At 42.6% G+C, this 288,358-nt stretch overlaps 1 protein-coding gene across 2 annotated transcripts; it reads left to right on the forward strand.

The window, feature by feature from the left end:
• Positions 1-16,057: 16,057 nt before the first annotated feature.
• On the forward strand, positions 16,058-152,415 carry OLFM4 (olfactomedin 4). 2 transcript variants are annotated; one of them, XM_078657406.1, is made up of 6 exons: positions 16,058-16,259; positions 78,626-78,682; positions 88,870-89,022; positions 94,318-94,530; positions 105,100-105,253; positions 150,411-152,415. In XM_078657406.1, exons 1-6 carry the CDS (start codon positions 16,179-16,181, stop codon positions 151,211-151,213), a joined length of 1,461 nt encoding a protein of 486 aa, XP_078513532.1. In that variant the 5' UTR covers positions 16,058-16,178; the 3' UTR covers positions 151,214-152,415. The 2 variants fall into 2 exon arrangements, with proteins under 2 accessions (XP_078513532.1, XP_078513533.1); XM_078657407.1 differs by lacking the exon at positions 78,626-78,682.
• Positions 152,416-288,358: the final 135,943 nt, after the last annotated feature.

The raw sequence follows: 288,358 nt of genomic DNA on the forward strand, positions 1-288,358 counted from the left end.
TGTTGGTATGAAAACTGAAATTATATTTTTTTCTAGTGGCCAGTTATCACGTGCTCAAAAAAGTAATTTGTGTAGCTCACCGCTAGTTCAATTTTTAGGTTTCGCCTGCACAGCGCTTGCGCTGTGCTTGTGAAATCTATTGTTTTTAATATATTTTAAAAGGAACCCACATACTGCCTTCACTTTTTATTGGTCCGTATGCTTGCCAGTTTACTTTCCTCCGTTTATATTAGTTTTAGCCTGTTCTCCCTTTTGTGTCTCTCTTTTCAGTATCCTGTGGCTTAACTAGTCATTCCCTTCCGTGTTGGTGGTTTTAACTTTTTTTTCTTTTGGTTAACGCTGCATAACATTTACTGTTTACATTTGTTATCTCTCTGTCTAACCACTTAACATTGCTATATTTTTCTACTAAACAGGAGGCCTCAATCACAGTTACCTAGCAGTTAAAAGAGGCTAGATTTAAATGGTGCAGCAGGTGCAGTGGCACTGGGGCCAAAGATCTAGGAACCCCACTAAATACATATTATTGCTAAACTTTACTACTAAACAAACAGTTACAAGTGCAGTTAGCTAGCAGGTCCTACGGTCCTGATTGCAATTGTGCAGTCAGTGCATTGACCCTGGGACTAAAAGCTCTTGACACACCAGTAAACACCTAATATTGCGATATTTTACTACTAAACAAGCAGTCAAAAATGCAGTTATCTTGCAGGCACTATGGTCATGATTTGAATGGTGCAGCAGGTGCCACGGCACGGAGACAAAAGTTCTCAGAACACCTCTAGACATGTAATATTGCTATATTTTACTACTAAAGAGGCAGTACCAATTGCAGTTACCTTGCAGTTAAAAAGGGCATAATTTAAATGGTGCAGCGGGTGCAGTGGCACAAGATCTGAAAGTTGTCAGAACTCTAAACAGGTAGTCACAAGTGCAGTTACCTTGCAGACACTATGGTCATGATTTCAATGGTGCTGCAGGTGCAGTTATACAGGGTCCCAAAGCTCTAGGAACCCATCTAAACAGCAAATAGTGCTATATTTCACTGCGAAAGATGCAGACACAAGTGCAGTTATCTTGCAGGAAATAGGGCTATGTGTTGAATGGTGCAGTAGGTGCAATGGCACCAGGCTCAAATGTGGTCATAACTCCTTTAAACACCAAATATTGCTATATGTTACTAATAAACAGGCAGTTATAAGTGCAGTTACCTAGCAGGCAATAGGGTCATGATTGAAATAGTGCAGCAGGTGCAGTGGAGCCAAGGTTAAAAGTTGTCATAACTCCTCTAAAGACCAAATATTCCTGTATTTGACTAGTAAATAGGCAGTCACAAAGCAGTTATCGTGCAGGCACTAGGGTCATGATTTGACGGGTGCAGCAGACGCAGTGGCACCGGTTCCAAAAGTTGCCAGAACTCCTCTAAACACCTAATATTGCTCTATTTTACTACTAAACAGGCAGCTAAAAGGGGCATGATTTGAATGGTGTAGCAGGTGCAGTGGCACCATGGACAAAAGTTCAAGGGACTCCACCAAATACAGATTATTGCTACATTTCACTACTAAACAGGCAGTAATAAGTGCAGTATTCTAGAATGCACTAGGGTCATCATTTCAATGATGCAACAGGTGTAGTGGCACCGGTACAAAATGCTCTAGGCACCCAACTAAACATATATCATTGCTATGCTTTACAACTAAACAGGCAGGGGCTATAGGGTCCTGATTTGAATGGTGCAGCAGGTGCAGTGAAGGCCTTGTGAAAGGTCATTTTAAGTTTTGCCTGCCCAACACTTGCATTAATCATGTGAAATCTATTGTTTTTTTATTATATCTTAAAAGAGACTAATCTCCCTTCTTCACTTTTCATTGGTCCATATGCTGGCCGGTTTGCTTTCCTCTGTTTCTATTGGTAGTAGCCTGTTCTCCCTTCTATGTATCTCTTATGAGTTTCCAGTGGCCTAACTACTCACCCCATTCACATTGGTGGTTCAAACTTGTTTTCTTTTTGTTAACGCTGCATACCATTTACTGTTTTCATGTTGTTACCTTTCCCTCTAAACACATAATATTGCTATATTTTACTACTTAATAGGCTGCCACAAGTGCAGTTACCGTGCCAGCACTAGGGTCTTCAATAGTACAGCAGGTGCAGTTACACTGTGGCCCCCAGCTCTTGGAATGCCTCTAAATGCCAAATATTGCTATATTATACCACTAAACAGTCAGTCACAAGTGCCGTTATCTTTCAGGCATTAGGGTCATGTTTTGAATAGTGTAGGTGCATTGCCACCAGGCCCAAAAGTTGTCACAACTCCTTAAAACACCTAATATTCCTATATTTTACTACTGAACAGGTAGTAACAATTGGAGTTAACTTGCAGTTAAAAGGAGCTTGATTTAAATGGTGCCGCAGCTGCGGTGGCTCAATGGCGAAAAGCTCTAGGGACCCCACTAAACGGATTATTGTTGAAATTTACTACAAACAGACAGTCAGAAGTGCAGTTATCTAGCAACCACTAGAGTCATGATTGCAATTGTGCAGCAGGTCCAGTGCCACAGGGACCAAAGCTCTCGGCACATCACTAAACACCTAATATTGCTATATTATACTACTAAATAGGCAGTCGCAAGTGCAGTTACCTTGCAGGCCATAGGGACATGTTTTGAGTGATGCACCAGATGCAGTGGCACCAGGCGCAACAGTTGTCAGCGCTCCTCAAAACACCTGATATTGCTCTATTTTACTACTAAACAGGCAGTCACAATTACAGTTACCTTACAGTTGAAAGGGGCTTGACTTAAATCATGCAGATGATGCAGTGCCGCCACGGTCATAAGCTCTAGGGACCCGACTAAACAGAGTGTATTGCAATATTTTTTTTCTAAACAGACAGTTACAAGTGCAGTTATCTAGCAGGCAGTAGGGGCATGATTACAATGGTGCAACAGGTGTAATGACACAGGGACAAAAAGCTCTAGGCACACTACTAGACACCTAATATTGCTATATTTTACTACTAAACAGGTAGTCATAAGTGTGGTAATCTAGCGTGCACTAGGGCCATGATTTCAACAGTGCAGCAAGTACAATGGCACCAGGAGCATAAGCTCTTGGCACCCCACTAAATACTAAGTATTGCTATATTTTACAACAAACCAGGCAGTGACAAGTGCAGTTATGTTGCAGGCAATAGGGGCATGATTTGAATGGTGCAGCAGGTGCAGTGGCACAAGGCCCAAACGTTGTGGAACTTTTTTCTTACAGTAAGGCTGCACACTGTTTACTGTTAGTTATGTTCCCGTGGCTGCACACATTTAAAACATGCTTATTTAGCTCTGCTTTAGTGGGTGGAACTTTTAACTAATGTTCCCATTTTTGTATAATATTGCTCCACTAATAAAATTGATTTTTTTCTGTGTCATCTGTTTGTTGTTGACGCATTATGCAGCATAACCCCAAACAAAGTGATTCCAGTGCTTTATAGGAGCACGCTCTGTGGTGCTCTGAAAGGGTGTTTTAACCTCCTTTATCAATTGGGACAGTTTCTATATATACAGTGCCAGACAACTGCTGGATTGGATTGTAAACACAGTCATATGCATGTTCTAAAAGTATTCCTCTAGTTTTGTGATTGCATCCTGTTCCTTCTATTGCCCAGGAAGGGAGGAATTATAGTTTCAAGTAGGCCTGGACGGTAAATTCCGTTCCGCTCGGGGAATCTGGGTAATTTTGCGTTCTGCGTAGAACGCGGACTTGCCAAAAATTTCGCAATCCGCTGCTTCGCAGAATTCTTGCTTGTTCGCGCTTTCAAAATGCGTGTTGGCAAGATATTTCTCCCCGAGCACGCAAACAGCATTCACAACCAAGAAAAAAGCATCGCGAACAGGGCAGAACAAGCATTTCAGCGTGTTCGCAGAACTTTTGCGTGCTCGTGGACATTTATTACAATTTCGCGGAGCTTTGCGTAGCGCTATTACGCAAATTCCGCCCACCCCTAGTTACAAGAGCAGTGAATTGAAAAATTCCAGCTGCTGGGCATTGCTGTCACATTGCGTCAAAGCTTGTCTTTGTGTGCAAGCTTGCTTGGTGACTGTATGGGATTTTTGCTGCAGGTTATTTTTTGGAAGGTATCTAATATTTGGAATACTTTTAAATATGAAACAAACTGTTTTTTTATGTTTGGTGTGAGTTTGCCACTTTTTTAACACCAAGCATTTAGCTTAGTCAGCATAAAGGTGGTAAGACTGGCTGTTTTTCAACTGGCCTTTACTGTGCAAATTGTATCGTTCTAGCACCAAAAAATATGTTATATCATTAGCTGTATTGCCGTTGACCATATGAATAAGCAACCTGGTAATTGCTCGATACTCTGTAAACTGAAGCAGGAGTTATTTCCTAATAGTGAGTCTTTTGCTGTTCAACTTTATGCGAATGTAAAATGCATTCAAAGTTGTTTGCATACTTTAACTGCATTGTATTTTAGCTTAATAATTGCTAAAAAGGGGCTGAGTTCTCCAAAGAATTCTAAACAGCCTCCTGTATTCTCATAGTTATATAACACAAATAACATCAACTGCACATTCTTCAAACAGGCAGACGTTCTGTAACTTATATTGTAAAACGACTTAGCAAGCTACTACTTACAACAAAATAAAAATGTATTATTAATTAAATAGGTGAAAGCTAATGGATGTACTGATGCTTGTTCATTTTATTGCACTGGGGTACAGAAGGAAATGCTTGGCTTGCTCAGTAGTTTTATTTTGTGAGCCTGAGAGCACGCAATGAAAATGTATGTAGATTAAGATGTATTCAATTTGTTCAGTATTTGTTTATAGATTTTGTTAGACTTGTCTTTTTCAGAGGGCTATATCACCAGACCTTTTGCTTTTTGGCCTCCTGTTTCTGACTTGTTTTTGTTGGTTTTATGAATCTGGGCACTTTACCCCTGCTGATCAGTACTTAGGTGCATATGGTCTCCATGTAAATTGTGTTTATAGACTGGTGTTTCCATGATTTGCTTATTTGACTTACTAATAAGACCCTAATTCAGTGCACTCTGTGTGCCCATGGCCTGAAAGTCAAATGCCGCTAGTGGGCTTGCAGCACTGGTTGTGCCACCCACGCAAGCAGCCTTTTAATAGGGCCTTAGATATGACACTGCAGTGTCTGCACACAGTCTCTACTGCCATGTCTACCTAGCAAGGGCACCCACTTGCCAGGCCCTAACCTTCCCTTTTATTACATGTGACCCACCCCTAAGGTAGGCCAGAGGTTCACCTGTGGGCAGGGTGCAGTGTATGTGAAAGGTAGGACATATACTGATCTGTGTGACATGTCCTGATAGTGACATACAGTGTATTTTGTTTTTCACAATGGGAGAATGGGAGTTTATTTATAACATTTTATAAGTATAAATTCCCATTGGAACAAGATAGAAAGATGTAGTTTTGTATGCCTGAACTCAGAAATAAAAAAAAAACTTTTAGTAAGGATGAGTTTTATATTGTGTTTTTGAAAAAAAACACCTTTTAGAAAGTGGGTATTTCCTTGCTTAGCCATCCGGTGTGCCTCTCCTGGTTTGTGGATTGACTGTATGGCTTCAGAGTCACAGGTGCAGGGGATGTGCATTCACTATAGACATTCACTGAGGAGGATGAGGTGTGTCCTGCCTTTCCTGGATGAGTCAGGGCTGGGCTCATTAGACCTGGGCTGCATTTAGAGGACTGGGAGGAGATTTCCTTGCACCTGATTGGGCCTGGTCTGCCTTACTCAAGGCTCTCCACCTAAACTTGGGAACTACAACGAGTTCCCTGCTTCTTTAATGTAGCACTGTGAGCCTGAAAGTGATTGTCTTGACTTTATACTTAGTTGAATATGTCAGTGACTACATTAATGTTTTGAACTCAAAAAAATACCACAGAAATTCACCAGTTATACTTAGCAGAGTTAACTATAACTCATGCCCCCACCATTCACTGCTTATGACCTCACATATTACGTCACTCTAGTTCTATGACATCACTGAAGACATTACTGATGACATCTCAGTGATGTAATATGTGGGGTCATTTAGCAGTACATGGCTGCTAACTATAACTGGTAAACTGGTACATTTCTGTGATTTTTTTTTCATTCAAAGCATTAATGTTGTCTCTGCCATATTCACCTAAGTACGTTAATCTTAGTTTTTTTCAGACACTTTCTACGGTTCTTTAAAAACAAAAATCAGATCTTTTTACACAACTAACTATAAAAATACTTTAAGCTTCATATTATTAGGTGAATTTCTAGGGTTGTTCTAACGTAAAGTAATATTTTATTACCATACAGTGCAGAGTTAGACGGGGGTTAGCCACAACCCCACGCAGGCAGCTAACCCCCATGCTGTCCACTGCCTTTCATTGTGTGCAACATGGGGTTTGCCACAGGTCCGGCCTGCAGATAGGTCCTTCTTACAACTTCCCGCAAGCAGCCAACTCCACATTGTGCACAGCAGAGGATTGGCCACAGCTTGACCTGCCACCAGGCCCTGTGGCTAAATACCCAGCAGGTTGCCAACCCCACACCATGCACAGCCTTTCACATGTACAGCGTAAGGCTGGACTTTAGGACCAGAGTCCCTCTTCCCCTGGGGCCAAACCCTACATATTTAGGAAAGGGGGCATGCAGGCCCCCTCCTTGGCCTTAATTGGCCCTTGGAACTCCATCTGATGGCCTTGTTCTAGTAAAAAGCGGAGAGGCAACTCCAAGCCATAATAGGCCCTGGGGAGCCATCCCTCATCGCCAAATACAATTAAACAGGTGAGGAGGGCATACAGCCTCCCTCTACAAGCCATTTTGGGCCCCCGGGACCCCATCCCCAAGGCCAAAATCTAAGGAGAGGGAGGTGTGCAGCCCTACCCAGCTGAACCTTAATAGGCCACAGGACCCCATCCCAAGGGCCAAATACAATAAAAAAGGGGTGGGGAATTTTGTTCCCCCTCCCCTCCCAAAGCCTTCTGAAGCACCAGGGACCCCATCCCCTTGTGTCAAACCCAATAAAAAAAGGGAGGGGTATGCTTGGACGCAAGCCCTATTATGCTCCATGGACCTCATCCCAAGCCCAAATAAAATTTTTAAAAAAGGGGGGAGATCAGCCTGCATGCCCCCCTTCCCCAATCCTTATTATGCCCCTCGTACCTGCTCCCCCAAATATGATAAAAAGGGATAGGGGCCGCATTACCTTCTTAGGACCTGAGAACCACATCCCCCAGGGCCATGCAATTTGTTTTTTTAAAGGGATGGTGGCCACGAGGTCTCCTCCCCGAACCTTCTCAGGGCCCGAGGAGCCCAATACACATTAAAAGGGATGGTTGCAGCTTGGCACACCTCCCAAGTCTTATTAAGCACTGAGGAACCATTCCCTGGGCTGTATTATTTTAAAAGGTAAACTGGGCAATGTGGCCCCCTCCCCCGGTCTCCTCTGGCCCTGGGGACCCATCCCCCAGGGCAGTACTTCTTTTTCAATAGGCGAGGGGTATCTTAACTTGTTTGAATATAAAACAAAAGTGGAAACATTATAACTTATTTCATTGACTTCTCAAGCTCTACTGACATTTTTACATACAGTTGTGTCAAACGGTGGAAACTTTATTAGCACATCAGAAATGCACTTTCAATGGAAACTTCAGTTTAATCTTAAAATTGCATCTTAAAAGTCACACTTTTATTTAAAAATTGCAATTTTTATACCTGAAATTGTGTTTAAAATGGCAAACTTATAATTTATTCTTTGGGTATTTGCTTCCTTTTTATCACCTATTTGGGGACTTTTGACTTTCAAATTGACAGTTCTCCAATATCCAAGTCTTGATTGATTGCAATCAGATCTGTAATCAAATAATGTTTAGTCTCATTTGACACCTACATTTGCTTTTTTTAAAGAAAACATCTCTGACCCCATATCCACAAAACCAAAAAATAATTGCAAGTTGGGTCAGGCCACAACTCATGGAGAATCATGCAGAGAGCAGGTGATCAGGGTGGCTTGATGCGCTTGTGTGGTCTGTCCTACTGCAGTCCGTGATCCTCCTGCTGCCTTTTCCTCTTGCCAGTTTCGAGTGGGGTGATTACTAGGTAAAGAGATATCCAGAGTAAACGAGGAAAGAACAATAATAACTTTGGGAGATATTATCAAGAAAGGGCGATACATTACCGCCGCTTTTATCGGCAGGAAACTGCCGCTAAAGCGGCGATAATGGGCTTGATAATATGCCCTTGTGAATTCCCATAGAAGCCCAGGTGAACACCAGAACCTGGGCTTCTATGGGAATTCACAAGGGCATATTATCAAGCCCATTATCGCGGTTTTAGTGGCAGTTTCCTGCCGATAAAAGCGGTGATAATATCTCGCCCTTTCTTGATAATATAGCCCTTTGTTTGCTTTTAAGCCTTATCTCTGTTTTCCTTTCAAACTCTATAAAATGGTGATGCCTCTGACCCCACACTTTGTTGTCCCTCAATATTACCTATGTGTCTGTTTTGTGAATCTTATGTGACCCAATGCACTATCGCTGACTCGATCTGCTTACTATTATGTTTTTTTAAACATATGTTTCTCTTACTCTTTCTGTATTAATCTTTTTCTTTGTATTACTCGTTCTTCCTGCATTCCCTTTCCAATTCTGACCTTCCTTGCCCTCGCACGGATTGTTGTATCTATTGATTGTTGACTCTATCTTCTTACTCGAACTTTTTACTGCTTATTATTTTGCTTTGTTCACTGATCTATCCTTATGTCCCTCTAACTCTACTCTCTATTACAGCATTCCCTTCTAATTGTTTCTATTGATTGTTGACTCTATCTTCTTACTCTAACTTTTTTACCGCTTATTATTTTCTTGGCTCATTGATTTATACATATGTCCCTCTAACTCCTTCTATATTTATGCTCTTGTATTACTCATTCTTCCTGCATTCCCTTTCCAATTCTGACCTTCCTCACCCTCGCAAGTACTGTTGTTGTATCTATTGATTGTTGACTCTATCCTCTTACTCTAACTTTTTACCGCTTATTATTTTGCTTTGTTCATTGATTCATCCATATCTCTCTCTAACTCTTCTATATTTATGCTCTTGTATTACTCTCTCTTCCGGTATTCCCTTTCTAATTGCTACTATTGATTGTTGACTCTATCCTCTTACTCTAACTTTTTTACCGCAGATTATTTTCTTGACTAATTGATTTATCCATATGTCCCTCAAACTCTTTCTATATTTATACTCTTGTATTATTCGCGTTTCCGGTATTCCCTCTCTAATTTAGGCATTCCACGCCCTCGAAAGCATTGTTGTTGTCTTCTACTGATCTGCTCTTATTTGCCGATTGTTTATCTATTTGATTGCAAGCTTTGCTGCTGATATATTGATCTGCTCCATTTTTGCCGATTGTTTATCTATTTGATTTGCTCCATGTTGGCGATATAATTTGTTTATCTACTTGATCTGCTCCATTTTGCCGATTATAATTCCTTGTTTGTCTACCCTATTCCTTGTCCAGACCCCATATTTCTTTCCCCCACTCTCCAAGTGCCCCCCCCCTTGGTTCCCAATCCTCCTCTCCTGCTCTACCCCCATTTCCTGAACTTCCCTCTTTTCACTCTCTCCACTCTCTCTTTCTCTCATGTTTACCCAACATGCTCCCTCAGAGCATTGACCACCACCCCCAGGACCCTACTCTTTCCAAACATGGCACCAACTCATGGACCATTCTTCACCCCCCAAACTCTCCAAACATGCGGAAAAAAACTTCAAACATAAACTCCTTACCCGTAACACTGAAACCCTCATTGTTGATAACTACCTCAGCCTCACCTCCCCTATTATAACCAACTACAGCTTTTACTCCAAATGGAAAAGCATCTTCCTACAACACCTCCCAATCTCTAAATCAACTAAAATAACATATGGATTCAAAATATCCACTGCTCCCTCCCCAGCATTTCATGGTGATATTGATATCTCCATCTTCAATACAGGTAACATCCTCATACAAGCTACGGTATCCCACCTTTATATCTGCGAACACCACTTCAGCATTTTGTCTCTCCTCCTTGACCGCTCTGCGCCTAACACTCCTTCTCCCCAACTGAATAATGTCCCTCCAACCTCTCCTTCCCACTACACCCCACTCCACCTCCACTCCCAACCATCCAGCTAATACCATCCTCCAACAACTGACCTCACCATGACCCTCCCTGGACCACTCTACAGTAAACAACATCCCCCAACAACCCTGACCTATTTCTCATCACCCTCTAATTTCCCTCTCTCCCCCTAACTTCCGGAATTCAAACTCGTCGGACCCCTCCACTAAAAACGGTAGCCCCAATCCCTGCCAACTACTTATAATTCCCCTCCCATGTCCCCCTTCTTCCTGACCCCCAATCTTTCTTCCCTTCCCAAACTCCCACGTACTCAACCATTCTTTCCCTTCAATCCCCTAACACAACTCCTCATCCCCCTCCTCCTACCCATCCTGAACACCCTCTTCTCCTCCCCATCCCCCCTATCCAGCCCCTTCAGGCCCTGCTAACTCCGCCTCCCAATCCTTTATCCCTACCCCAAAAAAAACACAACCCCTCCACCCCAATATATCCACTCTCCACTCACTCTATGCCCTTTTATCCTCTCTGACCACATCTCCTGAAGTTCTTAACCTCCTGTCTAACGTAGCCCAACCCCTCACACCCAACAGCCCCGTCACCCCTCACTCCATACCCACTACCCTATCTCCTTCCTCACATATCAGTCCACCCTCCGCAACTAACCAAGACCCTTCCCTACCCCCAGGCCCTTCCCTCCCCCGCCCATACCCTTTCAGTACCTCCCTTTACCCTAATTGCCACAAGCCTACACAACATTGAACTCGACCTATCTAATCTGATTACTGAACACCTCTCACCTAACAGCCAGTCACCTCTCACTCCGCTCCCAATACCCTATCCCCCCCACACATCAGTCCACCCTGTGCGATTAACCCAGACCATTCACTACCCACCGCCCATGCTTTATCAGTACCTCCCTTCATCCATATTGCCACAAGCCTACATAACACTGAACTTGACCTATCCAATTTGATTTCCGAACCCCTCACTCCTAACACCCCCATCACCCCTCACTCCACACCCACTACCCTATCTCCCCCCTCACACATCAGTCCACCCTCCGCAACTAACCCAGACCACGCCCCTCGGTACCTCCCTTCACCATAATTGCCCAGAGCCTACACAACATTGAACTTGACCTATCTAAATTGATTACTGAACTGTCTCAATTCAGGAAAGATTTTATCTTCCTCAGCTCCAGAACCCTCCCTCACCATAAAATCCCAGCCACCCCCCTAAAATTCCCTAACACCAAACACAATATTTGGAGATCAACCCCTCTCTGCTGCCGTATACATAGACCTCGCCGCACCTCGAACCATCTCTCCTCGTCCGACCTCTCAAACCTATGCAACTTTTACCTTCCTGGTTTACCAACCACCAATCCTCCATTCCCCTGCTCCCACATCTCTGTTATCCTAGGGACTAATAGAATCCCCTCCTCCCCGCTTCCCCCAGACTACTGCCCCAACTCATGGCGATCCACTCTAGCCCACCCACCATAGGCAACCCCACACCACTTACATGTATGCTTGTCAACTGTCGCTCCGCAGTCCAGCATGCCACAGAAATCTCTGAAACTATCCTGAGTAAATCCATTGACATTGTATTCCTCACAGAAACCTGGCTCAATGACCACTCACTGAGCATACTTGACCTACTCTCACCTCCCCATAAAACTCTATTGTTAGAAAAGAAAGACCTGACAGAACTGGGGGTGGTCTAGCCATCATCTTTAAAAATGAATTTCAGCTATCCCTTGTCAATAATTCTGGCTAGTCCTCCAGCGAATATATGGAGGCAGAACTGACAACTCAAAATTCCCATCCAATTCGTCTACACAACATCTAGCGCCCCCCTGGATCCACCCAGCCCTTCATTGAGGACTTATCTGAGCTCCTGACACAATCCTCGTTATCCACCTCAAAAAATCTCTTTCTTGGGGATCTTAACCTCCATTGGAATGATACCGATGATCCCAGAATGTCCCTCCTCACTAATCTTCTTGAGATCAATGAACTCAAACAACTATGCCTGTCCCCGACACACACCGAAGGAGCCATCCTTGACGTCATTCTTTCGAATGAAGTTCTGGCCTCAGTGAAAAATATCATCCCCATTGACTGGTCTGACCATCACTTATACTGTTCATCATTGCTATCACTGCAAATCTCCCCTCCTCTAAAATAAACAGACATAAGAAACTGACCAGAAATCTAAAACGTATCCCCCGGTGTTCTTGAGTCTACACTCCAAGCTGAATTTCTTCTAATTCCCCCCTCACAAAATGCTAATGAGCTCACTGAACACTTTAACAATACTGTCACCGGTATCCTTGACCAAATAACCCCGCCTAAACTCAAAAACCAAAGAAACACCCCCTCCAACTCTTGGTTTATTACCAAGCTTAATAACGAAAGACTCACTCACACTGTCAAAAAGAACCTGGAGACACCATCTCTCTCCCTCCCATCTTGCACTCCTCAGACGTGCTAGATCCAAGTACAAAAAACATATCTTCAAGGAAAAGGCATCCTTCTTCCGCACTCAACTTGATCTGCCAAAAACGGACATGGGGAACTCTTCAAAATAATTCAAAACCAAACTTCCCCCGCACCTCCAAATCTGATCTCCTCCTCCTCCAGATGTGAAGAAATGTCCCACTTCTTCTCAGAAAAAATAGCCAAAATTGATCAATCCTTCTTTTCCACACAGCTCCCCTCCAACTCCCAATGCAAACATATCTTTACCTCTATTCCTACTCCACATCCCCTCGACCAGTTCACCCCTTCTCTCTTCCGGCCACTACTCTACCGCTCCCCAGTGACTCTCCTCGCCTACCTACTTCATCAACCCCTAACCACTCCTCACACTTATCCCCTACCACATCTCCGGAAACCAACTCCCCTAACTCACAATTAAAGAATAGTGCCTCCTTGCTCAACTTCCTCCCTGTGACTGAGCTAGAAGTCCTGAAAATAATTGGTAATCTTAAACCGTCCTCCCACAAAAAAGACCCCTTACCCTCTAACCTTGTCCCTGCCCTTAAGCACATCATTACCCTATACTGGACCACTATCATCAACACCTCTCTCAACTGGCTGTGTTCCGACCTCCATGCAACTTGGAAAAATCTCTCCCATAATCAAGAACCCCAATGCTGATCCCAATGACCTAGACAATCTCCGCCCCATCACTAACCTCCCCCTTCTCTCAAAGATCCTTGAAAAATGTGTCCTACTACAACTAGACAAACACATCGAAAACTTCAACCTACTCGACCCTTTTCATTCAGGCTTCAGGAAAGGCTCCAGCACCGAAACAGCAATGCTCAGTGTCGTCGATGACATCCACCACTCACTTGATAATGGCGAGACATGCCATCTTATACTCTTTGATCTCCTCTCAGCGTTTAATACAGCGAGACATGCCATCTTATACTCTTTGATCTCCTCTCAGCGTTTAATACAGTCAACCATTCAGCTCTACTTAATGTGCTCAGGGCCTGTTTTGACCTTAATGGTACTGCCTACAAATGGTTCATCTCCTACCTACAACACCGAACTCAGCAAATCAAAATTCAAAACTGTCTTTCTAACCCAACTCCTGTCTCCCTTGGAGTCCCCGAAGGATCTATTCTCTCTCCCTCCCTCTTTAACCTATTTATGGAACCCCTCACCCTCATTCTTAAACAAGCAGGCATCAACTACCACCTCTACACTGATGACACCCAAATATATTATAAGATTAAAACTCATGCTGACATTTTACACCTGAACAACACCCTCACCAAGATCCAAACCTGGTTCCATTCCAATCATCTCAAACTTAACCCTAATAAAACCGAAATCATTCTCTTCTCCCCTAAAAATAACCCCCTACTAATTCAATCCTGGATTTCTGACCGTAATGCACTCAACTGCTCACTCACCCTGTGCAACTCCGTCAAATCGCCTGGTATTTCTATCAACAACACCCTAACCCTTAACATCCACATCAAAAACTCTGCTAAAGGAGCCCTCTTCACTCTGCGTCACTTCAAGAAAATCAAACCCTTTATACCTGCTGCTGATTTTAGACTTGTAGTTGAGTCAATTGTTCTTTCACGTATTGATTATGATAATGCCATCCTCAACGGAAACCCCAAGGTCCACCTTGCTCCAATCAAAGCTGTGCTCAACCTTGCAGCCACGCTCATCACTGACTGCAAACCCTTCGATCATATATCCTCGGCTCTCAAATCTCTTAAATGGCTCCCTATCGAAGGCAGATCTGCCTGCAAAACTGCCTGTATTACTCATAAAGTCTTTCACCAAAACACTCCGCAGTACCTCTCCAAGAAGCTCATCATTGTGAGCACCACACGACCTCTGAGAAGCACCAACACCCTCCTCCTAATCCCACCACTTCATAAAAAGAAAGCCACACAATCATGCTCCTTCTCTGGTAATGCCCCCATCATCTGGAATGCCCTCCCAAAAAACCTGTGCTATAACCCCTCCTATTTCAGTTTAAAAAAAGACCTCAAAATCCATCTCCTCAATTATTATTGGGGACCCTAACCTGTGTCCTACACCTGATCTCCAATCACCATGTTATATTTGTCCAGTAATATTTGTCCATTTTCTGTACACCATCTACCTAATTACTTGAAATGCATAGCTCTTGCCCCGGGTTATCTATTTGATTTGTATACTTCACATGTTGTTTTCATTATCATTTATCTACTTGTATGCCATATTTGGCCCAATTATTATTGGGGGTCCTAACCTGTGACCTGCACTTGATCTCCAATCACCATGCTATATTTGTCCACTTCCCGAACATCATATACCTAATTACTTGAAGTGTATAGCTCTTGCACCTCTTTGCAGCCGCGGTCGGTAGGGGAGTACCTGCCGGGGCGGTGAAGTGGGGAGGGGGAGGGGCTGGGTGGGGGTTAGTAATGTATGGAGGGAAACATCCTTTACAACGAAACTTTTACAACGCAGTGCTATTACAACGCAGGTTTTACAATGAAAACCATTACAATCCATTGCACTGGGGGGCGCTCTAGGATAGGGAATAGATTTAATTTACTATCCAACACCTTCCCTACTATCCATGCGGACTGGAGTTGGAATAGTAAATTAAACTATTCACTATCCAGCACCCCAAAGCGCTATGCGTTGTAACAGCATGGGTGGTAAAAGCATGCGTTGTAGTGTCATACATCCTGTATGGATAATGGAGGTTTGCAGGTAAATAAACATTTAAATAAATCAAAAGAATTTAGTTGCGCGCACTGCATCCCCAAATGCAATGCAGTGCGCGCAGCAAAATTCGTTTGATTTATTTAAATGTTTACTTACCTGCAAACCTTCATTATCCATACATTACTAACCACCACCCTCCCACTGCCCACGTCACCGCCCTGGTAGGTACTTCCCTACCGACCGCGGCTGCCTGTTTATCTATTTTGATTTGAATATTTCACATTGTTGTTTCATTGTTTTTTATCTACTTCTATGCCATGTTTGCTTTATACTATCTTACTCATGTAACGCGCTCTGATACCTCTGGGTCTAGCCAGCTCTATATAAAACTTTTAAAATAAAATAAAAATAAATATATAAATTGTAGTTAGTTGAAAAGCTGTGACATAAATTCATTTGTGTCTCTCTTCCAACGAAAATTTAAACCGACTCAATTAAAAGATGTTTTTTTCCCTGTTCTAGGACCTCGCTAAACTTTACTTTCACCTGATTCCGAGTTTCATAAATCAGCATGTGGCCAAATAAAACACAAGCTCGTCGTGTTGGTACACACTGGACCTTAACCCATTGGCTGATTTTATATGTGACCCTTACCCCCTTCCACTCCCCTGCACGTTACATGTCCGGGAAGGTCTGTAAATGTCAGATGACTTACAGTTTGCAAACAAATGGGGAACAACGGGGAACTCACAAGGAACAATGACGGGACCATATAAAAGTCCCCGCAGAGAGTCCGTCTGGTTCATGTGCTGTGAACCTGAGGGAGGTGATGGCGTGGTCCGGCTCAGCTGTGCTCATCCTGTTCTTGCAGGCTGCTCTGACGGGGCCTGGAGCCACTTGGACCCCGCAGGTGAGGCTACTTTCTCTTTCCGCATGATTCCTCTTCATCCCCCTTTCTGCAATTATCTGACTTTCTTTTGACGTCTTATTTAATGTAATAGACTTAAACAGTATAAAGTAAGAGATACTGTGTGCGTGCGTCTAAGCGTGTGCGTCTGTGCTTGAGAGAGAGAGAGAGAGAGGGAGACCCGTAATCAATGGGTATGTATAAAACTTAAAATGTAACTTATGTTATTGACCTTGGGAGGATTAATGTCTGAGATGGACGCAACATTTTGATTTGCTTGTCACAAATAGATCAACATATTTCCCCGTATAATCAAACATTTCCAGCATTAAATTGCCTTATTATATGTTTTAATAGTCACACTATTCAATGATGCGACCTCTAGAATTTAAGAACATTTAGGCTATAATAGAAACAGCTAATGTTAGGAGCATAAAATACAGGCATCGTCAGCCCATTACATTGTTACGGCAAAGTTACTCTGTCCTGGAGAGGTGTTGGAGAAAATAACATAATTGTAATGTGTGATGTTTCGCCTCTACATCTGTCCTGCTGGTGGAACTGCAGCTTTAACCGATTAAACAAATGTTTGAATATCTCCTGAAGTCTTGTCCCCGCTGTGTAGACATGCACACACTAAACAATATTGCAATATCCTGAAGGCTAGGTCTGAAAAACATAATTGTTGACGTTCAAACGATAAACTCAAACTCGAAGCCTGGACTTTAATTCTGAAGATATTTCACTTGAACACGAGGGGGCTATAGGAATGCATCATGCAACACCATTCATAAGCTCGGTTCAGTCATGTACGCTTCATAATTACTTTAAAGAGCCTGTAACTTATTTCGTTACTGACCTAGTGGTTTACACCGCCATCAACACATTGCAGGCCTGTCCCTAGAGTTGGCAAGCTTGGGAAGCAAGGTACAATTGGACGATAACGAAATGTGCCCAAAATCTCCAAGTACAGTTAAGTGAAGAAAGCAGATTGTTAGAGCAGAGATCGAATCACAAAACATTTGTGATTGGCACTATTACATGCATATGTAAGGCAGTGTGTGGTGCAAACACCTTTTACTACCGTATTATGAGAGGCTTCTCAGGATGGTAATGTGGGGCAAGAATTATTGTGCATTTTTGATGTGCTGCTTTTTTGTGATAGTGATGTTTTAGTGCTGTTGTGGTATGTGTTGCATTATTGCATTGTTTTATGGCTTACACTATGGTTGGTGTGCTGTCTTCCGTTTTATTCTGACTGGTTTGGTGTGTTTTGTCATATTTTATATTGTGCTGTCATATTGCTCTTTGGTGAGTTATTTTGTTATGACCTGTTGTATTGTTCTGTTGTGCAGCCAAAAGCAGTATCTTCCGTAAAAGTTCCAGTGACAAACAGCCATTTTCCACTGTATTAGGTGGTAATATTGCTCTGCCCCAGCTCTTCAGCTACTTATAGTGATTACAGAGTACAAGAAAACACAGTTCAATAACATAACATAACAGCACAACAATAAAACGAATTTCGTAGCGCGCCCTGCATCGCAAAATGTGATGCAGCGCGTGCTACAAACTTTGTTTTATTAATTAAATTGTTTACTTACCTCCAATTATTCATATTCCGGTTTTTAGCACTGCCCACCCTGCCCCTCCCCAGTTCTGCCTTTCTGCCCCACCGGAACTCCCTCCACGGGCCGAGGCTGACAGTGTGTATTCAAAGATACAGTACATATGGTGACCCTTCGCTCAGTCGAATAGATATAAAATCAGCTAAATAAGGTGAAGAAAGGCTATACTATGCTAAGGATTTGTAAAGTACGGGGCTACCCAAGGGGGCTACCCAACGGGCCTCTCAGCGCCAAGGATCAAGTCCATCACATAATGGCTGAGACAAAAGCAGGTCATTCAAAAAGGTTTGCGTTGAGTGCTGGGGGTAGCGAGTTCCAGAGATTTGATGCAAGGTAAGCAAATGAGTGACCTCCACCTTCTTTCTTTATCTTTGGTACAGTAAGAAGCCTCTGATCGGTGGAGCGCAGGGTTCTTTTAGGGTTATAGGGGTTTAGTAGCCACTAGATCAGAGGGGGACTTTTATTGTATATCGCCCAGTGACCCAAACAGAGAGTTTTAAATATGATTCTTTTGAGAACCGGCAGCCAGTGCAGCCCTGCTAGTGATGCAGAAACTGAATGAAACTTGGGATCTTTAGGACGATGCACGCAGAAACATTTGGAGTGACTTGTCAGCTTTTGGCTACATACAGAGGGGTTCCCATGCAACTAATAAACCTGGAACAGCACTAGGACCTGGACTATTGTTCTTCTGGTGGCCTGAGCAAGCCAACTCAGAACCTTCCTTATTGTCCTAAAAAGCCAAAGCAGGCAGCAGCTAATTTCTTGACTTGGACTTGGCTTTTTAATTCCATTTTAGGAGGGGGTAGATCACCTAAGTAGCCGGGCCGGTGTAATTCCGTTTGTAGGGGGGATTATTCCAGATTTTGTTGCTGTTGAGTTTCAAGTTGGAGCTGGACATCCAGTTAGTGAGATCTCTGAGTCAGGCACTGAGCTTGGAGGAGAGAGTTCTTGTGACTGGAGTTAGCTAGATGGTAATTTGGTATAATACCAATGAAATCCATGCTCCAGGATGATGTCTGCCAGAGGTTGAACATAGATATTAAACTGTGTAGGGCTTAACCATGAGCTTTGTGGCACCGCATGCTCTAAGGCCAGCGTTTTTGAGCAGAAGGATTGCTCTCAGACCTGAAATCTCCTATTTTTAAGATTTAAATCAACCATTAGAGAGTAGTACCAGCAATTCCATCATCTTCTAGTCTCTTGATGAGTGTCACATGAGCCATCGTCTCGAAGGAGGCACTTAAATCCAAGAATATTACTGCAGCGGGGCCCTTTGAGTCTAGAGTTGCTTTGAGTTCGTCAGTCACAGCTAGCAAGGCCTTGAAGAAAAGGAAGGTGCACAAAAGATAGAAGTCCAGAAATGTGTAGTTTGATGAAAGATAAATCCTTTATTTATTCAATCTTTAAAAGGCCACAGCCACCGCGTTTCATTCCATGCGGAACTTCATCAAGGCTTGGTATTCTCTTGAAAGTCCCATAGAGCGGTCAGAGAGTAAGTATAGAAAGCCTCCACGATATGGCTAGGTCACGTTCTTTGGTAATTTTTAAAGATCGAATTCGTGTAACAGCAAATATAGGAAATCAGGTGTTTTCAGACTCACGGCGGATTTGGAACACAAGAAAAGTTGTAGATCTTAAATATAAAAATAAAGTAAGAAGCGGGTCATATATAACCCTGGACAGCGTGGATGTAAGCTTCCGCCCGTCTACCGAGCAAGTTGATATTGAGGCGCACTTGCTGTGTGACCAGGGGGCACAAATGTAGACGGGCGGAAGCTTACATCCACGCTGTCCATGGTTATATATGCCCCACTTCTTATTTTATTTCTTTATTTAAGATCTACAACTTTTCTTGTGGTCCAAATCCGCAGTGAGTCTGAAAACACCTGGTTGCCTATATTTGCTGTTACACAAATCGACCTTTAAAAATTACCAAAGAACGTGACCTAGCCATGTCGTGGAGGCTTTCTATACTTACTCTCTGACCGCTCTATGGGACTTTCAAGAGAATACCAAGCCCTGATGAAGTTCCGCATGGAACGAAACGCGTTGGCTGAGGCCTTTTAAAGATTGAATAAATGAAGGATTTATCTTTCATCACACTACACATTTCTGGACTTCTATCTTTTGTGCACCATCCTTTTCTTCAAGATTTGATATCTGTCTCTACAGTGGAGCCGTTGTATGGCAAGCTCCGGATGTTTTGTGCACATACTCAGTACTGACAAGCCTATTTTAAAACTAAAGTGCTTAACCGTGGTCAGCCACATATCTTGTTTCTTACAACAGCTAGCAAGGCCGTTTTAGTGCTGTTGGCGTCTCTGAAGCCTGTTTGGGTGTAGTGGTGAAGAAACCCTCAACCACCAGTGAGTTTGTTGTCTCACTACAGTGCCTTTTCATAAAATTAGACCCCACTATTTTTGTACTACTACTCCCTACCAAGAGGTTTTGTCACTCTTTCCCTCTTAAATAAAATCAGCCCAGTATGATAGACTGGCATGTAAGGGGGCAGTTTGTATTTACATGGTACCTTTAAGGGTGTGGTTGCAACACGTGTGTCCAGCACAATCCTGTCCATTAAAACTGTGCAGTTTGGAGCAGGTTTGCACAAGATTGCATATTGTTCACTACCCTTTTCATTCTAATCATAGAAACAATAGTGACAGAGCATCTTCAAACATTTCTTGGTGGATAGAGCACTGTTGATCCTATAGAACTAGTCTACTACTGATGGTACTGAACAGTAAATATATTACCTGTAGCTAATTTTTATATTTTTAGCTCCTTCTACAGCTTTGATATTGTAAGTCGCTTTATTTTCGGAAAGACTCAATAGTAGAAATCTGACACTACTGATTTAAGCGCCACAGAATTGTTCTGCTGCAGACCTCCAACTTTCCAGTCCTGAATCATATGCTGGTCCCCATCAGCCAAACAGAAAGAATCTGCACCAAACGCAAATAATATACTGCTGCTATTTTCTTAGCGAAGTCTCCTATCACCCTCCTGTGTGTATGAAAATACCCAGGAATGCCACTCACAGTACAAACGTTTTTCTGCCTACATAAATTCACGAGAGTTTGAACTGTAAGGGTCCAGCAGGGCTGTAGTCATGATCATCCCTTGATCTCCAAATTGTTGGGCACCCTAGGTGTTGGACCTGACATCCTTGGTGTGGTTTTCCCCCACACTTTTGCCTTCCATCCTCCTGTTTTTCCTGACTTCGTTTTTGCTGTCTTTAGGACTCCTTGCCACTGATGACTGGTACTAAAGTGCCTGTGCTCTCTCCCGAAAACATGGTAACTTTGGCTTGCACCCAATTGGCACATTTAATTTACTTGTAAGTCCCTAGTAAAGTGGTGTTACATGTACTCAGGGCCTTTAAATTAAATGCTACTAGTGAGCCTGCAGCACTGCTTTTGCCACCCTTCTTAAGAAGCCCTGAAGCATGTCTCAGGTCTACCATTGCAGCTTGTGTGTGCAATTTACACTGCCACTTTGACCTAGAAAAAGACCTTTGGCCAGGCCTAAACCTTCACTTTTAATAAATATCGGTCATCCAAAGGGGAGGTCCGATACAGGCCAGAGGGCAGAGTGAAGTGCATTTAAAAAGTTGAACATGTGCTTTTAAGTTTTACATGTCCTGTTAGTGAAAAACTCTTTCATTGTTTTTCACTACTGCAAGGCCTTACTCTCCCATAAGAATAACATTAGGTTGGCTTATTACATTTAATAAATGCTAACTATGGATTGCGAACAGGTAAATATTTCATATTTGGTGTCTGGGAAATTGTAATTAAAAATCCTCTTTAATGGTAAAGTCGTATTTTAAGTTACAATTATGGAAATGCCACCTGTAGAAAGGTGACTAAGGTAGCATTTCCCTGTTGGGAAGTGTCCCCCGGGGGACACTTCCCAACAGGGAAATGCTACCTTAGTCAGTGATCCATTACGCCTTCAGTCGGAGGGCGCTACCCCGGAGCACCATAAAGCTTAAACAACTTTCACGAGAATCGCTGTGCATCCAGTTACTCCTTTTTGACCTGTAGAAAGGTGGCATTTGCCTGCCCTAACTTTTGGGTGCCTGCAGCCTGTTCCTGAATCACATGAGTGGGTGCAATTGGAGGTATTACTTTGTTTATTCCTCCCAGGCAGCCACACGATAGAGATCAGGTGTGCCTGGATGAACCATGAACTGGCTATATGAGGGGGGCGCAGCTGGCTATAGTCCCACTTGCCACTGAATAAGCTGCGCCCTGCATTCACATAAAGGATTTTTAACCACTGCATTGTTCATGCAGCCAGCTTCGAGCCAGGGCAGGGAAGGCAGGAAACCTCGGGAACTTCAAAGGGAATTCTTTAGAAACGTCCCCTACTTCAAAGAAGGCACCAGGTATAAGTAGTGGACCTTTAGACCCAACTCTTCAGTACACTTCTTGATCTGTGGATACTACAGAATATGGACTGCTGTGCTGCTCTGCTGCCAGAAAGACTTCTAAAGTACTGCTCAGCTGCCTGCTGCCCTGCATGCTGAGAAGGAAGACTGGACATGCGCCCTTTATCCCAGGCTAAAATGACTCCAGGGGTCAGCTGACTGACCTCCTGTTCTAATCTACAGGGACATAACAAGTTCCTGAGGCTCACTTCAACTGCCCAACTGACCTACAATTGGACATGCAACTGGACTTGCCTGAACTGGACCTGGAACTGGAACTGCCTGAGCCTTACTGACCTCTGCTACAATGAATTCCTGACCCCAAGAGGTGCACCTCAGGACATGGACCCTTGATCTAGCAACAGTTGAGAGCCTCCTCAAAAAAATGAGAAATCTTGAAGTTTTGAGCACAAATTAGGATTGGCCTGTTCGAACAAGATCTTGCCACCTGCAAAGCTTCGATGAACCTGCCCACCTACAACACCAGGCAACCTGCCATCTGCACTTTGCGCTACAACATTCACAGCTCACGGTGACCACTAACACAAAGCTCAAGCACTGACTGTCCGTACTGCCCGACAGGATTTTCACACTGCAGCGATGACAGCTTGTAACGCCCGGCCTGCTTTTCAAGTTACTCCGACCACTATCCGCACTTCTCTCCCTGCTCCGGGCAGGCCCGTCCATCTCGAAGGGATCTCTTCATGCTGGAATTTGAAGGTAACTCTTTCACTTGGACTAACCTGGTCCCTGCATCTGGTCCACGCTCCTTTGCAGTTAGCCTGAACTTGTGACTTTCCCCTCGTCTTGAATGATCAGATAAGGGCTGGTGGCACTTTGTGCTTTTCGGCAGTTTGACTACCTGAAATCCTTAAAACTACATATTTCCGATTCTACTGATTACGTTTTTGTCATTTTAGTGTCAAATAATTTATTCTGAAATGAGGGAGAGGGGTCCTTCTCACCAAAGGGACAGTACACCAAAATAGACACTATGTCAGAAACAAATTCCCTTTGTGTTTCTTAATGCATACAAATACACACCGCTATCATACTCACATGACCTAATCACCAACAGTAAGGATAGAAGCTAAAAAAATATATATATATTTCTTTTAACAGGATCCTAGTAAGATTCAGAATGTTCAAAAATATATATCATCAATTAATATCAAATGTTCACATACATTTAAAAACATATCATTACAGAAAAACCTGGGAGAGTATGACAAAAATGTTTTTAATCAGAACATATAAGTCTGACAAGCACACCAAGTACAAAGTACAAAGATTATTGTCCCTGGTCCAACACGTAATACAATTCTTTTTTCCTGATGAGAACCTTTACATACAGAGCATTATTCAAATGCAATTACATGTAAACAGCAAACATCAAATCACATCAAGTAAAACATGTCACTACTGGGGGGGCGGTGCTAGCCACGCTAGGAAATGGCCGGGCTGTAGGCGAGCTCTCCTGACCAAACCACAATCCTGAAATTATCCTGTGTGTTTGGCCGATGATTTGATAAAAAAACAGAGTGTTCATGCAACGGAACACACCAGCCAGACAATTGGATGCTTTGTTTTGCTCTGCGGCCGTCTGAAGCGCCACCAAAGACGCGGCAACTATTACCGAGCAATGGTAGGAGGTCTGAGGCCGTGTACTTTGCGATGTACCCAGCACGCAAATCCGGGGCGCGGCTGAGAGAAGCAGGCCCAAGAGAATGACAGACACTGAGGCCCTGCTATGGAGTACAGGCAGCGGTCGGCTGTGGGCGTCCTTAACTATGATATGCCTGCGGCTGAGTTGCCTGGATGTGCTAGTGTAAGAGCGGGATAGTGGGTGCCAGCACCGCACCTTGACCAGAGGGCTGTGTCGGTGCGTGGCCTGGGAGGAACAGGCCCAGGGAAGACACGAGCGCCAGAAAACCCGTTAAGAATCACCCATCGTGGCTACATCTCGGTGATCTCCTCACCACCCGTGAATATGCTGCCCGAGTTCACCAGCGCAGTAGTGCAGACGCGGGTGCTTGGCATAGTAGACGCACGCCAGCAGAAGGAAACCCTTGGCCACAGCTGCCCCGGGGTTGTACGCCCAAGCTGATGCAGGAGCCACTATCTGCCCGGGTGCCAAGGCAGCGGGGAACAATACAGATGACACAAAACACCCAGAGGCCCCCCTGACGCTGACCGGATTTATAGCAGGAGAGCAGAGGTGTGGTGTGGGGCGAGAGCGGCCGGTGACTGTGAATTTCACCGACCTCTACTCAGCCCACATATCTCACTGAAGCCCATAGGGAGGCACAAAACTGCTGATTTGTGTCTGTGGAAGAGGTGTATGACCACTGCACATACGCACCACATGCTATCTTTGCTTCTAACAGACACAACATAAACTGCACCCCGCCCTGTGAATCTGACCCCGTGGGTTGAATGATCAAGGTCCACCCGCTGATAGCCCCTCAAAATCACGCTGAGCCTCCGAAGAGGTGGGCCTGTAAACAATATTACCAACTGCGCAGTGACTACGCACAGCCCGTTATATATATTGCTAACCGAACCAAGAGGACTGCAAGGGTGCGCTACACCCCCTCAAATAGCGCACAAGTGTGCACTGCTGTGGTTGCTCTGGTGGTATATATCCCTGGAACTATACTGCGTCACTGTTCTCCGCCGTTGCAGTGCGTTGGGTTGCTCGATACTCTGTAGAATATTGCAATTCACAAAATAGAATCTAGAACAAACAGTAAGCAAATTACCTGGAGTGAATGAGTGCAATGGGAAAGCCGGAGAAAAACCAACCCAAACTACATTTCGAACAACAGCGAAAAGCGGCGGACACAGGAGCCGAGGCCCAGGAACAGAACCCTGGGAACTCAAATGCGCCAGGTGCTGAAACAACAGTGGATTTCCAGTCGATGTTCGCAATGATATAGTCAACTCTATCTAACATTGATGGTAAAATAGATCCCTTGACATACCGCGTTGACCGCATGTCAGAGAGATTGGACAAACATACAGAGTGTATTGACATGGCAGAACCCCGAAAATCAGAGGCAGAAGACTCGCAGCATCAACTTGAATTGAAACAAATGAAAGCTGATAAGACTCTACAGTCCCTTTTGGTAAAAACTGAAGACCTGGAAGCTTGGTCACATCGCTGGAACCTACGCATCATGGGAGTGGCGGAATTGACACGGACAGGGAAAATGGAACAGTACATTGAAACAATCTTAATCGCTCTTCTTGGCAGAGAAATATTCTCCGATGTCTTCATTATTGAGAGGGACCATAGGTCTCTTGCACCACCACCAGTGCCTGGAGCACGACCTCGTTCCATAATCGCCAAACTCCTGAACTATAGAGATAGAGATGTGGCCCTACGCAAAGCTCGAGAGCACAGAACATTAAGGGCCTCATTATGATGGAGGATTTTCCGCCTCCTCCGGGCCGGCGGAAGCCACCTCCGGCCCGGAGGAGGCGGAAAATCCTCTGCGGAGTCACCAAAGACCCACCGCCGCATTACGATGGCTGGTGGGTCTTGGTTTCTGTCTGCTGCTTTTCCGCCGCGGTCGGATTACAACCGCGGCGGAAAGGCTCTCATTTGGCTGGCAGTGTCTATCAGACACCGCCAGCCAAATTAGGAAGCATTTGTAAACATGCTTTTCCGCGGCGGTTTTTCCGCCGTGGAAAAGCATGTGTACCTTTGATTTTGGGGGCCCGTTGCGGGCCCCCAGTGTGTTGGCGGGTGGGGGGTGCACATGGGGGGTACCTATGGTACCCCCCAGTATTTACATGCACAAAGCGGCAGGCACCGCGCGGTGCCTGCCGCTTTGTGCATGTAAATGTTAAACATGCACTTTTAACATTGCGGCGAGGGCTGCTTGAAGCAGCATCTGCCGCAATGTTAAATATCCAGGATGTGACCGCCAGGGTGGCGGTCACATCCTAATCGTACTTGAGGGAACGCCGCAGCCCATGCGGACGTTCCCTCATCCTCTGGGGTCGCAGACGGACGCAAGTCCGTCCGCGATCCTAATGAGGCCCTTAATCATGAAGGAATGAATATCTCCATATACCCTGATTTCACATCGCAAGTGCAAGAGGTGCAAAAGAAATGATGTCAAAAAGAAATTGAGAGATATCAATATTCCCTAGGCTATGATATATCCCGCTCATCTGAAAATCACAGAAGACGGTAAAAGTACGATTTGCAACGATTCTAAGGGAGTGCTACATCCACTATGACTTGGCGCTCATTGTCCAGAAGTAGACTATAATCGCCTCACAAAATTCGTATTCATCTCGTAGGTAATCCTGTGAACTTTTGCTACCCGCCAGATATGTAAGTGTGGTTAAATCGTTAGTTGTTATGAACCGACATGTCCAAGTGCCCAACCTCTAGCACCTGCGTTGTTTGGGTAATTAACTATTGGATCTAGGTTGAAACACACCACTCTAAGATGCTTCTAATAATATATGTTTGTGGCCCGGTCCCCCAGCTGTATTACAGTTGGGCTAGTCAGCTGGCGGCGTCCGCCCTCCTGTGTATACCACAACCCCCGTTTCTTGATTTCGGAATAAGTCTAGGGACGGAACAGGGGGAGGGATAATTTAGTTAGTAGTTAAAGGGAATTGTCTTTGCCATATTTGGGATGGCGAAGTTGGTCGGGGGAGGAATGGTACAGGATTTTGTTATATTGACAGTCGCACACCTGCTTTTATATTCATGCACACAACAATGATACACCTTCCAGAGTAATACACACGAGCGTAGATCTCCTACGGCAAAAACATGTAGCATCAGAGCCATTGCACATCATTGGAAATGCCAGGCACTCACCCCATGGCTAACAACCAAACCCTTGCAATTCATAACTTGGAATGTAAGAGGCCTTAATAACCCCAAACGCTTTTGCCTACCTTGACAGACACCATGTTGATATAACGCTGCTTCAGGAAACACACCTACTCAAACACAAAGCAAATAAATTAGGCAACAGATGGGCTACATTCGTAGCGTCGGCGACGTACTCCTCATATGCACAGGGGGTCACTACCATTATACGAAAGGGCACACATTTCCTATCAGATCAGTCAATCATCGATCCGCAGGGCTAATATGTCATTATCACAGGCGTCCTAAGAGGCACCAAAATTGGTATCATTAACATGTACGGTCCGAACACAGATGATCCTGACTTCTTCATGCATCTCTGGACACAGGTACGTGGCCTACCAGATTTGGAATTAATTTGGGGGGGAGACATCAATGTAGCATTGCATTATACACAGGACATATCCCACAACACTACAGAACAGCACACACGAGCAGCCTCAATCATTCTAGATAGCATGACAGAATTCCGCATGCTTGACGTTTGGGGCATGCGTAACCCAACTACATGGGATCCTCCCACTCCTCAACAGCAAATAACAGCTGGTGGAGGCTGGACTATTGGTTACTCACAAGCCAAGCCTACACATGGGCTAAGGACATAACCCATCTTCCCAAAACACTCTCTGACCACAAACCTGTTCTACTGGCACTATTGATTCCGACGTACATATCGCTGCCATTTGTGTGGCGGTTTAATGCCACTGCACTTCTAGACCCCATCTATAAAGGTGCAATACAAACAGCAATAGAAGATTACTTTGCAGACAACGCCGAATCAGTTGAAAGTGCATGTACAGTATGGGAGACCTTTACAGCTGCCCTGAGAGGCATCTGTTTAAGCAAGACTACTGGCGTTCTGAAGGATATCAGAATGCAATTGGAGTTGTATGAGGGTCGCATACAAAGCCTAGAAGCAGAATATGACAAGACGCATAAAGCACTCACCTCCAGTAGCCTATGGGATGAAATGAACCAATATAATACGCTAGCAGATGACGAAATAAAATATACCTCTCGACACCATGCAGCGCGTAGGATGGGAGGGGGAGGGAGACAGGGCAGAATACCAGCTCAAAAAGTGTCACAGAACACAAACAACGCACGGTTACCCAAATGGAGGATGACAGTGGACACCTACACTACGATACCCAAGGCATACTGAACACGTTTGTGGATACATACAGTGACTTCTATAAGTCACAACACACAGTACCTGAGGCTGAAATACTGAAGTACATTGAAGACATAGCCTTGGTATGGCTGTCAGACACGCAACGTGAATACCTAGCTCAACCTATAATGGAGCAAGAGGTGCAGACAGCTATAAAATCACTACCTAATGGTAAATCACCTGGTCCTGATGGGGTACAACACTGAATTCTATAAAGCATATCTGGAACTGCTCACTCCGCCTTTGCTCGAGATATATGATGAAGCCAATAATAACAAAATTCTCCCCCTAATGCTGCGTGAAGCGATTATAGTGGCACTCTTAAAACCAGACAAGAGAACTGAAAAAGCGGAGTCTTACAGACCCCTATCGTTGATAAACACAGTTGGTAAGATATTAGCCATAATACTTGCCACAAGACTACAGCCACTCATGCCCACTATAATTCTACCCGACCGATCAGGTTTTATTCCAGCTCGCTCAACAGCACATAATCTACGCACCATCTTTGATCTTCTGCATCAATTAAACTCGGAGTTACAGGCCGTGGCGGAACTACCAGATGCGGCTAAGGCCTTCGACTCTGTCAAGTGGCCTTATCTATTCGCGATATTACAGGCAATTGGCTTACCACCCATGTTTATCAACTGGATTGCCCTATTATATAACAAACCCACTGCCTGCATCAAGGTCAATAGACATATATCAGACATATTACCAATACAACAGGGCACCAGACAAGGATGCCTATAGTCTCCCTGGCTCTTTTCCATAGCGCTAGAACCGCTGGCGTATAAAATATGCCAGAAGTACGCACATGCTTCACTGTGGTTCAACCTGAGACCTATTATCATATCATTATATGCAGACAATATGGTACTATACCTTCGAGACCCAGAAGAGAACCTTTCCCCAATACTGCGAGAATATATAAAATATGGGCAGTATTCAGGACAACACATTAACTGGAGCAAGTCAGCAGTGATACCACTAACAACACATACCAAAGTCCCAAAAATGGAATTTCCACTTGTATGGCAAGTAGACCCAATTAAATATCTTGGAATCTGGGTGCACCGTGACTCTGAATTAGTACTTAGATATAACTGTGGTACCACAATAGACCGCATAGAAACGCAAATAACTAGATGGATCACACTTCCTTTATCACTAGCTGACAGGATATCTCTAATAAAGATGGTGTTGTTACCCAAGTTGTTATGCCGCTTTAACAATATATCAATAAAGCCACATGCCCCAATTTTTATACAGATACGTACAAACCTCATTAGACTGATATGGACCGGAAAACAAGCCTGCATAAGTCTCCAAACCATGTCGCTTCCATATGCTTCGGGAGATTTTACAGTCCCGGATATCTATTTATGCTATTTATGTGCGCAGGCACAATATGCACACTATTGATATCACCCGGTGCGATATCTACTCCATCTTGCAGTGGAGCATGGTGACGCTAATCCAATACCACTATCAAGCATACTCACGCATACCGGGTATCATCTATCATCGCGAGAAATAACCACAATTCGGACAACATCACAAGCCTGGCATTGCATCAGTCAAAAAGCGAACAAATCCCCAATATATGCCACAAATCTACCATTGGCCCATCACGCAGCGTTGTCAGTCACACAAGAAAAAAATAGCATGATGATCTTAGAACAAATAGGCATAACACAGATGAGTGATCTATATCCGAATAGTACCTTTATCACATCCGACGACTTGTCCTACATCAGCAACTAATCACTGCTACTCAGATTTATTTATCACTGATTAAGGGCAGCTATCTGGGAATTGTATCCCACATTCCCAGCTGAACATCCGGCACTACAATCATTACAGACATTGATAGCGACCCCCAATGACTCTAATATAATCTTGCGTCTATAAAAATTAATACAAGCGGAAATTGGTGCACAAACCCTCAAGGCCAGAGACAAGTGGAACAACTTTTAGACATGTCCCTAACGGACGATGGCTGGTCCTCATGCTGCACACTTATTACCCTGCTCACACCCAATAGCAACCTCCGCATCATCCATTATAAATATATACATCTAAGCCTATCACACTCCAGTCAAATTACACAAATATGGGTTACGCGACAATGCCCGCTTTAGGAGATGTGGAGCTGATCAGGCAGACTTTGCACACCTATCATGGAATTGTGATAGGACAAGAAAATACTGGGAAACAGTGATTCACGAGTTGGGTATACAAATCTTGTGTGGGCTATCATGCACCCCACAATTGTGCCTATTTAGCCTACATATACCTGTGAAATCTGCGAAGAAGAAACTGATTGCCATATTGGTGCTCTTGGCAAAACGCAGGCTAGCGATACATTGGGACAGTAAACAAACCCCTTTTCTAGCGAACTGGATACACGATGCTGTTTATTGTAGAGAATTTTTTTTAATATATGCGGAAGAACTACCAACTGCTTCAAAGCCATCGGATATATGGGAGCCACTTACAGCATATCTACGAGATCACCCTGACTTATTCCAATCTAGCCGTTAACTTATTTTTTAAATTGTTAATGTGACGCTACAGTAATGTGAAAACGCTAACTGTGTATTATAGGGAAATTAGATTTAAAGGAATCTGTATTATAATGTGCTTGCAAAGATTGTTCTAGATGTGACAACTGTTATGTAAGACTACCAGAAACTTCAATCAACAAAATAAAAAATAAAAATAAAAAAACATGTCATTAGCAGAAAATACATGTTTACAAGAGAGCTAAATTGGAAAATATAAACACATAAAAAATATTTCAAAAAATTGAAAGAACCTACTGTAAACACAAAGTGGCTCTTATAGGGTTGAAAATAGAAACTAAATGAACCAATTCCAATATGATGATGCACTAGAAAAAAACATCACTCTCTAAAACATAATGATACATTGCTCATTCTACACCCACACCTCAACCCAGATCCTTGGTTCATAGGTTCTAGACAAGGATAGGGATTACAGGAATTCTCATCTTTGCTGTCCAACACTCTCCTGTCCACTCCCTTCTCAAATTCATTCACTCTCACCAGATTCTTTCAACCATTGAACACCTGGAATTATCACACTACCTCTTTTCACATCCACCATTTTGATGGGAAAAGCAAATTTGCTCCCACCTTTAGCCACACATATTGGTTTGCACCCTTGAACTGTATCTCCCACCTCGACATCAAACACTTTGACCCTTTTTCTTTCATCAAAGTATTTTTTCTGTTTTCACTACATTTTTGCTTACTCTGACCCTGACTTCAACATCCAAGTCTTTACCCTGATTTGCTTTCACTCATGTATTCACACGGGCCAGACAAAAGCAAGTGATAGCCCTCCTGCCACATAATAATTCAAATGGGGAAACTCCTGTCATTGTATGGGGAGTGGTGCGTTAAAACCACAGCATACTTCTTACTGCATTGGCCAGAACCCACTTATTAGTGATGGCTGATGGCCCACTGAATGCACTCCCTCAAAACTCTTAAGATACTTCATGCCTCCAAAAATACCTCCACTTCAATGGCAACAAACTGCACTCCATTATACGAAAAAAAACATGGCTGGGAATAAAAAAAAACTTCTTTAAAAAAACTTTGTTATTACTTTAGAAGTCAACTCACTCACAAACTTCATCTCAGGCCACTTACTGTATTAATCAATCATTACTAGTGGACATTTTGAGGTTTTGGCCAATTAATGAAAAGGTCCTACAATGTCAATCCCAACCTTTTCCCAGGGTCCCCCTGGGTAACTCAATTGAACATAATGTGGGAGTTTTTACTTTCATGGGCTTGTCACAGCTTGAACAAATTATACATTCCTTGACGATTTGATCAAGTTCTCAATCCATAGCAGGCCACCAAAAACATGATTGCAAATGTTTTTTTGTCATAGTAGCACCTAAATTACCTTCATCTGCACCTACCTATTTCATTGAATCTCAATGAAATTGGAGGAGCACATTATCCATTCTCATCACTAATTCATCCCCCACAGACAATTCCTCTCCAACAAACGTTTTAAGATCAAATTCAAGATTTATTTCTTTTGGCCAACCAAGCTCAACTTAGTTCATGACAAGACACAAGGTAGCATCCTCCTTCAATACTTTCTTCCACTCTTGTTCAAAATAGGCCCGTGACTGTGAAGTACTGGGTTTTTCAGAACACCCTATGACTTCGAGTCCTTCCTGTTTCAGACTACAGAAACACAGAGTCTTCTAGGTGAAGTCAAAGATCGTATTTATTGGCTGCAACCAGTAACAGGCATCCTAGAAGTACAACACGGTGTATATTCTCAGGAGACTGCCCACCCTTACAAAGCCAGCCTTCTCTTTTTTATACAAAATATTACGCTTTAGGCAAACATTCCTTGTTTTTAGAGTTGACCATTCACATATTTTCACTACAAAGAAAAAGCAGAGTCATGATGACAAGCCCATATTTCAGTTTGTCCAGCCCACAATCAATTATCCGGCAAGGCCCAGTATTTCCATCAGATATCGACGAACCCCCAATAAAAAAGGGCACCTCCTCCTCGTAAAGCAAGTCATAAAGGAAGAAACAGAGGCAGGTGTGTGTAAGATTAGGAAGGGTTTGTGTGTGATGAAAGGTTTATGGCATGTTTTGCCTTGATACTATCTCGTTCGGCCACTGGGAGAGGAACTGACCGAACAGTTTGGCTTTGGGCAGTGGAGTCAGCTTGCCCAGGTCGTGTAGAAGTCAGCAAAGGTGTACGTGTCCTTCAGACTCGTTTTGGCCTTAGTCACCGGCCTATGTGAGGGCAATCACAAAATGGCTGCCGTTCACAAAATGGAACCCAAGGGTTCAGGACGAAAACTACGTTTTCAAGGTGAAATGGTCACTCGAATATGACTAAAATGCTTGTGCATAGTATACTAGCCATTCTCGGTCTGCTGATATCAAAATCGTCATGATACGACGATGTTTATAACACAGGTCCAGAATTTTAAGTACTACAGACCCTCCTTTTTCCCTTACATAGGCAATAACCTATACTCACGCTAATCTGAGTCCAGGTCTATATTCATAAAGTCATTGAGATGTTGCTGTAGCATCATCCTATTACTTAGCTCATCCCTCAATACAGGTTTCCTTACACATGATGTAGCACAGAGGCCACATATAGCAGGAGCACACTGTACGCACAGACAGAACAGGAAAAGAATGGCTAAGATCATCCCAATGACCATCAGAATCTTCCATCCCCAGGCGGATAACAGTTCCCAGAACCACCCCGTCAACGACCAATCTCCTTTATCCACATGAATAGATTCAGAGATCCTATGTAGTTTGGAGATGGCCTGGTACACTATTGGAGCGTTATCTGGGATGAAAACACAGCAACTCGATTGGATCACTCTACATACCCCACCTCGGTCTGCAAGTATGACGTCTAACGCCACCCTGTTCTGAAGGGTCATAAGACGGTCCGACTGGAGCTCAGCAGTCAAGTTACTAAGGGCACCGGCAGTTTCAACTTCGGTAGATTCAACCACCCTCGTCAATTGCCTTATGTTCCTGCTGTTAACCAAAACGGCAGAAAACCCTTCACAAAGTCTCCAAATTCTTGTCCTGTAGTGTCTTCCTTACTGAAGACACCTCTAACTATCCTTGTCTTATGGTAATCTGCCGCAGCTGTGTAAGTGGGAGGCAACAGGAACGAAAGAAAACATGTTCCCGAGAAATCAGGGGGCAACCATGTATAGGCTCTATCATGACAGATGAAATAAGTACCCTTAGCTGCTAGGAACAAAGGGGAAGTTTGGAACGCAAAAACATATGTTCCAGTGCAGACGCTCTTCCGTAACTGAGCTCTGGGATTCTTGCCAGTACCTTGCAGACATAGGTGACCCTGATGGGGTACAATCCAAATCGGGGAGGATCTCTCAGCTTGCTGTTTTTCACTCAGAGTAACTCCATATCCGGTCACGTTCCATCCAATATACACTAGTGTCTCATCTCTCGGGATAGTCTCATAGGAAATATCTTCCCTAATCATATCTACTATACCCTTAACTAGAGCACTATTCTTAGGATTATCTTTCACAGAACGTAGGGGGTAGACTTCATGTGCGTAGATGAACATTGTTCTGTATGCCCACACAGAACCATTATGGCTGAAAGGCAGGACCAGATAAGGGATACCTTTATCCGTTGTGTGAGGCATAAGACCACACACCCAACAGTTATTCATGTTCATTACTAGTTGGTGTTGGTGCAAAAGCTGAACGAAGGAGTTATTAATAAACTCTAATCTCCTAGCGGATTCATGTTCAGGAAGAGGTTGAAAAGAATGTGAAGAAACAGTAGAAGGAAGAGGTATGGGCGATGTAGTGGGTGCAAATGTCACTCGAAAAGAGAATAAAATATATCCTATTAAAAACATCATTACACTGAACAACATAAAAATGCATAATATCAAAAAGCGTTTCTTGGTCATCATTCTACATATTCTGGCTTTAAAGTTCATTGTTTTGGCAGGTCTCTCCATCTCGAAAAACTCCATCCTCTCTAAATGCTGCTCGCGATGGTAGGGTGTTCTATGCTAAGTAATGCTTCTGTCAGTCCAGGGCAACTCCCTTAGACCAACCAGAACTGTCGACCTAACGTCTTCAGCTGCACCCCAAAGACTTGGGCAACCGCGACCCTACAGCTGAACCCGGATGGTGGTTCGAAAAACAAAAATAAAAAAGTTTCTCAGATGAGAGAGCTGCACTTTCAAAACTTAGTAAAGGAAAAGGAAAATGTTATTAGTCCATAGTTCTCGGTCTCAGATTATAGCCTTTCTTCCCAGGTACTGTCTGGTCCTGAAACAGGATTTCAGGCTCTGTAGTGTCCAATCGAATTGACGGCGGCACGGCTTCTTGCAAGAGATTGTCACTTTCTTTTTCAGAAATTGTTCCTTTTATACGTGCATCACTGAAAGGCAGAAAACGAGGCACGGTCTCTGTCTCTGAGTCAGCGACACCCTCCTGGACTCACTGGTCGTATGGCAGAGGCAAAGGGACCCTCTTGCAATGAGCCCCGTGGATCCAGTGCTTCTTTCCTTCCACCCGAACGGCTGATCTCGCTGAGAGAAGAACTAGATAGGGGCCGGTCAACCGGGGCTGGTCTTTCTTTGTCCATTGAAAATTCGTGACCAGCACCCAGGATCCAGGATCGATCGGATGTCCTGGCGCTTCAGAGACCTGTGGCAGAGTATTGTGAACCTGTTGGTGTAAAATACGCAATTTAACCGTCAATTCATACAAGTAATCAAGCAGTACATGGTGTTCGATCTCACTGAATTTTGTCGGCCTTGGCACTCCCCATATGTTGGCCGGGCGGCCGAACACAATCTCGTATGGACTAAGTCCCACTTGCGAATGCACAGTCATTCTTGTTGATAAGAGTGCTAAAGGCAGAGCGTCAGGCCATTTAAGACCAGAGCTTGCTTGAATTTTGGCCAGTTTTAGTTTTAGCGTGCCATTATAGCATTCTACTAGTCCAGCTGATTGGGGTTGATTTGCAGCGTGGAATTTTTGCTGGATACCTAGCCCTTCGCATACTTTCTTCATCACTCGACCCACAAATTCACTTCCATTGTCACTCCAGACCATTCTCGGCATTCCAAATCTAGGGAAAAACTCTTTCACAAGGGCTTTAGCTGTGGATAAGGCAGTGTTGTCTTTCAGGGGATATGCTTCTACCCATCTCGAAAAGGCACAAACAACGAGTACGTATTTCAGATTATTGCACCTTTCCATGTGGATGAAATCTAGCTGCAAAACCTCGAACGGATACGTTGGAGGCGCAAAGTGACCAGCTGGAGTTGGGGTCCCCCTACCAGGATTGTATTTCAGACACACCATGCAATTTGTGACCACATTCTCTGCACACTTAGGAATTCCAGCGTTTTGCCATACTGGAGCCAAAAACGTACAAATCCCTTTCACACTGATATGAGCCATTCCATGGGCCATTGTAACCACTGCAAGCACATACGCATCGGGTAACACCCATCTCTGATGCTCTGACAATTCAACCCAACAACCATTTGCATCCATTTTACCCGTACTTTCCCTCCACACACTCAATTCATTCTCTGTAGCTTCAGCTTGAATAGACTTCACACTCTCTATCGTGTCCTCACACATTCCAACGTCACCAACCCATCTTGCAGGGCCTGCCACATACATTCGACTCATCACATTCCTCGCTGTTTCTTTTGCGATTTCATCTGCAAATGCATTTCCACGACCAACATCATCAGTCACCTTCTTGTGTGCACTGCATTTTACAATCGCAACTTGCAAGGGCAAAGTAAGTGACTCGAGAAGCTCATTCACCAACTGACCATGCTGTATCTTAGCTCCATGCGAAGTCAGGAACCCACGTTCTTTCCACAATCGTCCAAAACTGTGTGCCACACCAAATGCATACTGGCTGTTGGTATATATAGTCACTTTCATTCCTTTCGACAACACACACGCTCTCATAAGTGCAATCAACTCTGCTGCTTGAGCTGAATTATGTGGGATACGTGCAGCTTCAACAATCGTATGCAAAGTCGTGACAGCATATGCTGCAGTCGTATCACCATTCGGAAGCTTGAAGCATGAACCATCCACCCATAAGGTACCATCACACTTCACAAGAGGAGTGTCCTGAAGATCTACTCTCCCTTTCGTTTCTTCTTCTGTCCTGAGAAAACAATCATGTTGTTCAGAAGCATCTGTCTCTGCTACAATTGGCAACAATGCAGCTGGATTCAGCGTGTTGCATCTTTTTATGTGCACATGACTCGCTAACAGTGTCAACTCATAACCTGACAATCGAGCACTAGTTAAGTGCTGTGTCTTGGTCTTGTTTAACAATGTGTCCACTGCATGTGGAACCATCACAATCAATGTATTATCACTAAACCAGCAGACTGTCGAATAGAAACTGCTGCTGCCGCTGTGGCTCTTAAGCAACTCGGCAATGCTTTAGCTACCGGGTCCAAAATCGACGAAAAATATGCGCATGGACGCTGCCTGTTCCCGAACAACTGTGTCAACACTGACAATGCACAACCTTCTTTCTCATGGACATACAATGTAAAGGGCTTACTGTAGTCGGGGGTACCCAACACAGGAGCCGAACATAATGCATTGCGCAATTCAGAAAAACTTTTCTGACACTCTGCAGACCATGGAAGGGGATTCGGTGTATCTTTACAAGTTAATGCCACCAAAGGTTTGGCCAATAAAGGAAAATTCGGTATCCATTGTCTGCAATATGATGTAAAGCCCAAGAAAGCACGCACTTCTCTCTGTGTTCTTGGCACACTCAATTTCGCAATTGCCTGAATTCTTTCTGGGGTCAGTTTCCTTCCCTCCTTCGATAAGAGATGACCTAAGTAGGTCACTTCTTGTCGACAATATTGCAATTTGGAAAGGGATACTTTGTAGTGCAACTCAGACAAATGACGCAACAATGACAACGTGGCTTCTTTACAGATTTCCTCAGTATCTGCAGGAACAAGCAGATCATCAACGTACTGAATAAGGGTAGCACCATCAGGTAAAACAATCGTATCAAGCTGTGTTTTTAAAGCCTGACTATATATCGATGGACTTTCACAGTAGCCCTGGGGAGCGCGTTTGAAGCGGAAGCTTCGGCCTCCTAAACTGAAGCCAAAAATATCCCTACTCTCTTCGGCAATCGGGAAGAAATCATTATGCAAGTCAATCACCGAGAAACAAGTCGCGGAAGCTGGAATCATAGTCAATAGGGCAGTGATATCAGGAACAACTGGAAATTGTGGCACAGCGATTTTGTTTACCTCTCTAAGATCAATCACAAACCTGTAAACAGGTGGCTGAGAAAGGTCGGTACGCTTCAGAACAGGCAGAACAGGACTATTGCAAACGTTGCCTCTTGTCTCTTCAATCACATCTTTTTCAATCAAATCGTAAATGATCGCTAGCAACGCTTTTTCACCCTCACTAGAGATCTTGTATTGGGGAATGCGTGGCATTTTAACATTGGCTTTCAATGTCACAACATATGGCGGTATTTCCAAAAGACCCACATCATTAGGACCAGTAGCCCAAAGAATATCAGGAAGAAACGACAATTCTGTCGGAAGTTTATCCTTCGACAAATACATAGGAGAAACCACTTTCTTACCCAGTGTGAGTTGTACTCCCGAAGGAGAACAGTACAAAGTTGCATACAATCTTTTCAACAGATCCAATCCTAACAAGTTTTCACCACAACCTGTCGTTAGAATAAGGGGTGCTTCTTAATTCACAAGGTCCAACAGAAAGGGACATAGGACTAGAAATCGGGTTTCTAACCGGGGCGCCAGAAAAACCTACTGAAACATTCATTTCGCCAGACAAAGGTGCGCCAGGGAGTTTAGAGTGCATAATAGAACTCTTTGTAGCACCAGTATCCAACAGAAAAGGCTCTGACACACCTGATGTAATCACCTTAACGTAAGGTCCACTCTGATCTACTGGGACTGAAACAACTCCCTCTCTTTGTCTATGGCTGTCCTAGCAATCATTACCTTCCATATTCTCATCTTCTGCATAGTAGTCATCAGCATAGTACTGAGCTGTCCTACCAGATGCGTTATTCTGCTGATCAAAACTATTCATTGGATTTTGAGGTGGAAAAGAACGCGCGTTCTGGGGGAAATTTCCACGTCCTCTACCTCTAGGAGCTTGTTGAACACCTCGACCTCTTGCACCAGGAGCACCATTCATACGCTGTAACAAAATAGGACAACTATACTTGAAATGACCCTCTTCTTTACAATATGAACACTGATTGGGACCTACAGGAACACGCTGTTGAGGATACTCGAACTTTTGCGAATTCCTCTTAAACTGTTGAGGTTGCTGATAGTTACTCTGACCACCATGTGGCGGATACGCTTGCTGTAAAAGAACCTTCGTTTTTAACTCTTTAGTTTTCTTGTCCTCTCTATCCTTCTCATCTTTATCTCGATTTTCATAATACTGTGCAGTAGCCAATATCTGTGCTGAAGAGGAAATGGCCCAAGAACTTTCTGAATCCTTTCATTTCTTACACAACTCGGGAAGCACATTTTGCACGAACTTGTCAACGAACAACCGTTGCCCACCTTCTGTACTCATATCTTGACCACTGTGGTCGATAAACGTTTCTTCAAACCTGGTGAAGAAATCAGACACTGTTTCATCTTTCTTTTGCTTACACGCAGACAATTTGTCCCAATTCACTCGCATAGCAGGCATTAAAGTTTTCATGTAATTAATGATCCTACCAGGAAGGTCTGCTACTAAAGGCTCGGGTTTAGCACCACCAACTTGTCGGCCATCTGCAGCACTAATATTAGCCCATGAGTCACCTAACTCTTGATCATGATCCGCATGACGAATCTTTCCCCATAAAGGCTGTGGAACACCATTTCCAAACAACATGTCTATATCAGCTAAATTCATAATGCATGAGCCTGCTGTCTGTGACAATTCCTTGTAATACCCTGCAGGATTTTTACGGGGATCAGGCAATGTCTGCTTAAGGGCCAAAACTTCAGCTCGCTTCCAAGGAACATGTACCCACACACGCTGAAAGTGTGCTGGATTAGCTGGAGGGTTGTTTTTCCGACCAGCCGCTACTTCTTCCTTCCATACTGGAGGTACTTCTCTCATGGGATATTGTCTCGCCTTCCTCTTAACAGAAAAATCAGACTCAAACAACTGTTGAGAAATAGTTCCACTCCTAAACGATAACAATGTCGCAACTGCTTTCTTAACGTCGGCACCCACAATCGTGCCCTTTGCAAACTCGAACCGGACACGACACAACTCAGGCGGATTGGGATCCAAATCATTCTCTTCTAAGTCCTCACAAAGTAAAGTACACATTTTCTCAAAAATGTATCTCTGTTTCGGTGCTTCCCACTGATGGAAGACATCCATAACAGACTCTAGCTCATTTCTTGTCGGGTCGGTAACCCATTTATGTGCCAAATAATCCAATGTTTCCTGCTCTGTAGAGTCAGGCAATTGACTACGCAACTGTTTGCGTGCTGAGACAGGGGTCATACTTGATGCCCCAAATAGAGGATATAGGAGACTAGTGACAGTGTCAGTCATTCTCTGTCAAACAGAAGGAGAAGTCGACGAGAGAACGGGAGGAAAAACAGGGTGAGGCAAGGCAGGCGCAGATGCAGAAGCAGATGCGGTATCAGGAGGAATACCAGAAAAGGTAGTCGATGTAGTAGGCAAGATCGTAGGAAGTACAGATAGAGCAGGTAGCAAAGTCGGCGGCCCTTGAGGAGGCTGCGCCATAGGAGTAGGAGCCAACTGAAGGGGAGCTGGCGGCTGTGGAAGAACTTGAGGCGCAACAATTGGAGGTTGCATGACTAAAGGTTGAGGAGGTGCTGTAGCACTCTGCGCATAAGGGGGTGGCAAACTCAATAAGTGTGACATTAGGGGGTCTTTCTCAAGTTCTCTTGCTGCATCTTGCTGAAGAGGCGGCAAAACTGGATAACATTTATCAATCGTCATTTTACGTTGCCTGTGCTACTGCTCACTTGCCTGTTCTTCTTCGTTATCTTTAAACTGAGTAGCAGCTTGCATTATCGATATACCCCTTTCTCTATTATTTCTCTTCGCTAATTTAATTTCTTTCTGTTTGGCTTCCTTACGCCATAAGCGGAAAGAGTCAAACATCGCCGGCCGGGCTTTCTTCTTAAAAAGTTTAACCTCCAGATTATCTGAGATTTCTGTGTCAAAGCTACCATATTGGGGCCATTTTAGAACACCATCCTTTCTGGTGTACCGGATCCATACATCATTATATGTGATGGGGCCTACGCCATGTTTCACATAAAGTTCATAAGTTGGAGTTCCAATCGGAGGAACCGGACACGAGTCCTCCAATCGGGAATCCTTATTACAACCAAGACAAAATAAATTTCCAAGTCTGCTAAGACCAGGCATCTTCGCTCTCTAGTCTAGCTTCAAACTTCAAAGGATTATCGAATACGATAGTCTCGTGAATACACGAGTCCCTCGGCTTTGGTACTTGCAAGTTCCAAATCAAAGATCCCAAGTGGATACCCAAACTAAGGACTGGGAAACGCTCCACTTATACTTAACTGAGGTATCAATGACGTCACCAGAAGACTAGTCTATCGTTTCGCTCTACCAATCATCAAGGGTCCAAAACAGGGCGATAGTCAGGGCAGCAGTCCTTCGTAGCCGTCGGGAAGCGGGGAACCTCGCAGCAAAGACTTTCGGACCACGTCGACATGCAGGGGTCGATGAAGTGGCGGCTTTCCTCCAGATTTCACACGAAGCTCCTCACGAACCTCTGGCTTGGACCGGTACCGCTGATATCGCCCCACATTGGGCGCCAACTGAAGTACAGGGTTTTTCAGAACCTAGCGGTGCCAGGGACACACCCTATGACTTCGAGTCCTTCCTGTTTCAGACTACAGAAACACAGAGTCTTTTAGGTGAAGTCAAAGATCGTATTTATTGGCTGCAACCAGTAACAGGCATCCTAGAAGTACAACACGGTGTATATTCTCAGGAGACTGCTCACCCTTACAAAGCCAGCCTTCTCTTTTTATACAAAATATTACGCTTTAGGCAAACATTCCTTGTTTTTACAGTTGACCATTCACATATTTTCACTACAAAGAAAAAGCAGAGTCATGATGACAAGCCCATATTTCAGTTTGTCCAGCCCACAATCAATTATCCGGCAAGGCCCAGTATTTCCATCAGATATTGACGAACCCCCCCAAAAAACGGGCACCTCCTCCTCGTAAAGCAAGTCATAAAGGAAGAAACAGAGGCAGGTGTGTGTAAGATTAGGAAGGGGTTGTGTGTGATGAAAGGTTTATGGCATGTTGTGCCTTGATAGTATCTCGTTCGGCCACTGGGAGAGGAACTGACCGAACAGGTTTGGCCTTGGGCAGTGGAGTCAGCCTGCCCAGGTCGTGTAGAAATCAGCAAAGGTGTACGTGTCCTTCAGACTCGTTTTGGCCTTAGTCACCGGCCTATGTGAGGGCAATCACAAAATGGCTGCCGTTCACAAAATGGAACCCAAGGGTTCAGGACGAAAACTACGTTTTCAGGGTGAAATCGTCACTCGAATATGACTAAAATGCTTGTGCATAGTATACTAGCCATTCTCGGTCTGCTGATATCAAAATCGTCATGATACGACGATGTTTATAACACAGGTCCAGAATTTTAAGTACTACAACTGAGGTAGAACTATGGATGCCACAATGAGGTCCTCTTTGTCCTCATCATTACTCACAATTCCAAAGTGTGCCAAATTCAGAGGCTTAAGGGTGCCACTTTAATCAAGTACATCACAGATGAGAGTGTTCTGGATGATGAAGAGAACATTGGTAAAGTTTCAAGAGACATGGTTCTGGTTGTCAAAAGTGAGGATATAAGAACAAGTGATCCAAGTATGTGTGTTGATCCATGTGTTGACATCAAGATGGGTGACAAGGTCTTAAAATTACTGGTTGTTTCTGGAGCATGCATATCCATGATCACTCCATTGTTACCACCAAATTGAAAGGCGCTGTCGTATAATGGAGGTAGCATAGACGTGTGTGGGTACATAGATGATGTTCTAGAATTTAAAGGGCAAAATGTTTTGCAGGTAAAATTTATGTAGCACACAAGGTGTTAGTTATACTAGGTTGGTTTCAAAAGGGTTCTTTTGGCATGGCTCTAAAACCTGGCCCACGTGAGCAGGCGTTGGTTATTAGGGATGATCAAGATCTAGAAAGACTCATGAATAAATATCCCCATGAGTTCTCTGGAGAATTGGGCAAGATTAAAGACTATAAATACAGATTTGTAGTGAAGGAGGGAGCAAAACCTGTGAAACACAAGTTTAGGAATGTGCCCTTTAGTATTTGCTCAGATTTGGAAAAATACGTCTGTTGTAGGACAGACAGGAAGGCGCAGTTCCTTTTCATATAAACTTTATTCTGTCTTCTCTCAGTGAACTGCTGATGGCACACAGTAGACCAAACTGTCCCAAATAGAATTCCACTGACACGTGGAACCTTGACATTATTATGTCAAGCTTCCACAAGCCTATACAGAACACTACACACATGCTAATTTGGGGTTTGCTTGTGTTTCACTGTTAGAAATGTGATTTCTGGTTGGCTGAGGCATGCGCCAAAGCCAGGCAGAAACCACTACTCTAGTCATGGCTAGGGAGTTACACACTGAAGATAACCCCTGCTCACCCCCTTGGTAGATTGGCAGAGCAGTCAGGTTTATCCCAGAGGGAATGTGTAAAGCGTTTGTGCAACACACTAACATAGCAGCAACACACTAGGCACACCACAAAATAAAATCCACACAAGGTTATGTAAAAATAGCCTTTCTATTACTCATAAAACACATTAGAACGTAATGACAAATATAAACTGTGCCACTTGGTATGACTTTACAGGGATTATATACACTACTGGAGGAATCGGGCCACTGTCATAACCATCAGAACTCACAATTAAGAAAAAACCCAGTAACTACTGGTCAGGGTACACTTAGCAAAAACACCTTAGGCATGACCATCCCAGCATTACCTAGTATAGCATATTATGCAGATCATAATCAGCAGTAGTGCAGTGCATCAGACCCATAACCCATCTTGCCACTCTTAGGCATAAACATAAGTGCACCATATGCTACATATTATAGCCACGTCAGCGAGACAGTAATCATGTACAGTATGGCATAAACACAATCAGCAGCAGTGCACAATATAGCAACTTCATGCCCAGCAGTGCACCTTAGTGAACATTATTAGCGTGCACATAGCCTCAGCACATCAGGCCCATAACTACGGGAAGCCCTGATTCACCTAGAAGGCATATTCACTATCCCGTCCTCCTAATTGCCATTAGGGCACCTCACTCCTGTGCCCCTGTTACGGAATATGGTACTTCCCAGAAGAAAAATGCCCCACAGGCACAAGGCAGCTGCCTATAGACACACGGCACAGCTGCTCAATCGAGTTGCAGTTTGGTCAGGGCTCAGCCCCTCTGTGTAAACCAACGGTACCCATACAGCCCATATCTGAGGCACCCCCACCAGGAGTAAGATAGCTGGCTGTCCGCGCTACCCAGACTCACCCTGTACTCCAGGTGCTCGGGGCTGGTCTCTGTGTCCAGGGGGCAGCTACTCTGGTGCAGAGGCACGAAGAGGGGGGCGCAGCCTCCCTTGCTGAATCTTGCCTGCCGCCCGACGCCAGCAGAGCTCTTCGACTCCTGGTCTGGGCTCTCCCTCCTCCTTTGGCCTACAAATACAGGGTAGGTTCCCACCTGAACTGTAGGCTCTGCTGCGTCTCTCCTCCTTACGAGAGTCATGCCCTCAGGCAGGCTCAGCCTTTGACTGGCTTCTGCATTTATGTCCGGAGGCTCCGCCCACAACCAGGCAACTGCTGCCTGGCTTCCAGTGGCTACGGGGGTATCACGTCAGAGCTCCAACCCCCGCAGGCTATAGAAATCCTGGAGTGCTCTCCCCGCTGCTAAGGGCACAAAGCCCATCCCAGGCACTTCAGGACATAGGAAGCAGAGCGCTCACCATGGGTTGAGGCAACACAAGCCCATGCAAGGGGCTCCAAATAGAATGCTCCTACACCGCTCCAAGCCCAGCTTCAGGGCAACGTACAGAACACAGCACTCAGCCCGGTGCCAGGTCTCCAGGGTCCACGAGGCAGGCCAGCACACAGGGTTTTCCAGCAGAGGGGGGGTCTTTCCAGCTCCCCCCAGCATGCAGCAGGTCAGTCCATGTGGTGGTCCCTCCTCGCACACAGCAGTCCACGCAGTGTCTTAGTCCCCAGCAGGTACCAAGTAAACACGCTCATCGGGTCACAGCCCCAACACATATACTACATGCAGTCTTTGTTCTGCACTGGCACAGGACACTGGACCTAGTCCAAACCAATTCAGGGGCACTTAACAAGTGCACAACAGTCCCCATTGTTAGTGTAGGCCCTGGTCCCAGACACACCACAGGGGGGCGGAGCCAGTATTGTGTAAGTCAGGCAAAGTCCTATTGAGATCCAGGTGCTACTCCTCCCACTACTCCATATGCAGATTGGCCTATTCAGCCTAGCACCGACTCACCCAGCCCCTCTGGAGCCACTGCAGCTCCCCAGCCCCTATCATCCACAGCCGGACATGCAATACACAACAGGCAGGCACAAAGACACATAGCACCCAGAAATGCCCACTTCTGAAAGTGTAATTTCTAAAATAGTGGTAATAAATCTGCAAACACCATTACGCAGCATTTATTACCACTATTTCAAACATACCAAACTTGATCACGCCACCCCTCTCATATCAGGACTTACCACTGAAAGACATATCAGGGACTCCCCAATGCATTCCTATGAGAGGGCAGCCTCACATCAGTGAGAAACCAAATAGGCTGTTTTCACTACCAGTACATGCCACACAGTTAAGGCACATGTCTACCTTTTACCATAGGGGTGACTGATATGTAGTAAAAGGGGAGTCACAGACATGACAACCACTTTATGTGCCACGTCACTGTATCAGTAACAATCGTGTGCAGGCCCTGCAATGGCAGAGTCCTGAGACAGGTTTGAAAGGCTACTTTGGTGGGTGACACAAGCAGCGCTGCAAGCCCACCAGTAGCATTTAATTTACTAGTCCTGGGTGTATGAGATACCACTTTACAAGGGACTGATATGTATATTAAATACGCCAAACTGGTGTAGATCAATCTTACCACGTTTACCAAAGAGAGCACATGCACTTAAACACTGAACAGCAGTGATAAAGTGCAGAAAGTTCTGAGACCACCAACACCAGGTCAGAAAAAATACCAGGAGGAAGGTAAAAAGTTCTGGGATGACCCTGCAAAAAGGGCCAAGTCTAACATTCACCCTGACTGAAATTGTGGTTGCTGGTTAAGTAGGGTTTCACTCCTCTCAGCTTGTAACCCAATTTCCAAAACTAAGTAATTTAGAGGAGCAAATCTGGAACCCTGAATCGAATGGTGAGGCCCAGAAGGAATGATGCACATTGGAAGTCAAAGGAGAAAGTGTTAAGGAACTTACTACCATTTGGAGTAAATTAGCTGCTGGGGTGAGATATGCAGGTTTACATGGCATGGTTGTCAGATATTAGCATAGTCTTGCAATACAGCAATCAGGATGCTGCAGGGTGATGGTTAAACTAAAGTTGTGTGTCAGTTATTTTTAAAGAGAGGTATGCACATACATTCTCCTCATCTTGTATTCGCACATCCAAGAAGGAGGCAGAGGGCACAATGTGCATATCATAGAGGCCAAACACAAGAGTAGCTGCCTCACACAGCTCCACTAAGAGCAGGTAAGAATGAAAATTCAGGCTTCCTGGCGTGATCAAGATGCAGGAGTGCTATCAGTTAATGCTCTCTTGAAAAACTGTCTACTAAATCTAGGGATATTTTCATAAAGTTTCCCACCTTTCAAAAGGTTTCTCGTCTTCCAGTCGTGGGTGAGTATTGTATGAAGCATTATAGAGATAATAAAGGAGGAAAATGTGGGGCCAGAAACACGAGTGTCCTCTATGAATGTGTAGTCCTGTCTTTTAACTGGCTTTTATTCTTGTGATGCTTCTACTGTGTATGAAAGAGTAAACCTAGTATATATACTCGTATATAAACGTAATTAAGTATATTGCATTTACACTCTGTCTCCCCCTGCACTTACCAGGTCGGTCCCCGTTCCGTCACGGCTGTTGTGCCACTTGAACGGAGGGACGCGACTCCTCCCCCTCTGAGCGTCTCATATCCGGGTTGTCGCCCATAAAGATAGATGAGAACGAGACCGCGCAGCGGACAGGCGCAGCGGGAGCGCCGTCCATGCCCGGAATACGGCCTCGGCCAGTTATGCTGCTCGGTCTGGGAGTGATAATGGTAGGATCACTTGGACAGGTGAGGACCTGCTGTCTTTTAGGCCGACACTGCCATGTAGAGCCGCTAGGGCTGATTTATCTAAAGATACCTTATTTCAGGTATGCTTGCATTGTGGGGTGACCCTCGGGACACACAAACCTAAATTCCCAGTTGGCCCTCTGACCTGCAGTTTCAAAGCTGGCCTGCTGAACTGCAGATCGCTACCAAAACATGCGGAGGACATTTGGCTACTGCTGGAAAGTGCAGAGTGGGACGCCCTGTTTCTGACAGAAACATGGCTGAATGATCATAATATGACCGCCATTTCCTTAGCTGTGCCTCAAGGCTTTAAAATGTGTCTCTCTAATCGAGATGAAAATAGAAGGGGTGGAGGTGTGGCCTTCATTCTTAAGGACCAGTACAAACTCACATCTTCAGCACGACCGCGATTGCAGGGGTGGAAGGTTTGCACTTCTGTTTTCAAATCTCCCCTCAACAATCCTTGGCGGGCTTTGTCATCTATTGACCCTCGGTCTGTTCAGAGGAGAATTCTACTGCGCTTATGGACATTATTGTCCAACACTCCCTCCTCTACCCGCACTTTTTAGTAGTGGGGGATTTTAACGTACATGCTGATAGAGCCGATTGCCCCCAGGCGGAGCAGCTAATCTCCACGTTAAGTGCGGCCAATCTGGTACTCTTGACCACTGGACCCACGCACAGAGCAGGTCACACGCTTGATCTAATATTCTCCAACATCAGGGATATGTCAATGGAGGATCCACGGCCATTGCTGTGGACAGACCACGCTCTAGTTCCTTTTACCATTTCGGCACCGGGAGAGAGGATGGGGGGTGGAAAACGCTCGGTTTTGCAGAGACAGTGGAAAAACGTGAGATCTGAAACTATCGGCCCAGCCTTAGCCCGGAACCCTCCGCCCCTAACCGCCAACACAAATGTTGATGCCAATGCTGTGAATAAATGGATTAATGATATGGTGGAGGATGATGCCCCTGTTAAACGAGCAATGTCACGGAGGGAATCTCCCTCGGCCCCCTGGTTCTCATAGGAACTAAAGGCAAAAAAATCAGCCTGAAAAAGATTGGAACGGCTGTGGAGGGCAAATTATTGTGAACTGGCAAGTGCCCGCTACCGGGAAGCCATTCGAGAACTTCACAAATCAATAAGAAAGGCTAAAAAACATTATTTTACCACCTCCATTCAGCAAGCAGATAATTCAAGCAAAGAAGTTTTTAAAATAGTGCAGTCCTTTTTTAAACCTAGATGTATCGAGACAGAGGTTGTCCCTTCGGTAGCTCTCTGTGATAATATCTCGGAATTTTTTGATAACAAAATTAAAAAAGTTTATAATTCATTCTCCCTACCAAGATCCACGAAAAAAGAGGATAGGGATGAGGCTAGCCGCCCTCTGAGGTTTCTATGTCAATTCCAGACGATCTTGCTACCTGAGGCCCTGCAAGAAATAAAAAGGTGTAAATCCGGGTCTCCTGATGACCCCTGTCCATCCAAGCTCTGGAGTCTGATGGCTGAGTTAATTGCGCCCGTCCTCCAGCATGTGTGGAATACATCGATTTCCTCGGGAGTGTTTCCGGATTGTTGGAAACATGCCACACTGCTTCCTCTGAAAAAGAAAGCAAATGGAGATCCGGAGGATCTTAGCAATTTGCGACCAATCTCACAACTGGCAGCTCCTGGCAAAATGTTGGAGAAACTGGTCCAACGACAACTAAATAGGTTTGTGGAGGAAAATAATATTCTGCATGAAACCCAATCGGGCTTCAGGGCAGGTTTCAGCACTGAGACCGCCCTGATCGAGGTGGCCGAGTCAATTAGGTGGTCGTTGGATTCAGGGGCATCTGCTATGCTGGTGCTCCTGGATCTATCGGCCGCCTTTGACACGGTTGACCACGGAAGGCTTCTGCATCGATTGGCGGAGGTAGGACTACAAGACCAGGCGCTCGGCTGGCTTCACTCCTATTTGTCGAACAGGTCCCAGAAGGTAGCATTGGGAACCTTTGTGTCCAAAGCTAGGCGCCTGGACTGTGGTGTACCACAAGGCTCGGCACTCAGCCCGCTGCTTTTTAATATTTACCTAGCTCCACTTTTTACTTTAATTTCTAACTGGGGTGTCACGGCAATTTCAAATGCCGATGACACCCAGTTACTTTTCCCCTATTCAGAGACATCTGAGGCAGCATTTGCCAACTTTAAGGGCTGTCTTCGTGACGTGGCCTGTTGGATGAACACTAATAAGTTGAGGCTGAACGCCAGAAAAACCGAGGTGCTTTTCTTTGGGAAAGGCCCTCACCCTTCTGCAGAGCTCTGGTGGCCAACAGAGATGGGCACGGCACCTATCCCCAGTACTAAGGCTAAAAACCTGGGAGTACAGTGGGATGATAACTTATCCTTCCTGCCCCACATTCAACAGGTGGTTGGAGGATGTTTAAGTAAATTGAGAAACTTACGGAAATTTCTCCGGCTTTTGCCGGAGGGATGCCGTAAAACGGTAATCCATGCTATGGTCACCTCAAGGCTGGATTATGCAAACGGTTTATATTTGGGCCTCCCGAAATACCTGATTCAACGGCTACAAACCGTTCAAAATGCGGCTGCGAGACTGGTAAAGCGTATTCCATTTACGCAACATGTCTCTCCACATTTGGTTAGATTACACTGGCTTCCGGTAGCTTATAGAATTAAATTTAAGGCCCTAACCCTGGCATTTAGAGCCTTACTCGGAACCTGTCCCCACTACCTTAAGGCCCGTCTTCCCAGATATACTCAGTCGAGACATCTCCGCTCTAACTCCATGCTCCAACTCTGTGTCCCTCGAGCTAGGCGTGCTCGAATAAGGGGCAGGACCTTCTCTGCCAGTGTGACGAAGCTATGGAACACTCTACCGCTGGCTATACAGTTGGCACCATCTGAAGCCACCTTCAGGAAGCTACTGAAAACGTGGCTCTTTGAGTAATGAGCGTCCTTTCCCTCCTCCGCATTTTGCGTTTGCCTGCACTGCACACTTAGCGCCGGGACACCTCTGCCCAAGTAACTGCACGCGCTCTACAAAACTCGGTATTATTATTATTATTATACTTATTCATCCATTATATCCCGAAGTGTACTTTGCACCAGGCTGTGGTACGTTGTCAGAAATACAGTGGAAGAGCATAGTTCGTCATCCAATGAGTGATGAAGAAGTAGTAAAAGCAGCACCACTTTCTTTTTGAGAAGCAGAAGGTACTTTTTAATGAAGGCAATAAAAAAGAAAGATCTTCAGTTCTAGATTTATGTTACAACTTTGCTGACTGAATGAGCGCCCATGTGTAGTGTACATTCCTCAAACTGATTCTGCCGACATTGGTCTACTGGTAATGTCCTGGAATAAATTAGCTTTCTATGTGTGCCTGAAGAAGTACATTGCAACAGCTACCAAACTGCATGATGGAGCTGTATGCAGTTCAATGAACAAGTGTACTATCTGCTTCTGATACAGCTCAGGGAGCTGCTTGGGCTGGGTCCTAGGTAGCCGGACACTTTTATAAGAGACTATATATTTGCAGTTAATTATGCAGCATCCTTTGCATCCTTGTCATCCTTTGTATACACATTTACATTTACCTTTACTGGTGGATCAACTTCATGCAGGTTAATCTCCGGCCTTAAACCATGTTGAGCATAAACTTCCCATCTGACAGTTTCTTCATGCCTGCTCCAGATTTGCTCCAGTTTCTCCAGGATGGGATCAGTTTGCGTTTTGCTATTTCTTCTCTTTCAGCCTGATTCATGTACGGGCCGTTTTGCGTGTCCCTAATAGCGATTAATAGCGACTCGCTATTGAGGAAACGCAAAACGGCATTCAAGTACTTTTCGGGGAAAAAATAGCGACTCGCACGCGGGCGCTAAAGCCGTTAGCGACCTACAAAAAACGCAGAAAAATCGCTATTTCCGGCTACCTGCGATCGGGATTGCGACTCGCATTCCCGATCGCACGGGATTGCGACTCGCAATCCCGATCGCACGGGATTGCGACTCGCAATTCCGTGCGATCGGGAATGCGAGTCGCATTCTCGCGGGATCTGGAAAACGGGAAGACGCATTCCGAGCACCGTGATGACATCACAACCAGGAAGCTGCCAAATCCCACCCCCAAACACCACAGTGACGCTATCCTTCGAGTGTTCACGACGGAAAGCTGCCGCTAAACCTCCGTTAGCGACTCCCGAACCGGCTGAAATAGCGACCGCCATGTCCGACGAACCTCTCCCTGGCCCCAGCAACAGCGCTGGCCGCAAGCGCAAACTCAAGTTCTCCGAGCAGGAGCTGGAGAACCTGATAGAAGGGGTGGTGGCCAACCACGACCAGCTCTTTGGTGCCAACTCCAGGAGGGTCCCAGAGCAGGAGAAGCGGAGGATCTGGGTGGGGATTGCCTCCAGCGTCAACTCTGTGGGCGTTGCGGACAGGTCGTTGGAGGAGCTGAAAAAGCGCTGGTACGACCTCCGAGGGCGTGCCAAGGAGAGGGTGGCGGAGCGCCTTGGTGAGGCATCAGGCACTGGAGGTGGTGGACCGACTGTCCCACCCAACACCCCCCTGGAGGACCAGGTAGAGGACACCTTGGAGAGGGAGGCGTGTGTTGGCGTGACCCCTCTGGACTCCTCCCGCCCCACCCAAGACACCCAAGGTAAGTGGCATGCGACTGCGACCCTGTCCCCTATGACCGTCCCTGACCAAATAGGCTCACTCATTGGCCCTTAGTCATGCCTATGTTGTGCATCAGGAAATGCCCTGAAGCATTGTGGGAGACGTAGTATGTCCACAATGTAGTAGTACCACAATGCGGGCAGAAAGGTTCCAAAGTGCGCAAATCCACAGCCATCCAGGGAATGACACCCAGCATGCATGTAACATCTGCACGTCTGACAGTCACATGCACCTAATGAGTATCCACTTACCCTCACAGGTGCGGATGATAGCAGTGACAGCGAGAGGCTGCTGATTGATGAGGAGGCCCAGGAGGAGGAATCCCTACCCGCTACCCAGCCACCAGCCCCTGCCGCTGCGCCAACACCAGCAGCCAGGCCCCCCACCGTACCTGCTGCTACATCTGCAGGCCCACCGGCTGCCAAGGCCAGGGCCCCCACCTTACCTGCTGCAACATCTGCAGGCCCACCGGTTGCCAAGGCCAGGCCCCCCACCTTACCTGCTGCAACATCTGCAGGCCCACCGGCTGCCAAGGCCAGGCCCCCCACCTTACCTGCTGCAACATCTGCAGGCCCACCGGCTGCCAGAGCCAGGCACCCCACCAATGTGCCTCCAGTGCCTGCCGCACCTGCAACACCAGCTGCTACACCACCTGCAGCTCGTCCAACAAGTTCTGGGCCAGCCACATCCGCTACACAGCGGCCGAACAGCAGGAGGGGCAATGGGCATCTCCATGCCTGCATGAGCGTGGAGCGGCGCATGCTCCGAATACACCAGCGCCAGTCGCAGCAGCAAGGAGCCATCCAGCTCCAGCTGCATAAGATTGGCCGCAATGTGGCGGGAGTCGGCGAGCGGATGGACCGCATGACGGCGGCCATGGACCGCATGACGGCGGCAATGGAGGACAATACTGCAGCGCTCGTGAAGCACCGCAGTGTTGCAAGCAGGCGCCACCACCAGCTGTTGAGCCGGCTGTCGACCTATAGTCGCTCAAATTATGTGGCAGCAAATGCCACCACCCAGCTGTCGCGGCGCTCGTTCACCCAGCAGCACCAACTGGTCCAGTGCTGCGAGGACATTACCCGGGTGCTGGAGCACTTGACCACCACCGTTACCGCACTGCATACACCTGTGCTACCGGCCATTGTGGGGGGAGACGATGCGAGTGAGGGTGCCTCCAGTGTGAGCAGCCACTCTGCCACGCAGGCCCCCCCACCTAGGCGCAGCACCAGGGCTACGCCTGGTACAGCTGCCCAGGATGAGGAAGAGCCTCACAGGCGCCTGGGAATTGTGCGCTGGAGGCGCCAATGACATTGTGTCAGGGACACAGGCGCAGGCTGAAGCTAAGCCTGCCATGAACCTTCACATGCAGTATGCAGGAATACTGTATTTTGTAAATAGTTGTTACCATGACCCTTTTTTCTTGTGAATCAAACAAATACATTTATTTTGCTGCACACATTCGCCTTGTGTAATCATTACATTTTGCATGCAATTGTGATATGTGGGGTGGGGGAAGGGGGTGGGCTAGAAATTGTTAGCTGTGATGTGGTTGCGACGTCTGTGGCCTTCAGCTGGGTTCTCCCCGCGTGCATGGTGCGCATGTGCTGGTGGCCGGTCGTCCCCCTCAGATTCACTGCCTGAGATGTCAACTGGTATCCGGCGCTTGGTTGCAATGTTATGAAGCATTGCACAGACAGCCACAATGCGGCAGCACGCTGCAGGACTGTAATACATGGCCCCACCTGTCTTGTGCAGTATACAGAACCTGCTCTTGAGCAGGCCAAATGTCCTTTCAATACAGTTCCTTGTCCGGATGTGCGCAACATTGTAGCGCCGTTGCTGAGGTGTGGCAGGGTTGAGGTAAGGGGTCAGGAGGTATTCCCGTAGGGCGTAGCCACTGTCACCTGAATGAGAGGAGCAGATGTTGATTGCCTGTGCAGCGCAGTTACTTCATAGCAATGTGACATTGTCGACAAAGTGTACTTACCAAGTAGGTGTCCTTCCCCAAACTCTCCCCTGATCAGTCGTGTGTGGAGTCCGCTGTGCCTGAAGATAAAGGAGTCATGGGTACTCCCTGCGTACTGGGCCACAATGTCAGTGATGATGGTCTTGGCATTGCAGACCATCTGTATGTTGAGGGAGTGGTAGGACTTCCTGTTGCGGTACATATACTCCGTGCCAGCTGGTGGGCAGATGGCGACGTGGGTACAGTCTATGCAGCCGAGGACATGGGGAAAATGGGCAACATTATAAAATTGTAGTTTTGTGAGGTCCAATTCCTGTTGGCTCGTGGGAAATGTGATGTGCCGGTGGAGCTGGCTGAGCATGGCGTCAACAAAAGTGTGGAGGCAGCGTGACATGGTGGGCTGGGATATCCCCCCAGCAGCGGCTACTATGCCCTGGAAACTGCCGGAGGCCAGGAGGTGCAGGCTGCACAATACCTGCACATGTGTGGGCACAGAATTGTTTCGCCTTGTTGGGTGCTGCATGATGGGGTCGAGTTCTTGTATCAGCCAGGTGATCATTTCCCCATTCAGCCTGTATTTTGCATAAATCTGTTCTCTGGTTTGGCCCAGCAAGGTGACCCGCTGCCGGTAAATCCTTGCCTGCCTCATGCGTCTCCTCCGTGCTGCTCGCTGTAGCCTTCGCCGCCTCACCACCATGTACATCCCAGGCATTGTGGAACGCCTAATGCTGCTGCTGAATGTCCTTATGTGTGATTGGTCAGGCCTGGACCTGTTGGTGATTGGCTAACAGTTTTTCAAATTTTGCTTAATCATGGCTTTTATGGTTACCACCTGCTTTGAGTTGTCCTTAAATTGCGCCGCGCAAACATGCGATTTAGCGCTTTTTCGCTAATGTATTTCTTTCATGAATGCCGATTGAGACAATATTGCGTTTCGCTATTCATTTCGCAGATTCCGTGGTTGGTCGCTATTTCCGTATCGCTAATGCTCGACTTCCCGGAGTCTGCGACTATTACAGCGTAATCGCTATTCCAATCGCTATTATTTTTTAGCGATTTCGCTATTTCGTACTTGAATGCCGATTCCGTGTTTTGCACCCGCAATTGCGTTTTCGCAGCCATTGCGGGCGCTATTTCGCTTCATGAATCAGGCTGTTTGTCTCTAGATTGCTTTACTGGGCAATCCAAAAGCCAGGAGAGGCACTGAAGATGCATCCATTTGAGCTTCTACAATCAATGGCTGCTCTGTTCATTGGATCTGAAGGTGTCTTTTGTTGGCTGTTTCTTCCACCAGGTCTGCCACTATGGATAATTATAGAGCTTGTTTGTCTCCTTTGAGATACCACAGTAAGGTGGAAAGTCTGCAGCACTGACCATTAGTAGATATATCAGGTCAACCATATATATGACCTAGTTTTTAGCTCAAGTACCCCTCATGCAAGTGAGAAGGACAGAATCATACAATCTGACAGGCCCATGCCTGACATTTGAAGGGAGGGAACTTGGGCTTTTCTGCGCACTGGACTATCCGTGACAGATTGAGGGGTCTAATGAATTGCATCCTGTGGGCCATGCAGTAATGATGTTCAGTAAATATTTCTGAGTGAGGTTCGCCCTTGCTTTACAACAGTTGGTTAAAGTTTGTTTGTTCATGTCACTTCAGTCAGCAGGGCACGCGAGGATAAAATTCTCAGGACTAACTAATATGTTAGGGAAAGCTATTAAAATCAATTCCAGCAGCAGAGGATTCCTACCTGGGATGAAGGTTCGACCTCATGAGTGCGAACTGTATTGAGAAATCGTCATGAGTAATGAGGATTACTAATAAATAGTTTATACATTCACAATCATGTCGGTCCGCTGACAGGAATCACCTTTTTCCCAGTCCTGACCAATATCTATGCCTATCTCCCCTCGGCCTCCTTATAAAAATATGCTCTAAAAAGAGGATTCCATATAAATTAACTTGTTGGAATCAGTTATATCTATAGGGCCCGCTATAAATCACATCAGATCATATAACATAATGTCTACATTTCAATATATCGATATATATGTGTGTGTATATATATTATGTATATACAGACGTATAGATATTTATATGTATGGATAGAAGTACTTTTATATATGATGCATATGTGAGATGTGAATCTAATATCTAATATATGTTTAAGTATATATATTTATATGTGATGCATATCTATTCCTAATGTATCTGTTCAGGTTGTTGCTAAGGGCCTCATTTACAAAAAAAATGCGCAATAAGGTTTTGCACACCATTTTTCTGCGCTGAAGTACGTCATTTTAATAGCACACGGATGCGTCATGTTAACAGCAACAAGATGCTTCTGTGTGCCTTCCCCTGCACTGGCACACATTTGTCTGCCATATTGCATGGTGTGACTGCACTGTGGAAAGGAGTGTTTTGTGTAGGAAGGAACACCTTCCTGCACAAAAACAATAATTGCTGGCATTTACCTCTTTCTATGTGTGCTGCAGAATGCAGCACACATAGCAAGAGGAAAAAAATGAGGAGAAATAAAAGTATTTCTGCTTATTGTGCCACTCCTACGCCTCCCCTGGGGAAGCATTCCAGGCTTTGCAAAATTTTGTAAATCTGGCCATGTGTCATGTTCCATGGATGGTGCGCAGGAACACCCACAGCAACACCCATGGGACACCCCTTTCATGCAGATTAATTCGTGAAAGGGGCCCCTATGAACAAGGCCATGTAAAGTCATGCAGGGTGACTTTACAGGGCCTTGTAGATAAGGGCAGGCACACTGGACCGCCCGTGCATCATAAAAAGTGACGCAACAGAGATGTAAATGCGGTCCTAAGTGTTTTGAATTCTTTAGATAGGAAACTGTGGCCGAGGGAGTCCAAGTAGTTTTCTGTGAATCACATTCATTTTATCAATTGTGCAAAAAAGGATTTGAAGAACAGCTGTTTGTTTTCATGCCTTTAGGCCACATCCCACCCCAGCCTGGACCAATGTAGCATTATACATTCCTGACATTGTAACTCTGTGTTTAAGCCCTAGGAAACTTGTGAAGGTCAGTCTAAACAGTCAGTTGCTCACTGACAATAATTGAATTATTTCCCATTTGGAGTGATTTACATAAATGTCCACCAAAGCATGACTTGTTGTATTAAGTGCTTGCAAAGTCTTACAACAAAAAGTCACATTGAATTTCCTGAGAGTTGCACACTGAGATATTATTATTGATTTCGGTTTACATCAAGATCTATAAGTAGTTCAAGTCATACCCGTAGCCTAGACTATCAAATTGATCCTCAACTTAAAATGTTTCTGATTGCACTTCCAGAGCTTGCTATTGGGAATTGTTTTTATTTATGAGCCATCTATTGGAATATGTCTTATTATGCAGAAGGTGTCAAATCATAGGTTTGGTGTTTTTAGGAACGTTCCTTAGGAACCTTTGTCTTTCCAACTTTATCCACAGATTTAAAATAATATAATTTTAAAATATGTTTGTATTTACTCATTTTTATGGTACTTTTGGTAAATCCCACACCATTCATCCCACTTATCACAGAGTTGAAAATCTGCTTTTTCATTTAAAAATAACATTATTTTAATGCTACATTTTTATTGTTATACCTGAGAGCCTTAGGGTGGTCTTCTCCTCAAATTTTTGCATATCTCCTCCACTTTTCTGACCTCGTTTTGTGCTGGCTTTACGAGTCTGTGCACTTTACCACTGCTTTCCAATGCTAACGTAATTTTATGCTCTTCCCTAAACATGGTAATGTTGACTTACCCCAAAATGGAATATTTAATTTGCTTATAAATCCCCAGTAAAGAGCACTACAATGTGCCCATGGTCTGTAAATTAAAAGCTACTACTGGGCCTTCAGCATTCTTGTGCCACCCACTTAAGTAGCCCTCTCACATGACTCAGGCCTGCCATTGCAGTGCCTGTGTGTGCAGTTTAAACTGTCATGTCAACCTGGCAAAATAAACCTTTTGCCAGCCCAAGCCTCTCAGCCGCCTTTGACACGGTTGACCATACCATCTTACTTTCCCGTGTCGGGGCGGTGGGGATCGGGGGCACCGCTCTGCTATGGCTGTCCTCCTTCCTGAGGGACCGCACCCAGGCTGTTCGCCTGGGTGATTTTTCCACGGACTTCTGAAAAGTTCAGTGCGGGGTCCCCCAAGGCTCCTCCCTCTCCCCTCTTTTGTTTAACCTCTATATTGCCCCCCTTATTTTTTCGTTACAGCAGATGGAGGTCAACGTGTACAATTATGCGGACGACCTCCAACTTGTTTTCAATCTGTCTTCTTCCTCTGTTTCCATTTCAAACTTTCAGTCTATTATGATTTTTATCCGGGACTGGATGAGCCACAACCACCTGAAGCTCAACCCGGATAAAACTGAGTTGGTGTTGATAGGTGGTTGTTCCAGTCCCTGGTCTTCTCTTTTCTGGCCCCCTTCCCTAGCCTCTCCCCCAGCCCCTTCTACCTCGGTTAAAACCCTAGGTATTAAACTTAATTCCCAGCTCACTCTTCACTCCCAGGTTAGTTCTGTGGTCTCCTCTTCCTTTCTGTCACTACGCACCATCCGCAAGGTATCCCGTTTTTTCTCTTTTGATGCCTTGAAACTGATCATCTTGGCAATGGTCATCTCCCGCCTGGATTATGGCAACGCCCTGTATGCAGGCATTCCTGCATACTGTCTAAAGCGCTTACACCTGATCCAGAACCAGGCGGCACGGCTGGTCTTCAATCTCCCAAAATCTCATCACGTTACACCCCTTCTTAAATCCCTGCACTGGCTCCCTATCCGTGAACGCGTCCAGTTCAAGCTAGCTTCCATCACCTTCCAAGCTCGACTGGGCGCGGCTCCGGCCTTTATCACATCAGAGATCGTTCCCTATGTTCCCACCAGGGATTTACGATCATCCACACAATCCTTGTTATCAGTCTCCCGTTTTCGGAGGAAGAAATGGGGAGGATCGAAGTTCGCGACCCTTGCCCCAGTTATGTGGAATTCCCTGCCTTTAGAGCTTAGATCTCTGACTCATTATCCTCAATTCCGTAAGAAACTTAAAGCCCATCTATTTGCTCAATCTTTTAACTAGGTTGGTCTTTGTTCTGCTCTTTCTCTTCTTTTTGTTACTTTCTGTCTTTTCCTCTAAGGATTTGTTTGTTGCAGCGCCATGAAACCGCTGGTGAAAGTGCGCTTTTATAAATATTTTAAACTCAAACTTTAAACTCAAACTCAAACCCAAGCCACCCCTTTTTAGGTTGAGCGTAGACAGCGCATGCGCTGTCATGATGATCTGTTGTATGTACTTTGTGGGATTTAACTCCTCCCATCACTTTTGATTTGTCTAATCAGTTGTCTTGTAAAATTCCTTGCTTTCCAGTGGGTAATTTGTCTTCCTGGCCCCTCCTTTTTACAAGTTGTTCACACCACTGGAGCATCACACCAGGACTTTTCGAGTTCCTCTTTTTCTATGTTACTGTCTGGAAAGGACATTTAAAAAAAATTCCAACAAGCATTTCCTTGGCTCAGCACGGAGCATGCGAGTACATGGTACATCCCTCTTTAAATACGCACACAGCAGTATTGCAATTGACGTTAAGATTTACGGAGCTGGCATGAACGGCACTTCCCAGAAGTGTGCACCTTTTATTTCCCTTGTAAGTGATATCCTCGTCTTGTTTTTAGTTGGTGTTGGTGATGGAGCGGGATAGAAAACAGAAATCTGTTTAAACCCGTGAAGTCACACTTCCATAAATAAATTAATAATGCTAACAATTTGTGCTGTGTGTATAATAATTCAACCTAGTTTAAAGTTGCATTTTCACAGAACACGCGGGAAACTAACATATGTGCTCATAAATGTGCATTATGTTGCATTCTTATGTATGTGGAAAATAATAAATTAATCTTGTCTATTGTCATGTCATAACTAATAGCAGCTGTTTTTAAAAATAATGGCATGTGCTTATTTTGCTTCCCTTGTATATGTGATGTCATTTCTACTATTCTAGGTGCACATAAGGTTTTATGGATTCATGAAGACTGGTAGATATAAAATGCTGCTTTATTTGTGCTTTACTGCTAGGTAATTTAGACTAATGGGTTAATTATTAGCAATGATGGGAGGCAACAGAACAAACTGTATTTCTTTCATTAATTATTCTTTGTGTTTGTTTATATAATAGTTTTACAAATGAAGCTTAGAGATGGCTGCAGGAAAATAGTACACTTTTAAAAGTGGCGCAGGAGAGGTGGCGCAGAAAATTGACGCTCATTGAAAAGAGGCCTAATGATGAAAATGGCTCAAGTGAAAATAATTCTGAAAGGATGGAAAAGGCCTCTGAGCTTTTATTTTGAAAGGTCTTGGAATGAACTGCTAAAAAGATGACTCTTTGGAGAAATTTGCTAACGTTTGCTAACGTGCCACGGGAGTTCAGAAGCTGACTGGCTCAAGGTTAAAAGGAAGCTTTCGCTACAAAATGTAGCAGCCTAAGGAAGAACTGCCAAGACTTCTAAATGAACAATGGACTAGTGAATTTGCCCGGGCATGTAAGAAGGAGGTGTCACAGTTTACTGTGGTACGAGGTGGCTCAGCCAATGGAGAACTAGAATTCGTCTGCTGGAATGTGAAAAATAGTTAGCTCAGCTTAATTTAGGGTATAAGAATAGGTTCAGAGAACACATAGTTGGCTTACGCTCGAGAAATTCTGAAGGACGATGTTATGCTGATGGACTTTACACGTGAGGAAAGAAATTTTTATTAATTACTTTATTACTAGGTGATGAGGGTAGAGACAGAGATATAGTTAGGATTTTGGAAAATGCTTAATTTGACTTATTCCTGCTAATGAATAATAATTCTTGATTTATGCTCTTTTTATTAATACTGAATAAATCTTTCTTTATGACTTTTTCTAATGCTTGTTTAATAAAATAACAAAACCTAAGTTTTTATAGATGTGTTAAAATAAACTTTCTAAAATGACAAGCTGGTCTTGATTAATGTAGATAGTTTAAACAACTATATTTAGATCTTATCGCCTCATGATTCAGGCGCTCTATTGTTGATGTGGGCCTAGTGTTGTAGTGTAAGTTTTGTGGTAGTAGATAGTGTCATTTGTGCAATATTTTGGTGAGAGCGCTGGATCAATTTCTGGTAGCCATCGGACGGTTTATATATGTTGTTTTTGACATACATGTTACATGCATGATACTTATATGTTGGTAAAATCATAGGATTAAGTTTTAACACATGTTGAGTTTGTTTATTTTGTGCTATGTGTGTACCGGTACAAAAACTGTGTGATGAGAAGGTAGTCATGCAGAATATCTGATCTGTTTCTGTGATATCGCCGAGTATCACTGTTGGTATCGCCGTGTACCAGAGGTATTGTCGCCGTGCAATACAGTGTTGTCGCCGTGCAACACAGTTTTAGGGCTAGGTGTGAATCTTGTATAGTGAGGGTTTTCTAAGAAATTAGAGCAGCATGAGAATAGGGACAAAGCGCCTTCCATAAAACTCACTGTGATAAGAGTATTAGTTATATTCAAGCTTGAGTGAAGGGCAGGGTAATGTCGGTGCATGATTATCTATAAACAGGTTAGAGTCCTGTAGGGATACATGTTTTATATCTATAAACAGGTGAGAGTCCTGTACGGATAACGGTGTTATTTTGCTAACGGTGCATGATTTCTATAAACAGGTGAGAGTCCTGTACGGATTTCATGTGTGTCTGAAGTTAGGGAATTTTCAGTGTGAAAGTGCGTGATTGTTTTGTAAGGTATGTTCAAGTGGAACTCTTAGAACTGTCACTTCGCGGTGCATTCAGAGGAAAATGAGTTCATATTTTTACGTGTTAGAAGGGTAGGGTAAGAGTTGCTCTACTGGCAAATGAAAATTATCCTTAGTGAGAATAGCGCCGACTATTCCGAAGTGTGGATACTTGAATGTATGTAAACTATCCTAATTAGAGAAGCAGACAGATGAGTTTCGTTTTATGTATTCACTAAAATGTACCAAAAGTAATTCTAAGGTACTTAGGAATGTTCTAGGTAAAAGTCTGTACCATTCTAAGACTTTTTATGATGTAGTGCAGTGTTTAAATACATTTAAAAGCTCTGCACGCTAATAAAATTCAATTCAAAAGTGTTCAGCATAGTTGAAAAGTATAAAAAGGTGAACTGTGCTATTTTAAAACATTCAGGAGCATTTTAGAATGTTCTGTGTTAATTAGGCTATAATTAAGGTATTCCACGTTGTTAAACATTATTAAGTAAGTAAAAAGTGATAAGTATTCATTTTATAAATATTCCACACTTTAATTATAATAATATATTGTTCTCCGTAGTTTAAAACGATTAAATTGTACCCCGATCGAAAATTGTAAGGGAGGGGCTGGTTTTGCGAGTGAAACCGTGTGAGGAGAGACAGAAGCTGCAGCAGCTGCCTACGTCAGAGCTTGCCGCGCTCTGATTGGTTCAGGTGCCGCTGCATCATAGCAGGGCCGCTCCCTGATTGGTTGATGTGCCCTGGAGTGTCAGAACAAAGCAGCGCTCTCATTGGCTGAGGCGCGATTAAATGCTCGAAATTGTTTATTTTATAAGTATTCCCGTTCTTTCACTCGCAGATCGCGCTAATTTAAGAAAAATACTGGCTTTATTTCATGTCACATCACAGCTGATATAAGCTGGCGAGCGTTACACTGTTTTAAAAGTGAAGTGTAGCGTTGTAGGCTCATTAAATTGTAATTGTGAATGTCCCCGTGTTGCTAGATGCACTCTAATGGTTTAAAATATAGTTAATGTGTGTCCCGAGCATTTTGTGAAGGAGGGGCTGCTGCCTCGGGAGAGCTGTCAGCTGCAGCGGCTGCTTGCGTCAGCCGCCGCGCTGCCATTGGTTAGAATCCCGTCGTGTCATAGCGAAGTCGCGCACCCATTGGTTGGTGACGCGCACACCCCTGGTTCCCGGTGCAGCTTAAGGAGATTGCGCACCCATTGGATATTGACGCGCAGCGTCATACAAGGGCCGCGACCTTATTGGTTAAGGCTCTGTGAGCCCCGCTCTGATTGGGCGAGGCTCTATGAACTGCGTGTAGGTGTTTGGAAAATAGAAATAAAAACACCGTTTTAGCATCTTTTCTTCGACGCGTTAATGTTTAAAAGGAGAAACATACAATAAGCTGATACTGACGAGCGAGTGTACACTAAAATAAAATTACATAAATGATAATAAAATAAATATTACGGTTTTCGTTTTCTTTCCTAGCCGCGCTATTGTTCGTGTCATAGCTGATGAGAAAAGAGAGATTGCAGTGGGCAGTGTGTTTCAGCGAAGGGAGAGTGATCGGCTAGAACATTACAACAAAAGCTGGGATTGATTGAAGTGTAGGGGGTGTGTCACAGCTGATATAGATGATACATGTTTTGGTTTTGGAGCGGCTGGGAAATATCGCGCATTGTATCTAAGTTAAGGTTACCGTGTACTGATTAGCTTAATGGTCCAGGGAAGCAGTGCAGTGATTGACTGAAGCGCAATTGTGGTTTTTACATTTGTAAGTGTCCCCGTCTTAAATTTTATTTTTTCACAAGATTAGCGCTATTGATTTGAATAAAGAAAAGCTAACTTGGGTGTAGCTATCAATTGCCTGCCGAGTAGTTATTTTAAGAAGGGGAATTAAAACGCTGTCATCACGCTAGTGTCAGGTGATGTTTGTGGAGGCATTTAAAGGGCTGCGGATATTGGAATGAGTGTTGGTAAGCAGCTAAACAGAGTGCAGTAGTGGTGAGGTGGAGGAAGGCAGATTTTCAAGCTGGAGATTGTAGGGAGGATTTGATGTACTATCAGGTTACCACAGCAACTACCGTGGTACAAACAAAATTAAGAAGTTGATTGACAAATTAATTAATGAAAAGATTGTGCAATATAATTAAATAAATAATTATTTCTAAGTATTTTGCTATTTACTGTAATTACTGGTGTAATTAAGAAAGTTGCGCTGTGTTCAAGGTGGCAGCAAGAAATTATATTTAAATTAAAGGCAATTAGATTAGGTTTTCTTTTTCCACAGGTGTTGATGCAGAAAGGTGTGTAAGTAAAAATAAATACATTTTAAACATACCCAAGTACATTTAAGTATTATTGTTATAAATAAAAATTTTGCGTTGCTACTGTTTTTGCAAATTAATGTTTTTCTTTACAGGTAAATTATAATTAGTGATACAGATAAATTAGGAGAATAATTAAATTGACGGAGTTATAAAGGTTTTCTACACCTGATAGTGTTAAATTAATTAATTAATTGATCAGCAAGCGCTGCAAGGCAAATTTAAAGTGTACATTTACCAAATTAATTAAAGAAAATGTCTTCCTTATACAAGAAAATGAAAAAGGTTGTTGCAAAATGCGAGAGCAAATTAAAGATTACCAAATTAGCGAAAATAAATAATAAAGGTGTCAGAGTAGAAAATGTTGATCAGTGTACAATTGATGTTGTAAATATGGAAGAGAACAGAAATTCACGAAGACCCCCAGAACAGGTTAATACATCGCCAAAAGTGTCAGATCAGATTGATAAAGTGCCAGCTCAGACTTCTACTAAAATTGACGTAACAGAAAAGCATGATGAAAGGCCTAGTACTTCTGGAATTAATATTCCTGATCATGTAAATTCATCAAATGATTTAAAGGAGTCCATGAAAATTATAGAAACAGAGATAGTCCCTACGCTTAGAAAAGATGAAACTAATCTCGCAGTTTTAAAGGTCCTATTAACTGAAAAGGTTTATTCTATTGTACTTGAGATTGAATTAGTAGGGACTACAGCTCAGCAAGAAACAGAGATGACTTCAGTTCTGGTAAGTGAGAAGTCTGACATTGACCTAATTGAATTAACACAGCCTGATGAGTCAAAATTATGCTCAAAGGAAAAGGAGATTGAAATAAATAAGCTGAATGAACAGCTACAAATACAGCGACAGGTAATGATTCAAGAGATTGAGATGGCTTCACTGCCATTACACATTTTTGTTAATGAACAGACAGAGAATACAGATACAGGATTAAATAAAGAACAGGAAAACAGTCTAAAAAGATTAAATGCACTTCCAGAATGTTGGAATGAAAATAATGTTCTTTTGAGTGAAGACATTAAAATAAAGGATACAATTGATCAACAGATTGAAACATTGACTTCTGCAGGTTCACTTTTCAGAAATGCAAATTTAATTAAAAGGTTGATTGATGATATTCAATTGGCAGAAAGGTTTGCTGTCGTGATATGTGCAGCATACAAAATGAATGATGAACATGCTTTGAGTTCACTAATACTAACATCAGTAGTTGAAACATGGCAGGTAGTCAAAGATTTACAAGATGAAGCAAATCATGAGGAGAAAAACACATGGTTGAGAAACACATGGTTAAGAGCAGATTTTAAACAGCGAGATGAGGATGAGATTTGGATACACAAAGATGACAGAGTAGTTTTGCTAAATAGCATGATTACTGGCATGGACAGAATGTACCATAAAATTGCAGAATTTCTTTACCAGAGGTGTCTGACTTGTCAGCAAGTGAACACAATTAAGAGAACAGTTGTGAGATTGGGAACGGAATTACAGGAGAGTGGTTCATTCACCAGATTACAAATGGATTTCTGTGAGATGTCACTGCATGAAAAACTGTGCTACATTTTTGTGATTTACTGTTTGTTTTCAAATTGGGTTGAAACATTTCAGATGCGACATGATGATGAAATTACTGTTGCAAAGTTATCAGATAACAGAAAACATATTGAAAACAGATTGCTCCAATGTACAGATAGAACAGAAATTTCAGATGTTGAGGAGCAAGAGAACGGTACTATAAAAGACAGAAATGTAAAAATGTGCCTAGCTGCAGGTACTAAGTGGACAGATATCCTTCCACTTGTTTTGATGTTTCTGAGAAACACTACTGATAAAAAGACAGATTTAAGTCCACGTGAGATTATGATGGACAAGGTCATGAGACAGACATTCATACCAGAGAAGAGAATGATGACTATCAATGATAGCATCAATTTGGAGAACTGCAGGAATTTATCAGATGAAATGATCTCTGTGTTTGATGAAGATGAAACTGAAGTGCAAACAAGAGAAAAAGAGCAAGCACTTGAATTGTTACCAGGAAAAAGAATCAGGAAAAAGGTTCGTCTAAAAAGAAATTCTCTAGTGCCAAGGTGGCAGAAAAGGAGGCTAGTCAGTCTTGTCACGACAAATGCAGAGAAGTGCAAAAGACTGAAGAGGTGGATTGACACTGGCCATACTTTTCGTGTAACTACACCCGAAAATCCTGATGAGGATAGTGTCACAATTGATGATTCAGATTCTGAAGAAGAGCCTGAAGAGAATCCAGATCTTGAAGATCGACAGGTTGGTCGACATCTGGAGAGTTTGAATAGAAAACAAGCCTTGATTGAAGAAGACTTGAAAGTAGTGACTGAAGATTCAGAAAATGATGGAAATCTGCCAGGAAAAGAAGCAGAAGAAGAAAATGATCAGATTGTGATTCAAGACCAGGAGAGTATTGAAAAGAAGGAAAGTAGCTCTGAAAGCAGGAACAGGAATTCTGAAACTGGGAAGTTGAAGGTAATTGAAGAAGAAAATGAATTGCCAAGTACCAGCTACAAAGATGACGTTCCTAACGGAGTGAAGCTGCTGAGTAAAGAAGTACCTGAGTCCAGAATGAAAATTTCTGACACTGAAACTGATGAGAGTGATGAAGATTCTCAAATAAGAAAATTCAGAAAAAGAGCTTGGAGAACAGAATGTAATGTGACCAAGCAAAAGAAGAAATTACTAAGAAAAAGTGATAACTGGCCAGAAGAAAACGAAGGCCTAAAATTCAAATTGAGATACAGATCAAAAGAAAAGATTAATGAGATATCAAGTCAAAAAGATTCTGAAAAGAAAAGTAAGGCAGGAGAGAAAATAGAAGTGATACCTGTAATGGAGGTAAATAGTCACAGTCAAAAAGAGATTGAAAACAAAAGTGACAATGATTGAAGTGCATACCTGTTAAATTTTAGGTTTTCTGTTTTTGGCATAAGGCTGAAGAAAATGTGTTAGATGACACAAGGTCGAAGAAATACTGTTAGCTGAAAAATTAATTTGTGACATTAGGTCGAAGAAAAACTGTTAGAAGGTTTAAAGAATATGTATAAAAAAAAAAAAAAAAAAATTTGAAAAAGGGGGGTGTTAGAAATTTTTAGAAAATTTAGGTAAAATTTTTTACAATTTTTGTTTTATTTTTCTTTGCAAGCTTAATGAAAAAATAATTCTGCTTTGGTTAATTTAGGTTACTTTTCCTTTAGAAATTTACGAAGAGAAGTTTAAGGTCAATAGGACAAGCAAAGTTTCAGCTAGTCAAGACAAACATAGTATAATACTGACATTTTATTAGTTATAGTTTTTGCAACACTTTTATTGAAGCTTAGTTGTATGTTACACAAGAGAAAGAAATAGAACTAGAGGGGTTTCTTAAAACTCAATATGAGAATTGTAGATAAACTGATGAGATAAGTCTTTAGAACTACTAACACAGGTGAAATTGAATCATGTTCATCTTAGAAAAAATCTTTGCTAAATTTTGGGTGGTGGTGTGGTGATTTGTTAATCACCAGATGAGGGAGTTGATGGAGCGGGATAGAAAACAGAAATCTGTTTAAACCCGTGAAGTCACACTTCCATAAATAAATTAATAATGCTAACAATTTGTGCTGTGTGTATAATAATTCAACCTAGTTTAAAGTTGCATTTTCACAGAACACGCGGGAAACTAACATATGTGCTCATAAATGTGCATTATGTTGCATTCTTATGTATGTGGAAAATAATAAATTAATCTTGTCTATTGTCATGTCATAACTAATAGCAGCTGTTTTTAAAAATAATGGCATGTGCTTATTTTGCTTCCCTTGTATATGTGATGTCATTTCTACTATTCTAGGTGCACATAAGGTTTTATGGATTCATGAAGACTGGTAGATATAAAATGCTGCTTTATTTGTGCTTTACTGCTAGGTAATTTAGACTAATGGGTTAATTATTAGCAATGATGGGAGGCAACAGAACAAACTGTATTTCTTTCATTAATTATTCTTTGTGTTTGTTTATATAATAGTTTTACAAATGAAGCTTAGAGATGGCTGCAGGAAAATAGTACACTTTTAAAAGTGGCGCAGGAGAGGTGGCGCAGAAAATTGACGCTCATTGAAAAGAGGCCTAATGATGAAAATGGCTCAAGTGAAAATAATTCTGAAAGGATGGAAAAGGCCTCTGAGCTTTTATTTTGAAAGGTTTTGGAATGAACTGCTAAAAAGATGACTCTTTGGAGAAATTTGCTAACGTTTGCTAACGTGCCACGGGAGTTCAGAAGCTGACTGACTCAAGGTTAAAAGGAAGCTTTCGCTACAAAATGTAGCAGCCTAAGGAAGAACTGCCAAGACTTCTAAATGAACAATGGACTCGTGAATTTGCCCGGGCATGTAAGAAGGAGGTGTCACAGTTTACTGTGGTACGAGGTGGCTCAGCCAATGGAGAACTAGAATTCGTCTGCTGGAATGTGAAAAATAGTTAGCTCAGCTTAATTTAGGGTATAAGAATAGGTTCAGAGAACACATAGTTGGCTTACGCTCGAGAAATTCTGAAGGACGATGTTATGCTGATGGACTTTACACGTGAGGAAAGAAATTTTTATTAATTACTTTATTACTAGGTGATGAGGGTAGAGACAGAGATATAGTTAGGATTTTGGAAAATGCTTAATTTTACTTATTCCTGCTAATGAATAATAATTCTTGATTTATGCTCTTTTTATTAATACTGAATAAATCTTTCTTTATGACTTTTTCTAATGCTTGTTTAATAAAATAACAAAACCTAAGTTTTTATAGATGTGTTAAAATAAACTTTCTAAAATGACAAGCTGGTCTTGATTATTGTAGATAGTTTAAACAACTATATTTAGATCTTATCGCCTCATGATTCAGGCGCTCTATTGTTGATGTGGGCCTAGTGTTGTAGTGTAAGTTTTGTGGTAGTAGATAGTGTCATTTGTGCAATATTTTGGTGAGAGCGCTGGATCATGTTGGCTCGTGCTAACATCCAGATGTCAAAGAGAGAATGTGCAGTGCCTGAAAGTCAACCTACTGCTTCTGCTTTTTGTTGTACCACTGATGCGAACCGCAAAAGTAGTCTTAGTGGGCAGCCCCTCCTGAATATCCTACAGTCTGTCATCACTGCCATGGCAGAAATATAGAGGTGAAGTTGGCTCCGCTCTGCGCTTGGTACGGCTTCGTCCCTAGATCCATTTCAAGGACATCTCGAAATGCAATAATCGGGTGGTCAGAAAGCCGCTTTACTTCCAGACCAACTACCTGGTGGTGTTGACCAGGGTCTTGCGGTGGTTGCTTATGTTTTTAAAGGCCCCATGCAGCATGTACTTCAACATGCTCCGAAACATGGTGACCACAGTACTTGCTGGGACTTGAGGCCTCTACTAGCAGTATCCGGACATGAGAATCTGCCCTGAGAGAGTGAGTCAATAGTATGTGCATATATATCTATGCGGCATACTCTGTTGAGTAAATAATTTGCACCGAAACTGGTCCGTGTCCTGAGAACTTTTGGCGTCCTACCTGACGTTGATGTGGGAATTCGGAATATATATATATATATATAAATATATGTATCATATATATATATATATATATATATATATATATATATATATATATATATATATATATATATATATATATATATATATATATATATATATATTCTTCGCAAAACGCCCTGAAGCATTGGAGGTGAACACGACCGTGCTTCAAACCATCCGGTTTATCTATGCCTCACTGCAGCTTGCCTCGCATTGCCATTGTTTATTTCATGAATGCCAACGCGTTTCGAGGCACAGCACACCCCTTCATCTAAGGCAGGAAAGACAAACATCGAAGGCTCACCTCTTTTGTTTCCATGATTTCTTTATTTAACACACCCAAAGGGGTTTGGCTTATTGTTTTGTCCATTAAAGCATTGTGGGAATCGTAGTTCCTGGAGGTGAGTATTATTTATACCGTGGGAGGGAGAACTATTCCTGATAAAAGTGAGGGATGAGGAGAAGGATGTTTGTCTTTCCTGCCTTAGATGAAGGGGCGTGCTGTGCCTCGAAACGCGTCGGCATTCATGAAATAAACAATGGCAATGCGAGGCAAGCTGCAGTGAGGTATAGATAAACCGGATGGTTTGAAGCACGGTCGTGCTCACCTCCAATGCTTCAGGGCGTTTTGCGATGAATATTCTGAAATACAAATCTTTATGAATACACAACACAAATCAAAAAAACACCGTAGATGTGCAGAAGAGAAGATATTTCTCCCTACAAGAAAGTTAATATGTTGGAAATTACGGTATGCAGGGCATTTCCTTTATTTAGTAGCATGAAAGACACTTCAATGTTTCAGATGTTGCAGTGTATACTGCAGCTTGCAGGGAATGCTCGTATGCTGCATACTGAGATGCTATACCTCCAGTAATTATTACAGATTTGGTGCATTAGTCTTGTGATTGATCTCACTCAGACTCTTCGGGCTCTATAACCATATGAACCCAAAGAGCACACTACCAGGGCAGGAAATCCTGTGTTGTGGAGTAAGTATCCTGCAGGAACCACAGGGCAGACCTCTACAATAAATGTAATCCTAACTCCAGCAAAGCGAGAACAAGAGCTGTTAGGAGAAGCAGCGAGCAAATGCCTGGCAGAAACTCTTTTAGCAATAAAACCGGGGGCAATGAAAGAGCTCCTCTAAGCCAACAGCAGGCATTGTTCGCAGTCCCATGTGAACTTTTACAGAGGGGCTGGGATGGGTAATAATGGGAGCAGACCGTGTTCATGGTCTGGGCTGTGGCCCTCATACACTCTCTGGAGCAGCGCCAGTGTACAGAAATAGCGCCCCCAAATAAATATTCAAACATTGATTTACCAATAATAAATACCCCGAAAGTGCCCACTTTAGTTTGCAGACAGTTGTGTTCCTTTCCACAGATGCTCTTTGATTAGTTAAGATACTTTACTGTCACCCACAACCTAAATGCTCTCTCTGTATCTGAACCTACCACCTACCAGGGGTAGTATCACCAGAAAGAGTCTCTGTCTGTTAGTCCTGTGAGCATGTCGCTGCCTCCTGCTGTTTGTGACTAGCTGTCACCCTCTCTAGATTTTGTCTTTCTTGAACTGGCCGAGGAAAATTGTTATAGTTGCAAAAAACACAAATAAATAAATGCTTCACTCTTTCTCTGATTTAATCTGTCTCTTCTTTTTACTTCCTTTCTACTCACCCACTGTTGGCCTGCCTTCTACCTCCATTTTCTTTCTTCCTTACTATGTATATTGCCTTTTATATTTCTTCTTTTTCATACTCCCAAAAATCTCTCCTTCTGATGTCTATCTATTTATCTATCGATCAATCTATCTATCTATCTATCTATCTATCTATCTATCTATCTGGGTCTCTTGTTATCTATGTGTTTATATAACTCTCTGTCTACCACCTCTCCATCTATCTCTCGCAGCCCTTGCTTGCTACATATATTTCTTAACCACCTCTCTCTTCCTAACTCTGTTTATAACTATACCTGAATTTAAATCTGTTTCTGTATATGAGTCTGTGCCCACGCAACATCCAGCCATCCACTTCTGCACCTGGACTCTGCCATCTGTGAGTCTGCCCTGCCAAGTGGTGCAATGCCAGTCCTGGACCTTTGGAAGAGGGCATAAGGTGCATGCTCCAGCAAAACCCATACATCTTCAGTCGAACTGGTGAATCCCCAACGTTTCAAGGATCAGAGTCAATGCATCACCCCTCTTGTGTGGACCAGAACTGGTGCATTACCCTTGTTGCATGGATCAGAACCGGTGCATCGCTCCTGTTGTATGGATCAGAATCAGCACATCGTTCCATGGTGCGTGGACAAGAATCAGCGTACTGAGTCTGTTGCATGGATCGACCCCGACACATAGTCTTCGGAACTACCACTAGTTCATGCTCTTCCAGGCTCAAGGGCTTCACGTGCCCGTCAACAGCATCCTCAACGGCAATGCCAAATGTCTGCATGGCAGCTCTTCACTCATCAGGGCCGACGCATTGCTGCTGTTGCACGGATCAGGACCGGCGCATCACCGCCACTGCATGGATCAACACTGATGAATCTCTTTCCCTGCACCCCGGATCTTCAACGTTGACTCAGCCAGGATTAAGCTACTTTTTTTCAGTGGGCCTCACTGGGTCCCTGTATCCAGCCCACGCTCCATCATAGTCAGCCTTAACTTTAGACTTCGACCCGGTCTGGCGCTACCAGATATCATAAGTAATTGCTTATTGCTTCTGAGCGCTATTTCTCAGGTTATGCTTTGAAAATTCATAAATCAAGTTATAGTTATTGGGCGTTTGTTCATGTTTTATTTATTAAATTGAGCTCTATTTTTCTAACCTGGTGTGGAATCTTTTTGTGTGGTGTTTTCACTGTTTTACTGCTGGAAGGGTTGCACAAATACTTCACACATTGCCTCTAAATTAAGCCTGACTGCTCTGTGCCAAGCTAACAGAGGGTGGGCACAGCTTAATTTAGGGTTTGCCTTCTTCTTACCCTGAATACAATTCTGGTTGCAGGTCGACTAGGGCTCATACCCCAATCAACCTACAATCCAATTTCTAACAATTATGATCAGCAAATTGCATTTGTATTGTATTGATAATATGCGTTTATTTTGCATGAGTGTGTTCCCCTTCAACAAGGAATTTCTGCTGATCTTCGTGTGTCCTTGTCTATTATTGCATGCCCCTCAGGATAGGTGCTCACCCTTCTTCCTGAGGATTTGTTTTCCAAATAGGCAAGCACATCGCACAGATCATCAGGATACCCCTCTCATTGCAGTGTTGTTCCTGATTGCACCCAGGGCTTGATTTGGAAAACAAATTAAGTGCAGTAGACCAAAGTTTTTCTTAGGAGCTTGTGGCTGGTGCTGTTGACTGTCAGTGTTGCCAAATACCAAGGCTGCCTAGTCAGGATTCACATCGTGCCTTTCTCTGCCACCACCCCACATTTCTCACTCTTGCAAGTTGTCTTTCTTTGTTGCTTTCTTCCCTTTCAAACTCTCTTCCTATATTTCTCTTCGTCATTCCTTCACCCTTTTCTACCTTTCTTTCTCTGGCTCTGGGTCAAAGGCTGATCACGAAATATAAGCCCCGGTCCTCAACAAGAGTGCCGGGTCCCAGCATCTGCAACAACCTGTACAAATTGGCTGCACCTCTCTGAGACCTCTCAGACTGCTCTAAATTGAGAATGCTATAATCCATTTTAGCTTTGAAACTGCAATATGTTAATACATTCTCCATTTTAACTCATATCCAATTCAACAGCATACAATATATTTGTCGCACTCGTTCCGAGCAACAGACTGCATGGTTGATGTTGCTACTTTTTCAATACTGATTCATGCCTTTTGGATGTGCATCTGTTCCAGTGTTCTCAGCCTTTTTTCTTTATTATGATAGAGTCCAAATCATTGCCCTGAGTGCATGGCATAACAGTTGTGCCAAGTGAATTAAGCAATGTAGGATTTTACATAGTCCTGGGCATGAGGTGATGATTCCAATTCAGCAATGAGACATCATCTCCTCCCAAGAGAGACACTGAAATACAACAAGGTCAGCAAAGCCAGGGGTGAAATCTTTAACCTACGTTACTTTCTGGTATTTATTGCAAGGAAAGAGTGCAAGCTAGAAATTAGCATTTGAGTGGTCAAGGCAAGTATAAAGTAGACCAAGGCACAGTGATAATGTCAAACTAATAAATACTGTCAGCGTTCACAATATGAAAAATATTGACGTGGAAGCATGCTTCAACTGAAAACAAATTATTATAGGAGGGAGCTGTATGCACGTTTACAAAGAAAATGTTCTGCTGGATATGCGCAAAACATGAATTCAAAGACAAATAACCAGAACAAACTAAAGTCATACTTTGCAGGAGTCGATTGGCCCAATTACCATTGCAAGTGTCAATGTAGTAATGCGATGGCAAAAAATTGGCGCTTTATAATCTGGAAACGTAATTCCAAAAGTATGAATCATGAGTTGTCAACCTGGCCGCAGATACAACATTAAAATGAAATAAAAAAAGCAGATCAAAAGAAAACATGACAACCTTAACTAAGCTTAGGGAGGTGGCTGCAGCACCACTAACAAGTCTAATCAATCAATTACTAAAAGTAGTGAAGATTATATTCGACTGTAGATATTGTCCCAAAATAAACTTCCTTGGGTTGATATCTCTGTAAAAATCTATGCATTGTACAACAATATTCAACACCTTTTTTGCTTTTTGGGGCAATCTCCCCCCCCCCACACACTTCCCCCACCCCCGTAATTGACCTCGTTTTGACAGCTCTGCCTCCATCTTGTATTGCCTATTTAGGCTTTGTTTCATTTTGCAAGTTGTTACATTTTTCATGCCAATATATGGCAATTGTTACCTGCTTGTAAACGCTTGGAAATAATTTTAAAGTCTGCAGGTCCGAGTTGCAAAGATTGGTGAGTGAGCAGATGCAACTTACTTTTTTTACTGGCTTACTTATAAATGTCAGGAATATTTTCTCTGGCTCACTCCTTGAATTCATGAGCGAATCACAGGAAAATGTGTGTAAATGTATAACTTTCAAGGCAAAAGAAACGCATTCCATCTGGCTTCCCTAATCTATATTTCCAATTTTAAAATGTACGTTTTCAAAGCCCTCTCACAGTCATAGTAAATTCAATAGTCGCCTATAAAAAATGCAGTGACTCAGAATCATATTCAAATTTCTGTTCATGATGTCAAAACCAATATTGTGTCATATTCATAACAATAACAAAGTGTACACTACCTGACAGTGATGAATTTACTAAAATTAATTTAAGCTCAAACTCTGTTATGAAAAGGTAGGCGAACCTGCAGTCCCACAAACCTGGCCATAAAAATGTCTCAAAAGCGTCAGATATCAATAACTCAGAATATTACCAGGCACTGTCATACAGAACCCTACATTTGAATCTCTGACATCAAGTACAATCCTTCTCGATACGGTATGTTCGCCTGCAGATGTCAAGCATCTAAGAATACTAGAGTCAAATTCGGCAATAGTTCGGGCAATTATGTGAGTTTCCGCAATAAAATATACAATGACCACTATATATGGTTGCCGTTTATATCATACATTGTAAGAAAGAAATTTACTTGTGCTGGTAGTTGATTGAAAAAGCACTGTTCCATCTGCTCTTCATCCCGCTAGTGTTCTTTCTAAATTACTGTGTTTTAGCAGCTGTTGCTGATAATAGTATGGTTGGGTGTGCTGTAAAGTATTTCTTCATGCTGTTTCAATACCTATTCTCTGATGTGATCAAAACTACATATTTTGGAAAAGATATACAGATTAGCAAAGAAAAATTGGTATTTGGTGGCTACAGTACTGTGACTGGCAGAAAAAAATATATCTTGCATCTTTCATGGTCCAGTTGTTACTTCAGGGTTATGCATTATTCAGTTGAGAAGATGAAGAAGAATTATTAACCATCAGAACGTTTTTGAAGAATTGAGGTGCATATTGTCATTAACATTTTCGCCGTTTTATTGGCAGGAAACTGCCGATAAAACTGCGATAATGGGCTTGATAATACGCCCTTGTTAATTCCTATAGAAGCCCATGTTAACATCAGAACATGGGCTTCTATGGGAATTAACAAAGGCGTATTATCAAGCCCATTATCGCCGTTTTATATGCAGTTTCCTGCCGATAAAACGGTGACAATTTTAACACCGGTCCTTGATAATATGCCCCAAAGTTCTGAAGATAGCTGCAGATTTCAACACAATGGAGATAAATGAAATTCTAGAGGATAGGCCACCAGGTCGGTGGTGGTTGTGGTCTCCACTGGCCCGCTTAGAAATGTCCACCTCGTGGAGAGATCCCAGCATGAAAACTTGGGATCTCTCTTTCTTAAGGGCATCCATCAGTGAGGCGTATGAACTGATGGTAGAGCTGAACGTCAAGTGCTGGCATTGTTTTTTGCCACTCAACATTTTTTCTTTTTATTTCATAAATAACTCTGAAAGTAGGAATTTGACTTTAAAAAAACAAAAATAAATCAATGGCCCTCTTTGTGTGTAGGATCATTAACAGTTTTCTCTGTCTGGTATTCCATACTTTCAATGGCTGCCCTGACCAAGGATATCCATTGAGCTGTTCCCACACTGTGTGGGGTATGACTACTACCACTGTAACCTAGCTGTTTGACATACCAAATGCTGAATCAAAATCTTCCATTGGCAGAGATGGATGAGGCTCCTTCGGCTGAAACCCCATGGTTCATTCTACTTCTGGATGGGGCAGGGGAACAGCAAAGTTGTTTTGGTGAAGTCTGTTTCATTTTTGGTGAATGCCCCCTTTACCAATCTTTAAATGCACTAGAGCGTGTGTGGCAAATACCTTTGTTAGCAAGCAAAGACAAAATTTGAAAATTAAATCAATAAGATTTATTTGTTCCCAAAGAGGCCTATAGGCTAATTTACGATTTGGTGTTTGTAAGTAAATATAGAACAAGAGTAATAAGATTTAAAAAAAATTATCAAAGGCATCGCTGTCTTACTGGGAGGAATGCAGCTAATATTCAAATAAATTTCCACTGTGCTATATAAAAAGGTTGTAATTTACAAAGTTTATTTGAGAGCTACCACAAAGAAGACAAGGATCAGAACAGGTGCACATGAAAATGCTAAAAGGTTTCGAGCTGTTAAACCATCAGTGGTACGCCATTACACATTATTTAGACACACAGGGGAACAAAAGCTATTTTAGCTGTCTTTAAAATATCACAATGAATTTTTGATGGAATCATGTGCTGAAACTGAAGAAGACCACTAAATTGCACAGTGCAAATCCAGCTAGAATGAATAATTTTCTATTTGTGAATTGTTATTTGTAATGCATTGTGTAAGAAGTAGTTTTAAACAGCTCCGGTGTAATGGTTATCCGACCCTCCATGCATAATTACGCTTTGCCTCCAGGACACTCCCCAATTCCTAATAAAAGTTCCATTAATGGGGCCATTCATTATAATCTTGTGCCCTGGTACAGAGGAACAGTAAGACAGTGTCCTATAGTGTCTTTATTATAAGACCAGCCCTGGACCTGAGGGCACAAAGTTGAGTATTATTTAATCCTAATCCTAACCTTTTACCTTAACACCGGTTCTTAACCTTTTACCTCAAGCATAACACTATCCCACACCCTGCTATACTCCCTAAACTAACACTATTTCTTTCACTAGCACTTACCTCTATTTTTACTTATTGTTAACCCATAACTATTATGCTGATAGCAGCCTAATCTGAATCTAACTCTAAAGCTGACCACAATCTGTAATTGCAACCCAAATCATTAATGCTTTCCGTAGCCTAGTCCTACCCTTCTTTGCAATGAATAGTTTTAATCACTATCAAGGATAGACAAAAATACATTACTCTGTTTTTTCTTATTCTTAACTATTCATTGTTGAGAATTCCCTTTTGTGCTCATGTCTCTAATGGGATTCAATGTTTTTACAAAAAATGAGGATACCAACATCATAGGGTCTTTTATTCAGAGTACTTTTGGAAGATGCAGATAAAAGCAGCAGGGTCAAACTTTGAACAGAACACAACACATTGACATAAAACAAGGAGCAAATATATATTGTTATAAATTAAGTCAGGAGTGTGTCTAAACCATTATGAATTTAGAGGCTGATTCGCCACAGAAAAGAGAAAGTTTGCTCCTTGCTTACTGGCAGTAGTGTGCCACTTTGGTTTCATCTTGTGGGATCTAACTGTAAAACTGAAAAGAGAGCGCATGGTACTCATGCAAGCTCCCGCTGGCTAAGTGTGAGAAAATCAGTAATTCACTACATGCACACATCTTTGGAGTACAGATGTAGAAGAGTTTATACCAAGCAGTACAGGTTGGATAATCATATATAGGATGCATGAGTCAGTACCCCTCCAGGAGCTAAATGTAGTAGGTCAGATCCTGGAGAGCTTCAAACAATCAACAAATTTCAACTGACACCTTGAGGATCCTAATATAGGCATGATGGAGTTACAATGATAAGACTCATAATCAAGACAAATGAAGGACAATAAATGTGCAGCAGTAATTTGCCCATCCTCTCCTGTTGGAACAATTTACTTAGCTCTATGATAAAGCTGTGTTCTCGCCACAAACAGAAATTAAGATGTGGCATATCCCACAACTTGTGGATATAAACTTAAATTATTTACGGTCCATGTCAAAGAACTCAGAATGGCATTCTCATTTAGATAGTGCTTGTTGTGAGTACATGTACTAATGTGGCGTGATTCACTTGTGAACTTCTATTTTAGCAATACAAATAGTATTCAATCAGATTTAACAAGTTGTATGTTCCTTTTTTCAGATCCATACAGATCTAGGAAGCTCTAACACAGTAATTCTACCAGAGCCTCAATCAAAGGTAACTAATATTAAATATAAAATTTGCTTCTAGTAAACGCGAGAGGTGTAGTACTGACTATGACAAGTGTCACAATGAGGGAACAGGAGAAGAAAAGTTACATTTTTCAGGCCATGTAATGTTGAGAAAGGTATTCATTATTTTTCCAATATGTAGTCCCCATTTATGTAAAGTAAATCTATATCCATAAAAAAATTATTGATGTTGCTAGAAAAAATTATGAGTAAGGATGTACCAAAATTATTTTTAGATGTTCTAGACTAGTGTTTAAAATAATTTTGGACACAATTCTTGCTAAAAATGGAAACCTGACAAAGCCCAAAACTACAAGTTTTTTTTGGCATGATTAATTCGAAGTTGCTTCCTCTTCACCAATAGTCAATTATTTGTAGTTCTACTATCACATTTCATTTGTGGTGTGTGATTGTTTAACTTGCATAGAAAATGATTTTTATATTACAAGAAGTGCTGTGAATGCCAATATGCAAAGCAGTTTTAAAACTAGGCATTTTCAATGCCTACTTGCACTCTGGAGCAGAGAGTCAAGTTACATTGGATAATAAGACTCTCCTTGTAGCTACTGCTACTCATGACTCTAGGTGCACAAGATGTCCTCTCTCCTACCTTCCAGACTTGAAACTTCATCTCTGTTCCAATTTCAGTTCTTAGGGCACTCCTGACACTAAACTTCCACCATAGGTAACCTATGAATCATAGCGCACATCAAAGGGTAATAAACAGCTCTGCTGTGTTTGTAAGTTAACATATTTGAACCTTTATAATACTTTTGAACTAAATAATTACATAGATGGAAAAAAATCATTTGTAATTTACATTCGTGAAGTAGCAGCTCAAAGCTTTCCATAATCAATAATTTGCCCCCTCATCCTTTACCAACAAATATTCTATAACTGGCATTAGAAATATTAGAGCTATGACGCACCTGGTTCTTGGCAAGATGGCCGCTGGTAGGCCGTAGGGGAAGGACGTGTTCTCTCCTCGCTCCCGATGTAGCGGTTATTTTTTAATAGAATATAGAGCACACCACTCTTTTAAGCCGATCACGATGTGAGGAGAGCGGTAAAAAATTCCCCCTTTGCGAGATTCTTTTCAAAAACCCCTCGATGAAATCTGCAAGTTATTTTGAAATCAAGTACCGAAGCAGTCTGCCTACGGTGGAACTGCTGTTGTCCAAATTAGACTCTCCCACTGGGACTTTAAAGGACAACATAAAGGGGAGACTGACTCAAGTACATGAATTTCTTGAGAGTGTTATTAATACGAGCCATTGCTGTCTGCTTCGATTGAGGAAGCACATTATGGCTCCGAAATACAAAACTACAAAAGAGGACAACGACAAAGTGGATGGCAATGATCTTGACGCCCCTGCAGCAAACCTTCGGACAAAACCAAATATACGGAGAGTGGAGGACTCGGATTCAGTAAAGTCGACTGGTAACAAAGTAACAGTAAACGCGTGGAAACTAGCGGCAAGCCAAAGGGATAAAGAGAAAAAAAAGGAAAAATTAAAAGAAAAAGTTACCGTAGTGAGAAGAAACAACAATGGCACGAAGACATCTGAGCAGGCAGGTCTGAGACAACCAACGGTTTTCGAGGCATTTTCGCCTGCAGCGGCTACAGCGCGACTGACTGCTAAAGGGAATGTGAATGTGAGCGCAAGCGCTAAGTTAAACGAAGTTTCAGGTAAAGCACTTGCTCGCGCCCAGTTGTTAACGGCTCCTGGGAGTCTCCAGGATCTGAATGGGGGACTTACCAAAGGCGTCGACACTCAGATTTCCCGGGAGCAGATCGGGGCAATGACCGTGGAAGCGCCGGCTCTGTTGGGGGCGGGGCTGTGCACGGGAGAGACGGAGCAGCGGGCAGGGCTGCCTTTGCAGGTCGAGCAGAGCGAGCCGATCGAGCAGACTGACCTCAATGAACAGATGAGCTGCACAGAGCTACTACAGCAGAGCTCTGGAGGGGCTTCGCTCCAAGTCATGAAGGAGTCTGACCGGCTGAGCACTACCCAAGGCAGGGAGCAGATTGTGATACGGGACTCAGATAGGGTCTCTGCTACTAGTCAGATACCGGCAATCTTGGAGGCTCAGCAAACTCGGTCAATGCAGGTAACACAGGAGGTAGGGGGCGAAGTGAAGATACTTTCTGATGTTGAAATACGTACAGAGTGTGTGGAATTAGGGACTAAAATACAAGCCACGAATTTTACTGAAGATATTTTGATTACTGGGGGACAGGATGAATATGGAGAGACAATGCCTAAAGAGACAATGCCTAAATCAGTAGGGTCACAGATTGATAAGAATGTATTGGGTTTGGACTTAAACATTATGAAGACTATGCCGCATTCCCCTTCAAACCCAGGCTCGCCGAGTGATGACTGTTTTTTTTCATTGAATGAGGGGGGTGATGAGGAGGAGGCTGGGGCTGTGGAAGGGACCGAACTGGGTTCATCCTCAGAATCAACTGATGCTGCAAAAGATTCTGATACCGATATTGAGCATGAAATGGAGTTGCATCTTACTGGATTAGATTCAGATATGTCAGGTAGCTCGGAATTAAGGGGAACAGTTCACAAACTCTCCTCTGTACGTAAAACTTTAGTGAAAAAGAGACGGAATAGAAACAAAAGTGGTGTAAGCCCTTTACAAGTACAGGTAGTAAAAAGATTGGACTGGGACTACTCTGCAACATCACAAATGTATCAAGAGGCAGCGGGTTCTACTTCAATCCAAGACGTCACACAGAGGCAGGCTACAGGACAAGGTCAAGAACCACCTGGGTTTGAAACGATGTTTACTATGCTGAAACAGATTCAAGTGGAGGCCAGAGCGGAGGGTCGGAGAGCGAGACAGGAGAGCAAGAAGATACAGGGTTCGCTCAGGAAAGTGAATAAGCTGTATACAGAACTTGTGGGAAGGGTCACCGAAGTAGAGGAGAGAACTGGTGTTTTGGAAGACGAGGTTAACAAGTGGCAAGACTTTAAACAAGAACAGGAAAAAACTACGTCCGATGTCCTATGGAAACTCGAGGATTTTGAGAATAGGCAGCGCAGAAATAACATACGCTTACTGGGTGTTGCAGAGGGAAAGGAGGGGCAAGATGTGAGGGCATATGTAATTGAACTGCTCAGAGGTGCACTACCAGATATAACAGGTTGGGACTTGGAAAAGGAGATACAGCGTGCGCATAGATTCCCGTTTGTACAGAGCAAGGATAAAATGTTGGCAAAACCCAGGGCAATACTTATCCATGTTGGGAATTATTTATTAAGGGAAGAAATTATGGCAAAGGCAAAACCCCAGGCAAAATGTAGATATAAAAATGTTGAATTTTTTGCTAGACCCGATTTTTGTCACACAACAGTTGAAAGGAGATGGAGGATGAGGGAGTTAATAACCCTGTTTCAAAAACTAGGTTGTGAGGCATACTTGATGTTCCCTAGCAGACTGAAGGTAGTCAAGAATGGGCAATTTAAGGTTTTTCATTCAGAGATTAAGGCCCAGGAAAAGTTGGTCTGGTTGAAGGAAAACAGATCACATGATGATACAATGGCACTGATTTCTCACAGAAACCAGAAAACCTAAAGCAAAAGAGTTCAACTTAGACAAAAAAAATAAAAAAAATAAAAAGGGGAATTATGAGATTGATATTTTTTTTAAGAGTCTCTGACAAATGAAATAAGAATAGTAGAGGGAGGATAGAGTAGGGGGGGATAATGAGATGGGGGAAGGATAAAAGAACTAGGGGGAAGTGGTGTGATTTCTGGGGAGGTAATGGGGTAAGGGAGACGAGTGAGAGGGAACGTCACCCTAGAGGGGTCACAGTTGCCACATATAGGTCTTATGGACCTATTTGCCAGTAGGGGGGGAGGGACAGTCGGGGGGGGCTCACAGGGGGGGGGACTTTGTTGGGGCAGGGGGCACAATATGGAAATAATGTATATAAAAATGCAAACAAAACCAAGGAAAATAAACTATAAGGAAACATGGAGGCTATATCTGGTGAAACAAATATCTGAACTGAAATGGCTGCTGTACGAATAATGACATGGAATATATGTGGATTGAATGAGAGGCAGAAGAGGCATAAGGTATCTCTTTTATTAAAAAATATGAGAGTTGATTTCTTACTTTTACAAGAAACTCACATTATGGCATCTGAAATATACCTATTGGAACAATTGGGGTTTGTAATCCTAGCCTTCTCAAGACAGGGCTCCAGAAATAGGGGGGTGGCAATACTATCAAGGAGACGGGATATTACTATGAGGAAGAAATTAGAGGATGCTTGGGGGAGATGGGCGCTGGTAGAGTGTTTGGTTGGAGAAGAGTGGATCACTCTAGGCTCAATTTATGGTTCCACAAGGGATGACCCTGAAATTTTTGAGCAGTTGGATATAGAGTTGGCTACATGGGCGCCCTGTATTATTCTCGGAGGTGACTTTAATATCAATGGTGCTGGGGGGGCTAGGATTAACGGTAGGAACACATACAACGTATAAAGGTAGGAAGAAAAGAGTATATATAGCAATTCCCTCTATGGCTAGGAATAATGCATTAATAGATCTATGGGATAGTCTAAAACCACAAGAGAAGGGATTCACATATTATTCTGCCCCGCATAGGGTAAGTGTGAGATTGGATTACTTCCTCGTAGCAAGTAATTGTTTATCTAAATCACAGATTGAGAGGACGCCACGTTTATTGTCAGACCATAATCCCTTAATTCTAAACTATACTGCTATGTTGAGCTCCAGGGAAGCTACAAGATGGACATTTGAAAGAGCGCTTTTAGAGGATGAAACCTATATTCAACACATGATGCAGTGGATTGAGGAGTACTTGACAATAAATAGAGGTACTGCCCCGGATGGAATTGTATGGGATAGTCTTAAGGCAGGGATAAGGGGTGAGACTACTAGCTACAGTGCGAATAACCGTAAACAGGAACGATTTAGAATTCAAACTGTTAAAACACAATTGCTTTTAGCAGAGGAAGAGTTAAATGAATGTATAATGGCAGGTAACCCGCCAGAGCTTTTACTTACTAAATTAGCAAAGATAAGGATGGAGGCAGAGGAATACATAGCAACTAGGGCGGCAAAAATATATGTGGCTAACAGAGAGAAGTGCTATGAAGCTAGTGAAAGGGTGGGACGAACTTTGGCAATACGAGCAAGACAAAAAACGGCGTTAGGAGAGATAAGGGCGATTAAAGATAGCTTAGGGAAAGAGGTAATTGACGCACAGGGGATTAAAGAGGTTTTTAGACAGTTTTATATGAAATTATATGAAGAGCAGCAAGGAAAAGACCCAGTGGAAATTGCATTATATTTAGAGAGTATTGAAAAAGTGATGTTAAAGGAGGAAGAACAACAAATACTAGATTCACCCTTAGAGTTTCAGGAGATCGAGGCTGCACTTATGAGTTTACCATCAGGAAAGGCAGCAGGACCTGACCAAATACCCATAGAGTTCTTTAAGGTATTCTGGAAAGTATTAGGTAGGGACATGGTGAAAACTCTACAACAGAAATGTGTACCCCTGTGTCCTTAAATTAATTGTGAACTCATTACATGTTTCTGATTAGCCATAATAATTTTGTTTGAAGAAACAAAAACAGTGCCAGGATGAATGTTTTCCAGGTAATTTCTGAAAAACACAACAACCCTTCCTAATGTAATGTAATCCATGATAGTTAACACACACCACTTGGCAGTGATCTCAAGATTAGAATTGAACATTTTGATGTTTAGAATGAAGGTTAAATGTTGTGCACTAGAAAAAACATTCATCACTAACAATGTAGAAGTCACTTTGAGGATAAGAGTGACTCCGTTGTGTGCCTTCAGTAATGGAGTTGATGTAGTATTTGTTAAACATGTATTATTCACATTGTTAGCTTGTGAAATTAACAAAATATCTGCATTAAGGGTGACCTTCTGTTTTGAATCGACCAAGCTTGAGAGAGTTGTGGGAGAGAGAGGGTAATAGAGTATGGGCAGTTATATCATACCACTATTGAGTCTTTGAAGCCTAGTAACATTGGCTCTGTTTCTACTCTATTGAGGCTTTACTAGCTTTCCTCTTCAACTCCTGCATATGTGAAAGGTAATAATTTATAATGTGCCAGTTTTACCAACTGCTCTGGAGTCTTCATAAATACCTTCTTATTACTGGTGTAGAGATTTTACAAAGTTATATTTGTTGAGGCTAGTTGTGTGAGTCACATTTAAAAATTGAACAGGAAAATGAAGATTCTTGAGATACAGAGCAGGTTATGCTACCAATGGAAAAAGGACACTGCAACGCATGCCAAATGGATGGAAACACTGGATTGCTGGTTTATCTATTCAGCAAGGTTTTTCTAACCATGAGAAGGGGATACTATGGTATATCATATTTAACACAATGGAGAAGCTGAGAACGATTAACCACTGCCAATACCATTGTCCAAGGAATTTAGCAATTTCTTCCATAAATGTTATTGAAGAGTTTACTTTTCTCATCTGTGCCATGAAATCCAAATAAAAGTCATTGAAGAGGTTATTTGTTTCTAAGTCGTATGGGTGTTGGTAACTGTCCTTTGTTTTGATAATCGTACGTCGATGAACTTGAGAATGTCCTCTAATTTGCCAGGAATTCTAAGTTGGCAGTAATTTTTTTAGTAGTGGGCTATATCATGCATGACATAATGGGAAACTTCACTTGATATACCTGTGAACAATGGAGTGATGACTGACTAGAATCATTTGATAATGTTAAGGTTGCAGGCATCTGGGAGCTGTAAGATTGTAGATAATCACTGTGAACCAGCCGCGGGCCGTGGAGGGAGTTACGGTGGGGCAGGGAGGCGGGGAGGGGGAGGGGCAGGGTGGAGGATGCGAAAAAACGGCATATGGATAATTGCAGGTAAGTAAACAATTTAATTAATAAAACGAATTTGGTAGTGCGCCTTGCATCGCAAAATGCGATGCAGTGCACGCTACGAAATTCGTTTTATTAATTAAATTGTTTACTTACCTGCAATTATCCATATGCCGGGTTTTAGCACCCTCCACCTCGCCCCTCCCCGCCTCCCTGCCCCACCATAACTCCCTCCACGGCCCGCGGCTGCTGTGAACGTATTTTTTGAATCTGTAACAAATGTGTCCCGGATAGGTCAATTGGAATCATTTATATTGCCTGTGGACAACTTGCAAATCCTGCATGTTTCTAGCATCATGGCCAAGCAATGAACATTCCTGTCCAGAGCAAAATTATACAAAGGCATCTATCTAACATGGTCACTTGCTGATCCATTAATCTTATCCACTCAACTTACATGCAAAGAAAGGATAGCATATTCATGTTTATCAAATGTAGCTATGCTCTGCATATAATTGAGTAACAATACGACTTGGGTTGAAATTCTTTCTGTTGTCACTTAAACAGGATCACCTGGAGGGAGAAATGTCCCTTACCAAGACATCGCCACTAGTGGAAAACTAAAGGATTGACATAGTGAAAGATAATAAGGAAATGTATTTCAAAAAGGGTGCCTGTAGCAGCTTTGGTACATTACGTAAGAGCAGATAGGCAGACAGTTTGATAATTGAATAAGATCTCCAAATGTAGTACATTTAGTCATCATTTTCTAATAGCGTTGTTAAATATGTTGATGCTAATTTTCTTCATACGTACACCGGTTCATTTTTTGCTGTGCAGGTGTAAGTGTAGGGGACAAGGAGTACTCATTAACTGTACAATTTGTATACATTTCCACAAATACTTCTAAGAGTTTTTGTGAAGCATTAAACATTTAGAAATCTACTCAAAAATCAGCAGGAGACCCGTGACTTTTCAAAAGATGATTGTGAATTGGCACCATTGTGTTTGCATCTGTTAATGTTCTAAACAACATAAAAGAAAAGGTATTTTGGATTTTGCTTTCCCATGTACATACCTCCATGCCTAAAACTTGTTCTATGACTTAGAAGTGTCACCGTTTATTAAAGTGAAACTAATGCCTAAGGTTTCTTGGAAGATGTTGCAGTTTCAAGCAAGGTCAGCTGAAGCCAGTTTGGTCACAATGCAGAAGATAATAAGCACTGATGATTGATGTAATTTTGGAGTTGAGTGCAGAAAGCTTTTTAGTGTTCTTGCCAATGAAGGGTAGATGAGTGATGGGCCAATAGTTGACGAGGTCATCAGGGTTTACTGTAGAATTATTTAGGAGTGGAAGGATTGTGCCTGCCTTGATTGTGTCTGAGAAGATGACAAGTGATGGAGGTGCTGGCAATAGTGAGTAGTAAGAGAGCTTCTCCGGAGAAAGCATTGATGAAGGAAGAGGGTAAGCATCATCTTCATTAGAAGTAGCTTTAAGAAAGGTAAGTATGTTGGAAGAATTATGAGAGACAGGACATGGTAGGATGACAATTGTGGGATTCTAAAAGAGTAGGTGGGTCTAAGAGGACAAGCAGGCTTGGTGTTATAGATGTACTGATCAATGGTCTTTTTTTCACTGAAAATAAGTTGATGGCATTGCACTTGTCTGTGAAGTGTGGAACAGTTAGTTGAATCAGGCTGGGTACTGAGGCAGGGTTTGATTGTTTCAAAACGTGTTCTCCTTCTATTGGCCTCTTTATTGATGGTGTTGATATAGAACTTCACTTTGGGTGATAGATGAGCTGTCTGCGTGTTGAGTGGAGTGACATCAGCATCATGAGAGCTTGAGGATTACTGTCTTTTGTAAATTTTCTTTCCTGTCTATGGATCGAATGTTTATTGACAGAAATCTTTTACAGTAACGTGGTGCTGAAAGTTTTGACTTGCACTTGCATATGTTTGTTCAAGTGTGGATGTTCATATAGTTTTTCAAAAAATCAATGAAGTTGTTTAAAATGGTTTTGGCATCAGTTGCTTATGAATACATTTTGGAAGGATCTGGAGTTTTGGTCTTCTTCTTTGGGTTGACTTTGGTGTGTGGGTTGCTGGGCAATGAGAAATGGATGGCATGGTTGTTGGTCCACTCTAGAGATATGTGTATGGGAGGTTTCCAATGGATTGCTGGTGGTGCTGAAAAGACGAGATTGAGGATGTGGCAATTGGAGCGTGTTGGCTGGGTGACGTGCAGTAACAATTTGGGTGTGCCAATGAGGTTGAGGAGGGTGTCTCATTTTCTTTGAGCTTTTGTTGTATGAGAGGTTGAGGTCACCCAGGATTATGTGGGTGTGTTGGATGGATGAGGTAGTGAAGAGATTGAAAAGTTACTCAATGATGCCCTTCTTCTGCCCCGGAAGCCTGTAGATGAAATGCAAGGTGGAAGTCTGGATTTCAGAGAGTGGGAAGTGGCATATCAGTAGGTCTATGGAGTTGATTGTCATGTGTTTGCCTAGGTTTAAGGACTTGGAGGATCTATGAATGATAGTGAGGGATCAACCCATCTCATGTGTGTGGTCAATACACTGTATGTCATAGCCTGAGGGAAAAAGGATGTCTGAAATGTGTAAGGATATGGGGGTTAACTATATTTTGATGATGATTTGGCGTCAAAATTTTGATTGTAGATAGGGTCTGCAATATTTGCTGATGCATGGATTACTGTGGAGTGAGCATTAATGAGCATGAGCAGAATATGTATTCCGAGGTTATCAAATGTGTGGCAGGCAATGGGATGTACCAGGTTGGCTCTGTGAGTTTGAGGACACTAGAGTGTTTGTGTCTTCTTGGTCTGGGTGTGATTTTGAGAATAGGCAGATAAGGGTGCTGGGTGATGTGATATCTTACCTTATAGGTTTCAGTGGACAGGGGTTCTGGTTCAAAGTCCTTCTTGGCCCTAAGAGTCCTAAATAGGCACTACCCTTGCCTGTGTCTGTCCCTTGCTGAGGATGCCTTGACAGTAGGTGACTGAAGTTAGGAGAAGTTGACTGAAATAAGGATAAAAGAGTAGATTCCTGTGCAGATGTTTAATGGTGAATGCCGTGATGTCACTTCTTGTGCAGATTGTCGATGGGGAATGAAGTCCTATTGCCTGCCTTTTGGTTTTTTGAGATTATTTTGCCTGAAAACCAGTTATGTCACTTTTTTTGCTGATCGGTTTATCACGATATCAAGTCACCAATGTTGCAGATGGGCAACATATTTAGTAACAATTCATTTGATTTTGCATGTCACATTGTATTGCAGCTTTTTGCCAATGTCTCTGGCTCATTGGATAACCATGGGATGTGCCAGTGCTCCTTTCAACTGCCAGATAACAGCTTTCCGGCAATGCAAGTAGAAAAATTGGAAATTACTACTCAGACACTGTCAATCCGAGTTGAAAAAGAACTTGCTAAAGTAAGTACTTTTAACACATGAATGACATAAGAATATGTATTTAATGTCAGAGAGATTACTTTATGAAGAATTATGAAAATGTTTTAACACCATATTCTTCTCCACTCGTAAATATGGTTTAGTTCACAAAAGCCAAAAATATTTTGAAGAAATATAGCCAATAGCGTCAAAATCACAATATTTCCTCATCTTGCAAAATGCTACAAGATGTGTACGTTGGTTCCAGGGGACATTAGTCATTAAAAAGAATGCTCCCCATGATTTTCCACCCCCTCATTTGTAACTAGGGTATCCATGTATCCCTATAGCGTAATTATCAAAGTTGTCTTTTGGTATTTCGAGGATGTATTTTTTAGAAATCACAGTAGACTGAAATTCTGAAAAAGAAAGGTGGGCAGAGGATGTGATGTAAGGGCCAGAGCTGCCCAGTTTGGAACTGGGGAACCAGTTTCGAGTCCCAGCATGGCGGCGGATCACAGTCCTGTGATTCTGGCAGAATCACTTCGTCTTCCTGTGCCAACAAAAAATGAATGTGTCTTTTTGTAATGTTACTGGTGCTCAAGTAAAACGTTCCAATACCTTCAGGTCTGGCTCCCGCTAACACTGCAAAACTAAAAAATAAGACAGGGAAAGGGGCATAAAATGTTAGTGAGAAGAGTTGGTGAGAGACATGAAAAATTGAGAAAAGGGTGCAAGAGAAATTAAGAAAGAAAGAGGAGGCCCTTCACAGTTGTGCACAACCATAAAAATATACACAATAAACTAAAATGAGAATGTTGACTAGTAATGTTATGTTATAAGCATTTGTATAGTGCATGGCTGCCCCAGCAATGGGGTGTTCCAGTGCTAAGCCAGGGTAAAGGCTGACAGAGAGGATATAGGCTAGAGATTGGAAAAGAGCCATGTTTTGATCAGTTTCCTGAAAGCCCAGTGGGACACAGGCCTGGTGTCTAGCGCAGGGCCCGAGCCGGGGTATACACCAAGCATAGATTGCTCAGAATTTGCGGACCCAGACCATGTAGGATCTTATGTGTGATACATAAAGTCTTGAAGTGAACTCTCTTTTCTATAGGTAAGCAGTGAAGCATCTAGTTTAAAATACAAATATTGGGTGCAAGAAATATTACTTCCTTTCACCTAGTGCACTGGAATTATGTGGCAAAGGAGGTCAAAGTTATGCAGTATAGTTGACTAAATTATGTGTCAAGGGAAAGCAAACTATGCAGGGTAATGCAACACCTTCTGTTGCATTATTATTTGATTATGCTTCTGGAAAGACATTACTACTGTCTCTGGAAATGGTTGCTTCGTCAGTGGCACTTTGACACCTGAATACAGCAAATATCACGTAAAAGTAACCTGTTAAACTTTGCAAGTGGCCTGCCACTCGCACAGCCCTTTGTGTCAGTATTTTAGGTAACCTTACTAAGTGCTAACCCTCATGTGTGACTCTTCGCCCTTTACTAGCTCCTCAATATTTCAAGATTCCTAACTATCTAAATATTTCTTCATGGGTTGAGTCACAAAAGCATTTGCAGACCTAATTTGAATTTAGTTGGCCAAATATTGAAAAATTACAAGTGTAAAGTTACAACATGTATTCACAACTTTTGAACGTACATTTGTAAATGACACGTTTTGACCATAATGCATGCTACCGGTTGCGAGAACTTTTAATCTTTGTGGTTGGTTGTTGCCATTGCAATTGTGGAGACCTCCCTCAGTAGTTCAACACCCAGAAACATGAACTTGACAAACATATCCCCACTCTTAACTGAATCAGAGATTTAGGCCTGATGTATGACTGGTTTTTGCAGTCATAAATGGCAAATCAGCCATTTGCGACCGCATATAGCTCTGTGCAATGTACAAACCCTATTTTGCAACTCAGTAGCCTATTATCGATTCGCAAAATAGGGTTTGCGAATCGCTATTAGTCACACTTCTATGTACGATTGTTTTGCGACCGCAATTGTGGTTGCAATACACTTGCTGTTTACCACCTATTTAAAAAAGGTGGTAAGCTATTTGCAAACGGGACGTGTACCCCTTCCTGTTTGTGACTCGCAGTGAAAATATTTTTTTAAGAGCAGGCAGTGGTCCCAAGGACCGCTCACTACTCTTAAAAAATGAAACTGAAACGTTTAATTTTTCTTTTTGAAATGCATCCTGTTTTCCTTTAAGGAAAACGGGCTAAATAAAAAATAAAAACTGCCCTATTTACAAAGCAGTCACAGACATGGTGGTCTGCTGACCTCAGCAGGCCACCATCCCTTTGAGTGCTGGCCATTCACAATGGGGTTGCATATTGCGACCTACCTCATGAATATTAATGAGGCAGGTCACTTACGACTCCATTGGGAATCACTAACAGTGTCTGAGACACTGTTGTACCTTCCATTATACGGGATGCAAATTGCGAGTCGCAAAATGACGCAATTTGCGACTCGCAAAATGAAAGGATCATATATCTTGCCCTTAGTTCTATGAAAGGTTGGAGTTAACCCGTGTTCAGGATGGGCATGTGGAGAATAAACCATCATTTGCATCTTAGATCGTTTTCACCCCGGTTTCACTTTTGTTCCTGTGCTAAGATGGCCGATCTGAACATTTCAGCCAATAGTCCGTCGTTCATTTTTAGAGAACTTGTTGAACAAGTCCTCCTTCGATGTTCACACATACTCCACACGTCATAAGCACACACGCCAACCCCGGTAGCCGAGCCCAGCAGTACACACGGAGACTTGGTGGTACCTGCCTTGAAACATTTTTCGGTAAGCTCCCTCGCGATTAGTACGCTTATGTTTTGGTGTGATCCTCATCACACGGACATTTCTCTCTAACCCTGACACTACTATGTTTTACAGCATCCATGAACATCACGAGAACACGTGAGCGTTTTTTTCATTCGTCATTCTATTTTTCCCCGTTTTTCTGCCGCCATGACTACGAACCTCTTTCACTCACCCTTGGTTTATTATTTACGCACATTCATTATGCACTCCCTTGTTTTACCCATTTGGCACGCCGTTGAGCACACTAAGAGCACCACTATAATCTCGTTTTTATGCTACATCTATTTCAACATGTTGACCCTGATTAGTTTCTAATGTTAACATTTAATACAATGTATGAATTGTCATTTTTTGATGATCTAAGATGCAATTGATGGTCGTTCTTATTTTCAGAGCTCCTTGAGAAAGGGCATCGCGCCCGAAATGCATTGGAGCAGTATTGATTTGAATCATTGAAAACTTGAAATGAATGTGATGAAAAGAATCTATATTCATGAAATTCAAATGGAATATAATTAAAACAAGTTTATAAACTCAGAGGAGTCTGTCTTATATGACGAACCAGAGGGAGTGCCCATCCACTGGGATGTGCACACAATTTGTGTGCCCACGTTGTTAATAACTACATCTGTAAAACTATCACTATTAAAGCTTACCCAAAGTAATCCTCAATACCTCTGTGTATTCCAAAATAGTTTGGAATTTACCCCAAATATATTCTTACATCTACAAGACTGAAGTTCCACCTTTGTTCCATCTCGCTCCAAGCATGAACTCAATGAAGTGTTGTAGTCTCCTCCATCTGAGGGCCCTATGATAGGGGACCTCCCCCTACCAGGTCATTTATGGACACTGTTGTCGTAGATGAACTTTCATATGATCACCCAAGGCATTTAGGGAGTTGGAGCCTTGGTTTGCTTCCATGGAAGTAATTAGACTTACAAACATGAAAACAATGATATGTAGGTGGATGGTCATCCTACTCTATGACTTAACCCTTAGAGGTTTTCAACTACCCATGACAATTCCTCCTGCATGTTGTTTGTTCTGTGTATAAAGGTGGTGTCACTTGGATCAAGGCTTCATTTAGTGAATTATGAACATTGGAAGAAAAAAAGACAGGCACCCAGGTGCTTTAGTGTAAAATGTAGTGCCACCGGATTGTGTTTTCTATTTTAGCATACCCCCCCAGCTGTCATTTTTAGAGTGATTGAACTAAATGACTCTTCTTAGAGAGAACTGACACATGCTGCTCTAATGTACACTCTTGACTGATAAAAAAGATATGTGATTTAAAATGCTTCATTGGTATGTGCAGGATGTTGCAATATAACAATCACTCATATATCATAATTAATCAAAACAATAAATATATGAATCATAAATACAATTTATGGTGGAAGCAGAAATAAAGACAATAATGCACATACAGACTCATAATTGTTTTAGCCATAAAATGGCATTTTCTTGATAATCAACCTATTTTGACAAATGCAATGATGGGCTCCTCAGAAATCTTGGGTTCAAAGTAGGGCTGTGGTAAAAACTCAATAAAACCTCTGCTTATAGCAAATCATTCTCATGCAAAATGTTTTTGCTAGAAAAGTGATGTTCAAAATTTCTTTGGGCCTTAAATATCTGGATTTTGGGTTGTGTTCAGCATCTGTGCAACCTTCAAAAACTTTGTGATATATCAGTCAGTTTCATTCAAATTCAAAGGCAACATTTATACCTTCACACACTCTTTTAAGAAATAGGAATTCATTAATTTTTACCTCTGTAGCATACAAATCAATATTGATTTAAAGTTTGAAAATAATTATACTTTGCTCTGTAGATCGTCTATCAAGCACTGATTATTCAATTTCTACAATTCTTTTTAAGCACATTCCTTTTTGCAAATTTTGCAAAGCAGAAACCAACAGTATCCTCAACTGGACAGTGAAGGAGTGGGCCTTGATGGAGACCCTTAGAACAGAGGGGATCATTTTTAATTTTATCGTTTCCAGAAATGACAAATAAAGCTGAATCTAAATAAGAGCATTGGGTACAACAGATAAGATTTAGGAATTATAGCTGTTAATATAATTTAATCTATATTCCTTCACTCATACCACAAATTTCGTGAGACCTCCAGAGACGTGAAAAGTTTATCGCATATGCACTTCAAAGATAGGTCAGGAAAGAAGACCTGTAGAAGTCAGGGCTACATATTATTTATCAAACTTTGCAGTAGCTTGCGAATTATGCCTTCATTGAGATATATGTTTAGAAATCTGCAAACACTGATAGTTGTTTTCCCTAGTTGATGTTCATACCGTGAATTATTTCAACCTCTCAACAAAGAACCTGATGAAGCACTTATATCAAACACCATACATTGAGTTGGCACTTCCTTCAAACTCTTATGTTATATATCATGGATCAGAATCCAGTTACCTTGTCATAGAATCAGTACATTCCAATATTCACAAATTACTGGCGTGACCTTCTTTTTCAGATCAGTGAATTCACCAAAGCAATCGAAGTGTACGAAATGAAGATTCAGAACTTAACTATGAAAGTGGAAAGGATGGAGAAGAGCAGCATTTCTTATACTGAACTGGATTTTGAATTGTTGAAACTTCTAATCACAGAGATGGAGAGACTGGTTTCGCAGTTGAAAGATACAGTTCTTGGAAGTAATCACACCGTTGATCAGCTGTATCAAGAGGTGAGACTTCTAAAATAAAACTGTGGTGGGGAGCAATGGTTTACATAGTTCACACCTCTCTAGACTTATGGCTCTTAGTGAGAGGAGTGTACACTTTCTTACATCTCCATGCAGGGGCTATCTCCTTGTAAAATTCCATTGAGGAAATCACATGTTCTTCAAGGAAGAAAGCTGATATGGGTAAGCATTGTGATTGTATTAATATTATCAAGAACAATGTGATGGGAACACAGTTACATTAACAGAGACTTGAATGTGCTGAAGTGAGAACCAAACTTAAATATACAAAAGAAAGAATACACAATTAAGATAGATAACAGGAACAGTATCATGGTATACACATAACAGGAGTACACTTCAGATGGAGCAGTACTACTGTCTAAGAAGACTTCCCAGCGACATCAAATGGAGGCACTGGTAGGCACAGTATCTGAGTACTTCACCAGAGAATTTTCCAGTAATTATGTGTGAGATAGGAGTGTACTTCCACTGCTCATAAAACCTGATTGAACATTTGATAAATCCATACAAAAGATAGAGTCAATATGCATATGAGTTGTAATCAGCTTGGTTTTTACTCCGTGATTAGCTGCCAGGTATCAAGTAGTCAATTTTGCTTTTCTTTTGTGATTGTGTTTCTTTTCTGCATCATACTTAGAAAGAGGAAAACACCACTAAGGACTGTTTTTGTGCCAGAGGGTGTCTTTCGCTGCATAAAACAACCCTGCCTGCAATGCAGGGACCCTTGCACTAGGGTGACTGCATTGGCTCTAGGTAGCACACAGAGCACCAGCACAGATAGAGAGCAGGAAAGCATTATATGTTTGTAAATATGGCACATTCCTGCTCTCTGCATTTGACTGAGCGCAGAAAGTTGTCTTGCTGTGTTAGGCTGCCTTAAATATTGATAAATCTGGCCCGTTGGTTTAGATCGCCATCTGAGAGAGTTAAAAATACTAAGAAATGCATTGAGGACCCGAGTCCTGCACTCAGGTACCCAGCTGGTGAATTATTCTGTGTGATGGTATATATAGTGTGTTTTACTACACATTATTCAATGGCCCATAGTGATGTTTGGTGCTGAGGTAGGGAAAGTGCTTTCGGACGAAGCCGGAATCACGCTGTACCAACAAAGCGCCGGCAATAAAATGAACAGGGCATTAGCACGCATTCATTCAGCACACGAAAGTCATAACAAAAACTTGCTTTTAAGGGGGTGCATTGGTGGAATAGTGTTGGATTTAAAGTTCAACACCTTCCCTACTGACGCACAGACTGGAGTTGGAATAGCAAATTAAACTATTCTAACATCCAGCACCACTCTAAGACAACTTGTTAAAACAACTTGTGTGCTGAAGAAATGCGTCCAACAGATGCGTTCCTAGTAAAGACGGCGTTTTGAATGCATGCGTCCTAACGCTTGCGGAATATGATGATACATTCATTGAGGTATGCAAACTGAGGATGCTTGGTCCCTGAGATCTTCAGCTCCAGCCATTGACTGTGGTTTTCCACCCCTAGTTTTATCCACATGGCATTTTCATCATATGGTCTTTACTAAATTCCCAGAATAATTCTCTGTGCTTCAACTTCCAGAAGAAACAAGGTAAAAATACAGACATTCCGGAAACATTACATGTGCATTATCCTTCAAAATTGAATATTGGACTTTAGCTTTCTGTCTGCAAAGGTTTCTCGAGGATCATATCTCCATATTTTTCTATGATTGCACCATTCCTCCTTTTCAGCTTTTGTCTCTGCACTTCTGTGTATATTCTTCGACTGTGCCCTGATGATTGTTATCACACCCCAAATGAATGCACCGCGCTGGATAGCATTTCATCTTCCATTTAATCATCCATATATCAACACCTGAAATATTGGTTTTCAGCCCTGGGTAAAGTTAAAATTATCTAGAGACCCTGCAGGGTTTATCTTACCAAAATGGGCAACATATCATAATGTGCAGATGCAAATGCAAGACAGAAGCACAGGGTACCAAGCTGAGGGAATATTGGATACGTTTACACAGTTATATCAATACCTACATGACCCTCACTGTGGAAAGTGAGGATAGGGTACTAACAATTAACTTGAGGGAACAACTTCAGCAAGAATGGAAAAGGCTGAGATGGAAACTCTTTGTGTACCCTTCACTGTGCAAGAAATTTAAAACGAAATTAGGGAACTAAAAAAATGGAAAAGCACCAGGTGGTGATGAATTGCTCAGGAAGTTTTACATAGAAAATGTAGAGCAGTTGGTGCCTCACTTGTGTACGCTGAAGCTATACGGAAAGGTTAATGCTCCTGCTCACTTAGTGAAACCATTGTGGTAAAGCTGCTAAAGCCAGGCTAGGACGTGGAGATATGTGACTCCTACAGTCCACTGTCCTTAGTTAACACAGTTAATAAAAAGCTCGCACAAATATTTGCCACTTGGCTGCTGCCTACCCTGAAGGGAATGGGTCTGCCAGATCCAACCAGGTTCATGTTAGGTAGATCAACAGAAGATCATCTTTGAGTCTTGTTATCAGTTGCCCAGCAGATAAGATTAGTTATTAGAGCAACAAGGGTATTTATGTGTGCCCTGATGTCATTTTATTCTATCAAATGGCCATATTTTCTGACAGTGCTTCATAGACTGGGACTGGGCAAATACAATGGTTTATACTCCCTACACTAAACCGGTTGCCAGTATTCGAATCAGCAACCAGCTCTCTGACCTAGCAGCCATAGTATGGGGAACTCAGAAGGGCTGCCCCTTTCACAAATCACATTCGCCTTAGTGATAGAACCGATAGTGTGTTTACTCAGGTAGTTTCACTGTGACACAGGTATGCAGTTCTGACCCCGTGCTCATGCTGATATTTTATTATTATTTGAAAACCCGGATCTTAATTATGGACCCTGGACTATGGTCTGGACTGAGTATAAATTGGATGAAATCCATGATAAGTCCACTCCCCTTGGAAGGGGGAACCCTTCCAGTACAAAAACTATTCTTTAACTTGTTTCCTACATTGCATGTGTGCTGTACAATGCAGCACGCATGCAAAGTAGTACAAACTAGGAGAAATGGAAACATTTCTCCTTGTTACACAAGCCTCAAGCAGGTGTAAGGTTTGGCACACATCCCTGTTAATGAAAGTTTGTAGATAGGGATTGGTATCAACCCCATGAGTTCTTTTCATGGGAATGCCCATGTACCACCCACGGAAAGCCCCCTTGATACAAAGTAATAATGCAAAGCAGCCCAAAGCAAACTTTGCATAATCTTTGTAAACTATTCAACACACATCCTGATTTCCTTTTGATACTAAGAGCAATATTTAGGATCTGGTTTGTGTCACGTTTACATCTTGCAGCATGGTACATGCACGAAGCAAACCTTAAATAAGATCAATGAAGCCACATTAGGCCACTTACGTGATGGGCTCCATGAATCTGAAATACAGAAATGCAGCAAAAATCATTGCGTTGCCTTACTCTGCCCTGGAAAAGTGTTCCATGGGCAATGCGTCGGAGTTCCCATGGATTTTGACACATTCCCAGATTTAACACAACTGGTAAACCTGAGAATGCGCCAAAAAGATGCTCATTACTAGGAGAGGAAAAACGAGGAGAACTATATTTTTTTCTCCTTGTTACTTCCTCTTATATGGGTGCTGCATTCTGCAGCCCACATAGATAGAGGATTATGTCTCTAAGGTTTGTTTTTGTGCAGAAGAAATCCTACATACCCAGAGGAAACCTGGCATCATGGTGCAAGGGTGCCTTTGTTGGGGCTAGGCTGCAAAAAGTGTGCTTGCACAGGGGAAAGGCAGGAATGCGCCATATTGACTGCATTCCTGCCCTTTGCCTGTCATGCAGTGCAGCGCAGCAAGGTGACTTGCTGCACTGCACTGCGCAACAAGTACGTGAATCTACCCCTAAATATTAGCATAGAAGTTAGGGCCACATTTAAAACCTTGGTGGCGCAGGCAGCTTAGCAAGTCACCTAATTTCTTACCTCAGCTGCGTAGGGCAGCATAGAAAGACACCTTGCTGTGCTGCCCTACATCACAGGGCAGCAATGCACTGTGTTTATCCAATACGGTGAATTCCTGTGCTTTTCCCTTGTACTGGCACAGTTTTGGCAGCCACTTTCCACCCCAGGTGCCTGTGTTGCAGGCAGGATTGCTTTTGTGCAGGAAGGGATACCTTCCACTACAAAAAACAATCGTGAGAGGTTTTTCCTCTTTCTTTCTACATGTGCTGCAGAATGCAACCCCCATGGGTAGTTTCATGGGAAGTTTCATTCTGCAGCACACATAAAAAGAGCAAAATAGCAGAAGAGATAAAGATAGTTCTGCTTAATACGCCTCCCGGGGGAGGCATACCTTTGATGTGCAGTTCCAGGTTTACAAGGTCTTGTTAATCTGGGAATGCGTTACAAACCATGGGAGTTGCGTGGGAACACCCACACAGTGCATATGGAACACCTAACCAGGGCAGGGATTTGAACTGTGTTGCGTTACTCCATATATTTTGGAAACATACAGAGTGGCTTTGTGTGGTTTTAAAAATATGACTTAAGATTTACGTCGCTCTTCCACCACGTTGTGTAGTGCAAGAGCGACGAAAACCAGGTCATAAATATGGCCCATAGTGTTAGACTTGCGTTACAAAAGTAATGAAAATTGAGCACAAAGCATCAGTAAATCTCGATCAAAATCCGTCCATTATTTTTGTGCATTTATTTGCTTCTCGCTCACTTATTTTTGGCTCAAAGCAGTGTTGTGAAGTTAGCAGGCTAGTGGTTGTGGGTGGAGCTGAGGGGGTGGACAGGAAGAGGAGGAGACCGACGAGGGAGAGGCAGTTAGAGTAGGGACAGGAGAGAGGCAAGTTGCATAGAATAAAGCTCCATTATAAGAATATAGTGTCTGTGGTTATTTGTAGCAGGATGCTACAACTGGTGACGAGGGTGGGATGACCAAGCCCACTGCCTGCAGAACCAGACTGAGACACCCTGTCCCTGGCGGCGCAGAAAGAAAAACGCTGCCGAGCATTGCGAGCTGCTGCTGCCCCAGGAGAAGAAACGAGCAGCAGGTAACCCTGCCCCCCCCTTCAGGACTGTGAGTGAGCGGAGAAGGGCTGTGAATTCGAGCGCTGAACGGCTCGAACGGGAGGAAGCGGAGTGCGCCGACACGCGACCCCGCCAGATGCGTGAGTCTTAGCAGTGCAGAGATCGGGAGCCTACTCCGACCCTGCTGCGCACCCCCAGATTGAGGGAGAAGTGCCCCAGCGTCGAGGACGACGTCCGCAAAGACCGTCCAGAGAGAGCGACTGAGCGCCGGGAGGTCCGGGCCTGAATTCCCGCCGACGGTGAAAACCTCACGCTTGATGCGTGTTAATTGGCAGGCCGCAGTGAAAAGTGCGGGAACGTGCAGAGCAAAGCGGGAGCCCACCCCAACCTCACCTGTTTGATGTGGTGGCCAAGGAAGAGTGATTCCTGGAGCATGCTGCCCCTGTGCTGCCCTGAAGCTGCTGGCCGGTGAGTCTGGAGTGATTGAATCCAGAGAGAAAGCCTCGTGTGACTGCAGTGACGGCGGCCATCTTAGAGTCAGGCGCCCGTCAGGAAAGACCCCTTAGCTTTCAAAGAGCGGCCATTTTGAAGTCAGGCACTAGGGAAAGAAACAAGCATTGGCAAGGAAACAAGCATTGGCGTCAGGAAATAAACAAACATTGGCAAAGAAACAAGCATTGGTACCCGGAAATAAAACAAGCATTGACAAAGAAACAAGCATTGGTACCCGGAAACAAACAAGCATTGGCAAATAAACAAGCATTGGTACCCGAAAATAATCAAGCATTGGCAAAGAAACAAGCATTGGTGCCCGAAAAAAAACAAGCACTGGCAAACAAACAAGCATTGATACCCGAAAATAAACAAGCATTGGTGAGACCTATTGAAGGCGACAAAGACACAAACAAGCACTGCAAAGATGTCCGATGATGATAGAAACCCGCCGCCACTGGCGGATGTCAAGCCTAAGGTTCCAGGTGGGTCGCACCTGCGAGCGCCCGAATCCCTCAAAGTGACCACCGGGGAACCATGGGTCCCAAGTGGCAAGAATGGTTAGAAGAATTTGAAGATTACATCGAAGGATCAGAAGTGATCGAGGATAAAAAGAAGTTGATTGCCCTGCACAACTTGGCGGGGCGGGAGATAGTCAAAATAATCAAAGACCTTCCTGCCGCAGAGGCGGACACTTATGACAAAGTGCGTGACGCATTAAATAAAAGATTTCTTCACAAAAAGAACGTCGACTATGAACGCCATACATTCCACTCGACTCGTCAAGGGAAGGAGGAACCAATGAGTGCTTTCATGATGCGCCTGAGGAGGCTAGCCAAGCATTGTGCATTTGATAATTTCTCAACAGATGCTGCAATTAAGTCACAAATAATTGATGGGTGTCACTCCGACCAATTGAGGAGACGATTACTGATAAAGGAACATAGCCTCGACGATATAGAGGAGATGACACGAATCTTTGATCAAGCAGAAGAATATGCAACAGACATCGAAACGGGACACAAAGGAAGTCACGAACAAGTGCGACGCGTGCACGCCAAGAATGAGAGTCGAAGGAGTTTGAGAGACAGACACTGGAGGTCACACCCATCATCAAGTCGAGAGCAATCAAGACATCAGCGGCGAGAGCCGTGGAAGAAGGAAAGGAGATCAGAGAACGTGAGGAAATGTTACCATTGTGGGTATGATTACCCCCATGTCGACAGCTGCCCTGCCATGGGTCAAAGATGTCGGAAGCGTGGTCGAACGAATCATTTTGAAGTGATGTGTGGGGAATACAATAAGGAGAGACGAAGTGGTATCACAAAGACAGCTCAGCCTGACTCACGAAGAGGCACCCTGAGAATGTCCCGATCCTGCACCCGAAGACACCATGCACGAGCTGTCCAAGAACAAACTGAACAGTCTTCTGGGTCGTCACACTCTAGCCGAGAGTCACGTCGGTCCAGGTGGGAACGAAGGTCACCATCCAAGGAATCTAGACCGTCATCCAGAGACTCAACATATACCATTGAATATCTGAACTTAGCCGCAGATCCAGATCAGCTTAAGACATATCCCCGGCTGGACATCAAAGTTGGCAATCATGATACAAAGTTTGTACTAGACTCTGGTGCATCCCTGAACTATATTCCAGTCACCGAATATGAAAGAATGAGTCCGCGTCCTCCTCTGACCTTTGCACCAGTCAGAGTCTTCACATGGATGGCTAAGAAGCCACTTCCTTGCCTCGGGAAGTTCTCGACGACCCTCCAACATGAGGACACAACCATCCCAGCGGTCATCCATGTCATTAAAGGCCCAGAAGCGGACTGTCTACTCAGCCTCACAACAGCTGAACGTCTTCACCTAGTGGAAATCCTTTTCAAGGTCAGCGGAAACCAAGATGTGACCTGCCAGTTTCCCAGACTATTTCAAGGACTAGGCAAGTTAAAAGACTGCCAAATACGATTGCATATTAATGAACAAATCAGACCCGTCGCTCAACACCCTCGAAGGGTACCATTCCATCTCCAAACCGCTGTGGAGGAAGAACTCCAGGATTTGCTAGCTGCTGATATCATCGAGCGCACTGAGGGTCCAACACCGTGGGTGTCCCCAGTAGTTATCGTTCCCAAAAAGGGCACGGCCAACAAAGTCAGACTCTGTGTGGACATGCGCCTGCCCAACACTGCAATTGAAAGAGAACGACATCCGGGACCCCACTTGAGTGATATGATCTTGGCTCTAAACGGGGCAAAGATATTTTCCAAGTTGGACTTAAATAAAGGGTACCACCAGTTGGAATTAGAGGCAAAGTCAAGATACATCACCACGTTCGCAACCCATCTGGGGTTGTTCAGATATAAGAGACTCAGTTTTGGAGTTTCCTCAGCAGCCGAAATATTCCAAGAAGCCATTCGGCAGGTCATTCAGAACATGATATCGCACTCAATCGTGTCTGTCACGCACTACTAGAAGCAAACCTGACTCTTAACAAAGAGAAGTGCGAATTCCACCAGGACACACTGAAATTCTTTGGTCATATCTTCTCAGGCGCTGGCATGAAACCTGACCCCGACAAGATTGGGACTCTGAACAACACCAAGAGTCCCCAGGACGTCAGTGAGCTCAGGTCATTTCTTGGAATGGCCAGTTATTGCGCCCGCTACATCCGGGACTACGCAACAATCAGCCATCCCCTTCGCCTATTGACCAAACAAGGCCAGCCGTTTGAGTGGACTCCCCAATGCAAAAAATCATTCAAGGAGATCAAGAAGGCGGTAGCATCTGCGGATCATCTGTCATATTTCAACCCACAAAGAAAGACTAAAATAACTGTGGATGCCAGTCCTGTCGGGCTTGGTGCCATTTTGGCACAATATGATAACGACTCTGATCCACGTCGAATCATTGCATATGTGAGTCGTAGCTTGACTGACCCGGAGCGGGCATACTCGCAGCCCAAAAAAGAAAGTCTTGCCGTAGTGTGGGCATGTGAACATTTTCATGTCTTCATATATGGAAAACACTTCACTTTAATCACAGATCACCAAGCTCTTGTCACCATTTACGGAAACCCACGATCCAAGATGCCCCCAAGAATTGAAAGGTGGGGCCCAAGGCTACAGGAGTACACGTTCACCATCATCTACAAGCCGGGGAAGTCAGAAAACCCGGATGACTATATGTCCAGACACCCAGCTACATCGTCAGTCTCTGAATCGTCCATTGCGGAAGAGTACATACATTTCGTGACTGATCAAGCTCTTCCTCCCGCTATCCCAATGGACACCATCCGAGAGAGCACAGCACACGATGTCATCCTGCAGAAGGTCCTGCGCAGGATTCGACACAACAGGTGGAGGCATGATTCTCAGGATGAAGAGACTGATCCTATCCTTAAACAAGAAATGCAGGCTTTCCGGCACGTGTGCAGTGAGCTGTCAGCCACCACTGATGGCATAATACTACGAGACCAGCGAATTGTGATTCCCACTCAACTGAGACAAGGAGTGGTTGCCCTTGCCCATGAAGGACATCAGGGTATTGTGTCAACCAAACGCGCATTAAGAGAGCGAGTGTGGTTTCCATATCTCGACCAAATGGTAGAAGCTACCTTGAAGGACTGTCACCTCTGTCAGCTTACGAGCAAAAGTGACCCTCCAGCACCACTGAACATGACCCCTCTACCACCTGGAGTGTGGCAATGAAATTGCTATTGATTTCTATGGACCCCTGGCATCAGGCAAATACGTGCTGGCCATCATTGATGAACACTCTCGATACCCCATTGCACGTTTTGTGCCATCTACAAATGCCGCAAGTACTCTCAAGGTACTGGACGAAGTCTTTGCAGCCTGGGGAGTTCCCTCAAAGGTAAAGACAGACAACGGACCCCCATTTAATGGAAATGACTTTGCAGCATTTGCAAAACACCTAGATTTCCATCATCGTAAGATTACACCCCTCTGGCCACAGGCCAATGGAACAATTGAAAGATTCATGGCCAACCTCAAAAAGACTTTTCAACATGCGACAGCGGAAGGAGAGGATTTACAAGTTGCCCTCAACGAGGTCCTCCGAGCTTACCGGACAACTCCTCACGCAACCACGGGGCAATGCCCGGCAACACTCATGCTGGGACGTCCCATGAGGAATCGTATTCCAACGTGGGAAGGGGCCTTACGACCATCATTGTCACCCACGCAAGATCACCGAGAAATGATGAAAACAGACCAGCGCAGAAAAGACAAAATGAAGTTATATGCAGATCACCGGAGAAGAGCGAGGTCACTCTCGTTGCATGAAGGAGACCGGGTGCTTGTCAAGCAAGAACAGCAGAAAAAGACCCACTGCCTGTTCAAGGATGAACCGTTGCTGATCACGAAAAGGAAAGGAACTATGTTGACTGCAGAATCAGAGCAGAGACGAATCACGAGAAATATCTCGCACTTCAAGAAGTTGCCACGCGATACCACTGGGATCTTACCGAGTGAAATGGGCACTCCCTGTTTGGAAGAACCACCTTCAGTCAGTTGTGAGAACACTGGTCCAATCAATGTGACACGGAGTGACACTAATCCGAGAACCAGGTCACCACGACCTCATCGTGACATACGTCCACCCAAAAGACTTATTGAAGAAATGGACTAAGAAGTCATTGTGTTTATTTGTTTTGTTACAAAGGGGGGAGATGTTGTGAAGTTAGCAGGCTAGTGGTTGTGGGTGGAGCTGAGGGGGTGGACAGGAAGAGGAGGAGACCGACGAGGGAGAGGCAGTTAGAGTAGGGACAGGAGAGAGGCAAGTTGCATAGAATAAAGCTCCATTATAAGAATATAGTGTCTGTGGTTATTTGTAGCAGGATGCTACAAGCAGCACAACCATCAGATTTCTAAAAGCAGACAGAAAATCAGGTAGTACTTTTTGTGTGCCTTGCAAAGAAATTATAGAACAAAAGCAGCAGGCGGCTTTCTGTGATGATCAGTAATTTTAGTTGTATTTTTCTGCAGATCACCAACATAAGCGCCACAGTACAAAAGCTCGAAAGTCTCGATAAAAACAACCTCCTTGCAATCCGCCGAAAAATTGTAGCTCTGAGGAAGCGACTGAAGGAGTGTGAAGAAAACAGAAATGAAGGGACAACTCATGTGCATGTTCCTGCGGGTAAGTTTAATTCTTTAGCACAGCAGGAAATAGGGGCACACTTTGTGCGAGAGAAGGAAGGAGAGACATTCCCTGAGGGTGCAGGCACCGATGGAGAGAACTTCCGCCGCTTCTTTGTTTGTTACAGCCGTTGCTTCCCCAGGCAGTATCCCTCTGCTGTCATTTAATATTTATAAGGCACAGCACATGCACCTATTTATGTAAATGCATCAACACTTTATCAAATTGCAAGCATTATTATACACACTGATCTTCAATGAAATTCCCATAAGCAAACTAAAATTAAAGAGTGAGTGCTAGAGACAGGCATCTGTTACTGAGGAAATGTAAATGAATTTACAAGTCAATGTCTTTTAGGTATTACCTAAATCTAATATAACACGGTGTCATATGATTTAAGAGAAAACAGGCATTCCTAAGCTTGGGAGGTGGGTGCAGTAGAAAAGAAAAATGTAAAGGAGCAGGGACACCCATACACAAGAATGACACACAGCTGAAACTCACTTTCATACTCCTCCCTCTAATTGCATCACTGTTGGCAGCCGCTCAGCAGCCACTAATTTTCAGGTGAGAAATTAGAGGAAGGTGGAAGGAGTAAAAACTGCAGAAAGTAAAGCAGGTTTTTAGGACCATTTTTTAGTACCGTGCCAGGGGGAATAAAGCACAGGAATTTCAAATGCAAATCATGTCTACCCTTTAATGAGATGCAGGTAAAAGAGGTGACCTGTCCACAATCCAGTCTCAAGAGAAATAATGGGCACGGCTCATTAATGGAAAACATAAAGGTGATGGGCAGAATACATGCAAAAGACTTACAGCCAGACTCATCAAGCCTAAATCCGCTCGCAGCGGTATTTTTGCATTTGAGATGCATCAACCCAAATGCATAAATCGCTAATTAAGAATTCGCTAAATTGCGATTCTGTGCATTTAAGGAATCTCAAATTGAGATTCCTTAAATGCAATGCATGAAAGTGAAAAAAATAGCGAATTCGCTCTTAGGGCACACAAATTACCATGAAGTACATCTTCGTGGTAATTTGCAAAAACTTTGAAAAATGCACCAAAGTGAATTTTTCAAAGTTTCATGTTGCGCACACACATGCCCTAAGGGCATGTGTGTGCGCAACATATGTGCACACATCAATTTCAGGGGTGCAACAGGGTGTCCTTTGGACACCCCTGCACCCTTCAAATCATCGCAATCTCAATTTGCGAATCGCTAATTGCGATTAGCAAATTGAGATTGTCTGCCCATTCATTCCTATGGGCCTCTAGGCCCATAGGAATGAATGGGGAGATATTCCTTAATGTCGCAAATAAGGAATTATTAGAAATCGCTATTTTTGTAGAGATTTCTTGATGCATAGCATTTTGCTATTCCTTAATAGCGAAATGGGATTTTTCGCTATTAAGGAATAGCAAAATGTGTTCTTGATGAATCTGGGGGTTATTTACTAGCAGTTGCGTTGGTCGCATTTAATTCCCTCAATTTCCGTGCAGATACCAACCATAAGCAAATCAGCATTGGTCTCAACAGGAACAGTTCAGCCCAAACTGTTAGGCATGGTCTGCTCTGCACTAAAAGCCCCAGACCAGTTTCTCTGCGGCAATAAAGCCAGTGCATAAATCACACACTTCACACATCCAATATACGCAAGTGAGACTGCTTGTCAAATAATAAAAGACTACTGCTAAAGAGGAGAAAATCAATACGCAAAGGTATATAGCAGGTTTACAAAGCACAAGGAACTGAGATTAACACTCCTCAATGCTTTGCCCATTCACTATTATTAGCCTGATTTGTAGAAAGTACATATGGATCTATGGTTACTCACAGGTAGTATTGCATCATGCTTACCATTGAGCCTGTCTCTCTGCAGTGTCACCCTAAACCTTTTGCCTTCATCTCTCTGGTTTTCTGAACCCATTTTGATAGTTTTAAGCCTGACTACACCTTACCACTGCTAACCGGTGTTAAAGTGCGTGTTCCTTTGCTTCAAAAACATAGTAAAATTGGCTCACATCAAACTTCTGCATTTATTTACTTAAAGATCCCTAGCAAAGTGATACTCCCGGTACCCAGGGTCTGTAAATTAAGTGCTGCTAGTGGGTCTACAGCAATTATTGTGCCACCCACCTAAATAGCCTTTTAAAACATGACCCATGCCTGCTTTTGCAACCTGTGTATGCAGTTTTAAACTGCTATTTTGGCATGGCAATATAAACCTTTTACCAGGCCTAAAATTCCATTTTTATTACATCTAAGCCATCCCTAAGGCAGTCTTTAAAGAGTTCATAGGGCAGGGTTCATCGTATTTAGACATTTGAACCTGTATTTATAAGTTTTGCTTGTCTTGATAGTGAAAAACTCCTAAATTATTTTTTTACTACTATGAATACTACCTCTCCCTTTAGAAAATATGGGGTTACCTTTTTACATTTAATAAGTGATACCTTTTGTGTGGGAGCAGGTTGGAATGTCATTTTTGGAGTCTGAGAGAAATAGTAATTTTAAAACCATCTTTAATGCTGACGTCAATTTTATGTTTATTGCTTCTTTAATGTTCTGAGATTCTTATCAAGAATGCCTTAGCATAGTATTCTGTGATCCCACTGTAAAAACAGCTAGGTTTCTTTCCAAGGTAAGGGCTACAAGGTGCAGTAAAAACTATGTATAATAAATTGGGGATCCCCATCAGGCTGGCTGTCTTGCATATATTGTGCAGTTTTTTTTAAATTTGGGCTACACATTATAACTCTACTGATAAGCAAACTTTAGCTGGAATCCCAGATTAGGAAGTCAACTTTGATGCTTAGACATGCAACTACAACATAGGGCATATGTGAGGAATTGGGTTATTGGTTGAGTGGGGTGTTCACTCTGCTCCAACAACAGCCACAGTCCCCGTCTGAGTTAAGCACAAACATCACTTAATTAACTAGTGCTTAATCCTCTTGTAGCTTGGCACAAAAGCAGTCAGGCTTAAGTTAGAAACAATGTGTAAAGTATTTCTGAAACACACACAGAGTAATAAAGTGGAAGCACAATACAAGAAAAATCCCATACCACTTTTGAAGAATAGAGTGCTTTTTAATAAATTCCTTTACACCAAAATAACAACCATCCAACCAGTAGAACCATAGTCCCAAATATTTAAAGGTTAGGGTAAAAACTAGTGCCTAAAAGATTCAAATGCTACCACAGACATCTGGTCACTCAAGACTGGGCCAAAGTAAAAAAAATCACTGACCACAATGGACCGTGGGTGAAATACAAGAAGTGGATTGGGCCAGGTCTTCACTTACAAGACATTTAATGGAAAAATGTCTGGGAAGGTAAAGTTCAGTGGTGGAAGGCTACAGGCGATGTCTGAGGAGGAGGCATTGATATCGGGGAGCTGCTGGATGAAGTTTCAGAGGAGATTTCTATATTTGGAATTAGTCTCTTTCTTGGAAGTTGGAAATGTTCAGTGGGATGAAGCTGCAAGCTGTAGACATCAAGGGCTCCATGAGGCCGAATACCCCTACTGAGGGGGGCTGCTAAACAAGATTTGCTGCTGTGGATAAGAATGTAGCAGGAGGTGTCGCAAAGTCAGTCTGACCGGTGGATGGATTGTCGAGCAGTTAGGTCCCAGGCTCCTCTTGGTGCTCAGAGCACCTTTTACTATAGAAAACAATTGGGTCTGTTGGGCAATACAATTGCTGTGATTATTGTATTCAATACAAGGGTAAAGGTATCCCACAATTCCTTTACCCTTGTATTGAATTCAATAACCACAACAATTGTATCTCCCAACAAAACCATTTGTTTTCTATAGTATCAATACCCAGGTTCTGAGGGACACCGGGTCGCCCTTTCATTTTTATTGCAGAGCATCCTTTAGCAATCATTTTCAAATTCCCAAGTTTTGGATTTTGGCTATCTGGACAACGTTAGCACCACTTTCTAGAGTCTACGACTGGAGAGGAAACAACTGGGAGGGGTTGGACTTCTTCAGACTGGGTCTAGGTGTGCGTTCAAGATGATGGGAGCCTGTTATATCCCTGTAGCTCTGAGCAGGAGGTCAGCAAACTAGCTATTGGAGTGAGTCTAGCCGTCTTGGGTTCTAATGATGAAGAAGGGATAAAGCATCAGGGCAGGCCTCTGCTGGTTCCAGACAGGCTCATAGGTAAAGCAAAGCAGTCTTCTGAAGTACACAGCAGGCCACAGCAGCAGGCATTCCCCTGAGAGTCCTTCCATAGGTCCTGAAACTAAACTAAAGAGCTGGTATGAGTGTTGATGTTCATACCTGGTGCCTTGTATGAATAGGAGATGGTTCTAGAGAATTCCCTTTGATGTGCTTGGAGTTTCCTGCCTTCTCGGTGCTGGCTCCAGCCATTCTGCATAAAGAATGAGGTAGTGTGAAGCTCTTTGTGTGAAGGCAGGCTATTGACTTTTAAGTGGGCTGTGTTCAGCTCTGTGCCCCTTCCTGCCACTGATGGCCCTTCCAGGCCCCCCTAATCCCTCTACAGTGTGGCTGCCTTGTTGGACTAAACAAAGTTAATCTGCCAACTACTCCCAGTCATGTTACCCAGGAAAAGGTTGCAGGCACAAAATAAGTAGGGTATGAAAATGCTTACTTTCTTAAAAGGGGCATTTTCAGAACTGTAACTGCAACATACTCCTGCTCACATAGGGAAACCGACGTTATCATTAGAGAGGATTTTAAATTGCAGTTTCTCAGACACCAAACACGAAATCCCTACCTGTTCAAATGTTAGCACTTATTAAATGTAGTAAGACAACCCAATGTTATCCTACACCTGAGGTAGGCCTTACAGGAGGGGAAAATTAATTTAGGAGTTTTTCACTACTCGGACACGCAGAATGGAAGCACACATGTCCAGCTTTTTAGTTAAATCCGTCCTGCCCTATAAGCCTAATTTAAGGGTGCCTAATGTAATAAAAGGGGAGTTGAAGGCTTGGCAAAGGGTGTTATTTTGCCAAGTCGATTGGTGGTTTAAACCTGCATTCAGGCCACAATGGCAGATCTGAGACATGTTTTAAGAGGCTACTTATGTGGGTGGCACAATAAATAAATTCTGCAGGCCCACTAGTTTACCTTCCCTGGGTATATGGTATACCGCTTTAATGGGGACTCATAGGTAAATGAAATATTCTACATAGGTGTAAGCCAAGTTTACCCTATTTTGGGGAGTTATCACTAGCACTTTAGCATTGATTAGCAGTGGTAAAGTGCGCAGAGTCCTAAGGCCAGTAAAAATGTACTCAGAAACATAGGAGGGTAAAGGCAAAATATTTTGGGGAAGACCACGCTTAAGTGACAGGTCTAATAGAATCTATCTTGAATTGATTCCTTTATCCTTATCCTGTACATCAGTGGACAGGTAAAATGTGATGGGTTGCTATTTCCTTTGGCCCTTTTATCACTCCTGCAAGTTGCCCTGAGGCATGTTTTTTAAATATTGTTATTACAGAAGATCATTATTAATGTCTCTGAAATTACAATTCAAACAGTGATAAAAGAGAATAAAAATTGTTATTTGGCAGTGAATATATTAAAACTTCACTGAATAAAACATGTTGGAACAATTACTCTTCAAGTTGCGTCCCTGAGTCCGAGCTAAGGTACAAAGTAAGAAAAAATGTGGCACTTGGAACTAGGTTCAGTTGCACATATGCACTGTGGATTTAAAATAATGCAAGCAGTCAATGCTTCATTTAATAATATAGTAGCACATACATCAAGCCTGCATTTTACGATTTCTAAATAGCGAATTCTACCAATTCGCTGTTTAGAAATCGCAAAATGCAATGCATGTAGAAATCACAAAAAGTGATTACTTAAAATTCCTTATTAGCGACTCGCAAATTGTGAGTCGCAATTAAGGAATTGATTCCCATTCATTTCTATGGGCCTAGAGGCCCAATAATATCAATGGAAATTACATGCGCAATTTGCGAGTACTACATAGGTACTCGCAAATTGCGCATGCAATTTCAAGGGTGTAAGGATACCCTGTTGCACCCCTTGAAATTCCCCTTTTTCCACGTTGCGCACACACATGCCCCAATGGCATGTGTGTGTGTAAAATGTGAAACTTGAAAAAAACTGTCATATTTCTCCAGAGTGAAGAGAGACAAACAGTTCTTGGAGCTACTTGGGGGGCTGAAGCTCCTCAGCATTGGCAGAGAGAAGGAGTGCTCCAGCATGGGCAAGGTTTTGCAATATGATGTAGTTCTGCTCTCCAATCCTGAGCTGTCTACTGGTTAGAGAAGTGTAGCGAAAAGAAGCAGACCGCCAAAGACGAATCGAGCATTAAACTACAAGGAGCCAGTTGTGATCATTTCCGTGACGCGGTTGGAGACTTGACCACACATTTCCAATAATTCGAATTGTAAATACGCTCCCATACGGATATAGATTGCTACACGGCAATAGATTGTCCATTGTGTCCACCCCCATTTAGTACCAGTGTTGGTCCTGAAGAGAACCCCGCAATTGGGGGTTCGAAACGCGTCGACCAGGTTTTGACCAGGTTGTTGGTACCTTTTGTCAATTGGAGTTAAGACATAAGAAATTATCATTTGTAAGAGTTGGGCTTTTATTCCTTCAATTACTTGCCCAACTAAATAAGACTGTTTTTTGACAAAATCACAAATGGCATATCATTAACAGAGACGTTCAAACTTGTTTCTTTGACATTAGGAACTTAAATAAGGTTGTATGTATGTATAATATTTGAGGTATGAATGGTAGTTTAGTATGGATGCAGGATGTGTTGTAAATATGTACATGTAATGTATATTTATTATATGTAATTTTTGAATTGTATTTTTGTTCTAAATGTTTGTTCATGCAAAACAAAAAAAGTGAAGTCTCTATGAAGTAATATGGGTTCACCCCCAAAAATTATTCAATAAAATTCAGTGACGTAAATTCAAAAGACGGACCGGTATGTTTAATTCATAAAGGTTGTTGTTATTATTGTTTAATAGAGTCCAGTACAGGCACTTGTGTTGTTCTCTTGTTGTTCTGCTAGATAAAGCATTTGCCCGCGAGATATAGATATGGCTTAATCATCTCAGCTCTCCTTCTTGGGTGTTAGCGCCATGATACCATTGGGTGAGCATGAGTTTTATATGTCTCTCATTCCCATTACCATTCTATTACCCTTAAATAACACTGTGGGACTCTGACCATCACAGTCGTGTGTGAAATGGCTGAGATGGGAGTGTCTGAGACTTACAGGAATTTGGGCTCATTTGGTGGGGATCTCATCAGACAGTGTATTAGTGACTCGTTTCAGCATGTGATGTGTGCCTCAATATCATACATAAATTGACATCAGATAAAGGAAGGTCAGATAGGCTTTACATAGCTTTCATGCATTGTTCCAGCTGCTTAATACTGGATATGCTCATTGTACACAGGCTAGGATGTTCAAGAGCCCTCATTCAATTACATCATGGCAATTTTGAGATTCAGGAATAGCAACAGGTAACAAACATAGGACTCGATATGCTACTTACCCCTGACCACTTGAGATCTGTGATTCAAGAGGCAAGAGGAGTTTTATGAGTGATCATCTCAATTCAGATATAAAAAACAAAAACCTTTGGAACTGCACTCTCTGAAATGCTGTTTATCACCATGAAAGGGGAAACAGATGTATATCACAAATAATGAATACATTGACATAATCTACTATATAAAAAATGGACTAGGCATGGATTTTGAGGCATTGCAGTCGCATATCTCCTAAGATATATTCCAGCAAGATACATAGTGATCCGATGATACTGTTAAGTTTATGTGTAGTTCAGTGGTTCAGTTAACTGACTCTGCGCCAGATGTACGACCCTAAATGGCGGTCACATATGGGCAATCGACCTGTTTGCGACCGCAATTTAGTACATGACCATGTATAAACGTCATTTTGTGAATCTGTAAATTTTACAGATTCACAAAATGAGGTTTGCGACTCGCTATTGAAAATGCGCATGCCAAGGGCATCCCTTCCTATTAACGACTCATATTTGTATGTATGAGTGTTTTGCGACTGCAGTTGTGGTCACAAACCACTCACAATTTACTACCCACTTCAGGTAGGTGGTAAACCATTCGCAAACGGGAAGAGGTATGCTGGGGATTTTTTGTGAATGGGTCAAAACATATTTTTAAGGACAGGCAGTTGTCCCAGCCAAAGCAGATTTTGCTGTTTAATTCAATAATAATGAATGTGTTTAGTGCACAATTATGCCCTACATGCAATAGTTTATTTGCATTTAAGTTCATTGGAAAAGTAGGGATAATGCATTAATCAAACTCCTATTGGTTAGCGTTTATGCCTCTTCAGTTACCAAAAAAAAAGTTCTTTGAATCCAGCTATTTTTAAAATATTTATTAACATATTGATCATCACATTCTTGTGAATTTGGTGACTTTATTGCCATATATCTGCCCAGTAATATGGTAAATATAGGCCCTGCAAACTAGATGAAATATATATGCCATAACTTTCTAATCTGAGAGGATAGGTTAGAGAACACATTACACTTAGGCATCTCCTCTTGATGTTATCATTCTAAATGGCCAGTTCAAAGGTGATGTTCCTGGAGGGCCAAAGTGATAAACATAGGGTAAAGAATGATCAATAGACTACTTCTTTTCATATATGCCATTGGTTAAGGTAGTCAGTTTAACTGTATTGGATTCTTATCCAAGGAATGATAATTCAATCCACTTGACTTCAAATGTACATAGTCATTTTTTAACCTTGACTCTATAACCTATGGGGAAATAAATAATAAGCAAAAATCATATTTATATTATGGATTTATTTATTTATTGAATGCTGTATAGTGCAAACTGGACCCGAGGACATTAGATCTCTTCACATAATTTGCATAATAGTATTTAAGCGGGTTACATTTGGCAGTAAGTATACAAAATATAAGAAGGCATTAGGATAAGTTGCTGATACACTTTTGAGGCAGTTACCGCCTATATATAAGTATTGCTTTACAGCACATCATAGCAGTTGAACTAGATTACAAGAGGAATAAGTAAAAATACATAGTCACCATATTAAAACAGAAAGCTACAATGTACAGTAGAATGGATGGGTGATATAGTTCAGGGGTAGCTAGGGAGGGGCCTCATGGAGGCGGGGGAGTGGAAGCACAATTTTCCCAGAGGTATTGGTGCTGAGGTTTATTTAAGGCATGTGGGTGGCAGCACAGGCCAGTCGGATGCTATATGGGAGGTGGATGTAAATATTTTTTGAGAAGGAGTTTCTTTTTCTTCTCAAAGTGAGGAAAAGATTGATTGCCGAGTAGGTCATGGGGTAGTGCATTCCAGATTCTAGGAACATTTTTAGAGAAAAAGCGGGTGCGCAATTTCTCTTTCCTAAATTTTTGTGGAAGCAGGAGCAGACTGAGCTCCATAGAGGTCTTTTTGTCCAGCTTTTGATAACTTATTTGAGAGGCAGTTTGGTTCATCCGTGTAGAGAGCTTTGTGAGTTAGGCATGCAGTTTTGAGTACAGTTCTTGCCTCAATTGGAAGCCACTTGAGCTGCTTGAGAGTGGGAGTGACATGGCCTTGGCGCCTCTCCCCCCATAGGAGCCTCACCAGCATGTGGAGTCTTGCTTTCAAAGGGGCTAGGTATGTTTTTGGTGCACCAGTAATCGTTGGTTATCGTAGTCCATCTGGGGAAGGACAAGAACTTACACCACAGTCTTCAGGTCCTCGATGGGAATGAAGGGTTTGACTTTTTTTTAGGTGTTTCAGCAAATAGAAGGCTCCTTTCGCAGAGACATTTACATGATTTTTCATGTTTAAGTGACTGTCAAGAGTAATCCCCAGGGATTTAGCAGAGTTTGAGATGGATAGATATCTACGGGAAAGGATTTTTCTTTGAGTTGGATGAGGAGGAGTTCTGATTTGTTGGGGTTGAGTTTAAGGTGGTTGCTGGATAGCCAGGATTGAGCTGTGTAAAGAGTGCTATTTAGGTGCTTGATGTCTTTGACCGATGAAGTTTTCATGTAGAGTTGGGTGTCATCCGGATAGGGATGATAGGCAACTCTAGCTTGTTTCAGGATCACTGAGAGTGGTTCCATATAGAGGTTGAATAGGGCAGGAGACAGGATTGACCCTTGAGGGACTCATGGTAAGACTACTGCTGCTTTTGAGGTTACATTGTTAAGTTTGATTAGATGTGTACATTTGTTTAGAAAAGAGGTGAAACACTGAAGGACAGTTCCTTTGATGCCTGCATGTTTGGAGAGGGTGTTAAGGAGGATGTCATTCTTGATAGTATCAAAGCAGCTTATGGACCAAGGAGCACTAGTAGGCGTGCCTGTACATCCTCTAGATATCTGTGAAGAACATCTATGATATTCAATATAGCAGTCTTTGTACTGCAGCCTTTCCTGAACCCCAACTGGAAGTTGTTGTGAAGGTTGTATTCTTCAATGTGTGTGTTGAGTTGTGTAAGCACACATTTCTCAATGGTTTTGGTGAGGGAGGTTGGTTATGGGTCTGTAATTATTAAGATCATTTGGGTCCCTGTCCAGTTTTTTGATGAGGAGAGTTACTTGGCTGAGTTTGAGGGGAGCTGGCATGGAGCAATTCGATAGGGTGGAGTTGACAATTTTGGTCCAGGAGAGATGATGTGACTGAGCTTTTTGCCAGTGCCCCAGGTAGGGGGTCAGAGATATGCAATGTCGGTTTCATACTCATAAGTAATTTGCAGACTTCTTCTTCAAAGACATGGCTGAATTCAGACCAGGTTGCATTGTTATTCTGTTGCAGGGAGTTGAGGTTCGTAAGGGGGAAGACAGTCAATATTTGGATGAGGGATTTCAAATGGGTCCTTTCCACAGGGGGCATCATTGGTGCATGTTAGACGGGTGGGAAGCTCAAGAGGCAGTTCAATACTAGATATTATTTCAGAGAAAAATGTTACAGCATTCTTTAAAGTGTTTGGTCGAATTGAGCATTGAGGGAAAGAGGATGTTTGCTGCTTGATGATGTTAAATAAGTCTTTGGGTCTGTTCTTAAATCAGTGAAGTTGTTCTGGGAAAAAAGATATGTTTTTTTGTAGTTTATGCATTCGGCCCGGAAGATTCAGAGATTCGATTCCAATGGTTGCAGTCTCCAGTGTCTTTCAGCTAAACAGAGTTGACACCTTTCAAGGTACTTCTTGACTTCTTTAGCTTCAAAGGTGCGACTGCTTCAATGAGTTCTGTCATTTTTGTATTGTAGTAGTCGGTGAGGTCATTAGCAGAAGAGAGGTCAGGCAAAGGTAGAATTTGGGAGTTGACCAGTGATTCTAATTCTGCTTGCTGGATTGATGGATGTTCCATGCCCAGCACTTGGGAGGGCGGAATTGGAGGCAGGCCTTTGGATGGAAGGTGTTGAGCTGAAGATTTAGATGGTGATCAGTTCAGTTGGACAGTAGGATGGAGTGCAGGGAATATGGGGTTTTGCTTGGAGATTATTATTTCATGGGTAGAGACCATGTTGTTGCTTGCAGTGCTCTGTAATTGTATAATTAGTTTTCATAACTAGAAGTAGATTTTTGTTCATGGCTAACATGTGGTTGTGGTGTCATACAACCATAAAGCAATTTATTGTGATATGACGCATTGAGGAAGGCAGTACTATATACAATTGTTTAAGGTTTACTTTGGCTCATGCATCGATAAATCTATGTAGTAAATCAAGTAGAAAAATTAATTCTATTAGTTTACCTCAAGATGGTATAAATATTTGAGAGAAAGTACTGAAGCTAGATTCTGATATTGTTTACAACAAAGATTATTAACAGGGGCTTTAAGAAAGTTTTGCCCAATTGTTGCTTGATCTCTGGAAAAGCAAGGTGAGACAAAATATGTTACTACAATCAAGAGCATATTAACATTCCATTTTGATAATCTGTACTGTGTGTCTGTTTCTTTAAATTGAGGTGTTATGACAGATGAGTACACAACAAGCAATAATTCTGGATATAAATCTGATACATCTTTGGTTGTGCACATGAACCAAGTTACTGTTTCAATTAATCAGGAAAAATTGACAAATCTTCAAGAGCCAGGTGGAGTACTCATCTTTATCTATAAAAGTAGGGTTGCATTTTGAACTCCGACATTGACAGACATTTTTAACCACTGTCTCTTCAAATCCATTAATTTAGAATTATGGTATGGAACCTTGATTCTATTCTATAAAAATGCTCCCTTTACAAATGTCAGGAAAATTGTTTGCAAGAAATAGTGCTTCTACACATGACTAATTGGGCTGAGGGAAATAAATTCATCTTTTTTCATCGGTGCTTCAGTACTATTGATAAAGCTATAAGATTATATGTATAATAAGGAAGAAGTACATGAACACCAAAAACAAAACTATATATTGCTTATGTGTGCTTTTAACACTGTTAACCACAGCACACCCTGGCCTAAACTGAAACTAGTGCTATTGCTCAGCTCTGGTGAATACCTCCTGTATTATATTTCAAAGACTGGTGTTATGTTTTGAATAATTACAAAAATGAATTACTTCAAATTATGACGCATAATGGATTGAAATGGGGTATGTTTCAGAACACCTGTTGCGCCTACTAAATTCAGCTGATCTTCCAGAATTTTTTATTTCCGTTCAATGGTTCCCTCCTTCCTTGGTTGGGTACTCTCTATCCGTAATTATATATGTTGATGATCTAATTCTGATTAACCTCACTGAAAATGATCTACATAGATAGTTAGATTAGTTAGCTATATGTATATTTTTTTAACACTATATTTCCATTTGAGACAACCACACACATTGCAAAGAATACATTGCTCATAAACTTTGCAATGAAAAATAGCTCACTAACTTTGCACATACACATCACAGTAAAGCAATTCAAAATACATGTCTACAGAATGCACATAAGAAGTTGCAGCAAATTATAATCCAGAATGTCTCAGCAAGGTCACACATGTTCTGTGACCCAACACACCTGCACCACAACCACACAAGGGAGGGGCTACTAGATAAACAAATCATGTCAAAGGGTGAAAATGGGTCCGCATTGTGCACAGATTCCCAACACTCAAGCAGCTCCACAAAATTCTCAGCTCATTATAGCTGTCTCAGGAGTTTATACCACCTGCTCCCTAGAAATAGCACTCATTGCGTCATCACCACTCTCAGTGCTCTCTCTCAGCATTTACTGTCTGAGCCAGGTATACCTGATGGGGTACCCAAACACTCCTTGGTTGGCTTTGAATCAGCATTAGATCACGGTATGCACCGGATTCAAGTCAAAAGTCAAAAAGTCAAGTCAAAAAGATTTTATTTGTATTGGTACTCTATAGAGGACCACAAATATACAATTTACAAAAAAGAGAAAAGATAAATTTCGCATGTAATCAATACAATGGTAAAAAGGATTTTAAAAACTTAAAGAAGTTATGGCAAACAAATTCATTTGACGGATATTTACATAACTGCAATAGTTCACTCACTTTGACAATTCTACAAGTTTGATAGATCGGGGCAAGATATCTAGTGCGTGCAGTAGTTACATTTATGTTGGGACACGCAAACAGCAAGTGCTCAATATCTTGATCTCCCCCTTCACACAGGGGGCATAGGAGTGATCTTCCTGGCGACCACCTTGCTGTGTAAGTTGATACTGGTAGGATACCCAGTCTTAGCATAGTGATTGACCTCCTTACACCATGAGTCAGGGAATACCTGATGTATGGTTGGATTTGCTTATATTCCAAAGAGTCCACGAAGGATTGATATGTTTTCAGTTTTTTGCAGTGGTCATAGTCTAATTTATAGCTTAGTTTCGGGGTGTAACATCTTAGAAACAGTTTCAATTGAGCTGCTGACCAACTGCATAGAATATCCGTGGTGATTTCTGCCATTTGGAATATAATTTTCATATTGTTTAAGAAGGTCTGGTTTCTTGTTTCACTATTGAAGACTTCCTTTTTCAGTAGGTGTCTTAATGTGCCCTCCTTTGCTTTGAGTAGATTGTAGCTCCACCTGATTACATTAGCTACTGCTGTGGCAAAAGAACTTGTAATCGAGAACTCCAAACGTAATGCCTGAACAGGTACAGAATCAGAGACCTTCATTATTTTTCTTAAGATTTTCCCCTCTTTGCGGTCCATGTAGGTCCACTGTTTTATCGGTATATACTCTGTTGCATATGATAGTACAGGTGGAATTTTTACTTTATAAATTTTAATTAGAGAAGAGAAGTGCCGACTTCCAGTGGAACGGTAGAGTCTTAAAAGGGCCTCAGTGTGAACATCAGATTTCCTCATTAGATTTTCAATGTGTTTTGCATTAGAGATGTTCTTTGATAGTATCCTGCCAAGATACGGATACTCGTTCACTACTTCTACTTTTCTTCCACCTAAATTCCAACTGTATTTGTTTCTAAGTTTCTTCTTTGAAAAAACCACAATTTGTGTTTTGCTTAAATTCGGGGTTAAAAAGTTTGATTTTGAATATGCGTGGAGAATATCCAGAGAGTTTTGTAAACCGAAAGGGGTTAAGTCAAGCATTACTATGTCGTCAGCATACATTAGTACTTGTATGCTTTGCTTAGCAATTTTAGGTGATAAACATAGGCCCTGCTGTAACTGTTCAGGCAGGTCGCTGAGATATAAGGAAAATAATAATGGTGCCAGTAAGCACCCTTGCTTTAGACCATTGGCTGTTTGTATCCTTTTTGTTAGGCCCTTTTCTCCCCCCATTTGTACCTGACACCAGGTATTGGTGTGGAGATTCACGATGGTTTGCAGTAGTTGTTCTGAAATTCCAAGTTCCCTGAGTTTATGCCATAAGGTTGGTCGATCGACACGGTCGAACGCAGTCGAGTAATCAATGAACACTGCGTATACCGACTGTGATTTTTCTGTTACATATTTATCTAATATTGTTTGGATAACAGCAATGTTATCTGTAACCGAATGTTTTGGCCTAAAGCCAGCTTGAAACATTGGAATTTTGTCCAGTGAAAAAGCCCAGTCCTTTAGTCTTTGTAGTACTTCTGCTGCAAAGATTTTACCCGCAGCGTCCATTAGCGCAATTTGTCTATAGTTTCCGGCAGTTGTCTTGCTCCCCTTTTTATATATTGGGATAATCGTACTCCCCTGCCAGGACTTAGGTATTTGTCCGATCTTGAGGATAAAATTAAATAGATCCGATAACGATTTACCCCATTCCCTTGGATTTGTTTGATAAATCTTTATAGGGATCTGATCTGGGCCAGAGGCACCTGTTTTTCTTGCTTTTTTGATTGTCCTTTCCACTGAAATAGCCGTAACTCTAAGAGATTGTAAGTCGACTTTAGCTTTACTTTTACTTTTTTCCCAACTTTTCCCGTCTGATATAGTCAGGTTTGCTTTGTACAAATCAGTGAGATAAGTTTCCCACTCCTTTGGGGGGACAGGTATTGGTTGAAGTTTCTTTTTCGTCCCTGTTAATTTTGCTATGAGGGACCAATATTTGCGTTGATTAGAGTCTTTTGCTGCTACTTGAATGTCAATCCAATTGCGGTCTTGAATGTCTTTTTTATTTCTTAGCTTCTCTCTCCTGAGTTTGTTTTTTAGTTTATTAATTTCTTTCTCAGTAGATATAGAGGCATTCATATAATGGACACGAATGAGTTTGTTCAGATTTTTCTTCGTAATGGAATTTTGGTTGTTTTTATTAAAATTTTGATTATTCCACCTGTTGACTCCTGAGGGAGCATGATGTAATTTGTCCAATAGAAAATTCCTAAGCTCATTAATCATGTGTTCAAAATTCTCTATTGGATCCTCCGAGAAAATTGTTGTTAGGAGATCAGTGTGCTCAATCAATGTCGATATTCTGTCCAGAATTTTAGAGCTCCAGAAAATTCTTCTCTGATCTCCATTTGTCAAGACAGAACTTTTATGAAAAATTAACTGCCGATCTAGTGCAGTTTGAGGGTTCCATTCCGTAGTTAAATTCATCAGCGCATGGTCGCTCTCTTGACTTAGCTTTACTTGTAGGTGGGTAACAGTCTCCAGTAGATTCATACTACAGATGATGTAGTCTATAATGGATGGACTTCCATGACCCCGTCTAGTAAAAGATGCAGGGATATCGCCTTCCAAATTGCCATTCAAGATTGCACCATTTAAAGTTGGCAATATTGATAATAGTAGTTTTCCTCTTTTGTCGGATTTCGAACCTTTAGGGAATTGCGGGGCTGAAAATTCAACAGATTCCTCTTTATATAATTCAGCCCATTTTCTAATTTCAAGATCAAACGTTAGATCTTCATTCTGGCCAGGAGGGGCATATACGTTGAAGAGCAAGATTGCCTTTTCGGTTGCCATATTATGTATTTTTAATGTGACCTTTATACATTGCAGGTGGTGTGATTTAGTTTGAATAACTTCTTGGCCCCACAGATATTCCTCTGACAGTAGAGTGGCCAAACCACCTTTTGCATGGCCCCGATTTGTGGGCATGGCAGGGGTGACATAGACATAATAGTTTTTCAGAGAAAATGAGTCAGTTGCCCAGGTTTCTTGTAGCAACAAGATGTCTGGATGATTACTTATGGCCTCCTTTAGTTTGATCGTATCTTCCCCCGCCATATTCCACGATGTTATTTTTAGGCCGTTGTTAAACAAGTTGCCCAAGACGTGTAGAGAATCTCTTACTGTTACAATTCCCTGATACCCGCGACCCAGACTTTATACTTTCACTAAAATCTCTTCCCTTAGAGTCATGGTGCCATACTGCCCTTTCTCCATTTTCCACTTTTATTTGTAGAAAGTCTTTCCCAGTGAGATTAGTTCCTGAAATCGACTCTCCAGCCAAATCAGTGTGTCTAAACTGATTTTCATATTGGGAATTAGAAATTGATCGTATTTGCTCATCGTACCCTGTATGGTTTCTATCTTCCTTAAGGTTCATGACTGGGATAACGTCATACCCATGTTTGTGCAATGTCTCTTTTTCTTTGAGTATGATCTCAGGGATAACATATGACCAAAACGATACTATAGCTTTTTTTGTATTATCTCTTTGCGGGAAAGTTACTAGATCGATTTCACTGCTAGTTAAACTTTCTAATGGCTTCATATAGTGGAGGAGATTAACGACCCTACTTCTGTTGAGCGGTACCGAATCCGTTGGAAAAAGTTCTTCAAGTTGTATTGTTTTGAAGTATCGTGTTTCTGCTCCATAATTGTATTTTCCTTCATAGTTTCTTTCACAAATGTCTTGGTGTACTAATTTTTCAAAGAGCTTGTATGGATAAAATTCTTTTGCAACCGGGTCTAGTGGTTGTAATTTCTCTTCCTTTTGTTTATTACTAGTTTCCATATTCTCAATCAATCTTGATTTTTCAGGTCCAGTTTCTTGTACTTGTATTCCATTGACTAATGTGGACTTTTGAAATCTCAACTTGCGATTGTTTCTTTTATGGAAACGTCTTAATGGCTTTTTCCTCTTTTTTTTTCTTTGTACTTGCTCAAATTCTATCTCACTACAGGATTTCCCGCCTTTTTTATTCTCAGACGTACTATTGAGATTAATTTCTTGAGTATTTTCAATCAAAAGATCGTTGTTTAATCTTTTCGATTTGATCGTTTTTTTGAAAATAGGATATTCCTTTTTACTTGGAGGTTTTTCCATGAATAATTTTTTTAAAGAGATTATTGATGTTTCAAGTTGATTTTCCGACTTTCCTTTTTTTCGTTTTGTTGCATTTAATGTCTGAGTACCACAATCGTGTTTTTGTGTCTCCTTTTCAATATTACAATTCCTTATATTATTATTCTTTAGCAAATCATTGTTGTATTCCGGATGTTCGTTTTTCATTTCAGATGTTTTTCTTCTCTTTTTTTCCTCCACTAGATGCTTAAGGATCCCAATTTGAACGTCCAAGGTTTGGTCCGAGTTTTCTAATATGTTTCCCAAAAAGGAGAGCACTGACTCAAGTATCTCTTGCAGTGTAAAAAGGGCTTTTGACATAGGTGTAACAATGTTGGCTGAATAGTTAGTTTTTATATTAAATGGGTCAACAGATGATTCAAGTGGGAGAGGTTGCGATGGGTTTAGTAACTGAGGGAAACTATTAGATATTTTGGGCTCTGATGGTTTTTCTGATATCTTTGATTTATTAGCCCAGAGCTCTTGTAATTGACATTTATTTCCAGTATTATTTTTAGGAGTAGACGATACAAGATGAAACTCTTCTTGATCACGGAGTTCTGATTTATTGAAGGAATTGATAGATTTTTGCTTAATGTCAGGGACCACATTGCTGAGATGAAGATTCAAGTTGGGTCCAGGTGTTATTTCAAAATGAGTTTCAGGCCCTACAGGTACTTCGAAGATATCTGCAGCTTCTGGATCTATGATAATTTTGTCAGTGTCTTCCTTAGTTGAGAGACCAGAAAAATATTCACTGATGGCAGGGGTCCGCAGTATGCGACCTTGTTTGACCGATGTATCTTTTGTTTTCCGTACAGCATCCTCTGTGCCCATACGTTTCATGAAAATGGTCCGTGAACGTAATTTTTTAAGCCCCATTTCCTTTCACACGAGTGGTGTTATTTTCAAGCTTAATTTCTCGTGTAATTAGTAGGCAGGAAGAACTTTGGTGATTTGATCGGGTATAAGTAAACCTTACTTTTCGTGAGCCGGTGTTAGTGGGGTGGCCCGTCCCGTCCTCGATCGTCCCCGGACGGCCACAGACGGCCCGCCCTTTGCCCGGGCTTAGCTCCGCGCTTGGTCCCGCGTTGCGTGAGTCTACTTGTTGTTATATGCGTGTAGCCGGTGGGCGTGTCCGTGGGTGTGTCGCCTGGGGGAAGAGGCACCAGCTGCTCCAGGCAGGGGTTGCTGGTCCTCGCAGTCCCCCGGGCTAGGTGCAGTACTTAATTTCGCCCTTGCCTCAACCCTGGAGACTCAAGCTGGGAGCGACGGTCAGAGCAAGCAGACAGCAGCTCTCGCTCACACCAGCGAGTCCCCGGGGAGGCAGCAGCGCGGAACACGAAGAGCTTGGCAATTCCTTACTTCTGGCAGCACGGTGAGCAGTACAGTCAATCAGGTTTCCTCGCAGTGCACAACAATAGCAGCAGTCAGGTGAGTGGCGCCCGCGAAGCGGGTGTCACGAAGTTAAGTACCAGATTTGCCGGTGGGCGTGTCCGTGGGCGTGTCGCCTGGGGGAAGAGGCACCAGCTGCTCCAGGCAGGGGTTGCTGGTCCTCGCAGTCCCCCGGGCTAGGTGCAGTACTTAATTTCGCCCTTGCCTCAACCCTGGAGACTCAAGCTGGGAGCGACGGTCAGAGCAAGCAGACAGCAGCTCTCGCTCACACCAGTGAGTCCCCGGGGAGGCAGCAGCGCGGAACACGAAGAGCTTGGCAATTCCTTACTTCTGGCAGCACGGTGAGCAGTACAGTCAATCAGGTTTCCTCGCAGTGCACAACAATAGCAGCAGTCAGGTGAGTGGCGCCCGCGAAGCGGGTGTCACGAAGTTAAGTACCAGATTTGCCGGTGGGCGTGTCCGTGGGCGTGTCGCCTGGGGGAAGAGGCACCAGCTGCTCCAGGCAGGGGTTGCTGGTCCTCGCAGTCCCCCGGGCTAGGTGCAGTACTTAATTTCGCCCTTGCCTCAACCCTGGAGACTCAAGCTGGGAGCGACGGTCAGAGCAAGCAGACAGCAGCTCTCGCTCACACCAGCGAGTCCCCGGGGAGGCAGCAGCGCGGAACACGAAGAGCTTGGCAATTCCTTACTTCTGGCAGCACGGTGAGCAGTACAGTCAATCAGGTTTCCTCGCAGTGCACAACAATAGCAGCAGTCAGGTGAGTGGCGCCCGCGAAGCGGGTGTCACGAAGTTAAGTACCAGATTTGCCGGTGGGCGTGTCCGTGGGCGTGTCGCCTGGGGGAAGAGGCACCAGCTGCTCCAGGCAGGGGTTGCTGGTCCTCGCAGTCCCCCGGGCTAGGTGCAGTACTTAATTTCGCCCTTGCCTCAACCCTGGAGACTCAAGCTGGGAGCGACGGTCAGAGCAAGCAGACAGCAGCTCTCGCTCACACCAGCGAGTCCCCGGGGAGGCAGCAGCGCGGAACACGAAGAGCTTGGCAATTCCTTACTTCTGGCAGCACGGTGAGCAGTACAGTCAATCAGGTTTCCTCGCAGTGCACAACAATAGCAGCAGTCAGGTGAGTGGCGCCCGCGAAGCGGGTGTCACGAAGTTAAGTACCAGATTTGCCGGTGGGCGTGTCCGTGGGTGTGTCGCCTGGGGGAAGAGGCACCAGCTGCTACAGGCAGGGGTTGCTGGTCCTCGCAGTCCCCCGGGCTAGGTGCAGTACTTAATTTCGCCCTTGCCTCAACCCTGGAGACTCAAGCTGGGAGCGACGGTCAGAGCAAGCAGACAGCAGCTCTCGCTCACACCAGCGAGTCCCCGGGGAGGCAGCAGCGCGGAACACGAGGAGCTTGGCAATTCCTTACTTCTGGCAGCACGGTGAGCAGTACAGTCAATCAGGTTTCCTCGCAGTGCACAACAATAGCAGCAGTCAGGTGAGTGGCGCCCGCGAAGCGGGTGTCACGAAGTTAAGTACCAGATTTGCCGGTGGGCGTGTCCGTGGGCGTGTCGCCTGGGGGAAGAGGCACCAGCTGCTCCAGGCAGGGGTTGCTGGTCCTCGCAGTCCCCCGGGCTAGGTGCAGTACTTAATTTCGCCCTTGCCTCAACCCTGGAGACTCAAGCTGGGAGCGACGGTCAGAGCAAGCAGACAGCAGCTCTCGCTCACACCAGCGAGTCCCCGGGGAGGCAGCAGCGCGGAACACGAAGAGCTTGGCAATTCCTTACTTCTGGCAGCACGGTGAGCAGTACAGTCAATCAGGTTTCCTCGCAGTGCACAACAATAGCAGCAGTCAGGTGAGTGGCGCCCGCGAAGCGGGTGTCACGAAGTTAAGTACCAGATTTGCCGGTGGGCGTGTCCGTGGGCGTGTCGCCTGGGGGAAGAGGCACCAGCTGCTCCAGGCAGGGGTTGCTGGTCCTCGCAGTCCCCCGGGCTAGGTGCAGTACTTAATTTCGCCCTTGCCTCAACCCTGGAGACTCAAGCTGGGAGCGACGGTCAGAGCAAGCAGACAGCAGCTCTCGCTCACACCAGCGAGTCCCCGGGGAGGCAGCAGCGCGGAACACGAAGAGCTTGGCAATTCCTTACTTCTGGCAGCACGGTGAGCAGTACAGTCAATCAGGTTTCCTCGCAGTGCACAACAATAGCAGCAGTCAGGTGAGTGGCGCCCGTGAAGCGGGTGTCACGAAGTTCAGTACCAGATTTGCCGGTGGGCGTGTCCGTGGGCGTGTCGCCTGGGGGAAGAGGCACCAGCTGCTCCAGGCAGGGGTTGCTGGTCCTCGCAGTCCCCCGGGCTAGGTGCAGTACTTAATTTCGCCCTTGCCTCAACCCTGGAGACTCAAGCTGGGAGCGACGGTCAGAGCAAGCAGACAGCAGCTCTCGCTCACACCAGCGAGTCCCCGGGGAGGCAGCAGCGCGGAACACGAAGAGCTTGGCAATTCCTTACTTCTGGCAGCACGGTGAGCAGTACAGTCAATCAGGTTTCCTCGCAGTGCACAACAATAGCAGCAGTCAGGTGAGGTATGCACCGGATTGGGTGTTACAATATGCTATATGTCTACATGCCACTCCTACACCATTGGGAGTGGTTCTTTTCCGCATCACATTGTTATTTTATTCTTCGCCAGCAGCAGTTATCTAACAGACAGGAGATCTTTATCATAACCCAGCAGTAGCAGTAAGGGTGACGGTTTAATGTGCTCTCCAGTTATCTACCCATTTCTCCCAGTGTTGCATCCTAGTAGCACTGTATCCAAGGGCAAAACTACGTCACATGGGCATAGCCTCCCCCTTCTTCCCCGCTTCTGGAGCAGCCTGAACTGTCCCATAACCCAAAGCAGAACAGGTGGGTGGGAGTGTAATACACTCTGTTAAGGTACTTAAAGTGTATCAGACGATCAGACAATGCCAGCTGTTCAGGGACACCTTTTTGACAACAGAACAGCAAGACCATTGCTTTTTGCTGCTAGCATCTCCTATCTCTTCTTGCTAATTCATCTAACCTTGTTAGCTCCCAACCACTGCGCCTCTTGGAAGCAAGCATATGGTTTTGTGATGAGTTGTATTCTGCAGATAAAATTTCAGGGCCAGAAAATCGAGAGGTTCCTTCAGTTGCTCCATAACACGTTGTCATCAAGTGTCATACACTGTAATGCTGAAACATAGCCAGCATTGTATGAGTGTCATCTTGTGCATGCACCTGCTCCCAGTTATGCAATACCCCATCCTGGAAGAAGTCACCTATTCATTGCAAGTGCAAACCTTTAGTACTCCCGCTGCCCACCTCTCCTTTCCCAGTGGGAACCACATGCACCAGTCCATCAGTAACAGTGGCAAATAAAGAACAGACTCAAACTGGAGCTCAGCAAGTATTTTCCAAGAATATGCAGTAGTGTTAAGCAAGTCACTAGAGTCAAGATGCTCTATTGGTCTTACAAATAGCTTCTTAGATAACTAAAGCAGAGAGGCAGCATCCATTTATAGCCATAAATGTGGAATGTCACCCAGGCTAAGCGCCAATAATGGGCAAACATACATTGTGCATCCTGTACTAAGAATCCAGATTGGGTGATTTCAAGCCCCTTTATCGTATGGGAGAGTTAGTCTAGCTCAACTCACAAACGGCAGCTTAGCAGTCCAGGCTCAATGCATCAGTGGTGTCAGCAGGTTATTGAAAACTGCTTTCAGGAGCAGAATTGGGATGTTCATGAAGCGGAACAGGAAATGGGGAAGCACCACCATCTCATTATGTTAATAGGCCCACAGAGCAAGAGTAATAGGCCCACGGAAGCCTGATCCATCTGCTCATATGGGAGACACAATGAGTGTTAATAGGCCCACGGAAGCCTGATCCATCTGCTCATATGGGTGACACAATCAGTGCTGCAGGCCTACCAGTAGCATTGGATGTACAGGCCTTGTGCACACAAAGTGTGCTTTACTAGGGATTTACCAGTAAATCAAATATGTCAATCATGAATAACCAATCATAATCATATTTTACACAGGGAGCACTTGCACTTTAGCACTGAACAGCAGTGGTAGGTTCAAGAACAGGCAAAAACGAAGTCATGCATACAGCCAAACATACAGAAGAGAGAAGCAAAAAGACAGGAGAAACCACACCAAGGATGTCAGGTCTAAAACCAGCCTCTTATTCTGACTAGAATTGCCGTTTCTGCTTGACTAGGGCTCATGCCCCAGGCAACCTACCACCCAATTTCTAAGAAAGGCTTTCTGTGGTGGGCTACTCTATCAATGCATGAAAGCTTCTTTGTAGAAGGTAATTTGTGGATTTGCTCAGGTCTTCTGTTACCTGTAGGAAATCAATTACTCATCTGCATGTACTTTCCATTCTTTGATAGCAAGAATTCTTGGAATATAGGATACAAAGCACTATTGTGCTTATACAATTTTGAAATAGGTAGTTTATCAATGTAGTAAAATAATTGGTCACGAAAAGAAGAGAGCCAAATCTATAAGTGATGTAATTTTTCTAAGTATACCATGCAGGATGTCACACATGTACTTATTATGTGCACACTCTTGGGTGTATCGAGGAAACATCTGCTAAATCTGATGTTTGTAAAACATAATGTATGTACAATGGCCAATGCTATCAAATTCCTGCAGTTACCTTGTTCAATTAATGTTTGAAATCATCTTTTTGAATACTCTACATACTTTTTAAGTCTTGTCTACGCAGCGCGCATGCGCTGCATAGGAAAGAGACCTCTAGAAATCGCTCAAGGTTTGCAGGCAAAAACATGCACGTATTGCATTGCTTTAAATGGCAACGCGTGCACGTTTGTTGATTCCCTTGTAGGAGCGAACAGCGCCATGTGTTAGTAATTATCACGCTTGCTTCCGCAAGGTAAATGCTGCCTGCTCTCGGCCGCACTCCTACTTGCGTGAGGCGCGCGCCCTTGTTACTACTATCCACCAGCCTGACAAACAAGCCACCTCCATAGACTTAAATGAGGCCACTCACTTTCCGAACCTATATCACCCTAGTAGCCCCCAAAAAAGTGTTAATGCTCCATTTGCTTTAATGAGATTGCTTTTTTTAGCGTCTTACTTCACCGCATTTTGGAGCCAAGATCACAGGGCGTAACTTTAGAGATGGGGAAAGAGCAATCATAGGGCAATACTTCCACCCATCACAACCGCATTGATGCACGCTCAACACCTCAAAAGCGTTAGATTAGATGTTTAGAGTAATTCAGAACAGTAATAGTTTTTAATGTAAAATAAAGTTGTATTTTAGGTTACTGTCCCTTTGGGAAAGGCTATTCTGTGACTGTGAGGGTCTTAACGCTCTCCATTTGAAACAAAGTTTCAACACCGTCCTCGGGGCACCGATAATCTGTTTTGGCCAGAAAAAAACACAGGGCAGCTCTCTTGGTGTCCTACAGACATCACTTATGGCTGTATCGCTCCAGAAAAAGACGTTGCAGAGTGCACACGGGCACTCTCCTGCTGTCACCGGGCTCAATGACAGCTCGAGCTCTACCACCGACCTGGAGCTGGTGGCCTGGTGCACCACAGGTATCACGTGACGTCAGCATGCACCGCGCAGCCACAGATTGACCCTGACTCAGTTCAGAACTAGTAGACAGCGGCCCCGGACGTGTAGTGGTTTGGGTCGAGTGTCTACTGGGCACTTGAAGCGGCTGCAGAGTTGGACTCTGCATGCTTCCTGCTGACCATGCACGCCCTAGCAGGTCGGGTACCCTGCCTGCTATGGCCCATGGCACTGGCCACTTGCTCTGGGATGTTCGTAAACAATCCCTGGGGCTCGGAGATCCCTCTGAGCTCTGCATCAACTATCATAGGTGTCTGGCCGTAGGGAGGGGTGGGCTACTAAGGAGGGGCAGTAGGATGGTGTGAGCGGACAGCTGCTCTGTTCATGCTAGACAGCTCGACAGGAGCATCACCTCTAGTCCCCATAGTAGGGCACAAAAGGAGGAGACTTCTGAGTGCCTACTTAGGTGTTTTACTTGCCCTTATCTTTGAGAGCAACTTAGGACATAGAGTGTGAGGTCAGAAGATTAAACAAGTCATTAAAGCCTTCCACATGCTCCTAGGTCACCGTGAGCATTGTGCTCCCTGCCTACAATAACAGTCAGTACTCTTCACCTGTCCTGCTCCATCATAGATGTCATTCAGCTTAGAGTCTACACAGCAGATCTCCCCTCTCAAATAGCCACCCCTTATCTGTTTGCCCCTCACCGTAGTCATCACTCTTAGATTATACACTGCCCTGCACCTTCACTGTCATCTAGCACATAGAACATATTGCACACAGTATTGTAACCTCTGTGCATTGAATATCTGTTGTCCTCAGCTTGTACTGTCCCCAGTCCCAGCATGCATGCACACCTACCCTTCCCCATCTATCTGTGCTGTAAGCAGCTCAGAATACACGCGAATCAGCTGTCCATCGCCATCATTGGTGTATTCCAGCTTGGATAACACCTTTCTTCACCAGTGCTTCTATCTACATTAGAACTTTCAGTGCCCATCCGCCTTGCTGTAGTAGTGCTGTCACCATCTCTGACTGTGCACTGCGCACCTGCCATGCTACATAAGTGCTGCCCCCTTCTCAGTCGCAGACTCCACACCTGTCCTACTCCATCCATGCTAGAGTTCACCTGGAGTTGTGCATTGCTCCATCCTTGCTGTCATCACCCATACAGATTGCAGTGCACACCGACTTTGCTGTCCCCACCCTCAAAGTATGCACTGCACACCTGCCTCGCTCTATCCTGGTTGTCATCCATTTCAAAGTATGCATTGCTGCTTCGGTGCTGTCAACACCCATCCAAATTGTATTGCCCATCTGCCCTGGTCAACAAGTGCTGTCTCTTCCCTCAAAGTGTGTACTGAACGCCTGTCATGCTCCTTCAGTACTGCCATCTACCATGAAGGATGCAGGATGCAGGGGTACACCAGTGCTGTCAATACCCATATTGATTGCATTGGTGTGCTCATTCTCAGAATGGCAGGACATAATTTCTGCCACCCAGGTCTGAGAATGTGTGACTTTATCAGTGTTATATTCAACTTAGAGTGTGTACTGCACTTCTTCACTTCTGTCACCAACTCAGATCATGCACTGCTCATTTTTCCTAAACCACTAATGTTGTCTGACAGCAGACTGTGTATTGCGAACAAGCCTTCTTCATTACATGTCTGTCTTCAGTGTACATTGCACAACTGCTCTTCTGTACTACTACTGTTGCCATCATCAGTATATTCTGATGTATGTAAGTGCTTTTATACAGCTGATAGCGTATAATGTTTGTTTGCTCAACTTCATGAGGGATGTAATCTGCCAAATCAGTGCATGCATGTACATTTGCCCTGCTCCATTAGTATAGGCAAGATCTTTCAAGAGTGCTCTGAGTACCTCCATCAGTCCTGTTACCCTGACCGGCAGCTGAACCTCAACATTGCCAATGCTTGTGGGCCATTACCCATGTCAATTGTCGCCCTATTGCTTATTATTTGGATCCGCCCCTTAGTTTTGCGAAAAATGCTCCAATTGTTTTTCCTAATGCAGCCTAACCAGGGCGTATTCGTATCAAAATCTTATGTCAGATTGGGTATGGGGTGCCAGAGCTGAAGGCTTGTGAAATCTCTAGGTTACTGGAGTGTCTAGTCCCAGTGGACTCTACAGCATTAAGCATGCAGGTTCTAATGTATTTATATATATTTATTTATTATGGACTTTTGCAAAACACCATCATGAAGCTTTCTGGCCACTTCATAGCGCTGAAGAGTCAGGTAAAGCAAATCAAGACGGCATCTTCCATGGCCGTTGCCAAAGGATATGGTCGACAGCTGAAAAGTTCTGTCACTCCTGCTCAAGTTGACAGTACAGAAGCCACTCTTGATCGTAGTTGTGAGACTGGACCGTCAAATAACCAGGTCCTAAACAGGGCAGGTCTCAGAATAAAAATTAGCTTTATGAATTAGTTCATGAAATGAATGAGTTTTTGGGTTTTAGTTATTAAAATTACTTTAATCCACAGTGCTTTGATGATAGTCCAATATTGATGGAGGCTGAAAGATAACTCGATGTTGAAACAAGTGAGCCAAGCGTCACATGTTTATAAAGTCTTGTGTTGGACATTTTGTTCAACTTCCTGGGTTTCTATTCAGGGTTTGTCAATCAGCCATAGTTTAACCCCTTCGCTGCTAGGCCTTTTCCCCTCCTGTGCTAAGCCTTTTTTTGGCGATTTGGGGGAGTGCACGCTTAGGCCCCTGTAACTTTTTGACCACATAAGGTATCCACGCCAAATTTGCGTCCTTTTCTTCCAACATCAGTTGGATTCTAAAGGTGCCCAGGGTTTGTGGATTCCCTTGCAGGGTTCCCAGAAATTAATTAATATACAGTAATATTTTTAGTTTTTTTCAGAAAATTGGGAAAAACGGGCTGCAAATGAAAGCCTCTGGGTTTTTCCCTGCACATGTTATCAAAAAAGGGTTTGTGGGGATGAAATCTCCATTTTCTCAGCTTTTAGGGAATAACAGTCTTTTGTCAGAGAACCAACATTTCTCACACAGTTTTGGCATTTTTCTGGGACATAGTATATTTTTGCTATTTTTAGAGCTTTCAACCTCATTCCAGTTAATGGTAGAAATGAGCTTGAAAGCATTAATGGATCCTGGACAGCTATACATTTTCATAAAGTAGACAAAATTCTGAATTCAGAAAGGGGTCATTTGTCTAAATCCATGAAGGTTTATTTATAGAAACTAACAGTTAGATATTGGAATAATTGAAAATTAGTTGAAAAAAACAGCCTTTTGTCCCAACGTTTTCACCTGTAACTTCTTGTAATTTTGACAGCTGTTTGAAAGCAATATACCGTTACATCCGTTTGACCTTCTTGGTTGTGGGGATATATAAGACTTGTAGTTTCACCAAGAACCCGACGAACCCAGAGCCAAAAACTGAGCAGCAACTTGCAATGGTATTTTATTATTTACTGGGTATAGAGCACTTATTCTTGGAAAATGTATACATGGAAAAATAGGTATGAAAGATACCTATGTATTTCTGAATTGGGTACAAATTATAGAGTTTAGAAACAGTATATATTTGCACATTTTCAAAATTGGAAATACTCATACTAGCATGAGAATTATTGGTCATTTTTCAAAACGAATATTTTTTTACACAATGTCTTTCATTGGGAAGGAAGAAATGCATGAAAACTCAATAGGTAATAACAGTTGATTTACAAATATGTATTACCCTAAGTCTCCCGATAAAAACGGTACCTCACTTGTGTGGATCGGCCTTGTGCCTGCGACAGGAAACGGCGCAAAATGCAACGTGGTCACTCCTCAATTTTGCAGGTAAAAATTGACCCTTTTATGGCAAAGTGCCTAGCTGTAGTTTTGGCACCCTAGCTCTGCCGGCACCTAGGGAAACCTAGCAAACCTATACATTTTTTAAAACTAGACACCCAGGGGAATTCAAGATGGGGAGACTCAACTGCCTCCCAACAGGTTCTGTTACCCAGAATCCCTTACAAAGCTAAAACATTGTCCAAAAAAACACATTTTCCTCACATTTCTGTGGTGAAAAGTTCTAGAATTGGCGTGGATCAACAGATTTCCACCCACCCCGCGTTCCCCCAGGTGTACCAAAAAAAATGGTACCTCCCTTGCCTGGGTCTGCCTAGTGCCTGCGACAGGAAACAGCGCAAAACGCAACGTGTTCGCACCACAATTTCGCAGTGAAAACGGGCCCTTTCTTGGCAAAGTGCCTACCTTTTGTTTTTTAACCCTAGCTTTGCCGGCACCTAGGGAAACCTAGCAAACCTATAAATTTTCGAAAACTAGTCACCCAGGGGAATTCAGGATGGGTTGACTCAACTGCCTCCCACCAGGTTATGTTACCCAGAATTCCTTGCAAAGCTAAAAAAAAAAATTTAAAAACGAATTTTCCGAACATTTCTGTGGTGGAAAGTTCTGGAATCTGCGTGGATCAACAAATTTCGACCCACCCCGTGTTCCCCCAGGTCTCCTGAAAAAAATGGTACCTCACTTGCCTGGGTCTGCCTAGTGCCTGCGACAGGAAACAGCGCAAAACGCAACGTGTTCGCCCCGCAATTTCGCCGTGAAAACGGTCAATTTTTCAGCAAAGTGCCTACCTTTCGTTTTTTAACCCTAGCTCTGCCTGCACCTAGGGGAACCTAGCAAACCTATACATTTTTTAAAACTAGACACCCAGTGGAATTCAGGATGGGGTGACTCAACTGCCTCCCACCAGGTTATGTTACCCAGAATTCCTTGCAAACCTAAACAATTGTCAAACAAAACGCATTTTCCTCACATTTCTGTGGTGGAAAGTTCTGGAATCTGTGTATATCAACGAATTCCCACCCACCCCGCGTTACCCCAGGTCTCCCAAAAAAAATGGTACCTCACTTGCCTGGGTCTGCCAAGTGCCTGCGACAGGAAACAGAGCAAATCGCAACGTGTTTGCACCGCAATTTCGCAGTGAAAACGGGCCCTTTTTTGGCAAAGTACCTACCTTTCGTTTTTGAACCCTAGTTCTGCCGGCACCTAGGAAAACCTACCAAACCAATACATTTTGTAAACTAGACACCCAGGGGAATTCAGGATGGGGTGACTCAACTGCCTCCCACCAGGTTATGTTACCAAGAATTTCTTGCAAATCTAAAAAAATTGTCAAAAGAATGCATTTTCCTCACATTTCTGTGGTGGTAAGTTCTGGAATCTGCGTGGATCAACAAATTCCCACCCACCCCGCGATCCCCCAGGTCTCCCGAAAAAAATAGTACCTCACTTGCGTGGGTAGGCATAGTGGCTGCAACAGGAAAAGGGCCAAATCGTACGGTGGAGACTTAAAAATAACCTATACCAAAACAACCTTCTTTTGGGGGGGGGGGGGGGCACCTAAGTTTTTGGCACGGCAAACTTGTGAAACTACAAAACCCAAACAGTTCTGAAAACTAGACAACCGGGGGAGTATGGCATGCGTGGATCCCCCAATGTTTTCCTACCCAGAATTCCTTGCAAACCTTAAAATTAGGTAAAGAAATCACTTTTCCAAACTTTATTGCGTAGGATCTCCATGCTGGCAAAAATGTCCTACCACCCAGCGTTCCCCTTGTTCTCCCGAGTGAAATGATACCTCACTTGTGTGGGTGGGCCAAAGCAGAACAGGCCACAAATGTATTTTTAAGAAATTGTAGCATTCAGGATTGACAAATTAAGCACAGAGAATTCTACAGTTTTGGGGTCATCCTAGTCACAGGCCTTTGGCCCACCCACACAAGTGAGGTATCATATTACTCGGGAGAACAAGAGGAACGCTGGGTGGTAGGACATTTGTGCAGGCACGGAGATCGCACCCAAAAATGTATGGAAAACTAGTTTTTTTAACCTAATTTTAAGGTTTGCAGGGAATAATGGGTAGGACAATGTTGGGGGACCCACACATGCCATACCTCCCTGGACTCCCCGGGTGTCTAGTTTTCATAACTGTTTGGGTTTGGTAGTGTTCATGGGAACCTCCATGCAAAACCAAATTGTTTTGACTGATTTAAGTTTTCAATTTGAGAGCGTGAGATTCTTGGGACAATGTTGCATGGAAATTGTGACAGACATTTTCAGGTTTGCAGGACATTGTGGATAAAAAAAACCTATAGAATTCACAAGAAAGACATGACCATATACTCCCATGGTTTGACAATAATATCTAAATTTAGTAAGTTATTTATAGCTGTAATGTACACCTTAACAGAGTAACTCAAAAGTCAAACATTCCAGCACGGCTATCTATTCCTCAAAGACACACACATACAGGTTGGATTTGGCATGAGGGCAAGTGATGGTTCAGTACATAAAATGTTATTAAGAAGATATTTCAACGAAATGAAATGCTCTGTCAATAAATAAATGCATAAAAACCGACCCAGTGACTCGCAACTCGTGAGCTGTAAAGCCACGTCAAGGCACCAACCATTTTACAGGCCATTCACGCACCTTTCAAACCTGATACACACCAGACCATTGACACCATCCGGAAGGAAAAGCAACACATTACAACATTCACAAAAAGGGACAAGGTACACCCTACTTCAAGAAAAAAGACAAATATTACTGCACAGACATCTATTCCGCAAGCACATACTGGTTGGATTTGGCACGAGGGTGAGTGATGATTCAGTACATACAATTGTATTCGCAAGTAATTTCACAAAAATGAAATGCACTGCAAATAATTGAAAGTATGAGAAACTGAACCACTGACTCACAGCTCGTGAGCTGTAAAGCCACCTCAAGGCACCAACCTCTTCACAGGCCATTCATACACCTATCGTACGTGTGACACATACAAAACATTCACACCGCCAGCCGCGGACCCACCACATTACAACACTCACACCAGCAGATAGCGCCATTCAAGGACCCATCACTTTCACACGCCCACATTCATGACACTGCAACTACACAAAATGATGGACTGCGTGGAGTGTCACTCAACTGACAGTGTGTGATTGATTGATTGATTGATTGATAAAAATGTATATTGCGCAAGAACAATAACCCGCAGGTATCAAGGCGCCTAACAATAATATCGAAAGTCTAAATCAATCATCTTTACACATAGGCTTTCAGAAAAAGACGAGTTTTTAAGGCCCCGCGGAAAGTCTGCAGGGAGGGTAAGGACCTTAGATCCAGGGGAAGATCATTCCACCATTTCGGAGCTAGAGTGGAAAAAGCCCTACCACCCCATCTTGCTCTTCGCACCCGAGGGACTGACAAAAGCATTTTCCCGGAGGAACGCAGATTCCTTCCAGGAATGTAGGGAGAAATGATAGAGCCTACTCCAGAGACACAGTTTCTGGCAATAGCCCTGTATGTCATACACAGGACCTTGAAGCGTACTCGGTACTCTACCGGGAGCCAATGCAACGTTTTTCTGGCCAGAGTGGCCGATGAGCGGCTTGGAACATCCAAGACAAATCTGGCCGCGGCATTCTGGACTACCTGCAAGCGCTGCACGAGGGTCTTATTAAGCCCCGCATACAGCGCATTGCAGTAGTCCAGACGAGAGCTGATGAGCGCGACGGCTATTTGTTTTCTGGACTGCGCAGAAAGATATTTCCTGATCCTTCGCAGGGTATGGATAAGGCCCCAACAGGTGGAGATGGTCCTACTCACCTGTCTGCTCATATCCAGGGCAGGATCTACCATCACCCCAAGATTCTTTGCGGATAAAGTGGGGGAGGGACACACTCCAAGTGAGTCAGGCCACCAGCTAGAAGACCAGATGTTTTCGTTCCCGCCAAACACCATCACCTCAGTCTTCTCTCCATTCAGTTTAAGGGAGTTCTGTATCATCCAGTGACCAACCGCCTCCATACATGATCTAAATTTGGAGGCGGTCTGCACATCTGAATGAGAGAGAGAGACGAGTATTTGAGTGTCATCAGCATAGGAGACTACCTCCATCCATGTGTGTAGTGACCAACAGAAAGTAACTACTCACACACCGCCAGCCGAGGGCCAGTCCACCCACACCACCATCCAAGCACCAGACCATGCACACCGCTAGTCAAAGACCACTCCACGCATACCGCCAGCAAAGCACCACTCCACGCACACCACAAGCAAAGCGCCACTCCAAGCACACGACAGCCAAGCACCACTCCACGCACACCACCAGCCAAGCGCCACTCCACGCACATGACAGCCAAGCACCACTCCACGCTCACCACCCGCCAAGCACCACTTCACGCACACAAGCCAAGCGCCACTCCATGCACAACACCAGCCAAGCGCCACTCTATGCACACCGCAAGCCAAGCGCCACTCCATGCACACCGCCAGCCAAGCGCCATTCCACACACACCGCAAGCCAAGCGCCACTCCACGCACACCGCCAGCCAAGCGTCACTCCACGCACACCGCCAGCCAAGCACCACTCCACGCACACCGCCAGCAAAGCACCACTCCAAGCACACCACCAGCCAAGCGCCACTCCACGCACACCGCAAGCTAAGCGCCACTCCACGCACACTGCAAGCCAAGTGCAAATCCACGCACACAACGCCAATCACCACTCCACGCACACCACCAGCCAAGCACCACTCCACGCACACCGCAAGCCAAGCGCCACTCCATGCAGACCGCCAGCCAAGCGCCCCTCCACGCACACCGCAAGCCAAGCCCCACTCCACGCACACTGCCAGCTAAGCACCACTCCGCCCACACCACCAGCCAAGCGCCAGCCTACGCACACCGCCATAACATTTTGATTTTTTTTAAACAAAACAAACAAAATAATTGCAAATAGATAAAAATCTAGTAACACAAAATCTGTAACTAAATACATTGCACAAATGCCAACCTTAAAAAAGAATACAAATTATTTAAAAAACACAGACCAGTCAGTACATATTAACACTCATGGATACTCCCAAAAATCCTTTTGTGTGTGGTAAGCTCTATAACAAGCAGGCACACATAGCCCAGGGTTAGAAGGACAACCAGGGCAGTAAAGACGAGTCTCCTTCCCCAAACCTCTTCGCCAACAGACTCTACATCTCCTAGTGGGAAAGCCTTTTGTAGATGTGGGAGGAATGTAATCAGTGGACCCAAGGGCTCGTTACATACGGTCGCTACATTGATGACATATTTCTAATATGGTCGAGAACAGCAACAGAACTTGAGGAACTTATTGTTGGGCTCAACAATAGAAACCCCAGGATAAAATTCACGTATTCTATCAGTGATTAGTCAGCCAATTATTTAGATGTTCTTATCAAGAAAGACCCCAATAGTCAACAACTAATTACGGACATTTTCACAAAAGCCACAGACAGGAATAGCACACTAATGTACAACAGTTTCCAGCCGAAGAGTCTAATAACCAATTTACAGTACTCTCACTTTCTAAGAATCAAGAGAATCTGTGCAACTCCAGATATTTTTTAACATCGATTGCTGGAACATCATGGTAAATTTGAACAAAGAGGTTATCCTCAAATTGTTTTAGATCAAAGCATTGACAGACTCACTATTCGAAGCAGAAAGTCTCTTCTGGTCCAGGCTACCAAGTCATCTAGTGAATAGTTTACCTTTGTCACCAAATTCTCGACTACATCAGTGCAAATTAAAAAGATCATTCTCAAGAGATGGGATGCATTAACCAACGAAAGTGAATTTAAAGGAATATTTGTCGAGAAACCCATCTTCGCGTACACTAGGGGACGTAATTTGATGGACATTATTCGAACACCTACAATAAAAGATTCATGTGTTCCGCAGAAAGGAACTATGAAGTGCTTGAACTGCATTCATTGTAACAATATAATAACTGGCGAAAGTTTGATTCACCCCATGACAGGGCGGAAAATCAGGTTGCGCCATTCGGCAGACTGTAATACCACCAATCTAGTATATTGTTTGAAGTGCCCATGCGGTAAACTATACGTTTGGAAAACCGAGCGCAAATTCAAAATTAGGCTCACCGAGCACAAGAGTAACATTCGATCCATCAACAAAACCACCCCTATAGCTAAACACTGGCAAGAAGCTAGACACACGATTGCACAATTAAGAGCGCAAATTATAGAAGAAGTAGTGCAGAAAAAAGAAGGACAAGATAACTCTTCTAGGTTGTTGCAACGAGAAATTTATTGGATAGACCATCTTAGTTCTAGCATTCCGCATGGTCTCAATGATCGTGTAGATCTCAGTTGTTTCATATGAGTATCTATAGGATCATTACGAAGGGATCAGTAGACACATCTGTTTACACCTTAGCTTTAGCGGTAGAGTAGTATTATAGACTGCATCAAAAGTATAATTATCGTACCGAATGCAGCAGTCCTGCTCTCATGAATTATTTAGTTTCTGTCACTATACAGTCTTAAGTCATACATGTATCAGCGGGCAGATCAGTCTCATTCTGAACTGTTCTCCTCTTGGATATTAATTTGACCACTGTACCATGACCTCAATCTATGCAATAATCGCTACATGTGTTCAAAAACAGCCCTGAAATTGTATTCTGTCAGTGTATGCTTAGCATGTTCAATTTTGTGTATTATCGAAGTGATGATTTACTTTGCACACCCACAGGTAGTACATGTCATCTTCAAATTCGGGACTATTTTAAAGTGGTCTCCATAGTCCATTTCAAGGTATGATTACGATGTCAATCATTATCAATATTACTGTCCAGCCAGTAAATATCAGCAGTCTTTAACAGATATTTTTTGGCCATATACACAGTAGTTGTTGAGCGTTCAGTGTAAACATACCACCTACTCAGGCAACACTTTACATACCATGCCTTCAATTCAGAGTTTTCATACCTATTGGGACACCGATTTACTGTGCACTACAGCTCCCACAATTCTTATCACTCTCACACCCCCCTCATACCCCTCCAGAACTCTTTTATTTCCGTATGGTATCCTTCCGCGCCACACTTCCAGTCAAACAGTTATACAGTGATGAAGTCCCACCCCCTGACGCTGAAAGCTGGCCTGGTTAAAGGCCGATCTCTGCCCCGCCATGCCAACGAGATTTGGATGTCAGTTATCTCTGACGCTTGGGACATCTTATTCCTTACTGAGTCCTGGCTCACCGATTCTTCCACCCCCGATATCCACCTTGCCACCCCGCCAGGCTACACCTTAAAGGGCATCAACCGTGCAGGGGGTAAACCAGGAGGCGGTTTAGTCATCATCCTCAAATCCCACCTTAATTTGTCTATTACCAAATTGACAAATATTGGGATGATTGAAGCCATGTACTTCACTGTCTCTGACACCGCGGCAGTTATACTGGCGGGTACATTAATCTACAACCCCCCTACTCTTTCACTAACTGCGCTCACCCACCTGTTGGCTGATCTCTCCCTCAAACACCAATAGTTTTTGGCGCTAGGAGACTTCAACCTCCACGTGGACAATTCTCTCTGCTCAAAAGCGAACAACTTGTTAGAATCTATGCAGAGTCTAAACCTACTACAATTAGTCAAAGGCCCTACACACACAGCTGGACATACCCTTGATCTAATCTTTGCCAACTTCTCTACCATCACAGTCTTCCCTTCCCTCCCTCTCACCTGGTCTGACCATTTTCTTATCCCTTTCAATCTTGCGCTCAGTTCGAAACCCGCCCCTGCGGCCCACAGGAAAGAGCCGAGGAGAAAATGGCATAAAGTCACCTCTGCCACCTTTGACCCATTATTCCACTTTCAACCGGACCCTCTTTCCAGTGACATTGATGGAAATGTCTCCAGACTTAATTCTGCACTGCTTCAGGCCATCGATTCCATCGCCCCCCTCAAATCCATCTCCTCTGCCAGATCCCGCCCCTCTGCCCCCTGGTTCTCCACTATCCTTCGTGAGGAAAAAAGCAGATGCAAAACACTTGAACGCAAATGGCGACAGAACTACGACCCTGAAGCCAAAGTTATCTATAAATCCGCGCAAAAATTTTTTCTCAAACAAAAAAAAACAACTATGAGAGACTACTTCTCATTACAAATTGCCAACGCCAAAAACTCCTCAAAAATCCTTTTCAATATTGTCAAGGATTTCATTAACCCCCCCGCTAGGGCCACGCAGAACTCCTCTAGCCAGGCACTATGCGATGGACTCTCGGACTTTTTCCTTGAAAAAATAAATAAACTACGTGCCTCATTCCCTACTGTGGTCCCCCCACCGCTCCCCCATATAAGGGCCCCAGAATCCGCCTCCCTGCAGTCCTACAACGAGCTGTCTCTAGAGACCGCACTCAGGCTATTTACCCAATGCAGATCTGGTGCCCCCTCCGACCCCATCCCTGCCAAAATCATGGGTGAGCTGGCCCCTTCTCTGGCCAACTCCTTTCTCTCCATCTGGAATGCCTCCCTCCATCATGGCATCTTTCCAACTACGTGGAAGGAAGCACTGGTGGTCCCCATCCTGAAAAAGCCCGATGCTGCCCCTACTAAATTCACTAATTACTGTCCCATTTCCCTCCTCCCCCAACCCGCAAAAATCCTGGAAAAGGCTGTGCAACTGCAGCTAACAGGGTATTTGGAGGACAACTCTCAATCCGGATTTAGAGCAGGCTTCAGCACCGAGACGGCTCTTTTGGAAGTGGCTGAGACAATTCGTGAGTGTGTAGATAGAGGCGAGGAGGCCATGTTAGTCCTCCTCGACCTATCTGCCGCTTTTGATACGGTCTCCCAAAAAATCCTTTTAAACCGTCTCAAGCAGGTCGGAATCGGTGGCATCGCTCTCACCTGGATAGAATCCTTCCTCACTGGCAGAAGTCAAAGGGTGATGCTTAGGCCTATTAAATCAGAGGATAAACCCCTGCCGTGTGGTGTGCCGCAGGGCTCTGCCCTCAGCCCTTTGTTTTTTAACGTCTATCTTGCACCCTTGGCCGCCGTGGTGGAGTCTTGTGGAGTCAGAGTGGTCTCGTACGCTGATGACACTCAGTTGATATTCTCCTTTGCGGACCACTCGGACTCCACGTTTGCCAACTTCCGCCAATGTCTAGGCAACATCCATGTCTGGATGACAAACAATCACCTAAGACTCAATGCTGATAAAACAGAAGTTCTGTTTTTTAACCAGAAAAACCCTATTTCCCCTTCCCTTTGGTGGCCCACAGCACTTGACCCCGCACCCACCCCTGTCCATTCAGTACGCAACCTGGGTTACCAGTTCGACGACTCACATTCATGCAAAGCACAAGTCAATAAGGTCACTTCTGCCTGCTTCATGAAGCTGCGCATGATTAAGAAGATCCTTCCCTACCTCCCCTTGGACGCCCGCCGAACAGTCACTCAGGCCCTCATCACTTCTCACCTGGATTACGCGAACAGCCTTTACGCTGGCGCTCCCCAATATCTGATCGATCGGCTCCAGATCGTTCAGAACGCGGCGGCTAGACTGATTGGAAAGCCGCATCCAGTTCAAGATCCTCACCCTCGCCTTCCGCGCTATCAACGGCCTTGGTCCTAGCTACCTTAAAAAGCGAGTGTCAATATCTCATTCCGCTAGATCACTGAGATCTAACAACTTACGCCTCCTGGTCTCTCCTCGCTTTCGCCGCGCCAGAATGGGCGGCAGAGGGTTCAGCGCAATCACTGCTAAACTGTGGATCTGCCTCCCAATCGACCTCAGGTTCTGCCCGTCTGAACCCATCTTCCGTGCTAGATTAAAAACCTGGCTGTTTCCCGGACTGTGAACCCTTTCTTGATGACAACCTTTTTCCCCCCCTTCTCCCTTGAGGCTCTGGTTCTAGCGCCGGGACACCCCCTCGGGGGTAGCTGCGGGCTGTATAAACTACATAAATAAATAAATAAATAAATAAGATACCAGCCGCTCTGGCAACAGGTACGATGTTTATATCAACAGACCCGCATTTTTATTTTAGTACCTTTTTTCGCATAGTTGCGATATCATAGGAGTGACAGCTTGTTCTTTCACGTTGTAGATTCTCGTGAATTTTGTCTCTTCTAATGGCCACCTTTCACTTTTGGATTTAACCTTATCGAGTGAACGCTTTATCGCCGAAGTATATCACCACGATTTGATCAGTCTGCTTTGGAAGGCAGGTGAGGGTTCATGTTCTGTCCCACATTGTATTTACGATTATTCACACCGCGTGGATCATCCATAGACCTTTATGATTCTGTATTATTTATAGCAGAAGCACACACCAGTAAGAAGACTTTCGTCTACATTGGTCCATGAACGAAGCATAAGTGGAAAATCAGGCGCATTAAACCGCACAATAGGTATGGTACACATTCCACTTGCATGGCCTTAAGGCACGTATACAAGATGTTTGATATTTAGTAAATACAGCCTCCCCTCTCTATTTACACAGTGTTATATTCCATATTGGAGGATATATAATGGCGGCATCGTTTACCCTGAAGCACAGAGTCATCCGTTTGGTCTGTTCGTAGTATATGCTGTTAAGGTACCTCGCATACACTTTTGCTCATAACATAGTGCCAGTAATGTTCATCTCTCATTTATCTGACTTCCATTTATTTCTATCTCTTTAGCAGCGACTGACAACCGCTAACATTGTATCCGCACTGTTTCCATTACACTGTTTACCAGCAAGTAAGTTAGCCCTCTTTACATACGCCACTCATTTATGGTTCATGAGCGGTCAATTGAGATTGAATGACATCAGTAATTCTTTCCCTTACATCGATGCACCAACCCAGAGGGTGATTAATGAGTACATTGTAGCGTATTGGGTGAGATTTAATCTTGTAGCCATTTGTCATCATTAGATGTTAGTCTCGTATGAATAATATCGATATGGATTGGTGGATATTGAATACTCTATATCTGTTGTTCAACCAAGGTCATGGAAGAGATCAGTTCTGTAAATTGTATCCCCCCTTGACTGTCAGTATGTTTTATTATGTTGTGCTATATGTTTTGTTAACATCATCATGAACAGGTTTTTTTGTTTTTAGGAATTCGCCCCTGACGAAGGGTACCTGATGGTCCCGAAATGCATTGGGCAATGCCGCGTCAAAATCACAATTTTCTGTAACATAATATATAGAGCTAAGCTTTATATCTAGGTTGTTACCACATTTGTGGTCGATTGCGGATAATAATGTGACAATGTCCGTATGAATATTTTCTAAAACAGTATCAGGAATGACAGTGAATTAGTTGTCAAATAGGTGAATAGGATTGAAATATTCACTGTTTTTGTGTTGAATGTGTAAATTTTCTAAAGTGAAAACTAAAAACTTTATTGTTCACAAAAAATTGTTTATGGTTTAGTTATTTTTTGGGAACTGGAACGTTTCCTCTAGGAACAGTGCTCACCACTCGTAGATTCCTATCTACTTAACTGCCTTTTCACACATTATGTCAGCCAACATAATCCAGTAGTGAGCACCCTTTATTACTATAAAGTGTAGCAGTTTAAAATCTGGATTAATTTAGAGTGCACCCCTTTCAACTCTTTAATTGATCTTTCAATCGGGCCACATCCTCCACCACTCCAAATCTAGGAACACTTACTTGCTCCACAACAACAAGGCTAGATCACAGAGTGCTGGAACTGAAGAAATGTCAACTTTGATCCAGGAGAACATTCCTTGAACACAACAAAAGCATTGAAAGATGCTAAGTTGAAAAAATGGATGGCCAGCTTCCTATACCAAACATAAGCCTTCCGAATAGCAGTGTGAGGTTCCAACCTCTGATCTACTCTGTCAACACCACCCATGTACTTATTGTACTCAACAACGCAGACAGGTTTGTACACATCAGCAGCCTGACCCCAAACAGGCACAGGTGAAGTACTCTCATCATGGATGGTAGTCAGCATATACACATCCCTCCTGTCCACAAATTTCACAGCTAGTAGTTTGCCACAACGTAAGGAACTGCACTGACCCCTCGGAAGTTTCTTGCAAACAAGCTCCTTTGGAAAAGCTTTGCGGTTAGATCGGATTGTGCCACATGCAAAAGTGTCCACTTTAAACAATTTCTTAAACAATTGCACAGCAGTGTAGAAGTTATCAAGGTACAAATGGTGGCCTCTGTTGAACAGTCTTCTAGCAAGATCCCACACAATTTTCTCTGACACTCCAAAAGTGGACGGACAACCAGGGGGGTCAATAGTGGAATCTCTACCAGTGTACACACGAAAATTAAAAACATACCCTGTCTTACTCTCAGACAACATATACAGTTTAATTCCATAGCGTGCCCTCTTGCTATGGATGTACTGCCTAAAAACCAAATGACCCTTGAACAAAACCAAAGACTCATCAATAGATATTTCTTTCCCTGGAATGTAAATCTCTAAAAAATGATCAACAAAGTGATCAAGAACAGGCCGAATCTTAAAAAGACGGTCACAGTCAGGGTGACTACGTGGAAACGCCAAAGAATTATCCACAAAATGCAACATGCGTAGAAAAAGTAAATACCCATCACGAGTCATAACAGCTGGAAATATGGCTGTTGCCATCAAGGGACTGGTAGACCAATATGAAGCCAGGTTCGGCTTCTTTAACAAACCCATCAATAAAGTCAAACCTAAAAACTTCTTCAGCTCTTCCAGATTTGTGGGAGTCTAACGGGTAACTCTAGAGTGGGGCCTAAGTTTGTCACTGTTGACCCTCAAAAACTGTTCGGCATACAAATTAGTCTGCTCAACAATCTCACCCAAAAACACATCATCCATAAACAACTGAAAATACTGTATAGGCAAAAAGTTTTCACAATCCACTCTACACCCTGCATCACCGCTAAAGGCAGGCAACACCGGCTGCACCATGTTAGGATCAACCCAGAGTCCAACACTTCCAGTAGGAAGACTAGCAGCCTCAGGCTGCAATCCAGATGCCGCTTGCACCATCGGCACAGCAGTGTCCTCCTCTAAAACAGGCCCTTCATCTGCACTGAGAGTACCTTCATCATCCGCTGATTCCAGGTGGAGAGAAAAATCACTGCCAGAATCTTCCCCTCCCTCTTCTCCCTCAGACGCGCTGTCGGTGTCATAATCCGGCTCAGAGGAAGACTCAAGAAGCATACCAACCACCTGCTGAGCAGTCATTCTACGGCTAGCCATAATGATTACTAATAAAGGTAGCTTGTCGCACAAGTCAACAACTACAATCACTATGTAAAAGAAGCAATGAACAAAATTCACCTTTATCAAAAAAAACTATACACTGCAAAACGATACCACTCACTTGCAAGAAGCAGTTACACCACGTACTCTGCACAGACACAGTATGACTCAACAGTAACCCACTAAAAAAAAGAAAAAAAATACATATTAGACAATGCAAAACACATCACAAAGAATTTCTTGCTCAAAACACTAACTGTACATGCTGCCACTATGAGACCACTTACAAAAAATTCAATCCTACATTACAATATTACTCATTTGGAGAAAATACAACACAAACATTTTACTTACCAAAAAACTGCAAGTACGCAAAACTGCACAACAACCACTGTCGAAAACAGAAACAGGAATCAAAAGAATAACACTAGAATAAAAAGGAGAAACAAAATTACAATCACATATGCAAACAATGCATGAAACCACCATCCAAGCAAAGGGGGAGGTGGGCCTAAGAGTATAAATTAAATATTAACCCCCGTAAAAGGGGAGCAACCATTGCCCTTGATGCCACCCCCCAAAACTAAAATTAAAGCAGATGGGCCTAAATACACACTTCTACTCTCCCACCCAAAGAGGGTAGAAAAGGTCACAATCATCCTCCCATAAAGAGGAGTACCCATGTCCAAAGGCTACTGACCCTACAAAAAAACAAGAAAGAAGATGCTGAACTGACCCTCCAGGTAATATCAAAAAGGATGATGGACGGAGCGCTTCATCAAATCTAACTCACACCCCCATCAACTAATCTAGGTTTAATCCATCATCATTCTTTAGCTCACATCACCACCCATGTTCAATACAATTAAAACAGCCCCCCCGGGGGCAAACAAAGAAAAATTATAGGCCCCCAAAAGGGGAGCAACCCTTGCATAAGGGGTCACTCCTCAAACCTACATTTAAAAAACTGGGCTCCCTAAAATGGCCCCCATGGAAGTGACCCTTGCCCAGCACATTGGCCCGATTAAAAAAAAAAAAAAATCTGCCACCCCCAAGGGCATACAAAGTAATTTGAAATGCCCAAAAAGACATAATTATAGGCACCCTAAAATGGTCCCCATGGGAGTGACCCTTGCCCAAGGGGCCACTCCCCAGCACAATGGCACAATTACATAAAAATAAATAAGGGGGGCAGACAAAGCTAACAACATTGCCCCCAAAAGAGGAGCGACCCTTGCTTAAGGGGTCACTCCACAAGACTAAATATTTACTTAGGGATCGCCTAAAATTGCCCCCATGGGAGTGGCTCTTGCCCAAGGGGCCACTCCTCAGCACAATGCCATAATTCTACACTTAACATAAAAATCTGCCCCCACACAGTGAGACAGACAAAGCTAAAAACATTGCTCCCCAAAAGGGATGCGACCCATGCCTAAGGGGTCGCTCATTAAGACTAAAAATGTCATTAGGCTTCGCCTAAAAGGTCCCCCCATGGGAGTGGCTCTTGGCCAAGGGGCCACTCCCAAAAACAATGCCCAATTTCGCCGATTACTAAAAAAAAAATATTATGTTGTGCCCCCTCCCGGGTGGCTAACATTGTAATAAATGTTGCCCCCTACAGGGGAGCGACCGTTGCTCGAGGGGCCGCTCCCCAAACAAACAAACTTTGGGAAACTTCGCAAAAAAAAAAAAAAATTCCCTGGTGTCTAGTGGGCATTCCTGCTGCACGATCGCACGATCGTGCAGCAGGAATGCTCAAAAGAGGCATTGAGGGAAAGGAAAACCCTTTCCTTTCCCCCGATGCCTCTTTAGTTTTGATCCCCCCTCCCCAGCCCCCAAACTTACCTTGTTTCTCCTCTGACGCGCAGGAAGCAAATGGCTTCCCTGCGTGTCGGAGGAGAAAGGGAAACGTCCAATGACGTCAGCGCACCTCGCGCGTTGACGTCATTGATAAGGCGGGCGGGGGGAGGCAGGGGAAGGTCTTCCCTGCCTTCCCCGTGAAAATGTAGAAAATCGGCCACCCACGGAGGGAGCGCCAGCGCTCCCCCCGTGGGTGGGGCTCATGACGAGCTCAGCTCGTAATGAGCACCTGAGAGGTGTATGCTATGACGAGCTGCATACAAGGGGTTAAATTAAGCAATATTGTGAATCAGACAGATAATGAGGCAACTATTTTAAAACACAGTGTAAACTTCTATAAACTGTAACATTTGTACTAAATGTGAAACTTTCTCTCTAACATTCGCTATATAATATATAATGCTATTTATTATTATTTTTGAATGTGGGAAGGACAGGTGGAACCTTGGGTGGGTCCTGATGCCCCTCCACTCCCTCATCACTGGTAATAAAATAGCATTTCATATGGTTTATGCAATAAAAAAAATGTATGTACATTTTGGTTATAAAGCGTATTTAACGAAGCTCAGGATGCAAAAGGGTGAAGTTGTTCAGTATGTTAAAACCACATGACAAGGAACCTGTAAATAAACTGCATTGTACACTTTAGACCACTTCAAACTTCACTTTTGAATGGATTCTGTAGGGCGTTGCTAGGTAATGATGTTTTTAAAATCATCCTGAGTTGGTCGGCCACCTATTTGTCAAATCTTTCAAAATATTATACAAGTAGCAGATGACTCCTGATAAATTAGTCTACATTTTGAAATAATCGTTTCATGTCTTTGGGTGCTAGTATGAATTTAAAGGAATATTCTTGCTTATATGGTCGTTTTACCTTGTACAAACTTATTAGAAGTAGGTTTTGGGCTAGATTAGGGACCTTACTGGTCTGCATCTTCCCTTAGCAATGGAGGTCCCATTATACAGTGCTCCACCTTGAGATTCATGTGACTCTGCACCACTCTTAGTGATAAGAGTCTTCTTGGTTGCAGCAAATCTGCTCTAACAGTATTGGATTTTCTTCTTTGTGTGTGTGTGTGTGTTTAAAAATAAAATTATTTTCTCTTTTTACTGCTTGAAATGTGTTCATATTTGCAGTGCAATTTCAGCTGGTTTTACAGGTCAATGTCAATTTAATTCAGAGATTCTCTTTGAATTTGCTAATGCTCATTACATAGCAAAGAGCCCATTAGTAAACAAGCATTGGCATAGCCAATTGGTCTCACCTTTGGGACCTTATAAGTGTTTAGCCATGCAACACTTGATGTTGTTACCAAGGATATTGTGCTGGATAACTAAACACTTATACGGTTTCAAAGTCGAGACCTATTGGCTATGCCAATGCTTGTTTCATGTTACGTTGGATAATTTTCTATGATTAGTGTCGGGGTAATTCTGGGTCGCCAGGAGGCAATAAATAAAAAAAACATACTTAAAAACTACTCTGATTATTGATTGGTACCAATCTTTTCTTTGTGTTGCAGGAAGCTGTGACCATGGAGGTATTTCTAACATCAGCAAACCTTATATAATTCAACTGAACTGGAGAGGTTTTGCCTACAGATTCGGTGGGTGGGGTAAGGGGTACTCTTTACGGGATCCCCAGAAGGATCTCTACTGGACGGCCCCACTCAATCCAGACGGAAGATACCTCGAATATTACAGAATCGTCACTTCCCAAGATGATCTGCTGCTGGACAAAAATTATAAGGAGTACAGACTGGAGTACGGACAAGGCAGTGGAAGTGCAGTGTATGATGGTTTCCTCTACTACAATTGTCACGCATCACCTGACATGTGCAAAGTTGATGTCACCACCAACAAACTGGTTTTAAGGAAAAGCCTTCCAGGTGCTGTGTTTAACAACCGCTTCTCCTATGCTGGAGTCGCATGGCAAGACATAGATTTCGCAGTTGATGAGAGTGGGTTGTGGGTCATTTACTCAACAGAAGCGAGCACAGGAAACATTGTGATCAGCAAGCTGAATGAAACTACACTGACTGTGGAAAAGACCTGGCAAACCAGGCAGTACAAGCCCTCAGTCACCAACGCGTTCATCGCGTGTGGAGTCCTCTATGCTTTCCGCCCTATCAACACAAGAAAGGAAGAACTGTTTTACTCCTTTGACACAAAAACAGAGCAAGAGAGAACACTTAGCATCATGATTGATAAAGCCTTAGAAACAATGCAGAGCATCAACTACAGCCCCTCTGACCATAGACTCTATGTCTACAGTGATGGATATCATGTCATATATGATACAGCTTTTCTGCCTGCTTTGAGTTAACTTTTACATAGATTTAAACATCATAAGTTGCATAATACTCTTGCAGTTGTGGGTAGTTTTTAATATTCATGTAATTGTTGAATATAAATTGAAGAGCACTACTCTGTAAGTCCACAGATGATTTTTTAATGGAATTGATACTAATATGCATACATGAAGAGGAACTTGTCATCTGACGTGAACAACCAACAGAATGTATACTCTTTTACTTAGTGATGCATCTACTCTTAGAAACAGAAGGACATAAATCCTACCATTGAAAAAGGACAAGCATTTAATGTTCTCTTTATGTTTGACACCTAACTTAGTATGCCTATTCATATTGCTGTTATTTCCCAAAGAATGTCCCCCACATCCTGAGTACTAATTCTCAACACTCTACTGCACACACAATATTCTATTCTTTCAGTTTACATTATCATTCCAAAGTCATTAATTCAGTTTTTCCTGATTGCTTCTTACAACTTTTCCAACTCCTCAGTTAAAGGTTTCAGTAATTCAACCAAACTATTGACGCCCGCTTATACTAAGCAGGCGTCGATGATGCTCCATCCTGTCTAGGAGTGATCTTTGTACCGTTTCATATGTATCACTTCTAATGTGGGGCACTGAAGTGAAACTTTGGGATGGCTGCTACATTCAGGAAAGTTTCATGTACCTACAGTATATCAGAATATCCAGTTTTACACAGAAATATTGTAGCAAAAATATCGACAAACAAAATATTGATGAGGTAAGTATGTGCAGGCAAGTGTAGACTTAATTCTTAACTCCAGATCTGTGTACCTTGTAGGTATGTACATTGTTAGAGTACATGCATGTGGAGATAAGTATAGTAAACCTATCGACTGCTGTATAGGCATACCCACTGATATGTTGGTCATCAATATTTTTGCCATGATAGATTGGTGGTACAATATTTTAACTTGATAATGGAAGAGTCTCCCTTTTCCTTCTTAAACACTTCTAAGTATGAGGGGGAATCATTTATTTGACCCGTATTTTCTAGTTGTCACCTCAACCGAGAGTCCGAGAGGCTGTTACCTTGCTAAAATGATCTTATGTCATAGCTTTCTGTATTTTCCTACTGATAGATATTTTCTTAGACATGCCTTGGAAATTAGGCATAATAGTTTTGCAGTGCTTCATATTATACAGTTATGACTAACGCTTGCAACTGATATTAAAAATGTACGACTGAAGTGGTTTTGTCCAGCTCATTATTTTGCTAAGAGATGTGAGACTCTAGCCTTTGAAGTTCAAACAGTAGGTTTCACCACTGGTTCAACGGAACCCGCAGTTATGGTGTTTCTTTGTGGCTCAGCAGTTCTGATCACATTGTTGAGTAATTGTGTTTCTACACATTCTCTCTACTGCCACAGTCGTATGAGTGAAGCAACCCTGTGTAATTTTCAAAAAAAGTAAACACTCTTATCTGTATAAATATTTTCTCTCCACTAACATAAGACCTTATGAATGTACTCCTATTATTTTTCAACCCAACCCATGATGGATGTCTTTTTTGCAGTTTTATACAACACAAACTTGGTCCAAAGCCATCCCAGAGCTTTCCATGAGCACAAATTCCAGTACACAAGGTCAGATTTTTTTTGTGGCAGGAGAAGATTAAATGATTTGCTCAATATTACAGAATATTGAGCCCAATCATGTACTCGAACCTCGTTCCCCATTTCCAAAGTGAGCAGCTCAGGCTGTTAGGCCACATCTCCTCTTGAGAGAAATGTATAAGCCTAAACTTCTAGGGTAAACAAACAAGATGCATTGCTTATCTGTTTTGTCCGTCATCACTAGTATATTTAATTCATCATTAAAGAACGTGTTCTAATAATATTAATGAAGTGCATACTGTCCATTACGTAGCCTCTCTTTTTTTAGGTACCAGTGCTTGATCAAAAAAACAACAGAGGGCCTATAAATGGAACAGCAGCCAGTGGCTATTGGCCTGTCTGGTGAATTTTGAAATATGTTATGTATTTAGGGCAATGTCCAGAAGACTGGAATTCTTGGATGGTGTTTATTTAGAAAAGCATAGTAATTTTTCCTTAAAAACCCATGTTTATACCTCGTTTTGTGAGTTCTTTAATCAATGTTTCAATTTTTGGTATGGGCTATATCAAATCTTGCTGTAGCAACCGGTATCGGACAATTATGTAGGAATTTCTTCTTTATAGTCGAAGGTATTCTGAATGATCATACCCACACTCTTATCCACTGTCTTAATGAAAATATTGGTTCCTCTTAAGGGTGTGGCAAGCCTTATTTTCAGTCTGGAGACTGTTGTAACGGATGTACTTTCACTGTTTACAAACTTGGGATACCATACGCAAAAACAATTCCTTGAGGCATTTTCCTCTGTGTATGTACACATGGAAAGAAGAAATAACAAGGAATAAAAAAGGCATCTTCTTCGTTACACCGTCCTTGGGGAGGTGTAGCAACTTCACGCAATCCCTGGTTTACAAACCTTTGTAAATCTGAGAGTGCCTGAAATCCATGGGTGAATGAACGGGAACATCCATTTTCCACCCATGTTATGCATCCCAGAATTCAATGTAATCCAATTCAGCGAAAGCTGCTGCACTGCGTTACATTTCTTTGCAAAGCCATGCAAGGTGGCACAAAACGCCTCTTGCCTGACCGTGTAAAAGTCTATTAGCATTTTGTACAAAAGTGGTGCAACCATGATGCAAAATGTTAGTAAAGCTGTCTATATCTCTTTGCTTGTTATTCCACAAAGACAACATAATGGTCGAGCAGGCACCATTTTACCCCTTCTTGGAAACTTCAGGCTGAAGCAGAGCTTCACTCCTGCTATCAAATCCTCCAGCGGGATCTCCTGCTCTCAAATGATTGCTCTGACTCTATTTTCCAGCAGTTCCTATCTCACTCCTTTGCCTCTCCGCCACTCACTCTTGTCGATCATATATGTCTGTTTTTTGTTCTGTTTCGGCATACATGGATTTCTCCAGAAATTGAACCCTGTTTTCTAATTCAGTCACTTTTCCTTGCGAAACGTCAATTTAAATCACTCTGGCTTCCATGCGCACCTGTGATTTGTGAAGTTTTACATTTATTTTATTCTTAGATGCTGCAATGACAGTTACAGTGATGAAGAATTTTTTTAATGTTGTTTTTTAGCCATTCAAAGTCCTTTAGAGTATAATTTCCCTAACTTTAGGATGTAACTCGAGTCAACTATAAAACATATTTAATCTCATTTAAACATAGAACACAATTTTAATTACGCTACAATATGTAAAGATGTGCAGGATTCAAAACAACATTTCTTTATAAACATCAGAAAACAGGAAAAATAAGATTAATGCTATCATCATAGTCGCAGATCACAATCGCTAAACCTTTTAATTCTTTATTATGTCTGTAAAATAATGGTCAATTAAAAATCACGTGTGACATTTTACCCAGAATGTCACTTCTGCTTAGAAATATCTTTTGATGTCAGAGAGCTTTATATAATCTCCGTTTCAATCTCGAAAAGTGAAGATTCTCAATTTAAGGTTGAGATAGAACAGTCTACTAGATATATCAGAAAGGGGAAAATAGGATATGATCCCACCTTTTCAAGTGATTAGTAAACAGTGAGCCATATAACCTTATAAGGTACAGGATTGTTATTTATTTGCATACTCCTTGAGTGTTGTAGTAAAAAACATTTTCACTGTAAATTGAGACACATTATAAAGGAAAATTCTGGTTATGTTTGAAGTTCAGGCAACACTACCAAAAGATGTTTGCCCATTTGGTATTTAATCCTGCTGTCACATGAATTTACTGCAGGAAAGTGCAGATTTCTAAAGTGGATTATCTCTTTTTATGCAAAGACCAATCAAATAATAGGAAACCCTTTAGCACATTGGACGACAAAGCAACACACCTAACACTTTAACAATAACCTTCATGAGGCCCACAGGGGGAGGGAATTCATCCTCATGCTGCAAGCACATTGATTGTACATCAATATCTTTAAAGAGAAAGAATTTGCTAGTGTTTTAGGAGGAGCGAGATGGGATGAACAAGCTAACAGATAGAGGAAAGGTAGTGAAATTGATTATTTCTGTCTTAGATCAGTTGGGCATGAGTGAACAGAAGGTGGCCCAATACATGATGACATACAGACAGTGAGGGAATCTGGCTTGCCAGTCTGTGCTGAGACATGGAATGGGGAAGAAAATGCGTGCGTCATCAGCGTTTAGCAGGTAGACTCATCAGGTAGGAGTAGCTTCAGAATGAGGAGAATTCACTTATGGACGCTGTGAAGACTTATGGGCTCATTTACAAGAGGATTGCGCAGCAGGTGCATGACTTTTTTGATGCTCTGGAGGCGCAGGCCGCTCAATCTAATCGATGAGGTGACGCAAAGCCACCCTGAATGGCTATGAATGGCCTCATAAATATGGAGTAAGGCAAGGCAGCAAAATGCTCTATGTTGTCTTACTCTGCTTCAAGGAGGCGTTCCGTGGGCTTTGCAGTGGTTGTTCCCACTCAACACCAATGGATTTTGATGCTGCCACAGATTTAAAAAATCATGTAAACCTGAGGCAGTGCAAAAACCTTATGCCCCCACAGAGCAGGTGTAAGGAGGAGACATTTTTTCCTTTCTCCTCGATTTTTCATCTTTCCATGTGTGCTGCATTCCACAGTAGGGTCTTCTTCAGGACAGAAAAAGGAAGTGCGACAGCCTATTCAAAGGAAAACGAAATTCCGATTAGGATAGTGTGGAACAAAAAATGTACAATATGTGAGCCACCATACTCTTGGGGTACTGACCCTTGGTGGTTGAGAATTAATTCTGTTAACTCCTCTGAGCCTGTAAGGAGCTCTTATTCAAAGATCACCTGCAAAATGATGAGATTGCCAGTTACTATCTGCATCCCTACATGTGTATAGCTACTACTCTATGCAGTTGCTTCATATGTTACATGTACTTACCAATCAACCAGCTTTTCATACTTTAGCTGTGTACCTGTAATGATAGGGACAGACTAAGTGTACTCCTCTCTCTTTAATAAAACAAGTCCACACATGGACTCCCAAAGATAACCCCTCAATGTACGGTCTTAGAAACTCAACCCTCTGGATGTGCTTATTGGCCTCCGGGGGTAGTGGGTTCATAAGTATTCAGTCCTTAGAGATCGTCATGTATTGATGCCAAAGTCCATCAGTGCTTGCTTCCCAAACCTCCTTAAATACGGGAGGTAACATGGACATAACATTAATTATAGAAAGTAAGCACTAAGCGGTGCAAAACGACATGCTCCCGCCTACCCACATTCCAACAACGGTCATAGTCTCCTTACCTGTATTCTCGAGTGTCTCTCACCAACTTACAGGCAAGAGAGATGTAGCTAGGTGTTCCCTGCTTAAAAGGCATGTGACGATGTGACATGGCCATGTGAGGTCTGCTGTCCGTGAATGCTAACGTGGCGGCCATCTTGAACTCGGTTGCCCCGTCAGGATACATGTGAGGATGGAGCTGTGCGGTCAAACGGATTTTAAGTTAACTACCGCAGCCACAAGTAAAAGAAATAAATTTTCTTGATAGAGGCATGTCTAGAAGAGGCTCGGCTAATGAAAGCTGTGGCTGGAAATTCGTAATTCTATAGATCAGTGATTACATCAAGTGACAATGCCACATGGTCAAAAAGAGGTCTGACGCCTGTGACTAGAAACTTGGCGGCCATCTTAACCTCTGTTTCTTCAAACAGAGTGTAAGGGCTCAACGAAGTGGCAAGTGACTACTCCTACCCCAAATGGAACAAAACAATCACTAGAGAGATGCGCAACACCCACTCATGGTTGTGCGGCATAAGAAGAACATTAGGGATTTTGCGCACATAAATGAAAAACATGGCGGCCATCTTGACATCTATTCCTCCTCACTGATAAAGAAGGTCAGACAAATACATGTCAGAAGGTCATACCAAAAGGTGTGACTGGGCCTATAAATGATTTAACATATACATTCACAAGATTACAAAGTGGCACATGAGCCAGGACCTACAGCAGGGTTGTGTATGTCAAGAGCATGTCCCTCTAAACATGACCCCTTGGTGAATCAAATGGTTAAAAATCCATGGTGCAGTCGATTACCTGCGACCCCGTTCTGTCATTTTAACGGTGGTGGCAGTTCACAAAAAAGGTTGCATAACCAAGGGTAGTATAAATAGGCCATATGGGTGTGCATCCTCATAGCCATCCAAAAATAGATTCGACAGACTGGGAGCAAATCCAGCTCCCATTGCTACTCCTTTACACTGAAATAGAAATAATTATTTTTCTCCGCCACATATAAGAGGTCAAGAATTAAGTCGGTCCCCTGTGTGGATGTTCCCTCCCATCAAGTACTATGCACATGACTTGAAGAGCTTCCTCTTTGGAAATGCTTGTATAAAGCGATGCGACATCTAAGGTCACCAAGGAGTGTTTAGTCTCATCAAATGGTTGCCCATATACCAGCTGTATAATATGCATTGTGTCTCTGATGTATGATCTTGTTATTGTCACTGTAGGTTTAAGGAAGTTGTCAATATATTTGTTGATAGGTTGCAGGACAGAATCACACCCCAACAATATGGGTCTACCTGGTGGTTGTGTCTGATTCTTGTGAACCTTAGGTAGTGTGTATATTGTTCGTATACAGGGATCTTTTTGGTGTAAAAAGCCTTGTTCCTTTTCTTTCAGGTAACCCCCTTCAACCCCTCTTGTTGTCAGATCATCTATAAGTTCCTGAAGCTCTAATGTTGGGCCTCCTGCAATTTTGAGGTAATTATCTTGAACCCCCAACTGGTTCACATTTTCCTGAACATAATCAGTTGTATCTTGTATGGCTATCGCAGTGCCCTTATCAGCTACCTTTATGTCAATGTCTTTATTGTTTTTCAGGGTCACTAAGCTGTCTCTCTCATGCTTCGTTACATTGTATTTGATGTAATCACTGTTCTTTAAAGTCTCTATTACTTCTTTCAGAACAATGCAATAAAAAATCATTAAAACATACTGGTATTTGGTCGCCACTAAAATTGGTGCACACGAGAAACCTATCTTTGCTTACAGAAGGAACAAAAACATCTGTGATTATGTGGTGAGTTCCTTCTTGAAAACTGAGAAGAATTCTGACATTCGCATACAACCGAATCTTCTCCACTTGTATGGTATTTTAAGTGTTAACTGTGCAAGATCTCCGAACTTACCACAGAAGGCAGAAATTTTGATCACTTGGGTCATACATACACAGCACACCATCATACCAACTGCAACACTAAGGAGGTTACATAAGCAATAAGGTATCCCTGCAATAGGATCTATGTAGGCCAAACAAAGCAAGAGGTCAAGCAACGCATCTTGCAGCATTGCAGCTGAATTAGATGTGGGACACAAAAGGCCCCTCTGGTGGAACACTTCCTTGAACAAAAACACTCACTGGAAAGCCTAAGGTGGTGGGTCATTGAGAAAAGGACATGAGACCCAAGAGCAGGAGACATAGAGTCTAAACTCAACACCAGGGAGTACAAATGGATGCATGTCTTGGATTCAGTAATTACGGGTTTAAACAAGGTTGAGGAAACAAATAGACTTACTGGCCTTCTGACATATATCTGATACGTAATTGGTTTTTGCCCTTAAACACAACCCTGCTGTAGGTCCTGGCTCATGTGCTACTTTGTAATCTTGTGAATGCATGTGTTAAATGACCCTCTGACATGTTTGTCTAACCTCGTTTATCAGTAAAGGGGATCAGATGTCAAGATGGTCACCACGTTTTTCATTTACGTGCACAAAATCCCTAATGTTCTTCTTAACCCACACAACCACAAACTGGTGCTGCGCATCTCTCTAGTGATTGTTTTGTTCCATTCGGTGTGGGAGTAGTCATTTGACACATCGTTGAGCCCTTACACTCGATATGATGGAACAGAAGTTAAGATGGCTGCCCCATTTCTAGTCACAGGCATCAGATCTCTTTTTGACCATGTGAAATTGTCACAAGATGTAAGCACTGATCTACAGAATTACACATTTCCAGCCGCGGCTCACATTATCACGAGCCTCTTATAGACATGAGTCTATCAAGAAAATGTATTTCTTTCACTTGAGGCTGCGGTAGTTACCATCCGCTTCACCGCACTGCTTCCATACTCATGTGTATACTGACGGGGCAACAGAGGTCAAGAAGGCCACCACGTTAGCTTTCACAGACAGCAGACTTCACATGGTCATGTGAAATCATCACATAGTGTCCCAGCAATCCATTTAAGCTGGGAACACCGGCCGCAGCTCACTTGACCGCGAGTTGGTGAGAGACACTCAAGAATACATGTAGGGAGACTATGACTGTTGTTGGAATGGGGGTAGGCTGGAGCATGTAGTTTTGCATCACTGAGCACTTAGTTTCCTGAATTAATTTTATGTCCATGTTGCCTCCAGTATTTACGGAGGTTTGGGAAGCAAGCACAGATTGGACTTCAGCATCAATATATGATGATCTCTAAGGACTGAATTATTTTGAACCCACTAAACTCTGGAGGCCGACGAGCACATCCAGAGGGGTGAGTTGTGTGGATTTGTTTAATTAAAGGGAGAGGAGTACCCTTAGTTTTACCCTCTCATTACAGGTACACAGCGAAGGTTTGAAATGCTGGTTGATTGGTAAGTACATGTAACTGATGCAGCAAATGCATAGAGTAGTAGCTATACGCATGTAGGGATGCAGATAGTGACTGGCAATCTCATCATTTTGCAGATGATCTTTGAATAAGAACTCCATCTGGGTTCAGAGGAGTTAATAGATTTAATCTTGTGAATTCCCACCCACCAAGGGTGAGTACCCCAAGTGTATGACGACTCACACAGCGTACATTACATTCCACTCAATACTAATAGGAATTTCATAGTCCTTTGAATAGGCTGTCGCACATCCTTTCTTTGTCCTGAAGAAGACCCTACTTGATGTATCTACAAACACGTATATATATAGAGGGTCGAAACATCGACGTACAACCATCTCATGTCCTGGCTCACTATAGCAATGATTTAAATAAATAGGACTAGCTAAAGTGAAAGAGCAGAAAAGGATGGAGAATATATGTCATTGTCTTGTTTATTGTTTGAATTTGAAAGGTCACCTATTTGCACTTAATGTCACCACAGTCACCCATTGAATTGTTTGTGTAATTGTTATTGTGTTTTCTTTGTCAGACTGCCCATATTGGTATTATCCGTTTGTATAAAATTGTTTACACACTGGCGAAAAAATAAAGAAACAAAACAAACAATTTAATAAATATATATATTGTTGATAAAACCTTAATGAGGTGTGGTACATTATAAAAGTCTAGTACAAAATCACTATTGATTGTGAATGGAGTAATCAGGTTCTGACCCAGTACTCTGTGGTACTTACCCAACAGAACCACTTGTAGCTTATAACTATGTGTTACTGCACTGGGCACTACTTATTGAAGAAAGGGGTTTTTCTTTGTGTTGAGGGGACAGATGCTCTCTTAATTTGCCATATGTTAGAGCAGTCAACTTTACATTTACTTCTCATTCTGCTCCGTCAGTCTACAGTTCCAGGACTTACCTATACCTTTCTATTGTCCCAGAAGGGGTCAGTATTATTGTGCTTTTTCTCGTTTTTGTACTACTATTGCCAAGTTCAATAGACAGCCTTCATAAGGGGTGCTCTTCCAGATAGCAGCTCTAGTTAATTCTTATCAGTGTTCTAAGTCTTCAGGTAGCTTACCATCCCTCCCCACGAGTTCCATCCTGACTTCTCCAGCTACACTCGATTCACCCAGACCACATAACCATCCTGTCACCAGTGTATTGCCAGTCTATTTCTTGCTAACATTAATGTGAGATCTACAAACGTTTTTGCTATTTTGTATTTAATGTGATAAAGCCCTACAACTAGAAGAAATGTCTGTGGGAGCACTTGCAGTTCAATTTGTAACCTGTCAACATAGAGATTCTCCACTCATTCCCAGTATTGTTGCTCTTTGGGTATGTCCATGTGAGGTGGGAGTAAGTTGCCTTGTCCTGATCAAATCTAGGGCATTTCAGGCTTTTGACATTATCAAATTCATGCAGCATGGTGGGTGTAATATATGTCTTGTTTACATAATTGAATTGTATCAATCGGAATTGCTTGCGTTTTTTTTTACATGGGTTTTACATGAGTTCTGCCTGTCATTGATTGTCTTCAAAGGGAACCTCACAGTCTGTTTCCCATTTCTGCCTTGTGTCCAGTGGGGGGTAGTGTTGTTCATAGCTGCTTGCACTTCCTGTATATGTGTGTGATGATCCCTGTGTCCCAGTGTGTTTGTAGTATGAGTGCCAGCATATTTGGGTTTTAGTGTTCATCTTCCATCATCCCCATAATTTCTGTGCCAGTCTACAAATGGTTCAGTAGTGCACAAATTGGTTCCTGGCTAGGAGGAAGAGTTCTGCTGCCTGCTTCCAGATAATGCTCTTGATGTTATCGTATAGGTCACCTGCTTCCTTGCATCCCCCTTGCCTTAAATTTTGGGATTTCCCATAAAGGTTGTGCTTAGGTGTAAGGTAGCCTCGACCCTAACTAGCTCATTAGTGGGCCTAGGTTTGTGTTGCCAATGGTGGCATAAGTCTGGCTGAAGAAAATAGAGACAGTCTCAGGGGTCTCACTGATACCTGGTCCCTTTAAACCAACAAAGAAGAGATTGACACAGAAGCTGTAATACAAAATTCATACTTTAATTACCTCAGATGAGGGAGACTATGTCACGCCGTACCCTCAGGAACTGTATGAGGCAGTCTAAGGAGTACAGAAAACAGGGGCCTTATATATGCTTACGTTACATAGTCAGCATAAAACCAAGAGGAGGTCCTGGCTCATGTAAGCATGCAAATGACTAATATGGGTATACAAGATTCGCTTGCTCAACAAAGTGGGAGGAGAGTTACTTCTCCTTACATCAGCAAGAATAGCCTGACAGTTCTATAGGAGGAGCAGGTGCATTCTACTAGCTAGGCCTATCTTTGTATGTGCAAGGCTCTGAAGAGGGAAACAGCATATGGCGAGCACATGGCTACCTAAAATGGCTGCCAAATACAAAATGGCTTTCAGCTCATGCTAACAAATCCCTGCAATCTTCAGCATGGCACCACCATGTGTTTATTCCCTTCATGTATTTTCCTGTCAGCTTGTGCTGTGTAATCAAACCCTTCAGCAGGTATCTATGTTTGCCCCCATTCATAAGTTGTATCAGGGATGACTGATAATAGACTTCCCAGTCTGAGACTCATAAACCAACCTGTGCATATGTGCATTGCAATGTGTCTATCTTTACACTGCTCTTTTTTTCAGCCTCATACCTGTCTAATCTCCGCTGTTGTCAAGTTCTTAAGAGGACTTTGTAGTATAGGGTGCATACAACATCAGAAGAAATAAAGGCATCAGGCAGTACCAGAATTTTTGATAAACATTGTTTACAATGATGTTTACATATCGCATGCCATTACAACGCGGTCATTACAACGACCGGGTTGTTACATCGCATGACATTACAATGCAAGCTGTTACAACAACTTGCTGTAGGGGGCAGAAAGTGTTGGATTTTAAATCCAACACCTTCCCTACTGTTGCACAGACTGAAGTTTGAATAGTGAATTATATTATTCCAACATCTAGCGCCCCCCCCTACAGCAAGTCGTTGTAGTGACTTGCGTTGCAATGGCCTGTGAAGTAACAACATGGTCATTGTAATGACCACATTGTATTGGCATGCTTTCTAAACGCATGCATGGTAATGTGGCTTATTCAAAATTATTTTCAACGGCTGTTACCAGCAACCGACAGTAATGACTAGTGGTCTATTTTCCCTTGTATATCAGTCAATAATCTGCTAGGTTTAAAGTCAATCCCTATGTCCTTAGTATTTTCCACCTGAATTCCAAGGTAACAGAACAGATTAATTTTCCACAAAATGTCTGTGGGCATGAGATGGTCCATGGGAGTACAACTTAGTGTTTATATTCGGAATAGTACTGATTTATTGTTATTGACCTTCGGTCCAGAATTCTTCCCAAATGCATCTAATTAATTCAGCAGTACTGCCAGGGATTCTTATGGCTTTGTCAAGCAGACCAGTAGGTCATCTGCATATAGCAATACTACATGTCGGTACTCGGACATTTGGATTGCCCAACTGTCCAACAACTCTCATATTCTGTACGCCTGGGGTTTGATTGTCAGTGCAAACAATAGATCTATCAACAAAGGGGGGAACAGTGGGCCGACTATATTTAGCAGGGTCCAGTGTACATGTCCGAAAGATTAGTAACACAAGAAGAGTACAAAGTTCCCCGAAGAGAGTGTGAAATACACGTGAGTGTAAATGCGTGAGTAGCGTAGAAGATGGTGAAAAGGGAGGGGATTCCCTTTTTGGAACTAAAACCCTCACACACCCAGCAAGCTAGGTGTCATGCTTCATCATATGGGTTCTGCTCTTCGTCAGACTGGCGCTGCAATGTCTGACGGGCACCCACGAAGGGGCTCTTTATCGGAGATCTTTTGTTCCAGCCATATGGTGCATGCGTGTGAGAGGGCAAGTGAAAGTGTAGTCGTGAAGTGGTGGTGAATAAAAAAGGTGAGTCAGTCCACAGAGAACTTTAATGGCGTGGCTAACTCCCATGATTAAAAAGGGGTGGGAGGGGAGATATATGCTGAGACAGATTCACAACAAAATATCTACCACACTTAGGTCAGGTCAACATGTTTCTTGCCGTCATGGCCCGTGGGACCTGCAACAGTGAGTAAGGTACCCAAGTGGCGTGCGGGACACGTCCTGACCAGACATTGCTGGGGGTAGGTTTGACGGCGAGGACCACATGCTGCTTGGGTACCTTACTCACTGTTGCAGGTCCCACCGGAGCACACTACGGGGCACCTTAGGGAACTGCTTAGGGTCGCATCGCATGAGCAGGACCAATTGGCCTGCCTACTAATTGACCGCAAGGAATAAGGTTGTAATTTACATTCATTTACTTTTTTCACTGTGTAGTACTGAGCACTTAGGTCCTGAAGAATTGCCATGACGGCAAGAAACATCTGCTTTCTTTGTGGTCGTGTGGGTTAGCTGAATGTTTGATTAGACTGCCCCTTTATTTAAGGAACACCCTTTTCCATGTTTTTTCTCTGGCAAGAAACATGTTGACCTGACCTGAGGGTGGTAGATATTTTGTTGTGAATCGGTCTCAGCATATATCTCCCCTCCGACCCCTTTTTAACCAAAGGAGTTAGCCACGCCATTAAAGTTCTCTGTGGACCTCTTTTTATTCACCACCACTTCACGACTACACTTTCACTTGCCCTCTCACACGCATGCACCATATGGCTGGAACAAAAGATCTCCGATAAAGAGCCCCTTCATGGGTGCCCATCAGACATTGCAGCGCCAGTCTGACGAGGAGCAGAACCCATATGATGAAGCATGACACCTAGCTTGCTGGGTGTGTTAGGGTTTTAGTTCCAAAAAGGGAATACCCCCTCCCTTTTCACCATCTTCTACGCTACTCATGCATTTACACTCACGTGTATTTCACACTCTCTTCGGGGAACTTTGTACTCTTCTTGTGTTACTAGTCGAAACAATAGGACACCTCGATACTGTAGTACTCCATAATTCCCATTTTGCTGATACCATGTAATTAGTGCATACTCTGGTGAGTCGTTTAGTGTATATTGGGGACACCGTTTTTATGTAGTGTGACTCAATGTTCATCTGCTCAAGGTTTGCGAATAGATAGTGCTATGCCAAAGAATCAGGTATTTTTTCCATGTCCAATGACACCTATATTTTTTTGTATCTTTTTATTAAAACAAATAAAAACAAACGACAATCAGCAACATCAGCCCACAATTAGTACCACGTTACATGCTGTGGAGCTAACAAAGTACCTTAGCATCCAAATTAACAGGACCATGTAATTGTTAAGACATTATGATCATTTTTCCAAGACCCCCAGCTATCATGCGGTTTACAACTGATTTCTTTGTCTTGAAGGGGGTATCGGTGTGCATATCATACTTCGATACTCATTCAATTTGCCCCAGATTTTCTACCATTTCTTTGAGCAGCCCCCACTCTCATCTATGGGTTTTTCAGCTACCATTCACCAATCCATGTCGCTTTTCTATTCAGTCATCCTAGGAGCTGTTGGGGCACTTCATAATCTAGCTATATTTCATTTAGCTACAAATCCCTTTGTTACACAGAGACACTCTTTACTTGTAAGATTGGTTCCATTCCAAATAATCAAGAGACACCACTGTGCCGACGGCATAGAGTGAACCTGTTGCATGAAGGAGATAACCTCCTCCCAGTATGTCTGAACAACTGGACAATTCCATATTGTGTTAAGGAAGGTGACCTCCCACCCGTATCCCCAGGTAGAACTTGGGGAGTCAAGTCTACCCTTTTTTGTCAGCTTTGTATGGGTAATATATGATCTGTGAATTACTTCTAATTGTACCAGTTTAAACCGTGAGCAGATAGCCACCTTCTTAGGTGAGATTAGAGCTTCCAACCATTCCTCATCCTCTATTTGACCCAGGTCCTGCAACCAGCGGATGTGGAGGGCGAGCAAGGGATCTGGAGAATTATTCACGAGTTTACGATAAATCAAAGATATTGCCTTCTTCTCAAGACGATCGTCTAATAGCCTTATCTTCTAATGGTGAGGAATCTGGATGCTCCTCTCCCTTTGGCAACACTGCCCTCAGTGTATGTCTGTCTTGTAGGTATCGAAAAGTTTCTGAGTGTGCTAGTTGATATTCTTGTTGTAATGTTGTGAATGATTTTACATCCCCCTTAAACCAAAGGTCTCCCAACCTTGAGAGACCAATCAAGTCCCACCTTTTAAAACCATTTTGCTTTGCCAAGAGTCCCAAGCGTGCAGAATCCCATAATAGAGTCATATGTGTGAGTTACCCCTCCACCCAAGGGCTGTGGGCGCCTCTTTCAAAACCTGTAGTGTAGTGGAGGTTGGCTCAAGAAAGAAGTCTATTCAGTCACCCCCATAAATAGCTCTTAAGTACCCTCCTGGTTGCATGTTATATCATTCCATGTTAGATGCTGGTTCATCCTGAGGATAATATACCCAAGTGCTTGTCACAAGTACCTACCTGTGCCAACCAGAGACCCCCAAGTCTAACATTGGCACATTGGTGCGGCATGAGGGCCTTCAGAGTCTTCCATTCTGCCCTCTAGCAGCTTTACTGATTCTTGTAGGTCACCTTCTTGGGCCTGGGAATTTTCCTTTCAGTCTTGAGAGGTGATAGATTCTTCAGTCTTCTTGACACAGGCTCCAACACTATGGATGTCTGCTCGCAGCAGTGTTACTTCAGTGGTTACGGGGTCAACTTTGACTTCCAGCATGGTTTTTATGTCCCCAAATGCCACCATAACGTCTTGTGGGGTCGAGGACTCTGCCGCCACCGGTCTCCGAACCGCCTCCAGGCACTGCTGGTGCTCTACCTAGGGTGTAGGAGGTTCTCACCTAGGGTGAACGTACTTTTCCATTTTTGTGTGAGATGTTGCCCTGGAGCCTTTGTGTGCGGACATCGTGTCAGGCTTTGTTATCCGAGAAAATCACTTGAATTCACCGACCATGCAAATCACCAAGGGGGAGTGTGGGGGGGTAAAAACTCCCCCAGTGGTCTGTCGGCTGGTACCTTTTCCAATCCACTTGCAGCTCCCCGCAGATCAGTGCTATTATGGGCACCAGGTAGTAGCCGGCCATTCCAATCAGCACAACAAATGTTTATCCTGGATCTTCACTGTTCCCTCACAAAGTTCATGCCTTTTTCAGGGCCCACACGAAGTCTTGTATTACTCATGTGGATCTTCACCCTACTGCTTTTTGATCATCAGGGGAGAAGGGGGCAGCCATCACCACTCAATCTTCTTCCCACTGATCCCCCTCTCACTACTGGGCCATAAATGACAAAAAGGCCTCTGGCAGTCTGGCCTGCTTCAATGTGACCAGTTCATACATCCGCTCCCTCATGAAATCCTAAAGTAGGGCCCCCAGTAACCAATCCTCCACTGAGGCGGCTCTAGAGCGCTGCGGGACAATGCAATAATGTGGGGGAGGAGCCGCTCCATACATCCCCACTCCCTCTGCTCCAGGTCACCACCAAGTCACACTCCAATGAGCAGCCAGGCCTCAGGTCTCACTCTGTGCCCGCCATTGGCTCACAGCTCAGGACAACTGCTCCCCGGCCGCAGGCAGTACTGCTTGGTTAAGCCAGGTCGTGGTTGTGCTACCGGGCCCCAGCTTCGGCATGCTATCTCATCTCCATCACAGGACTGACTCAGCTCCGATTTCCTTTGCAGCTGCGGAACCAGCAAGTGCATTCAGGCCGCGGGGCGGAGTCACGTCCCTAGCCGAGAACCAGGCTCAAACTTCCCCTCCTCTGTGATCACTTCACCACAGGTTTGAGAGCTGCTCCGCTTCTCTGGTCTGCTTCTCTTCTCATTGGAACTCTGATTCTCACCCTGAGCCTCCGTATTCCATCTATGACACGGCTCTCGGGATCATCACAGTCGATACAGGCCACATACAAGTTTGTACGTGTCTACCTCCCGGTTTACCCTGTCTGGAGGTCATCACAATCTTGGAGGACTAAGACAAGTTCTCCCGTTCAAAGTGTAGACTTTGCTCAGGATAATGTACGGATAGCTAAGGTATAGTGTGGCGGACTGTCAGAGCTTCACTAAGCTGCAGCCATCTTGGTTGGCCGCTGGCTACACCCCCGTTTAATGACACCATTGCCATTTCTTGTTAACTGAGTTCTGCATCTTCCATTACACTAGCTAAGCATCTGATTTTCAGTGCTGTTTTCCTACCTCGTATAAAGCCATTCTGATCCAAGTGGACCAGGCTATACATCACTCTGTTTAACACAAAGACCATACCCAGTATCTTGATATCCATGCTAAATATGAGCAGCTGTCTGTAGGACCCATAGTAACGAGAATCTTTCACAGGTTTCAAAGTACCACTATTATGGCCTCCCTCATTGATTTACGCAGTTCTCCCCTTTCTAGAGCATCCTGGTATACCGTCAGCAGCACTTCCGCCAGTGTCTTAATGGGCTTAAGTCTTTTGTGGCAGTTTTTATTAACTCTAGTATTTCAGGTTTGTCCATTTGGTTATCTGCTCTTGAGTCAATCTTGGCAGCGGTGGTGTTGTTGTCTACGCAAGGGGCTTGTGTGTATAATTGCGTATAAAATGCAAGAAAGACTTTGGGCTTTATCTACAGGAATATGATGCGGTGCCACAAGCCATTTAGCTGTGCTGCATCATTTTCAAAGCACAAGGATGTGTCATATTAACAACAATATGATGCATCCCTGTGCATTCCTCTGCGCTGGTGTAAAATGGTTTGTCATGCGCCAGCGCAGGCAGTTTGCAAGGGGGCCTGCCCTGCGGGTATGATTGTTTTTGTGCAGGAAGAGACACCTTTCAACACAAAAAACAATATTTCATGGCATTTTCTTTTTCTATCCGTGCTGGAGAACGCAACATGCATAGAAAGAGGAATAATGAGGAGAAATAAAAGTATTTTTCCTCATTGCTACGCCTTTCCCTAGGGAGGCGTAGAATTTTGATGCATTCCCAGTTTTACAAAAGGTTGTAAACCTGGGAAAGCGTCCTCAGCAACACCCTTGGAGTGCCCCTTTCACGCAGAGTAATGCATAAAAGCAGCCCATATTTACAAGGTCATGGAAAGTCATGCATGGTGACTTTACCTGGCCTTGTCAATATGGACAAGCCAATTGCGACGCAGGTGCATAAAAAAAAAGTGATGTACTGGCAGCGCAATGGGCTTGTAAATAAGGCTGTTTGTTTATAATGGCCTGTGTGTGCACCATTGTGCCTTGCTTATTTCTTATCATCATAATTGTTGTGATCGTCCATTCACGTCTCAACAGCCAAGCTGACAGTTTACCCGCTCTGTCTCCTTGTCTGTATAGTAATTGTCGAGCAAGAATGCTTTGCAGGAGTTCCCTCTGTGTAATCTTTTCCAGTATACCTTTTTTTAAGTCATGTATTCCCCTCTGCGCTTTGTTTCTCTACATTCCTGTGCTGGTGTTTCTGCTTTATATCCAATTCTTTTTTTTTGCTGCAGAACTGACTGTATTTGTGTCTTGTTCAAAAGAATCTTATTTTTTGCTCTTTCAGTTCCTGTCTATATATAAATTCTACTGGCAATATCCATAGTGGTATCGCTGACTTGTGTTTTTGACACCAGCACTGAAATTTAAGGGTGGACAGATATGATAAGATTCTGCCTGGATTGTTCATGTCGGTCTACAAGTAAATAATCAATTCTGGTGTATGTACCTGTTGCATGTGCGTAATGTGAGAATTCCTGTGTATACAGGAGCTGATCTCTCATTATGTTTAACATGTCCTGGTCTGCCAGTGTCTGTTATAGTGATTTTCTCATGCCTGACTCATATACAAAAGCAGGGGTCCTGCAAGGCTCGATCATCTCACCCATACTTTTCAACATCAACACGAAGTCATTACCAGCACTAACAATAAGTTTCACCTCACATGCTATAACTATGCAGATGACACACAAATACTCCTTCAACTGGAATGCCCCAAAGACATTATAAACTCACCGATTTTCAGTTGTCTCAGAGCGATGGATCGTTGGATGACATGGAGCCATCTCAAACTGAATGCTTCCAAACCGGAAATACTCATGTGTGGCGATTGGAAATATTGAACCACTCGCCGCATGGCCTGATGATCTAGGAACACCTCCTAAAGTATCAAAGAAAGTAAGAAACCTCGAAATTACCATGGACTCCAAGCTATCAATGAATGCCCAAGTGGACAAACTTGCCAGAACAAACTTTGAGGCATATTATCAAGGACAAGCGATACATTATCGCCGCTTTTATCGGAAGGAAACTGCAGCTAAAGCGGCGATAATGGCCTTGATAATATGCTCTGTGAATTCCAATGGGAAACAGCCTTTACAACGAAACTTTTACAACGAACTACCATTACAACGCAACTTTTACAACGCAAACTATTACAACGCATTGCTCTGGGGGGCGCTCTAGGATAGGGAATAGGTTAATTTACTATCCAATACCCTTCCCTACTATCCACGGGGACTGGAGTTGGAATAGTAAATTAAACTATTCATTATCCAGCGCCTAAAAACATTATGCGTTGTAATGGTGTGCGTGGTAAAAACCGCGTTGTAAAGGTAGGCGTTGTAAAAGTATGCGTTGTAACGTCATACATCCATTCCAATCGATGCCCATGTTAGATGTGTTCACATCCTTTATAATATGCCCCTTTGTTACTATAAAAACTCTGCAACCTAACTTTCCCATTTGGGATTTCCTCCCAAGGTCCAGGCTACCATCTCTCTTGTTCTGTCCAAACTCAATTACGCCAATAGCCTCTACCACAGCTCACCTTTAACAACTATGAAAAGACTACAATGGATTCAGAACTCTACTGCCAGACTACACTTACATATAAACCTGCAATGCCCACATCTCCCCTGCCTTGAAAGCCCTACATTGGTTACCGGTTGCCAGATGATCAACATTCAAGCTGCTTTGAATCACCCACAAAGTGGGTGATACAAAGCAGGAATAAAATCACAAAATGTATTCAACAAAGAAACCTCCACTCTAGAGTGGCACCTCGCCTCAAAATCCCCCTGTGGAAGAAAAAAACATGGGTGGCACATCCTTCTCTGTTCAAACAGCCAAACTATGAAACTCTTTACCCCCAAGCATAAGGTCCACAATGACCACTTTATCTTCAGAAGACTACTCAAGAGTTGGTTCCTCCCCACATAAAAACCATACTCAAACATAAATACAGCATATCCCTCTGTATATAATCATTTATTAGGACTATAGATATGTACCTACATATGTCTATTTCTTTGTATAAACGTGTATCATAATTTTGTTTTTAAAAATATAGACATTCATTAGTTCTGCCTAAAAATGTACATATTGCTTATAGTCACATCATTCTATTTATCTACAATTGCTTCACTATTGAATTACAAAAAATAAAAACAAATTAATTGAAAATACACCACATGAAAGACGACGTTTAATTAAATGCAACTTTAATCTACAGTTAATACATTCCTTATGCATATATATATATATATACATATATATATTCATATATATATATATATACCTGCCATGTACTTATATTTATATATATGTGTTACTTTGCTTTGAATTGAGCACTACCCTATAACTCACATTATATGTCTTCAATATATTCTTTAGCTCCACTTTGACTCATCTCAAACCTCTTTCTACTATGCTTTCCAATGCGCTACACTATTTCTCACCCTATACCTCTATCAATACATCCTCTACTTCCACTGTCTCATTCATCCCAAAACCCATACCACTACTATGATCCCCAAAATAACCCTTTCTATACTCTTGCCTCCTCTACTCTTCCTTGCATCATCTCATACCTCTTTTACTATTCAGATCTCCCAAACAAGCCTTTCTAAAATGTTCCCTCTGACTCTTCCCACTCCACCTCCCCTTTACTCACCCCAAACCCCCTCCTACTGCAATGAACTACAAAAAAAGAAAAAAAATCGAGACCCCTCCATCTTCTATCCCTCCACTATTGCATTTCAATCCAAATAACAGACTAACATGTCCACCAGTTAAATTAATTTCATATTTCCCTATACTAATTCCCAATTAATCCTGTTAGGGTTCTATAGTGGCGTGCTACTTGCGGAAAAGTGCTTTAACACCTCATCAGGGGTAGCAAGCCCTATATAAATACAAACCTTTTCCTCTTCTATCACTCCACTACCCTTCTCAACTGAAATAACATACTAACATATCCACCGCCCAAATTACTTCAATATTTCACTATAATAATTCACAATTAATCCTTCATGGGTTCTGGAGTAGCGTGCTATTCACCGAAAATGCGCTTCAACGCCCCATTAGGTAGAAAGCGCTATATAACTGCAATTATAATACAATACAATATGTTGAATATGGAGGTCTCCTATCCAGTACCACACAATTAAAGTCCACCATCTATAACATAGTTGATACAATGTGGGGTGGGGAACGACATGCCTAATTCCACATAAAAATTCTGGTAATCCGTGTTCAAGGTGCCAATGCCTACTATTTTTAGGTCTCTTCCGTTTAATTGTCAATTTAGAAAGAAATATCTTTCCTCTGTGTCTCTTAATATTATTTTTAGATCTGAGGAGTCTTTTAGCGCTAATTAGATGCCCACCCCTGATCTAATGTGCGATAGCCAGCATGAAACAATTATCCTTGCCACTTCTTTTGCAGTTTGTCTGCATCCTCCTGTGGACAGGCAATATTCATGCCCCATTTGTGCAAATATGCTCCCACTCTAGCTCTTTTAGTATAGGTATTTAATTCTTAATGTTCCTATACACAATCCTTATAGTAAATGCCATTTATGCAAGTCTAGGTGTTTCTTGTACTGTTCCTGCCTGTGATCCTATCCTGGCCTTTTATATTCTGTCCTGCTCTCCGGCAGTGACTTTCGAACTATATTAACTTTAATATTGACCGTAAACCGTATTGCACCCTGGGGCTCATACAATCATGACTGAAGTGTTTCAGTGAGAGTTGCCACAGCTCAAGAACCCAACAAAATCTGCCTCTCAATTGAATCCTTGCTATTGCCGATCCATGGCCCATACGGCACCCCAAGTCATGTGCCCATCGAGATGGGTCCCTGGTTTTGTGGTTGTCAGTACAGACGCTGATCCCAGCCCACCCTCGTACATCATCAGTTTACTATGCCCTTTGGTCCGATTGTGTTGCATCCTTCCCTCCGTCTCCTGCTTTGTCTACTGTCCACGCACTGCATCTTAAAATTTCCCCTTGATGCACACCTTCTTAGATGTTCAATTTCTCTAGTCAATACCATGCCTGCTGGGCTGTCATTAAGAAGTATGATCTGTTCCCATGTTGTTTCTTTATTTTTGAGGGGGAAATCCTATGTTTTAAATTCAAGCCTGTGCATTTCCTTTTAACATTTCAAATGAGTATTGCTGTTTCTGTACTTGGAGTGTATAATCTGGCAACAGCATAATAGTTGTGTCTTCCATTCGCATTTCTTTTCATCTTCCTGCAGGAGTATATCCTCGTCCCCTAATTGAGCAGTCTGAATACTACTCTAAATTATTCATCTTGGTGGTGCTCCTGAAAGAGTTGGTCCAGCTGGCATTTGATGCGCTCTTTCTACTGAGAAGAACTTAGACAACATTATTTGGTTGCAATTCTTTAGTTATCCATTCTTCTAGGAACAGTTCAATGTGTGCACCATCCATGTGTTCTGTCATGTCCACCAGAAGTATGTCGCTCCTCTTTTGTCTGCATCCTCTGCTCTATTTTCCAAAGTTGCAGTACTGCTGAGTAGCCCCTCTATTGCTTTGCTCAGGTTAGTGATGTCTCCTGTGTTTCTTCCACGTGTGGCTCTACTTGGGCCTGTTACTCATTACTTTTTGTAATTCTGCACGCTCATATTCTGGATCAATGGGAGTAGGATCAGCCTTTGTCTTTAATAATGTTTGTGTGTGTTGTGTCGCCTTCATGATGTCTTTCAGCGTTAGTTCCCTAGCTTTAAAGTCCAGCCCTGGTCTCTCAGTGCTGATTGTTGCTAGTACCTTGGTGTACTTAGCTTTGTTAGGCACTATGAGCCCTGGCTTGGTGGGTTTGTCCTTCATCATTTTCATGCACCTCTTTTGCTGCTTATCCACAGACCTTTTTGCATTATTGTTGTGCAGCTCTATGGGTTTGTCTTTTACACTGGGTTGTCTTGCACATATTTATTGCTTACTTCATTACGAGAAAGCATGGCATTGTTTGCTGTTCCTTACATTTTGTTTATCTGGTGCAACACATATTCTTTTCCACCCTCATAATTCCAGTACCCTTTTGGCAGTCTTTTTGAGCACATCTGCTTTATGTTGGGCGTTTAAGGCACCCTCCAATTTCTGAGGCAATGTTTTTCTTGCAGTTCAAGTATATGCATTAAAGTGTTGTCTGACTCCCTTTCAAGATTGTTCATTACATTTAATGTCCATACTTTTCACAAGTCAGACTGGTCACTATTGCCATGACCCCGCTATTCCAGAGGATCTATCCCCTCAGACACTGGCGTAACAAAAATTGAGGGGGCCTCCCTGCAAGGTACGTGGAGGGGACCCCCTCCGGGCTCAAACAGGAGCTCTCCGGCCAGAGTGCCTTGCTGAGGGGGCCACCTGGAGCATGGGGGGCCCCCCTGTACAGCGGGGGCTGTGTGGGCCTGTGTTATGCCCCTGCCCTCAGCATTCCCCGTTCTCTTAATTATGCCTCTGAGGCTCAAATACTCAAGCTCGCCAGAGGCCCAGAACTCCCCTTAATCACTCCAGCCTCACTTTAAAGGCCCGGCATGCCTGCAGCTCTCTTCGCTCTCTGCACCGCTCGTCTCACTGCACTCTGCTAATTTACCATGTGGCCTCATACCAGCTGCCTTGTGGTTTTGCAGGTGGCACTGCCTGTCTCGCTTACTCTTCTCTTTACAGCTTCCATTCTCCTGATTTATCAATTCCTCTAACATTATACAGTTCTGTGTTTCACCCCAGTGTCAGCCATCTTGTTCCTTGCTCACATGCAGCAATGCACCTCACCAGCTATTCTTCCCCCCTCCCTCGGTCAGCTCTCAGCAGTTTTCATGCCAAGGTAATGTAGCGGTATTCATATAAATAGCTGATGGGTAGTTTTGTCATCAGATTATTAATCAGATGTTAGGCCTGGAGCACTCAGTGACATGTCCTTTCGGCATTGTACATGGTAAGGCCCCCACAAACCAAACATTGCAGGTGACTATATGCAACAGTCTCTGATTTGTAGGTCTGGGATTAGCCAAGACCTCTTGATTTTAGTAAAACTATACATATGATATACTTGTTAAAAATGACTGATAGCAATCTACTCTGTCCCACACAGATAGTAGTTCCCTTCAGTGCCAGTGTAGGAAATTGGGTTATTGGTTGAGAGTGAAGGAAGCCCCACTCACGCAACAATCACACTCCTTTTAAGGGTGAACCACAAAAGCCACTAAATTAAACTGTGCTTAATCCTCTGGTATCTTGGCACAAAAGCAGTCAGGTTTACCATATTGGCAATTTGTACAGAATGTATGCAGCACACAGACAGTAATAAAGTGAAAAGCCAGCACAAGAAAAATCCCAAACAAATTCAGAACAATAGAGTTCATTTTAGTATATAAAATAATACCAGAATGACAAAAATCCAATCAGCAGAACGGAAGATTTTGAATGTTGAAGATTTTTGTTAATATAGCACCCAGAAGCAGAAAGCACTAGCGGTGGCTATCTGGTCGCAGTGAACCAGTTCAAAATCACAAGTTCAGGGTGATCACGATCGGGGCAGGACTGGCACAGGACAGAGTTTGGCCAATTGGGAATTGTACCATATGTCCTTGATGCCAAATCTACGTGGCATTGCTTTGTGAGGCTTTGCATCACCAGCCGTCTGTTCCATTGAAGCTTTCAATTTTTGAAAATGCTTTGCAGGCCTTTGCATCACTCAGCATCATTTTGTGCTGGATCTGATGAAGCTTTCAGGTGGGCTCTGTGTGGGTTTGCGGCGCTCTGCTTCGCTTCACCGTGGCTCTGATGTAACCTTTAGTTAGGCAATGAGAAGTGGTCTCTAATACCAGCTTAGTGTTCAGGACCTGATGGGGCACCATTCAGGGATCAGGACTCACCCTAGCAAAGGCCAGCAGTAGGACTCAAGCAGGTACATTTGGTGCTAGTGAGCTGGACGGTTGCAGGTCAGGCCTCTGGAAGCCTCTTGTGTCCCTGTAGCTCAAACAGGAGGCCACCCAACTGACACTTGGAGTAACTGGCTGCTTGGAACCAAGTCACACAGGTCCAATCTTCCTTCTTAAGACAGAAGGACAGTCCTTCTGGCAGCATGGCCGGCTTTCTTCTAAATCTTCTACAGGTCCAGGAGTGTTCTGAAGAGTGGTTCTGAAGGCCCTCTTTTTTAATTTGGTGTCAGCGATTTTTATTTGGATGTCACCTTCCCCACCCCCCTGGTGAGGGAATACCGTGGCCAGTCCCAACACTGGTTCTGACAAGTTCTTCCCCTTTTTCTGATCCATGCTCCAAACTGTCTATGGTGACAAAAGGCAGGGCAGGCCTGGTGCCAGGCTCCTGTGTGCGCTGTAGGCAAAGTCCTTTTGAAGTGTATACCCGGAGGGGTCATGTTCAAAGCATATAAAACTCTGCAACTAAATAAATAAATAAATGAGTGAGGTTGGGTACAGCCTCTCCACAGCCGTCCTGGCATGGTTAACCATACTATCAGCACCTATGCCCTTTTTTTGTCTGGAAAATATATACAACAACCCCGTCAGTAGAGAGAGTCACAGTCATGTGACCCAGGTCACTGGCAGAAAGTCACAGTTGGCTGGGGCAAGAAAATAACAACTTTCTAAAAGTGTTTTTTTCAGAATTGTAACTTAAAGTCCAACATTACCAATAAAGAGGATTATAAATTACAATTCATTTGAGGAGGCACTCCATAATTCATTTATTAATTGTACTGTAGACTTACACATGCTTGAGAAATTCAGTCACAATTTCTTTGTGTGGCAAAAGCCATAAAAGTTTATAGACAATAATAAAAAAAATTCATTGAAATACATCACCAGTAAAATACAGACATGAAAAACGTTAAGAAATATCCCAATCCATTTAATAGCACTCATCATTCAAACAAACAAGATAACATATCAAATACCATTCAGACTTACAATGCAATAGAAGTGCCATATAATTTTCTAATGCCCAAAGCTGGTATAAAAAAGCTTAGAATAGCATAACAAATATTGGGAGATCACAATTGTTGTAAGAACAGCAGTGCGATATAATGCTTTCTAATGGCAGGACATAAGTAAAGAACAAGGAAGAGAATGTGTGGAATACTGTAAAGCATGTAAAGAAACATAAAAGGCCATATGTAGGTAGCTTAATACCGGTCGGTATCGGCCGAAATTCGGTAAATTTGCCGTTACCGACCGGTATTTAGGCATTTGAGATGTAGGGGGCCAAAAGTAAGGAGTCAGTAAATATGAATCGGTAAATACAGATTTATCATCACCGAATTCCAAATGACCAAATCTGATTTACCAATTCCTCATTTACCGAATCGGTAAATAAGAAACGGTAAAAATAAGAATAGACATGTAGGTAATTTCGAAAATACCGAATTTCATGACATTCGGTATTTAAGAGTCGGTAATTACCATGGATTGAAAGCAGGTGGTAACCAGGTGCAGGCCATAAAACAGGCCCCAAAATGCAACAGTATGATCAGAATGGCGGCTTTCTATGTGATAGCAAGGTGGCTATGGCTACAGGCAGCAGGAGAGAGGATCTGGAGATGGGAGGAGCAAGTCTACAGACAGCGGATCACACTCTTCCAACTTACTGAGGCAGAGATCCATGGAAGGTACAGGCTACACCCCCACACCATCCTGAAATGGTTAAGGGACCTGCACCCACTCCTGGAGCACCCAACACCAAGGGCGCACACCATAACACCACATTTGCAGGTGCTCTGTAGCCTACACCTGCTTGCATCTGGCAGTTAGCAGGGAGTGATAGCTGCGATAGGTGGGGTGTCCCAGAGCTGCCTGTCCTGTTTCTTCAGGAAGTTCCTGGAGGCCATGATGCAGAGAATGCATCATTACATCAGCTTCCCTGACATGCATGCGGAACTGCTGAAGACCACGACTGACTTTTACCAAATGGCACAGTTCCCACATGTCATCGGCTGTATTGATGGCACACACATCCCAATCTGCCCACCTGCAGCCCCTGAGTACATCTACAGGAACAGAAAGTCCACCCACTTCATAAATGTGCAGGTAATCTGTAATGCTGTCAACATAATCACAGACATCGTGGCCGAATTCCCAGGAAGTACCCACGACTCCTACATCTTTCAGAACAGTGGGATCTACACATGCCTGGCAGGGAGGGAATTCGGAGAAGGATACCTGCTAGGTAAAACACTGTGACACACCCTGATAGACATTGCAGATGTAGGTGTTGTTGTGCATGTGAGTAATGGCTCTCTCTTTTCCACATAGGCGACAATGCATATGCCTTCCGCTCATTCATTCTCACTCCCTACCTGAACCATCAACCCCGAGTGGGCTGTTAAAAAGCAGGTTCCGCTGCCTCCACAAAAGCAGAGGTGCACATCAGTACTCACCCCTCATCTGCTGTAAAATCATTGCAACTTGCACAATGCTGCACAACCTTGCCACTAGGAAAGGAACAGCAGTAGAATTAACAGGTATTGAGGATAATGATGATGAATTTGCATAGCCTGAGCCCAACACTGCAGGAATGGCGCCAGCAACAGATTGGAGACAGAGACTGGCAGAGATCACAGGCAACTATTTTTAAGTAAGTAAGGAGACACAGCCAGGCGTTGCATGTACATGACGTAGTTTAATAACTGGGCACTACGACAATGAACAAATGTAAATGTAAATGTAAATGTGTGTGTCTTGTAAAGCGCACTGCTACCTGTAGGCGTCGTGGCGCTATAGACCGCTGGGTAACCCGTCCTGGCTTTCCCTGTGAGATGTTCCCTCCTGGGTATCTCCAAGGTGAAACCAGGTATCCCCGGCGTTTGTGGTGGGCCGTTGTGGAGATAAGGCAAACTAATGCCCTGAGTTGCCGAGTGTGATCCCTGGTTAGATTAGGCACCGAGGCGAGAATTATCGAGTCCGCTGACCCTGGTTCACGATCCTGCCGCATCGGGAATTGAACCCTGGTCCTGGGCCGTCCTGTGCTTTCGGGTCTGCCGCCTCTAACCAGTGAGCCACACCACTCCACACCATGCCAGTCCAAATGGTGACAACCTTAATAGGTAGTCATGGGTCACTTCACCCTAAATATTTTCATAAATGTGTGGGCAGCATTAACGTCTGCGCCCACGCACAACAGTGCTGGATGCCTGCAGCTGGCTATCCTCACTGTCTGCTGAGCCATGGCCCGGGGCATGCCGCCTGCTGCTCCTCCGGGTGTCTGGTACAGGGGGGTAATACTGCTCCTGCTGGTGGTCTCATCACTCTCCCCCACACCTAGAGCACCAGCGTTGGCTGACTGGGTGGTCAGCAGCAGTTCCAGTGTGGATGTCACTTTCCCCATCCCCATGGTGACATCAGAGCAGCAGTGCACAAGCCCCTCCTGCATTGCCACAGAGCGCCTGCAGAGCAGGGAAGTGGCAGTTGCCAGGCAGTTCACTGCCCTGGTGTGCTGCTCCATATTGTGCCTCTCCCTGCACCTTGTTGCCCTGTCCTCGTCCAGTTTGTCACACAGCACCAACACAGACTGGGACATGTCCCGCATGCCCTCAGCCATCTTCTTGATGCCCTCCACCATAGAGCTGATGCCCCTGTCAATGTTACCCATGTTCTGGTTTAGGTGCCGCATTTGTCTCTGTACTGACTGAATTGCCTTCCCCTGCAGGTGCTGCACCTTTACCATACTGGCCTTCAGCCCTCCAAAGACCCCATCACCCTGCCAAGTTGTGCTGTGCTCCCGGGCCCTGTGGGGTCTCGCACCTGTGTGCGCACCCTCGGAGGTCGACTGCATCCCAGCATTTGTTTTCTCCAGTGGAAAAGTTGGTGTGTCCTCAGAGGATGACTCCATGACATGGAGAGTGGCAACAGCATGCTTCCTGGCCCTTACCGCTACTGGTGATGTTGCTGCTAGTGAGGCTGAGAGTTGTTGTGAGGCTTGCTGTGGTGGTGAGTCAATCAGCAGTGTCGATGCTTGCTCTAGTGTTGGGGCTGGCACTGTTGGTGCAGCTGCCTGTGGTGTTGATGCCAGGGTGGTGGAGTGCTGTGACCTACACTTGTGCTGGCATCCTCTGTTCTTCCCTTATGGGGTGCCCTTCCCTCGTTCTCCTACGGAGTCCTGCGTGATGACTCTCCTGTGGACAGATATGGACATTAGCTCAGTGGTCCTGCAGCCCTGCATTTCAATATTAAATGACATTCCTGTCACACCATCTCAATGTCCTCTGCTGCTTCTAACTGATGTGTGTGGCATGCCTTGTTGTTTAGTGTGACGACTGTCATGATGGATGTTTCACTGACTACATCTTCCATAATGCATTGCTGGTGTATACTAAAACCTGGACTGGAGTGTGAGACACACAGCCACATTGGGGAGTGGGGATAGGGAAGGGGGGAGGATTGCTGTGCATGCTTCTTACCTTGTTTTGTGACAGCTCTGGCTGAGCTGTCTGCATCCCCGATTCCAGACACACTCTCGGGCTCCAGGGTTGACTCAACCAGCTGCTCGAGGTCAGTGAGGGCAGGTGCCCTGCTCCTTCCTCCCCCTGTGAGACTGGCCTCTTTCCTCTGTGCAGCCAGTTTCCTCTTGGTGATGATCCATAGGTCATGCCACCTTTTCTTGAGGTCATAGATGTCCCGTGGGCTCACCACAATAGCATTCACCTGCGCCTGGTGCCAGCCAGAACTGCCTTTTTACTACCTCTGCAACCTGCAGGGACTGCTTCCTAAAAAGCTGTGTGTGGTGTTTCACCACCTCCTCCACAAGGACCCGAAGCTCACTTGCACTGAATTTCATTTTCCTTTTCCTGTCAGATTCCTTGGATGCCATCCTGCAGTTCTCCTCAGCAATGCTCAGCCAGTGGCTCAGTTGCTCTCCTCTGCACTCCCAGCTCTCCAGAAGGCTCTGATTGTCTGCACCTGTATGGGTGTGGCCACTTTCTGGTTGTGGGGTGGGGTGGATGCACAGGATTGGTTGATTCCTCAATTACCAATCAATACCGATTCAGAAAATACCGATTTGGTAAATACCGATTCGGTAAATACCGATTCCGTACACATTTTCCATTTTTTTCCGAATCGGTATATGTTACTGATTTTTTACCTACATCTCATTTACCGATTTCGAAATACCGAATCGGTAAAATTTGGTATTTAGGAATCAGTAAATATCTTTTACCTACATATGGCCTAAAGTGACTAGTGCTTTCGTGCTGTAACTGACCGCATGATGAGATGGGCCAATGAGCAAACAAGGTACCCTGAAGCGGAAAGGCAACCGAAAAGTGCATAGTGCTTAATTAGAAATAGGTAAAAACTTGTAAAACAAAAGCAATAGTGGGGATTGGATTATGTAAACATGGTTGTCTTCCCATGGAACAGAGTGCAAGACTGTGCCTTTAGGTTATGCAGGGTATCTTTGGACACTGATTCCGGATTTCAGAATATTTCAGTAGTCTTGAACACCCATCATAGTAAAAGTATGTTTCAAGTACATAAGCCGTGGAATTTCCATCACTTTATCAAGCGCTAAACAACCTGAGCATTAGTCTAAAAACTCCTTCATCGAATGTATGCCAAATGTATGCCACAAAAACAACTGAGCCATGCCTATTAAATCCTCTAAATATTTCATTCCTATTTCATCATGACAGATTATATTAGCTGTACTCGGAAACAGAGAGCAGCTTATGTAAAATGCTATTCTGAACCCTCTGGAGAGGAAAGGTGTTAATGTATCCATAAACTCTTGCCCCATACGATCCGCAGGGATGCAAAATACATTTATAAATGTAAATATGTTCACTCACATGTTTGTGACGAAGCCTCAATGCAGAATACACGAAATTTTTGATTAGGGTCGGAGGCCAGGGTTTAAAGACTAGTCAGGATATGCAGCCCCACAAAACAATAGCCAATACACAATATATAGCCCGTAGTCTCAAAATAAAAAAGCAATAGAATGCAAAAACCAAACCAAGACTTCTCAAAAATACAACAAATTTGTATGGATTCCCATCACTCACCATTCCAGGTGACATGCTTCATCATCTGGGTCTCCTTTTAACAGGGCTAACACTCCACCCTAATGATGGAGGAGCCCAAGGATGTTTTCAAAATTCGTAAATACAGATGTGAGCGGATGTTGTTTGTGTAGTGTATGGGTGGCTATTTATTAAAACTATCCTTCTGCACTGTTTTTAATCATTGCACGTATCAGACAAGAATAAATTAGGTGTCTGACTACGCTTCAATTTTAGAATTCACTTCACACCTTTGCACTGCACCACTTTTCCCATACACTCCATACAAATTTGTTGCATTTTTGAGAAGTCTTGGTTTGGTTTTTGCATTCTATTGCTTTTTTATTTTGAGACTCTGGCCTATATATTGTGTATTGAAGCCTCAATGCAACCTAAACATGGCATCAATCCCTCTCTGAAATGTGCCCCCCCATCCAATGGGATTCAACCTTAGTCTTAGGCGGGCCACAGACCATAATGATTACTTGAACAAGTTTACATTTAAATCGAAATAATTAATGAACAAAATAAAACCATACAACAAGGACTGTAACCCATTAGCTGTTCTCACAAAGAGAACAGCATCATCTACATAGAGAAGGATTGGAATTACTCATTTCCATATTTGGGTCATATCCTTCCCTCTGTGTACTAAATACTTCTCCAGGCCATAAATATACAATTTAATGTATATTTATAAAAAAAGGGACCAAAAGGCATCCCTGACATGCCCCCGGTCGATGTACTTAAAGAGGTATACTCACCATCTTGGCTATACCAGACTTTAATAAAAGCAGCCCAATATAGGTGCCTGAGAAGATCTACTAGGGCTGTCTCCACCCGCATGGACTCCATCATAGCCCACAGATTTGGGTGATTAATGGTATTAAAAGCGCATGAGAGGTCCATAAAGGCATGTCTTGGTATTCACATGCTTCCCTAAAATAGGTGGTAGGTTTAGACACTGCTCAACCGTATCTGTCAAACTGAATATTGGATTAGGTATTATTTCCGCCTGGCCATGTTTCCAACCTGGATAGTAAAACTCGGCCCAAATGGTATTCTGTATAGGGTTAAGGCGCCTCTGGTGGAATCACACAAAATTTTCTGAGTTCTATATATTCATAAAAATGGTGCTGCAGGTTGTGGAGAACCACTACACTCCACAAATCTAAGCCTAGACTCAGTAAACCATATACTTCACTCCCTCCCCAGCACACGTCAACATTTCAAAATGGTTTCCCTATTGTTGTTGAGAACAAGTCAATCAGTTGTCATCACCCAACATAAATCATAAACAATTTCGTCAAGCTTGAGAGTGGCGTTAGGTCCAAAAAGAAAACACGAAGAAACCAAGATTTGAGTTTTCAAGAATACATTATTTAGGATTGTTTATACTTTGGACACGCCGCTCAGAACGGAACCCCAGTGTGGGTCAGATGTATCACCACATTTCAACCTTGAGGAAGTCGCGGGACCACGCCCCCAAGCGACGAAACACGTGTTGGCTGTGGCTGTTGACAACTGATGTGCAAGACCACGAGAATTAAACTCGGAAAAAGAAAAAAGACGAAATTGTTTATGATTTATGTTGTGTGATGACTACTGATTGATTTGTTCCACTCATATCCACATTAGACTAGCAAGGGTCAATATAACCCACGAGCAGCACCAACAATCGGTTGTTTTTTTATTTTGACAGAGGAACTCACCCAATAAATTGACCTAGCATCGATACCCTCTAGTCAATTTTACATTCACTCACTTCCCTATGAGTACTCCCTCACATCCATGATATGGCGAGCCCGGCAAGGAGCTACTGCCCTATGATGAAGCATGACATCCCTTGGGATGTGTGAGTGTGACAAGTAAGAGTCTCGCTGACTCTCCTATCCACACCCTTGATTGTTCCCATTCTTTACCTTTAGGAACAATGACCCCTCGATTTAGAGACCATACGTTTTGGCACTTAATAATTTAAAAATAAAGGCCTATTCACTAAATCCCATAAACTCTTACAGTCTCTTGCAGCACCTGTAGTTTCTAAAGCCTCCCATGCTTTCCATCTAATTTCCTATTTCTGAATTGTTAATGGTAAATTATAGATATACCGAGGTGGCTTCACATCTGCGTTGCACCTAGGCATTGGTCTCAGTGCCAGGTTAAAAAATGTATGTGCATGTACTGCTGAACAAGCCTCGATAAGCCATCTACATTGGCAAAATATTTTGGCCGTTTATGGGATAAGAGTTTATCTGAAATACTCTGGCACAGAGATCTAAAGCCCTTCAAAATAGTACCAAAATTTGTATTAAGAGACAAACCTGCCCTAAAAGTAGGCTTGCTCAATATAACTAAAATCACACAGAAAAAATTAGGAGCAATAGGGTCCCATTCAATTAGAAGCACTTTATTATTATTAAATTGAACTGGCCTTACATCTACCGGCTCATGATCTTTAATTACATTTAATTACATTTAAATTCACAACTAAAGATAACAGGTTATGATAACTAATGCAATAGATCATTGCTAAACACTTTGTAAACAAAGGAACTAAACCTCTTGAGATCAAAATAAAATCTGTTGTACTAGCCTATCCATTACCATTATATGTGGGAATTTTAAAGCTAGGTGTCAAGCTCATATCCAGGGCAAAAACCTAATTGTTTATAAAAAACATTTTTTTTAAATACATCCCCCTAAGGAGAGTAATTAAAATGAATAATGTTATTGGACAAACTACATACCCTTAGATCAGTAAATTGACACAATGAGATATTAAAATCATGAATGCAAATAATAAGAGGTTGAATCTTAGAATTCTTAGTATAGTTAGTAAAACATTAAGTTAATCAATCACTTTAATAATTCTATGATCAAAAATAGTATAATAGTAACTAATTAAAATTAAATCATACGAAATAGAACATGAAAAAATAATTGGTACCAAATAGCATTATTAGTAACTTCTTCCTTGGCAGTATTTCATTTGACTGATATAAAAACTGCCAAGCCACTTTTTGCCCTTCCCATTGGGGTAGAATCGCAGCATTGCAAAGGGATACAAAACTATCAAGGGCGAAATCCTCTACCATCCATGTTTCCTGACAACAGACAAGATCATAATCAGAAATGCGGCTCAACCAATCAATATTGGATAACTTAGATTGTGCAACTACAATATTTCCTGAAATAATTTGATACCACAGGATCAGGAACCATGCATACAGGTTGTTACCATTAAATTTAAAACATCCCAGGGAGTGGTTGAAATAGGCAAGGTGTAATTGTGAAGATCCCAATTTGAAAGTCAATCAATATTTGCAATTGTGTCCAAAGTGCAAAGCAATTCTATGTTTGCACACTATATGTACTTCTATTGTTACTTATTTGGTCTTATTGAGAAGGATACCGGCACTAATGTCGAAGGGCAAAGTGTGTGGACAAATAAAATAATACATATCCTCAACAACCTAATCAAATGGTACAGACAATGCAGCAAACCCCTCACAAATGCTGGATTCCTAAAATTAATCATCTTACAATCCACGTTTGAACTTTTTCAACCATGGTCTATCCAATCCACCCTCCTCACGGAATGATCTCCCCAAATAAGACATCTTTCTACCTTGACTTTGTTTTCAACCAATGCACCACCTTATGCTTTAACTTCCATCACTCTTTCTTCAAAAGAATAAACAAAGGATCTGACCCTAAAATAATAATATAAGGGGTGCAAATACGAGGGAGTTGGAGGGTAACTTTGTGTTTTGTATCAAAAACAGGCATTTTATGTGATCCAATTGTGTTAGACTGACTTGTTCCCTTATTTATGAAACTGCTGTGAGTAACACAATTACCCCCAACAGGTGTGTTAACTCTATTCAATTTTGCCAAATCATCTGAAGGGACAAGAAATGCATCAGGTGTCAAAGTAGATAGATCAGTACTACCACCCTGCATTCACAGTACATTAGGTACTGAGGATATAGCAGCTTGGTCCCGGTCTTTAATGTCAAGACGGTGAGAGGAAAAAAAAACTCCGTCTTGAGTGGATAAACAGATCCGTTTATTTTCCAAACTAACGAGTCCCTTCAAAAGTTCCATATGAAAATTATTCAACATATATACAATGTTGCGAAAATAGGGGCAATACGTTGACTTGTTTTGATAGGAACTATCAGCAGATTGTGGGACTGATATCGAAAAAACACTGTTACATGTTGTTAGTCTTTTTTCTGTTCCCATTTCCCACTGTTATGAGAGTGAGTCACCAATGATGATAATTGGGTATACTGGCAATTGTAAGTCAGATAACCCGATTGGCGGTTCTTCCGTGAGGGGCTCACTCTCTTCTCCACACTTTTTCCACAAGTAGCGTCTGGTGGGTGCTGGTATCACGACAGATTGATAGTTTACCGTGTTTGTACCGCATTAATGTTTGACACTTGGCTGGATTTGAATCACCAGAAAAACTGAGGGGTGGTGATAAAACATAAAGTTTATTTGTATCACCATTATCCATGCCATATTAGTATTTTCCTAAGAGTGTCTTGGGTGACAGGCCTATCGTTGTGTGTTATGATAATAATGCAGACAGATGAAGCATTTCCTTTGTCATTTAGATTAGAACCAGTATTAGAGTTATACCCAAGGGAGGAATCTGCAGAATGAACATCCGTAGTTTTGCCTACATGCCCATCTTTCTGATACCTTTTGGAAGGTGCTAGATTATCATTGTGGCTTCCCACGGGTATAACATTCTCCATGTTGTCTGAGATTAAGACTAGCATAAGAGAAGAGCTTGGTTAATAGATCTGGCTCTAAATGACCTTGATCAATAATTAAGCAAACTTACTTCAAAATGCCTAAATTTGCTGACAGGTTTCCCAAATGGTGCTGTGCTGCATTGATTCTCCCCTCCACAAAGGTTATATTTGTTAGTAAATGTCCTTGACTGATGACAAATATTTAGTGCTAGAGTAAGATGTTGGGGGTATGAATACCTTCCTTTCCTACGTCAGATTAGTCTTTCTTTTCCCGTACTTAGGGTACAAAGCGCCAACCTTACTGCTCACTCCCCCCTCTTCACAAAGCAAGAGGGATGGCCCAGCCTTGTCAGAGCTTGGACAGGCGCAGAAGGGCCTGCTCTCGGCCTATTGTTTGCTTGGCACGCTGCTGACTTTAGAGTCCTGACCTAAGGCATACGAACAGCGTCCTGTGCCCCAGGCTTCTAATGAAGACTTTAAGCGACCATGTGGCGCTATGCTGGCTGGCCCCAACTCCTAAAACCAGGTAGTGTTCTGTGCTTTAGAGTCCTGTCCAAAGGCAGGGTGCATTGTGTTGAAATAATAGGGCCTGTTTACTTAAGTTTTACATGTCTTGGTATTGCAACCCACTAAAGTAATTTTTCTCTGTTGTAAGGCCAATCTCTCCCATTGGCTAACTCTGGGTTACTTTATTACATTTAATAATTGCTAACTTCAGATTGGGAAAAGAAAGAGATTTGGTGTTTACATTCAAATCAATTGTACTTTTAACTACCTAAGCAGCTGAAACATGCACCGTAAGTCGATCAAATCCTGATTGTGCTCTTCCCCCATCTGGCTTAGCCACCTAAAACTAAAACATCTGAACAACACAAAGAATATTTGAGGCGGCTCTCCATAATTTATGTATATCCTGTTATAGACTTATAAATGTATGAGAAAGTCAATTGATCCAACCACAATATTTCTCTCAGAAACCATCCCTAGAGCAGGATTCATGTGACTCCACAAACGTTTTGTAACAAATAAATTATGACATAAGTTCTCATTAGAAAATCATCTACAGTTCTCAAGGGTCCACAGTCACTTGTTAATATGAAATGGTATTGCATTTATGATTTTAGGAAAGGCTTTTCCCTTTCTTTTGTGCCTATGCAATGAGCTATTTGTGTCTATATGTTAGGACTTGGCACCCCTCTTACCTTTATTTTCTATTTAGAATTTCTGAAGTGATTGGCTATTTATTACTTATGGTGTTGAATGCCATCACATTAATTGTGGAATCCACTTAGGTTGATGTCTGGCACTTGCCAAGATGTACTATGAGGTGGAAAAGATGTATGGAAGTACAACAGTAATACTCAACACTTGAATGAGCAGGTTTATCGTTCTGGTATTTTGGGAGGTCTGGGTGATTATTATTTCCCCTTGTTCCTCTTTTCCTTGCTTTGGTGTTTTATATTTGACTGTGTATGTGTTTTAAACAATACAGTACTCATGGAACCCTATGTTTTATGTTGGTGACCAACTAGCTTTGATTTTGACATATGTTATGAAACTTAGGAATACACCAAAGATGACAGCTAAAATGCCATATGATACCATTTTTGATGCATATGAAATAACATGTTGTACTAATTTTAAAGAATATATGAATGGCATCATCTTGGGGGTAGCTGAAATGTGGATATACATGTCAGGGTTTAAGATGTATACATGAAGTGCCATAAATAACAATATATATTTCATATGACCTTGAAGCTTATTGTACTGCCTTAAGATGGTAAGATGGTGCCTATTGTTAGATGCCATAATGAAAACTTAGTAAAATACTTAAGATTGCTTAAGGTATGACATTTTATAAATACTCCTACGAGGGTGGTCCGGCACCATTCTTTGATGTATATGAGATAACATGCTGCATTTGTTTTAAAAATAAGAGACTTGCAACTAGATTGGGCAGACGGAAATGAGGGTATATGCGTAAGGAAATTTAGATGTATACACTAAGTGCAGGATGAAAAATATATATATTATATGGCCTTTAAGCTTGCTACATCAGCTAAAGATGGCATCTATTATTTCTTGGAGAATGAATCTTTACTGATACACCTAAGATGGCCTCAAGGATCAGTTTCGATGTATGCAATACCTTACAATGTATTGATGTTATTTTAAAAGAATTCTAGTCTTAACAGGGATAAGTGCCACAGCTTTGAGATCCATACACTAAGGGCCTCATTTATGAAAAGTGACGCATCGCTGCGAGAAAACAGCGATGTGTCACTTTTCATTGCGCTTCCTTGTGACACAAATGATGCGTCATATTTACAGTATGACGCATCATGTCGCAAGGAGTTACAGATCCATCAGTATTTCTGACGTATCTGTAAGCGCAAAAATGACGCATTGCTGGGGTGTGTCACAAATGTTTAATGCGTCAAGTCCCATGTGAAATGTGCCTGCGTCAGTCTTATACCTGCCATGAGGCAGGCGTAAGATATTAACACATTTGCGTCCTAGAAGTGGCTCAGTGAAATCTCATTGATTTCATTGCACCACTCCTACGACCCTTTCTTGTGTCGGAAACGCCCCCCGCATACATTATACCTGGAGCAGATATAATGTGGCGCAGGGGTTTACAAAGTGACGCATCTACCTAGATGCATCACTTTGTAAATATGGTGCAACAAGGTGCATTTTTTATGCTGCTGGTGTGTCACAAAAAGCGACGCACCGGCGGCACAAATGTGATGCAAGGGCTCATAAATAATTCCAAAATGTATAAAGTACGAGGTATTGAGATGCATCTTACAAAGATTTGAAGCTTATTGAACCTTCCTAAGATGGCGTCTAACAGTGTGCTGATGCATACAATGGCATATTTGGCAATTGTTTCAGGATTGAAAGGCTAGAATTATCTGGAACGTTGGATGGCTTCTGCCCATGCAGCATTTTAGGGGACTAGGTAAATCAGAATGTTCTTATACCATTAGTAGAGGGAACGTGCAGCTGGATAACCGAAGGCCTGACTTGCAGGTAATGGGTTGCAAGTGTGACCTGATGTTGGGGTGGTGTCACGTATAGAAGAGGTTGGATGCAATTTTTCACTATACCCTCCTAAACGTACAAATTTTTATCTGAAGTTATTTGTTTTGTCTATCCTCTGGAATTACAGAGTGTGATATCTGCCTGCACTTTGGAGTGCAATTGTCAAGGGCTATAAATCATTAATGTCCTATATTTCTGAGCATTCTAGAATATTTGGGACAGTCTAGTACGTAGGACTACGCTAGCAGTAACAGGTGTATCTAAATGAGGACAACAGGCTAGGAACCCAAAGCAGCCATGCATTTTTGTCGGACCGGTCCCAACCCGCAGGGGGTGGGGGAACTGTGGCGGGCAAGCATGAAGCACTGCTTCTTCATATATCCGGGCCCCGGCACTGCTGCTTTTGTTACTGGGGGCCTATATTGCAGCATCACTGAAAAATTGGACCTCAGCAATAAAACTGTCCCTCACTGCTCCAAAACTGTCACCGACCCTTCCAGCATTCCAGGCAAATGCCAGATGCCCACAACGGCCAGTCAGGCCATGGTTATGAATTCTTCTGTTGGTCATACGACCAACAGAAAATATTCATGGACCACTTAGAAGAGAGTGTAGCATTCTGGGAGATATGAGTTGGAATTAGCTGGTCAAATTGGGGTGAAAGATCATGATCTCAATATATGGTCCTGTTTGGGATAGGAGGTTACATTGTTATTATGCCCCTAGGAAATATAGGGAATCACACTTATAGACTATAATATGGTTATGGTAAAATCAGGATAACTATATTTCATTTGAGTTGTTGGGAGACCCTAGCGAGCTACTCTTACTACTGCCTCCTTTGTGTGGGGAAGGAATTTGGTTAAATCAAAAATGAACAGTGCACTTAATATTGGCTTTGATTAGTGTGATCAAGAAGATTGTCAATAGCATCCGAAAACTGTGAGGGTGATGCTTCTATCTACTTTGTATGCTACAGGATTTGTGTGGCCTAGAACATACAATTATTACAGGCTTTCCTGTAAATGCATGAGTAACTCTGAAATGAACTGAATACACGATCCCTACAGTGTGACGAATAACAAGAGAAATGCCTATTGTGAATAATTTCATAACTAATGAAGTTTGATAATGGATTATAGTAATGTTGGATATTTCGGCTATTTACTGGTGGGTGGGAGGATCCGCTGCTTAATGACTTCTATGCTGGAGAAATTAAGGGAAATTATTTTTGTTTCAACTTGAAATTGAATTACAATTAACATGTTGAAAATACTTTGAGTCTTAAAAATTGGGGTATTCATCTTTGTTGGGGAGTGTAGTACATTTATATGATGGGATCCACTGAAGGATTTCTGTCAAAAGTAAGGATTGTTGTAGTATATTACTATCACTAGTAGATTAGTATCACTAAAGGGTATATTGTATTTTAACTGGTTGCTTTGTAAAAAAAAAATTTAAGCAGAATAAGGATTGTAATTATTTTGTGTATGCTTTTTCAGCCCTAAGGAAGTCAATGTGAGGTACAAAGCACATTGTCTGGGCTGGGATTGTGTTTTTAATCAAAAGAGGATTTACAATAAAGCAAATCAGAAATGAACTATTGAGTTACTGTGGATCCTTAAAAACGGTGTTGTTGATTTTCTGACGTGACCTTTTTTCTTAAGACATTCATATATCAATTGTTAATATCTTGATGGAGTCACAGGAAGCATGATATTGGGGTATACTGAGAGAGATAGTGTGGTTGGATTGAAATGAATTCCTAATACATCTGCAACTATTAGATATATACGAATTATGAAGTAACTCCTCTAAAATTCTTTGTGTTGTTTAGATGTCTTGGTTTTAAGCGGCTAAACCAGATAGGGCAAGAACATCATCTGGATTTGATCTACTTACGGTGTATGTGCAATGGGAAAGAGCCATAAGCTGCATATGCAGGTAGAAGGGTAATTGAGTTGAGAGTAAACAACATCTCACCTATCTAATAGTAAGGTGACCCAGTGTTAGTCAATGGAAGAGATAGGTACAACAGTGGAAAATAATCACGTTTTTTTTGCTGCCAGGACATGTAAAACTTAAGTACACATGGCGTACTTTAGGGCCTCCCTTAGGGGTGACATAGAGGTATTAAAAAGGAAGGTTTAGGCCTGGCAAAAGGTTTTTTTTACCAGGTCAAATTGGCAGTTTAAGATTGTATGCAAAGTGTTTAGTGGCACTCCTGAGGCATGTTTTAAAGGGCTACTATGGTTGGTAGAATTGTAGTGCCCCAGTTCACTAGTGGCATTTAATTTACAGGACCTGGATACATGTAGTACCATTTACTAGGGTCTTACAGGTACAGTTAGTGGACCGATCAGGTGCAGGCCAATTTTATCATGTATTCAAGGGAGAGTACAAGCATTTTACCACTAGTTAGCAGGGAAAAGGTGCAGAGTCCTAAAAGCCACCACAAATGAGTTAAACAAAAGCAGGCAGAGGAAGGCAAAAATCTTGGGTGACCCTGCAGAAAGGGCAAACAATGGCAATATGTACTTTTTGAGAATGAAAAATATTGTTGGTTTTATTCTTATATTGGACGAGCTTCCCCAACGATAAATACAAAAAACTGTGACAAAACAAAAAAATATATAAAGAACCAAATCGCAGGCAGCCCTTAGCAGACATGTTGGCTTTTCCAGCGCTTGTTTTTAAATTGCCTCCTTGGATATAGATTTCCCAAGAAAGTACATACATATATAGTTACCTTTGGTTTTCAGGTGTAGGAGTTTGAGATACATGTTACTGCATAAGTTCCTCTGATTAAATTACCTACGATGAGTTGCATTTTCTAGTTTACAAACACACCTCTGTTGGGTTCCGAAGCTTGCAAACAAGACACTGCTTGGCTGAATCAACGCATTTAAATGCACGAGGAGTCAGCGATTCAGCACATTCCATAAAGCTGCCATCGCAAGGTTACTTTCATTAGTCCAGCTGGCAGACTGGTCTCCAGCATAGCCTTCAGCCCTGGCAGACTGCTGAGCAAGTTATTTGGTTACTCTGTGCCCAGAGGTGGAACACATGCTCAAGTCGAAGGTTAAAGGGAAAAAAAACAACCTATTAGGAAAGTGTTTAAGAAAACAGAAGGAACCATCAGGCTGCATTAACCCCACGGCACTTACATTTTTAAAGAATGCATGCAAATAATTGGAAGACGTATTGTAGTGCGGTTACATGGGTAATTTATACAGTGATTCTAATGTGGGAAAATTAGGCGACAGTTATCAAAATCTAAGGTAGTCGTGATGCAAATACAGCTTATTTGCATATAACTCTAAAACACTACTCTAATGAATACGTCCTTTTGGCCCTCGGTGAGCTGTGATTCGAAATGAGCTACTGTGCAACAATTTCTGGTTGCTAACAGGAGTTTTGGGTCATACTTTCAGATAAACTATATTATGACGGAGAAGTCAAATGGATTAGAGAAAGCGTTATCTAAAATCATTTGGAGCAACTGTTAGTAGTGAGATTAAAGAGATGATTTCACAGAACATTAGACAGGGACACTATTATTATTTGTCATTTATGACATGGCGTGCATGTATTCAGTTCATTAGAGCTGCCTACAATTAAATATTAATCTGTTTGTCACAGTACAGCACAATGGCAATGTCAGTAAGTTCATACACAATAACATTAGACATATTTGTCCTTGTCAGCTAGGGACTTCGAAACTACGGTGATTAGATTAATGGCATTATTTCTGCAATTCGCAAACTTTATCATATTGATGGGCCTGTATCTAGCAACAACAAATGCAGCTGATGTATCCCTTTCAATATTATCCAAATATGGTTGCAACTAATCCTAATAACTGTTGCCTTATGGTTCCATTAGAGAGCTGGGTGTAGTGAGAATACGTGGGGTAAAAACCTTAGTATGAAACTTATTTAGGGTTTGGTGTAAATGAGAGCTATTCCTGCCCCGAGAAACATCACCTAGCCCTACTCAAGCCCAATCATTGGCAGCAAACTGCTCTCCAAAGGCCTATGACCTTCACTATCTCAGAAGGTTTGTGGTGCAGGTTTTCCCTGCTCAAGTGTGCCACACAATGTACCAGCAATGACCACCATGGGAAACATCCTTTAGGAGCTGCCGGAATCCCGCTGTGGCTTCACAGCACCGACAACAGAACAAATGCATCTTTAGCACCCAAACGTTCTGCAACCAAGTCATTACAATGACTTTCTTTAGGGGGGCACAATGGTGGAGTGGTGTTGGAATCAAAGTTCAACACCTTCCCTACTGTTATGCAGACTGGAGTCGGAATAATAAATTAAACTGTTCCAATATCCAGCATCCCCCTAAGGCAAGTCGTTAAAACGATTTGTGTGGAGAACATATTGTGCTAAAGCCTCATTTGTTCAAATGACAGGGGGGCATATTATCAAGAACGGCGTTAAAATTATCGCCGCTTTAGCGGCAGGAAACTGCCGCTAAAGCGGCGATAATGGGCTAGATAATATGACCTCGTGAATTTCCATAGAAGCCCAGGTTCACACCAGAACTCGGGGTTCTATGGGAATTCACAAGGGCATATTATCAAGCCCATTATCGCTGCTTTAGTGGCAGTTTCCTGCAGCTAAAGCGGCCATAGTTTTAATGCTGTTCTTGATAATATGCCTCAGGGTTCCTAAGTCATGTGTGAAAAATGCACGCGGAATTCTGTCATACCTTCGACCACCACGAATCGAGAGAAAGAAAACTCCCTACATGTGAGGGCCCTTACTATTTTGATTTTTAAGAAAGAAACCCCTGCTTTTTGGGTTTGTGTCTGAAGAAAGCTAAAAAAAAGAATGCTGAGCAGGTGGCAACAAAATGTCAGCCACCCTCCTCTCAGGTTTTCCAAAAGTGCAACCAATGATTAATTAAAGGTACTTTTGGTAAAACAATCTCCACCCACAAGTCAGGAGTTTCCTAATGGAACAGACAGCTCTTGGCCAGGCAGACAGAGACAAGTGCCCCTGGTGGCTGGAGTGCCAACACCCCGCTGCTATATGAGTCTCTATGTGAAGTACTCCTAGATTGGTAAATGAATCAGATGAAAAGTTTGCACCCTCACGAAGATTTTGTAATTGGGGTTAGCACTAGCTTTTTTCAGGTGTCGAACCCTGCTGCCAAATTAGGCACAGAAACGTTTTCCCCTGTTATGCAAATTCAATGCATAATAGACACACATTTATTTTGTGCTGGAGAAAATGTGTCCTGTTTTTAGGACAAAGCAGTAAATAACATTACGTGGTAACCTATTAAGGGTTGTGAAAGGATAGCTCTATACTGAAAGTAAGTTCATCTCGAAAAATTAATCAGTAGGATAGTTTTAATTTTATGTTTTGTTAATTATAACCATAGAACTCAGATCCATATTGTTGGACCTGCGATGGGCAAGCCCAGCACAAAGGGGGTAGCTTGGCTCAAGTGACAAGGCAAGTGAAGGCTGTAGTGTTAAGCCGGCTTTGACCCAATAATAACCCTTTGTGCAGCCACACCAAAAAGAAGGACACCACACCACTGCTGTAGAAAAATACGATTCCTTTATGTAAAAATTCTCTGTAAATAGGGATGATTGGGAAAGCACATATACATTTCTGGGCTTCAATTCTGTAATGAGTAATACCATAAATAATATCAGGAATAAATAGCATCAATAAATGGAATAAATATTATCAGCAATAAATATCACAAATCAATATAATAAATATCACTTTCGCCTAGCAGAATAAATATTGGTTCATTAAAATAAATTAACACATGTTCATTCTGGTATCGCTGCCACCAATTAAATATTTCAGGAACATTACATTTGCATTACGTTTCAGTTTGGAAAGATAACTCTTACAGTTTGTGTTGGTTTCAATGACAATGTATACAGGCTTCTCTGGGCACAGAATGCGTTTTGGGACTCTTTAAGGCTCATTCAGGGAGCATGCGCGGGTATCTAAAAGGCAAGGAAACACAGTGAACACTTCATTTGCACGCGGCTGTCACCGGGATAGGATCTCTGCTTGCCGGTGGAGTCTTTACGTGCCTATGGGCTTTGTCACCGCTAGCACTCAGGCGGCACCAGTTCAAAGTCTTTAGACTGACGAACGGGCTGCCGGCAAGGTCACACAACCTTCGCGCTCAGTTAAAACAATGCCGGTTCACAGTTCCTTCACAACGCTGCACACTACTGGAAGAAACGGGCCCACCTCACATTGGCTGTGATCGGAAAGTGATTCAGTCAGGGCACAGCACTCCTCACGCCAGCGGCGGGGTTTCCAGGGGCTCACTGGACCTCCCTCTGACTTCCGCATACAGGGTGGTTCCCGCCCACAGCTACAGCTTCTGGGTCACTGGGGAGTGGCAGGGACGCTAGTCCCGCCCAACAAAGGCAGGCGTTCCCCGCCCTGGCGCACCACCTCACCTTCAGTCCGCGCAGGGAGCGCTCTACGCTGGTGGGGCTCGGAGACGTCCGAGCTCCCCTCTAGAGGCGCCTGTCGCGAAGGGGGCACAGTCGACGATCACGGTCGCGCCGAACTTGCTCTCGCCACGCGACTCGTGAAATCTGTCGTAATTCACCACCAGGGGGGGCGGGGAGCACACGAAATTGGCCACAGTCTTTGGGGAAATGAGGCACTCGCTGGGCAGGCGCTGTAGGCGCAAGGTCACCGCTAATGCAGATAACTGGAACGCCAGTCAGGATCAATGCCAATGACCTTTGCCACTCTACTGCCCGCGCTACCAGCCACCTCCGGGGTCAACAGGGCAGGTGTCAATCTGGTGTCAATTCTGGAATCTCTTCTGTCGAATCTCCAAAATGGCCGCCAGGGACTGAGCCTTATATAGCCAGTGCCCTGGGGTGCTGGCACGAGCCAGAAGGTTCTCGAACCTTCTCTGGCTGTGACAATGACATGGCCCTTTGGAGGTGTATTTAGGCCACTCACAGCCACCTTACTGTGGTTCTAGAGCAGCATTTTGTGTACCTGAGAGAAAATAAAGAAATTCTTGTCAGAAAAGCGCGCCAAACAAAGGGCGCCGAAACCTCCAAAGGCCAAAGTTCATGAAGACTCCAATGGGAGTCACTCACATGAGGGAAAAGGGTGTCCACCATTTTAGGGCCATATCTTCAGGTTGACAACCCCAGTTTGTAATGCCACAGGTTTCGTCATGTGTCTTGTAAATAGGTGCCACAAACCTTGTGAGCAACTGGGCGTCAAGGAACATCTATCCCCATGAAACAGCACATAAAAAGTCCTGGCAGACAAAGAAAAGCGACAAATTTAGGGAGGTTCAGGGGAACAAAAGAAATCATATTGGTGAGGGGACTCTCAGAAGCAGACAGGTCTAACACATATTCATAAAACATTCCTTAAATGTATGAGTCACAGACCGATGCTTGCAATTCTTGCAAATTTAGATTTGTACAGATTTAAAAAAACGTCATAGGAGTGTCTTTGCATCTTAGGTTTTCATGCATGCTCTTATAATCATACTCTACTTCTGAGGGTTGTATGAAGTATGGATAATCTACAGGGGTACGTGTGACAGCAATGGTCATTTACACATTTATATTTTTGTCCGTCTGGTGAAAATACCCTAGCATGCATCTCTAGAAAAACTAGGAGTAGTTGCTGAAAGGACCACCATATTTGTATGTGCTGCAATATTTTTAGGACTGATTTTTATATATACAAATAGGTTGGGGGAATGTTTGTGAACAATTGGTAGGCTTGTACTACATTTTAAGTTGCCAACTCTTGCCCTTCCTGTAGAAATACACGTTTCCTTCTTTATATGTAAACTTCAGCCTTTTGAATTTCTTCCATATTTAAACATTTTATTAAGTAGAATGTTCCATATGCATGCAATAAGTCCACACATATTAACTGTAGGGGTGGGCGATAAATTCTGCTATGCTGGCAGAATTTTGCCCACTCTGCATTACACTTGTAACAAAGAGTTGCAGCAAAACTCCACTATCCGCCACATGGTGGAGTTTTTTCTCATGCCCGGCTTGCCAACTGCAAGTTGGTGAGTGTGAGTGAGAATTGACGTCTCCTAGCGAGATTATCGGGTGCTAGCAGGGCACCTGATGAAATTTCCCCAGTGCAGGCTGTCGTGACCACTTACTGTGGAAAAGCTGTCACTCGGGTAGAAAATCTCCTGGAGCCAGTAGCAAAAATGCAACTTGAGAAGCCGCGTCCTCTATTGCTCCATGTAGTGCTGCTGATTTTTCCACGTGAAACAAGCCCATGTGCTAAAATCAGCACAAGCAGCATGATGTGCTGATTCCTGCCTGATTCTTGCAGATTTTTCATGTAACTCCATGGGATTTCGCGGAGTGAAACTCCATGAGTTCAACCACTACTAGTTAGCTGTAAAAAATTAGAGCAGATATTTGTGGTGGCAAACAACACGTTTTGCTCATGTACGGAAGACTTATGTGCATGAAAGGTTTTTTAGATCTGGCCTGTCTGTACACAATTAATTTTGTTTTAGTTGGCTTGTTACATGTTTAAGAGTGAGGGGGAATTTCAGGTCATGAAACCAGTGAGGAATTAACTATGGGACAGTCATAGGCAGAGAGGGAAAGTGTATTGTATCTCGTAAAACTAAGGCGCCTCATTTATTGATGGCTGTCATTTAAGACTTATAACAAATCAACTGAAGAGTTTTATTTGACTATTTACTAGAATTACCTTGCAGGAAAATGAAATACACTTTATTGTATTAAAATGGCACATGGATCTGTTCAAGATCGAGGGGACCAATTAAATGTGTTTTCTCCTTCTAAAAAAAAAAAAGACCAAGGAGCAAATTGGCGTGACAACCCTTATAGTGTTTCACAAAGAAGGTGTTGGTCCTGAATATCAAGTAAATGTAAATGTGTTGTATTTGTAAAGCGCACGGCTGCCCACGTGACAGGGCGTCCCGGCGATGCACTCATACCGCTGTGGAACCCTTCCTGACTTTTCCATGTGAAATGTCCACTCCTGGGCACCCCCAAGGTGAAGCCAGGCATGCAAGCGCTGCTGGGGCCGTTGTGGAGATTAAGCAAGCTATTGCCCAGAGTCACAGAGTGAGACCCATGATTAGACTAGGCACCGAGGCGAGAATGATCAGGTCCGGGGAGATTGAGTCCAAGAGCCGCCGAGGCGGAAATTGAACCCTGGTCCCAGACCAGACCTCTGCATCAGGGTCTGCCGCTCTAACCATTGAGCCACGCTTCTCCAGAAGTAAGTAGTATTGTTATACCTTAATGTCATAGTTTTAATATTGTGGACAAAACTATTGATAGGTAGGTATTTACAGATATTCTATACCTAACTTTACATAATAGTAAATCTGTACTTCTGTACATGCATTTATCCTTCAATATTTTTATTCTTGACTTTTTAGCTACAAATTAAGGTATAACAATATTTTCTATTCGACATTCCAGGTTACAAATTAACAGAACATTTCTGATTGTTATGTAGATACCATTATGGAACATTCTATCTAATTGTTATACTGTGCTTCAAAAGGCAAGAACTGTTGTCCAAGTCTCCGATCCTGAGTTACAGACCTGAGCTATAGGTCAGGACCTATAACCAGTTTGAGGTAATTAGAAAAAGCCTATAGCTCAAGGACGAAGGGCTATATGACTATTTGAACACCCAACACATGAGGAGTAGAAGGTTACAAATATAAAGGAAGGAATATATAAACAAATATTGGAATGTTGGAGCAAAAGGTCTATATCAGCAATTATTTTCTCTGAGCCACTTCATTGTCATCAAAGGAGCTCACCATCCTGCAGTTCTAAAACTATTTTTAATTGTTTTATTTTTATTGAGCAGAAGAATAGGTACAATCAATGACTTATAATAGAACAGAAAAATGCTTTTATCCTGATAATAGCAATGTAGCCCCAAGCAATCGTCTGACCTTAATCACAGATTATACAATGTGCATAAGAAGCGTACATTTCAGTCCATATTATGCCCAATAAGCGTTCATAATACCAGGGGCCTAATTACGATGTTGGTCGGACTAAAGTCTGCCCGACACCGTCTGGCCGACGATCCCGACCACCTAATTATGATGCAACCGAACACTGTACGGTCGTATTCCTACATTTACGTATGGAAGCATGCATTATGGCCATAAACCAGCTGTAATACATGCTCCCTTAGGGAAATGGGAGGTGCTGTTCATTCCTGCCACGAGGTGCAGGGATCAACTGGGGAGTCGCCAACCAGAGGCCACACTCACAAGGGGACCCTGCTGGGGGCCCCCAGTCACGCTTTCGGACATGGTTTCAATGTCACATAGACTGGCACGGAAACCATGCCGGAAACCGTGCTTCATAATCCCAAGGGCGGAAAGGTCCCCCCTTTGGGAATACAAGCCGGTTTACCTATCAGAATCCAGCCAGAATGACCGGCCAGTTTCAATTCCGACCAGCTGATACATGATCAGCCGATCGGAATTAAAGCCGGCGATGGGGGTCAGAAAACCTATGGAACGATGGTCGGAGGATATCCGGCCCCCATCGTAATTGTCCCCCAAATGCTGTCAGAGTTAATTAAAGTGCCTTTTTTCAAAAAAGCGCATTAGTGCTTTTTGTAAGAAAAAAAATAAACTGCATAGAATTCAATAGAACCAGCTTTAAAATAACTTTTCTGCAGCTCGTCCCAATCTACTTTTAATCAAGACCGTAGATCATGGTCTATGGCATGTGCAAAGAGAAATTGAAAGTGCAAGATTGCTACATAATTATCATCAATTAAGTGCAGCTGGTCTAATACTTATTACTAATTTGTTCCATATAGATTGCCAACCCTTTCATGCATCAAATTACATTAACCATCTAACCCAAGGTGTCTTCTTGTGTTGTCAGGTGGATAGGCTGTAGAACTGTGCTGAACGCACATATCCTCCTTTCTCTCATATTGAAATGGTATAGTTTGTTCCATTTGATAGCCCTGGAGTAACACACACACTTAACTACACATAATTCACAGTATGATCCTAGTTCTGTTTGAGTAAGTTTAGCAGCATTCTTGCAGGTCTGCAACAGTTTACATCAGAAAATAATTCCCACTCTATAAATTAGATTATATTCTTTCCTCCATACAGATGGATGTGGACACTCAAAGTAGAAGTGGAATAGGGGCTCAAGGCTTAATACAATTTATTTTGGCTTTTAAAGAACAATAAATATAGCTACTCACAGAAGTGTACCAAATGATCCTTGAAGTGTCTGCCTATCCCCCTTCAAGTTCCATATACTTCTAGTTTAGTTCTGCTTCGTATAGTTTAAATCTAAAAGAGGTTACTGTGTATACAAGAATTTGCTGTCAATGGATTAGTAAGATTATAACTCTAAATCCTGTATGATTATATAGCCTGAAGACAGTCCCTCATAATAAGCAGACAGTTGACCTGGTGTTAAGTTAAAACTGAGTATAACTGATAAAACATCACAGAAGAGACTATTTCCGTTTCAGTGGAAATAAGAAAACACTGGAATTTACTGCACTTTTATTGCTTTAGTGTTCTCTGAAACAGTATGAGTTTATCCTCTACCGCTAAACAATTTTCTTTCATGGTTGCTCCGGCTATTACAAACTTGTACCATGGTAAGCCATTTAGAAGGCCCATTCAAACATCCTCAAAATCACTGGAGCCTGATGCTGCTCCTATTTGGGAGCAAGGCTAAACTCGCTGTTCACTGCACATTTCTGTGTGGTGGCCAGCAGGTTTACTGCTGGAATGTAAGTGCCTCTGTAAGGGCAAGCGAAGCCTCACCCTTCTCTCCTTCACTGGCTACAGTACTAAACGTTGCTTTCTGAAAGCTCAACTATCAATATTGTGGCCACAAGGACCATTGTGCATACTGATGTCTCTAGAATCATTGCCTGCACCATATACTTCTGTTCTTAATTTTAGGATGATGGTCCTAAAAGCTTGCCTTTAAGAGCCATTTTCCTTATGCAGAAGGACAAGATCTGTATCATGAATTACTTCAGCAACCCTGCTGAGGGTTAGAAAAGGCCTATGCTCTTGATTTTCAAAACCTATCCTACCTATAACACACATATTAACACAGACAATCTTCTATGATTAGTTTATGAGTTGCAGACAATCAGAATCCCTGAGAGACAGCTGTAGCTCTGAGCTTTCTAATATGTGCTGCAGACAGCACAATTTGGGAGACAACAAATGCATGAACCATATTTGAGCTTGCCTAATTAGGGCAACATTATGATGGGTTCGGACTTTCGTCCGACCGCCATCATATCAGTGACAGGACCGCCCGACTAGCTGTCGGCAGTCCTGCCATGCTAATTACAATGTGACTGCCTTCAAGGTGGCAAAGTCACAAAGTGTATATTTTGTATTGCACCGTGTGCAGCAGCCAGCAGTACAAAAGATACGCTTTTTGCATATTCCTGCACTAAGTGGCAGGCTACATGCAGTGCCTACCCCATGGTGCAGGGATATGGGGGACAGCATAGCTGCCCCCAGGGCCAATGTCTGAGGGCCAGGGAAAAAGAGGGCCTGCTATGAGTCCCCAATGTCCCTTTCCGCTTGCCTTATCATGGCGTTTTAACCGCCATTAGAGGGCGGAAAGTGACATTGTAATCCCTATGGTGGTACTGCGACTGTTTTAGGGAACATGAGTCCTTCCAACAGACGGATGATCCATCCACCTGCCATCCTAATGTGGCGGGTGGGACTGCCACGAATGGGCTGTCGGTGTTGGCCCTACCGACATTGTAATATGGCCCTAATTAGATCATGTTCATGATACAACCCCAGGTGCACCAAGATACATTTTTACTCTACTGTGCTTTATCAAAATGGAGCTTTGAACATATGGTGCTGAAACAAGACCTGAAGTTTGAAAAAATAACCTGCAAAAACAACTGCAACATATTTAATGTAATTTTTGAGCTGTGCACTACAACAGTGAACGGGGGCAGTACAGTTCCCACACTGCTTTCAAGTAAAGAAAGATAATAATCAATGCTGTCCCCATACTAACGTTCTTTGAAAAAAAAATGTACATTTATTTATAGTTCCACAGTTGCAAGATAAAGCTTACAAACTCAATACATCTTCTTAACATAACATTTTCAAGAGATCACGTAAGCACGAAAAGCCCCCAGATACATATACCAGTCTGATGTTTCTTTACCCCCTTAACCGAAACTATATTCTAAATTATATAAATTGTACATTTTAGCCTGCCATGCCTCAACAACTGGGGGTTCCCTTTGCAACCATTCAGAAGCGATACAGAGACGGGCAACAGTCATAGCAATATAAATCAAATATCGATGTTTATGAAGTACATTCCGCTAGTTTATAGTGGGCCCCATCCCTAGTAACATGATAGTAGGAGTTATTTTCATCGGGCCTTTCATAATTACAAACAAGAATTTCTCTATATCAGCAAAATATCTAGATAATTTACTACAGCCAAAAAAGACATGATAACTGTCAGCATTATCTCCCCCACAATGAAAACATTTACCATTAAACCCACTCCCCCACTTAGACAATCCGCCGGAGTATAATACAGATCGAATATAGTTTTAAAGAACTGCACCTTCAAATTAGCCAAAAGAAATACTTCCCTGGATCTGACTAAAGCCTTCTGAATATCTATGTTTTGCTCCCCCCAAGATTGTGGACCATTTGGCATTGTGTTTATCAAGATCATCCGATCTAAAGACAGTAAAGACTGATACAACACCCCAATTTTCTCCTATCGTCTCACTATCTCTAAAGATGACTTGGGCGCAAAAGTGACCTTTGACCGTAATAAAAAATCCAGAATCTAAAGAAATTTAAAAAACTGAGATTTGGGCAAGTTATATTGTTTAACTAATTCTTCAAAAGACATAAGCGAACCCCTCGAGGAAAAAAAATCACCAAATTTTATAATTCCTTTACTCCTCCACCCATGTACTATATTGTCTCCAAAAATAGAAGGAAGAATCTTAACTGAATTCAAGGGGTTATAATACGATAAATTCCCCAAAGCATCTATTTTTCCTATTCTCTTCCATACTTTAAAGGCACTATCCAATACTTTAAACCTTGTGCACTTGAAGTAACTCCCATTAACTTCTTTAAAAAGGCATTGTTTTGCCACTGAACCCAATAAAATTTCAAAGATCGAAGGGGCTTCAGCGGTACTCGACATTCCCTCACCAGTCAAAAATACCCGCATTTTTAGCAGAAAGCGTGTATAGAAATACAGAGTAAAATCGGGTGTGGCTAGCCCCCTCTCTCAACTGGTAACGCCATGAACCTCATTGCACGTCTAGACTTACCAGGGGCCCAGATAAACTTCGTACAAATCCATTGAAGTTATTATAACTGAACACCAGCCACTTCCAGAGGAATTGAACGAAATAGATATACAACTTTAGGAAGAATATTCATTTTTATAATATTACTTTGACCTATTAAAGTTAAGTGTAAACGCCCCCATTTATCTAGCGATTCCGTGACACTTTGTAATAGAGTGTTCCAATTAGCTTCCATAGATGCCCTTATTTTAATACCCATATAAATCCCCTCTTTTAATACTCTGGGATCCTGAAAAATAATGATTTCTGAGCAAAGAACTTGTGTCTTGGTCACATTAAGTATATAGCCGGATGTTTGACCAAACACTATTGCTAGTCGTTCAATCTCTTGCAGAGCAAGAAGAGGATCAGTGGTTGTTACGGCTATATCATCAGCATATGCAAAAACTGAAAATGAAAAGTTGTGTACAAAAAAAGGCTTAATACGGGGGTTAATACCTAATTGTTGAACAAAAGGATTCATATATAAAGCAAACAAAAATGGAGAACAGGGTCAGCCTTGTCCAGTCCCACGGGTGATAAAAACGGCGTCTGAAAGTAAACCCATAGCCGAAATTTTAGCAGTTGGTGCCATATATAAAGCCTGCACCACGCTCATAAATCTGCTGTGGAATCCCATCCAAGACTTCAATTGCCATAAGTAATCCCATTCAACCTGATCAAACGCTTTCTCCGCATCCAATAAAATTAAACCCAAATCCCGCTTTTCAGTGTGTGCAACATCAAAAAGTATCACCACTTTATTCACATGAGTTCCTCGTGATGGAATAAAACCGTGTTGATTTACAGAGACTAATGTGTCAATAACTTTAGATAGCTGATTTGCCAAAATCTTAGAGTAAATCTTACTATCGCAATTTAATAGCGAGATCGGGTGGTATGACCCCACCAAATCCGGTGCTTTCCCCTCCCTTTTTACAAAAAACCACAATAGTAGCTTCTGCCCAATATTTGGGTGGGTAACCCTCCTCTGCTGCCCAAAACACAGTCAACATCTCATCTTTTATTTGATGAAAAAAAGTTTTTAAACCTCCGCGGGGATCTTATCAGGCCCTATCGCTTTTCCTAAGGCGAGGCTGTTACCCGGGCTCCCATAGTAATTGGGACTCTAATTAATTCTACTTCCAGAGGGTCTAAATATGCTATTCCCTCCTGCAGGGGTACTCTGTTTTCACCCTTTGTACATCTCTGCTGCATATATAACTCAGTATAAAACTGATGAAAGATGGAGAGTATCTTTTGTGGATCTTGACAAACCTGACCCCTCTGGTCCTGCAACGAGACAATAGCACGGGCAGAGTCTTTCATCCGCAGCCGAAATGCCAAACATCTGCCGATAGCCTCCCCATATTCGTGATTTTGCTTATTATAAATTAGGTACTTTTTTACGTTCTCCGAGCTCCATAAACCTTGGATTTAGCAACAGCATTTTCTAGATCTGAAATATTATTAACTTGCGATGCAATCCCCAAAGTTAATGCACCCTCCGCATCTCTCAGGGTATCATAGTACCACAGTAATTCAGATTTTCTTTTTATTTGTTGATACAGTCCAAAACTAAATACTTCCCCCCGGAAACAGGCCTTTAACGTGTCCCAAATAGTAGTAATATGGGCTGACTGTCTATTATTAACGAAAAAATCCTTCATCCAGTGTCTCATATATTCTTTAAACTCATCATTTAAGCAATGTTTTCGACCAAACGAGTAAGAGTTAGATGGAGCCTTCCGGCCTGTTAGGCTCAGTTCTAAAATAATAGGAGCATGATCTGAAGAGATCCACGGATACATTTGAACGTAAGCGTCAGATAAAATACAAGGTGGGTGCAAAAATATAATCCAATCGGACTAACTTTTTATGGGGAAAAGAATAACACGTATAGCCCAGGTCCGTAGCCTTTAGCTTTCCCCACACATCCACCAGCCCATGATCACATACCAAATGGTAAAGAGCATTGAAGACCCGTGGTTTCCGCCCTTTTTATTTGCGGGGCGCATCATGCAAGGTTGCCCCCAAGGGGCCAGCTCCATATTTAATTCTGCTAAAGTTTCCGCCTCATCGAGATTTTAGCCGTAAATGGTACAGATCGTAAATTTAAACTCCCCTAGACCACACTCAAATATAGCCCAACGACCATGTTTATCAGCTAGGGTGCGGCCAGTAGTGAGTACATTTGATTTGGCTAAAATAGCAACACCCCGTTTCATTACAGATTGCTGAGAAGCCGAGACCAACGAGAACCCAAGCTCCTTTAGAATATGTGGGTTAGGCCAGGGTATATGTGTCTCTTGTATACACACCAAGTCTGGCTGAATAAATCTTAGCTCTGCGGCTACCAGCTGTCGCTTTGCCCGGTTATTAAGACCGGAGACATTTAATGAGCATATCTTAATCCCCTTAGAAGTAATCATAATGGATTGACAGCCTTTCCAGACTCCCCCTTCTGTCTATATTGAGTGTAGTACCCACACAAAAACGGTCAAAGTTCAAGCAAAATACATCAGCTTTTTGTTGCCTAATAAAAAAAAAATATTTTTCCATGAATTTCCTTTCATACTTGCAACTGTGTATTTTTCCCCCCGTTTCCCCCACCTCAGTGTCACCCCCCCCGTGATCCCCTTCCTCCCTCCAACCCTCCCCCTCCCTCCCTCAATAACGAGGCTTTAGGACCCATGGTCCTGAGGATGCAAACTCCCTGAGAACCCCCTGCCTGTACTTGCGGGTCCCACCTCCTGAAACAGAGGGAAAAGCAGCTCCCCCCCTCCCCCACGTAGGGCAGAAGCAGTCAGCCAAAACAATAACATAAGAATATAAGGAGTGGAGAACAAACAAAGAAAATAATGTTTCTCCACAGACAGATCAGCCTAACTAAATAGAGCTTAAGAATTCTTTAGCAGGCCCGATACTAGTAAAGAAGCGGGTGTGCTCATGAAAAATTACTTTTAACTTCACAGGGAACATTAAAAAGGCTTGAGCCCCTTTGGTTTGAAATTCTGAAATCAATTGCTGGAATTGCCAACGAAGTTCAACAGAAAGATGACACAGATCCGGTCAGACAAAAAACTCAACATTATCCACACTTCGCTTCTTCTCAGGTCGTGCTAATGAGAATACCTCCTCCCGGGCCAGAAAACTGTTAAAAGAAACTAGAAAAGCTCTAGGTTTAGTGTCCCGTTGACCAGCTCTTCGTCGAATATTAAATGGAAACCGATGAGCACATTCAATTTCTCTGTCCCAAATCCACCGGGTCACTTCAGGAAAAGCTTTTTTCAACAAATCAGCAATAAATCCATATGGATCCTGCCCCTCCTTCCCCTCCGGGATCTGAAGGACTCTCAAATTGTTTCTACGTGTGCGGTTCTCGATGTCAGCGAGCTTCCACATGGTTTCTCCCTTAGTCGCCTGAATCAAATCTGTAGCAGTCTTCTGCTGCGTAAGTTCATCCGCTAGATTGGAAATTCGAGATTCTACTTCATTAAACCTAGAAATAAACTCAGCCTGAGATTTAACCAACCACCTGGCCGAGCTCTGCAATTTGCGGCAAGAATTTTGAACTCTTTGGCTCTCTTCCAGAGTCTCAGCAAAATAATGGGACCCCCTCTAAGACTTACTTTGGGCCAGGGAAAAGAGAGGACAGAATAAGCAAAATACAGAGAGATTCCCCTGTGGCCTTATATTTTCATATGTGACATAGTTCAGACTATAATTTTTTGTTGATAAAATCCCATTAGACACACAGATAACATAAAAAGCTATATTTCGTTAATTTCTTTTATTTCTTTACTTTTTTACACATGAGATACTTTCATTTTTTACTTTTTTGTTGAATATTTTCATTATATAAACATTTAATAAATACTATACATAATTCAAGTATCAAAAAGGATACAATCAATATTTAAAGAAAAACCCTATTATCCACACATACAAAAACAATCACTCTCTATTCATACATACTTGATACTGTTAACCACACAACATGCAATTCAACCAAAAATATTCTGTGTTTGAGGTAGTCCAGATGGTTTAGAGGACTGAGTACGCCAGGTCTACGCGTTTCGGTGGGTTGACACCACCTTCCTCAGGACCAACAGATTTTCTCCCTTTGACTCTTGTGGAGATAGGGTTTCTGCAATAATAAATATAAATATATCTATCTTGTGGCCAATTATTGGGATTTACAATCACTTGATAATATTTGTGTACACAATTGTCTACGATTGCACCAACGTGCATTGTCTATCCACTCTTCCAGAGTCTCATCACGATGGAACATAATGGATCGATATGTCAGTGACAGAGAAATTTCTTCCCCCTTAGCTTGTATATGATCCCCCTGAAGTAAAGACTTTGAGGAATCACCTTTTTTAGAGTTCATGTCCAATTTCCGCACAGTATAGGATGGACCCTCCACTTGCTCTTCTGATTCTTCCAAACACAAGCTACTATGGTCAAATCCTCACAGGATGACATGGACTGCTCAGAAAGGGAAAACATATCCCCTGAGTCAGTTTCGGGCATATGTGCAGCAGTTTGACATTGACCCCCCCCCCCCCCGGTGGCACATGCATCTCTGCTGTGATTAGTACCTTCAGATACCCCACCCGGGTCTTCAGCCAGTTCTGAGCGGGGTTCCACACGCCCCTCTATGCCATCCTCTACAGATACAACTTCTATACTCGGAGTCCCATTACTCACATCAGCCACATTGACCGAATTAGCATTAGACTGAGGCTCACCATCACCAGTCTCAGGCCACTCTGCACTGTCCTCTGTTTTTAACAACAGAAAAAAGCACAGGTATTTTTTTCCCCAGCAGGCTCTCTGTAGCTCTTGTGACCGCTGAAGCAGAGTCGATTGCCTTGCATAATCCGGAGCCGTCACCGAGCAGATTCTTCCTCTCCTGGGAGTCCGCGATGCCGGGCTCTGTTTTCACCTCCTCCTGGCCGCGAGGTTTCCCACTTGCACCCTTCGGCGGCATCGCTGATCGCGGCTCAGATTTTCTGGCTTGATGATGCAGCAGCCCTCAGATGAGCAGAGGGTTCCTTAGCAGTACCTCCCACCAGCGCCGACAGCACTGAGCCAGCCCCACGGCGGAGCCCAACAGTGTTTCCAGCATCAGCAAACGAGCCAGCAGGTGATAAATCAACTGCTGCCAATGAAGTAAACTTCGGATGTAAAAATAGACTTTCAAGTTTTCCAAGCTCTGGAACATTTTAATAGCATCTAGCAAGGAGAAGGTATCCCAGGTTGGCGTTTCTCCACTCCGTACATAGGGTTCCCGCAAGGTCCAGGCAGGAGCGGTCAGCTCACACGTCCTCTACGGACGTCATCTTGCCTCTGCGTACCCCATACTAACGTTCAAAGAAAAACAAAATCCCATTACATGGCCCATGGGGCCGGCAAAAAAACCCAAGGCATTAGGCAGGTCATGCATGTTCCTTACTAACCTAGCTGCATCTTTATAGAGCAGAAGAGTTTCATCTTACCAAAGACCATGTTGCTAACAGTAAGCACATCAACTTATTGTCAAAGTGTCTTCTCTATAAGCAAGTAGAACAGGAATAGGCTCAAAATCCACATTAATTAGCCCAGTTGGTTGTTTCTTGGTATCTCCAGAAAAAGATCAGGATAGTGTGACACTTTCTTGCAATAACAGCTCATCAAGCACACCACAGTACACATCACATGTGGCAATTTCTTTTGAAATTTAGTCAACCTTGAAGATTAGAGTGGCAGGAATGTGTGTTTTTAATGATTGCTAACCTTTATCTGGTGCAACACTTCTTAATATTGTGCAGATATAGCAGCAGTCATGATCCTCGTGAACATAGGGTGGGACTCCACTTCAAGAGGGAGAAATGTGTGTACTGGAAAATGAGACAGGTAGGGAGATGAGGGAAATAAGGAAACGTTTCTTCAAAGAGCAAATTCAAGGAAAACGTAAGAAAAAGAGTTATTTGTTAGAAAGAAGCAAGGAAGTATTGGAAATCGGAATGAGCAAAGGAAGAAAGTAAAAAACACCTTTTTTCAAAGTACTGGAAAAACACCAAGCCATTGATTTGTTACTGCGTAAAAAGAATAGCAAGTCTTATTAATCCAATGTCCAGTACTTTCCCTAAGTTGCCAGATTGGAGTGGGACAAAAGGGGGTGGTGATGGTCGGAGCATCTGAACCAATCAATCACTCACACCCAGTCAACAGATCTGGGTTTAATCCATCATCGTTCTTTAGCCCACCCTGCCACCCCAGTTCAGACATGGCCATATGCAAATCAGTCTGACCCTGTGCCTCATGGGAACAGTCCAGCCCGAACTGCCAAGCCATGCCTTCCCTTGACCAGAAACAAGCTTCCGAGGGCCGGTTTCTGGCATTTCAGCCGTCTTCAGCCCGGCTTGCTTGAATCTAGTGACAAAGTGAGCAAGGGACTCACGTCTGAGCATACCCTGCCAACTTATGGCGAACAAAATGGTACAAAAGGGGGTGGTGATGGACGGAGCATCTGAACCAATCAAACACTCACACCCAGTCAACAGATCTGGGTTTATTGATAATTCTTCACTTACGTTGAGCCCTTTGGGTGTCGAACAATCAAGATCTATAATATAGCGGGACTCTAACTTTCTAAGTGACAACTCTCGATTGCCCCCTCTCACACCCAAGTCGACACAGTGAAATACCACCATCTGTACCAAATTTGTATCCTGCATATGCATCTCATGAAAGTGTCGGGCAATCGGATATTGTTTATTATAGTTCCGTATTGCGCGTAAATGTTCCAACACTCATTTTTTTGCCTCGTGTTTAGTGCTCCCAACATGCCACTTGTCACGAGGACAGATTAAAACATATACACTGTAAGGAGTGTTACAAGACAATTTCTTCCTAATGACAAATTCTCTAGACGAATTGGGCACCAACAGTTTCTTGATGTCTCTACTGTTTTTTCATGCATTGCCTTTACGGCAACATCTAAATCCCTGGGAATTGGTGTTAGAACTCAGATCAGTAATGGTCACATAATTGTGACTGAGTTCATCCCGTAGGGATCTACTTTTCCTAAAGGTAATCTGTGGGTTGCCGCTCAATTCTTTTTTAAGATGGTCATCGGTCATGAGAACATGCCAATGTTTCTGGAAGATTCTTTGAATCTCGTTTGCCTGCCCTGAGAATGTGGTAATGAATCTAATACTGTTACCCTCCTCCTGATCTTTGTTGGGGTGTAATAATTCCTCCCTCGTTTTCATTTCTACTCTTGTGACAGCAGTGTTGATCATCTTTTTGTTATATCCTCCCTCGAGAAATCTCTCGCGCATGACTGCCTCCTCCTCTCTGTAAGCTGCCATGGTGCTACAATTCCTCCTGGCGCGCAGCAGCTCACCATAAGGAATGCTTTGCACCAATTTCCTTGGGTGGCAGCTTTTGGCACTCAGAATGCTGTTACCCGCAGTACTTTTGCGGAACAGTTAGGTTGTTAGTAGGTCATCATGTACTTCCACTAAAACATCCAAAAACTCCACTCTGTTTTTGCTAATATGTTGTAAGAACTTCAGATTCAAAGTATTGCAATTAAGTTTATCAATGAAGTGATTCACAGACAGTGCATCCCCGGACCAAATGAAAACATTTCGTCAATGTACCGCAGCCACAGGGCAACGTTGGTGAATTCTGCCATCTCAGTGACAACCTGCTCTTCCCACCAGCCCATGAATATATTCGCGTAGCTGGGAGCGAAGCAGGTTCCCATGGCAGTGCCCTGTGACTGCCTGTACACGACTCCATCAAAGATACAAAAATTGTTCTCGAGACAAAACTCGATCATGGACATGATCATTCGAGAGTGGTGGAGCAGGGAGATAGATCTGGTTTTCAGAAAGTGTTGAACTGCTGTTAAACCCTGGCTGTGTTGTATGCTGGTATATAAACTACTCACATCCAAGGAAACAAGTATAAAATTCTCTTCACAATGGATTCCATTGATCACTGTTAGGAAATGAGTAGTGTCTTTCAAGTAGGAGGGAAGTGCCACCACATAAGGTCTTAGGTAGTGGTCTATGTACTTTGAAGTGTGCTCCAAAAGTGAGCCTATAGAGGACACTATCGGTCGTCCAGGCGGGTTTCTCTGATCCTTATGGAGTTTGGGGAGTAGATATAAAATAGGAACTCTGGGGTGGGCACAATACAAATAATTGTATTCCTCCCACTCCAACAACCCTCTCTCCCTCTACTCCCCAAACTCCATTAGGATCAGAGTAATCTAGGGCGGAATCACGGCAACAGTAATCGAATGCTGGATGATCTCCTAGCAACCTAGCCTTGGAGACAAATGAACAAGCCGATAACAGTGAGTCTTGGGATGTAACCAATGACGGCTTAGTTTGCAATACCGTGTAATTTCAGGTGACACAGAACTGACAACCGGCAACTTGGAGTCCTGTTTATGGCATTCAATCTGTTATGATGACACACTAGGTACTCAGCATGCATTTTAGGCTGGCTAGAATTGTATTGGCATTTTAATACGATGTTTTGTAATTGAATATGAATTTTCAAGATTTACACTGTTTTGATATTTTTGCAATCCACAACTCAGCCGCATTGATAATTATAAATGAATATACAATCATATGCACGTTGTATGTGGCGATTGTTTCGTTGGAATAGAACTACTATTGCCAGGGGTCCATGCCAAAATGTCCGCCATTATTAACTTTTTGCACTGTGGTGACTCTACATGTTTATGTATTTAAGATGGCGATTTGAAATGTTTGGTGAGCGTGAGCAAGCCGTAATGGCGAAACACGTTGTTTTTCTACTTGCCCAATAAATTTACTTGCAAGTCAACCCGGGTGTCCGAGCCTCGTCCTTATCAGGAGGTGTGTTGGAGTGAATATATATATATATATATATATATATATATATATATATATATATTCACGCTCCAAGGTTGTCCACCATGTGAGTAGCACGCGAGCAGCAGCTTTATTTATGTGTAGGTGAGGACGGGGATCCGCTTGTAGACGCCGCTCCGTAATGGATCTGCCCGACGCGTTTCGAAGCTACATCTGCTTCTCTTCAGGGGCTTTAACGGAAGCGGTGTGCGCACCCGCTACACTTCTCCAATTATATAACTTGCCCGTCGATGGGAGGCTCCAGTGAGACTTCTGGGAAGTGTAGTACGGAAAGCACACAATCAATTCCTGTATGGACTCCACAAGTGGGCCCGTCCTCGATTCCATGTACGGCTGCTACTTCACTGCCGTGACCCCCACGTTAACGGGGTGGTGCATACTCTGCGGCTGGACTGCCGCATATAGATTCACGCTCCAAGGTTGTCCACCATGTGAGTAGCACGCGAGCAGCAGCTTTATTTATGTGTAGGTGAGGACGGGGATCCGCTTGTAGACGCCGCTCCGTAATGGATCTGCCCGACGCGTTTCGAAGCTCCATCTGCTTCTCTTCAGGGGCTTTAACGGAAGCGGTGTGCGCACCCGCTACACTGCTCCAATTATATAACTCGCCCGTCGATGGGAGGCTCCAGTGAGACTTCTGGGAAGTGTAGTACGGAAAGCACACAATCAAGTCCTGTATGGACTCCACAAGTGGGCCCGTCCTCGATTCCATGTACGGCTGCTACTTCACTGCCGTGACCCCCACGTTAACGGGGTGGTGCATACTCTGCGGCTGGACTGCCACATATAGATTCACGCTCCAAGGTTGCCCACCATGTGAGTAGCACGCGAGCAGCAGCTTTATTTATGTGTAGGTGAGGACGGGGATCCGCTTGTAGACGCCGCTCCGTAATGGATCTGCCCGACGCGTTTCGAAGCTCCATCTGCTTCTCTTCAGGGGCTTTAACAGAAGCGGTGTGCGCACCCGCTACACTTCTCCAATTGTATAACTCGCCCGTCGATGGGAGGCTCCAGTGAGACTTCTGGGAAGTGTAGTACGGAAAGCACACAATCAAGTCCTGTATGGACTCCACAAGTGGGCCCGTCCTCGATTCCATGTGCGGCTGCTACTTCACTGCCGTGACCCCCACGTTAACGAGGTGGTGCATACTCTGCGGCTGGACTGCCGCATATAGATTCACGCTCCAAGGTTGTCCACCATGTGAGTAGCACGCGAGCAGCAGCTTTATTTATGTGTAGGTGAGGACGGGGATCCGCTTGTAGACGCCGCTCCGTAATGGAATCGAGGACGGGCCCACTTGTGGAGTCCATACAGGACTTGATTGTGTGCTTTCCGTACTACACTTCCCAGAAGTCTCACTGGAGCCTCCCATCGACGGGCGAGTTATACAATTGGAGAAGTGTAGCGGGTGTGCACACCGCTTCCGTTAAAGCCCCTGAAGAGAAGCAGATGGAGCTTCGAAACGCGTCGGGCAGATCCATTACGGAGCGGCGTCTACAAGCGGATCCCCGTCCTCACCTACACATAAATAAAGCTGCTGCTCGCGTGCTACTCACATGGTGGACAACCTTGGAGCGTGAATCTATATGCGGCAGTCCAGCCGCAGAGTATGCACCACCGCGTTAACGTGGGGGTCACGGCAGTGAAGTAGCAGCCGTACATGGAATCGAGGACGGGCCCACTTGTGGAGTCCATACAGGACTTGATTGTGTGCTTTCCGTACTACACTTCCCAGAAGTCTCACTGGAGCCTCCCATCGACGGGCGAGTTATACAATTGGAGAAGTGTAGTGGGTGCGCACACCGCTTCCGTTAAAGTCCCTGAAGAGAAGCAGATGGAGCTTCGAAACGCGTCGGGCAGATCCATTACGGAGCGGCGTCTACAAGCGGATCCCTGTCCTCACCTACACATAAATAAAGCTGCTGCTCGCATGCTACTCACATGGTGGACAACCTTGGAGCGTGAATCTATATGCGGCAGTCCAGCCGCAGAGTATGCACCACCCCGTTAACGTGGGGGTCACGGCAGTGAAGTAATAGCCGTACATGGAATCGGGGACGGGCCCACTTGTGGAGTCCACACAGGACTTGATTGTGTGCTTTCCGTACTACACTTCCCAGAAGTCTCACTGGAGCCTCCCATCGACGGGCGAGTTATACAATTGGAGAAGTGTAGCGGGTGCGCACACCGCTTCCGTTAAAGCCCCTGAAGAGAAGCAGATGGAGCTTCGAAACGCGTCGGGCAGATCCATTACGGAGCGGCGTCTACAAGCGGATCCCCGTCCTCACCTACACATAAATAAAGCTGCTGCTCGCGTGCTACTCACATGGTGGACAACCTTGGAGCGTGAATCTATATGCGGCAGTCCAGCCGCAGAGTATGCACCACCCCGTTAACGTGGGGGTCACGGCAGTGAAGTAGCAGCCGTACATGGAATCGAGGACGGGCCCACTTGTGGAGTCCATACAGGACTTGATTGTGTGCTTTCCGTACTACACTTCCCAGAAGTCTCACTGGAGCCTCCCACCGACGGGCGAGTTATACAATTGGAGAAGTGTAGCGGGTGCGCACACCGCTTCCGTTAAAGCCCCTGAAGAGAAGCAGATGGAGCTTCGAAACGCGTCGGGCAGATCCATTACGGAGCGGCTTCTACAAGCGGATCCCCGTCCTCACCTACACATAAATAAAGCTGCTGCTCGCGTGCTACTCACATGGTGGACAACCTTGGAGCGTGAATCTATATGCGGCAGTCCAGCCGCAGAGTATGCACCACCCCGTTAACGTGGGGGTCACGGCAGTGAAGTAGCAGCCGTACATGGAATCGAGGACGGGCCCACTTGTGGAGTCCATACAGGACTTGATTGTGTGCTTTCCGTACTACACTTCCCAGAAGTCTCACTGGAGCCTCCCATCGACGGGCGAGTTATACAATTGGAGAAGTGTAGCGGGTGCGCACACCGCTTCCGTTAAAGCCCCTGAAGAGAAGCAGATGGAGCTTCGAAACGCGTCGGGCAGATCCATTACGGAGCGGCGTCTACAAGCGGATCCCCGTCCTCACCTACACATAAATAAAGCTGCTGCTCGCGTGCTACTCACATGGTGGACAACCTTGGAGCGTGAATATATATATATACTGCCAAGGTATGGTTTGATCACTTTTTGGGTCTCTACTGTGCTATTGAAGGCCCACCTAACGACCAATTCATTCTCCCCTCCTATCTTATGGATAGAGATATGGTTCTTTTCTCAGCCCAAGAGGTTACGAATATAATTAAAACCCTCACTCCACTAAAAGCAGCAGGCCCGGATGGGCTACCAGGGGATCTTCTTCGTGCACATCCAGGTGACTGGGGGGTGTTGATCTCCGCTCTCCTCAATGCCATCATGGGGGGTGGGTTGGTTCCAGAGTCCTGGAAAGGGGCCGAGGTAGTCCCAATATTTAAAAAAGGAAATCGGGACCTACCTGGAAACTATAGGCCCATAAGCCTGATTGACTCGACCCAGAAGGTGGCGGGAAAAGCAATTTTGGGTAGGATACTCTCATGGGTAGACGAAAACCATATACTATCCGAGATGCAGGCTGGGTTCCGTACTGGCACAGGAACCATTGAACAAGTTTTCAGACTCCTGTTACTGTACTGGAAGGTGGTGGTACTGGGCAAGGGCAGTCTTTATCTGGCCTTTATAGACCTGAAGACTGCCTTTGACCTTGTCCCCCGGGAGGAACCCTGGAGGGTGCTGTACGGCCTTGGGATGCCCCCATACATCGTGGACCTCCTAATGAAATTGCACAAAGCCACCTATGCTCAGGTCAGATGGGGCTTGAATGGGGAGAAGACTGACAAGATCAAGGTAGAGAGGGGTGTACGGCAGGGTTGCGTCCTAGCACCCACCCTTTTTTCGCTTTATGTGAATGGGGTGGTTGACTACTTGCTTGAAGATCCAGCAGACGCCCCCACACTTTGTATTGTTAAAATTCCAACTTTGTTGTTTGCTGACGACACCCTCCTCATCTCGAAAACTCCCCAGGGCCTCCAAAAACTCCTGAACCGGTTCCAGGACTTCTGTTCAATGAGAGGTCTCGTTATTAATGTACAAAAAACTAAATACTTAGTAATGAACCCTCCGAGGAAATTGGGGTGTCCCCCTATCTTAAATTCGATCCCGCTGGAAAAAGTCGCCAAATTCGAATATTTGGGAATTCGGCTGAGCGACCGCATGAGTTGGGTACCCCATATCACTAAAATGACACTGGTCCACAAAAGGGTGGGGGGAGCCCTGCTCAAGGAGTATAGCACATCATCGAAACATTGTGTATCACCAATCATTGATATATACAAGGCTAGAGCGGTACCTGCATCGCTATATGGAGCAGAGTTATGGGGTTTGGGCTGCGTGGAGTCCTTGTCCAAAGCAGAGAACAAATTTATTAAAGATTTGATGGCACTCCCAATGAGCACCCCGACTGTACCGATGCTTATGGATGTGGGTTGTAAACCAATGAAAGATCTGGCCCGTCTGCGGCCCCTTCTACTGTGGGCGCGACTTTGGAGAGTCCCGGAACTCAAATCCTATGCAGATGGGCTGGCAGAGATAATGCATTCGGTTGGGTGGTCAAAGATCAAGTGGCTCAGGGACATTAAATACCTGCTTGGGGAACTAGGTCTGGGCAACTGTTGGCTTACTCACTCAGCCCCCCCAAAGGAGATCCTGAAGAAAATATACTGGGGTTGGGTGTCCACTAAGCTTATGAGCAACCATCACCACTGCAACTCCACCGCAGCATATTTAAGGATTAAAGATGTCACTGCCTTTGAACCCTTTCTGGACATTATCACCATCCCAATGGATCGGGCTTTGTACATCAAGTTCAGACTAGGAACTCTACCTCTAGCTGACCTCCTTTCTAGATGGAACTTGCAAAATCAGGTATCACGCTTTTGTGCGCTCTGCTCTGACTGTTGCGAAACTGTGGCGCACTTTCTTCTTGATTGTCCAGACTATGCGCGCCCGAGATCTGTTTGGCTTAAACCCCTCTGCAACGAGATGGGCATTCGCAAGCATTCTGAGGCCCTACGTATTTTATTGACTAATACTGCCCCCCCTATTGTTTGTGCTGTGTTTAAATTTTTAAAATGGGCCTGGTTGATACGTCTCAAAAGACTGTCCTTATCGATTTAATGCTTTTCTTAACTAAGTTATCTATTTATTCTGTTTTTACTATGATGTTTGTACAGTCTATGAGTTCTGATATGTCGTTTTTATATATTTTTGTGTAATGCTTTTATGATATACGCATATCGAAATAAAGCTATCAATCAATCAATCATATATATATATATATATATATATATATATATATATATATATATATATATATATATATATATACATACATACATACATATATATATACATACATACATACATATATATATGTATCTATATCTATATATATATATATATTCACTGAAAAAACCATAGGTTTTACACACGTTATAGTTAGGAAGTAGCATTTAAAAAACCTATGAAATTCACTGAAAAAACCATAGGTTTTACACCAGTTATAGTTAGCTCAAAGTTTTACTCGCATAAAACCATTGAAATTCCCACATTATAGTTAGTTGAACTCACTATAACTTGCGCGTGCAATGCACTGCTGATGACGTCACATATTATATCACTCATGACATGGTCAGTGACATCACTCATGACATCACTGATGACACCATCCAGTGAATGGGTGTCTTTCTGCAAAATAAATATTAGTGAGTAATGTTTAAATATTTAAATATATGTATTAGTGTTTCACTTTGTGTATAAGTGGCTGCATGGGTTGGTGAGTAGGTACATGTGTATGTATATAGGTTATTAGATATTTTTCTTAATATCAGTATGAGTGTTTGTATGGTTTGGTGGGGATATTACTTAGCACATACATGCATGAATGACTAACTCTCTCTTTGTATGTGTTTTGAAGACAGCATATGTGCAGGTCTGTATGGGTGGATGAGTGTGTATATGTGTGTGTTAATGAGTGAATGACTGTCTCACTAGTGTCTTTATCAATAACTACATATGTTTTAATGTAGTATATGTGAATACTGATGTATATAAGTGAGTATATGTGAGAGTGAGGGATTGTAAGAGTTCCTGTTTAAATTAGTATGTTTTTCTATAATTGATTGTTTAAGAGAGTAAGTATGTGTAAGTTTCCTTAGAAGTAAGGTGGTAGTGTGTGTATATCTGTATAAGCAAATAAATGGATGTTTATTTGCATGTGTGAGTATGTGCTGTGAGTGACTTTTGGATGACTGTCGGTGTGTAACAGGATGTATAGGTGTATCACTACATATGATGAGTGACTACATGTATGAGTGACTATATAGAACTGTTTGTGAAGGAGTGGATGTGTATATAGTTGATGGAATTACTGAATTGTTTGTTGTAAGTGGTATGGGTATCTCCATTTTTTTGAAACTTTCAGTTTCTATTTTTGAATATGTGTTTCAAGGGTTACATTACAGTGAAAGGAGATCTGTCACTCTGTCACAAGGATGGTGTCATCAGTGATGTCATGAGTGATGTCACTGACCATGTCATAAGTGATATAATATGTGACGTCATCAGCAGTGCATTGCACGCGCAAGTTATAGTGAGTTCAACTAACTATAACGTGGGAATTTCAATGGTTTTATGCGAGTAAAACTTTGAGCTAACTATAACTGGTGTAAAACCTATGGTTTTTTCAGTGAATTTCATAGGTTTTTTAAATGCTACTTCCTAACTATAACGTGTGTAAAACCTATGTTTTTTTCAGTGAATTTCATAGGTTTTTTAAATGCTACTTCCTAACTATAACGTGTGTAAAAACTATGGTTTTTTCAGTGAATTTCATAGGTTTTTTAAAGGCAACTTCCTAACTATAAGCTGTTTATAACTTATATTTTTTCATTATATTTCATTGGTTTTATTAATTGCGAAATATAAAATATTTTTTTAATGTATTCTATAGTTTTATTTTAGATTTTCGAGAAATGTTTTCATAGTATTACAAACTTTTCTTCACTGTTAGAATTGCTTAGGGACTCCTTGTAAGTCTCAAAAGGTTTACAAAGTCTTTACCTTACCTTCATTTTACCGTTTTCAGACGTGTCACTAAATGTTGAAAAACGTACTGTGGTGCGCGACCGAGTGCGCGCACCCCGGTATTTTGAAACAATAAAAAAGGTTTGATACTTTATCGGCATTGTTCTTGTGACCCCATATGAATGTATTTAACATTTGAGAATGTATACCTTTCCTCCTTTTCACATTTTAAAACTTCATTACATTAGACTGATACTTCTAATTCACGTACGTGTCCGGATTCCGTCACCGCGTATACGTCCTAATACGCGCATGTAAAATCATGTGACTTGAAAAGAACACTTCCTATTGGTTCATAGTAGTTTCTATTCTGCAATTTTCCAGAAACCACCAACTTCCCTCACTATCTATTTGGCGCTGAAGGGAGAACAACCTTTTTCATCTTTCCGGAGACTTTGCTGAAATGGCGGCCGCACGCAATTCTTCTTCGGAATCTGAAGAAAATGTTCATCTTCCTTTAAAAAAAAAAAAGGAATCTTTTATTTGGCAATTTTTTACCTTTCCTCAGGGTCAAAAAAAACTAAATGCTCCAAAAGTAACGTGCACAATTTGTGGCTCCGTACTTTCAAGAGGAAATCCAACCAAAAAATATTCCTTTTCAATTCATACCATGAAGAGACATATGAGCCAAGTCCACCCTGTGCAATATGCACAGGCAGCGACAAGAGCTCTGGCAACAGAACTACCACCATCTGAGGCCAGTACTTCATCGACCAGACGACCTACATCTCCATCGACTGAACATATGGAGTTGAAACCATTTTTGTCGAAAGTGCATATAAAATGCAACAAGTGCAAAGGATTGATTGTGTACGGGGAGCAGAGCCTCATTCTTGTTGAAAAAAGATATCATGATCATGTAAGGTTCGAATGCATCTAATTTTTTAACAACTTCAAATGTTCCTGTTTTACAGTTAAAAAATTTGGTTGCAGTTTTACAAATTATAAAGAATAAAAAACTTAAAAAAAAAAAAAAAAAACTTCACAAAAAAACAGTTCTTTTCAGAACTACCTCATTGTACCAAAAAGAGCTCTATTATTAAGCTAAAGTATCTTCGCATTTTCAGAACAATAATGAAAGAATGCGGCAATACTTAGGGCATATTATGAAGAAGACGTGATAATTTCACGCCGCTTTTATCGGCAGAACGCTGTAAAAAAAGCGCCGATAAAGCGGCGATAATGGACTTGATGATATGCTGTATGAAATTCCTATCGTAGCCCATACTACATGTTTTCGCATCTCACATGGGCTTTGATAGGATTTCCATAGGGCATATTATGAAACCCATTATCGCCAATTTCCTGTCGATGAAAGCGGCGAAAATTTATTGACCGTCCTTTATAATATGCCCCTATGTTTTTCAAAATTCAAATTGAAACGTATGTTATATGCCTTTATATCTAACATTACGTTCGACTGCAATTTATAAAGCATATTATGGACGCCGTTTTCGCCCCTATATCGGCAACTTCCTGCCGTTCAAGGCGGCGATAAAGTCTTTTGAATCTTTGTAAATGTTCTTGAACATCTTTATGAGAACGTCATAACACCGCCTGCGGTAAAAGCACTTTGCATGTGTGCCGCACAGGCAGTTAATGACATGCATAGTAGGCGTATGTTAAACTACAAGCAAAATCTGGTTAAAGGCGAAAATACTATCTCGTACATGGCGGCTGTTAGAAAACCAGTTTAAATAAACTTGTTTATCGTACGAGTGCCACGGGCAGCTTTGATGAAGCATTTGGCAGCGTTAACGTGGAGGTGTGGAAAATAAAACTAAATCAACCCCCTGTCCTAATTACAAAGCACACATTAGTGCATAAAAACAACGCTTGTTTACACGCGGTAATGTTAACTGCCGCAGGCTGTCACAGGGGTACTATCACATATGTATTCAAATTATGTTCAGACTGCCTCTATTGTAATTCTCTGCTAACATGCACTCTCATCACTAGAAGTGAAATCATAGTCCTTCTTCTATTTTCATTTAATGTCCCGTTTTTTACCTTTAGAAATCTAGTAACCGTAAACAACTAGCAAAAATTATCTCTATGTTGGCTTACTTCCAATATTTTTTCGTAGACCAGCGGCAAATTTTAACGCTTAGGAGTGATAGAATTATCAAAGTTTAATTCTAAAACTAGTGATTCCCAAACTGTACACCGCGGCTCCCCAGACCGCCGTAATGAGGTGCCAAGGGCACGGCGCACCCTAGGGTGCCTAACCGTCCGTAGATCCCACAGACGTCACTACCCTGTTATGTGTAACTGTATCCATCTCACACAGCTGCGCACTCCTCCCCTGTGATAACGCTGACAGACCCTGCTGAAACGGCCTTGGATTTTACTGCACCAGGAGCAACCCTCCCGCGCATTGGAATTCTCAAAGGAGCTTCCTGCCTCAATGAACAGAAGACATTGTCTTAGATAAAAAAAAGTAAAACCACCAGCATGGCATATTATGAAACACTTTCTTTAAAAAAGGCTATGAAAGAAAATAGAAAAATCTGATTAACGTTCTTTCATTGTCTCATGAATTTTAAACAGCAGTATTTTCATTAACATATTCAACAATACCATGGTTACTGCTTTTGTACTTAAAGGAAGTAGCACCTATTTTCAAAGCCAATAGTCTTTGCTTGTTGTTTGTGTGAAGGTATTTGCTGATCTACATATCTGCATGCAATCAGACATACAACATACCTCCAGTCGAGCACCACACTATACTACACGCATATTTGTAGTTTAGGTGCTTTAATCTGCCCACAGAATAACATCCAACACCTCCTTTGAAAAGACTCCTCCCTTTTTTTAAACAGTGCTTAAAGTCAGGGGCGGATTGGCAAGGCGGGCATTCGGGCATGGGCCGAAGGGCCGGTGCCTCAGTGCCCTCTGTGGGCCGTTTTTTTCTCCCCTGTCCCAATCCACAGAGAGTGGACTTGGAAAGGGGAGAAAAAAAAAACGGCCCACAGAGTGCACGGAGACAGACAGAGAAAATGAAAGCAGCCTCGCTGTGTGGCCGGACACCCCTGCCCTGCCAAGCAATATAGCTGAGGCTGGGCTGAGGAGGGGTGATTGTTTGCAAGAATCGGCCTCCCTGGGGGCCAGGTGTTTCTCAGGCCTTTGAGCCATTTTCACCTCGGCCCCCCTGGAGCCCATGCAGCCCATGCAGCAAGTATCTAAAGCAAACAAAAGTGAGAGGTAGCATACAGTGTGATACCACAGAAAAGTGACGTGTGCAAGTTACAAAAGAGTAGCATACACAGGTACAAGGGTAATACTACAGTAAATGGTAAACACTCAAACTGCCAGAACACACTGGGAGGGCACTTCCCATGCACCAGCTTCACCTCAACCTCCCCCTGGCTACCTGGCTGTGTTTTGTGCTCCCCTGCCAGGACATTTTCCCGAGGCCTGGAGGGCTGATTAATTTACTAATTGCAGGGGCCTTACCTCTGTTCAAGTGCTCCTGAGCTGAAGGCCTGGGAAGGACTAAGTAGGTTACTAATAGCAGCGGCTTTGCTGCTTTTCAGGTGCTCCTGTGCTAGAGGGCTGGAATAATTTTGTGACAGACAGGGGCCTTGCTATTTTTTTTAGTTGCTCAGCATGTAGGCCATTGGCACCTTGGCCCTGTGTCCTGTGCAAGAACAGTATCCTCCCACTTTCATTCCTTGTATATGCAAATGGTGTTTCATGAAAGGGCACGCCCCTTGAATGTGAGCCACACCCATTAAATATGGGCCACGCCTCTTGAATGTGGGCCACTTTTTTCGTCAGTGCCCGGGCCGAATTGTGATCCCAATCCGACCCTGCTTAAAGCCATGGAAAGAACAACATTTAAAGGTAACCTCACATGCTGTTACTGAACATCATGTATAACTGATAACTTCTACATTTTTAGTCTGCCTATGTAAGGAGATATTGTAAACTGTCACCCACCGCACCCCACCCTTTGCTGTAGGTTGTTCTTTACAGGCCTTTTTCCCTACAACTCTACAGACAAAGAGTCAGGTCATAAAATACAAAGGTGGGTGAGTAAATAAGTTTGGAATGTCTAAATGGCTAGATCGATTACTGTAAGGATGAATGAAAAGAGAATAGTTATGTAATCACAGAAAGCATGGATGAATAAATGAATGAGAGCAAGTATAGATGTCAGAAAAGATAAATTGATGTATGTATGCCTGAAAGGGTGCTTGAATGGCTAGAAGGATGGATAGATATGTTAAAGGATGGATGCATGAGTAAAAGAGCACGTGATGGATCAGTAATTTAGTGAATGGATGTTTGAAAGGATACATAGATAAATAATTGAAAGTGTAGATGATGGTCAAATAAATGCGTGGATAGATAAATTGATATGTGAAAAGGTGAAAGAATGGTTAACTGAAAGGGTGATTACAAAGATTAATTAGTAAACGACAGGGGGTATATGGACAAAAACATAAATACATCAGTAGGGTAAAAGGGTGGATAGTTAAGAGAACGGATGGCTGGATCAGTGAACAGATGATTGAATGAGTGATAGAAAGTGTACCAATTAATTTAAGAAAGGTAACAGGACGTGCATACCACCTACCAACCGTTAGATAAAATGGTGTGTAACCACTGTAAACTGCTGAGTAGGTCAAGAAACCCACAGGTGAACATTGTATGCGAACCACTATCCTAAGTGAAAAAAAATGTGTCCAAATAAATAAATATTATTGTGAAGTCAGCAATATTCATCCATTACAAAGCTGTTTGTCTTAGTCAAGTTATAAACCGACCATTAAATGATATACCTAAGAACTGCTCAGGGGCAGCTATTCGATTTTGAACATTTTCGAATATGGCACAAATATGTTCCAAAGTGGGTAAAAACAGATAGCAATGTTAGGAACTGTTTCCAGTCACTTACATCATGCAATGTTAACTTTGTATGTCAATTATATTAAATTTCACAGACAAACAAAGCAAATCCCAATATAGTTATTATCTGTTATTAGTTATCACTAACTGGTGTTAACATCTGCTACATACTAGAGAGACAATTTTATCTGCACTATCTTGCCTTTTAAAATAAAAAATGCAGAATAAAACTCCCTTGATAATATGCTCAAAAGTTCTGTAACACATATAATTTACCTGCAATATTTTCATACATCCGCATTAGTGAACTGACAGACTGAAATGTTGCTGATTTCTTAAATTAATTTTTAAGAGGCTCCTTGTGACCGTTCAGTCAATCCTCCATGGAAATGCTCACATAAAACACAACACTAGTATGACCACGATACTCAAAGAAATAACACAGGGTTGAAAAAGTGTTTTTATTATTTATACTTACCTAAGAAATAGTAATAAAGAAAAACTTTAAATATTTGAAAAACATGGTGTCTGTGAAAGAAAAGTAAAAATATGGTTATAGTGTTATTTCATAAAACAAAACAAAGTAGAAGTGATTGAAGCAGAAAGTGAAAGAAAAGAAGACTGAGGGACAGAAAGAGACCGAGACAGAATATTTTGAAAGAAATAAAAGCACTCAAAGAATGACTGTCTAAAGGAAAGTGAAGTGACAGACAAAAAGAGAGTATGATCAGTGATAATACACGAAACAAACAGTCTATGAAATAAACAGACTAAGAGTACCTAAATGTCTTAAAGTGATAGATAAAATGAAGAAAGAACACTAAGAGAAAAAGAGTCAAAAAGGTAGAGTAACAGAAGATGAATGGAATACAAACAGACATGGAGTATAAGAGAGACAGATAAACAGAAATGAAGTAGGTGAGAAAACTAAACTATAGATTTTAGATTGGAAATTGAACATAAATAAAGGAAGCAAAGTAAAGGAACAAATTGTAAGGTACAGTAAAACAAAGAAGTTAAGATTCAGGACACAAAGGTGATAATGGATCAATAAAGGTGACTCTCTATAAAGCAACGTAAGTAAGAAACTGAAGAGTAAGAAAGACTGAATAGAATACTAACTAAAAAGATGTAAAAGTGAAAGCATCAGTTAAAGAGAATAACCATATCTAAACACCATTAACAAAGGAAGAGGATACAAAAATAAGGATAAGAGACAGGTAAACGAAACTCTCAGATATGATTAGTTGTTCTTACCTTAAAAATGTAATATCTGTGGAAGACAATAAAGAAATCTGTTATATTACATACTACTAAATCCAATGTAACAAAATAACTTAAACAGCATATTTACTGGTTTATTTTTGCTGTCCTCAGATAAATTGATTTTTACTATAAACAGTGATTTCAATAGTAATCATCATGTGATAGCGGGAAAAAAAAACACAATCAAAATGATTGTATTTAAAAAACCCGTACAAGATCTCTATACATACTATAAATACCTAGAGAAAAACATGTCTTAAATGTTTTTCTCTAATTCGCAATTTCTTGAGTAAGCACAGCACATATTCCAAAATTATAAACTAACTAAAGTATAACAGTTACTTTTAAATAACCGTGCAACTATGTTCTTAAAACATTTATCTCAAGTCAACATTTTGATATCTCATTTGTTTCCGCATGGCCAAATACTATGAGATAAGTCGTTATTTTTTGAGTACCTCTCAACAAACTCGCGAGTAAGTAAGTTCTAGAAACATTTATTTCAAGTCCACATTTAGATATCTCATACGTTTACGCAAGGCCAAATGGTATGAGTTAATTTGTTTTTTTTAGTACCTCTCAAAAACTTCCAAGTAAGTATACTCTAAAAACATTTATCTTAAGTCAACATTTTCATATCTCATTGTTTTCCGCGTGTCCAAATAGTATAAGTTAATTCCAACATGTCCTGTACCAGAAACATTAAGGAAACCTTACTTGATGCTATCACTTTGGCACATAAAAGTTTCATTTCTATATTGGAACACCCTTAATCACATCATATTTCTAAAGAACACATTTTCATATCTTTACAGTATTGCTCTGACTCGACCAAGTAATTTCACTGAAATTTTGGTTGCAAAAATATCAGATAAGAATTTCTTAACTCAGAAGGCAAACGTTTCTAAAAACTTAATTGACTATCATTGCACAGCGTCCAACCAGTTGGACTCTTCAAATAAGCTATGTAATGTCCTGATGATATAGATGACCCTTCATGAAAAATAATTGCTACAGTTACAAATGTTCTTCTAGAAATAGATATTTGAGAAGCCACATAATTTTTAATTAAAGTTGACAATTTACTTCCATCAGCTCTGCATCGTTGAAGCATTAAAATAACATACTGTACATATCTATGGATAAATAAGGTAGATAACATTTCTGAATTACATTGAGAACAGACCATGTTCTGATACGCATCTTTAACTAGTTTATTAAAGGACACTGTTTTACAATCTGGTAATGTTAAATATATAAATCTCTCTGTGTGTATGTCAGTACTACTTGTAAATGAGCAATTATCGCAAATATGTTCCCATTTATAAGAAAGGCCAAAAAGACTATCAATACCTACACCTTCTTCTTCCAAAACTGTAGGCATATACATAATAAATTCCTGACAATCTTGCTGAATATTCTGAGAAAATTGATTTAGTTCTGCACATATGTCTAAAACATTCCTTACTTCTGAAACACTTGCTACTTCACTATTACCACTGGTACTTTTTTCAAACACAGAATTTAAAGAAGAACAAAATGTTTGCTCTTGATTTTCTCTAATCTGTTGCTGTAAACTTTTTAGAAAAAAAAACACATTAACCACTACATTTGCATAGCAGTTGACACCAGACCTATTTTCAAATTTAAATCCAACAATCTCTGTAGTACTAACCTTTTTCTTACTATTATCAATGACAGTCTCATCTTTTTTTCTTCGTTTCTCTACTACTTCAGTACATTGTTCCGCTTTTCTCCTTTTCTGACCAACTATACTCTTTTTAATTAAAGGATATTGAGGTAAACTTGGAGCATATTCTCTTCTTAACCTATTATACTCTTTTACACATTTTAAATCTGCACTGATCTTTGTGTCATCAAAATCAATTAGATAAAGCCCAGATAAAGTTCTAACTCGTGATAAAGCAACATATCCCATACCCTCTTTGAATACACTATTTCCAATATTTACCAAAGCACAATCTACACTTAAACCTTGCAATTTGTGAATAGTCACTGCATATGCCAAACAAATTGGAAATTGTTTCCGACGGACATACAAGTCTTTTACAAGTAAAAAACGACTTGAGCAGCGACTGATTTGTTGAACTTCCTCAATTCCATCAAATTTTATTCACAAAAATTCAATCTCATCTCTATTTGTGTAATTTACAAAACTAACAACATTACCCATTGCTCCATTCACCAGACCTCTTTCTACAAGTAAATTTCTCCGTAAAATAATCCGACAATTTAAACATACATACAGATTCTTCTCTAAACCAGCAGTTTTAGATATAGATGTCTGTAGACTATCCAATTTTAACTTTAATTTATCAGACAAAACAATAGTACTTCTTTCATGCTCTATTTTATCTTTTGCTTCCAGTTTCTTAATTTCTTGATTTTCCAACTTCAACATTTTCTCATTGAAAACTGAGCATTCTTTTAGAGTTGGCATCAAGCATATAACTGACTTATCTTTTACCTCTTACTATATATTTTCTCAGGTACATTATCTTCATTGGGAAACAACTTACAAAGTAATCGAGTTTGTAGAGTTTCTTTTGCATCTTCAGTTAGTCTTCCAATCCTTGTATCTTGAAGAATAATTCCATATTTAGTATCCTTTGCCTGTCGCATATTTTGAATCAGTTCAGTATATTTGAAATGTGACCATATATTAACATTTCCAATACTGCCAAGGCACTATCTGGTATCTTCATGTGTCACAGTTTCAAATACAGATTGTCCTTTTACAGGAGTTAGTTGCAGTAGATCTCCAAAAACTATGACATGTTTCCCCCAAAATAAAACATCATAGTCAGTTTTAAGTATCTGCTGCATTCTTAAATGTACAAAAGCAAGCATTAAATTGGATACCATGCTTACCTCATCAATAATAAGAAGTTTCATTTCTTTAAGAACTCTTGAAACTTCATAACAAGCATCTCCAGATAGCTTGTGATATTGTAATTTGTTTTCATGTTCAACTGGCAGCATCAGTAAACGATGTAAAGTAATACCTTTAATATTATGTGCTGCCAATCCAGTTGGAGCTGTCACAACACAAGACAATGGTGACTGAGTTTTTTGCTGTAGATATGTAGTAATTCCTTTTATAAGAAAACTTTCCCCTGTCCCAGCTTCTCCACTTACATATAGTCGAATAGGTTGAAATGACATACATGAGCATTCTTTTTTCTCATGACGAAAACCATGCTCAATGTGCTCTGTCACTTCGTCATATATCTGTCTTTGCTCAAGATTAAATTCCTTCTCCAATTCTTCTAAGTGTATTATATCCTCTTGAGCTTGCTGCATTGCTCTTTCCACCTCATCCATGGCAGTGGCTGCTTCATTTCGCATAATTGGTTTTCCCAGTGGATCCTGACTCAACGATGCTGAACTTTGAGTGTCTTGTGAACTTTCTCTAGCAATCTCTGCTGCAATTGTTGCTTCTTGCTCTATTTCGTCGTTCAACATTTTGAGATAATTACTAAAAGCAGGACATTCTATACTACTTTTAGATGCGTTAAAAGAATCTTCATAACTTACAAAGTCTACAAGTAGTTCCTCTTCAGTACGCCATGGTTTAAAGAGTTGCAAAAGAGCTAAATAGTAAAATTCTCTTTTGTCTGGATTTTTGCAACTCAGTTTTCGGTGATTAATCAAATGTCCTTTTGTTTGTTTCACCAGACATCCTTCCTGTCCAATTACAGCGTACATACCTTTTTCAACATTCTCTCTAATATTCCTTTTAAAAGTGTATTTTTCAAGGACTTCATACAGACAAATATTTTCAAGCAGAGTACTTCTATTTGGATAGTATGTATCCAACATATTTGTTTTCAGAATGTCTGTACTGTTTGGTTCTTTCTGTGCTAAATATTCAATGTCTTGCACAGTTTTCAAAACACGGTTTCGTGTTCGTGCTAGACCTAAACTCACCCACAGGATACTTCGAGATTTCGCATAAAGACTTGCTGATGATAATCGATCACAGCATTCATATGCTCCAATTTCTTGATGTGATAACATCTTCAAACTGTATGTATACAATTTCTTGCTTAGGCTCTTTTCATGAGAAATATCTTCCCACATCTCCTTCAGTTCCGTCTTTTCAGATTTCGTGATGTAAGACGTTACATATCGAGCCACAGCAATAGAGTTGTCTGCAACATATTGTATATCCATGTTAGCATTCCACATGGACAAAATGACAGGGTTGTAGTCATTTATATATTTGGACTCTTCTCCTCTTCTTAAATTGTATGTATTTTTTGGGTGATCTTCTTGTGATGTTATGTCGCAAAGATGACATCAAATTGTTCACTCTTGCTTTTGAAAGCACTGGTCGTGCAAATCCAAAACGACATTTTGTATAGAACTTATCCTTTGATTTGAATTTTCGAAGACAATATTTTCCACAACGATGTCTTTGAAACCGTAACACTTTTCCTCTTAAGTCTTTATCATTTGTACTGTTAGGTATGTCACAAGTGGCATATTCCTCAATAAAAGACAATACAATGTCATCAGAGTCTTTTCCAAATTTGGGAGCATCCTTGATCCATAGTAACATATGAATATGTGGAGCACCTCTAGCTTGATACTCTTTTCTCCAGAAGAAATCCAAAACTTCACCAAGCAGTGGATTCTTCTTGTTTGTAAGAAATGACATCATTGCTTCAAATCGATGATTAAAATATCTGCAAACATTAACCGGATCCAACGAACACAATTCTCCTTGTGTCTTGTAGTTTATATTTTCAATATTTACATTCCCCTCTCGAAGATATTCAAGTAAATCTTCCCAGGCGTACTCTGCACAGCTTAGAGTTACAAACCATGTTGGTGCTCCCAAGTTTCGTAGCATGCATTTTAAATCTCCATGACGACGGTACCAATATTCATTAGTACCACGCTGACATGCCATTAAATTAATTAGATGAGTATCCAAAACACTATCTTTCTGTTGCACTTTATCCATAAAATCCTTTGCTGAAACATTTTGCAGATGCACTCCACTTTTTAAGACATGGTTTACTGCATAAGAAAGACCAGATAAGTCACTCTCAAACAGAAGATGAAACAAATATGGAATACATTGACGAAATCTGGGATCTTCTGCATATAATCTTGTTGTCCGGTACTCAGATGCAGGAATCTGCATAGGTCGATCATCATATCGTGCACCTTCACCTGTTGGGAATAAGTGTGGGAAACAACGACCTTCCATACTTTTTTCCCACACACTAATAGGATTTCCTTCTGCTTTTTTCATCTGAAATAACTCAATTGCATTCCTCATTGCTTCTTTGGAATGCAGTGGATGAACACTGTAATGTTCATAAATTTCTTCACTTCTGGACATGTCAACTTTTTCAATTTGTCCAATAGAGAAATCATTATTCTCTTCATCACTTACATCTTATTGTTCTACATACACATTTTTATAGTATTTATTATTTTTGACTAAATACAACGTTGCCTTTTTCACTTTCCTAACATCCACTAAATCTTGCCAGATTTTCTTACTCTTTGTAGGTACACCATTAACTAGAATAACAAGAGGTTCCTCTTCTACATTTTCAATACCAATTGTCTCCATTTTTTTTTTTAAATCAAGTGGCAAATATACAACTCTACCCTTTAATCCTCTCTGTAAATCTGTAGGATTTAATTTCCCAGTCTTAGGCTCCATACCAATAATAGCCTCATTTAATTTGTTATAACAATATTTACAAATACGTTGCTCAAAACCCAAATCACAATAGTTTTCTACCAGAAAATAAGTTGCAAACTCTCTCCACTGAGTATTATCTTCATCTTCACTTTTTAAATATAAATCAACTAACCTAGTTTGACTTTTGTAATGAATGCGTCGACAACACACACAAGTTAAATTTGGTTTTTCACCTGCAATGACCTTAAATTTTGTTATTTCCTGTTCAAATTCTTCAGTATTAAAATGTCCAACATTTTCTAACACATTTCCTTCTATAACTATATCAGGTTCTACATTCTCTTCATCTCGACCAAAATAACTTACCTCAATTTCTGCACAAATATTCTTCACATCTAATACACATCCATGCAAAAGAGCACTATTTAACTCTTTAAGTTTAAGTGCTGGACTTTTGCATAATACATATTTCTGACTAATTTTCTCATTTTGGTATGATGCACTGCTAACATCCTAAAGTGATGAAAAACACTCTGGCATATTTTTTTTGAAAGACAAGCCAAAGAATGGCCTTGCAAACCTATTTTTTCCTCTCACTCTGCAACGATCTAATTCTTGCAACATTACAATTTTTTTTTAAACTTTCCTTAGTGTACTTACGTAAGAAATTGCAAAAGAAATCAATTGAATCCTGTCGTACACTGCAAATACTGCTACAATTCCAACTATAAACAGGAGCATGAACACGTCCCTGTAAAACTTCTCCACCTATTTCCCCTTCTGTATTTCTGACCTCAATTTTCTCTTTCTCAATAGGACAGCCATCCTTCACTTCATACGCTCGACCACTGGTGTCAACTGCATGCAACAAATCGTTACTTTGAAAGTAACTCTCTTCATTAAAAAATGGCTCAGAATTTGAAGTATGCATCCATTTACCAGAAAAGATTTTACAAAAATTAGTTCTAGGGGAGGAGCTACGCCGGCGACCGCGATGGGCGCCTGATCCCTCGACTCCGGGTGCCGTCTCCTCCGCCGCTTACATCCTGCTTGATATCCTGAAGCGAAATGGCATAATTGGGTGTGTGAACACGACCGCTCATCGAGGGCGCGATCCCGAGGTTCGTGCCTGCTTAATAACGGGAGAAACAGCCAACGACGTCTGCGGCCCGTAACGACCCTATGACATGGGCCTCGATTAGACTTTACGGCCGGTCTCCAAGTACACAACAGCGGCCACCGGAGGTGCAGAAGGGCCGACCGGATCCCGTGTGGCAGAAACGGCCGATTTTCGCAGCGCTCGCACTGGCCGATTGGGGGCACGAGTTGGGGAGAAGCCTGTCGTAGTGCCCCTGTGTGGATTAAGTGATTGTTTGACTTTTGCTCGTTTGCCACCGGGAAGTGCTTTGAGACTCGTCCCGCTTTCGGCGGGAGGATCCCGAATTTGGGCCGCATCGCGATCGAGCAGGTATATTTCCATGGATGGCCGCGATCTGGTCGCATTGCATCGGCTGTGGTGACCCTGACGGTGGTTTCATGGCGCCCGGTGCCCCGCTGCGTGTGCCTCGGTTCCAGTCCGGAGTTGCGCTGCCCCGGAATATAGAGGGCAGGGAAGAGTGCAGCTTCTGGGAAACTGAGTCTCGACCTAATGCAAGGCATATGCGGAGGGGAAGCGTGACGAAGAGGGGGCACGGGGCAGAACTACACTTTGACGATCTTATGGCTGCCCTAGCTGCCCTTCACGACACCCTGGAGCAGGATGCCCGATTGTTGGGGAGTAAGTTGGATGCTGTTATTCCCGCGGTCGGGCGAATGGGATCCGATGGTCCGTTGATGCACGGCGAGATGCCTTACTCACTACCCAGATGCAACAAGATGGCGTCCGTCACTGATACCGGAGGGCCAGAGATACTGATCTTCGTGCCATTTCAGGCCCGCGACGTCGGATGCCTCGGACATCCTCTAGGCCCTAGATTGGAACTGTGCGATGGAACTTTTCTCCACGTCATGTTGCTAGTGACTCTGGTGCTGCCCCAGTTGTGTTTGGACATTGAGACATTCTCCCCCTGCGTTACTCTGCCGAAGGAAGTGTGGAAGTCATGTTTTTGTGCCGGGTTGGGTCCGCCGTACCAGCAGGAAATGGGCTTGGATGCGGTCCGGTTGTACCAAAGCATTGCAATGGTGTTGCTGGCTGGGCACGCTTTGGCATTACGATTCCCTGCAGCTATGGACTTGGAGATTGGTAATCTGGTGGGCTTTGATGGTATGATCAAGACTGGGCAAGGATAAACGATGCTTCCTCCGTATTGACATTTTCTGATTTTTAGGGTCGTGGGGGACATGCGATACATGGTCTTTGGCTTATTCTGTCCCTTGTAAATTATCCTATCATATTGGCTCTTGCTGTTTTGGGGACGTGCGGGTCTGGGCTACGCTTGATTGGGCCCTGCTGCAATGTTTTTCTTTGTTTTTGCTGGGAAATATCTGTGGGAGTGAAGGCTAGTTGTGTCCCCGAGTGCTTGACATCTAGGTGTCTGATGTGTTCGAGAAGGGTTTTGCTGCCTCAATGGTGCCTGGGATCAGGCGTGATGGTCCTTTTTGCTGCTTGCGACTCCCTTACGTAATGCCTCTTGATTTGCCATAATTTGCTTAATACTATGGCGCGGAAAATCTGCTCTTGGCGGGGGGATGGTACTCCGGGAGCCCGAACTGTTTTGTTATATTCTCCTCCTCCAACCTTTTTCCCTTCCTTGGGGTGTAGTTTAGAGGGCGACAGGCACGCTGCTAGTGGGGTTAGGTCGTAGCCACCTGCAGGGGTGTAGGGTGGGGGGGTGTTGTTTTTTATTTTTATTTTTCCTTTCTTATTTTCTATGACCGTTCTATTTCCCTTTTCCTCTCTTCACAAGGGTTGTGGCGTATTCTCCTGATTCTAGCCTAACGTATCGGGGTGTCGTATGGTTGCTCTGTATATCCTATATTCCTGGTGGGCGGGTGCTGTTGGTTGGTGCCTGCGGTCTTTGCTATTTCATTGAGATACTTTTGCTTCACGCTGCATTTGATTTTTCTGTCGCTTATAACTGTACATTATTGTGACACCTCCCTTGCCCGTCCACTGCAGTACTGTATTTTGTATACCGTCACCCGATATGTATATTTTTCTCTTGTGTAATAATAATAAAAAGATTTACAAAAAAAAAAAATAGTTCTATTTATGTGTCTCTTCCATTTACTCTTAGCTTTTAAAACTCTGATTGCCTTATTTAGTGTATTTATTCTTTTAAGCACTAAAATAAACAAGTTCGTCTCGAACGCATCATCCACAACTTCCTCTATATATTTTTTTTCTTATAAAAAGCAGATTTCCTTTTAGAAACTTTTTCCTTTTGTAATAAATTCATAACAACTATTTTATGAAACATACGTTTCCTTATTTCCGCAAACTGATTTGTATGTCTTTTACTGTACATATTTTCCTCACCACTCTTTTCAGACACAGTTTTCTTTTTTCGTCCATTTCTCCTTGTAGATCCTGAAAACTGTTTTTCCTTTTCAACATTATCCAATTGACTTTTCCTCTGACACCATTTTTTTAAAAATTCCTTGCTGCTCTTACCAGGAGCACTCTTGTTTTTCTCCGTCCTTTCTTGATTAGGTAAATCTTGTGCCTCTTTTCTCTTCAAATGATATGTCTTTTTATACAGCTTTCTTTTTTCATTTCTCGTCGGCATAGTGATTGATGTTTCTGATATAAATGATAATCTGTTTGGAAAAAAGTAAAAAAATATTATAGACCCCTACTACCATATAACATACAAATTATAACCAATGCTTGATTTCATACCTTGAATAAAGACAAAGAAACAGTCTCTGGTCAGAGTAGGAAATCCTATAGTGAATATTGGGGTATATTATCAAGGGGGTTTATCTCCGCTTTTTTGGCTTTAAAAGCCAAGAAAGCGGAGATAAAATTATCTCCCTATTACCAAGCTGTCGCTAACACCAGTTAGCGACAGCTAATAGGAGATAGCGACCATCTTGGGCCCCGCTTTGCATGTCAGTGATATTTATCACTAATGACATGCAAAGTGGGCGTGCCAAGATGTTAGCGACTGGAAACAGTCTCTAACATCGCTATCTCCTATTACCAACTTTTTGAGATAGTCGCGCTAAGCGCGAATATCTCCAAAAGCTAACACCTGCCCAGGAGCAGTTCTTAGCCATGTTATCCAATGAGAGGTGGATAACATGGCTAAGAGCATTTGCTCGATAATGCATGAATATCGCTGACTTTTCAGCGATATTCATGCATTGCGGCCGTTTTTTATCGCATTTGCGATAAACCTTGCTAATAGCAAGGTTTATCTGCGATAAAAATCGCCGATTTGCGGCGATAATTTTTGTCTCTAAACAAGTTTGAGACAAAAATTATCGCTAGTTGTTGGTAATATGCCCCAATGTTTCTAAATTTGTGACACTCCATATCTATGTTATCCTTACACATGTATTCTATGAATGTAATTTTTCAGACATATAAGTACTATTCTAACTTTCAAGCATTGTCGGTGTTCCTAATGCTTTTTATTTTTATAACTTTAATCTTTTATGCTCCTCATCACAACTTTTACTGTCATTCTTAAAAAAGAGAATACTGATTAACAGTACAACAATATTGTTTTCAAACTTTTTTTTTAAACAAAAATAATTTTATTGATTTAATGATTCATATTCCAGAAGCACATTTAGCATAATTTCATCTGATACTTCATTATTATTTTGCTCTTGCAAATTCTCTTCTTCCACCATCTCTAAGTATGCACTATCAAAAGTGCAGTCCAAAAAGTCCTCATTTCCAGTTGAATTTTCATCCTCAAATAGTCCTTCAATTAATTCTTCAAGGACTTCTTTTGCCATTTCAAAATGGACATTCTTATTTTCACAGTAATCTTTCTTTTTTTTTTATTTTCTATCTTCTGTGTCCTTTTAAAAAAATATAAAGACTAAATTATATATTTTTTATGATTAGTTAACCAATGATTACCTTGAGTAATCTTTCAACTACATACATTTTCATACTTTTAAAGACATTTACTACATTGATTAATATAAGACCTTCCTCTTTATTTAATAAAAAAACAGATACTTTCATCCTAGACATTAACAGTTTCCTATTTAATTTCTTAAATTGAAATTGTGCTGTAAAAACACATTTCACTGTGAAATTTGCTTTCTGCATTTCATGCTGTAGAACTATTTATACACTTTCTAATTTAATTGTAGAGATCTATTTTCTAACTTCACCACTACAAACTGTGATTCAAACTGTATGCAAACTGAAGGAATGACTCACAATATACCAATTAAACATTCACTAAACCGATTGCTACTTCCCACAGAGGCAGTTGCTTTTACCTTTAACAGCATACTCATCATGCAAATTTCATCTAATGTAAAACATTAGATCATAATCATATGAAACCACAATCAGCCGTGACTCGTGGAGGGAATTATGGTGGGGCAGGGAGATGAGGAGGGGAAGATCTTTGCTGGAGGGACCTAAAAACCAGGATACAGATAATTTGTAGTAAATACATAATTTAATTATTTAAATGAATTTTGCAGTGTGCACTGCATTCCAAAATGCGATGCTGTGTACACTAAAAAAATTATTTTATTAATTATATTATATACTTTCCTGCATTTATCTATACACCACATTTTAGATCTCTCCACCCTACACCTCCCGCTCCGTCCCTCCCTGCCCTACCGTTACTCCCTCCATGGCGTCCGACTGACCTCATCATAATACACCTGTGCAAATGCATATAATAGAGTGCAAATAGATAGTACAGTCACGAAAATGCATCCGAAATGGCCATCACGCCAACAGCCATCTCATAATACACCTCTATAATTTCTGAAAAATTACTGTACACAAATGATACAGCATAAGTTAGAGAGATAATGATGACTTAGCAAAAATTAACCAACGTAAACAGCAAACTCTTACACTCAAAGAATAGATGAACCCACACTGCATAGAAAATAACACATGGACCCGGCCCATAAAAAGGTTCTACCAATAAACAATAAAACCGTATTTCAAAATACATATGTACTACAAGCATGTTCAGACATGTTTAAAATAGAAATTAAAATCCTCATGTAAAAGAGAAGCAGTGTAATTTTTCTTAAAAAACATGCATATTATGGTAATCTTCTCAAAAATAAATTATCATTTAAAAATTATCAACTCACTGAGGTTCCGTAAAAATTATTACGATGTTCTGGGCATTGCCGAATATGGACAAGTTTGGTATCTACGAACCGTAAATGGCGAGTTCGGCAAGTGTGTGTGTTTTCGCTACGCTACCTGCCAGGGTTCGTCTAATATTACGCGTTCTTCATCTGAACCCTCGGGTTCCATTTTAGATACGGCATCCATTTTGTTTCTTGCCCTCACGTAGTCAGCGAGCAGATAACTGTTCGCCCCCTGACCCTCTAGTTCCCAAGCCTTGCGGAAGACGCATATTCCTTTCATGCGTCTTTATGGCCGGAGGAATGACACAGCAAAGGCAAATGACTCAGCTTGAGGGTAATCTGGTGGTGCCGGCTTATTGTGACAGCCTTGCAGGCGATGGATCCAACTCTTTGATCCTACGATCATGCTTCCGATATTACCCCCACACTCTTTTCTCTACACGTGTCTGACTTCCTTGCAGCTGCTCTTGTCTCTTCTTCTTTGTCATTTACAACTCTAATGGGTGTGCCTAATGGTGGGAAGATGTACTTTTACAGTTGGGAACCGGCATTGCTATTGTAATTATGTTCCGGGATTCTGAACACATGAAAGCGACCCTTTTGAAGTTTACTGTGAGAACCGGATTGTAATCTTTTGTCCACATGTTATGCAATGGCAACATTCTGTATAAAAGAGAGCGACCTACAAATTCAATTTGAAGCAGACTCGCAGAACTACTCCATGTACTTCTTATGACTCTTGTTTCCCTGCAGTAATAAAAGCTGATCTTTGACGTTGAAGGAAGTGTCCCGTGTCTCTGTAGTTTGTGCGCCGAAACAGGTATCCCATGAAGGTTATAGGTGTTGTTCCCTGGCACCGCTGGTACTGTTAAAAGTCCAGTCCTTCAGTTGGCGCCCAACGTGGGGCGACTTCAGCGGTACCGGTCCAAAGCCTGATGATCGTGAGGAACTTCGTGTGAAATCTCCGAGGGAAGGTGCACCCCGCTTCATCGATCCTGTTGTCGAAATAAGTGGCCCGAAGTTTTTCCCTGCGAAGATTCCCGCCTCCTGACGGCTGCGACGGACCGATGCCCTGACTGTCGACCTGTCTTCGACGCCCGGCGTAGACCTTATGTACAAGCGAGACGACAGACGGGCCTTCCTGGTGACGCCATTGAAGTTCTGAGTTAAGTATTTTGTGGGTCGCTCCCAGTCCTTAGTGGTTGTTCTAGCTTTTTGAAAGCTTTGTTGTTAGCCTTTAAGGTTTTGTTGTAATAGCTCACTGAGCTTTGTAATAGCCTCCTCAGGCTTTGTGGTTAGCTCTCTGAGCTTTGTGATAGCCTTAAGGCTTTGTTGTATTGCATGGTTCCATTGCATTTGTGGTTCTTAGTATTGGTCCTTAGTATTATTTGACAGTTGCAATTGCCAAAAACCGAGGGTTTTGACTTACACGAGGTTTTATTGCTTCGGTAATCCTTGAAGTTTGATACTAGGTTAGTGTGCACGATGCCTAGCCATAGTGGTTTGTTTCGTATTTTCAAATGTTGCGCAATGGATTCCCGGTTGGAGGACTCGTGTCCGATACCTCCAGTTGGAACTCCGATACATGATCTTTATAGTCGACATGGGGTGGGTCCTATAATATATAATGATTACTGGGTCCGCTATACAAAGAAAGACGGTGACCTTAGATGGCCACCACATGGAACTTTTGAACTTTCAATTTTAGACAATCTTGAGGCTAAATTATTTTTGAAGAAAGCTAGGCCAGCTATGTTTGATTCCTTTCGGATATGGCGTAAAGAGGCCAAACAGAAAGAAATCAAACAACTTAAAAAGGATCAAAAGCAAGGGTTTGTTCCGATAATGCAAACTATACAAGAATGTAGACAGGACAAAGAAGAAAAGGAAATGGAAATCTCTACTAGATTGCATCACATGAAAATAGATAAATGTTATCCGGTTTTATCGAATAATCTAGACAAGAAAGAAGAAGATTTAAAGGAGGATTCCTTGTTGTCATATTTGATGAAATCACCACCTCCTTATGTACAGGGTGCTACTGCTCCTGTAGCTGCTCCTGTTGTTCCTCCTGTTGTACCCCTTGTTGCTCCAGCGGCTGCGGGTCAGCCCGTTGTTAACCCTACGTTTGTTCCACCACCTGTCCTTGTTCCTACTGCTCCTGTACCTGTACCTTCGCAGACTGTTGTTTCTGCTACTCCGACTACCTTGTCCGTTCCTACTATGCCTTCCTTCACCTCCAGTGTTGTTGCCCCTGTTTTTCTTTCTTCTTCTGTTCGTAAGCGTGTTCCTAACTCTGTTGCTACCCTTTATTCACCTCTTTCTGGTCCATTATTTTCGTCTAATTTATCTGAAACTCCTCAAAGACGGAGTCAGATCCCTAGTGGTAGGGAGAAAGAGACGTTAGTAACCATGGCACAGAGATGGATAAGACATCCTGCTAACTACACTCCTCGTGTGGTCTTTGACACGTTTTCTCAGTTTAATGAGCCTACGCAGAGATTCGTGTTTGAGGAGATGTGTAACTTTTTGAGGGAAGAATGGTATAATGATGATGTAGATAATGTACCGTCCGACATATTTGAACTTCAGAGTCACTTTTCGACTGGTATGATTATAGGAGACGATGTGCGACGTGCCGTGGAACGCTTATTAGCATTCAGATCCACAGCACATTCTCGGGTGTCATTAGATGATACCACCGAGAATTGGAAAGCGGTTCCTGGTCAGTATCCCATGAGAGAGGTTCCGCCACTGTGGGTGCCTGGTGATCCTAATGCAAACCCTGTGGTTCTACCGCATTTTCGAAGGGTATGGATACATCTTCCATGGAAACGATCGGAAGTTTTGCAAGTGAAGCAATCCTTACCCGATCCACGTAAAAATCCGGCTGGTTATTATAAGGAGTTATCACAACTGGTGGAAGCTTCTATTATGAACCTTGCCGATATCGACATGTTGTTTGGTAATGTTGTACCGCAACCAGTTTGGGCTAAAATTCGTCAAGCCAATCACGCAGTTGAATTAGGGGGTGATTGGGCTGCACTGCTAGCAGCTGATGCATTACAAGTTGGTGGGGCTAAACCTGACCAGCTAATCTTGGATTTGCCTCAGAAAATAATTACGCTCATGAAAACTCTCATGCCAGCGATGAAGGTGAACTGGGATAAGTTATCAGCTTGTAAGCAAAAGAAAGACGAGAGTGTCTCGGATTTCTTTACAAGGTTTGAGGAAGCGTTTGTCGACCACAGCGGCCAGGACATGGGCGCTGAGGGAGGCCAGCGGTTATTCGTTGACAAATTCGTGTCGAATTTGTTGCCTGAGCTAAGCAACAAATTAAAGAATTCAGAGAGTGCGTGGGCAGTTTCAACCCCTGCGCAAATACTAGCAACGGCCCAGTATTATGAGAATAGGGAAAAAGAAGAAAGTGATCGTGTAGAAAAGAAAACGAAGGAGCTCAAAACAAAGGTTTTGTTGCAGCAAGCATACCCTCCACGATCAAACCAAAATGATTCACAACAGCAGTATCGACCACGAGCACAGCCTGATAGGATGCAGCCGCGCTCTGACAACTTTGATTACAGATCTTCACTTGGGTATAATCAGTGCGCATATTGTAGGAAAGAGGGACATCTAAAATATGATTGTCTTGCCTTACGGGACCGTCTGAATGGTGTATCAACACGTGGAAACCGTGGTGGTGGTCCTCAACAGGCACCACGTGGTAGAGGTCGTGGTTCATCCCACAATCAGATTGATCGCCATCAAAATCAATCGGATACGAATAATTATTTTGACCAGCGAAATGCGGGGTCAGTTCGATCTGCACAGTATAATGTGGATGATTATTACGTAGAGCATGAGACTGTTGTAAATGACCATTACTAGGACAGCCAACGACAAAGAGAGGGAGTAGTGTCAGTTCCGGTCGATCAGAGTGGGCCTTACGTTGCAGTGGCTACATCGGGTGTAGTTGAGCCTTTTCTGTTAGACACTGGTGCGACAAAAAGTTCCATCATGCATTCGAAACTCCCTGGCGCACCTTTGTCTGGCTTAACGAACGTTTCCGTTGGATTCTCTGGCGCCCCTGTTAGTAACCCAGTCTCTAATCCTTTGCCTCTTATGATTGGACCTCGTGAGCTAACGGCTCCACTGATTCTATCTACAGGTTGTGGTGAGAATCTTTTGGGCCTGGATTTGTTGAAACGACTATATGCAACATTGTATTGTTCCCCCCAAGGAGTGGAGCTTACATTGGGACGGAGAGTGATCTCTCCCATGTATTTGTCAGTCGATAAATTCCCACCGGAATTGAGTTCCCTCCCTGCGTCCCTATGGGCCACAGGTCCCAACGATGTGGGCCTGTTAGACATTCCACCCTATGTGATTCAATTGAAACCAAATGCGCGATTACCACGTTTACCTCAATATCGTATTTCTCTTGAGGGCGAACGAGCGCTGTTAGCAATCGTTCATGATCTCATTGGAAAAGGTGTTGTTGAAGAAACTCGTGGAAACGTGTGTAATAGCCCTGTATTGCCAATTCTGAAACGAACTGACCCGACTAAACCTCCTGTGTATCGTTTTGTAATAGACTTAAGAGAGGTGAACAAAATAGTAGTTCCACAATTTCCTGTGGTTCCCGACATTACGGCCTTACTAACAATGATTCCGGCATCTGCCTCCTGGTTCACAGTGATCGATCTAAAGAATGCTTTCTTTAGCATTCCGATTGCAGAGGAAAGCAGAGATCTATTCGGATTTTCATTAGGTGGTCGCAGTTTTAGGCTAAAACGCGCTCCACAGGGCTACTGTGAGAGTCCGTCAATCTACAGCCAAGCACTTAAAGGTCAGCTTGATGCCTTTGTTTTACCAACGGGTGCAGCCTTGATTCAATACGTTGATGATCTTTTAGTGGCAGCTGATACAGAAGCTATTTGCAAAACGGCTACGGTATCATTATTGCATTATCTACATGACTTACATCACAAGGTATCGCCTTCAAAGCTACAGTATTGTTGTCAAGAAGTTACCTATCTAGGTCACTTATTGTCAAGAGAAGGGAGAAGGTTGACCCCAGAGAGAATTGCAGCGATTTCCCGAATGACTGTGCCAAAAACCCAGAGAGATGTTCGCGCCTTTTTAGGTATTACGTCCTACTGCAGACAATGGATTCCAAATTTTTCATTGTTGGCGAAACCATTGATAGCCCTTACGTGCAAGGATGTCCCATCCCCAGTACCTTGGTCTGAAGAGTGTCAGAAAAGTTTTTCGGAATTGCGTGATGCGTTGTGTTCGGCTCCTGTGTTGGGCACTCCTGATTACAGTAAGCCGTTTACACTATACGTTCACGAGAGGGATGTGCGTTGAGTGTTCTGACACAACCTTTTGGTGGTAAGCAACGCCCATGTGCCTATTTTTCTTCGACTTTAGACCCAGTAGCAAGAGCCTTGCCAAGTTGTTTAAGGGCAACAGCGGCAGCTGCGGCATCCATTCGACAGTCCGCAGGTCTAGTCATGGATAATATGCTTACGGTAATGGTTCCGCATGCAGTTGACACTCTATTGAATCGAACGAAAACTCAACATCTGACGAGCGCAAGATTGTCTGGATATGAGTTGACGTTGCTGGCCAGTCACATACGGATAAAACGATGTAATGTGTTGAATCCAGCAACATTGCTGCCGATCGACACAGAATCAAGTGGTGAAGCAGTACATGACTGCTATCTCAGAACTGAGGAGGAAACTAAGGGTCGTATTGACCTAAAAGATACTCCATTGACAGATCCCGATGGTACTTTGTATGTGGATGGTTCTTGTTTCAAGTTGCCGAACGGTGATGTGACGACTGCGTATGCTGTAGTTACATTGAGAACGATTGTGGAAAGCGAAAGACTAAGTCAGAATTCGGCTCAGGCTGCCGAGTTAATCGCTTTGACGAGAGCGTGTGTGTTGTCTAAAGATAAACGAGTGAATGTGTTTACAGATAGTCAGTATGCATTTGGTGTGGCACATAGTTTTGGACGACTGTGGAGAGAGAGAGGATTCCTTACGTCGCATGGCACGAAGATTCAACATGGTCAGCTCGTAAATGACCTTTTAGATGCACTCACATTGCCTAAACAGGTAGCCATAGTCAAATGTAGCGCACATCAGAAAGTAACGGACGATGTGGGTCGTGGTAATGCGTTTGCGGATGAAACGGCTAAAGAGACGGCTAAAGATTTGACGAACAGAATGTATGTTACGAGCTCAGTGAGATGGCCAACAGAGACTGGTATGTGTGAAGACACATTTGAAAGTGTGAAAGGAATACAGAATGAAGCCACTGAGACGGAAAGGACTAAATGGAGAGAGAGCACGGGAAGATTGGATGAGAATGGATGTTGGGTTGATTTATCAGAGAAGCAGAGATGGATGTTACCGGATGCGTATGTGCTCGCTGTTGTTACAATGGCTCACGGTATGGCGCACATCAACACAAAAGGCATATGCAAGTTGTTGTCTCATGTATGGAAGAATGATGGGATTACTAAGTGTGCCGAGAGAGTGGTCAAGAATTGTATGGTGTGTTTGATGCACAATCCTGGTAAGGGCACCCCTACTCCACCTGGCCATTTTGCCCCTCCTACATACCCTTTCGAAGTCATCCAGTTGGACTTTATCCACATGGACCGATGTAATAACTTGAAGTATGTGTTGGTTGTGGTGTGTGCATTCTCTAGGTGGATTGAGGCCTACCCCCTTAAGGATAATACGGCTTTATCCACGGCAAACATTTTGCTCAAAGAGTATTTTCCCCGCTACGGAATGCCTCGGGTCGTATGGTCGGACAACGGAAGCGAGTTTGTTGGGAGTGTGATGAAGAGTGTGTGTCACGGTTTAGGGATAGTACAAAAATTCCATAGTGCAAATCATCCACAATCAGCAGGCTTGGTGGAAGGATATAATGGCACTCTAAAACTGAAGTTGGCTAAAATTCAGGCAACAACTGGTTTATCATGGCCCGACGCTTTGCCTCTAGCTCTCCTGTCGACCAGGGCAACTGTACACTCTCGAGTAGGGCTCAGCCCATATGAGATTGTGTTTGGCCGTCCTGCCAATATATGGGGAGTCCCAAGACCTAAGGAATTTGATAGAATTGAATACCCTATGTTGATCGATTATCTCTATGATCTGACTGCTAAATTGAGTTTGATTCACCAACAGGTCTTTGAGGCTCTGCCGTCACAAACAGAGGGTCCTGGTCATCGGCTCCAACCAGGAGATTGGATTCTTGTCCGAAACTTCGGACGAAAGCGAAATCTTGAGCCGAGATTCGTGGGACCGTTCCAGGTACAGCTAGCAACGAGAACGGCAGTTCGGCTGGAAGGCCGGAAAAACTGGGTACACGCTACCCACACCAAAAGAGTCCCGCTTCCTTTACCGTCGGACACCTGGACGAAAAGAGGGTTTTCTTCTTGTGAAACAGACACTCCACAACACTTTGTTCCGTTCAGCGAAGCTCAGTCCATAGCTGACACCCCTCGAACAATTTCTTTGCCATCGCCATTGGAGAACTCTGAAAAATTGCCTGAACAATTGAACACTCATTTACCATCCAATCCACTGTTTGAAGATCAGACTCGCCCTGGAAGTAGCCGATATTTTCTTCGTCCACGAACAAGCCACAAATAAAAAGATTTTTTTTTGTTTCTAGGTTCTACATTGCTCTGAAAACAGTGGACATTATATATTGTGTATTTTTTTCTTTTTCGTACAGCCAAGAACATTATTTAGCTAGAACCTACCATCCAGGTTGACCGTAAGGCCGTGCGGGTACTTCCTTCTGTTTAGCAGCTATCGACACAAGGTCGGTTTCTATTATCAATTTCTGGGAACTCCTGGGAATTGATAACCGCTACTCAGAACGAAGTGCGTCAAGAACGTCGCGGACGGTCGTTAGGGGATGGAATCATCATTGTCTGAGCTGTCGAAAAGAGAGGAAATTTTGGCGCAAAGATCTGCATTGCATAAAATATTTCATACGAAATGGGTTTTCTTACAGGTGGTCATACTCTTCCTGACTATATCTATGTTGCTGGTGGGGGGAGTATATTATGGATCTCAGTTCTTATTGTCTTCTGCTACACCTACTCTTCCATCTCATGATCAATATGTCGTTTCTACTGTTTCTCCACATTCCTTTTATCCTCTGCCTCAACACGAACAAGTCAGACGTGCGGAATTCAGAAACAACTCTTTTATTCAACTCTTGCATCAGCATCAGTTAGTGGTAAACACTACCAACTGTTGGGTGTGTGGGTTAATGCCACATACCATGGATAAAGGTATTCCGTATCTAGTTCTGCCTTATAGTGCACAAGGGTCAGCTCGAGTATTACAAACTATGTTCCGTAGCGCACTAGATTCCTACCCCCATCGAGAACCACGCTCAGCAAACTCTGGTCCTGGCCCGTACCACAAGACTCTGGCGAGAGCTATTGCAGACTTAGATAGAGATATTTTTGACGCATCGCTCATCCCAGAGGAAGAGGTGCGAGCATATAAGGAACTAAGTGAAGCTGAGTACAGCTTATCAGTGGGTGAGAGGCAGCTTAAAAGCTCGCCACCGATATGGATTGTACCTCACCTTGGTAATTTCTGCTTGAAAGGTCTTGGTCGAAATCCGAGAGCTCAGTTTGGGGAGAGTGCTTGTACCGAGACGTATGTCTTACCGACGCTCTCCTCCCCTGTCTTCCTGCCTGCCAAGGGTACTTACTTTGTATGCTATGATCGAGCCTATACGTGGTTACCTCATGACTTCTCGGGTACCTGCTATATTGCGAATCTTTTGCCTCCGACCTTCACTGTGGCCTCTGATTATCACAGAAATAGAATTGTAAGAGGTGTGATTAGCAAAGAAGATACTTCCGGACAAGAAGCTGGAGACTTCTTTAAGGGTTTCCTACCGTTCTGGGGACCGATGGTTAATAGCAGGAACTTGAGGCAGTTAACTCGTGTAGTAGAATCAACTGCCAACATAACTGCAAATGCCCTTGGTAATTTGACAGCCGAACTCCAGGCGGATAGACTAATGACGTTGCAGAACCGTATGGTTCTAGATATCGTTCTAGCAGATAGAGGTGGGGTTTGTAAAGTTATCCATTCGAGCTGCTGCGTATTCATACCTGATAACGCTCCAACGGTTTATCAAGCCATCTCTAAGTTGCACAAAATTTCGGAGTCCATACACGTGGACGAAGGAAATTGGACGCTTCTGGGATGGTTTTGGGGTCTGATATCGACTTGGGGCTGGAAGATTCTGATGATCATAGGGGTTGTTGTGACATTTCTGTTCTCATGTTGTCTTTGTGTGCAATGTGGTCCTGCCTTATGTGGCCTTTGTGCTACGACGTGTATAAGACAGCCCGTTGTCACCAAAGAGGCATTGAAGGATAGAATAATGTATCAACAACATCTGGATGATCTGATGAGTATCGAAATCGATTATGATTCCGACTAGTGCTTGCCTACATGAGGGCAAAAGGACCGTCTGAGGTTCCGTAAAAATTATTACGATGTTCTGGGCATTGCCGAATATGGACAAGTTTGGTATCTACGAACGGTAAATGGCGAGTTCGGCAAGTGTGTGTGTTTTCGCTACGCTACCTGCCAGGGTTCGTCTAATATTACGCGTTCTTCATCTGAACCCTCGGGTTCCATTTTAGATACGGCATCCATTTTGTTTCTTGCCCTCACGTAGTCAGCGAGCAGATAACTGTTCGCCCCCTGACCCTCTAGTTCCCAAGCCTTGCGGAAGACGCATATTCCTTTCATGCGTCTTTATGGCCGGAGGAATGACACAGCAAAGGCAAATGACTCAGCTTGAGGGTAATCTGGTCGTGCCGGCTTATTGTGACAGCCTTGCAGGCGATGGATCCAACTCTTTGATCCTACGATCATGCTTCCGATATTACCCCCACACTCTTTTCTCTACACATGTCTGACTTCCTTGCAGCTGCTCTTGTCTCTTCTTCTTTGTCATTTACAACTCTAATGGGTGTGCCTAATGGTGGGAAGATGTACTTTTACAGTTGGGAACCGGCATTGCTATTGTAATTATGTTCCGGGATTCTGAACACATGAAAGCGACCCTTTTGAAGTTTACTGTGAGAACCGGATTGTAATCTTTTGTCCACATGTTATGCAATGGCAACATTCTGTATAAAAGAGAGCGACCTACAAATACAATTTGAAGCAGACTCGCAGAACTACTCCATGTACTTCTTATGACTCTTGTTTCCCTGCAGTAATAAAAGCTGATCTTTGACGTTGAAGGAAGTGTCCCGTGTCTCTGTAGTTTGTGCGCCGAAACAGGTATCCCATGAAGGTTATAGGTGTTGTTCCCTGGCACCGCTGGTACTGTTAAAAGTCCAGTCCTTCATCACCTGTAAAAAAGGATTTTCTGGTTGTATACTCTCACGTTCACTTCAGGTTGTTGCTTTTCAGCACCAAACACTCTTTAAAAAAAATACACAACTGAATTTTAGTTAACATAATACAGACATATGTATTAGACAGCATACACCCATTCTACCAAATATCATGCCTACCAGATACATTCCCTAATTTTCTATCCAATATATATCGTAAAGCCTAAGTTTAAGATTTCTTTGTGAACCACATTTATTTACCAAATTTTTCCCCCTACATTTTTTTTAAATCAATCATTATTTACAATATAATCTACCATACATTACCAGGATACTACATGCAATATTTTTGATATGCACTGCTACACAACCTTACTTTCTATATTTATTACCTAAATACATATAGATTATGTGCAGGGTGTTTTTTAACAAAATGGCAGTCAACACTTTCTGAATTCCCCCGAATCGGGCATATTATCAAGGGGGTTTATCTCCGCTTTTTTGGCTTTAAAAGCCAAGAAAGCGAAGATAAAATTATCTCCCTATTACCTAACTGTCGCTAACACCAGTTAGCGACAGCTAGTAGGAGATAGCAACCATCTTGGGCGCCACTTTGCATGTCAGTAATAATTATCACTAATGATATCCTAAAGTGGGCGTCGCAAGATGTTAGCGACTGGAAACAGTCGCTAACATCGCTATTTCCTATTACCAACTTTTGGAGATATTCGCGCTAAGCGTGAATATCTCCAAAAGCTAACACCTGCCCTGAGCAGTTTTTAGCCATGTTATCTAATGGGAGGTGGATAACATGGCTAAGAGCATTAGCTCGGTATTGCATGTATATCGCTGACTTTTCAACAATATGCATGCATTGCGGCCGTTTTTTATCGCATTTGCGATAAACCTTGGTCATACCAAGGTTTATCTGCAATAAAAATCCCCGCAGCTCACCAGTAAAATTTTGTCTCTAACCAAGCAATAGCGATAATTATCGCTATTGCTTGGTAATATGCCCCCTTTACTGACGTTAAACAACAAATCACAATGCCATTCACACACACCCGCATAATTGACTAAAAAGGGAGAAGTGTCTATGTATTGAATGTACAAAACCGACAAACAATCCTGTGTAATGAAAAGGAAACGTGGTTTGTAATTAAAATGTAATGGTGCAAAAGGAGAGGAGACATGAAGATAGTTATAGGTCTTAAAGTTTTATAATTTTGCCTGTTTTTCAAAAATGCAAAAATTTACAGTTTGCGGAATTATAATTTGCTGCTCAACGTCTGTCAACATTCCATTCGGAGGAAATGAGGAAGTGTTGCCGCCATTGTGTTAGTGCGAGTGCCTATAATCTACCGAACAAACGGTGAGAACATGGAAAGAGAAAAAGGTACAGATTATCTAAGCGAGTACGTTTTCTCAGAGGGTGCAGTATAGACCCTGAACGCCAAAACAACATTTTTTTTTTCTGAAAAAAGTTACGGGGTGCGCGCACTCGGTCGCGCAACCCTATTTACAAGACTGTGATTCACGTGCGCTATAAGTAAAATGTAATGGTGCATACGACACTTGAAGATCGTTTCAGGACTTTAAGTTTACTTATTTTGCCTATTGTTTAAAATTGCAAAAATATACAGTTTACGGAATTCTGATTTGCTGTTTAACGTCTGTCAACATTAGAATCTGTGGAAATCAGAAAGTGTTGGCCGCCATATTGTAACTGCGGGTGAATATATTGTACTGAACAAAGGGTTAGAACATGGAAAGGAGAGAAGGTACAGATTATCTAACTGAGTAGGTTTTCTCAGGGGGTCCAGTATAGACCCTGAACGTGAAAGAAACATTTTTTTTTCTCCGTAAAATGTTACGTGGTGCGCGCATTGGTATTTACAAAATAGTGGACTTTTGCCTTTTCTCACAGATTATTAGCTGCACATGTCAAATAAACCTTAATTTACTTATCTCACTAATGTTTATAAAACTTCAACTTACAGTCCCGCTAACACTGTAACAATATTCTCATACCTAACTTTGTGAAAAAAATAAAAAGTATTCCATACTAAATGTAACTCTCTTTAAAGGTTTTCCGTTCGTAACTACACTACACTCACCTAACATCATTTCGTTGCGTCACTTCTCCACTACTCATAAGTACACAGTGTCAAAAATATCAATGCCGCACATAATCGTTCACATCCAGGCACTACCAATTGCATGACTTATTTAACAGGAAGCGCTGTAATGTTGCATGTGTTTTCAAAGGTACACAGGTATCTCCTTTAATGCCGAATTTTACCTTAACACTCGGCAGTAATTATTTATTTTCAAGCAATGTCAATTACTATGACTCTTTAAACGACAAACTTTAGTCTGTAATAGTCACTCTGCATATGCCTCTCTGTAAAAATGAACTTCATCCACCCACGCATGGGAACCTTGATGTTTGCATCTGGCGGCGAAATACGGCCTTGAACTCAAACTTCCATCCCTAGACTTGAACAACATCCTTATTGTCCCAAAATCAAGCTACCCAAGCATCTGTTCACAAACATATCTCATTCACTTAGCTAACACTCGCAGAAAACTGCATACCTTATTAAATAGTGACCTTCCTTTACAATTTTCTAAGGGGACTCTCATAATCTTTAACGCTCCTCCACTTCCCAGCTGTACTATTTCTTTGCAGCTACTAACCAATGGTTTGGTGATTTTTTTGCACCAAATCATTTAAAGGCATTCTGCTACTCTCACTCCATACTCTCTGATCTATGTTTCTGAACTTCCTCATCTATTACCAGCAGCTGCAACTTTTGTATTCCTATTTTTGTTATTACAAAATGGATGTCCGTCCTGCCTTCGCAAACGAGCTGGAACAATTAGAACTATTTCGCCACAGGATGCTTGACCAGTATGGCATTCTGCCACTCCCGACTTTGAGTGCATCATATGGATTATCGTTTCGATTTTCCTATTTCACCTGTGTGCAGCCTGTATTTCATTGCCTGAGCTGTGATTTCATGTGGGCCCTTGACTTATGTCTCTTCAACTCAGTACCTCCTGAAGTGAATTACAATCATCTCATGAATCCGTTACTTGATTATGAACAGCTTTGTTCTGACGGAGGGATTATGGACTTTGCAGCGATGCATGGAGTTCTGGGTCATTGGAATATTTTCGCGGCGGCGCAAGATTTCTTGGCACACAGCTACATTGAAAATTCACCGAGTTGTCCTCTGATGCTACTAGAGGCTCTGGTAATTAATGACCATGTATGTTCATTTACTCTTTTCAATTGGATGGCTGACTTGTTTTCGGATGATAACAATGACTTTCTTTTTGAAGCAGTTGCCACTTACTTTGCCTATTCAATGGAAGGATTACTGTTCTGCAAACCATTGATATCTTGACTGTTTTTTCCCTTCCTAATTTTTCTTATTATTTTTATATTTTTATATTTTATATAAACTGACCTATTGGCTTTACTAACATTGGACATTGCAATTTCCTGCTGGTGAGAATTTTTTAATTTATGTGGAGTTAATTTTTTTTCCACACCTACTCGATTTTGTTCAAAACATTTCATGATGCTCTAATTTCAACAAATCACTACCTTATGTGATCTTATCTGATTTGAAATATTCTCGAAGCAAGGCTGTGTAAAATATGGCTAAATGTGCCCTGATAAATGTGTATAGTTACAATGACTTTCTATATCGTTTATCAACATTCTCCCTTTCTGCTCCTTGCTTCCGCCTCACACACATGTGCTGCTTTTGTTTTATGCCTATTGAAAGATTTTTGATTCATAACTGAAAAGTATATGATTACCCTGATATTACCCTTGCTTATCAACCTGTATGTCACATCGAGTACTGAAACCTTTCAAAAAATTATCTCAATACAATAGTTGTTCTGAGTACTGATTTTCGAACGTCCCTGCAGATAACATACTTGCACCTCCAGCCAAATTCTCGCTTTTGGCGCGTTTTTCATTTCCTTTCACAATACCATACAACAAGCTTGTTATTGCTTTGTATGCTGAAAACTAACTGTTAATGAGGTGATGTTTAACCATTAGCATTTTCATATATGATTACTGAACTTAAAATCAAAAGACACTTTCTTGCATGCAATATAATTAAATATATTTGATTGCGGGGCTGTACAATATGTTTTTTAAACGTTATTCATTTTGCTTCATACTACATTTCCATCATTTGTGTTGTATGGACTAGTAACTATACCCGCTACTTTCTTTATATTATGTTTACTTGTATTAGATAAAAAACTTCGCTTCCAAGCACTGCATCATTGAATAAAAATTTGAAATATATACGTTCCCTCTTTTAACCCATATTCACAACTGAAATAATGTATACTAAAACTGTATTCATGTGTTTGACTTAATCTCAGCTGTACTCAATTCATGTTTTCTTTTGTCAACCTGAATTTTTCATAGTTCAACCCGCTGGCCTGCGACGGTCAGTCAAGCCTTTCTTTGCGGGTTGTGAACCATAGCATCAATCGTACCTCTGGCAAAAAAATAATTTATTACTGTAACGAAACACCGCCGCAGTTGTGGTTCACTCAGACTGTTAATCACTGCTCCCCCGCTTCCACAGAGCACACGCTATGTCGTATTTCAGTACTTATCACCCTTTCATCTCCACTATAACAAACACTTCTTTGCCATCCATCAGACAACAAAGTGAGAAACCAAACGGACTAAGAACAGAAACACAACAAACCCTCAGCTCTGTGGAGCCCACCGAGCGGTACTTCTGAAAGTCGACATACAGTGACTAACGCTTCCAAAAACCATCTCAATTATATAAATAATATTTTCGAAACCTGCCAAGTACTTTGATGTGACTATCTGTGTCTGCCTGCAGAACAAACTTCCTCAGCCCAGACTGAACGCACACACACACACACATACACACACTAAGATAACACAAAGCAACTGATATGGAAAGCAGGAGTGAGATGAAAATGGAGTCACACAGCGGAACACAGAAACCTCTATATATATTCGGTCTTCTACATCAATTTATGAAGGCATATACTCCACGAACCTGTGTACAACCTCATGGTCACAATTTTTCATTTCATTGTACTGGGACACCTCTCCTTCTCACCCCACCCCCACCACTGCATCCCTCGGCCGCAAACCACACTGTAATTTTTTCCTCAAACTTAAAGTTTCAAATACCTAAAGCATTCCCACTTTTTGTCGACAATATCACATATAATCAACTATTTTTCTCTCTACCTGCATTATCTATGTCTCTGCCAATTCCTTTTTTTTGATCTGTAACCAACTTTACAAATTATGTGCAAACGCTCCCAAATCTCAATTAATTTCTGTCTATTTTATTACATTTTATATTCTGTTTATTCAGTTTATCACAAATACATTCAAAACTATAATTCAGATTTGAAAGAAAGTGAAGAAACGGCGCATAACCTCCATTAACTTAACAGAACTTCAGCCCTCCCCCTCCTCTCACGTCTGCTGTGGAAGCCCAAGATAACATACATCCCAGATACACACAGAGCCGCACCTGAACGTTTCACATCTCGATAAAGAACCATTTCAATAGTAATTAGGCCTCGCACTTGTTTTACCCGTTCTAAGAGCCCCTCCACCTTTACTCTACCTACTGATTACACGTTCATGTCCCCCTACAAAAGATCATTTTTTTTTCGTCCCCCCCCAATTTCGTTGCAGACCCGTCTCTAACTGACATTTAATTCATAGACCTAACAGTAGCTGATAGCATAAAAACAAGACTGAAGTCCACTAACCTTAATCAAATTAATTAATCATAATTTTAAACTAATAATTACAAAGAAACAATGTTTAAAAACATTGATGTAATAAAATGGAACAGTAGTTGAAAACATATAAAACCGTATCACAGTCAAAAATGTGGTTCCTTAGACACAGTAAGTCAAATAATCAAATATAGTGATCAAACCACATTTTACGGTACATCATAAAACAAACAGTTATACACTCACCTTTACCAATGCTTTATCAGATGTAGAACAATGATAGTAGCAAAACGATAGCCGTTTGACGGAGCTCTCAATAATACTTTTATCCCTGCAACCAAAGAATAATGGCGTAGATTTCCTGTCAATACACACTCATATATGTCTCTCCAACCAATCATATTTGTTCCCGTACAATTTCATAATCAAATTAACATTTCATTTGGTTATCCTTTCAATATTTTCAAAGTCACATAACGGTCACCCTTCACCCTCTGCCTTCTCTGCCTGTTACCATGGTAACAGCTCATTCTGCACCTGGCTGAAGGCACAGGTCGAAAGTTCATATCTCAACGTTCTAAATCAAAGCAATAAGGCGCAATTCCCTGCAAACACACCTGCCTATCCACTGTTTTTTTACATTTCTTTTTTTCCACAACCAATAGAAGATTTCGTTTTAAAAAAACAATAACATACAACGTAGTCTTCAATCTTGAGGTATAACAATCAACCAATCATTTTCAGTTTCTCATCAACACGACACCTCATACACTTTTTTATCGTGACTTTCACCATCTACTTGCCATTCCACTTCAAGAACCCATCGGAGTACTACTGCATCTGCCTTGAAAATGAAGGTTTGGCTTGTAGGACACAGTTATATTCACTGGAGTGAAAAATATGCTGCAAACAGACGAAATTCTAACCTTGACTTACCATATGTGCAAATTACGTGGATTGGCCAAAGAGGATTAAGATGTCACCAATTGATACCATTGGTGAAAACTTTTATGCATCTCCCTGAACCTAACCTGATAATTGTGCACTGTGGTGGGAATGATCTAGGCACATTAACAGGGGTAGGTCTGGAAATGCTTCTAAAAGACACCTTTCGTCAATTGATTTCACTTTTTCCTCGAACTGTCTTGGTGTATTCAAATATATGCCAAAGACAAAAATGGAATTGGTCCAATCAACGTTGTCCACAGATTGATAAAGCAAGGAAACATGTAAATAAATCTGTTTCTGCTTTCCTCAGAGAATATAACATGGGTTCTATATACAACAACAACCTCCGTTTCAACATGGAAGGCATCTATCGGAGAGATGGTGTTCATTTCACGGATGAGGGAAATAGAATTTTCCTCTGTAACATGAGACTCTGCATCGGAACTTACTTATAAGTGCAGAAAAAACTCAATTAACACGAGGGCTCTTTTAAGAGCCACCTTAGATCTAAACACTCAAACTTGTAATTTATCTCCATCTTTCTTTATGTTTTTTGATCGCCGTGCGCGACCGAGTGCACGCACCTCGTAACTTATTTGCGAAAAAAAGCTACTTTTAGACTTTCGTCATCCTTAATAAACCCCTCAAGAAACCTACGAAATGAAACACTCTCCACCCTGCTCCCTTTCCATTCTCACCACTATAGTTTTTCACAGTCTTGTAAATAGGGGTGCGCGACCGAATGCACGCACCCCGCAAATTTTTTCTCCAAAAAAAAATGGTCTTTTCGCGTTCAGGGTCCATACTGCACCCCCTTAGGAAACCTACCCGGCCAGACAATCTCTACCTTCTCCCCTTTCCATGAACTAACCCTTTGTTCTGTATTATATATTCACTCGCACTAACAAAATGGAGGACAACACTTCCTGATTTCCTACGAATCGAATGTTGACAGACGTTAAACAGCAAATCACAATGCCGCTCGCGCACACCCCCACAGATATATAACTGATTTCAACTTTAATTTTCTCAGCAACTACTGAACGGATTTACACCATTTAAACAAAAGCGTGATCTGCGACCCACACTCTACCTTTCTACCAAATTTCTTATAAATCCATTCAGCCGTTCGAGCTGTAGCCGTGTCTAAACGTCCTATGGAAAAAACGCGTTTTGGGACCTCCCTTTTATCTCAGCCCCCACTTCACCAATCCCCCCAAAACTACCTACTGGCGACCGTCAGTAGGTAATATATATATATATATATATATATATATATATATATATATATATATATATATATATATATATATATATATATACATATATATATTACTTTTATCAGGCGAGAATCCAGGAATGGATTAAACCAGTGACGGACACTGACCCAAGGAAGGCGCTAAAGGTATTTTATTCCTCCATTGTCTTCAATACGCGTTTCAGCTCTCGCGAGCCTTGTTCACTCGACATGGAAATGTTTTCTCAGTGTGCTTTTAAAGTGACCTTGCAACTAGAACAGACCCCACGTGGTCAACAATACAATAGACATAAACAAGTTACTTGTACAAATAATGGTCTGTACATTGAATGTCATCAATGGAAAAAGTATGTATACTAAATCGATACAAAGCAAGTGGCTTATTTTAAGTTGCTGAATGATTCTAAAGTTTTGCAGTCATTTACGTAATATACTTGTGTAACCTCTTGCTGCAATTGTCTCATGTTTGAATGTATCTGAACAAGTTACAAGTCCAAGCCATATTCTATGTAGAGCTTAAGGTAGAAAAACACAATGAAAGACACAAGTCTGGCTCATGTGTATTATGTCTTTACGGGAGAAATGATGTGCAAAATTGTGCTGATAAAGTGCTAAAGTGCAAAAAAATGAACATCTAAAAAAAAGGAAGTAAATATTGATGAAGACTTTCACGAAGGAAATACCAAAGGTATAAGAGTTATTTGATCAGTTGCTCATCATGAAAGTAGTTAAAAACGTAATACCTAATAAGAAAACTCTAGCCATGGGCTTCTGAGTTTATGCATTGAATGAAATGGACAAAGTTATAGGCACATGATGGTTAATACAAGTAAAATACTTGATGGTCTATGGGAAATGTATATAATGCGGGGAAACTAAGGAAGAGCTGTTGAATGTTCGACAGCTCTCTCCATGCTGTGCCCGCGGCCCTTATAACCCGCTATGCGTCCCATTTAGCTGTGGTTGTGGCAACTTCTCCCTTAGGTCCCCAATTCCCATCGCAGCGTTCTCTGAGCTAATCAATCTGGATTTACCACAGGCAGGGTCTTGGACTCACCAAGAACTCAGTGTCTTACACCTGAATGTGAGATCAATGGTTAAAAATCAGGCTGCAAGTCATGATCTTATTTTGGAGGAGGCCCCAGATGTTTTCTTTATGATGGAAACGTGGCTGTCGGAGGAGGCTACAGCTGTAGTGTATCTGGCACTCCCGCCGGGGTATTCCATCTATACCCATAATCGTATTTCGAGGGGAGGGGGCATTGCTATGGTAGTCACGTCTTGTTATCCCTGTGTCTGGAAGGCGTTGAATTTGGTTGGCTGTGAGAGTGCACATTTTAAGGTCACGATCAGCCATCACCTCTCGTTCTCCGGACTCTTAGTCTACCGTCCGCCTAGCAATGATACGGCCTTCAGGAAAGCTTTTCCTGAGATGGTTAGTCCTCTTGCTATGGGCTCCGCTAATTTTAGCATCATTGGAGATCTCAATCTCCATTTGGATTGTCACCTCACCTCATCGATCAACAGCTTCACTGCAGATATGGAGGCACTACAGTTAAGCCAGCTGGTCACCCAGCCAACACATGTCGGTGGACACATTTTGGACCCTATATTCTCGAACTTGGTGGGGGCCAAGGTGGTGCAGCCTAACCCGGTCGCTTGGTCTGATCACTTTTTAGTGAAATTGTATCTTACGATCGGTGATCTCCCCTTCAAACCTTCATATAGAGTCATTTTCAAGCGTCCTTGGAAAAAACTGAAGCTGGATGATTTTCACCGTCTTCTTGCTGAAAATCCGCTTGGTTCCTTAAATGAGGTAGAACTTGGTTATGATGCCTTCTGTGCCTGGATTAGCCGGACCTTAGATATCTTGATTCCTGCCGCTTGGAGCAAATGCCGTTCCTCTGAACCAAGTCCATGGTACGATAGTGCCTTGATACTGTTGAAGAAAGAATGCAAACAAGCTGAGAGGGTTTGGCGCAAAAACTATGAAGCTGGGAGAAAGACTATATATCTCGCCAAACTTAAAATCTATCATAGAGCCATATGTAGGGCCCTTGCGGCCTACTATCCAGAGGAGTTTAAAATGAGCTCTAATGCTTCGAAATTGATCTTTAAAGTCTTGAGGACCTGACTGTAAAAAGAGCCCCTATAGCAGAAATTTGCTCTGAATCTCACTGTGAAGATTTAGCGGCATTCTTCCTGGAAAAGGTTCAGACTATCTATTGTTCCTTCCCTCGCTCTACTCCTTTGAGCGAGGTACCGAGAGCTATCTCGCCCATGAATGCAGTCCTATCGACTCTTCCCTGCTTATCGGAGGAGGTGTTTAACAGGCTGGCTATTAAAGTAAAATCAGGCTCTCCTGCGGACCCTCTTAGACCAGCGCAGTTCAGAGAACCTTCCATCTTTTGTCTCTCCCCTCTACGCCAGCTCATCAATCTGTCCCTCTCCTCGGGCACTGTGCCAATTAAATGGAAACAGGCTTTTGTTACCCCGATCTTAAAGAAACTCAAACTGGAGAATTATCGTCCTATCTCCTTGCTGCCATGGGTCGCTAAGGTGGCAGAGGCCCATGTCAATGGCTTGCTGTCGGAACATCTTCACAGGGCCAAAATCTTAGATCCTACCCAAAATGGTTTTCGTGCTGGTCACAGCACCGAGACAGCTCTGCTCTCGATGACGGAACATCTGTGGTCAGTGCTTGATTCTGGTCAGACAGCGGCACTGGTTTTACTTGACCTTAGTGCCGCGTTTGACGCGGTTTCACACTCGATTTTGCTGCAACGTCTGGAGCAGGCCGGTATCTCTGGTGCGGCATTTGACTGGTTCCGGTCATTTCTAGCTGATCGGTCATTTAGGGTAGCGATTCCGCCTTTCGAGTCCAAATCCTATGCTCTTGAACAGGGAGTGCCTCAGGGGTCGGCATTGAGCCCCACTCTGTTTAATCTGTATGTACAACCGCTGGCTGCGGTCGCTAAGCGTTGGGACATGACTATGGTCTCGTACGCCGGCGATACGCAGCTGGCGGTGACATTGAGTGGGAGGGCTGACCTTGAGGCCCCTAGGTTTTGGGCTGGACTCCTGGCAATAGCGGGCTGGATGACAGATAACTGTCTTCAGCTTAATGCTCAGAAGACAGAGGTTCTGATTGTGGGTAAACAGAGCAGCCTATGGGGTGATGAATGGTGGCCTTCAGAGCTAGGTGTTACTCCGACCTTGGTGACGGAGGTTAAAAACCTGGGCGTCTGGCTGGACTCTGCCCTTAGTTTTTGTAGCCATACAAAAAAAGTGGCAGCTACTTGCTTTGGTATTCTGCGAGGGCTCAGGCCCATTCTGAAATTTTTCGACGCCCCTACCAGGCAGTTGATCCTGCAGGCCACTATCCTATCACGGCTTGACTATGCCAGTTCGCTCCTGCTGGGGGCCAATCAGGCAGAAATCACTCGGCTGCAGCGTTTTCAAAACGCTGCCGCTAGAGCCTTGGTGGGTTTACCGAGGTTTTGTTCCGTGAAGGAAACTATACGGTCATTACATTGGTTGCCCATGGCACAACGGATCGACTTTAAAAATTCTATGTCTGTCTTTTAAGATCCTTAAATTGTCCTCCCCCCAGATTTTGGAGAACCTTCTCATTCCTTATGAAACTTCTCGGTCACTAAGGTCTCTGGGTCAAAATCTGGTGGTGGTCCTGCGGTTTAAGCTCTGCCATGCGGGGGGACGCTCCTTTCGAGTTCTAGCTGCGAAGTTATGGACTTGACAGATTCCCATCCTGAGGCGGAAGCCGGGAGTGGTGAAAGCGAACCTTTTTTAACGTTTGTAAAGATCATTTAAAAAATTGAATTGTACTGTGACTGTATGTAGACATACTTTATTGGGCACTTACACACTCTAACCTAGCACACTCGCACAGCCGAATTATCGCTGTAGCGGGTGAGTGTTTGTTTGTTCTGCCGCCATTCCACAAACCACCAGACACGCCCACTCGCGCTGGCCACGCCCCTGAGCGAAGTTATTTAAACATCGCGCTGATTACAAGCGCCACTTGACAGATTCCCATCCTGAGGCGGAAGCTGGGAGTGGTGAAAGCGAACCGTTTTTAACGTTTGTAAAGATGATTTTAAAAATTTAATTGTACTGTGACTGTATGTAGACATACTTTATTGGACACTTACACACTCTAACCTAGCACACTCGCACAGCCGAATTATCGCTGTAGTGGGTGAGTGTTTGTTTGTTCTGCCGCCATTCCACGAACCACCAGACACGCCCACTCGCGCTGGCCACGCCCACTGAGCGAAGTTATTTAAACATCGCGCTGATTACAAGCGCCACTTGACAGATTCCCATCCTGAGGCGGAAGCCGGGAGTGGTGAAAGCGAACCTTTTTTAACGTTTGTAAAGATCATTTAAAAAATTTAATTGTACTGTGACTGTATGTAGACATACTTTATTGGGCACTTACACACTCTAACCTAGCACACTCGCACAGCCGAATTATCGCTGTAGCGGGTGAGTGTTTGTTTGTTCTGCCGCCATTCCACGAACCACCAGACACGCCCACTCGCACTGGCCACCTCCCCCTCCCCCACCCTTCCTACTCCTATAAAATATATGCCTTCATCGGAAGCGCAGCGGACGAGCGCAGCAGGCGTGACGATTGCGTGCCGAAGGCGCGCTTAAGGCAAGCTCGCCTGCGCTCGTCCGCGCCGAGGCCGGGCCAAGGGCCCCCCGGCCTGATCGCGGTTCAACACACACCTTTCACCAATGGAATGACCTCAAATATACCTCCGACCAACTCAGGAAACTTAACACTTTAGCAGATTTGCCACACCTCCTTCCGCATCTGCTATACACGAACCCTATCATAGGCCCGCACAAATGCCCTACCGGTACGGCCCCCACCATCTCTATTCCCCCTACCCCCCAGGTTTTAGCAGCACTTATCAATGTGCGCTCTGTCCCTAAGCAGAGTTTATTGAGTCACACAACCTAGACCTTTTATTCATCACCGAAACCTGGGGCGACGACTCCTCAGGTCCAGATTTCAAAGCAGCTACCCCAGACAACTATTGTGTATGCAGGCTGGACAGAACCAAAAGAAAGGGTGGGGGAATAGCCATCATTTATAAGAACCACCTTAAAGTCAAAGTTACAGACTCCAAATACAGTGAGTGTGAAGCGTTCTCCTTCACTATTAGCCTCTCTGGCAATCAATCATTCTCTGGCATTCTACTCTACCGCCCCCCTGGATCCAGGTCCAAATTTCTCAAAAACCTCAATAACCTAATCGAGGTCTCTGCAGGAGCTCCACATTTCACCATACTGGGAGACTTCAATTTCCATCTTGAAGCCTTATGCGACCCTGATACCGCGGCGCTAATTAACGATCTAGCAGCAGTTGGCCTACAGCAAATTGTCAATCAGTCAACTCACACAGCCGGACACACCCTAGATGGGTTATTCACCAGCAACCCATACATTTCTGTCACTAGGATGTTCCCCCTTATCTGGACTGATCACTCAGCAGTTTGTTTTTCTATAAAACTTAACTCTCTTCCATCCTCCTCCTCATCCTCGTCCTCCATCACTTTTAGAGACTGGAAAAATGTCAACCCTTCCCAGCTCACTGCTCTGCTGTTTGACAGCATTATCACTACCCAACATGATCCTTCACTAGCTTCCATCAACTACCTTAACAGCCTAAATACGGCCTGTCATAAGCTAGCTCCCCTCAAAACTTCCCATCGCACCAGAAAACTTCCTTCGTCCCCTTGGTTCACTGAATCCCTTCGACTGCAGAGACAACACTGCAGAAATTTGGAAAGGCACTGGCGCCGTTATTATAATCCTACGGACAAAATTGTGTACAGAAGCGCCCTTTCCAAATACAAAGACCTTCTTGCCGCAGAAAAAACATCTTATTTCACTTGCCAAATCAATCAGGCAAAAAACTCATCAAAAGAATTGTTCCAGGTGGCCACTCACCTCTCCAACCCCCCTACTCCTCGTTTTGACGGGACACAATCCCTCTGCGACTCTCTGGGCAATTTTTTCAAAGATAAAGTCACGGCAATTTTTTCAGCCTTCACGCACGCCCCCTACCCCCATATGGAATCCCCCACTTCACAACATTACTCCTAGTTTCCCGGCCTTCGAAGCTGTCACGGAGAAACAAGTACATCGACTTGTCTTAAGCACCAAATCAGGATCTCCTTCAGACCCTTGTCCTCCTGCTAATCTTATCCCAGAGGCCATTTCCCCTGCTCTGTTGACTATATGTAATGCCATGTTCACAACGGGTATTTACCCCTCAGTCTGGAAGGAGGCTATCAATAAGCCTCTTCTAAAAAAAAATAATCTTGATCCCCTCCTTCCTGCCAGTTACCGTCCCATTGCCTGTCTTCCTTTCCCAGCAAAAACTTTCGAGAAAACAATGAATATACAACTCTCGAAATTTATTGATAACAACAACATGCTGGATGATACCCAATTTGGGTTTAGACAGGGTCATGGAACGGAAACTGCGCTACTAAAATCAGCTGATGAAATAAGGAGGACTCTTGACAAGGACGGAGCAGCTGTATTAATATTACTAGACCTCTCTGCAGCCTTCGACACGGTCGATCATGGCATCTTGATCGACAGTGTCTCAGCCTTAGGAATTCAAAATAAAGCGAAAGATCTTCTTGCATCCTTCTTAGCTGATCGTCCACAAACAGTAAAAATGGGTCATTACACCTCCCATACCTTCTCTCTCTCTTGTGGCGTCCCACAGGGCTCCTCGCTAAGTCCGACACTGTTTAACATTTATGTTTCGGACTTAGCGAGGGTAATAAAATCTTACGGAATTGCCCCAACAACTTACGCGGACGATACACAACTGGTGTTATCTGTACATACTGATGGTACATCAGTTGCGGCAAACTTTAAAGAGGGAATGCGGGCTATCAGCTCCTGGATGTCATCAAACTGTCTTAAATTAAACTCTGATAAGACGGAGGTGATGACATTCGGGAAGCTCGAGCCTACTTGGTCCCCTCAATGGTGGCCACCTGAGATGGGAGCTCCACCGCAACCGGTCACTAAGGTCCGCAACCTCGGAGTTGTATTTGATGATAAAATGACCTTTCCCCACCATGTCAACTCTGTGGTCTCTTCATCCTTTTTTGTCCTGAAAGGGATCAAGAAACTGCTGCCTTACCTCCCCTCGTCAGCCGGCAAAACTCTAATCAGCACTTTGGAATTCTCCAAAACTGATTACTGCAATGCCCTTCTTTTGAATGCCCAGGAAAAAGTCATCAACCGACTGCAGCTAGTCCAGAACGCCTCGGCCAGAATCCTTCTGGGCGTTCCTAAGTTCTCATCCATCTCTCCTCACATCCGGCAACTGCACTGGCTTCCAGTCAGGAGCCGGACAAAATTTAAGGCACTATGCATCGCATATAAAGCAGTTAACAACATGGGCCCTCAGTTCCTCAGAACGGCTCTTTGTCCACTTGAGCACTCAAGAGTACTTCGCTCCTCCTCTGCTCATTTGCTCAAAGTCCCGCAAACAAAAAGGGCCAATTGGGGTGACAGGTGTTTCACAATTGCCACAGCCAAACTTTGGAATACATTGCCCCTGCACATCAAAAATGCTCCCACTCTCATCATAATTTCTGTCACCGCTATGGGTCTGTATTCTGAGCGCCGAGACACCTCTGGGTATTTGCGCGCTATAAAAATTGCATAAACATAAACATAAACATAAACATAAACTCACTTCCACCTCAAACTCGTGGATTGGATAATCTGCTGGAGTTTAGGAGAGCCATAAAAACCCATTTGTTCCTTTCTGCATTTTAGGTTTCTGTTTTCTGTCCACCTGACTCTTTGATGCCTGTTGTGTTATGCTTGTTGCCTGTCCAAAGCGCCGGGACGCCCCTTTGCTGGGGCAGCTGTGCGCTATACAAGTGTGTATAACATAACATAACATAACAAACCAGTCAACAATATATTGTTCATAAAGTGTCAATGCCTGTTTAGTAATTATTCAAGGTTAAGCCTCTTATCAATCACCTGTCAGATCAATAAAGTGCAATGGTGATGTTCAAAGTTAATGTGCAAATAAGGGGTTATGTGCAAAATGAAAATAGAGCAACAATCATTTTGGTGCAATAATTGCTTATATGAATACCAAAGTGAATAGTGCATGGCAAGAGGATGTCAATGGTCATTTAATGAACAGCATATATAAATTCAATACACGAATATAGATATGGGCATGATTATGAATATTTTACTCCAAACCTTCTAGATCCAGAAAGTAGTCGGGACACCCCGGGATGCTTCAAAATAACTTTATTTGCAACATATGGTCACAAACCGACGCGTTTCGCCGTAAGGCTTGGTAACGGTAAGGCTTGCACATCGCACTTCCGTTTTACATACACCCAGTGATAGTAATAAACATAGGATTTACACGGTTTCAAATAGTTGGATAATGTAGTCGCCATCTTATAGTGACTGACGACTTATACTATTGATTAAAGTCAGATGTATTTACAACTCGTTAATTCAAACAGTTCATATCAATGTCCGTATGCATTTGTGTCGCCCAAGTGGGCATTAATAACATCACATGTTGTTTCACTCGATTGCTGTTTAACCCCAATGATTCAAATATATATTTCACATCGTTTCATAATCAATATCGATTTTCCATATGTATCAGAAGATCTTTGTTGATGGTCTCAACCACATTATTTCTTATCAGAAACTCATGATTCGAAGTCCTAAAAAGAAAAATTACAAACGTGCTCTAAGTACAAGTGTAAAACTACATTTATAAAAAAGATAAAACTCTTAAATATATCATACAATAAAAACATTATACATTTCAGTTATATACAGGCAGTCTCTAAAGGGCCACTACTCAATACCACTGACTTAATACCATGCAATTTATGCAAGATGGACTGCCAATTCTTCACTGGAATTCAGGCCCACCGGCATAAGACTCTCAAAGTCTATTATGTATTTAGACTCCAAGACTCTTAGTTGATGTTCTCTGTCCCCTCCTCTTTTTAGAGGTTTGATCGCATCTAAGACAACAAAAGCTACCAGTTTGTCATTCTGTTTATGGTGAGTCTTGAAATGACGAGCTACTGGATATAACTCATTATTATTTCTTATTGCTCGTTTGTGTTCTAAGACTCTCATTTTAGCTTTCTTTTTTGTACTCCCAATGTATAGTTTTTTGCAAGGGCAAATTAAACAGTATATGCATAGTTCTGTGTTGCAATCATAGTTTCCTCTGATAACAAATTCCTTCTCACTGTTGGGTACTTTTATTTTGGAGCAATTTTTACTATGAGTGCATGCTTTACAATGCATGCAACACGAAAAGCCTGACTGCGTATTAATCCGCTCATTGGTACATCTTACTGTCTGATTGCGACCCAATTAGTCTTTTAGGGACATGCCCCTACTAAAAGTTATTTGTGGGGCTTCATGCAGGCATTTATCCAGAACAGGATCTGTTTTTAATATATGCCAATTTTGTTTGAGAATCTTGCGTACCTGAAATGCTTGACTGGAATACGTTGTAATGAACCTGACTTGATTATCAGTATTGTCAGTTTTAATCTTAGGATTAAAGAGTGCTGTTCTATCCAGCTCATCAACTTTACTCACTGCTCTTCTGATTAACTTTTGAGCATATCCCCTTTGTTTGAATCTCTCACACGTGACAATTTTTTCTTTTTCAAATTCCTCCTCCTCTGTGCTGCTGTTTCTTTTAGCACGAATGAGTTCTCCATATGGGATGCTTTGGATAAGGCTGTAAGGATGCGCACTCGACGCAAACAACAAACTATTACCAGCCGTCTCCTTTCTATGGAGTTTCGTTGTCAGGTGTTTTTTTTTGGACATGTACTTGTACATCAAGGAAAATTATAGACTGTTCACTGATTTGAGATGTTAGTCCAATATTCAAATCATTGGTGTTCAAGATTCGAATGAATTCCTCTGCACTTCTGCGGGCCCCACGCCAAATGATGAAAATGTTGTCAATGAATCTTGACCACAGAACAATATGCTCATTAAATTGTTCAAAGCAACTGGACACTTGCTCCTCCCACCACCCCATAAAGAGGATGGCATAACTTGGGGCGAAGCAAGTGCCCATTGCTGTCCCTTGTAGCTGTACGTACAACTGTTCATCAAAGAAAAAATAGTTATTGGATAGGCAGTAAGCCACCATATCCACCAACATTTCAGTATGCATCAAAAGTGAGATGGATCTCGCTCTTAAAAAGTGTCTAATTGCTTTGATCCCTAAATCATGTTTAATAGACGTGTATAAACGTGTAACATCTAAGGTAATCAACAAAAAATCCGGTTCCCATTGTATATCCTCAATCATATTTAAAAAATGCATTGTATCCCTCAAATACGCTGGTAAGGCAATGACAAATGGTCTAAAGAAAAAGTCAATATATTTAGACGTCATCTCAAGTTTCGAACCCATAGAGGAAACTATAGGTGTACCGGGGGGTTCTTAGGGTCCTTGTGCAGTTTCGGTAATAAATACAAAACAGGTGTTTTAGCATGTTTAATCTTTAAACTGCTGTATTCGTCCCATGTTAATAAACCTCTGTCTTTCCAATCCTCTAACATTTCATCGTACTGCAGATTCAATATTCCCATCTCTTTTAAGTCAACCTTTTTGTAACAGGTGGTGTCTGATAGCTGACGTACACCCTCCATGATGTATTCATTTGTTCCCCAAACCACCACGTTTCCCCCCTTGTCAGATTGTTTAATGACATGATTATGAATATACATATATAATTTTATGAGGCTACAAATATATAAATAAATATATAAATATTGTTCTCTATAAAAACATAAGCAATGATTTGTGCTATCAGCTGAAAAAACCATAAAAACTGATATAAATTGCTTAAATATATATCGTATAAAATACCATGTATATTACACATCTAAAAGAGTATATGCCTTGATCAACTTTGCCTATATATATAAAACCCCATTTTGTACTGCACATCTCATCATTATAAGCATGTGTATAGATCTTCTGTTACATTCAGACCACTGGGGTGCTTGGTGTCCAGTTGTATAATATACCTAGTTTCTAATTTTCTGAGTTTGTAATCCCGATCACCACCCCTTCTGCTAGGAGGTACTGCGTCAATCACGAAGTAGCTAAGGTCTCTATTGTTTGAAAGATGGATTTTTTTTAAATGTCTAGCTACTGGATATGTATTAATTTTGTTTGTGATTGCACAAAGATGTTTGAGAATATGTTTATGTACTTGGAGTTTAGTACTTCCTGTGCATTTCAAGCCACATTGGCACATAAGTACATAAATCGCGTATTCCGTTTTACAAGTAAGAAGTTTTGTTATTTTGTATTTCCTATCGCAGAATGGGGTGGAGTAGGTTTCCATATTGACACCATGAATACATGTTTACACATCTTGCATTTGAAGAAGCCCTTGTGTGTTTGCAGGCAGGAGGTATTCTCAATGATTTCAGGGTTGGTGGTAACAAGGCAGTCTCTCATGGAAGGTGCTTTGCTATGGGTAATGGACACCCTCTGCAGTAGCAGGGGTCCTAATACCGGGTCATTAAGCACCAGTGGCCAGCTTGATTGAAAATATATATATATGTGTGTGTGTGTGTGTGTGTGTGTGGGTGAGTGTGTGTGTGTGTGTAAGGGCCATTGGCAACTCTGACCCTTTGTATCAGTGGCTCGACATTTCAAACAATTTCACAACAGCAATTTAAGTCAATTGAATTATTTTGTTATTGATTATGTTCCAGATTTGAGAAGAGGTGGTAATCAGGAGAAACTATTACGACAGCTAGAAACCCGATACATATTAGAACTTGAATCCAAAAACCTAAAATGTCCTTAAGATTAGCAAGGATTTCCACAACAATTTATAAGACTAGGGGGTCCATTATGATATCGGGCGGATTGCCTCCGCCAGGCTGGCGGTAGCCACCGCCAGCCTGGCGGAGGCAATCCGCCCAATATCATAACAAGATTTCCCCACCGCCATATTAGGATGGCGAGGGGGACCACGGCAGACTGAAAGACCGTCCACCGCTTTTCGGCCCTGGTCGCCTTGCGTCCGGAGCGGAAAAGGAATAATATTGCGGCGGTGTCTAATAGACACCGCCAGCCATATTATGATGTCTGGTTTTCAGTGCCTTTCCGCGGCGGCGATGCTGCCACGGAAAGGCATGCGGTCTTCACTCTGGGGGCCCCCTGCGGGCCCCCAGAGTGAAGTACAGGTGGGGGGTAGACATGGGGGGTACCTGTGGTACCCCCTTATTGTCATTTACGAAGCGGCAGGCAACGAGCGGGGCCTGCCGCTTTGTAAATGACAATGTGAAAGTGCATTTTCAGCATTGTGGCATGCGGTGCAGAGAGCACCGCCCGCCACAATGCTGAAAATACAGGATGTGCCCGCCACTGTGGCGGGCACATCCTAATAGCACCCCGGGGACCCCCTCCCTTATGTCGGGCAGTCCTGATTTACGATGGGATGACGGGCGGGCAAAGTCCGCCCGTCATCCTAATGAGGCCCTAACTATTTATCAATGGTCTTTATGTATAATTAATTCTTTTTATTAATATTTTATGATCATTGTGATCCTGTTGGGCAAAGATTCAGGTAGATAGTCAATGCTACATGTTACAAAGTATACATGGGCAATTGTCACATAGAGAGGAGAGTAGTGAGTAATTTAACTATGAATATAGAGAGTATAGACACAGCTGCTGAAGTATCTTTATTTTCATATTTATTTTTATTGTGATATTTCGTATTATTGTAGGTGGCACTAGCACTTTATTTGTAAGCACTTTATATACTCATTTTATTTAAGAGGTCACAGCCTTGACATATGTTTTACAACAAATCATTATGCATTGGATTGTGGAAGTTTCACTCATGGATCAGACTTGATTTTGTGCACTACAACAAGATTATATGATTGTATATTTGAGTCTCAAGATTAGAGCAAGAATTTATGAGCTCATGAGAGCAGTCTTTAAGTCAATGAACAGTTAATTTTTAACAATTTGACAATGCATGTTACCATATCGTAAAGTGAATTTTACACATGATTACAAAAGCTACATAACATGTTTTGATTGTACACTAATCAGTAACATAAATTTAAAACAATGTTTTTAGTGTATTTATAAAGTAGAAATCATGATGGTTTGTAAACATTGAAGGACAAGCAGTCTGTTTATTATGTCCACAGCTTATTGCAAATGAGCAATAATCATGTGGTGAACAAGTTGTATAAAAAAAATTAAATCATGACTACATGAAGGTGATCCAGGCCGCGGTCAATGGACGAAATGAGTCATGGACATGGCAACAGTAAAATGATAAAAGCATGTATGAAATTGGAGTCTGCGCCCGACTGCTTGTGTTACGACAATATCGGGAAGTTATATATATATACTTTTTTTCACTGAAAAAGCCATAGGTTTCAGAGACGTTATAGTTAGAAATTAGCATTTAAAACACCTTTGAAATTCACTGAAAAACCATAAGTTTCAGAGACGTTATAGTTAGGAATTAGCATTTAAAAAACCTTTGAAATTCACTGAAAAAAACATAGATTTCATGAGTGTTACTGTTAGCTGGATATTTCACTCGTACAAAACCATAGAAATTTCTCGGTTATAGTTAGTTGTGCTAACAATAACTCGCGCGCCCGCAATGCACTGCTGATGATGTCACATATTACATCATTCATGACATGGTCAGTGACATCACTGATGACATCTCAAATGACAATTCTCCTTGTTGTACCTCGCTACACCACCTCTAGGGTGGCGCACCGTTCACACGTATCTACAGATTTACACTTTCTCGTTAGTCTTGAGATGTGTTATTACATGGGTGTTGAGTAGGAACAGACACAGCAACATCGATGGAATGCCCCTTCAATGCAAAGTGCTGGGTTTGAATGGGTCGTATTTTCATGGAGAGGAAAAGCCATGCAGGGTGGCTTTTCCTCTCCTTGTACATATGGAGGAGTCCCCAGCACAATCACTACGTTACAAAAAGTGACGTACTGGTGGTGCAGGGGGCATGTAAATCTGCCCCATAAGTGCTCAGGTATTGGCAGAGTGATACAATAAGAACATAGTGATGGGTGGCTGATTGGCGATCTGCATGAGGCTCACAGGAGGCATCCTAGGCTGCATGAGTATTACTTCAGTATTTAGTGGAGTGTACCAATAGTCTGTATCTGCTTAGAGGTTTGTAGGGATTGTGCACAGAATATTGTATGTGTACTTGTGTTGGTGCCTAGGTCATTCTATAAGAACATCATTAGTAAGTAGAATGATGACAGTGCTGCAAACAAAGTGCTCAGTTAATTTATAGGTGCTTAGGTATTGTCTCAATGCCTGAGTCATTCTGCAAGTGCATAGACAGTGATTGGGCTCCTAGTGCTAGCAGTTGACAGCAGGATACGTTTATAAGCACTTATGTTTCAGCAGAGTGATTAGATAAGCATGACTATTACCTTGACAGTTGCAGGACTGATTCAGTAGTCTGCAAGGGTTTAACCCCTTCGCCGCTGATGATGGCTCCCGGTCGTCATCAGTTACGGTGGGCGTGTGTTGATGACGGCCGGGAGCCGTCATGACCACGCCCGCGATCGAAATGTGCCGCACAGGTGCAGAATTCCGGCCGCAGCCAGGGGGTTAAGGCACCGCATACATTGTGCCCTTTTGACTTAGCACTGCTTGTCTCAATGCCTGAGTCATTCTGCAAGTACATAGACAGTGAATAGGTTCCTAGAGTGCTAGTATTTGACAGCAGGATACATTTATAAGTGCTTATGTTTCAGCAGAGTGATTAGATAAGCACATGCTTCTGTCAGGATGGTTGTAGGAGTGGACACAGACTCACAGTGTGATTCCAGACAAGCATGACTATTACCTGGACTTTTGCAGGACTGACTCAGTAGTCTGAAAGGGGTTAAGGGACCGCATACATTGTGCACATTTGACTGTACCACTGTTTGACTCAATGCCGGACTCATTCTGCAAGCGCATAGACAGTGACTGGGTTCCTAGAGTGCTAGTAGTTGACAGCAGGATAAGTTTATAAGCGCTTATATTTCATCAGAGTGATTAGATTAGGACATGTTTGTGTCAGGATGATTGTAGGAGTGGACACAGACTTACATTGTGATTCCAGACAAGCATGACTATTCCCTGGACTTTTGTAGGACTAAGTAGTCTGCAAGGGGTGAAGGAACCGCATACATTGTGCACATTTCACAGTTCCACTGCTTGTCTCAATGAGTCATTCTGCAAGTGCATAGTCAGTGGCTGGGTTCCTAGAGTGCTAGTAGTTGACAGCAGGATAAGATTATAAGGACTTATGTTTCAGCAGAGGGATTAGATAAGGACATACTTCTGTCAGGATGATTGTAGGAATGGACACAGATTCACAGTGTGATTCCAAACAAGCATGACTATTACCTGGACTTTTGCAGAACTGACTCAGTAGTCTGCAAGGGGTTAAGGGACCGCATATATTGTGCACAGAGTTATTAGATAAGGGCATGGATAAGGGCATGCTTCTGTCAGGATAATGGTAGGAGTAGGCAGAGCTGCTTTAGAGCCATAGAACAGGTCAACAGAGCTGCTTTAGAGCCAGAGAACCAGGTCAGCAGAGCCGTTGTAGAGCCAGAGACCCACAGCAGCAGAGCTGCTGTAGAGCCAGAGAACTAGGCCAGCAGAGCTTCTTTAGAGTCATAGAACCAGGCCAGCAGAGCTGCTGTAAAGCCAGAGAAACCAGGTCAGCAGAGCTGCTTTAGAGCCAGAGAACCAGGTCAGCAGAGCCGTTTGTAGAGCCAGAGAACCAGGTCAGCAGAGCTGCTCTAGAGCCTAAGAAGCAGGTCAGCAGAGCTGCTCTAGAACCATAGACCCAGGTCAGCAGAGCTGCACTAGAGCCAGAGACCCGGGTAAGCAGAACTGATCTAGAGGCCAAGAATCAGGTCAGCAGAGCTCTTTAGAGAGAGAGAAAACCAGGTCAGCAGAGCTGCTTTAGAGCCAGAGAACCAGGTCAGCAGAGCCGCTCTAGAGCCAGAGAACCAGGTCAGCAGAGCTACTTTAGAGCCAGAGAACCAGGTCAGCAGAGCTGCTTTAGAGCCATAGGACCAGGTCAGCAGGGTTGCTCAAGAGGCAGAGAACTAGGCCAGTAGAGCTGCTTTAGAGGGAGGGAACCAGGTTAGCAGAGCTGCTTTAGAGCCAGAGAACTAGGTCAGCAGAGCTGCTCTAGAGCCATAGAACCAGGTCAGCAGATCCGCTTTAGAGCCATAGAACCAGGTCAGTAGAGCTGCTCTAGAGCCTAAGAACCAGGTCAACAGAGCTGCTCTAGAGCCAGAGAACCAGGTCAGCAGAACTGCTGTAGAGCCAGAGAAACCAGGTCAGTAGAGCTGCTTTTGAGCAAGAGAACCAGGTCAGCAAAACTGCTTTAGAGCCATAGAACCGGTCAGCAGAGCTGTTTTAGAGGTAGAGAACCAGGTCAGCAGAGCTGTTGTAGAGCCAGAGAACCAGGTCAGCAGAACTGCTCTAGAGCCTACGAACCAGGTCAGCACAGCTGCTCTAGAGCCAGAGAACCAGGTCAGAAGAGCTGCTGTAGAGACAGAGAAACCAGGTCAGTAGAGCTGCTGTAAAGCCAGAGAAACCAGGTCAGCAGAGCTGCTTTAGAGCCAGAGAACCAGGTCAGCAGAGCCGTTTGTAGAGCCAGAGAACCAGGTCAGCAGAGCTGCTCTAGAGCCTAAGAAGCAGGTCAGCAGAGCTGCTCTAGAACCAGAGACCCAGTTCAGCAGAGCTGCACTAGAGCCAGAGACCCGGGTAAGCAGAACTGATCTAGAGGCCAAGAATCAGGTCAGCAGAGCTCTTTAGAGAGAGAGAAAACCAGGTCAGCAGAGCTGCTTTAGAGCCATAGGAACAGGTCAGCAGGGTTGCTCAAGAGGCAGAGAACTAGGCCAGTAGAGCTGCTTTAGAGGGAGGGAACCAGGTTAGCAGAGCTGCTTTAGAGCCAGAGAACTAGGTCAGCAGAGCTGCTCTAGAGCCATAGAACCAGGTCAACAGATCCGCTTTAGAGCCATAGAACCAGGTCAGTAGAGCTGCTCTAGAGCCTAAGAACCAGGTCAACAGAGCTGCTCTAGAGCCAGAGAACCAGGTCAGCAGAACTGCTGTAGAGCCAGAGAAACCAGGTCAGTAGAGCTGCTTTTGAGCAAGAGAACCAGGTCAGCAGAACTGCTTTAGAGCCATAGAACCGGTCAGCAGAGCTGTTTTAGAGGTAGAGAACCAGGTCAGCAGAGCTGTTGTAGAGCCAGAGAACCAGGTCAGCAGAACTGCTCTAGAGCCTACGAACCAGGTCAGCACAGCTGCTCTAGAGCCAGAGAACCAGGTCAGAAGAGCTGCTGTAGAGACAGAGAAACCAGGTCAGTAGAGCTGCTTTAGAGGGAGAGAACCAGGTCAGCAGAGCTGCTCTAGAGCCAGAGAGCCAGGTCAGCAGAGCTGCTTTAGAGCCAGAGAACCAGGTCAGCAGAGCTGCTTTAGAGCCATAGGACCAGGTCAGCAGAGTTGCTCAAGAGGCAGAGAACTAGGTCAGCAGAGCTGCTTTAGAGGGAGGGAACCAGGTCAGCAGAGCTGCTCTAGAGCCAGAGAAGCATGTCAGCAGAACTGCTTTAGAGCCAGAGAACCAGGTCAGCAGAGATGTTATAGAGCCAGAGAACCAGATCAGCAGAGCTGCTGTAGAGCCAGAGAACCAGGTCAGCAGAGCTGCTGTAGAGCCAGAAAAACGAGGTCAGTAGAGCTGCTTTTGAGCCAGAGAACCAGGTCAGCAGAACTGCTTTAGAGCCATAGAACCGGGCCAGCAGAGCTGTTTTAGAGCCAGAGAACCAGGTCAGCAGAGCTGTTGTAGAGCCAGAGAACCAGGTCAGCAGAACTGCTCTAGAGCCTAACAACTAGGTCAGCATAGCTGCTCTAGAGCCGTAGAACCAGGTCAGCAGAACTGCTGTAGAGCCAGAGAAAGCAGATCAGCAGAGCTGCTCTAGAGCCTAGGAACCAGGTCAGCAGAGCTGCTCTACAGCCAGAGAACCAGGTCAGAAGAGCTGCTGTAGAGACAGAGAAACCAGGTCAGTAGAGCTGCTTTAGAGGGAGAGAACCAGTTCAGCAGAGCTGCTCTAGAGTGAGAGAACCAGGTCAGCAGAGCTGCTCTAGAGTGAGAGAACCAGGTCAGCAGTACTGCTTTAGAGCCATAGAACCGGGTCAGCAGAGCTGCTTTAGAGCCAGAGAACCAGATCAGCAGAGCTGCTCTATAGCCTAGGAACTAGGTCAGCAGAGCTGCTCTAGAGCCAGAGAAACAAGGTCAGCAGAGCTGCTTTAGAGATAGAGAACCAGGTCTGAAGAGCTGCTTTACAGCCAGAGAACCATGTCAGCAGAGCTGCTTTAGAGCCAGAGAACCAGGTCAGCAGAGCTGCTTTAGCTGACACTGACTGACTGACACTGACTGATTGACACTGACTGACACTGATTGACTGACACTTTTTTAAAAATAATCTTTATTATGACACTTTTTCCATATACATATTCCCCTATCCAACTCTCCCACCCGCCTCCTCTCCCCCTAGGCATTATGTATTCTCAATATTTACATAAAAACAGGTATATTTATAACATCATACATATTACATTATAGTTTTTGAAAGTCCAGTATATCCATTGTGGCACATCAAAAGTTCATGTTGCACAAGTTTTATTCCAGTAGTACGATTATAGTTTTTCTGCCTATTTTTTATAATCTGAACAATTTATTCTGTTCTGCCCCTTCCTTCTGTAGATAGCTATCTCTAGGCTATATGCGGCCAGTAGTTGCGTCCGCCATTGTTGGAATGCTGGTGGATTTGGATCCAGCCATGTTGAAGCCAAACATATTCTGAATACCGCCATAGATATAAATAGCAACCCTTGCATATAGTTTGGAGGTGTGTCTCCATCTAAGCCTAGCATTATTTATACTGTTGGGATTTTGAACCTTACATTCAAAATTTTGGACAGGAAGTTAGAGATATCTCTAATCAGTGGTTGTAATGCATCGCATGTTGCAAATATGTGTACAATGTCAGCCTCGAATAAAGCAAATCGCGGGCCTTCTGTGCCTTTGCTGGAGCCCCATTTGGCTATTCTGTTAGGTGTGTAGTATAGGTCAAAAAATATTTTATAGTATTGCGCTTGTAGTCTGGGAAACATTAATATAGATTGGGTTAATTCATAAGATCTCAGGCCAACCTCCTCTGTCGTCCCCAATTTATCCTGCCATTTTATGATAAACTCATTCATGTCATCAGGGAGTATGGTGATCAAGCTATCATAGATTTCACAAATCTTTACGTTTTTATTTTTATTTATTATTTCAATTATCTGAATTCCCTGGAATTTAGACCGGCCACCCCCCTTTTTATTATAAAATCTCTGACTTGTAAAAATGTAAAGAAGTCTCTATGATCTAGCGTGTACTCCTTTCTTAAACCTTTGAATGATTTGAGCCCTGTCGATGAATAGAGATAGCCACATCGGGCAATCCCTGCATTGAGCCATTTACTCATTCATATATCGTTAAAAATCTGCAGAAGATTAGGATTTTTGGAGAGAGGTGTATAGTAAGAGAACCTTCCGATTCCAAGGAGCTTACGCATATTATTCCAGTCTGTATGAATACCTACCAAAGTTTTAAAGCGTAATCTTTTCAAGTGGCAATTGTATGTATGTCGCCGTAGGTACTCACTAGCCTCATTGCCCAAAATAAGCTCTTGTGGTGTTGGTATATCTCTATCTGACCGGTTATTCTCATTAGGGGTTAACAATCCATTGCAGTATTTCAAAATCATAGCCCACCAGTACACTTTAAATTTAGGCAGGGCGCGGCTACCTCTATATTTCGGAAGAGAAATGTATCTGAGCGCCATACGAGGTCTTTTATATCACTAAATGAATCGAGAGAACATATTATCTATGTCTTTGAATATTTGTGGTGTAAACTCTAGGCAGAATGCCATAAATAAGTACAGAAATTTTGGGAGAAATACCATTTTTATAGCATTGCATCTACCCACTATGGTTAGATGTAGGTTGTTTAATCTGTAGAGATCTTTATCAGTTTGTTTTATAAGTGGGTCTATGTTAACCTTTACCAGATTATCTAGATTGGAAATTATGTTAACCCCCAAGTATGTGGCATTCTCTACTACCCGATCATCCCTGCACAACGTTTTGTTATTAATGACTATTTGGGTTTTACCTTGGTTCAGCTTATTCCCGGATAACTTCTCGAAATTGTTACCCTCTTCTTCCATCGCTTTTACTGCTTCTCCTGGGTTACTTGTGACCAGCACGATGTCATCTGCATAATCTAAGGTCTTTGTGTCACCATTTTGGGTTTTTATTGGTGGGATTGCCTGATTGTTTTCTAGTCTGCAGATAAACGGGTCGATAAAAATTGCAAATAGTAGGAGGGAACAAGGGCATCCCTGTCTTGTCCCTCTAGCCACGTCTATTTTTCCTGACATAGCTCTATTCACCAATACTACTGCTTCAGGGGTTATGTACAGCATACAAAAAGCATTTATGAACTGTTTCCCTATGCCACTTTTTGCCATTGCCACCCATAGATATTGCCATGAGACCCTATCAAAGGCTTTCTCTACGTCTAATAATATAAGTGCCATAGGGTCTCCTGCAATCTCGGTGATGTCAAAGAGTGTTATCACCCTCTGCACGTTGTCGTGGTGGATCTCCCAGGGATGAATCCATGCTGACGGCCTGATACAATTTTATGAGTAATTGGTGCTAATCTGCTGGCTAGCAGCTTTGCATATATCTTAGAATCACAGTTTCTTAAGGTGATAGGACAATAAGATCCCAATTCAGTGGCATCTTTGGTTTTATTTGGGAACACTACGATTTTTGCTCGAGGCCATGACCCTAGGGCATGCCCTCCAGGAATGACCTGTGCAAGTAGATCCCTTAAAATCCCCTTTAGTGGTTTATAGAATGTAGCATAAAACTCTGCTGGTATTCCGTCTAGCCCGGCTGGTTTCCCTGTGGCTAAACTATTTATTGATAGTAATATTTCTTCCCATTGAGTGTTTCCTCTAGGGTGTCTTGATCCTCCTGTGTGAGCCTCGGGGTTAAGGTCTGATCTAGGTATTTTTAAATCTCATCTTGTTGCACATTAGTTTCTTCATTTAGTTCTTGATGTTATCTTTGGAATGCAGCTCTTATCTCTTTAGGATAATTTTTAAGGCCGCTTTTAGTATCTTTAATCTCCTTGATAGTTTTATCTGTGCTTTAATGTCTAGTACGAACCACCAATTTATGCCCCACTTTTTTGATTAGTTCATATGTATTTTCTCTACTCATTGTAGCCTTACACATTGCCTTTTATACAAAGATATCAGTGATGTTATTTTTAGCAACTGTCACCACTCTTAGTGCCCCCTCAATATCCTGTCCTTCTTGCACCGCCCTGATAAGTCCCTCCTCTGCTTCCGCCAATTTCTGCTGCAGTATCCCCATTTTTAGTTTAGCCTCTTTGTTAGATTTTAGCGAGAACCGTAGAGTTTCTACCCTGATTCCTGCCTTTAGGGTGTCCCACACTATTTCTATCAAGGTGCTGCCCAGGCTATCCTCTAAGGATTTGGGTATCCATTTATTTATGTGTTGGCAGTACTCTTCATTTAGGAGCAGGGCTCTCTCGAAAGTCCAGATATTCTGGTCATTGTTCATTCCTCCACTATCAATACGTCTATCTATTGTGCACTTTGAGATCAAGGCACTAGTTGTAAATATATAATCTAGCCTAGCGAATATGGCGTGCGGATTGGAGAAAAATGTATATCCTAGATCGTTGGGGTGTTTCGACTGCCAGCAGTCCCACACCCCGTGTGTGGTACACAAATCTTTGAGGGCACGAAACACCTTAGGTTTCCTCCCTTAAGATACAAATCCAGGCTCTATTGACCAATCACATGGCAAGTTCAGGTTAAAATCGCTACAGACAATCAATGGGAGTGACCAATGAACAAGTTCATTAGTAATACATTCCAAGACCGCTGGATCATCTGTGATGTTACCGTATATAGAACAAATAGTTAATTTCCCCCCATCACCATGCTGGCATTCCATGATCGCCCATAGGCCATACTTATCGGCTGCTGATCTGGTGAATTGCACTCCCCTTCCAGTAGCCAAGACGGCCACCCCCCTTGTCTTTGTTGCCTGCGTTGTGGCAATTATCATCCGATAGCCAAGGCTTGGGAGAAGTTGTCGTTGTGATTGCTCCACATGTGTCTCTTGGAGACATATAATGTTAGCCCCTACTGTTCTTAATCCCACCGCCACTTTTTGCCTTTTTTTCGGGTCATTAAGACCACAGATATTGATAGATAGAATTTCTAGTTCAGCCATTTAGGGTTTTAACTCCCCTCTTCCTTGGACGTACAATCCCTTCATGCCATTCATTCGACCCTTGATTTTTAAATTGCTTGCTGCGCCTTGAGTTATTTGCCCTTATTACACATCTTATACTTGCTGAGTGCCTGTGGTCCCATTCCCACTCCCATCCCACCCTGTTCGAGGCCTCCTCCCACCCAGCTCCCTCCCCACCCACCCTTAGGGCAGTCTGGCTCAATCCTGAGCCTGTGTGATAGCGTCTGGGTTGTCCACACTCATCCTCCATCCCCCCTCCCGTCACCTTGCCTTGTGCTCAAATCTATAAATATGCAAACCAAACACGGATAAGAAGAAGAAAAAAGAAGAGAGAAAAAGAAAAAACGTTGCTGATGAAGAAAGATGAGGACCCCAGCCTAGTGTACCTTGAAGAGGATATCATTACGCTAACTATCTACATTTCCCTTCTGTCTGTCACTTGCATTGATGAAAAGAAAAGAGGGGAATATGCATTCACAATCCCACTACCAGTCTCTAGTATTGTGTAAATAAGCTCATTTAGCCTTAATCGATTTCCCCCCCTGATATGATCTCATCTAACAACTTCTGAGCTTGTATTTCGGAGATTAAAAAAAAGTTCCTTCCTTGATGAATGACTTTCAGCTTTGCCGGATTTTGTAAAAAAGCAGCTGCTCCAGCTTTTTGGAATGGGGTGATGAGTTGTCTGAGTCTCCATCTTCTTTCCACTGTAGCATGAGCAAAGTCAGGTTTAGCAAAATACAAAAAGTTCTCCCCCTTCCTCTTCATGTTAAGTCTAGCCAGATCATAGACATCCTGCCGTAGTAAGAAGTTCCCAAAGTAAATTAGAATTACACGTGGATGGCCTTGTGCACTCGCCGGACGCTTGGGGATTGACAGGGGAAATCTGTGTACCCGCTATATTTCTTTGTCCCAGTCCTAGTGTGCCAGTTCCGGTAGAGAGTTCTTCAGGAGGTTTATAGTGAATTCCCTCAGATACTTTCCCTCGACATTTTCAGGAATTCCCAACAGTCTCAGATTATTCCGGCGCTGACAGTTTTCTGCTTCCTCCAGCTTCCACATGACATCTTTTAACATACTGTCTTGTGAGGATGTCTGTTCTTTTAGTGTATCTACCATGTATTCTAGGTCCTCTGTACGTTTCTCTACTATGCACGTTTTCTCCACCTTGCGCATGGTGCCTTGCAGTTTCTTGGAGGCCAGTCGTGCCTGGCGATTTTCGGCCCTAATTTCATCCTGGAAAGATTTTAAGGACTGAAAGATCATTGATAGAGATGATTCTGAGGTTCCAACATGGTTTTTCGGCCCCCCCGCCCCCCACCTGACTGGATTGATGATCTTTTGAGACTTTTTCTGTTCCTTTCGGACTTTTGGGGCATAGAAGTGGAGTCGCCAAGTAATCCCATCCAAGTTTGCCTTCCTCATCAAGATTTTTCTTGTATCTCTTTTTCTTCCCGTCGGACCCCCGTTTTGTTCTCGTCTGGGTTCTCTTTTCCACCTGTTGACTGTAGTTACTCGTGGAAGTGTCCTCACATTCCACCCCTTCATTACTGCTGGAGAGCCCGGTCCCTGACTCTGATGATTCTGCTGACTCTTCATTCAAAGAATAAAAAATTTCCATAGAGTCTGGGGAGAGATACCCTGTCTCAAGGCTCTTCTTTGGAATGGCTCCTTCATTTTGTGCTTCTTGATGCGGTTGCACTGATACACCCCCTCTCACATCAGGCTTTCTGCTTGTTGTAGGGGTAATCTCCTTCTCCCGGGTGATCTCGGCAATATCTACCTCTCTTTGGGGCCCCCTGAGCAGCTCTTCTGGAGACCCAAAGACAGTATTCTCCTCACATGAACCCCAGGATGGTCCCCCACCCCCGCATGTTCTGAACAGATGTCTAGGGGGGAGATCAGTGGATTCTCTGTGATTATCATTTCCTGGTTGGTCGTTTTTTTGTCCATTTCTTGTGCCCCCAGTTCCTTATTACCATCAATAGGGGGAAACATGCTTGTAATCACACTTTGTTTTTTCTCTCCATGCCCCCCGGCAATGTACTTTTCAGTTCACTGGTTTTCAAGCCCTTGGGAACCTACCGTTTTGTCTTTTCCCTTTTCTTTCCCTTTCTCCTGTCTCTTTTTTTGCCCCCTTTGCCAGTACGAATGTCCGGCATCTTTACTTCCGCTTCTACCTTGGGGTCACTCTCATTACTGGACCCACAGAGTGTATTCAGGCGTGTCCTGCCGCGGCCTTCTCACACTGCCGTGTCCTTGGTACGATTCTTTCCGTGGTTTTCCTCCGTGCTCCCGTTGCTAGGCAACCCCAGCCTGCAGCTCGTGCAGATCCTTCTTCCAGCGGCTGTCTCCAGAACGCGAGCAATGGATTCCTCGCCCGCGAGGCAGGCTGTCAAGCATCGACACCTCTGGGCTCCGTTAGTTCTATGAAGCCACCATACCCGGAAAAACATTGGCAACCTCGCATTTCCTTGATGTTGCTGTTAACGCTCTTTCAGTGGTTCTTTTAATGATGAGCCCGGTCTAGATCATTTCCTCATTACACTGCCGGGGTCGGGTTGCAATTCATCCAAAAATCAGCAGCCCATTGAAGGTCCAACTCGATGGAGAGCACGGCGAGGTGCAGAGTGGAGTGGAGGTGAGTGATGTGACTCTCACTCAGATGCCATCTTGCCTCTCTCTCTTTGCGGTCGCCATCTTGCCTCTCTCTCTTTTCTGATTGGCTGACACAGACTGACTGACACTGATTGACTGACACTGACTGACACTGATTGACTGACACTGACTGACTGACTGACACTGACTGACTGACACTGACTGACTACTCTCTACTGCTCCACTACTCACTCTCTTCTACTCTCTACTACTCTTGCTACTAACCACTCTCTACTACTACTCTACTTCTCTACTACTCTCTACTATTCACGCTCTACTACTACTCTCTACTACTATCTCTCCACTACTAACTCTCTACTATTCTCTACTATTCACTCTCTACTACTCACTCTCTACTACTCTCTCTCTATTACTTACTCTCTACTACTTTCTACTACTCACTCTACTACTCTCTACTACTCTCTACCATTCACTCGCTACCACTCTCTACAACTCTCTCTCTACTACTCACTATCTACTACTCTCTACTACTACTCTCCACTACTCACTCTCTACTACTCACTCTCTACTACTTTCTACTACTCACTCGACTACTCTCTACTACTCTCTACCACTCTCTCTCTACTACTCTCTCAACTACTCACACTCTAATACTCACTCTACTAATCACTGTATCATGAACAGATCTCAACCGTGTCTCATGAAGGAGTAGCTCTATCATGAGCATAGAAGTACCACTCAGCCCCCCGGCCCCCTAATGCTGAGGCAGAATTGCCACTGCAGCAAAGGACTTAAACTCCTGGAAAGAACAACATGTAACATTTAATATCATTTCCCACCAATGTTTTCATATATCAGTGTTGCTGAACTCACTCAGTAAAATGTCGCTCATTTCATTAAATCACTTTTGAAGCATACCTTATAACAATGCACCCAATCCTATGTGGAAGTGCTTATATTAAACATGACATTGCGTTAAGCAGGATAGACAAAGAAATGACACAGTGATGTAAAAGTTTCTTTATTTTTTATGCTTACCTAAAAAATAGTAAAAAAGTAAAGTAAATTTCTTTTAAAAACGTAGTACCTGTGGAATAAAAATAAAAATAAGATTATAATGTACATTTCATAAAATAAAAAAAAGTAGGAGTCAATAAGAGAGAGGCAGAGAAAACTCTCGGATGTTATTAGTTGTACTTACCTAATAAATATAATATCTGTGAAAGACAGTAAAAAAATATGTTTTAATACATATTTCTAAATTCAATGTAACAAAATAACTCAAACAACATATTAAATGGTTTATTTTTGCTGTCCTCAGAATACATTGATTTTCACTATAAACAGTGATTTCAATATTAATCATCATATAACAGCGGGGAAAAAAAACACAATCAAAATGATTGTGTTTAAAAAACCCATCCAAAATCCCCATACATATTATAAATACCTGAAAAAAACATATCTTAAATGTTTTTCTCAAATTCGCAATTTCTTGAGTAAGCAAACTACATATTCCACAGTTACAAACTAATTAAACTATACGACCTACTTTTAAATATATCTCAAAAAAACACCGTGCAAGTATCTCCTATAAAAATCTATCTTAAGTATACATTTTCTTCTCTCATACCTTTCCGCGTGGCCAAATTGTATACGTTAACTCATTATCTTTTAAATACCTCTCCCAAAAACTTGCGTCCATATATCTTCTAAAATAATTATCTAAAGTACTCATTTTCTTCTCTCATATTTTTCCACATGGCCAAATACTATGAGTTAAGTAGTTTTTTTCTGAAATTTCTTAATCTGAATCTTATCTATTCTTTTGTGAACCTTTACAGTAAAAATGTGTAACATGTTTTATACCATCAAACATTAACTACATTTCTACCTGATGTTATCACTATACCAAACACAAATTTCATTTATAGATTTGTAGACCCTCAGTCACATGATATTTGTAAACAAGAAAGTTTCATATCTTTACAGTATTAATCTTCCTACAGCAAGTGATTCTACTGAAATCTGGGTTCCAAAAATAGCAGATAGGAGTTAGTTAAGGCAAAAGGCAAACGTTTCTTAAAAGTCAATTGGGTATCATTGCAAAGCGTCCAGCCACTTCCACACTTCAAATAAGCTGTATAAAGTCCTGATGATGTGGAAGGCCCTTCATGAAAAATTATGGCTACAGTTACAAATGTTCTTCTAGAAATAGATACTTGAGTAGCCACAAAATTTTTAATTAAAGTTGACAATTTACTCCCATCAGCTCTGCATCGTTGAAACATTAATATTACATATTGTCCATATCTATGGATAAATAAAGTTGATAACATTTCAGACTTACATTGAGAACAGACCATGTTCTGATGCGCATCTTTAACTAGTTTATTAAAAGACACTTCTTTACAGTCTGGTAATGTTAAATATATAAATCTTTCACTGTTTATATCAGTACTACTTGAAAATGAGCAATTATCACACTTATGTTCCCATTTATAAGAAAGACCAAAAAGATTATCAATATCTACACCTTCATCTTCCAAAACTGTAAACATATACATAATAAATTCCTGACAATCTTGCTGAATATTCTGTGAAAATTGATTTACTCCTGCACATATGTCTAAAACATTCCTTAGTTCTGAAACACTTCCTACTTCACTTTCACCACTACTACATTTTTCAAATATAGAATTTAAGGAATAGCAAAATGTTTGCTCCTAATTTTCTACAATCTGTTCCTTAAAATTTTTTCGAAAAAAAACCACATTAACTACTACATTTGCATAACAGTTGACACCAGACCTGTTTTCAAACTTAAATCCAACAATCTCTTCAATACTGACTGTTTTCTTATGCCTACGAACAACAGCTACATCTTTGTTTCGTCGTTTCTCAACTACTTCAGCACATTTCTCCTCATTTTTCCTTTTCTGACCAACCATACGCCTTTCAATTAAAGGATATTGAGGTAAACTTGGAGCATATTCTCTTCTTAACCTAATATACTCCTTCACACAATTTAAATCTGCACTAATCTTTGTCTCATCATAATCAATTAAATAAAGTCCACATACAGTTCTAACTCGCGATAAAGCAACATATGCCATACCCTCTTTGAATACAGTGCTTCCAATATTTACCACAGCACAATCTACACTTAAACCTTGAGATTTGTGAATAGTCACTGCATATGCCAAACAAATTGGAAATTGCTTCCGACGGACATATAAGTCTTTCACAAGCAAAAAACGATTTGAACAGCGACTAATTTGCTGAACTTCCTCAATTCCATCAAATTTTATTCCTAAAAATTCAATCTCATCTCTATTTGTATAATTGACAAAACCAACAACATTACCCATTGCTCCATTTACCAATCCTCTCTCTACATGTAAATTTCTCCTTAAAATTATCCGACAATTTAAACATACATACAGATTTTTCTCTAAACCAGCAGTTTTAGATATACTTTTTTGAAGAGAATCCAATTTTAACTTCAACTTTTCAGACAAAACAATAGTACTACCTTCATGCTCTATTCTATCTTTAGCTTCCAGTTTCCTAATTTCTTGATTTTCTAAATTCAACATTTTCTCATTAAAAACTGAACATTCTTTCACAGTTGGCATCAAGCATATCACTGATTTATCTGCTACCTCTTTACTATATATTTTCTCAGGTACATTATCTTCATTAGGAAACAGCTTGGAAAGTAATCGTGTTCGTAGAGTGTGTTTCGCATCTTCAGTTAGTTTTCCAATCCTTATACCTTGAAGAATATTACCATATTTAGTATCCTTTGCCTGTCGCATATTTTGAATCAGTTCAGTATATTTGAAATGTGACCATATATTAACATTTCCAATACTGCCCAGGCACTTTCTAGTCTCCTCATGCGTAACAGTTTCAAATACAGGTTGTCCTTTCACTGGAGTTAGTTGGAGTAGATCTCCAAAAACTATGACATGTTTACCTCCAAATAACACATCATACTCTGTCTTAAGTATCTGTTGCATTCTTAAATGCACAAAAGCAAGCATTAAATTAGATACCATACTTACTTCATCAATAATAAGAAGTTTCATTTTTTAAGCACTCTAGAAACTTCAAAACAAGCTTCTCCAGATAGCTTGTCATATTGTAATTTATTTTCATGTTCAACTGGCAGCATCAGTAAAGGATGTAAAGTAATCCCTTTAATATTATGTGCTGCCAATCCAGTTGGAGCAGTAACAACACACGACAGTGTTGACTGAGTTCTTTGCTGTAAATATGTAGTAATTCCTTTAATTAGGAAACTTTTACCAGTTCCAGCTTCTCCACCCACATATAATCGAATAGGTTGAAATGACATACATGAGCAATCTTTTCTCTCATGACGAAAGCCATGCTCAATGTGCTCTGTCACTTCATCATATATCTGTCTTTGCTCAACATTAAATTGCTTCTTTAATTCTTCTAAGTTGATTGCTTCCTCTTGACCTTGCTGCATTACTCTTTCCACCTCATCCATGGCGGTGGCTGCTTCATTTTGGATAATTGGTTGTCCCAGTGGATCTTGACTTAATGAAGCCGAACTTTGACTATCTTGTGAACTATCTCTAGCAATCTCCGCTGCAATTGTCGCTTCTTGCTCTATTTCATCATTCAACATTTGGAGATAATTACTAAAAACAGGACATTGAATACTACTTTTAGAAGCGTTGAATGAATCTTCATAACTATCAAACTCCCCAAGTAGTTCCTCTTCTCTACGCCATGGTTGAAAGAGTTGCAAACGAGCAAAATAGTAAAATTCTCTTTTGTCAGGTGTTTCGCAACTCAGTTTCCGATGATTAATCAAGTGTCCTTTTCTTTGTTTCACCAGACATCCTTCTTGTCCAATTACAGCGTATACACCTTTATCAATGTTCTCTGTAACATTCCTTTTAAAAGTGTAGTTTTGAAGTATTTCATACAGACAAATGTTTTCTAGAAGACTACTTCTATTTGGATAGTATGTATCCAACATATTTGTTTTCAGAATGTCTGTACTGTTTGGTTCTTTCTGCGCTAAATATTCAATTTCTTGCACAGGTTTTAGAACACGGTTTTGTGTTTCTGCAAGACCCAAACTCACCCAGAGAATAGTCCTTGATTTAGCATAAAGACTTGCTGATGATAATCGGTCACAACATTCATATGCTCCAATTTCTCGATGAGACAACATCTTCAAACTATACGTATACAATTTCTTGCTTAGGCTCTTTTCATGAGAAATGTCTTCCCACATCTCCTTCAGTTCCGTCTTTTCAGATTTTGTGATGTAAGACGTTACATATCGAGCCACAGCAATAGAGTTGTCTGCAACATATTGTATGTCCATGTTAGCATTCCACATGGACAAAATGACTGGGTTATAGTCATTTATATATTTGGATTCTTCACCTCTTCTTAAATTGTACGTATTTTTAGGTGACCTTCTTCTGATGTTATGCCGCAAAGATGACATCAAATTGTTGACTCTTCCTTTTGAAAGTACCGGTCGTGCAAATCCAAAACGACATTTGGTGTAGAATTTACTGTTCGATTTGAATTTTCGCCGACAATATTTTCCACAACGATGACTTTGAAAGCATAACACTTTTCCTCTTCAGTTGTACTGTTAGGTATGTCACAAGTGGCATACTGTTCAATAAAAGACAGTACAGTTTCATCCGAGTCTCTTCCAAATTTAGGAGCATCCTTGATCCATAACAGCATATGAATATGAGGAGCACCTCTTGCTTGGTATTCTTTTTTCCAAAAAAAATCCAGTACTTCACCAAGAGGCGGATTTTTCTTGTTTGTAAGAAAAGACATCATAGCTTCAAATCTATGATTAAAATATCTGCAAACATTAACCGGATCTAACGAACACAGTTCTCTGGGTGTCTTGTAGTTTATATTTTCTATGTTTGCATTTGCCTCCTGAAGAAATTCAAGTAAATCTTCCCAAGCATACTCTGCACAGCTTAGAGTTAAAAACCATGTTGGTGCTCCTAAGTTTCTACGCATGCACTTCAAATCTCCATGACGACGGTACCAATACTCATTAGTACCACGCTGACAAGCCATTAAATTAATTAGATGTGAATCCAAAACACTATGTTTCTGTTGCACTTTATCCATAAATTCCTTTGCTGAAATAT

This window comes from Lissotriton helveticus, chromosome 8 (genome assembly GCF_964261635.1).
Source record: "Lissotriton helveticus chromosome 8, aLisHel1.1, whole genome shotgun sequence".
Taxonomy (NCBI): Eukaryota; Metazoa; Chordata; class Amphibia; order Caudata; family Salamandridae; genus Lissotriton; species Lissotriton helveticus.

What these genes read in the sequence shown, in the direction of transcription:
- OLFM4 (XM_078657406.1), top strand. Translation starts at nt 16,179, where the DNA reads ATGGCGTGGTCCGGCTCAGCTGTGCTCATCCTGTTCTTGCAGGCTGCT. An exon ending in GAGCCACTTGGACCCCGCAG is followed by an intron (nt 16,260 to 78,625) that starts GTGAGGCTACTT and finishes TCCTTTTTTCAG; the next exon opens with ATCCATACAGATCTAGGAAG. An exon ending in TTGATCAGCTGTATCAAGAG is followed by an intron (nt 94,531 to 105,099) that starts GTGAGACTTCTA and finishes ATTTTTCTGCAG; the next exon opens with ATCACCAACATAAGCGCCAC.